General features: G+C 41.8%; 3 protein-coding genes across 16 annotated transcripts; 1 reads left to right on the forward strand and 2 right to left on the reverse strand.

The window, feature by feature from the left end:
- Positions 1–6,632: 6,632 nt before the first annotated feature.
- Positions 6,633–35,832, forward strand: TFB1M (transcription factor B1, mitochondrial). 7 transcript variants are annotated; one of them, XM_075146124.1, is made up of 8 exons: positions 6,633–6,714; positions 8,009–8,166; positions 9,683–9,834; positions 13,506–13,614; positions 15,394–15,545; positions 21,375–21,494; positions 32,014–32,141; positions 34,886–35,832. In XM_075146124.1, exons 2-8 carry the CDS (start codon positions 8,034–8,036, stop codon positions 35,145–35,147), a joined length of 1,056 nt encoding a protein of 351 aa, XP_075002225.1. In that variant the 5' UTR covers positions 6,633–6,714; positions 8,009–8,033; the 3' UTR covers positions 35,148–35,832. The 7 variants fall into 7 exon arrangements, with proteins under 7 accessions (XP_075002225.1, XP_075002227.1, XP_075002228.1 ...); XM_075146126.1 differs by having other exon boundaries at positions 6,683–6,734; XM_075146127.1 differs by lacking the exon at positions 6,633–6,714 and adding an exon at positions 7,027–7,051.
- Positions 25,259–30,366, reverse strand: CLDN20 (claudin 20). Its single transcript, XM_075146131.1, has 2 exons — positions 27,903–30,366; positions 25,259–26,022 (listed from the first exon to the last, which is right to left on the reverse strand). Exon 2 carries the CDS (start codon positions 25,928–25,930, stop codon positions 25,271–25,273), a length of 660 nt encoding a protein of 219 aa, XP_075002232.1. The 5' UTR covers positions 25,931–26,022; positions 27,903–30,366; the 3' UTR covers positions 25,259–25,270.
- A 545-nt stretch (positions 35,833–36,377) lies between the features above and the next one.
- Positions 36,378–219,870, reverse strand: TIAM2 (TIAM Rac1 associated GEF 2). Of its 8 annotated transcripts, XM_075146103.1 has the most exons (30): positions 213,437–213,549; positions 179,982–180,139; positions 133,166–133,252; positions 130,820–130,931; positions 128,554–129,756; positions 122,256–122,691; positions 116,444–116,616; positions 115,163–115,387; positions 104,896–105,081; positions 103,516–103,662; positions 99,846–99,908; positions 94,545–94,712; positions 91,799–91,904; positions 91,252–91,329; positions 90,248–90,340; positions 88,912–89,172; positions 83,632–83,691; positions 68,992–69,095; positions 49,838–50,017; positions 48,247–48,315; positions 47,744–47,869; positions 46,402–46,510; positions 45,645–45,824; positions 44,125–44,243; positions 42,844–42,952; positions 40,346–40,404; positions 39,415–39,520; positions 38,624–38,711; positions 37,908–38,062; positions 36,378–37,033 (listed from the first exon to the last, which is right to left on the reverse strand). In XM_075146103.1, the coding sequence occupies exons 5-30, from the start codon at positions 129,748–129,750 to the stop codon at positions 36,390–36,392; spliced, it is 5,241 nt and encodes a 1,746-aa protein (XP_075002204.1). In that variant the 5' UTR covers positions 129,751–129,756; positions 130,820–130,931; positions 133,166–133,252; positions 179,982–180,139; positions 213,437–213,549; the 3' UTR covers positions 36,378–36,389. The 8 variants fall into 8 exon arrangements, with proteins under 8 accessions (XP_075002204.1, XP_075002203.1, XP_075002207.1 ...); XM_075146102.1 differs by lacking the exons at positions 133,166–133,252; positions 213,437–213,549 and adding an exon at positions 219,715–219,870; XM_075146106.1 differs by lacking the exon at positions 133,166–133,252 and having other exon boundaries at positions 94,545–94,709.
- Positions 219,871–234,964: the final 15,094 nt, after the last annotated feature.

The raw sequence follows: 234,964 nt of genomic DNA on the forward strand, positions 1-234,964 counted from the left end.
CCTGAACCTCCAGCTTTTGCCGCTTGGATTTTGCTTGCTAAATCTTCCTTTCTTGTTTACTGTAAGCGTCTATCATTGACCTTCTGCTTTTCTGCACCTAGTTCTGCTAGGTGGAATATATGGCATTCGTATTCTGGCAGCCTGACTCGACATAAGGATATGGAGTGGAGTCAGTAAACTTTTTGTTCCTTGCTAAAGACTGTGCAGCTCACTCGTCGTGGAACAAGAGTGGCACCCAGTGGCCAGAGAGCTTGGTCCAAATACTCATGCCCTGAAGTTTCTGCCTTCTGCATTCTATAAATCCCCTTCCAGCATTTTGAAGACAGAAATCCTCCCGTGCTCAAGCTCACAGACTCCTCTCCCACCTCTGTACTTGAAAGACAGGAGCTAGAGAACTGAAGCTAAAAGCTTTCCTCTCTGTACTCTTTTTGAACATCACTTTTTCTGAGAGCATAAATAACCCACCACAGGTATTGCGCCCTTACAACAGGGTGCCGCTTATTTCCGAGGCATCAGGCAGCGACTGACTTGCCTGACACAAGCACAGAAGGAGTTCAAGGACCTCATCTACCTCTGACACATTGTCCAGTAAGTCCAGATGAGGTAAACATGTGTTTTTAAACCGGCCCGCAGGAAATGCGGCAGCAGGAAAGGAAACCCCAGGGACAGAGCCTGCTTTGTGACCTCCCCTCGTGGGGAACATACAGGGTCTGTGCTGCTCCCAGGCCGTGGCTGGGCTTCACAAGACCATAAATTGGACTGTTGCGCAGGAGGCACAGATGGTGACACAGCGTGGTGATGAACATTGTTACCTGTGCGATAGTGCAAATTTCATGTGCTTCTCAGAGGTTCATGTAATTTTGTATTAATTTTTCATGATATGCAATCGAGTATTAAAGTCTGGGTTTCCGTTGATATGGTATGCTGTACTTTCAATGAAATTCTTTGTGGGAGCTGTAGTGAGTAATGAGAAAGCTTTTGCTCTCAATTTTTTCCTTTAACTTAGGGATCCTTAATGCTTAAAACTGGAACATCAATTTTGAAAACACTCTGCCAGAGCGCCTAATTAAGACGCAAACAACTATTAACCCTCATGGGAATATTCTCCAAGATGGAGACTTGGGTGTTGAGTGACCAAGACCAAGCTCACTAAAACACCAATGTGATAATGGTGCAGCGGCTTCCAGTGCTGAGTCTGGGTTTCTGTTTTTGGGTCCTACTTGCAGTGTGAAAACCCCCATTTCTACAGAGGCCAGCAGATAACCTAAGTGAGAGTAGACTTGATTCTTGTAATTCCTAGCATTCCTAAAATTTTACCCCAAACTTGGCATTAACCGATATTTCTTCTAAATGCCCTAGCACCTAAATGGTATGATCAAGTGGAAATCAAAACTGTCAACTAAAAATAAACTTTCTAGTGTGGATGGCTACGGCTAGAGCTGGACAATGTGACCTGAGCAGATTAAATGGCTCACAAATAAAAAGGCACATCAGAAGAATCAAGCATTAAAAGAAATTCTAATGTTTCAAAATAAATATAATGATTTTTAGACATCTGCTGTGGCAATACTGAAAGCCATAGATCTTTGTACTTCCTGAGTTATGTTAGGAAAGAATTCAGCAGTCTGGACAGAAATTTCTGCCAGATTTTCTGTTTATGGGAAGTCTTTGTTCCTTGAACGTTTAGTTTTTGCTACACAACATTATTGAAGTGGTAACAAGGAAAATACTGTTCTTGATCATAATGTGGCCTGATGAGTCCACAGTGGTAGGCTGCCAAAGTAGGAAGGTTTTCCCCATAACTGGATTGTTTTTCTCTAGGGGAAGAAATGGATGTAGTAATATTCTGGTTTATTTCACATTGAATGTAACCATTGCACTGAGCAGAACATTTAGTTCAAAAAAGGTATTCTAAAATGCATTGCCTCCACCACCAAAGAGCAAGAAACCATCTTACAGATCCTCTACAGAGTTAATACTGAAGAGGTTTCATGACAGTTTTGCACTCTTTTGCAGCCTGTGGCTTCCAAAATCACTGTGACTATGCAAATGCACATCCCTCTGCTGTTATCTTACCTAAACTTTTTCCCATTTGCTAATTTATTTTCTTCAGCATTTTATCTGGTCACAGTTGTTTTCTTGAGGGAGGGCAGTCACTGTGTTGTTTGTACAGTGCCTGGTGCAATGGGCTCCTAAAATCTATTTAGGACCCTTATGAGGTAGTGCAATAGAAATAATAAACATTTTATTTTAACAAACAATAGAAAACAGTGTCTTTGAGAACAAGCTGAAGAATAGAGGCCTTGTGGTATGAAAATACTTCCAGCAGGGTGGAAAAGATTTTCTGTATTTAACCTCTTTTGGGTGTTACTTTTCCTTATCATTTTTCAGTGCAATCTGGCCATTTACAACTTGTCATCTTATTTACCTTAAGCTGATGTAAAATAATTGTCAGATAGATTTTTCTGTCTCAGAATTCAAATGGAGTGTGGCATTTCAAGAGCATGGTCCGAATCCCCGAACCCCGTTTTCTACAACATGATGCCATAACATAAAACCAGTAACAATAATCCCAAACAACACAACCATTTTAGGTCAGTTACATTGTACTTCCTTTTAGAGGGGGTTATTTTTAAGTTGTAACAACCTGAACATAGAACCAGTGAACAATTAGTATCTATGAACGAGCTCAGCAAGTCTGTAAATTTAAAAACTGAAATTGCCACTGAAATTCCACAATTACTGTGGAAACTTTCCACTGGTGCACATGCTTTTTCATAATTACGGCCGCAACTTTGGTTTCAACCCTGGCAATGCTGGCAGGTGAACCTGAACTGAAGCTGCAATCAAGAAAAGAACTCCAAGTGATCCCTTAAGGGTGTCTCTGCACAACTGATCTCAGGACCTGAATCTGAGCTGCTTCAGATGTCCAGTTTATCTTTCCCTGACATCTATCTGATCTGATAGTGCTGAACGTTTCATTGGTTTCAAAATTAGCAGGCTCTGTCTCTAAGGTCAAAATACAATTGAATGATGACATAAGTCAGATGGTGGATTCCTGACAAGTATTTCACCAGCACTCCAAAATTCTGTATTATTTTGTTTATTTTTTTGTCACTGCTCTCACCCTGGAGGAAGGAAAGAAAATAGATTAAAAATAACTTTAATAGATTCTTGGGCCGAGCTCCAGCATCAAAATGCAGTTGCCCAAAATCTAACTTTGGGGTCATTAAAGTTTTATTATTGCTGTTTGTGGTAGTGCTCTCCATATTCCAGCCGCTTCCTACATACTTAAGGAAGTGGTGCTCATAACCCTTTGTTGTTAGACAAATACCAGAAGGTCAGTCCTGTCATCAAGGACCTTACATTCAAAGCAGATAAGACAGCTTTAAGGCAGTGAATGTACAGAGACATGCACGGTATCTCCCAACGATCACAGAGCAGATCACTGGGACAGCTGGGAACAAAATCTTTATCTCCCCACTTATGGGTCACTGCCTCGTCCGTGGCACCACAATGACACCTCAAGGTTCTCCTCTGGACAGTGGACTCTTGAAAACAAACCTTCCACATGTAGTGTGCAGGCCATTAGAAGGCCATCTTCTTAACAATGGCAGAGCAAGATGTGACATGATAGCTGGAGTAATGCGGAAGATCTTCCAGTAGCTTATTCTTCTTCTTGCAGACTTTGAGGTATGTAATCAGAAACGCCTTCCAGTGACAACTCCAACACATCAAGGGAGAAAGTATTTTCCATTAGGAGGCTGGAGAGTCACAGGGTGGGTGTCAGGCATTCACAGGAATGGAAAAATTCCTTCCAGTTTCTTTTTCTCACATTTCTTCTGTGAACTTTGTTAGGACCGTAAGAAGGAAGTGCTCTTCCTGCAGGTCCTACATAACTTGCAAAGGAATGAAAGGGCTGGAATAAGAATGAACAGGTGAAAGCTGGGAAGGCTCACTTTTTCTCTTGCAGAATATGTAAGTCTTAGTTGGAGACATCTCCTAGAAATGACCAGATGATGTGACGAATTCAGGCTTAACTCATCCACTTTCCCTTCAGGAGTTTTACGGGCCACCTTGACTCTCCAACCCATATGCTACTACCCCTACGGCAACTTTAGGAGTCTGTAAAACATTTCAACTATAAACTAGAATTATCATTTTAGCAAGTGATTTTTCTATCAAAAATTTTCTATAAGTAGACCTATTAGCACAGATTGCTGTATTTCTTTCAAGTACTTAAGTATAAAGCTACTGTATCTTGTTATTATTACAGTAAGAGTTATGGCCACACAAAATACCTGGAAACTTCTGTATGTGCATCTAATCAAGAAAGAGCTCGTACTTTAACTATGACAGAACAATATTTGTATACAAATACTGAGTACACTTGAGGTTGCGAGATTAAAAAGCTCAGCCTCAGTGACAGTCAAGTATGAAATGCATTATTAAAACAATGCTCCAACATAAAATTTTTAACATACTTAGAAAAACTATTAAACTGGCATCTTTTTTGCTTTAGAGTTAAAATAGCCTGGATGCTTCAGCTAGTCATAAAGCTGATTCATCCCATGCTATTTCCGCACTTACTCCTCCTAAAACCCAGTCCATATTCCTTCAAATTTCTTCAGCTTTTAAGCAGAAATATCACCATTATATTATTTTCTCGTAAAGCCCTTTTGGAATTGGGCAAAGTCACAAATATCATTTGAAACGCCACGTTTTCACCAACAGGTGGAGCTTACATTTTAAGTTTCGTTTATAATGACTTTAAATTCAAATATATATATTAAGACAAATACTTTATACCTCATAAATTCAAAATTCCAGCGTTTTGGAGAAGATTAGGACCGTGACATTTCATTCCCTTATTCCACTGTATGTCAACAATAAACCCTAGGCCAGCTCATTTTCTTACTGACACTAATTGCAAAGTTCCTTATGTTTTTAATGACTGCATAATTAGATCCATTTTCATTTTTCTTCAAATGTGGCCCCTTCGCATTATATTCTCTTTCGTGTTGACTCCACTAATGTTCACACACGTATTATTTATCTCACATGCATAGGTTTCAACTGTGATAAATTTGATTGATCTCAGAACACGACTGAACCCACATCTGTAAAAAGATATTGATGCAGATATTGTGTATCAACCTTCTTCCACTTAATTCTTCACAGGACAACACCAAAACACATTAAAGCATTTGCCATTATTTAACTAGAACAGGCTATTGATGGCAGAAGCTATGTCTAATGCACAAAGCTATTTGGAATTACACCCCTTATTTATCTCAAGTGAGGAATTACTTTTTGCAAATCCTTTAATGTCTTCATTTTCTTACATCTACCTAACAATATCCTTGATTATCTGTGGCTTTTTAGTAACTGTTTAGCTTTCTGAAAGCATCTTCTTAGCATTTACTTGCACTGTCATAATAATCATCAAGCATGGAATTATGAAGGCAAAATGGAAAAAGAACCTTAAAATCCAACAATTGTTCAAAAGTGCTGTGGAGAACTTAATCCTTAATCCACTGTGACAAAAGATATTGCAGAAATACTCTGCTAAAATGGCTTCTGATGCTACCAGTGCATTTTAGTATGAGCAAAACTGGACAGTTTTAAGAATGTATCATAGATATACATGCACATATATATGTACACATGCACTTATATGTTGGTACAGCATATTGTAGCTAAAATTCTGTTGCAACATACAATTGCTCAATTTATATAATGTAATTACTCATAAGAATGCCATTATTAAATGTTTCTTCAATGCCAATTTCCTAGTCAGATCAAGATATGCGTGGTGTATAGCTCCAATTGGAAAAACTTACACAGAAACATAGAAGCATTCTTATTTTCAAAGGAAATGAAGAGAACTACAGGTTCTGATCATACTTTAAAATTAATCTCTAGATTAACACTGAAATGAGCAGAGCCAATCATCTGTGCAGCATCCAGACTAGCTGAAAAATGGCCTAGTAATGGGCCTAAATTAAAAAAAAAAACCCCATTGTAAATATAGAAGTCCAATTCAATTCCACACTGATCTGCATCTGTGAATCTGCATTCCCATGCGATATCCATGTCTTCTGAAAACATACCATCAACACCTATGTGCCTGTTCCCAGAGCCTGCAGATAACAGTTCTACTGATCTCAAAGGGTGTCAAACAAATCGAGTTACCACAGAAATGGATAAACTACACTTTAACCCACGATGACTGCCAACTGTTTTTTTATTGCCTAGAATCATCTTTGCCGTAGTAACGCACACCCAGAGTCGCTGCCACTTCAGGCCCACCACTGCGGCCCATCCCTGCCAGCAGAGCCTACAGCTCCAGCAGGGCCGTGCTCCGGGGCCTCCTGCGTGGACGCAGCAGGAACCCTCCCCAGCAGCAGGGAGCAGCAGGCAACCGAAAGCTTTCTGGAAGGTTTATACTGCGTGCGCGGAAAGGCCTCTGAGGCCGCCCCGAGCTGGCGCAGTTGAACCCACGGCACCGCAGAGAGGCACCGTCCGCGCCGACACCGCCCAGACCGCCGGCGGCCGCGCATGCGCACGCGGAGCGGCAGGTGAGCGCCTACCCGTCCCCGCGCGCATGTGTGGCCCTCCCTCCCCGGGACATGGAGCCAATCAAGGCCCTGAACAGGCGCATGCGCCTTTATGGGCATGCGCTGGGCAGAGGAACGGCACTTCCTTTTCCGGGTTAGCTCCCACTCCACAGCGTAAGGCACGGCGGCGGGGCGGGGGTGCTACTCTGCGGTTGCCTTTTCGCAAAAGCAGAGGGAGGAGACGCCTGTGCGGCCGCATGGCGCCGCCGCACCGCCCGTGCAGCCGGCCCCGCGCCCCCCATGGAGCTTGCGCGCTCCGGCTTCCCCAGCCACGCTGACGGCCTTTGCACCTGCGGAAGCGCCGGCGTCCGTGCGCGCATGCGTGCTGCGGCGCCGTGCCTCGGGCGGGGGGGGTGCGAACGGCCAATGGGTGGGGCGTGGGGCGGTGCCTCCCCGACCCCCCGCCCTGCTGTGGGCGGGGCTAGAGCGGGGTCGGGATCTGGGGCCGTTGTGGGTGGGCGACCGGCAGGGCGGTGGGGCCGGCCCCGGCCCCCTCCCCCTCCCCCTCCCCCTCCCCCTGCAAGGGGGTGGCTCACGCCGCGCTGGGTGCGAGTGCCGCTGGTGACGCCGCTCCCGGTGGCGGCGGGCCGTGCGCTGCCCCCGGCCCGTCAGCAGCTGCCAAATGGCGCTTGCGCTGAAGGCTGGCCTCCGCCTACCCCCCCGCTGGTCTCGCTGCTCGGCGGCTTCGCCCCCATCGGTGCCTGCCGTGCGGGCACTGAAACTGGGAGAGCAGCAGGCGGCCTCTTCCCGGGCGGTCCGCGGCGGGTCGGCTAGAAAGCAGTAGCGTGGCGTGGCAGGCCCCGCCACCAGGCGGTGGGCGCTCGGTGCTGAAACTTGTCGGCCCCGAGGTCTGCGATGGTGGGGCTGGGGCTGGCGGGTGCGAGCAGAGAGAGGCGAAACATTTTGTCCTGTTAAAAGAAATTTTTTTTTTTTTTAATTTGGAAATGCCATTGTTTACACTTGGGATTCCTGTCTTTATCTCTGTTTAGAAAAGCAGGTGATGAGTAATAAAAAAATCTTTTAACTCTTCTTCAGGGGCACTTTAATTAAATATATTTTGTCTTTCTGTGATGCCATGAATTCAAGCAGATTATTCTTAATGATTCTTTTCTAAAGTGATGAGAGATTGACATTGAACAATTGTGAGAGGGTTTTGTTTTACCTCATGTTTTGGCAAAGCTACAAAACGAGGCTTGCCCAAGTCCCACAAATACATGCTGAGCATAAGCACTGCATACAATAGTCAAAATACTGATGTTTAAAATTCAGCACTTGTATAATGATTTGTAAATCATGTCTTGGCTTGTAAAGTCTTAGTAGCGTTTTTAATATTAAGTGTATTAGAATTTATTGCATATACTGGAATCATCTTTTCAATATCTCTCTAGGAGGAAGGAACAAGCATTTTGTCTTATGGCTGTTCCAGGAAAGGTGGCAGCTTTCCATCTGCCTCCCCTGCCAACTATTGGAGAGATTATTAAACTCTTCCGCCTTAAAGCACAGAAACAACTTTCCCAGAACTTTCTACTGGATTTGCGATTGACAGGTTAAATATTTTATCCTAATATTTTTAGCTACTGTAAAACATGTATCCCGGTTTTCTTTAGAATCCAGATTTTAGCTAAGGAGATGATGTTTGCATGATGACATCTGCCAAACTAATGGGAGCTTTAGAGACTTCTTTTTAAAGTAGTTTTAGCTTAGACAAATTGATTTTACTTGTAGATTCCTAGAAAATGTGGGTTTTTATAAATTATAGAGTAATTTTTAGGTAGAAACCATATTCTTATATGAAATACGGGTTATTGATTGAAATGCAAAAATCCAAGCCTTAGTAGTACTTTTACCATCCAGGTACTATTATAGTTTATAAGTTTGATTCAAAAATGAGTATATCTTTCAGATTATTATGTATCATAGATAGTACTGTAATTCATTGTGCAGTTTAATTTACTATATACTGTGGTTAGGAAGGTCATTTGTCTCAGTTTATCAGAAACATTGTAGCTTTTTTGAACCAGTTACATTGTTCTGAACAATTCAGTTTTCTCCAGATTCACGTCAGCAATGGGTGACAAAGCTGGCACTATTCAGTTAGTGGTGAGTTTCTTTTCTGTCCTAGTGGTGGCTGGGTTTTGCAGTAATAAATGCAGTGCCAGCTTCGTGTAGCTGATGATTTGATTACATTTGAAGATTCAGCTTGATAAAGATTTAGGATGTGAACAAGAAACTCCTGGATAACTAGATTCTTACCCTTGAAAAAAAACATCTGCATGCATTTAGTAAAACCTTACAAGTAGACAAGTCTTCAGATATTTCTTATTTTTATTGCATATTTAAGAAGTTGTGGAGTGAGCAGCATAATTTCTCTCAGCATATCTCTCTCCGTGCTTCCTAAGGATCTCTGTGTTTCATTAGCTACATTTTTAATCTTTTTTTTCAATCCTTAATCTGTTTTCTTTCCTGGCTGTAATGCCTTCCAATGTTGTATCCTTCCACTTATGTACAGGTATTTTTCCTCATCTTTCAACTGCCCCACTTCTTATAACTACCACTTGCCTGTATTCCAACTCTTATTTTACTCCAGCTCCTCCCTCATAAAATTGCTCTATAATCTTGGTAGAGCTTCACTGTATCTTTTTTGCTTCTTAAATTTCCTTGAAAAAGAGGTACTGTTCACTGTAGTGAAATACCTTTATAAGGATAAGTAGCGAGACGTTAGGACGTTGAACACAAGTGCTTACTTGCAGTAGGAGAATAGTACTGCTAGTTTACAGATAAGAAAGAATATTCTTTTTTTATTTGATTCTGTAATGAGCAACAATTTATATTAAAGACATTAAACTGAAAATAGTCTTTTAAACAGTTGGGCTTATCTTGTATGAAACAAATCTGAATTCTGTGCAGTCTAGCAGGCGTGTGATCTTTTAACTGGGATGTGTCACTGTTTGTGTCTGTTCTGAGATAAGCACACTTGTGGTTTAACAATAAACAATCAGTTTATCTTAGTGACCTGGATCTTTTGGAGAATAAAGGCTTAGTATGTTCTTTGTGTCTTGCAGAGAAGATAGTGAGACAAGCTGGCGAGCTGAAAAATGCCCATGTTTGCGAAGTGGGCCCTGGGCCAGGAGGAATTACCAGATCCATTCTCACTGCTGGTGTTGAACAACTCCTTTTAATTGAAAAAGATGCTCGATTTATTCCAGGATTGCAGGTACCATCTGGAGAATAGCTTGTATAAATGTATCCCACAACATTGAGTAAGAACATTTTAAGAACATAGAAAGGTTCCAAGTGTCTTGTTGAGATCTCAGCATTGAAAATAGGTTTCCTTCATTGGCTTAAATCAGAGCTATCATTTGCTTGAAAATGAAAATACACAGTGTAGCAATTAATTGCTCCTGCTTTCTCATATGCCTTTTCATTTAAATACCCATTGTCTCTTCAGGATCTGATCCTGCAACTGAATTAAGGCTGACGCCTGCCTGTTTTTTCCAGGTTGAGATGTTTCAGGTGCTTTAAAGGTCTGTCATTGCAGATGAAATAGTAGTTTGAAGGCTGAACATAATGTCCTTTGGTCTTATTTTTCATTTTAATCCTAATAATTATGCTTTAAAGCTTATAAAATTGTGAATGTATATCTCCAGTTAACATAGTTCAATGTGGATTAGCATCCAGATACAGAAGAATAAAGCAAGCATTTATTTTACATTTTCACAAAAAACACTCTTAAATTTTTGTTCCTTTCTTTTGAAGAAGATATAAGTTCACAAGTCATAGTGGCATTTTTCAAATACCATCTACTTGTGTTGCTATTAAGTTTCCATGTTTATGGAATTTGGCTGCATAAATCCAGCAAGAAATACAGTCCAAAATCTCTTTAGATTTGATTGTTTTCTTGTGCCTCTACAACCTCAAATCATAGCAATTCAAAGGGCTTTCCTTATATCGCACTGTGTCTCCTGTAGTAAATCAGCAGTGAAAATAAATAGGTAGTTCACTTGAGAACTGCTACCATCTCTTTGTAGGACAATACTAAGGTAAGATATGAATGAAACTGCGCATATCCTTAAACCTGAATATGCATGTAACTATGTCTTTGTAGGGTTAGCCATTGATGATAATTTACACTATGCCATCTTTACCTTATGAAGTATGAAAACTTCATGGTTTCACTTTTCTTGGTGGCAAATGTGCATTTTTTTTTTTAGATTTTAAGAACTGTTTTGGGATTGGAGAGAATTTGAGATTAAATGATACTTACTTCAGTTAACAGAGTTTTTAAAGTACTTAGGCAATTTTTCTGGTCTTCCAAAACGCAGCCACTACAACAGATTTCTCTGAATAAAAGTATTCTTCTCAGGGTTTATAATGAGCTTTTGGTATGTAATTATCTTTACTATTCAAGTGAATTAACGCTAGTCATTATTTTTAATTAGCAACCTCCTCACAGTAGAAATAAATATGTCTGAATGAGGTTATTGAATATAAAGATGCTATAACTCAGTAACAGTGGATGTGAATGAACAAGAAATATGTTGCATCCATTAGTGTTAAATTTGGTATTGTTTTTTTCCCTGCAAATAAGATGATACGTAACAGAATGAATCTTTCTTTTGTGATAATGTGGGTTGTAATACCTTTTTTTTTTCTGGTTTCCTGTTAAAACCTCTATCAAAACCAAATGCTTATAAAAGGGTTGCGATTTGAATAATAGAAAATGTCAGAGATTAACAATTGGGGACTATTACTTAAGCGTCTTTTCAGATACTTGTACAATCACTGATGTAAAGCATACAGCATTTTTCATTAACTGTTTTTCAGGCTGTGGTCTGTATGACAAAACTGAAGTTGGGATCCTCTTTACTGCAAAACTGAAATACAGTGAAGAACATATGTGTACAGAGTAACAGTTTACACAAGCTGAGAGTCTGTCAGTTCTGTCTCGCTCTTAAAGAATCACAACCTCCCTATGCCATATGCCCTAATAGTAGTTAGGCTGGAAAGATTTATGAGGAGAGAAAGGGCATGCTCAGCCAGAGAATCAATTGAATATTGAATTCTTCTAGGAACACCATTTCAGTTTTTAAACTATGCCCTTTATGTTTTCTCTGTGCCTTTTTGGTTGTGTGTGAAGAACAAGAGAATCCGTGTGATGGAGAATCACTTGGCTCGTGTGCTTGGTGCACAAGAGCTCTTGGAACTGTGTTAGCTGCACACATTGGCCTTAAAATGGAGAAAGTTTCTGAGTCTTTATTTCAAATTAGAAATATCCAACTGTGATTTTCTGCTCACAAATTAAATGCAGTTCTCAATTATGTTAAGCGTGATACTCAAAAAAAAACCCAAACTCCTTTTGACATTGAAACTATTATTAAAAAACATTATAACATATGTTAATAATCCATTATTGTGTAGGCAGCTGTCTGATTCCTCTTGTGCTATTTTCTAATTTTATTGATCTTACAGTATCTTTCATCCTGTTACAGCATTTATAATAGCTTCAAAGAAAGATTTGACAAATCATGGCAGATCGGTGAATTTGTATGCCATATAATTGCTGGTGTAATGCTGAAAAATCCGTTAAGTGATTTGGAGTTGAGGTTAGATTTATTTTTTCTATTTGGAAATAATTGCACTTAAAACATGTAGGAAGACTTAGTTTTTAGTTAAGCTTTTTTTTTAGTACTCTACAAAAAATGTAGCTGTTTTGATGGTAAAAAAAACTTTTACTCAGAAAAATTTCATGGAAACATTTTGTGAACAGTATGAGAAAGCAGCACTTCCCTTTGGCTCAGAGACCTGTAAAAGCTCTTTGTGCCCCTGAGCATGTAAACACGATTCAGACTGAAGATGGAACTAACAGTGGTGAGCAGTTTATTTCAGCAGTTAAGCCACTAGCACTTAACTGTTCATGGATTTGGATTTCTGTGCAAAAGCAAAATTGTTCTTTAAGCCATTTTTCATTATTCTGACTTAGGAACAATAAATATCCCGAAATGTCATCTTTGTAAAAGTTTGTTTTGAATTGTGCTGTTTGTGCATAGTTTCATACTGTAAGAGAACAGATTAGTACAACACTAAAAAACGTAACTAATTTTGATTGTGTAAACTGACACCAGAAATGAAAGAATTGGTCATCAAACCACAGCCGGTTCCGAGTTTGCATTTTGGCCTTTATTAAATACTAGATAAGCTGCAGAAGTGGGATAGAGAAGTTGATGACAGAGTGGATTTTGTAATGTCTAAAAAGATAGAAATTTTTGAGATTTTCCCTACTGCTACTGGTACTCATTCCCTCATTTTTGGAACTCCTTGATTTCTAATGGTGTGAGTTCAGACTGCTACAGGGACTATTAAGAGAATCTTTTCCCCCTTTTTTATGTAAAATTAAAAATGACTGAGTATTTCTGCAGCCTTGTATCACAGATGGCTAAAATTGGATAATAGACCCTACAGCTGTGGGGGAGACAGAATAAACAACATGAGCCTTGTTTCCATAGGTAATGGATCTAAAAACTTTTCAAAACCTGCTGCTTGCATTATTACTTGTATCAGGTGGAGTCCTGTAAGTGGCTCTGGGTTTTGTTAATTATCCTTGTTGAACAGACTCTTAGCAGTCTTTTCAGGTTTAAATTCCCTATTAAGAATTCTACAGCTGTGAATAGTAAGCATTTACAGAATCACACATTAAACTTTTTTCGTTAGTGTTTGTTTTTTGAGAGTAAATACTTACTAATAGCGTGCTCAGTTTTAAATGCTATTGTGGTTTTTTTGTATATTGAAGGTAAATACATAGCAATAGTTTCATTCCTGCTGTGGCTGAAACTGGAAATCAGTTCGGTTAATTCTCACTGTGAATTCTGCTTGCTTGCTTACAAACAGATGTTATCCGAAGCAGCTCCAGGAAAAGTGCGCATTGTTCATGGAGATATCCTGACATATAAGATGGACAAGGCTTTTCCAAAGCACTTAAAAAAGAACTGGGAGGACGGTTAGTATTTGGATTTGGTTTATTTCATTTTTAAGGCTTCTGAGTTAGTCTTAAGTGTGGTGATATAGTTGGAGTTCATTCAGTGCAGGTGTTACTCTTTTCTGGTACAATTTGAAGGCAAGAAGAGAGAAGTGAGCTAACTTTCTTCCTTTCTAGAAGGAAACAGAATCATCTTCCTCTTCTAAGACAAAGCAGTGGAATTTGTGTGACATTCACCTCAGTCAACGTTGAGGAGCTTTGCAGTTACTAACCTTACAGTGTCTTGACTGTACAGTAATGACACTTGGAAAGTATAAAAGCAAATCAAATGGTATACTTTCTTCCCAGCTTCTTCCTCTTTTTGAAGAAGCCACAAGCCACCACTGCTGTTGTTCCACTGAAGAAATTTCTGTAACTTGCTTTTGAAACTTTCAGGAAATTTGTCCTCAAATATTTCGTTTTCTCATTGCTTTGGTTTCAGCTGGATATCTTTGGCAAAAGTAGAATCTAATCAGAGATTCGGGTTTTTTTGCCAAATCTGAGGTTCTCGTAGGACTCTTGCTTCACCTCCTTTTTAAAACATGTAATGTTATTAGATAAATCGGAGATTACCTCCCAGGCCCCTTTCAAAATTTATTAATTTAAGGTAGAATCACTATCTGCAGTGCCTGAAGAACAGTAAACTGCTTTCTGACTTAAGACATAAAAGACCATGCCACATTATGTTCACCTTGAAAAATTCCATGCCGTATTTGCCTCATTGCAGAAGTTAAGTGCTTCACAAAACAAAACTATGAGCAAATGCACGTATGAAGGTGTAGTGCAATTCTTAAAAATTTACCTTTCTTGAACATACGTATAAGTCATTGTGTCTTTGGAGCTAACTAATTGGAGGTAAGATACACTTTTTCTGTATTCTTGCTGTATGAAAATCTGAAAGGCTGGTGGGTTTCAGAAAGATACTTAACCATCTCTGATATATGTGTAATATCACAAATATGCTAGAAATAGGACAGCCTAAAAAGTGCATAATAAGTAAAGTGTGCCAGAAAACAGGCTTGACGTTGATATTATCATCTCTTATTCATGTTATTAAATGCTGTAGTATCTAAGAAACAACACACTTTTGTTTTGTCTGCTTCTATTGCATTCCTGGTTAGACATAAGCATCCCTGCTAATGAAATGCCTGCTTTGTGTTGTATGACACATACATACTGATACGATACATAATTGAACAATACATATAACTTCTTATGGCTATGTCTTGTACTTGCTGTAATACCTTTTGATTTCAGAGGACTCTATACAGAAGGACAGATCTGTCCAGTTTGAGCTAGGTGATTATTTTGGGGATTATGAAGACTCAGTAAAATGCCCCTGGGAGGAACGTATTGGACAGAAGGATGAATGTGGCTATTACTTTGTACCTAATAGTCATAGTTTAAAATCATGGAAACACTGTTGTAGTTTTGCTGTTGTTACAGTTTTGCTATTCTGGAGTAGCTCAGCTGAAATCTACTGATCAGCTGAAAATCAGCTGAAAGCTACTGATTTATTCAAATATAAATGAGAACCAAACCTGACCACTTTTTTCCAACTAATTACTGAGAATAGTAACACAGTTTTGTCAGTGTAAGACAAGTATAAATGGAAAGGCATAATTTTGGTGTGGCATGATAAAAATTGTTCTCATATTTTAAGTCTAGGGTGACATTATCTTTCTTACTTATTGTTCTTTCATGGAAAAATCTTATCCAAAACTTCTTGACAGTTGTTTTTCTTCCATCAAATGTTAACAGAGCCACCAGATATACATATCATTGGGAATCTGCCGTTCAGTGTTTCAACTCCTCTAATCATCAAATGGCTTGAAAACGTTTCCAAGAAGGACGGACCTTTTATTTATGGCAGGACACAGATGACATTGACTTTTCAGAAGGAAGTTGCAGAGGTAAGATGTTACTGTTTTCCCAAAATTTTACAGATGCTAAATTTAAAAAAAAAATGTTTACACGCAACCTTTTGTTTAAAAGTACAAAACCAATCTTAGCTGGCTTTAAAAAGAGAGGAGAGAGTTGGTTCAATTTTTAGTTTGTGTGGCTGTAGAATTTTAATGTTGAGTTAATCATCTGCTCTGATCCTTTCATAGCACATAAATTTTTTTTTTTTTTTCAAATTTCTTATGGAGGGATATATTCCCTTGAGGTGCTTAATCTCTTCTTTCCTGAAGGCTGATTTCTTCGACAATAAATTCTACAGCACTCTTCTGTTTTTAAGTATCTATCTTCTCTCTCAGTCATTCATGCACCATTTCATCAGTCTGTTTTTTCTTACCTTTCAATCATCCCAAGAAATACACTCATAGTTATTTCCTTTGCCCTCTTAATTAAAAATCATTTTTAAAAAAGACACCTTCCTTGAAATAAGGAAAAATGGAAGGTTAAGATTATTTGCAGTTGTGATTAAACACTTAAAACACAGGGAGTGTTCTGTGAAGACCATGGAAACTGACTCTGGCTTTTTTGAACAAGACTTGATACCAGAATTATTAATGGATTGCTGCCAGTCTTGTGTGTGTAAAAAGGCATCATCTGAGTTCTGTCACAGCAAGTCCAAGAGCAAACTGAGATTTTTCTTTATCTCAATAGTTAGATTCTCGAAGAAGGCCAAACTGACTTGCTGTGTAGTAGTGTTAATTCTAGATCAGTTGATACTAGGTTGACTTACTCCACAATGCTTTCAGACTCAACGGTTTATTTCTGTTGCCATTGCATGAAACACATCATAACATAGAGGCTGGAAGACTTTTTGCATGTATTTATGAAAGCAGTATGGCTTCTTACCAGCATCTCACTTGCTAAAAAAAAAGAAAGGAATTGCACATCAGTCTGAAAACTGAATTTCCATCTAATTACTCCAGTGTTCATAAATATCTGGTTTTCTGTGTGCAACCTAAAGGTGTGTGTTGTCTTAATTTTAATCTTTCAAAGTAAAAATTCTAATAGGAAAATTTTGCTGTGGTTTTTTTGGTACATAGATTAGTAATTATATATGCAAGTGTCATGTCTGCTGTCATTTTTGGGGGTCATAGAAAACCATATTGTGCTGTCATTACTCTAGCCCTGAAATCAAGATTCAAGACAGGTACTGAAGTATTTCCAGTAGATGGCTCTAGAGAACACCATGGACAAACATTAGTATGAAATAAACTAGATTTCTTAATTCAGTTCTGAGCTTATGTGATTTCAGGCATGAAAAAATCCAGATCTGTTTTCCAGAAGGACTTCATGTAATTTGAAATTAGACCTTGTTGCAAAATCTGGCTAATGAACTATGATGTAAAATGCAAAGTGATGATGTGTAAGATGCGAAGTTTTGTGACAGCAGTGAAAAAATTGGCCTAGCACTGAGTGAGAGCATAAATGCACTCTGTACTTTATATAGCTGTAACCAGCTGCATATGCCATTGGTGACATACAGATTATAGTGCTTCTGCAGCCAGCATAGCTCAATGAGATGCAAAATACCATGCACTCTTAAGTTTCTTGTACTTAGAACACTGGGAAGTTAGAAACACTAGGAAATTGAATATGTTGTTCAAGGTCATGGAATGAATCAGTGTTAATTGTTGTTGAGTCTACTTTCTTGGATCTCTTGATTCTTGTTCTTACATCTATTTAAAGACAGATCTTCCACTCGACAAAAGTTTTCATAGTTTCTGATTTGTGCTTCCGTAATTGATTTGACATCATGAAAAACTCGTTTGAGAGAGACTATTTTGTTTTATGTTTAGGAGAACGGATGATAATCAAAATCCGTGTCTTTTTTCTGACTCTCTGAAGTTGTTTAAGTTAACCACTATAATTTGGCATATACAGGCATATTCAGTACCAGCAAACAGAGAACAGTCTAATGCAGATAATACATAAAATATCAGTAGCAATTTATTTATCTGTGGATTTATATTCTTGAAAGGAAAATGTTTATACTCAAAAGTTTGATGTCCTCACTGGATGTTTCTAAGAGCCTAAATATCAAAGAAAGTCTCAGTGTATATGCCATAAGGTCAGCAGAAGGGTAAGATGCTGTCATGGAATGGAGCCATGTGCTTTATAATCAATTAGGATAACTTGATGTTAACAGGAAGAAAACAAAGCAACGTGCTGTGTTATTTGTGGTCAAACTCATTTTTGCTAGTATAACAGGTAGAAAATACCTTGTCTTTCTTGCTGGTGGTAGTTTCCTTCTTTTCTGTTTCCTTGTACAACACACAGCTGCATTGGCATGAGTTATGTCTATGTACTACAGACCATTTTGTTCTGATATGATTTGATTAAATTGATTAAAACTGTTGATGAGAACCAGCAGTTACGTTATGTACTGAACGCTGAGGCCTCTTAAGGAGGATAAGGCCAGATATCCACAGCAGTAAAAATGACACTTCTAAGCGTCGAGCAGATCACTTTGTCTCTCTGTAGTTTAAATTCGTAAATTGTTACTTTGTGGATAGAAATTGTCGTGGTTTAACGCCAGCTGGCCACTGAGCACCACGCAGCTGCTCGCTCACCCCCCCAGCCGGGTAGGATGGGGAAGAGAATCAGAAGGGTAAAAGTGAGAAAAACTCCTGGGTTGAGATAAAGACAGTTTAATAGGGAAAGCAAAAGCCGCGCACGCAAGCAAAGCAAAACAAGGAATTCATTCACTCCTTGCCATCGGCAGGCAGGTGTTCAGCCATCGCCAGGAAAGCAGGGCTCCATCACGCGTAACGGTTACTTGGGAAGACAAACGCCATCACTCTGAACGCCCCCCCCTCCTTCTTCTTCACCCAGCCTTATATGCTGAGCATGACGTCATATGGTATGGAATAGCCCATTGGCCAGCTGGGCGAGCCGTCCTGGCCACGCTCCCTCCCAGCCCCCTGCACATCTGGCAGGGCATGGGAAGATGAAAAGTCCTTGACTAGCGTAAACATTACCTAGCAACAACCAAAACATCAGTGTGTCATCAACATTATTCTCATACTACATCCAAAACACAGCACTATACCAGTTAATAGGAAGAAAATCAACTCCATCCCAGCCGAAACCAGGACACAAATTTTTGCCTTGCCCCAAGTTCCTTAGTGCTTCACCTCAAATCTACCACCTGGGCCGGGTACTTCCTTGCCCCCTTCCATTAAAATGAGTCATATTTCAGTTTAAATAGAAGATCTTTGCCAGTCTCTAATTTTGAGTAAAACTGGGCAGAGAGAGTAGTTCGCCTCAACTGCTCTGCCAACATGATCTGCAGGCTGGGAGGCGGGGTGCTGAACTGTTAGATATCTAGAAGACAGGCATGTTAGAAGAGCAGAATACTTAATCATTTTGTGTCTAACACTGCTGTCTATTTAGAACACTAGGCAAAAGGTGCTAATAAGGTGGAAAATAATTCAGAATTTTGAGCAGTAAACAGAAGAAAAATTACCGCTATGTTTTCATAACTAATATAGGTTAAATATAAATACTTATGTTCTAAAAAAAAGTTGTTTTGCAGACAGTGGCTTGTGTACTAGAATGTGTTTACTATTCCTTTATATGGTCAGCTTTGCCAGTCTAATTCTTCATGTAGGTTAATTCCTGTGACAGATTTTGCAGATTCATTCTTAATGGGGTTTTAATACGCGTTTATGAAAAGCACATTGTATGATATAGCTTACTGAAGAACAAAAATAGTTGTTCCTGAGATAGTCATTGAGAGTGGTTGACAGTGAGCGGCATTAGAAGGGATGTCAAGTGCCACCTTGACTGTATTCTAGGTTAGGCTTCAGAATCTTTGTTTTGCTTCATGCCTTGCTAAAATGTTAATAGCAGATGCAAAAATGTTACCTAGTTAGCTGAACTCCAGCATGGTTTACTTACTGCACTTTCAGATGCTACCCATATTTTAAAAGGAAAAAAGGAACAAAGAAAATTTTGAGACCTGAGCCAAGAAACCTATAAAAATAGATCAGGTTACAGAAGTATGGGGACAAACTTTTTAGCAGGGCCTGTTGCAATAGGACAAGGAGTAATGGTTTTAAACTAGAAGAGAGTAGATTTAGATTAGATATAAGGAAGAAATTTTTTACAAACACTGGAACAGGGAAACACTGGCACAGGTTGCCCAGAGAGGTGGTAGATGCCCCATCCCTGGAAACATTCAAGGTTGGACAGGGCTCTGAGCAACCTGATCTAGTTGAAGATGTCCCTGCTTATTGCAGGGGGGTTGGTCTAGATGACCTTTAAAGGTCCCTTCCAACCCAAACTATTCTATGATTCTATTCTGTGAGTATATTCTCAGCATTTTTGTGTTCTTTGCGCAGTGCCATACACAGGTATGTTTCTGCTGATGTGGTTGAAGTGGTTTAAGATGTTACTGCCCAGAGGTGGATGTTGCTATCCCTTCTGTAGCTGAGAAGCAGGAGCTAACTGCCTGAGTCTTGTTAGATTGTTTTTGTAAGAAGTAAAGACTGTCTTGTTTGAATTGGCGTTGGAAGGTCTACAAGCGTTGTCATCAGGTCTGTTTCATTTCCACTGCAGAGGTTAAGGAAATGCACCTCTGCATTTCTGATTTCATTGTTAGACTTTGCAGCCTGTTTTCTTTCAGAGAATAGTAATGATGGTGGATAGGTTTTTTTAATAGGTTTCCTTGAAACAATAATGAAGGTAGTTTTAAATGCTGATGTAGGCAAAAAGAATCACTGAGCTTTCTTTCTGAAAAGTCGTTGAAAAGTACTTTATTTGCTCTATGCTGATACTTAAACTGCTTTTCAGGAGAGTTGTTTAAAAAGAAAAATTAAAACTTCAGCAATAGGTTTAATTTTATTTTTTAGGGATAGTTTTAATAAGCATGGCAGCATTTCATGCATAGGTTTTTCATCTGAAGCTACAAGATATACAGATGTTACCAGATATGCAAATTGGTTTTCATTTTTTATTAAGGCAGGATAGTAAGAACAGGAATCTCCAAAATTCTATTTCTGCATAGTTAGTGTAATGTCTTTCACCATTTGAGACTTGTTTTACTGGGTGCTTTTTTACGTTTAAATCTTGTTTGTGCTAGCAAAACACACAGAATATGTTTCTTGCCGGATCGTGAAAGTGTAGAAGACCTCTGTCCAGACTACTTTTTTGAGAATCTTTGTAAGAAATTTCTTGGGAAAATCAGAGAATTACTGAATTGAGCTTTAAGTATTAAATGCTGTTACTGTTAGGTATTCTAAATTTATGTAAAATAGATCCAGCTTCCTTGCATATATTGTAAGTGTAGACCAATTAATTAATAATGAAGAAATTTTGGGTTCTCTCTGATTTTGAGTTTATGGAGCTTTGTTTCATCTTGAAGGAGAAAAAATAGTAATATTTGATAGAGAAACAGTGGAAGGAAAGGATGTGAAATGCTGTCAGCTGGTGTTATGTTTGTTTTGAATCCTGCAGTCAGAATAGTTTTAGTTTTCTCTTTTGTCCATACAAAATTCTTTTGACATTCATTAAGTTCTGCAGAAGTTCAAGAAGCTCCTTTTCATGTGCATTTGATTTCAGGACTGAGGTTGTAAATTAGCATGGTATCTTAGTGACATGCTGCCACATTGGAGAAAAAAATTCTAAATGAGCTGGGCATAAACTTTGATATGAGTTCTTAACAATTAATTGTTTTTTTAAATTTGTCTTTGCCTTTGATTATACTGAAAATCAAGCTTTAATGTAACCGACCCCTTGGTCAGTTCAGTTTCACTGATTTACATGTTTTGATTCTTCAACAGAGGCTTACAGCTAATCCAGGGGGTAAGCAACGTAGCAGATTGTCCATCATGTCTCAGCATCTCTGCACTGTTGAAAACTGTTTCATAATTCCAGGTCAAGCCTTTGTTCCAAAGCCAGAGGTAAGTTTTGATGTATTTCTTTGGTTTTTTTGTTAATTTGTCAGTCAAGCAACATACCTGATTTTGAGTAAGGAAGGCAGTTGGGTGCTCAAGTTCAACATCTCCATACTATGAAGTGATGTGATATTCCTGTAAATGAAGCACACTTGCTTCAAGAAGATGCTTTTCTTTTTGGTTCCTCAGAACTTGGCTTTGAACTTCAAGCCTACCTGCAAGATCAGCGTACTTCTTTGGGTGTTTCTGGAGAGGAGACTAGGATTTAATGACAGGATCATCTGCTAGGATTGTAACATCTTGGGAAAGCCTGCTGTTATACAGTTTGCATTTATAAATAGTTTGGGAATTCGAAAAAGACCCTGATAAATAAAAGCTTTTCATTTGTCATCTTTGTCAAAGATCTCTAATTTTATCATGTCTATAATCTTTACGTTTCACCTACTCATCTTTAGCATGTTTAACTCCCTCCTATTCGCTATAGCACTTTGTCACCTACATCCCACTGCCTGTTTAAAAAAGTAACAATCTTTTCTCCCTCCTATCTGCTCTTAAGTGGGTAGAGAACAGTCTCTTCGCTGTCCTCTTATCTACTGCCACTGATTTTCATTAATAGCCATTATGATTACATATGATTACAGGAATCAAGAATTAAGAAATTAAACTGAATTTTGGACCAGAATGTATCTTTTTCTTTTTCTTTTTTTTTTTTTTTGTTGTAAAAATGTATGCCTGACACTAAGTGGGGTCTGTTTGCCCTGAATGCACACAGAAATCTACTGTTCTGTTTCAGAAATGAACTTGCAGCTTCTGAAAGTTCCTCTTAAACTGACTGGTTCAGCTCATCAATACATCTCCCTTCCCTCTTATCACAGTCTCTCTCTTGGTCTTTTTACTCTTCAGGCTTATCTCTTGAGAAGCTTTGGAAGGTCATCTCTCTCTTTTATCACAATGAACTTTAAGGCCTCTATCTGGGCATATTCTGATGATGATTTAAAATTCTGTTAGTATTTTTTGAGCAAGTAACTCTTCAAACATGTTAAATTATTAGTCATGACAGTAGTCTGTTGTGAAGAAAAATGACCATGCTTAAGACATCTTATTTTTTGCTTTGCGTTTTTGGGTTGGTCCCCCCACCCCCCCCACCCCGTCTCCTAGCTGAATGAAAAATAATTTCAGGATGTCATCTCACTGTTAAATATGTGATATAGTGTTCAGTAAGGTCAAAATTCTGTGGTGGTTTCTCAATCGTGGATACAATTTGAGGGCATAGGAGGGCTAGTGTAGTTAAAAGTCTTGTGCAGACTGTGTGGGAGTGGGAAGCTATAACTGATATTCCCATTTTCCTGTACTGAAAAGGCCATAGTTGACTGAGGGAGAGGTAACTCCTAAAGTTGTGACAAATGTCTTGGTATAAGCAAATTTTATTTAATATATTTCTTTGAGTTAAAACAAGTATTGCTTATATTGCAAAAGCAGAAAGTACAAATTTTTCAGACAGACCTGGCACCTGTTTTCACTATATTTTGTTTCCTTCAAACTCCTGTTGTAGATTTATCTTCTGTTTTGTCCTTGCTCTTTTAGCTGTAGACCAACTTGTAGGTTTAGATATTACCGTTTCTGATAGAATCTTTGTTTTCCTGGAAAGCTCTTGCAGCATATTGTGAATGAAGTGGCTCAGTGCTTGATTTTTGTTTCATAGGCATACAAAGAAGTTCGGGTAGTTCTGTATAAAGCTGTAGGAAGAAAAATTTGCTGCTTATGTAACCAATGAATACTTCATTTTGCTCATAGTATGCAATTATTACCTTTCTCTTATGCCCTCCTTTGGTTCTTATTTTACAAATGTTAGTTTTAATCCACAAACCTAGCAATGATCACAGCTTAGTGTCGTGTTAAACCCCTTACTCTAAGGGTGGAAATGCATGGTTTTGGGAATGAGTTGTTTCCCTCATTTGCTCAATGAATGAGTATTATTTCAACAATACCTATGAATGTTGAGATGTGAAAGACTCTTGGTTTATGGAATGGAATGGTGCTGCACAGCATTATGTCTAAGCAAAAAAAAAATTTGGCTTTCTGGTCATAGTTAAGTCTCTGCAGTACTGAATAACTGCTGATGCTAGCATTAGGAACAGTACAAAACAAACTCCTTGATGAATACATAGGAAACTCAAAATGGCTACCTAACAGTAGTAATACAAACAAGACGTAATTCCATTCTATGTGTATTAGAATAAAGACTCTTTACAGATTAGATTCATAAAACATTTCATTTTCTCAAATGCTATAGCAGAAGATCTTACTTTTTCCTACAAACTATATACACAATGTTAAGGCCCCTCCATACTGTTTTAGTGAATTTCGGGCTGATAATAGGGAAATGAAAGTTGTATATAAATAGCAATTGGTTTTGTTGAAAGACTTGTCCAGCATTATCATATTCCTAAATTTAAAGGCCTGTATCATATGCCCTTTTCATTCCCTTACCTATGCTAGCAAGTTAACATCAATTTGATTCTCGTTTAGGGAAGCATTTAGATAGAACATACTCTGCCAATGACCAATACAAGACAAAATCTGTGTATTGAAAGAAAAGGTTAAAAGATCTAAGTTTATTAATCAAAATAAGGGAGTTAAGAAAATAAATTTAAATGAAGAAGAAGCTCTCTCTTTATCACCATTGTATATTACATTTTACAGTAATAGAATACATGGGAGTGGGCCTGAAACAGACCCTACTGGAGTAATTAAACAGACTTACAAAGTTATTTTAGAAGGCCAGAAATGTAGAAGACCATAAATGGTAGCTATATTATTTGAGCTGTTAAAATCTGCTTTGAGCAAGTGTAAGCCAGAACGCTTCCAGATTTTTCTGGAACATAGATATTTAGTTTGTGTCCTGTGTGTTACAGTTTGCAGGTGTTTTCATAGTCATGGCTACATTTCTGTTGTTATATTGCTTCTCAAATCTAACATTCATTGTGTAGTCATAGATTAGTAGCAATTGGTGAATGCCCAGTGACATTTCATTAACAATAATAATGAAACCCACAGCAGGTGGCAGTTTGGGGTGGGAGAGCATTTTTGGCAAGATCTGAATGGAACTGCTGATTTTTCAGCCTGATATGCAGAATATACAATGCAGCTAAGGTTTGAGGTTATGGGGTTTTGTTGTGGTTTTTTGTTTTGGTTTGGTTTTTGTATGTGTGTTTGGTTTTTGTTTGGTTTTGTTCTTTAAAATCTAGTTACCAAGGCAATTTAGAACTGAAAATGAAAGGCAGATGTGTCTGTTTTTTAGTTAAAAACCATTGAATTTGGCTTCTTGGACAGAGAGTGGTTGGGGTTTTTTTTCCTTGCTTCATAATTAAAAAAAAGATAAAAATGTCAAATACACGATAAAACATTATATGTTATTGATAGCCTGATTTGCTAAATAGAAAGCAGTTAGCTTTTAAGCATCTTTGCTGTAACAAGCCGTCAGTACATTAATTGTACTGTCAGTTACGTTTTAAAATAATTCCTTTTTCTTTATTAAATGTTACTTGGAAAGTCAAAAAGAATGGTCTAAAAAATCAACCAAAAAAAAGTACTTTTGTAGCAGACTTAAGCATTGTTTCCTACGTCATTCTTTTTGCGGATGCCGCTATAAATGAAATACCTTGCTTAAACATAATTGCAACCCAGATGTAAGAAAAGTTAAGTGCTATGTTATACATTCTTTGAAATAATCAAACTATACTTAGCACAGAAAAAGCCTCAATGGATAGAAATAACTGTATTTACACGTAGTCCTTCAGGTTGTAACCTGCATTGCTGTCCTGCTCTGTGGATGGGAAATGGTGGTGCTTTGGAGGGTAAATCCATGCTCCTTGCTGCTTTTTAAAACAGGAAGTGCAGAATATCACACCTGCGATAAGCAGAAACCCTGCTGAAATGAATCCTGTATAAACTGCTCCTCCTGGTTCATGTTTAGTGCTCTCTGGAATGGTCTGGTCCAGAAAATTTGAAATAATTTCTCTCGTGTACCAGGATGTTGGTACTAATCCAAAGATTCCTGCAAGAATGAAGCAGACACCTCCAGCAAAACAAGCGTGACTTTTGCTGTCAGTGTCCCCTCCCAACTTTGTGCATTTCATTCCAACTGTAGTGATGCAGATCCCAAAGGCTGATAGGATACAAGACAGTACCATGGTGGTCCGTGCAGCCTGGATGTAGACGGGGAGAGAGAGAACGGAGTATTTCAGGGTGCAGCTAAACATCCCAGTGCTGTACCATGTGCAGTCCATCCAAAGTCCTTGCATCTGTGTTATAGCTGTTATGATATTTGAACCAACATCTGCATTTACCTTCCAGTTTGGTAGCAGCGTGGCTGCGATATCTCCAAAAACACCGAACAAAGCCAGAATAAAAGCAAAGAACTGCAGACTTGCTGATGCCATGATGATTATCTGCTGTCACCTTTTGTCTGCCTGTTTCTCTCTTGTAAATGAGCGTAATGGGTTGGTAGCTTCGTAGCCAAGGCTGTAGCCCTCTGTGTAATAGGGAGGAAGGGGAGGGAGGAGAGGTGCGAGGGGGAAAGAAAAAGAAATCAGCAAACAAAAAAAGCTTGCATTTAAAATTAGAGCTATCTGAATGTGACCCTGCAGCAGATGAGAGCAGCTGAGCAACTGTACAAAAGGTACTTGAACGTAAATGACGGCAAATGGACAGTGTTTTAGAATTGCTTGTAAGAAGGAGCTGCTGCTCTTTCATACATGATTGCAAGCCATCAAGCAAAACTTATTTTACTGGAGTTGTTTTTGGTAATAGTGTACAGATTGCAGGCTTACTAGACAAATATACATTGTAAATGGAACATTACAGAAACTTGCAGATCAGAAGTCATTGCGGAAAAACGCTGTGGTAGAAAATATATTGTACTCTTCAAGTACCTTCTTTAAGTGTGTTGGTGGCTATAGTCAGGTCCTGTTGACTCTAACAATGAACATTGATCATATTATCTTTTCTTTAAAGTGTGGTTAAAGGTAACCCTTTATTTCAGTTATGTAAATATTTTCTGTTCCTTTGTTTAATAACTGTTATGAAATTTCATGTTTTTGAAGGAGAATAAGATTGAATTTAATTTTTACAGTATTTTCACAATTAAGTCACATGCCACTTTTCTAAACCAGTATTTTAATTTCAGTCAGTGATTCTCAGTCCTTGACTTAGAGCAGGAGTATTGAGCAAGTCATAAGAGTGAATATGATGTGCTTTTGTCTGTAAAATAAAATACTGTTTTTAACACTGATATGGAACAACTCAGTTGTATAAGTGCATTTTTTTAATCAGACACCTGTCTGAAATTTTTTGCAAATTTGCCATGCAGTGGCAGTTTTAAAAATTCATTAAAAAACCTCCCTGCTATTCTTGCATAGAGTCAAATTTCATTAGACAGTTGAGAACATTTTAGGCAGTATAACTGTGCACCTGGGAAGACAGAACTGTTGCTGTTACATCAGCTGGACTGTTGGGATAGCAGATGAAGAAAAATGGTTTGAAACCTCTGTGACGAGGATTAGAAATGGTGTCCTGCCTTTTGAGTGGGGCTGTATAATTGGCAGGTTTTGTCTTTTATCAGAGTGATAGAGAAAGGGTGGTCCTCAGTCTGGATTTTGCTTTCTAAGACATTCTATCTAAATATGAACAATAATATTAAAATCAGTCTTTAGCACTAGAACTTTTTTGAAAAGCCATAATAATAGGGGATAAAGTTGAAATAAGTGGAACACAAAATTTATATCTGTGGTATTGTACTCTTATTTCAATTCATTATACATGAGACAACAAGGTTTTGGTCAATATGTATTCTGTCAGTCTTTATTGGCATTACATAACAAGTAATCCTCGAATTTATATATTGTCCTGAGTTTAGGTAGTTGTTCAAGGATGTGCTAACTCTGTCCAGCATATATATATTAAAAATGCTTATAGTTAAGGTGAGAATGTTAACAGCTACTCATTTTAAAAATCTTACTCCAAAGACCTGCCTATTTCCAAATTCCTTCAGTTTGTTCAGACTGTGAAGAGTTGCTTTGGCAAATACATATCGCTTGGGTATCGGGCCCACAGGAAAGATGGCTTAACCTCCTTTTACAGAAGGAACTGACATGTCTGGATAGCTCAAAACTCATTCAAAAGCATATTCTGGAACAGCTAATTAGGATCTTGAGCTAGCCTTTTTCATTGCTTCCTTTTTAAAATTTCAGCATATACAAACACGCAAACATAAACGCAAAGCACTGCAAATGGTAGTCATACATTACATTTAATGGGATGAACCAAATTAAAGGCACGATAAATTCAAGTATAAGCACTGCAAGTGTAATAAAAAATACAGTAATGTTTCATTCCAGTTTGTGTAGCACTTACTGCTGGATGTGAGGTCTGAGATGTTTTCTTCACTGTAGATGTCCTGGAAAAATGCAGTTTTTCTTGAATGGAACTATCGCTTCTCATATAAAACTGCATTGGCATGTATTAACAAAATTTCATGGAATGTTGTTTTTTTTCTCTTCTCTACAGCAAGTGCATTACTGCTGTTTGTTCGCTCTCTTAGTTCCATCTACCCGAGAATAAAGGAGTACTTTGTTTAATGAGTTTCATTTGACAAACACTCAGTAAGGGAAAGCAAAGAGATTATGGAGAAAAACACATGGAGGCCCTTAGTCCTAAATACATAATGATAGCCAGGTTCCGTGATGAAAACTCTGAATAGTGATTAAAAGGAGTAAAATCTTGAGAATCCAGAAACTCTGTAGCCTTATGGATTGGGGGGGGGCGGGGGCGCAAGGGGGGAGGATAGGATTCATTTATGTTAAACTGAGAGCCAGAGCCAGAGGGTTTTGTTGTTTGTGGGTTGTTGGGTTTTTTTCATCACAGATAATCTTATTAAGAGTTTAAATTTCCTAAGAAAGAACTATGCAATTTATTTTAATTTGTAATTGGAACAGCAGGACATTTCTATTCAACTACAGGTTTTGCTTATCTCTTCTTGATAGCCTTAGCCTTCTGTAGGTCATCCTATAACTTGTTGCCTCTGTATGAGTCTGTATAAAAGAAGGAAGGAATAAAGCTATTAATAAGGCTTATATGGTAACTGCAGCACATCGCTGAAGTGGCCTCGACAAGTTGGTGTGTGAAATCAAGAAGTTAGGAGAAAAGGCTTGCTGATTGCAGCAGCGATATACCCATAGGTTTTGGTCTCCTGTGCTCCTGTTTGTGAGCCTAGTGTGAATGGAGTTAAGTTACAGGAACTAGATTATTGCTATTAGTGCAGTGGCACAGTTATTTTCTGCTGGAAGTGAACCAAAATGAAACCCTCACATCAGAACAAGATCACTACAAGATACACATATCTGGGGTTAGACCTAACATTTGGCTGTAGTAGACAGGTAAAATGCTGGTGCTGAATACTTGGTTGGTGAAAGTGCTGGCTTAGAACTGTCTTAGCAGGATCTCAAGTAGTCTGTTTTAATGAAGTTGTAGTATGTTCTGCTTAGGTTTCAGTTCCCTGTGAGTAAATTACAGCTTGAAAAAGGGTATGTGGGTTTTCTTTTAATACAGTCCTGTTGCAAGATGCATGTATTGCCCATCATGAGACCTTTATTGTTAACAATTAGTAAAAATTGTCTCATTTAAGCTTATTCTGATTTAGAGTGTTGGTTTCATCAGCAAGGCAGCAGACTTCTCCGAATTAAATTGTACTCTGTCCTGTGTTCCTCCTACCCTACTAGAACATAAACCTTCATTGTACTGATACACTGAAACAGCGAGGAGTGAATAATTGCTGTACTATTGACAGTTCAGGATATATCAGTTGAATAATTTTCATATTCATTATTTTGTAAGAATTGAGTATTATTTTGTAAATATTTCTAACATACATGGTGGTGGTGGGAAAGTGTTACTAATAAAATTATCTGCAAATTAACTTGTGTATTTTAAGTGCTGTTGTGTATTCTGTATTGGCCTTCATAATTCTACTCTATTTTATGCATATTAAAAAGGTTAGGGAAAAATAGCATGTATAATTTTAAAGGAGTGGCCAATTACAAGTGAAAAGCTTTCCCCTGTATCTGTTGCTATAGTAACCAGGCAGCTTTCCTGGGGTCCAAAGAAAACAGCTTCTATAATGGAACAAATACTGAGAAGTGCTGTGTTTTGTTTCAGAAGCAGAAATTATTGCCCACTGGCCTTGAGATTGCAAATTGAGCTGTTCTTCTCTTCAACTGTATACTGCATCTGGATTGTGTTCTTTTTTCTTTTCCTTCAGAAATTTTTGTTAAAGATGCAGCTCCTACGCCCAGAGAGCCCTCATATCTCACTGACAAGCAATTCTGCAAAACTGAGGCGACTGTGAGATCCCAAATGGTCTCTGGTGGTTTTCTTATCCCTAATTTTGTGGGGGAAATTCCTTGTTTTATTTCTTGACAAAAATGTAGATGAACATATAAGTGTGTAAATAAGCCCTTAGTATTTCTGTGCAAGGAGCTGGCTGGTCGTGTGAAGTATGTATTTGCCCCGTTCAAAAAGATAAACTTTTGGACACTCGATGTGAACACAAGGTTTCGCCACATTCCTGTGGTCTTCCTGACAGGTAGCAGCAACCTGTGCAAGGGTAGAAGCTATCAACACAGGAGAAATTCAGAAACTGCTTTGGAAAATACATTTATGTTCATTTCACTGCAGATTCCATATGTCAGGTTTTCTTTGTCACCTCATTTTTAAGTAAGTTCTTGTGTCTTTACATTTTAGTAATTCAAGCATTTTTTCTGTCTTATTCTTGACTCTAGCTTTCAGGAAAGGTGGAAAAGTAGAGAAAAAACACCATCTGTAACATATACTTGAGATCAACAGTGCTAATACTGGAAACTTGCTGCGTTTTTTTTCATCAGCACTGTTAATCAGTATTTTCTTTCCTTTCTCTAGCCAATATTTTCGTTGAGCTTTGTAAGTTCTGCCTACATGAAAAACTTACGTTGTTTGAATTTCATAATTTCTGTTGAAGGCATATATAGTCTCTCCGCTGTTGAAGCAGTTGTAGTGGATAAATGTACTTGACAGCTGAGCTGTTCCCACTGAAAGTACGACGTAGATGGATGGCACCTTTGTGCCAGAAGAATATGTCCATATCAGAGATTACTACGATTTAATTGATTTTAAAAAGCCCCACACAAACTTAGAGCAGGTTTGGTTAGAGCAGTAGAAGAAACCCTCTTTTTTTGGAGTTTTTTTGGGTTTTCTCAAAGTGTGAGAGTATGCTTAGAAGAGAAGCTGTTCTTTGGTTTGAGTGTATCAATCATCAGAACTAGTATGTCTTCAATGTAATGTCATATAGAATCTGTTCTATGAATGCCAATATTGACTTCAGACCTTTAAAAAGATGGGTGATTTTCCATCGTATTAGCAGAATTTTTTAATAAGAGACTGAATATTTTTAAAAGTCTGGCACTTAGAAATTTTGTAGTCATTCAGTAGCAGTACTTGTACAAATTGTACAGATTTTCAATGTGTTCCTCCACAGAAATTTTTCATTTTTACTGTTGTTAATATCTAGTTTGGAAGATGAACTGCTTTGTTCAATTTGTGCAGAACTGGATTTTTAGCCCAGCCTGTATTTTGTGATACAGAAGTCTGAATTCAGGGCATTTCTGTATAATACAGTATCTCTATAATTGCATGACCTATTTTCTGTGTTTTATATGTATATATGTGTACATTGAAGGAATGTTGTTTCTTCATTCTGTTTTCAGACACAGGGAAGGTGACCATTCTGTGAACCAAGCTGATTTTAGAACTATAAAGGAAGAAAACAAGCTTGAAAAAGATCTGTGTAGAAGCATTCAAATATAATTTTGGATGAACTGTGATACACAGTGTAAATACGGAGTTGTATGGTCACTTAAGCTGAATGCAAACTTATTTCTACCTACCATTCCTTTAAACAGACTAGAATTTTAAAATCTTAATATGTTGAAAAGTAATTCCTTGGCTTACATTTTAGAAAAGCCCTGGAGCAATAGAAGGCATAGAGGGAACGGGTTTGATTTCTAATTATAATACCAATTTTCTCCAGCTGCCCTTCAGCCTGTATCTGGAATATTGTCTAATTTGTGCATCATGTCAGAATTGTCTTGTGGAAGGGTCTGAAGAAAGAAGTGCTAATTACTTTACGGATTACATGGAAGTTGCTCTAGATGGAGGAAGTGCCATGGGGAAAAAAGTACGAAGCGCTAATGGCATGTGAACTAATTGGAAATATGTAGATAACTAAGACAGGCTAAAATTCTGTAGGGCCTTGAAAGTTAAGACAAATCTTTATATTCAAATACTATGACATTAGTCACTGCACAGCTATGTTACCTGTCACAATAATGTCTTCCTATGTTCTGCCTGTTTCCTGACGTCTAACTGGTTAACTTAGAAACAATGTGTCTCGGAGGAATGTATCTACTCAAATTTCTCTTTCTTTTCCTTATAGGTGGATGTGGCTGTGGTGCATTTCACTCCATTGGTGCAACCAAAGATACAGCAGCCGTTCGAGCTAGTAGAAAAAGTGGTTCGAAGTGTTTTTCAGTTTAGAAGAAAATACTGCTTCCGTGGAATTGAGTAAGGATCTTTTAATGAAAAATTCTCAGATACTGTTTTTGTAAATGCGTCAGCTACTAAATCAGTTGAGAAACTCTTGTAGCTACGCCTTTGATTTTATTCCTCCCTTTTTAAATATGTCATCATAGTTCATCCAATCTTTCCATTTCAGAACGGTTTCTGGAGACAAAACTATGAGATGACTCTCTTTCTGCTGTAATTATATAATAATTACTGTGCATTTTTGTTAGAGCAGTTGAAGCTGTTAAAATTACTAGGATAAACTGGTGATCTTTCCAATAGCTTGTCTGTCTCAGAAACAAAACAAAAAAAACACCAACCACAAAAACTACAGCATTTGTTGGTTGAGTTAAAAATGAAAGTATCAAAATTCAGAACCAAAGATGGCAGCGTGAGGAGGCAGAATATCATCTGTGGGAAATTTTACTTATTTGGGGATAATGTCAAAAGGTCAAATTCTTGTTTCTGTGCTTGCCCTTTTATGGAGTTCTTACTGACTTTACAAATCCCCATGTCTTACTGAGGGAATTTATTAGGTTCTCTAAGTGATGCGAGAAACCTGCAGTCTGTTTGCCAGGGGTCCTGTTAAAACTCCAGCATAGCCACGGGTCGGACTCGGTGTGGGCAGAACCCGGCGTTCGGCATTGTGGAACACGTGACGAGCTGCTGTTAGGACTGGAGGCATGTTGCCGCACCTTGGGCTAGCTGAATTTTGCTGGGCATGGTTTTGGCCCTGATGCAGTCTGGAATTAGGGTGGATGCCGCCTTACTGAACTACAAGCATTATACGTCACTATTTTAAAAGTGAACATAGAATTTTGCCTCTAGTTCTGTTTTTTCTGCTTGAGGCAGTGAATGCCATTGACGTCTGGGATGCAGACACTGGATCTAAAATGAGTACCCATTTGCCTGTGTTAAGGTTGAGTATGCATTTGGAGGTGCTTAGAAAATGAGGTATCCGAACTCTAGATCGATTTGTATTTGATTTACAGGATGGTGGGTGGTTTTTTTGTGAAAGAACGGTTTCAGTTGACAATATAAGCAGAAGGCATGTGCAATCAGCATATCTACAGTATGTAGAATATTTTTGCCAAAGTTTAAAAAAAAACCCCACAACTATTGTGTAATCTCAAATTGCTAGTAACTGCTCTACATTCTTTTGAGGCAAGGAGGGGGAATCTGAACTTTTGGACGTCACATATCCCCTAGCAGCTTATCATGCTTTAGCCCTAGTGTGCAGCTAAGAAACACAATCCTCTCATTCTTTAGCTGACCTGAAAAAAATAGCAAATTTTGGTGTGTAATAAGGCTATTACATTCCTTATAAAGTATCTATCTATCTGTCTATCGCATATACTATATAAAAACAAGTTAATAGAATCAGTTTACATTTGTGTGTAGATTCTGGGATCTGAGAGAGACATGGCATATAAGATTAAGCTATTAAGTCCATGAAGAAAAATATTGTAGTTTGAGTTGCTGTTCGTGGACATTTATAAGATGGTTCATAGTCTATATCTAAACAGCGATTAATGATTTTTGGCTCCAGGTATGTCTTAACTACCAAAACAAAGGAGAGAATAACTTAAGGCGGGATATCAAAATAAGGATTGATCCATTTTAACCTTGCTGACTTAGATGCTGAACTAATGGGGACATTTTTGACCAAGGCCTTGAGTAGCACGTACTTTAAGCCAGGTTGTTCCCAGAAGTTCCATCCTCTTGGCACTTTAAACCCTTTCTTAACTTTGTATTCTGTCTTCCCACCAAAAGCCAACTGTCACTTACTTACATGAAGCCTTTTGACTAGCTCATCCAGCCAACCTGCAAAACACAGCTGGGGCTGTGGGGGCGTTACTGTATTAGATGCACAGCATTTTTAGGTCTCACCTGTGCATGACAGAGGCAGATCATTTGAAAACTGAGACATGCACATCAACCGTGTGCAAGTTTTCTGCTTTCCTGACCCACTGTAGACTGAGAACTACTGCTCGTAAGAGCTAGCGCTTTCAATAGTTTGCACTTCGTAGTATGCATTTTTGTGAGACATTAAAAGTCACTTGAACTAATACTATTCATTAAAAATTGGGGAACTTGTGAGAAAGAGGTGCTAACCCATCTGGCCACAGCGTAAATGAACTGATATGACTAGCTATGAACAGTGACAGAGCTGAAAACAAAATCTAGGACTCCTGGCACATTCTCCAAGTTCTAGATATTAAAAAGTGAATGATAATTAAATACTCCTTTCCTCCTTCTTGGCTTTTTTCTGACATTAGAATTATGGTATTAATGACAAGTGATAACCGTATCTTTCCCATTGGAATGAAACACTTTTAGCCTGAAAGAAAGTCATATTGTTTGGATCTGATCTGTTTTGCACCGTTTAATCTGTTGTTGCTCTCTAAATATGAGGCTAATTCTAAGAAGGCTCTGTGACTGTATCCATACCCAAAGCTCTTTTTAATGTTAGCAAACATGAGCATACATGCATGTGTTTAATGTACAATGTATGTATATGCTTTCCTATGTTGTCATAATTTGCATTTGCAGAAAAAGGGCCCTTCTGTTTCCATTTGCTTAGATAATGAGCTATGTTAAGAGTGCCAGAGCTAAAATAATGACATACTTAACAGTAAACCTATATTAAGTAAATTCCCAAGAGGATCCTATTACTCTTAAGGGAAACTGAATTGTCTGTCTGAATTGTTTGAAGTTGTTTGTCTTCTCCCCACACCTTTTAGGACTTTGTTTCCTGAAAGTGGACGTTTGAAAAGAACAGAACAGCTGATGATGACAGCAAATGTTGATCCAACTCTGCGTCCTTTTCAGCTCTCCATGTCACACTTTAGAAACCTGTGCAATACATACAGGAAAATGTGCGATGAAGACCCAAGCCTTTTTGCGTACAATTACAGAGAAGAACTAAAGCAAAAGAAGAAGATGAGGAATTTACTTAGAAGTACCAGTCAGCCTGAACAGACTGAAGAGGAAAATCAGCTGTAAGACTGTAATTGCAGCAGACTGATTTTTTAGTTAGTTTTAACTCTTTGATCTAGAGGTGTTGATTCAGTGAAAGGGGCCTTATATATTCCTACATCTGTGCAGGTATGGAAGAACTACTTTTGAGAAAGTGGGGGAGAGAGAGGGCTTTCCCATTTTATTTATTCATTCCATTCAGCTGCAGACAAAAGCGAAAGGACGGTCCAGTTACAAGGTGCCTACAGGTTCTTTTTACTTCAGGGGAATGGCCAGAACACATACCAAGAGCAAGGTATGTTGTGAGACAGGTAATTAAGTTGGGATACTTCTGAAATAATTGAGTTTTATATGAATGAAAGTGCATTATTGAAACGTAAGAAAAACTACTTTCCATACTTCAGCATGTAAGATGGTGTTTGGGTTTTTGTGCTCTTTTTATCCTGGAACATCCTACTGTGCAGAGCAATTTAAAAAACAAAAGCCAAAACTTGTATAAATATACTCAAGTGACTGGCTTAAAGGAGGATAAAGATTGCCTCAAGGTCTGCTAATATTCTTCTCGTTTATGCAAAAGCAAAGAATTTGGGATTTAAAGCTCCAACTAGAAAAAGCAGCATGATAAAAAGTAGAAAACATGGCTAAGTACAATACTTATTTGTCTTTTACTGTACAGGCTGGTAGAGAAAATAAAAAATACAGTCAAATAAAAGATTACAGGCCAAGCTTTGTTTTTGTATTTACACATATGTATAAAGTATAAACAGCATCTTGAAACTTACAAAAATGAAATTTCTGCACTATTGTGCACTAAAACACATTAAAATAACTTAATTCTGCTTTAAATAAAGCAAAAATGAAAACCAAAGAAATAAAATGCCCAAGGTATTGAAAAATCCATTTCGCAATGCTACTTTCCATTGTAATCCCCTCTGCCACTCACTAGCACCTTTTCCACATTACTTAAAATACTAATGAGGCCATCCTTCCCTTCCGTTCCCATCCCCAAGAACACTATATCTTAATAACTGCTTGAAAGGGATGAACTAATTTACAGACCTTGGTCAACTTAATCTATTTTTCATCCACAATAAATTAAAATAACTTAAGAATCCTTTACAGCTGTTTTTGTGGAAAAAATGTATTAGTGCACAAAATCAGATAGTAGTTTTCCTGCAGCTTCCATGAATTTACTAGTTTTAAAGCAAAATAAGTTTGTTGAATTTTATGTGGACTTCAAATGAATTTTTAAATATAGTGCTTAGAAAGCTAGGATTTCCCATGCCTCTCCACAGCTTCATAAAAACAGTCCTCATTAACTACAGATGTTAAACTCTGGACGCTAAATTCTCTCTCTAAAATAGAGTTCAGATCCAGGTTTGCAGCATCAGAGTGACTGTCAAGGGACTGGTGACGTTCTTGCATTGCCATTAAGGTTCCTCTGTTACGCCTGGTGCTGTTTACTTTTCTCTTCACTGGGCAGAAATGGCCACGCACCAGCTTTGGATGCTCTCCTGTCTCGAAGCCATCGCCTTCCTCATTTTCAGCAGCCTGATCCCGTTCAGAGTCAGTACTCGGTTCCTCTGAAATCTTCAGCCGTTGGAACTGTATTTCGATGTCTTTCGTAGGGCTGCCCTTCTTTAGGCTCTGATAGTCATCGTCGTCATCATCATCACTGAGAATATCAGATTCTTTGACAAGAACGTTAGAAAAGTCGGATGCACAGCTCTGTACGTGTTTATCGGGAGATGAATTTTTGGGCTCCTGTGTGCTGTCGGCGGTGTGGCAGCTGCTGCTCTGAGTGCTGCTGCTCAGGCTGCACTCATCAGAGTCCTGGAAGGTGCCTTTCCCCGGGTCACCGTTCCACTCACTACTGGATGAATTCTTCAGTACCTTCAAGGACCTTGTGGAAGCTGTGCAGAGGAAAAAGGCAGGTTTATTTTTTCAGCAAAACATCAGCTGGTTGCTACACTGTCTGTCTCAATAGCTCACTTATAATTACAGTGTACGTAGTCTCTTTTGATAATCATCCCAGGTCAGATGTGTGAGCGTTCCGATACCAACAGCACGATCCCATGTCAGAGTTTTCATTCCACCTACCCCAGGGCCATGTGCTTGCCTTCACGTGTAACATATACAAAATCCTCCAAAAATTATAGTAATGATTTGCACACATCCGCAGGAAAGCAAGACTGATTCAGGCACCTCAAGCACTGGAGGGCCAGGTTGTAGGCGGGAGTTGAACTGTCCCGGTTCCTGTGACGGTAGGGGATTTTATAGACAACTGATCAGATGGAGAACTTGAAATACTAGTAGCTACTCATTTAACTAAAATGTCTGAAGCCTGTACTTAATTAGAGTATCTGCTGGGATGCAGATTTAGTGCACTGAAAGAAGCAAGACCCCTGCCTTTTGCCAGTTGTTTTAGCTTTAAATGTTATTAGGCCTGAGTTACTAAAGGGAACCCAGAGGAAAGAACACTAATACTGCATGCCAAAGGGAGTCTGTTTCTTCCCAGCCAGCGAAATTAATTTGGGCCTTATTAAGTCTTCCCTTAAGAGAGCTAATGACACATCACAGTGGGGCGGGGGTGGCAAGCTTGCTTATCTCCTCTAGCCCTTGTCATTCACTGAGTTGTGGAGAAACTCTACCACCTCCCCAGCCCAAAAAAGAAACGGGATTTGTGGGTCTGGCACATGGCACACTACAATCATGATAATAATTGTGAACCTTCTGCCAGCGCTAGAGTCCAGACTCCATTTTTTACTTTGACAACATATTTCTTACCCAGTTTGGCTGTTGCAGGTACACGGTTCTTGAGTGGGACAAGCCGATCTTTACATGTTTTCTCCAGCGGTAGCTCACATTTTATGTGGCGTCTGAAATTCTCCCGCAAAATAGAACGGATCACCTTCACGATGTTAGTCTTGTTCTCACAGTCACTGCAAGTTTAAGAAAACAGATAACCTGATTTGCCCCCCTGACGTAAGACACTATTGGGATAAAATCTGCCCCCTTCCTTTCTGCCAACGTGCTTTAGCGCAGTGGGTTTTTTTCAGTAGCTTGCTTTAGTAGTGGTTTTGCAGCTAACATCTTTATGTGATGTTAGCCATTTCACACACTGTTTTGAGATCTTGGTTACTTCTTAGAAAAACGTCCTGAAAGTAACTTGTGTACCAAGGGATCACTCCTTAAGTGGTCTTTATCAGAAAGTAATTGCTAATCAGCTCAGAGTCCGATAAAATCAGTTACTTCACCCATATTGTACTGGAACTTATGATCATACGTCTCTGCAGATTTCTGACATTGGATCACTGCACCAAATTCACTCCAATTTCAAATTCTTACACTTTATGCAGTTAAACACTGGCGTAGTGCCTGGATTCAAAGAGTGTGAGCTGCATTAGAAGTGCTGACGCAAAGGTCATGCAGGGGAAAATCTGTTTTTTTTTTTTAATGCCATTAATGCGATTTGTCAAATACAACCTCCATGTAAAGCTTACCTGCTGCACAACTGAAAAATTGTTTCTGGCCTGCCTTCTAGTTCTGACTTTGTGTGAATCAGTTCCCAGATACAGCTGTTCTCTGTTCCTGTGCATGGAAGGAAACGTTATTTTTGTATATTCTTCACAAAACCTTCAGCTTTAGAAAGACCAGTGCAGAGCTCCTCTTCTCCTGAAGGCAGTGTTAACATAGGCATGGGTGGATCCACAGAGGTGGAACCCAAAGGAAAGTCCCCTGAGCTCCCCTGCTGCAGCAGCCTGGCTAGTGCTGCCTTTGAAAACTCAACCTTCTCTCAGGTGCACAAAGGCTTTATTTGCCCTAAACACGTAGTGACACTTTACACAAGACATAGAACCGCATAGGATCATAAAGATCAACTCAAAGGGGAAACAAAAACACAGCCCTCTACTGCCACAAATGACGCAGTCAACTTTCCCACGTTTGGAAAAAAGCAAGGGTCAGCACACACAGAGCATAAGGGTGTCACCAGGGTGTCAACCATGGTAAATCACCTTCCCGTTCATGGCATCTTTTCATTGGGGATTTCCATTCTGCCATTCTTCCACATCATGTTGCATCTTCTTGCACTCACGGAAGAAGCCAACATACCAAATGAAAAAATTCTGTTAATGTATCAAGCCTGTACCCCCTGAGTGTAGACACAACAGTAGATACTATTTTCTCTACACCTGCCTGTTTCCAGAGGCTCCAGAAAGGCTTATGGAAGAAGCAGTATTACAGAATCCCAGAAAAGCATTCAAACCTGAAGTATTCAGTGCAAGGGAATTACCTGCTGTGTTCCCCAGTCGAACTTGAAGAGCAGATAAAGGAATCAGCCAACGAAATTTAAATGGATCCAAGTCACCATAATTATGTGCAGCACGAACATTAGTAGGCTGCAAAAAGAAAAACAAGGATATTTTTAAGAAGTAAAAAAAGTGGGGTTTTTTTGTGTTACTCTTAAAAGACCTGCCTCTGAAGAGAAACTAAATTCATTAGACTTTGTCCTTCAGTACCTTAATATGTGCTTGTAAATGTAGTTGAAATGGTGATAGACACAACCTTTGGAATTTGTAATTGCTTCAACTTTTAAAAGCACTTGTTTTTAATGGATAAAAATAATACTTTGCATATAAGTACTACTAGGGAACAAGTTTCCCATGAGGAGCCCGCTGACTGTTGATTAGGAGAATACATTAATCATGTAGCTGCTGCTGCTACTTTCAGAGCCCCTCTATCTGTTATGATAAGCATGGTGCAGTACTTCACCACTGGTACTCAGGATATACAACTTGCTACTTGACTTCAGCATTCCATTTTGTAAATGGGGACAGAGGAGGTTATGTTTATAATGCCCCCTTTCCTTCCAGGGTGATCAAGGGTCTATAAACAGAGGTCTTTAACCTACATACGACGTTAAGGTAGGCCATCGTAAATGCCATCTGGAAGAATTAATGATTCCTACGTGGCAATGTTTCATATTCCACCTGATGGAACTAATATGGGGCTTACACAGAGGAGATGCTGCTGCTTACTAAATAACAAAAAATACTTATTGCTGCATAGATACTGAGCACTTGTTTTAGCTGCGCTAGCTAGAATTCCAGCCTAGCGAGGGAAGGTGGCGTTTCACTCCCCCTTCAGCACTGGTGTGGTCCATCTCACACTGCAGTAGGATCCTGTGCATAAACACCCACCACCCCCACTGATACCAGACTTACCATTTTCTTTTTCAGCTTGTAGTTCTCCTTATACACCAGTATTACAGCCCTCTTAAAAACTAAAAAAGAAAGAAAAAAAGGAAAACTGTTAATTGCAGGTGTAATGTTCAATGGAAATATTATCTTGGAGAAGCTGATGACTGTAGTCACAGGAATGTGAAGGATGAGATAAGCAAACTGACTGAAGCAAATACTGCCCTGTATTAAGATGACAGCTGGGTTTTTCATCCTACATTTGTTCATGCAATGGCAGTATTTTTTCCTCAGATTTTGTTCTGAACGTTTAGGATGAAGCCATTCTGCACCTTTATTCTGAAACTACCAGCAGCCTGTCTCCTGGTAGTGAAGCAGCCTTCACATAAACAAATACAGCAGATGTAGGTTAGATGTAAAGGTTCAGATTTTCTTTTTGTAATTGGTGGATGTTTTCAAGTGGAGTGAAGGGCCTATAGCAAGAGAGGGCTGTGAAAAAGGACACTAAGTCTGTTCTTCCTGCAGTTCAGCATTTGTTTAGTTGGAATCTCAAACATCTCAGTTCCTACTTTTCCATTTGCAGGAATTCTCTGGCTTCCACAACATCCGACCAGATAACTAACTAACTAACGTTATCTAATTAACGTTTCAGCCTCCAGGGAGGCAGGGACATGTTCTCTCTCATCTGTAAGGAGGAACAGAAACATGTGGGCTTTGAAGCTGCAGCTGAACTGAAGGATTGCTCTGCAGAGCAGTCCTGGATCCCAGATCAAACTCAAGGGCAGTATAGCTCTATCCCTGCTCATGCATCCACGTTTCCTTCCAGTGGAAGAGGAGAGAGGGGCAATGGTATGCGGTTGAGTCTCATCCCTACATGAAGCCAGGATGCAGCCATAGCAAGCACAGCATTTACCCCAGAGCTTGGCTTTCCCTCAGTTCCACATATTAGGTGCATTTTCTAAGCTGCCACATAGGGTTTGAAGTGAGAAGAAAACTCAGGTTCCCAAGTGGCAGACGAGTAGTCTGCCATTCATTCATACATGGGAATGTATGTCCTGCTGGGAAGTGTCTGGCATACATGGATCACTGCGGAGCTCATCCAAGGAACCTGGGAGGTAGCTCCTGCTTGTTCTTCTGTTAGAAGCATCCCCTCCCCTAACCTGTCATGCTTCCCCGAGAAGGAGTGCGCGACAGCCCTGAGAAAAGAAACTTGTCTCTCGTCAACCTGAGTTGTTCTGTAGGTGTTTATCCAATGACATTTTAAAGAAATATTTTTTAAAGAAATGGACAAGTGACTAAGATGTTTCACCGGAAGGTTTAATTGCTTAGGTAATTACTAAATGATTAATCATATATAGACTATTAAATAAAACTCTTGGTTGTATACTCTTATGTCCACATGCATTTCTCAGTTAAAATAATCTGGATGGGGATTTCAATGCAGTAGCTGTAAAGCAGAGCTTAGCCTAAATTCCCAGGAGTAGGATAAATCACCATTTTCCTACCAGCCTCCTTTGAAAGCTTGGTTTAGCAGATTGTTCTAAAGAGAATATTGTCTCTTGAAAATCACTGATTTCCATAGTTTACATATAGGCAGGAGAGCAGCTGAGGTTGGCTCACAGAGCAAACAGCAACAGCAAACAAATGAATGGAAACTTTTCACTTCTCATATTACGAAATAGAACTATGTATTTTTTCAGATGTAAGTCTACCTAGATATCACATGGCTACAGTGAAAGGAGATGGTGGCTTTCATCTTGTAAGAAGATTTAGAATCATAGAATCATTAAGGTTGGAAAAGACCTCTAAGATCATCGAGTCCAACTGTCAACCCAACACCACCATGCCCACTACACCATGTCCCTAAGCGCCTCATCTACACGTCTTTTAAATACTTCCAGGGATGGTGACTCAACCACTTCCCTGGGCAGCCTGTTCCAAGGCTTGACCACTCTTTCAGTACAGAAATTTCTCCTAATGTCCAGTCTAAACCTCCCTTGGCGCAACTTGAGGCTGTTTCCTCTCGTCCTATCGCCAGTTACTTGGGAGAAGAGACCAACACCCACCTCACTACAACCACCTTTCAGGTAGTTGTAGAGAGCGATAAGGTCTCTCCTCAGCCTCCTCTTCTCCAGGCTAAACAACCCCAGTTCCCTCAGCCGCTCCTCATAAGACTTGTGCTCCAGACCCTTCACCAACTTCATTGCCCTTCTCTGGACACGCTCCAGCACCTCAATGTCCTTCTTGTAGTGAGGGGCCCAAAACTGAACACAGGATTCGAGGTGCGGCCTCACCAGTGCCGAGTACAGGGGCACGATCACCTCCCTACTCCTGCTGGCCACACTATTTCTGATACAGGCCAGGATGCCGTTGGCCTTCTTGGCCACCTGGGCACACTGCCGGCTCATGTTTAGCCGGCTGTCAACCAGCGTCCCCAGGTCCTTTTCCTCTGGGCAGCTTTCCCAGATTTAATGTGGTAATCTTCAGATTTGAAAGAGCAGAGAGTCATTAAGGAAGACACTTACCAAACACTGTAAGTTCAAGGTCTTTTCTTGCTTTGCCCAGTGATGGGAAAGGATTCAGCCAGGAAACTGTAGAGTGCATCAGAAGTTCTCCCATTGAAAGCTCTGTCACCTGTATTAAATTATAACAGTAGATAATATAAACAAACAATATAAATATATATACATCAGTGCTGCGATCCATATATGTGAGTAAAACATCAATGAGTACACATCAATAACTTTAAGGATCTATGTTTTCTGTATTTACTTTATGTACAAAGAGAAGGGCAGAGAGATCTGCACTATGGCAGGAAAAGTGTGAGTAATCGCCCTTTTTAAAATAGGTAACAACTATAAAAAGTAATAGCCCGTAAGTTATGGAAGCTGGATAGAAGTTCTTACTATTAATAACTTAGAAGAATATTAAGTTGATCTGATGATCTGCCACTTACATGTAGCCAGTTGCGAACTGGCTGATTTATTAGCTGTAAGTATCTTTAATTTCTATAGAGTAATTAGTATCAGTGACACTGCCAATGGCAGAATTAATGGAGGTCTTGTACTCTGAGGCTGCTTTCTTCTGTGGGACACAACGTTAACACTGTGAAGAATCTCCCAGGCTGTCAAGTTTTGTTTCCCCGAGGTAGCCAACGGGGGCAATTTGGCTTTTACTAGGAGGAAATAAAACAACTGAGCCGGCATCTCTCATATCTGATCTTCACCTTTACGGATTTGATCTGCTTAGTAATCATTTCATGTAAATACCTAAATTGAGACCTTGCTGCCCCAGTTCTGGGAGATGTGTGCACACAGTCTGTTTAACTAATGGTTTTTGCTCTGACAAATACCCGTGGATGCCTCAGCACTGGAAGTGTAGAGAATGAGAATAACAGACCTTAATGTGAAATCCCTCAAATTGCCATTTTCATTTATATGGGTGAAAAAATATCTTAAGAACTTAAGAACTCTATAGCATAAAATCTGAATGCCTTAGGGCATGGATAATCTCTGCAACATTTGAGAAGAGGAGGATTTTTCCTACTGAGAATTATGTCTACTCCTGCTTTCAATTCCTGTCAGTCCAGAAGGCGGCTCTGGCAGCTGTCTGAAAATTTTACCGTAACCTGCTGACAAAAAGAAACTTCACAGGCAGATATGAAATGGAAGTCAAAATATTAAAGGAGAATGGAGGAAGCCCAGCACAAATAAGTTCCCAAAATTACCTCAGGAAGAGATAAAACACCCAATGGCAAGCAGGATAATGCTTCAGGAGTGAATAAAACATGTTGTTCCTTCTCTTACCTCCTTCTCTGTTCCACTTTGATCTGCAACCAGTTGGTCAAATACAGTGCCATAATCTTCATATATCTTCTGCATCTCGTTGATGTGACTTGCTACTTTTTCCATTGCCTTCAGTGCTTCTATAAGGTTTAAAAATTTCACAGACAGCTATGTAATTCAATTGTGTTTTCTAAACATGACATTTTTTATTGAATTCCCCTTGAGACAGGCAAAATGACGCAGTGTTCCCAACGTCTGGTGAACAGAATTCTAGCTTTATACCAGTGCTTTCTCATAGCAAAGTAGAAGGTCTGCTTCCTGATCACAGAAAGTGAAAAATGCTTGTCTGGTGTCTAAAGTGCCTGAAAAGGCCGCAATAAGCATTCCAGTGATAAGCCCCCAGATGTATGAATATTCCTATCAACACAATAGTAAACACGGTTAGGTTTTGCATCTCGTATGTATAGGGCCACTAGGATCTCTAGAGTAATCTACACCCATAGCAGGGTAAGTCATCTGATGAGCTTTAATAGAAAAACAAATTGCATTTGGCTCACCACAGAACAGACAAAGAAATACAGTGCTAGGTTGTACAAGTTCCTCATGGATTTTATCCATGACATTAAATGCTGGTGGCCAGGTTTTGTTTGTATTTTGTTTTCTAAGCAAGAATGACACTAGATTTCATTAGACTTTTGTGTCTAATAGAGAGGAGTTGGAGAAGGGCGCTTAGTTTTCCAGTCCTGCCAGCTCTTAACTGTGCAGCCTTTTAGAAGTTTGGCATCAATCCTGACCTGCAAGTAAGTCACCCCCAGCTTGGTTGCAAGGGCAAGGGAACAGTATTAGAAGCTCCCTTTGAAGTCAGTAACAGCCTCATGACTTTTTGCTGACAATGTATTTTGCCTGAATCTATTTTGTTAAAATGACAATCGTTCCATGAAATAAATCTCTAGACTTTCATCCACCAGGTGCTGACAGACCTGAACTGGAATTGGCCAGGGTGAAGTCCCAAGCGTCTGAGCCTAGAAAAGCAATCAACTCTAATGGATGTTAGACAGGCAAGGCTATGTGGGAAGACTGCAAAGCTTTGACACGGATCTCTTCTACGCCAGCAAGAGTCACAGCCAAACCTCAAACAACTATAATTTCCTGCTGTGGCGCTCTTAAACTTTGACACATTTCAAAAACTGAGTAATAGCCACAAGATGGAGCTTTGGTCAGTGTTTCCCAAGTGGGGAAAAAAAAGCAACACTACGACCTGACATGCTCCTGTGTAATAATTGAGGAGAAAGACGCCGGTCCTATTTGCCATGGCAAATCCTGAGTATATCTACTTCTCAAAGGGACTTGGACATACCAAGTAGGACTTTTTGCTAAAAGCACGAAAAAGCTACTTACTATTTTTAAGGAGAGGGAGGGAATTCTCTCTATGTTCTGACAAGTTCTGTGCTATCTACCAGAATGGCTACCTGCATTTTCAGAAAGGGCTAGAAATAAAACTTAACTCATATTCATCCCTGTAGAAGAAAGGAAGAAGTTACCTGTCAAATGATAGTGCTCCTCACTCTCGTTGTCTGTCAGAGACACCAGTTCTTTTAAAAGCAGAGGATATTTCAGCACTCTCTGAACAGGCTTTATGAGATACGACTCCAGTGTAGAAGAGTGTTGCTTTGTGGGATTTCGAGCATCCAGAAAGGCCTTAAAGGCACTATCTGTTTTGGCTAGATGTAAATAAAAGAGTTGGTCAATTGAACGTGGAAGTCATAGAAGTCACAATAATTTGAAAGCACAGAATTGCAACTTGTAACCAGCACCAAAAGCCTCACCCTTTTCAACAGATGGTTTACAAAGTAGTTTACACTATCCATTTCATAATCATTTCCTGCATTAAATAACATACATAAGGGCTAAGAGAGCAAGTATATCACAGTGACATTATTCCTCAATGTAATTTTTCCACTGCACTGCAGTGGATGGCAGAGGAAGTAATCGCTAACTTATTCTACCATTTGTTGCTGCTTTTTGGAGTATGAGCTGGATCTGCAGACGGCACAAACTCGTGGAAGATGTTTCTGTAGCTATTCAGGCTACTGCCTGGATGTTACAAAAGAAATGTTATCCCTTCAGTTCTGTACCATACTTCAGCAGAACCGCAGATCTTAGCTATTCCTATTGAAAGATACCCGATTAGCCCTGCTTTGTACCAATATTCTCTGCAAGTCGACAAGATTTGTTACAGTCGTTCATTGGAGTTTAAATTCATGCAAATGAATTACAATAATGAAGACAATAAATTACCTCTCTCAAGAACCTTCTGAACTTTGATGTGGTTTGCGCAGAAGCCACTGTACAGTTTAAAGTGGTCAGCATAATACAGAAAGGAGCCTCCGAGGGAAAACAGCAATTTCTGAAATCAACACAATCAAAATATTAATTCATTACTAGAATCCTAAATAAATGTTCAGGCACATAACACAGGGGCTCAACGGTGAGATTATCTGCTATCTTTCTATACATATCCTATATTTTTTTTATATGTGTATATATATAGGTAAAAAAAATGAATATACTACTAGTAGTAGCTCTGTGATACTTCTGTATTCCTCTGGGTGTAGAGTTCAGTCTATTTAGGCCAAGCCTGCAATTTTCTCTGTTCTCCCTGAGCAGGTAACACCACTGCAGCCATTCTGTCTTACTGTATCTTTCAGGCAGCACAGGAACAAAACTCAGCGGACGTGTAACAGGGTATGTTGTGCTGGGAAAACACATGAGCAATAGGAAGCAAGGCATAAAAGTGACAAAGCCAGAAGGGACAGTGTAAAACAAACAGAGGATTGCTTTCCAACTGTTTTCCTTCTCTCAGGCAGGTGGTAATTACAGGGCACCTCTGATGTTCTTGGACGAAGGGGAGTTTGGGAAGATGTGGGAGGGACTGAATCACGAGAGAGATGTTTTTAGAAAAACGCCTCCCAAAGCAAAGATAAGAAAGAGGAGTACTGAGGGAGGAGGAGGGGGAGGAGGAGAGCAGCCCTCTCCCCTCTTTTTAATCAATGTTTGCTCCACAAAAGGCAGCAAGTGTCCAGGAGACCTGCCAGCAGTCTCTCCCGGTCCTGTGACAGTGACTCCATCTTTGGGGAACCGACCTCCTCCAGTTGGGGCAGGTACCGAGTGATGCCACCGTGAGTGAGACAGCACAGCAAGGGCACAGTCTACAGCCGTTTACACTTCGTACGCCCTCTTCTTGGACCTCACAACATGACAAACTCATGTGGCATTTAACAGGAAAAGATGCCAGTCAGTAGAGGGTGAACTGGGCACACTGGGGAGGAGCACAGGGCAGGGCAGAATTCAGCCCAGTAACAATAACCTTTCTACAAAGGAGTTCTGCCTCATAAGCATTGCTAGTTCATAGCATACTCAAAGTCTACTCTGCATCTTCCATGTTACATCTTCTGCCGTGGGAAAGAGGAAGACAAAACCATGAAAAATAGCACTTATTTTTCACTGCTGAATAGGTGTCTGTAATCGAAAGTAAAGCTTCAAACATAAAAGCAATCATATGAAACTTAGAGTTCCTAAAACTGGATTTTCACAAACATTTCCAGGCACATTGCAAGGTATTAAACAACCAACTATTTACCCGGAACTGGGATGGCGTTTCCAGTGTATTAAAATCTGAGGAAGAAGATATTCCATCTTCCAGGGTCTCCAAAAACACCTTCTGGAAATCCAGCATTTCTGGCAGACTGCCGAACAAGGACTCCATCTGTGAAAACATCAGGCTATGAAGTACAGCAGTCCGTGCACCTAACAGTGGTCTTGCGAAAACAGTCCGCTAAGGAAATGGGACACACAAAGAGGTTGTAAAGGCCAATAATGTCTTCGTTAATACTTTTCAAATGGGTTTGATAAAAAAATCCTTCCCAAAAAGCAAAGATTTCTTAGCAGTTAAGTCAGAAGAACAATTACCCTTTAAAAAAAGAAGTGACGCACGCACCAGACAGAAAGGCACTGGTTGGTGTAATTCCTATTGTTATCTTCGTTGTTTGCTTTTTCTGTCATACTCTCAGCAATGAAAAACCCAAGTGCCAAGGTCTTAACCCATAAAAGAATGAAAAGCACATCTTTCAATTATTCCCTCACCTCATCCTGGGTAAGGAAGGTTTCATTCTGAAGGGGCTCCAAGTACAGCTCGAAGAGGCAGCTCAAGTCCTGCAGGAAAGAGAATTCATTCACTTTTTATGTAACAGTTTGAAATTGCTCTTTATGCGACAACTGTGGGATAATTTTCGGAAATGAACTGGAGATACAATTCCTTTTCTGTAACAAAATCACCTGCGTGTTGTTAGCACTAAAGTGATTGCTAAATTAGACGCAAATTGATTTCAGTGTAATGTTTTTGTTTCATCCTTAAGGCTTTACAGCTTGATTATAACAAATTATATTTTAGCATAGCATGAGGAGAAAATGTTACAGATGATGGCTTTCTAAAGAGTCCATGTATATGAACAGCATCAAATGTTTTAATCATGTATGTTAGATAAACCATATAAATAGCCACTCATTTAAGCATCAGTAGCAATATTCAGAAGGACACGTAACATTTTAAAATGTATTAGTTATTAAAGTGCTCAGTTATGTTGTCAGGGGGAATGTGATCAAGGGCTTTTTCAGTCACTTCTTCAAATAATTGGTGCCACTTTTGAAGACTTACTATCCCACACCAGAGCGTGATGACAGGGCTGGGGCCCACTGCAGGGCTCTCCGACCCTGAGAAGAGAAACAGCAGAAATTCTTATGGAGAAGGAATAACGAGCATCCCCCTCAGAACGCCGTAATGAGCATGTGCAACCTGCCAGGATTTTGCCTGGTGCAAAATTTCACGCATGTCCGTGACCTCCATGGTCGTGCCTTTGGTAAAGGGATTCTTCTCTAAGAAACATCAGCTGGACATACATAGGGGCCCATGTTCTGTAAAGCTTCCTCAAGCTATACAGCGTATGGCTGTATTAGTGTATTGGTGGGTGTACTAACAACAACGGACTGAAAGCATTTTCTCTTCTTTTCCGTACACATTATTGCAGCAAGTACCGATATCTGTAAGTATGTGTTTTGAGATCCAGTAAAGTAGATGATTCCTCCTTGCTGAATACCGGTGAAATCAATGTTTTCATGTTTCTTTTGGCATCCAGTCACATGAATTTGGGGTTTATAAAAAGAAAAAGATATACATCTAACAAATTATGGACTTATCAGTCAGAGGAGAAATAACATATGTGTGATGCTACAACCAACTGGAGTTGTGCCTTTTAGCTTTGCTGATTCAAAAATAATTACGCACTATTTTCCACAATTAAACTTTTTTTCTAATTTGTAGGAGACTCTATTCTGTTCTTCTACCAGATTTATTTTCATCTTGAAAACTAGGGAAACATCCCCTGGAAAAGCCCTATGTTAACATATTGCAGGTATGTACTCCCCACAAATCACCACTCTCCAATATAAATACAAATTGACTAGAACTAAAGCTACTAGATCAAATCCTATGGCTTCTATTACAGGGGCAAGCCCATTGAAAACAACAGGAACAATTAGATAAGCGGACTTTATAGGTTATGGCACTTGTAGAGGGCTGGTTATATAAAGGTAAGCATGAAATATGTTAAGACCAGCCACAAATCATGGTCAGCCTCAAAAACAAGGCTGTAGCTAGCCAGATTTTTTTTTTTTTTACCTTGACATAAGATTTCTCAGTGTCCATAAGTTCTTGGATGACTTTCCTCAGTCTATCTGCGTCAGAAAGGTGGCGAGCCAGTGGCCGTGGAGGTGGATCCTGGTTGTCCTTCTGTCCTTCCATACCGCTTGCTTGGACGTCTTGGAAGTTTCGGCACAACGCACTGATCTGTTCTGCGCTCTGTTAAATGAGAAGAAAGAGACAAGCGCTGATGTTTTAGAATACAAGCTGTACTACAATTATTTTTAAATTCCTCAAATTTTGCTCTTGTTCCAAATTCGGGGGCCAGAGCATGCCATTGATTTTTGTCAAATACGTGTCCTGATAGCTTTGAACAGCTTGAATTTATAGCAGATCCAGATCACAGCAGTAAAAGGAAATGAAAATTTTCTAGTGATTTTCCAGTGCAAATTATTTTCAGTCTTCAGTTACAAGCTCGTGGGGTGAAAAAGATGAGAGCACTCAGCTATATCATATACTTTGATTCTTATGACACTAGCATCACACTGTTTTCCATCTCTCTTATTTTACAACACTCACTGCATCAAAATAGAAAGAATTAGTAGATAAAGATCTTTTAAGCATCCATCTTTTATTTGTCATCTGCTACCTATACTGTGTTGTGTGTTTTTTTCAAACAATGAGACACGGAGCTGAGGGTTCAGATTCCAGTGTCCTGGGCTGTCAAAAGATGTTTAGATGCTTTCTCTCTAAGGAGACAACTATGTATCAAGATTTTTTGCTTTCAAAAACAGAGAATAGAAACCTAAATCTTTGAGAGTCTTTAGAAGAATGATAAAGATGGAAAAAACCCAGAAAAATTTCAAGCAAGGTAGGAATGGGAGATGGAACAACAAGAGTTAATCTTATAAGGCAAAGATGGAAGAGAAAGAGATTCTTCTGACACTATGAAATGGTGGTGCAGTTTGCTCTTGCATGACTACCACTAATATCCAAGAGCAACTTTTGCAGGCAATAATCTTTAATGCTTTTGAAAATTATTCCACTGTTCTCTTTCTTATATGACGTTTTCCCAAAAGCTAGAATATCGCTGCCATTACCCAATTCTACCTTAACAGCTGTCGGTATCCACCTCTTTGTACTACGTGAAACAATTCTTCTTCAGTGCTTCTGTCTTTCAGACACTCTCTAAGATACTGGACAGTTGCATATGCTGTGCCGTATCTTCTATTTAGTGAATGCGTTCAAATGAGGACTACATGAATGCTACCTTATCAAGTGGAAGTCTGGTTTCAGTGATCTTGTTTCAGTGAAGAAATCAGAACATGAGTGCATTTCAGAACTGTCTTAACCGGTACTAATTTATTCCACACGCTGTTTCAGATGGTCCTCTTTGGATCTCCTGATTCACCACGGATTATCTGTGTAGCTAGGTTCACCAACATACTAGGTCATGAAATGAGCAAAAGCAAAAGTTATTCTGAAACTGAACTGAGCTATACAAAGCCTTCTGTAAGGTGGAGGCTAAATGCACTAGCAATATTAAATCTCAACTATTCATGTGACAAAACATAGGTACATCCCTCACACATATATGATAGAAATAAGTGTTAAAATATTTGCCATGTAGTCCGTATTACTCTGTAGCTTCCCAGCCCCCAGTTTTGAACAATGGCACCACTCTAAAAAAAATTAAGTTACTTTCCTCACTAATATGTGCAATCATCTTCACAATCCTGTATAATGACAGCTTGCAGGACTATGAAATTTAGATACATTTTGTATTTACAACATTTATTAGGACCCGACAAAATGCAATGTAAATTGAATGGTGTTTGTTGGAATTACAGCTACACACTGATGGAATACATTTAAAAATCCCAGTCACTCTGTGCCACTAAAATTAATTAGTGTTTTGGAAATAAATCACAACTTAATTTAGGAAATGGGAGGGGGGTGTATTTTAAAGCAACTTCTAAATAGCTGAATGCCAAAGTACTTGAGTTTTGTTTTCTTTGTTTCTGATGTCAGAAAGTTTTGTATTTGTATCAGAATGACTCAGATTTTATGCTCTCTACAGCTCAAGGTGCGCGTGGGCAGCTTGATTTAGATCAACCCGATGCCTGATCAAGGACACTAGATCAAGGGTATGAGACAGCCTACTGAAAGCGAGTCATAAACATCATCATCAGGCACAGTTTTACAAGGAGGAGTTAGAAGTCCTCTATTCCTCCTCAATCACCTTCACATGTAGGGCAGGCAGACATTGGAGAACATGCTATGTTCTCCATCCCCTTCAGGTTTGGGGCCAGAGTTGCATCTGCCACCGAAAACCACTGGATAAGAAAGCATATGGAAATAGATGATACTCCTAAATAGAAATACTATTTGAGCACCTAAGCCACATAATTTTGGTGTCAGAAATTGTTCCACATAACTGGCCTAAGCCCAAGGCACAGGATTACCTCTCAGCCATACTGCGAACAGGTAGTGATTTTTATAAACTTTAGTATGGTCCTGAACATGTAAGCACCTTGTGTTTGCAAGTCTGGCATTAACAATATTGCCCTTGTCCTGCAGTGCTGCTCATAGGCTCTTGTCCTTTCCTGTAGTCTTGCTGCTCTCTGTCCTTCGCTTTATGGGAGGCTTCGAGACTCTGCAATATCCAGACCTCATTCTCACTCTTTGCACCCACTATGGTATTTACACTGGGGTCAAAGCAAGCATGAAATGCTACTTGATGGCAGGACAGAAGCATTTCACATTCACTCCTACACATTGGACGGACCGTAGAAGATGCAGGAACCCATTTTGCCAGTGAAACCAGAAAGTGTACCTTAGGTTCTCGACCAAGAGCCCAGTATTCATGAGAAACTTCATAATAACAAATAAGTAGAGAGGAATAAAAACTATTCTTGCTTCACATTTCTTCCCCAAACTCCCTTACCACCCAGGTCAGGATCTCCACCTTTTTTCCACACTGCTCTGGATGCTACTTTCTGCCTCCCACACTAAACAATGTCTTTTATTATTTGTGCTGTTTAAAACAGATCTTTTCTAGAAAGGCTCTAGTGACAACCCCTAAGAACATCTCTTTTATATCTTTTATGTGTGGGCAGGAGAGGCCCAGCCTCTGCCCTGTTACTGACTGCAGCTGGGATTTCAAAGCCATCTGGGCATTCTGGATGTCAAAGCAGAGTTTGGCAGTCCAGTGCCCTTAAGCCAAGAAGTCTCAAAAGGAGCCCCAAGTTGATACTACATAAATCTACTGTAATCTTGAATTAAGGTGGGAATTAATCCTGAATTTGCTCTGACAATGACACTGCAACGGCTAACACAGGCAGATTTGACTCTCAGATACAGCTGGTAAACTCCTCAAGCACACAGTTTCTTTGATTTGCACAAGGCCAAGACTGCCTGTACTTAGTAAATAGTAAAAAAATTATTTATGCCAACCTTTATAGTGTGCAGCTCATCAGAATAAAAACATTTAAATTGGTGAAAAGCCCAGACAACTGACTGTAGACAAGGCTACAAGGTGGCTGGGTGCAGAGAAAAGCTGAGGAGAGCATACAGTGGAAGCAACAAACTTTCTCCAAAATCCATCACTTGAGCTTATGTGTGCCAGTTGCAGCAACATTTATAGGAGATTGCAAGCAGCTTCAGCTTACCTTTGGCACTGAACAGCAGTCAGATGAGGCTAAAAATCCAAAAATTTAGACTAACAGTGCTAGAGTTGGGAAAGACTATCGGATCTTATGCAGGGTTTATAGAAAAAACAGATACTTGCATTTCAGGGAGAATGAAGTTAAGCAGCGCTGTACTGTTTTACCAGCCATTTTCACAGATTTTCCAACAAAGCTGTATAATCCCTTCTACAGACCTAGCAGTCAGGGAAGCCACCTCCTGCCCCATACTCTCTTGGCTTCTAAGAAAACAGAAGGATGTGTAGAAGCAGCCTTGAGAAACTTTTTTTTCATCCCTGCATGTTTGCGACTCATAGTTAGGTCCTGCATCCTTTTGCACAGAGTATTCCCTGTGAATGAGGATTGCTCACAGTAACCTTAGAAAGGACAGTTCCAGCCCATATAATCGTCAGCTTGACCCACAGGTGTCAACCACCACAGTGGTGCTCAGCTTGTCAGATGGAGATGAAGCACGTCCCATTTTCATAATACTCATGATAAGAAATATTAGATATTATTCCTTTAAAGTGGACAAAGGATACTCTTACAAGGACCCTCTTACAGATTTTCTTTGCTCCTTGCAGACAAGCATACCATCATCTGAGGCTGTACTATCCCCACCAGAGTTAAAAATCTCCATAAAATTAATTGGTGAGAGAGCAGAAGACATTAATCAGCAGGGGTTAAGCATTAGCACAACAATTTCATGGCTACCCTGTGACCTTCTACTGAATGATACTGATAGAGCATAAATGCTGCACAAGGTCAATTAGTGTTATGGTGTCTCTGCTCATTGCTGTTTATTTTACCCTCATTTATACACCTCAGGTACTCTGTCAGTTGGTTGGGGTCTGGTTGAAAAAGTGAGGGAAAGGAGTATTTTGAGTAGGCTTAGAAAACTCTTCAGCCTGAGAAAGACTCCTTGGCGGGGGATAAAACTGTGCACGTCCTTTCAAATTCCTGTACCCTTGTGCGGGACACTGACCACATGGAGATCACCAATCCTTTGAATTCCTTATCCAAAGAGGAAGCATGCCCAGCAGACATCCTGCAGAAACAGATTAGTCTTCTACCCTGTAAAAATGAACAGCTAACAGCTCGGCTCTGCCTGATGTGTGTATTTCCAGGAAATAAGACTGAATGCACCAGTCAGCAGAATAAATACAATTATATGGGATTTTGAGAAATGAACAACTGGCCAGAGAACTTTTTACATCCCTCACTCTGTGAAAAAAGGAAAGCTTTTGGAGATGTCATTCACTTTTCCTTTGTGTTAGAAGAGATTTCTCTCCAGATTGAAGGCAGCTGTTGTTTTTTTGTGGGTCCATCACTCTACAGACTTCTCTGTGATCCTCAGACTGGGAAGTACTTTGTAAGCAAGCAATGTAAAAGGCTAGAAAGTCACAGTTCTTTGCTTCGTTAAAGACCACTGAAAAAATTTTCTGTATGTTACACACCAGTACAGTACGTGCACTCATTAAGACTGAAAAATGTCAACAGAGTTTTACTGAAAACTGCCTTGTGAGATTTTCACCATAGGTATCTGGGCAAGACTGCTGCTCAGCTTCGGGCAACAGAAGCTAAAACAAAATAGTAGACTCAGTCATTGCTTTTCTTCTGGTCCTTCTCCTTTTTTTCCCCAACTTCAAGGCCACTCAGAACATGAAACCGTTCCTGACTGACACTGCTGAAATTTTGGGGGTTTGTTTTGTTTAGCTGTGTCTCTTGCATGTCTTCTCCTTTAAATGTTTAAAATATTGCTAAAGGAAAGGTATTTTTTAAAAAGTGCCCACTCAGATCCTTTGTAGCAATAAGCCAAGCATAGTCAGAGTTATGCTTTAAGGAGGAAGAAGCAAGCCCTCTATGCTGCATTTTGAAAAGTTGCCCTACCGTCCACTACCAGATGAGACAACAGGGGAGGAGTTAAGAATGAACTTCTGTCTTTGAGTCAGAATTTCCCAATTTCAGGGAGATTTACATTAGCAAAATCAGCCTGTTCTGGTAACGCAAGTAGGTCTCACCAATCTCATTCAGAAATCACAAGTACAGTAAGAAGAGGGGTTAATGACCTAGTAACTCTTTCCTGACAGCAGAGGTCAAGGCCTGAAATAAGGCTGAACACAAGGCTGTGTAAAACAGCTAAGATGCAACCCACCTGACATGGTGCCTGAGCTATTGTATGAATTGCATGGTGGAAAATCTTCCCTCTCAGCTGCACACAGGGAGAGACGCCCACCTTTCTCCCTGGGTATAGAGGAAGAACCGCTGGCGACTTAGGTACTTGACTAAAACGCTAGTTATAAACCAAGTCACACAGCAGGGATCTGGGCCCAAGAGTCTCCGTCGACCAGGTCCCGAGGACCAGCTGCTCCCACTGAATTCATAGATGCTGTGCTCAACATCTCTAAAATCAAAGTCATCTGACCCAACGCATACCGAAGTCAAAGGCAAAACAGAAATCATTTCCACCACAGAAGGTTAAATTCTTACTAAGACCATACTAAATGTAAAGATGAGAGCATCAGGCAAACAAAGAGAGAAGAACCCTTATGGCCCAGGTGACAAAAAGGAGACTCTTGCCAGGTAATATTAAAGCACACAATGCAAATTTTCCCAAACCCTGGTCTTGAGAAAATATCGTCATTCTCTCCTTCCCCGTGTCCTTCTCCTGATGTTGTCAATCTTTAATGCAGAAGGTTCAAGTATTTTCTACCACCTGTGTAATGTATTTACAGCTGCCTTATATTCCCCCAGTAGTACCTTGGTTGTATATCTTTTTTTCTCCCTTTTCCACAATCCTAAATTATTAGTCAAAAACCAGAGACATAGTTAAAACATTCATGCTGCAGTTATTTCCAAATTTCCCTGAAGAATCTTGTTTTAACACCCCACTGCTTGTCAAAATCTGGATCATGACTTTGTCCTTTCTCTGACAGATGCAAGAAATAACTATTTGCTCGAGCCCAGCAGCAAACAGTGCATGCAACCAACCCACCCTTCCTTCCCCCCCAAACTTCAAAAACCCGAAACCTTTTCCCATGCAGCATACTGTACAACTTACCCACTGACTACATGTTACCAGAACCCATTATTTGATTATTAACACTGGGGCAGTCGCTATTTATCAAGCACGGACACCCTGGCATGCTCGCACAGCCCTCTCATCTACCTCAGCCTAATTAAGCAGCATCCCCCCAGCCTAACCCACACCACTGCAGAACTCACCACAGAAAACATCCTGTGCAGGGAGCCGTACGCTGCTGCTGCCTGCTGCTGGGTTTTGCGAGCCAACGCTAAACTCTTAGCTCTGGTTTTACTCCTCCTGAAGGCGGGCATTGTGGCTTGTGAATACAAACTTTGCCAAAGGAAAAAGCCCCTGGGAAGGAAGCCTCGGACGTTGCGATCCCCCACGGACACACCTTCTCTCTGAGCTCAGCTGCACAAGTTTCTCTTTTGTGCCGATTAACGAAAATCGGGGACGCTGTCAATGTCCCAGTGTAACGGGGCTAAGCAGCATATGAGAGCACGAACAGACCTGCCATGCCTCCCTTTATTACTACAAATGTAAGGAAAACATGCCAGATGAGAAGATTTTTTTGTAACTAGCTTGATGTAGTGAATGCAGGACAAAGTGCAGTTATGGCAAGAGAAGATGGGTTTTATCTCCCAGAAATGTACCTGCCTCTGTGCCCGTGAAATTTACTGCATAAACAAAACATCAGGTGCTTTGAGAAAAGTAACCAAATACCTAAAAATATCTAGAGGCTGCTGACTGCCCTGAAGGTCAGCGTGAATTATCAAAGGTACTGATGCCCTGTCAAGGGTATATGCTGCTAAATGGTGTGGCATACAAATGCTCCTACAATGATAGAATGAAAACCAGCGGCTCTCTGGATGATTTCTTTACATAATTATGCTTGTCCTTTGTTTGAACTTTTTAGTTGTAATTACATCAATAAAAAGAAATTTAAACGGTGCTCAGTAATAAATTCAGGCTTGAAAGTAAAAGTCCCCACGTTGCTATATTCACACAAAACCAATCAGGTCTACAGCTAGGTTATTCTAAAAACAATGTAACTTTAAATAAAACATTATAGGACATGACACCACTGAGCTGAAGAGTTACAAGACTGACAAGCAATTCGTTAATAAAAGGAGAACTACACCAGCGGCATAATAAAACACAGTAACTCCCATGTTCCCTCTATCAAAGCACTGTTAGAGTGCAATGATGTTGAGCTGTAAGGCTTCATTCAACACTGCCCTTGCCACCACATATCTCTCCAGCAAACCCTTTTCTTGAACCCAAATGATACACCAAGCCTTGGTATCCACATCCTTGGTTATGAGTGTGCTGCTTCAGAGATTTCAAGGATATTCACCTTCATACAAGCAAGGGGAATAACGCAGCCCTCTCCTTTAATTACTGCAATTAAACTTACATGAATCTCTTTCCAAATCATTAGCGCAACTTGACAGCTCAGCATTTGCCAAACTGTGAAGCTCAGTTGCCGAGCGGCCGCCTATCAGAGGAACAACGATGCTGGATCCCTGAAACAACATGCTGCTGATAAGGCTCGCAGAATGTGTCGCAGTAGTAGGAACTTCTTGATAGCTGATGGACTGTGCCCCTTCTTTTGGAGACAGATATCGAATTCACTGGGTGAGAAGACTATGTAACAGAAAACTGAGGGAATGGTCTCGGAGGAGCAAGAGAGGTTTTGCTTGCTCTCTAACGTTTCATTTTTCAATGGACGCACAGCCTGGTTTCAAACTCCAATTATATGGACTAATGTGTAGCATGTACAAGGCTATTCTTCTTATCCACCACTAGTGGTTGCTTCTGCAGTAGTCCACAGACCCTAGGGATCCACAGACCAAGTTTGACGAGAAAAAAAACATAAAATCACTAGTCTGTGGAAATCAAATGTTTACAATACTGCATATGGCATTGAAAAAATAACACAGGTCAGGTCACCAGATCCACATTTATTAAGTGTGTAACTATACTTCCTGGAAAGGTACTCTTTCTCCATTTTCGATCAGCATGAGTTGTGGCAATTTCAAGCTCTGTTTTTGTAATAGGTATGTGTTAAAACACAGCTTATCCACTGGGACCGGGAAAAAAAAGGCTGCTAAATTTCAGGTCCAAGCAATATCATCCATCTTGATGAAAAACACTGACAGGCCTTTTTAATTCCATATTAGGAAGTTATTCTCCCCCAGATTTGCTAATTAAGCCTGAGTTATTAGCTAGCCATATGCCAGCTAAAAGATGTTACCAATTAACACATTTTTTTTTTAATGTGTGTTAATTAGAAAAAAAACAACAATGTTTTAGTAATACTTCCAACTCCTATTGAGGGACTTGGATAAATCAAAAAAGTAAAAAGCACAAACTAAAATAAACCAAATGAATGAAACCATTTTCTTTAGCCTTTCTTCTGCTCTAGAAGCACACAACAAACACCCAAGCCCTCTTCAAGAATCGGTCTCCTACGTAAAATTTACATGTAAAATAATCAATCACCTTGAAATACTTTTAAGATGACTGGAAAAATGACATAGCCTTGTTGTTTGTTCCTGTGTGCTTTGAGTAACACACATTCCCTTTACAGACATCTGGTTTTCATCTTTCCATTTTAGTGGCACCAGGCTTGATAGTTACCATAACAGTAACATCCTTCATAATACAGGCTTCCCTCTATTGTCCCGATATGTCTAGGTGTGCTTATCTGCATCGAGTTTGTTTCCCATCCTGCTTTTGCCCTTAATGCATGAAGGTAAAAGGCTAATTTTGCTCTGTCTATACGGACTTTGAATGAAAGGAAACGGCGGCTTGCCTCCAGGGCAATTCTGAGCACTTGTGGGCTACTTTAAAACATCAGTCTGGACCACCAGTGAAGCATACTTTCTATACACAACATATATTTTTTTTATATATAAGAGTGTGTGTGTATATATATATGTATGCACATGTATGTGTGTATATAATACACACACACACATGTATATTAAAAAAATATAATATGTACATACATACTCTGAACTAAAGAGGAGCTCTGTGATATTAGTGGTCTCTAAGCATTACAAGCTCATGCTTAATTCAGCTGGTCTCCAGATCTCTACAGTGATCTACAAGGGACTCCATTTTTCACTTTTTATAAATATGGGTGGATGATTTTTCTGAATATTTTTCTATCACGCTTAGTATACTAATAACATGTTTTTTAAATGCCTTCAGAATGCTTTTTCAAAGCATAATTGTTCACAGTGAAGACATCTGCTTTAATTCCAGTGCTAAAAAAATCAGTTAACATTCCAAATGTTTAAAATGAATTTTTGTTTAATTTTTAATTTCAAGCATCTCAAATGCTGTTTGTAACATTCTCACCCAGAGTGTTTTGTGCTGAATGCAAAAACTTTTCTCAAGTGCTGATTAGAAACTATGGCATCCACCAAGATACCATCTTCGCAGTTGCATTCATCTTTCACAGTATATTTTTGCACTGTGCCTTCTTTAGAGGCAGAGAGGGTGACTCTCATCTCTTCTTGTTAGTAGCAGGCATATTGCATTTTGAATGTTAAAAGATGCAATAATCCCTCTGTAAAGACAGATAATGCAGATCCCCTGAACTCCACATCAACCTCTCCCCTGGTTTCAGCGGGGTTTTTGTTTAGGCACTCCAGAAGGATTCTGCTGTCTCAGAAGGAAATAATCACCATGTGAATGAAGGTCTATGTCTGCCCACAGTATGTTAACAAGTAGAGACAGAGCCACACAGTGCTATGGACAACAGGTAAAAAATGAAAATCTGTTGGCACTTCCCTGTGTATTTGACTCAACTGACCCCTTACTTTTTTTAATTCTCCTCCCTCTTCCTTCCTTCCAGGTATCTTTTTGTTATCTTTGATTTTGCAGAATCTGCTGCAGGTAGCAGATTTTTTCAGTTTTGGCATTTCAGGTCTACCTAAAATGGCCTTACATGTTCCTGACAGTACAAAATAGGAATCAAAGCCTCATTGAAGTATAGGATGGTACCCAGGATGCAGTATTGGTCTGAAATCCTATATTGCAACTTTGTGGGACCTTGAAGTGACTTTGTGCCCCGTGGGTAACTGGTGGGCACATCACATACCTCAGCATGTGCTAAAATTGTGTTTAAATGTTTCTGCATCGCAAGGAAAAAACATGTATGTTATTGTCAGCACCGTAACTGAACAGTATCTCAGTCTTAAAAAAAACCACCAAATAATCTACAGCTGGCAGAGAGGTTATCCAGCTCCCTGAGTCTGTCAGAAGTGCGATTAGATATCTCTGCCTTTGATTTCAAAGTGAAATGCTGCAGTCATATCCTGCACTGCAGGTGACTGGGTGGCCTTTGGAAGCCCAGGGTGGTGGACTCCAAGGCAGCTTCCTGCCCTTCGTCGGTGAAGTCACAAGAGTCTCCAGAGACGCTGCTAACCATATCCTGTTGCAATGAACCAGGACTGTTGTCATACGCTTCTCTCTTCACCTCCAGGTAAGCCTCGTGGATTTTTCCCAGAAGACTACAAAGAAAAGCTGTATTATAAGTCATCTCCCACCGGCTTCTTTCATTTGCGAGCAGCCACACAACACAATTTCTTCTCCTGATCTCCTGCACGTTTAACACCAACGACTGTCACAGTACTTTTGAGAGGATGTTTCCTTCACTCAAAGACAACAAATACCACCTCCCCTCCAAACCCCAGCGACCCAATGTAATAGCACAAAAAAGAGCAACACAAGTTCACACTTCTGCATGCAAGAGCTGCACAGTCTCCCTTTGCACTTCTTTCTTGTGCCGTTCTTGTGACTCCCCACCAGTAACTATGCACACAGGTCTCCATCCAGAGCTCATGTCTGGTAGCAGGTTCACTCGAGATATAGCATCTTTCACACTTCAAGCTTTATGGTTTCTAGGCTCCTCACTATTTTAGCCAAGACAGACAACTGTTGTATTTGAATTTTGGGCCATCCATAGGGTAGCTCTGCTGCATTTAAAGAACCTGCAGGATCAATGCAACAAAGTGAAATCCAGGACTGGGGTCAGCAGCAAGCACTCACTTGTAGGTTTACAGCAAGCCTTCTGCAACCTAGTCTATCCTCGTGCCTTCTCTGGGGGATGGAATAAAATATTGAAACCTAAATTAATTAGCAAAACTCTTACAGACTTCTAACAGGCTACAATCTCACTTATATCACTGATACACTTCTCAAAAGGCACATGATGACAGCAGGGGTCCGGCCGCAGCTCCACACTGCTGGAGCCAGCAACTCTGGTTGGGCTCACCGCAGGCTGGGCTGTCTGCAAGGGAAGCACAATAATTAGCAGAGCTCCCCACCGGCTTCCGTCCTGCTTTTGTTGCAGAACTGTCCCCTCCAGGCACAACTGAATCAAGGAAAACCACTGCTGAGGACCATGCTACTTTCCCATGTAGGCTGTTAGACTCCCTAAATGCATCTCACATCTGGAAGGAAATGACACTTGGATTGCAGAGGAGCATACATCGTTTTGAGAGTATTACGTTGTTAATCCCTTTCCTACGAAGAACAGAAAAAAAGGATGTTAATTGCAGACTACTCCCCAAGCTTTTGGATCTCATCCACTGCTAAAGAGAAGGTCTCACGATTAAAATAAAGGAAAGATCCTTAATGTCCTATGGATGCTGAGTAAACCTTCAGGCAGGCAGCTCTCCTGCAATTAATGACATGCTGTGCAAGTGGGAACTGCCTGGGCAATGCAAAATAGAGCTAATGAGAAGCTATCACCACAAACACCATTTAACTGGAATTGCCTCCATGCAAGAAATGGGTTTGGGGCCATATGGGCATACCAGTAGTTTTTTCTTCCTCTTATTTTACTTTTCCCAGAGGAACCTCTGTTGAGCTTCTGGTCATTTCTGCTTGGCTTTCTTTCAATGTAGCTCAATAATTGGTGTTTACTTGATTAGTAACAACATTCGCCTTCCAAGATTTTTGATTTTCACAGTCTTTGCTTAACAAAATTACTCCACATACACTTATTTTTTTTAGATATCCCACAGTTTTATTTCAATGTTAATGTTGCTTTGGGGATGTTTTGGGGGTAGGATTCACTAACTGACTAGCAAGAAAGGATGCCACTTATACCAAATGGAGAGAAATATTGCTCTGAAGTCTACCAGACACATGTGAACATATATACATACACTGCCACACCATCCTAAATGTAATCAAAACATGATTTGTACTTGTCAGTTTTTATGTTTTATGCACCATATCATTGCAAATCTTTCTTCTAATTCAGTATATTTTAGTAAATCTTTAACTTTCTCATTGAAAAGTCATACTAGGAAACTGTTTAATTTTGGTCATAAAGACTAAACATTTCTTGACATTTACCCACTAAGACAGTCATCCACTGATTATATAGACACATTCAGACAGATGAACCCTATCTCATCTCTGAGAGTGAATGAGTGTCATCATCAGATCAGAATAAATAAATGAACCACCACAACTGAATATATAGGATCACATTTACTGGCAGCGCCAACAGAAGGCTGTTGGGTGTGTTTTGAATAATGGTGCCCTGAACTATCCCACAGCACATATGCTACAGATCACATGCTTGTACAATGTTTTCTACATCATTCCTAGCATCCACTTGCTTTCTTCCGGAAGATAAAACACCATTCAAATCATCCATAAACATTAAACAATTGTATTAATTTTCTGCTGGGATCGGACTATATGAGTAATGATTACTAACTGCTTTCACCTTTACTGTTCCATGGCAACTGTCGCACTTGCCCCCTTCATATTCCCAAAATCAAACTGCACTTTTTTCTTTAACAATTGAGCATTCAGACAGACTAGCAACGGGATACACATTCTTTCATTCAGGTTTGAACCTAGACCTGAATGTATATTGTACCTCAGGATTTTTAAATTACTCTATCTGCATGAGAAGTTGATGGCTTTAGTGCTACTTCTAATGAAGTGGTTTCAAAATCAGTTTTAGACAGTTTGAAGACAAATTATTAATTTCTTCAACTTATGAAAACTATCCCTCCAGTACATGGCTATGCTGTATATACAAGAGGCCAAAACCACACATGCAGCAAACTCTTTACAATACTCGCTGATTTTTTTTACAGAAATAGCTGTGTGAAATCAGCTAATAGGTAACACAAGGATTTCCTTTTTGAAATCATGACACATTATCTTGCATCTGTTGAAAGCACTGTTTTGGGAAGCTTGTTGTGGCAGTTGGATGACGCAGAAGATGTGTTTTTCTTTCTGACCCAGTCTCAGTCTCTGCATTCACACTGCTTGGGCACCATCTGACATGCAAACCAGCTGCTCAATTGCACATACACTTTAGATGGGTTGGAAGAAAAACCTCGACAGTTATCCAAGTTAGGCACGTTTGCACGTTGGCTCCTTGAGCACGAGAAGCGGGACTGTACGCAGGAAGACCAAAAACCAGATTTCTCACCATGGTCTCAGACATGCAGAGTTCATGGAAACATCTACTTCTTCTCACTGCACTTGCAAAAGCTGCCCTCAGGCAAATGGAGGACTGTCCACAATTGGCATCACAATAAAAAGAACACGCAAGTTTCAAAAGCACTGGGAGGATGATTTGACATTACATAGGAAACTCGAGCATCCAAAAGCAGACTTCTGAGATGCACAAGTACGTATTTTTTCTACTTTCTTTTTTCCCCCTATATCTATAAATACGGACATATCAAGTAGGGCCATTATGCTGACATGCACCTCATCCCTATAAAAAGCTCAAAGCATTTGATGAAATCTCCATCCTGAAGGAGATGCAGGTTTGTGTTTGCCAAAGGTGCCATGCGCTCTGCTGACCAGACTTGTTGCAAGTTCTTCATTTCCTCAACAGATGGAGGGGAAGTGAACACGGTTGTCAAACTGGAGCGGAGAAGGAGTGAGTTGAGCTAATCTAAAGCAGCTCATGCTAGGGAAAGGTGTTCAGGGATTTTTAACCAAAATTTCTGTTCATTGCATTAAGAATGGTATTCTCAAGGAAAAAAAGTTATTTTTTTCCCTCTGCAGTGTGTAGTTTGTGGTTTTTTTTTTATTAAGAGGTGATTTTTTTTTTTTTTATTAAGAGGTGATGGGGATAGACTTGTCCTCATATACACATACTGATGTACGATCAGTAACCCATTCTGGGAGTAGATTGACTATGTTAAGAATCAACAGCAAAGCAAAGGCAATTTCTGTAAGTGTCTACACCCAACTTATTCCCAGAATCAATTTTACTTCATTGTTTGAAAGAAATACAGCACCACTTCAAAAGCATTACAAAATCAAACCGGTAGGCCACTCTTTAGAAAGCAAATCCTTGTTAACATTCAGGTTCTCATCACAGTAACTTCCGTTTCTGCATCTGCAATGTTAATTTTTGAAGATGCCAGAATAAAACCATTCTGCATTCATTGACTATTTTTACTGTGATTACAAAGCATCACACTAGCTATTTTTACTGGGTTTCTTAAGTTTCTTAAAGAACTCTAAAATACAGCTGAGAATATAATGAAGTTATGTGAAATATTTGCACAGAGTTTACTCTAAGGTTTTTTCTTATGATCTGTAAAATATTTAAAGTGAAAATACATCTTCCCCCTCTCACACATGCACTTATATGAAGTTCTTTCTTTCCGTCTGTTAAAATTTAGTATGATTTCAGAAATACTTATCTCTGATGATACTCAAAAGATTCAGGGCAACCGAAAGTCACATCACAGCATTCTTACAAAAGACCTTGGAATAGTAGCTACTTATACAGTAAAATTTCACCTTTTAGCTATGTTCGTCTTTCGTAAAAGGATATTTTTAATATATTGAAAATACAAAGTAAAGATAAGCAAGTTAGTAACAGACTACTAACCTTCACCTTAAAAGAAACCATGGGCTAGAGAAAACATTTCTAACCAATACGGTTTGCAATTAGAAATCACAAGTAGCTAAAGGAGAAGTTGCATTTTTTATTTATTCAGCTTCGTGCTACTTTGATGTACGGAGAGCTTGATTCTTGGCAACTGTGAACATACCAGGATTTAACAGAGCACCAGGAGCACAGACAATTCGTTCTCAAAATGATTAAACACAACTAAACCTAATTGCACTGACAGGCATACTCAATCCCCAGATTTTCTGAGATCCTCTATTCTTCTGTCAACAGTACGCCTACATACTCCAGAACCAACAATTGCAAGGATGACATGCCACTGCCACATAAACAGTATTTTAACACAGTTTGAAAATGTACTGCAGCAGAATGTGTTAGAAGTTTAACATCTATCCTTGTTAAATAAAATAGAAAATAAAGTAAAGTTATTAAAGGTACAAATGAGGCATCCCAGAGAATACAGAGCTGACAAAACCCATGAGCATCTGGAATGAATGGTTCTTGATGTCCATGTCTTGTGTTTTTAATAATATTTTATAACTTAAGGAACGGCTTCCATTTCTGGAATGAAACAATCCTCTATTGCCCTTCTAATTAATTTGTTAGCTCTCAGATGAAAGACAAAAACATACAACTATTCTAAATTCATTCATTTCTCAGACTACAAAAAATGAATGAACGAATGATTGAATGAACGCATGTTTGAATGTAGTACACATGCAACAAAAGACTTATTCCTTTGAGATTGCAAGGCACTTCTGAAATGCCTCACTGTACTTTCAGTTAAGATGATGCTTAACCTTAGCTTGGTATGAGATGAAGAATATAATAGTGAAAAACAAACAAACAAAAATGCTCCAAATGAGAAACACAAAATCTAGAAATCAGTCATGCAACCATTAAATCCAAAGCTTTAAGAGTGTTTTATATTTACTTACATGTTACAGGACAAAAATCAACCAAACTTCAAAGGAGTCTGCTCCCTCAGAGCCAAGTAATTACATCTACAGTTGCTGTCAAATGGGAAGTGAGCATCTCTAGCTGTTTCTCCCCTGAAATAATCCCAAACCGCCTGTTGTTCCAGGCTGTGCTCAGAACCTCTTAGCGCCACCAACGTCTTCTCCACAGAGCTGTGCTTACACATCTCCTCTCCCCCATACTTCTGCGACATCACCTAATGCTGAGGTGTCTGCGCTACTGCTCTCCCACAGGCATGGGTCACGTTAGCGCATGCAGGAAACAGAAGGCAAAGGGGAAAAAAAAAAAAAGCAAACCCAAATCCAGATGCTATGCTTTTTGAGGCTGCACAATTTCCTCAAACTAGCTTTTATTGCCATAGCTATTGTTCATCTGGCAAGCAGTCCCAAATCACAGCTATAAAAACAGAAATAATTTTAATTCCTTTTATACCCAATCATAAAAGCACACACAATATACACTACCTAAATTTACTGTGAAGTTTGTTTTTTTTTTAATTCTACATCTATTGCAGAAATCAAAAGGGTCAGACAAAAAGCTCTGACAGTAATAGGCACCCTCCAACAGAAAGACAGCAATCAATTACAAACCATTTGCAGAAATTGTAGAGCTGTCACAGACGCGTTTACAGCTGCAGTTCAAGTCAGTGCCTCTGATTGCTAAGCCATTTTCCCCCCTCGTACCTACAAAACTAGGACAGCTTCAGATACTTTTTAAAATGACACTAGCAGACCTGCATGCCAACCAAGAAGTGAACTGCAGTATGGCATGGGCAGTTGCTTCAGCAAATTGTGCACAAGCCATTAATAGCTGCTAGACTGACAGATTGGAGGCTGGAGAGAGGGCAGGGAGCAGACCTGTCTGTTTTCCCCTCTTTTTTGAGCTTTAATTGCAGCATGTACTTTAGAGCATTGGAGCAAATTTAGTGCGTTCAGAGCAACAACAAGCGTACTTGAATTGTTCTCTCTGTATTTAAATCCTCCTGAACTCTCCCTAATTTTCTGTCATCTGGTGCATTTGACACAGATGATCAGGATTGGCTTTGTTTTTATGTTAAAGCAAAGCTGATGCCCCAGAATCTCCTCCCCTCCAGCAGGACGGGAGCTCAGTCGTGTATGTCTGCACAGTGCATGGGGGGCAGCGCGTACCTCAGGCGAGCAGGGCACCCCGAGGCGCCTGGGGGAACGTGGCCAAGCACCAGCCTGCTGGTGCAGGCAGCCACCGAGGCATCCTAAGCCTTGGGGTCACGTCCACTGTGCTCCCGCGAAGATCCCTGCCCCTAAAACACTGCAGAAGCCCTAAAACAGGACAGTAGAGAAAATCCACATTACCCCTTCCGAAGGAACAATGCATCCCAGGGGGAGAAAAATACAGTTTATTCTTGTCTGTTTGCAAAGACTGCTTGGGAGCATAAGCAACATATTACACAGGAGATAGATTATCTTTGTGAGAATCCCCTGTGCAGCAGGAGATGGGCTAAAGGCCCGCAATCACTGGGCTTCTCCTTACTCTCTAGGGAAACTGCACCTATATTAGACTGAATTAATTCCAAAAGTGAGAGAGGATCAGCTCCTCTCGGTAGGTATGGCTACAGGCACAATATATCTTCCCTGTTCTGGTCTTCCGAGTTTTCACGTTCTGCCTTATCTCTACCAATTTTTCATACAACCTAGTACAAGACAGTAATATAGTCCAGAACCATAAAAACTCTAACTTCATTTCTGTTATGCAAGAGTGTAACGCAAGTGTTATCACAAATTTGCTTGGAGAAACAACCAACATCAACAGAAGTAACAAAAACATTTCTGTCGACAGAATGGCAATACCTAGTAAAATCACGACCACCAACATGAAAACCCTACCCATGCTAGCAGTTGTGGGGTTCAAAACAATATGCACTGGAGTTGGACACAGGTTGCAATTTGTTTGACTCAGAGCAAAATGGACAAAAAATTGCTCTTTGAAGACCCAACGCATTCGAAGGTGGACGCTAATTCTGCGGGTCCCTGCCTCAGCCTCCAAAGTCCTGACTGAGAGCAGGTTGGAGCATCCATTACCCCAGCTGAAGTCAAACAGTAACTGCAGACACATAAGGGTTCTGCAAATTAGAGAGTGGGAATCACTGGCTCTCAAACACTGCACCTCTCCAAGTCTGCAGTCCAGTCTAAAGCTATTGACGTTAAGCGAGCGTTGCTATGGTCACTGAAATCTTAACAACAAGACCAGAAGTATCAGCAAAAAGAAAACATGAACCAAACTGAATCAGTTAGAAAGCTGTAGCAGCTTTACTGCTCTCTACAGAACTGAGTTTAAGCAACACAGAAAGATGAATTTGACAAGTCTCCGCCTGTTTGCCATTTGCCCCGTCACACTGCTTTTGGAGATACAGCAGCTGTGCCGTAGATGCTGACCTGTCAGGGTGACCTCAAGATAATAAAACACTAAATACAGCTAACATGCATAAAAACTTTTCCAAATCAGTGCCATACGTTAAATTCTTTCCCACAGAATGCAGAGCGTTAACACTACAACACTGTCTTTTTGTTCATAAGGATTGTTATGTCAAGCATGTTCTTACCCTGAAAGGTGGATCAGTCTTCTCCCTGTGTGGCACTTGGTCCAGAGTGCCATCAGTACTGCTCCTTTTCAAGCTGGGTGTGACATCAGGCACATTACTAAAATCTGCATTCGAAAGAAAGCAAATAAATAAATTGGAGGGTTATAGGACAGGATCAGGAAAAGTATTTGCTTTTACCTGCAAATACTTTCAGCGTCTAGTAGAATTACTACAGAGGGAGAGAAGGAATACAAAATTTGTGATCCTCCCCACCCCCTCGAAAATAACACAAGAGGTCAACCAAGGAGCAACTATGCCTGGAAACTCTGCTTTCAAAACAGCAGCTGGACATCTAAGACCATCTGAAATAACGCACATATTTGATCTACCAAAATAAACCTAACACTCTTGCTAACAGCATGCTTTTGAAGGCAGCATTATCTATAATCAGCACACTCTGTGCTGAGACAACCAGTGAGGATAATTAAATGCACTCAGTAGTTCTCCTTGGATAAGCAAACTATTGTTCGGCACGACTTAGTCCTGAATCCCTTAAAGATTTAAGAAGAAAAGAGAATTTTGCCTTGGAACAAACACCACAGTTCGTAATACGGAAAAAATCCCTTCTTGTCACCAAGTTTACCAATTTTACTAAGTTTGCAGTCCATATACATAGTAGCTGGCACAATGCAAAAACCAGAGGAGGCATTGCCCTGCTCTACTTATTGACAGACTGTAGCTTTTAATAATATTTATGTGTAAACTCAAGATCTATTCAAAAATGTTGAACATTAATATAAAAATGATGGGTTTTCTCTTTACATTTCCTCAGCTGGTTGCTTAAAATCTGCAGAGACATTTACATGGAAATTCCAATTAAAACTCTTAGAAGTGAAGAAGTGATTTTTGATCTGCAGTATTACCAGTTGGAGTAGCTGAAAATCATAAAGCAGCCACCAAAAAAAAAAAAAGAGGATTTTTAGCAACCTCAGATGATAAAATAGTAATAAAATGAAGGGTTTTTTTAATTTGCTGCTTTGTTTCCTAGCCTTTAAGCCTCTAGGGTATAATTCACACCACATTACCACATTTTCAAACTCTTTCTCAACACCTACAAATGCTGGAGATTTATTTTTAAGTGAAAGCTGAGATTCTCATTTAATCACTGACTCCAGCAACTGAGGTGGCAATTAAAACAAATACCACTCAACTTGCAGTAAAATCATGAGAGCTAGCAATAACAAAATTGTGAAGGACAACAGTATCTCTCCGCCTGGGTGTTGCTGTCGTCCTGTCCCTGCAGAGCAGGACCAGCTCCTCTCAGCCAGAATTGACAAACATGGACTGAAGTAGGGATGGAAATGGGAATTTTAGGCCCAAAAGAACACCTTATAGCCCATGAGGAGCCTTCCTGGGAAGACAAAACATGGCAGAAAGACATAGGAAAGCCAGAGAGAAAGATGCAAATAACTCAGCATGCAAATAACTCAGCACAATGTCATCTTAATACTTTATTTTTCCACATGTTATTAAGGTGCCTATGCCAAGCTTAGCATCGAGGCTGACACTTTCCACCCAGATGCCAAAGACTTGACTACTCTGTCATTCCCCTATCCTTGCAGAACCAAGGTCCCATCGCTTTTCTCCCCTCAAGCTTTTTTACCTTTTGCTCCTGGAGTCAGGTGTGACTCCTGGTATCTCAGAGCCTACACAACATGCAATACTCCAAGAGTTACCACCTTTGCAGAAAAAACATATTTTACACAACTCCACCAAACAGCCACCCATCTTCTTTAAGAACTTGGGAGACAGTCCTGAAGGGCAAAGGGGTCCAGGAAGGCTGGACATTCTTCAAGAAGGAAGTCTTAAAGGTGGAGAAGCAGGCTGTCCCCCTGCCGTAAGAAGAACTGGCAGGGATGACGACCGGCCTGGCTGAACAGGGAGCTTTTGCTGGGACTCAGGAAAAAAAAGAAGAGTTTACCACTTTTGGAAGAAGGGGCAGGCAACTTGAGAAGAGTACAGGGATCTCGTTAGGTTGTGCAGAAAGAAAATTAGAAAGGCAAAAGCCAGCTAGAACTCAATCTGGCCACTGTCATAAGAGATAACAAAAAATGTTTTTACAAATATATTAACAATAAAAAGAGAGCCAAGGAGAATCTCCATCCTCTATTGGATGTGGGGGGGGGAACATTGCCACCAAGGATGAGGAAAGGCTGAGATACTTAACGCCTTCTTTGCCTCAGTCTTTAATAGTCAGACCAGTTATCCTCAGGGTATTCAGCCCCCTGAGCTAGGAGACAGGGACGGAGAGCAGGATAAACCCCCCATAATCCAAGAGGAAGAAGTTAATGACCTGCTACGCCACCTGGACACTCACAAGTCTATGGGGCCGGATGGGATCCACCCGAGGGTACTGAGGGAGCTGGCGGAGGAGCTTGCCAAGCCGCTCTCCATCATTTACCAGCAGTCCTGGTTAACAGGGGAGGTCCCTGACGACTGGAGGCTGCCAAAGTGACGCCCATCTACAAGAAGGGCCAGGGAACTACAGGCCAGTCAGCCTGACCTCGGTGCCGGGGAAGATCATGAAGTGGTTCATCTTGAGAGCGCCTACAAGCCATGTGCAGGACAACCAGGGGATCAGGCCCAGCCAGCACGGGTTCATGGAAGGCAGGTCCTGCTTGACCAACCTGATCTCCTTCTATGAGCAGGTGACCCATTTAGTGGATGAGGGAAAGGCTGTGGATGTGGTCTGCCTCGACTTCAGTAAAGCCTTTGACACTGTCTCCCACAGCATCCTCCTAGAGAAGCTGGTGGGTCATGTCTTAGACAGGTACACTCTTCGCTGGGTAAAAAACTGGCTGGACAACCAAGCCCAAAGAGTTGTGGTGAATGGAGTTAAATCCAGCTGGCAGCTGGTCACAAGTGGTGTTCCCCAGGGCTCAGTTTTGGGGCCAGTTCTGTTATCAATGACCCGGATGAGGGGATCGAGTGCTCCCTCAGTAAGTTTGCAGACGACACCAAGCTGGGCAGGAGTGTTGATCTACTCGAGGGTAGGAAGGCTCTGCAGAGGGACCCGGACAGGCTGGATCTATGGGCTGAGGCCAACTGTATGAGGTTCAACAAGGCCAAGTGCCAGGTCCTGCACTTGGGTCACAACAACCCCAGGCAACGCTACAGGCTTGGGGAAGAGTGGCTGGAAAGCTGCCCGGAGGAAAAGGACCTGGGGGTGCTGGTTGACAGCCGGCTGAACATGAGCCGGCAGTGTGCCCAGGTGGCCAAGAAGGCCAACAGCATCCTGGCTTGTACCAGAAATAGTGTGGCCAGCAGGAGTAGGGAGGTGATCGTGCCCCTGTACTTGGCGCTGGTGAGGCCGCACCTCCAATACTGTGTTCAGTTTTGGGCCCCTCACTACAAGAAGGACATGGAGGTGCTGGAGCGTGTCCAGAGAAGGGCAACGAAGCTGGTGAAGGGTCTGGAGCACAAGTCTTGTGAGGAGTGGCTGAGGGAATTGGTACTGTTTAGCCTGGAGAAGAGGAGGCTGAGGGGAGATCTCATCGCGCTCTACAACTACCTGGAAGGAGGTTGTAGCGTGTTGGTCTCTTCTGCCAAGTAACTGGCGATAGGACGAGAGGAAATGGCCTCAAGTTGCGCCAAGAGAGGTTTAGATTGGACATTAGGAGAAATTTCTGTACTGAAAGAGTGTTCAAGCCTTGGAACAGGCTGCCCAGGGAAGTGGTTGAGTCACCATCCCTGGAAGTACTTAAAAGACGTGTAGGTGAGGCGCTTAGGGACATGGTGTAGTGGGCATGGTGGTGTTGGGTTGGCGGTTGGATTCGATGATCTTAGAGGTCTTTTCCAACCTTAATGATTCTATGATTTTAACTTAACAAGGAGTCTGCCCTGTCTATTTATTTTATTATGCTTTTACCCCTCTTCCTCCACCAAGCCTGAATAATTTTCTCCTGCCCTCTGGACATTTAAAGCAATTTTGAGAAAAAAACCTATGCCCTTTCTCTGATTTTACAAAATGACCACTAAACGTATTTGTCCTTTACAAAACAGGAAGTAAAACTAACCTACGCAAGCAATGAAGAGAAAGCATAAATGTAGGAAGAGGAAAATAAGGTAAAACAATCAGCAGACAACATGAACAGAAGAAATCAAGATAACAATACCCAAAGCAGGCAAACAGAATATTATATCACTTTGTCCAGGTGATCTATCTTTTCCTCCTTTCACCCTCATCTTTGTTTTTCCTTTCTAGTCTATAGAGCTGTCAGAGGTAGGTCTATATAGTCTTGACCGTTTTTAAAGCATTTGCTATTGGCAGAACGTGTTGTTGATGGTAGTTAGGGTAAGCCACAGTAAATGTTTTTAAAATAGTAAAAACCAAAAAAAGTTACGTGGAAAGGATCCAAGGTGAAAAAGGACATCCTACTGCATGTTGTATGCCAAACTAACAGGGGGAGGGAAGGAAGGAAGGACGTATGGCTTGTTGATCAGTTTAGCATCCATATCCTGTCTCCCTTTCCTTCTTTTACTGTGGAAGCAGACTTCCTTTGGATCTCCTCCTACAAACCATCAAACTATTCCCAAAGAGCACAGAAGCATCACCATCAGCTGCATAGCTTAAAAAAACCACATCAAGGGGCAAAGAAAATGAGTATTACCTTCGAGAATAGGTAATTTCAAATGCAAAGCCTAAGGACATAAACACAGCAGCAAGTTTAATACTGAAATTCTCTCTACTAGTAATAAATGGAAGGGGAGTAACAAGCCAAACCATACAAAATGTATTTTCTTTAAACATTCAAATTTGGATTTAGCTCTACAACGGGATTCATATTAACAAAGTTGTTCAAAAGTAGTAATGTAAAATTATTATCTTACAGGCTGGGTTACCACTATCCTTTCAGGCAAAACTAGCAATAAAACTATAGAGACTGCACAGAATTAAGAGAAATGTTACAGCTGTGTGAGTACGAAATCATTCAAGTATTCGAGTTCTGGATTTTTGCTGGGAATATGCACAGAAAAGTATGCAAGGAGATACATATTCCTAAATCAGCACTTTTTTTTGTATTAATATTACTATTTTTAAAAAAACTATCTCTAAGTTACTTACTTTACTACATTACATTACTGACTAGTTAAAGAAAACATGGACTACTTTGCTGGAAACCTTGCTTGAGAGGCTTTCCAGCATGGTAATGGTGAGTATACCATGACTAAGTCTGCCTATACAGCTCCATTACAGTGGTACATTTGATCTATTCTATTGACGTACTTGTGATAAACCTGTCTGGAAGAAAAAAGGGACTGATAATATTGGGTTAAACAAAAGTTGGTTTAAATCTTTTAACATAATTTTTTCTCTACTGCAGCATACCTCTCTGTCCTGTTTACACACTCACACTCATGCATGATGAGTTGAAATGTGCATCACTTCCATGTGGGAAGGATAGGAACCTCTTAAGCAGATAGGTTCTTCTGATCTAGCAAACAGGAGTGTCTCCAGACACCAAAATACAAAGTCAGTGTGGTGGGTTGACCCTGGCTGGATGCCAGGTGCCCTCCAAAGCCGCTCTATCACTCCCCTCCTCAGCTGGACAGGGGAGAAAAAATATAACGAAAGGCTCGTGGGTCGAGATAAGGACAGGGAGAGATCATTCACCAATTACCATCACGGGCAAAACAGACTCAACTTGGGGAAATTAGTTTAATTTATTACCAATCAAATCAGAGTAGGGTAATGAGAAATAAAACCAAATCTTAAAAACACCTTCCCCCCACCCCTCCCTTCTTCCTGGGCTCAACTTTCTCTACCTCCTCCCCGCCAGTGGTGCAGGGGGACAGGGAATGGGGATTGTTCATCACACGTTGTCTCTGCTGCTCCTTCCTGCTCAGGGGGAGGACTTCTCGCACTCTTCCCCTGCTCCGGTGTGGGGTCCTCCATGGGCTGCAGGTGGATATCTGCTCCACGGTGGACCTCCATGGGCTGCAGGGGCACAGCCTGCCTCACCATGGTTTTCACCACGGGCTGCAGGGGAATCTCTGCTCCGGTGCCTGGAGCACCTCCTGCGCCTCCTTCTTCACTGACCTTGGTGTCTGCAGAGTTGTTCCTCTCACATATTCTCACTCCTCTCTCTGGCTGCTGTTGCCCAGGTGTTTTTTTTCCCCTTCTTAAACATGTTATCCCAGAGGCGTTACCACCGTCGCTGATGGGCCCGGCCTTGGCCAGTGGCAGGTCCATCTTGGAGCCGTCTGGCATTGGCTCTGTTGGACATAGGGGAGGCTTCTAGCAGCTTCTCACAGAAACCACCCCTGCAGCCCCACCGCTACCAAAACCTTGCCACGCAAACCCAATACAGTCAGCTTCTTGCAAACAAGAGAGTAGCAACCTCAGCTAAATGCTAAAATTCTCAGAAAAGCACAGGGGGAAAATGCCATTATGTGAAAAGCTTAACTACATCATATGAAGTGCATACCAAACTTTTTGCTTGGTTTCTAGCAATGAACAACCAAGTAGTAAGAACTCGCTCAGCACCTTCAGCTACCAACAGCATCACCAAATAAGAATGCCATTACTCCTGCAGTGTTGTGTCTTGATGGCAGGCAAATATGTGACTCACAATTATTCAAGAGAAATTATAATGTAACCGCTAAAAACTGAAAGAAAGCATACTTCCTAAGTCATGCTCCTCACTACTCATCATTCAATTAAAAGTAGGCACAGAGCACACAGATGGGACAGTCAGTGAGAAAAACAAACACATACACCATATCCAAGAGCTCTGTACACCTACAGGAATGCCTCTTCCCACGTAGCTGCGGTGATACACATACAAGTGGTCAATATGGAAGTTATTCACATGTTTGTGAGCAGTGAGGTACAATGGAAACACATCCTCCAGCAGATGTGTGAGACAATAATAATCTGTGCTACAATCCCTGCCAAGAAACCAAGGAAGTCAACTGGAAAACATCAACATCGACCATCCGGCAATTCATTTACCATAAAGAAGCCATCAACAAATGCAAATGTCACTTATCTCTTTTTTCTGTTTAATTAACAAAGAAGCCTTAATTACTTTCTAGTCAGCGCTGCTCTTACCACTTTAGCTGCTCACTGCAAAGGCAAAATTACTATGAGGAGAAAGTAGGAACTGGGGATCCTGTTTCTTTTATAATTCTTTTTTTCATAATACTTCAGAACTTGTTCCGTTTTAGATTTTTCTCACCAATTTAAAAAAATGCCAAATAATCATCACAAGCACGTCAAGTGTTATCAAATGTCAAGCACTACGTAGGTGGTGTAACCACCCCCTTTTTCAAACTACAGCAAGAGGGTTTTTTTCCACTTGCCACTCTACTGACAACAATAAATTGAACAAAAAATTCTGTCTAGCTCTACACAAGAAGACAACACAGCAAAATAAAATGTACTCAGTCTCCCACTTCAAGACAAACTAAGACCACTCCAGGGCATCATTTTCAGACCTAGCAGGAGCAGCAGTTCTGTGCATCACTTGATAACTATCCTCAGCAAGTAAAGAAGCATTCTGATAGGCATAGGTGGTCCTGACCTCGGTAAAAATGTAGTGACTACACCAGTATGGAAAATCGGGTTTCCATTCTGCAGCATTTGAGATTGCAAAAGTGGTTTCTTTTTTCTAAGAATGAAACCATACCCTTTTACATTATGCTATTCAGTTTTTGCCGAAACGCTGAGAAAGAGACACCACAGAGCAAAAAGAAGTCACTCGACACCAGGATATTCATCCATGATGTAGGAGAGAGAGATGAAGTCTCCTGCTCTGTCAGATTCAGGCGAGGAAACTGAACCTAGGTCTGTCTCAGCTAAGGTAAGATGCTTGATTAACAGCTGGTAGCTGTGAGTCTTTCCTGGTATCCCCAGGGTATCCACCTGATCCCCCTGGTATCCACCTGATCCACTTACCGTATCACCAAACATTCACTACAGCAAATAGATTCCACTCTAAAGCTCATGATAAAGCTAGTCCCAAAGGACGCAACTGACCCAGGCTGAAATCTGTCTGTCCTCAACAGGGAAGAGTGAGGCAGGATAGCAATTAATGACTAGAAAATGACCATGTCTGAGGTGGGTGCAGAGTTGTACTGCATGCAACTCAGCAGAGGATTAAACTTTCTTTAGCTCTCCATATTTAAAAGCTGGCATATGGAATTGAAACTCAAGAGCAACGATTTTAATAAATGGTTCAACTGATGATGGGTAAAAGAGGTTGATGCTATGCAGATGGTGAATAACAAGCAATAGTTATGTTTAAAGAAAGAATGAAAATGCTGGGGAAATCTAATGTAGGAAATGACAGATCTGTGAGCTACGTAGTAACCTAAGGCTTTCACAATCAAGTCAAGGAAAGAAAAATTAAAAATGTGGAGATAAATGGAAAATTACATACATACAGTATGGGAAAATAGACTGTGTCAAACTAACCTGACATTTGCCTTTGATAAAAGATGTTTTTAAAGGCAAAGAACATAGGATAAATCCAACCTTCTGGAAACTTAGTTTAAAAAGTAAAAAAGAAGAAACCTTTATAACATCCCAAGGGAAATTATTAGCTGAAATGAAAAGGATAGGAATTAAAACAAGGCAGAACTGGCTGGCAGGTAAGATAATAATAAATTGGTCTGAATGAACTTCTAGGCCTGGGAGAGGCTAACGGCAGATTTTGTCCAAGGTGGGTTTGGGGACCAATTTTACCTGATATTTTCATTATTTGTCTCAGCAAAGAAAGTGCAATAGGAAGTACTCTGATTAAATATTCTAATCATTCAAAGTTAATACACAGCATTAATTAAGAGCATGACTGGAGATGCATAAAGGAGATGCAAGATGACCTTGAAGATGGAGCTACGGTTCCGGAATGAAATCACGTAGAACAAAGTTTCAGGGACCAGTAAGAACAATTCCTTCTATAAGCTGTGGCTTATCAGTTGGAAACATCAAAGGAAGAAAAGTGTGGAAGTGTGGAGAAGGGGTTAACAACATGTAGTTGTGAGCTAGAGCTACTTAAGCCAAGCTCAAGGCCAGCAGATACTGATCAGTCATAACATTGGCCAGGAATATGTCTATGCTGGCAATTAGAAGACTGGCTTTCAACCATCACATGAACGAACTTCTGGAACAGACTTACCTGGGAGCAAAGAATGCAAACAGTCTATCCTATTTTAAAATGGAATATGATAAATGTATCAATAGGGTTGTGGAAAGCCTTGACCAGCAGAGGACTGGATTCAATAAGTCTGGAAATTCCTTCCCATCCTAGGTTCCTCTGTCACCAATGTAGCACAAATATTATACAGATGCCTAAATACAGCTGCACAGGCAAATAGATGGCCAGAAGCCTCTGTCTGGTCAGTAGAGCACAAGAAATACTTTAAGTTTCTTAAGTGCTGGTATGTAAAGATCCTACCTAAGACTGTTTATGACTAAGAGAACGCTTATATCGCAAGTGCATATCGGTGAAGAAGCCCCGAGAGTTGTCCTACACCCCAGTCACTTGCTGATTCCAGCTCAGATGTTCATTATTAACTCCACTGGTTCCTCTCCTACAAACTGATCTTTCTCTTGTTTGTAGTTCTCTGGCACTTGAGAGGGAAATGGGGCTCTCATTTTCCGTCCTCTCTGCTGCAGTTTTTAATCTGCAGTAGTTAAGACGCTTCAGAAATGGCAACACACACACACAGAGCTTGGTCTCGTCTGTAAAAGACAGATACCCTGATCTCAGATCAGAGCAACTGACAGCATTTTTAAACAGTGGTATTGTCCAATGATTTCAGTCCAGTTGCAAAACAGCAATAAAAAGGGCATCAACTTATTTCAGAGAACACTATGAATTTTAGCTTGAAAAAAATTAGCATCCATAATTATAAGGAATTATAAGAGGTCCAGACTATCCACTAGGAAAGAATGTATTCAGTATTTTCACTAATTCCCAAATGGTCTAGAAACTGCCAATAAAACACAACACAGCCAATCTTCAGCATGTAGGATATTCTCCCTCTCCCCATTACAGAGAGTTTCCATAACATGGCTGCATAGTTTAGATGGAAATAAGATATTACATTTGGGTAATAAAGTTAAGCCAGGTGTATGAAAAAGCTGCATTTTTCATTGTTGTGTGAATTTTCCAGACTGATCAGTTAATTATGATAAGCTTGCAGTTCCCATATTCTTCTAGCCAATGTTACTATCAAGAGAAAAGTAAGCTTCCAAGAGAAGATAACAAATATTTCCAAAATCCCTGGTGCAAATAATACTAAAGTCTGAGCCAACTCTCAGAAAGGTACAAAGCCTTGGTGGTCTTAATGCCTTCAGACTTACTGAAAAACAGGGAGTGGTAGGTGAAGCATTCCAGCATTGCCTGGAGAAGAGAAATATCAGTGTGGTGAACTCTAAAAATGCTCCCTTGGAGACTAGTACTCATAACTTCAGTTAAACAGTTCAGCCTGGCAGGTAGGACTCGTGCTTATTTCTTTTGGTTCGATACAACTAAATATATTTCAGATTTTCAACAGTATATTTATTCTTTTCTAATGAAGTTAAAAAATAGGTATGTAAGCATTTCCTTCTGTATCCTTCTCCTTTCTGAAAGACTTCAAGAAATATATTTCAAAAAGTAACAGTTGATCCAAAGGAATTTATTGAATGGCTTTCAAGAGACATTCTCACAATCTCTGTTAAAGAAGGAATCCAAGTTTCACCAGAGGGATATGAAGGGTTCTGGGTTCACTAGTTCAGTTATGAATAACTCGTATGTCTTGCTTATGTGAGGATCAGACCTTTCAGTTCTTTGGCTCGTGTTATCCCCTGGGATCAGCATGGAAGGGACACCCAGCAGCCGGCATCCAGGACAGAGCCCATGCAATCTCTGCAGCCCTTTAAATTTCTGTCCAAGTTGCAAAGAGCACATTAACTGTGTTCAGGAAGGAGAAAAGCAAGAGAGTTCTGGGAGGGGAAGACAAACTCCCATGGAAGATTCATTAACTGTCCCACAATGACCATTTGCACTGGAGAAATTGCTCATAAAAGTGAGGAGGGTCTAGAAGATGAGGTGTGGGGGATAGAGCTAGGTAGGTTTAGTAAAGCTGTGATACAAGAGGACACTGGCATTGCTCCAGGGTTTCCATCATGAAGGCCCACGTCTGGAAACATCAGGAGGTGTTTGGAGGCATACAATTCTTTAAGGCCTTCATACAAAAGCAGTTTTTTTTCCTCTGAAGCCTCTTTGGCCAGAGAAGGATAATTATAAATTTGGTGGTCAGCTGAAAAAAATTCAGAGCCCATAACACAAGAACAGTCCGGCTCAACTGATATGTGGAAAGCTAACTTCCACCTAGAAAAAGTGCACTGAAAGGTCCTACTTTACCTCAAGCTGTTGATCTATTTCCTCTGCATGTCACAGCAGCAAATAAATAAACAAATAAATAAATAATTTTTTTGCATTCCTATGTCCCACCATACAAGCCTCGACATATGAAAAATGGCTGCTACAGACCGAGCTTATTCATGAGGAGTTTTTACAGCCACATTTGATTTCTAGACCAAAAGCTGTCTCCAGGTAGCTTCTGCACTAAGGAAACAGATCTAAGAGAAGACAGGTAGGTTGCAGCCACAGATGAGAAATATCCATTGAAACACATCATATCCTCCACCACTTCAAGCTGAAAGCCAAAGCAATTTGATTCACCTTTCATCTTCATTGGGGTTCTCTATGAATCTGGGCAAACGACTGAGGTACTATGGACCCTAAGTGCAGATTCTTATTAATCTCCAATTAAGTTTTCCAGAATTATGGGAGTGTTCATGTTAGCTCAATTCAGTAATTTTAACTGGAATTTATCTAAGTTTCTAACTATTGCACAGTGCCAGTTCAGTTGTTTCCCCACACCTGGTACTCACAGGCAAGTATTACTATTTAAGCATTCACACTCCAATGCTGAAGTAAATTCAAAACAATTTGCGGGCAGTAACTGTGATTATTAACTGTACAATGGTTTACAGCTTTCATGCTGCTTTAACCAATGGTTAAAAAGATAGTGAAATACTAAATCTATTACCAATTCAAAAACCACTTCCTCTTTTTGCCTAGGAAATTTTCAGGTTCTTCTGAAAGCCTCTGAACTAACTTCAGATACCAACTAGCTCAAATTCTCATTGCTAAATTAACATGACTTGAGTCTACTGATACAAGTAACTTCAGTTTCCAGAAAACTAAAACTAAACATGTTAGAGAAACACAACTAAAATGCACTGGATTTTAATAATTCAGAAATTTTTTAATCTCTGCAAGATATTTTGGCTTTTATCACTTCTTGTTGTCCTAGGCATTTTGTAACCTATTTTGGAACTGGCTGGAAGGTATGTTCTCAGCTTAGCTTCAGGGCTGTAACAACTGACTCTTTGGCGTAGCTAGAAGCTTCATTCAGGAATTCATTCAAGATGTTAAATCCGGAAAGAAAATTAGCATACAGCTGTCATAACATCAGTCTTCCTAGATAGGGTTCTTAAACACAGAATTAATAGATGTCTGTCACTGACGAGACTAATTGTTACCAAACGAGACATGAAATTATAGGCCAGACAAGAAGGTTCTCTTCATGGCCCCTCTCATCCTATGTTTTGGCTTCAGGGAGCGAACTATGAAACATCAGAAGGCGCTCTACATGCTTCCTGACGGACAATGCAAGCAGGCTGCTTCTTTTTGCAGATCTGATACTGCCTAGACGAAGAGAAACTCATACTTCTGGCCAGGGTCTGAAATGCTCAAGCAGCACGAGTCTCTCTCCTTTGCTCTCATCCTTCAGTGAGGAAAGTGACACTTCTTCTTTAGACACTCCACATTTTCATGTTTAGAAAGAGCCAGTATGTTCATGTAAATATTCTTGTATTGTACAGCTTGCTTAAGACTTGTTGGGCCACATGCTGAACAGTGGCTTAGCTCCAGTCAGCCACCTACTTCCACAAGTGTGGCTTTCTGTAGGCTGCTTTATGTTCGTCTTTTCTTTTTTTTCTAAATATCTGCAGAAAGATCCATTTTGAAGTTGGAGCAGAGTTCTTTAGATCCCTTGGGAGTTCCTTTGTCAGTTAAATGTTCATCAAGAAGCAAAGTAATTTGACTCATTTGCTAATTCAGTAATCAATAGGAGATACAAATTAGCAACATAATAGGAAATAGCTGCCTGCACTTCTGTAGCGATGCCTGATTAGCCCTTGCACGTCAATGGTATGTTTTTATAGGGTTACTTAACTTTCTAAACTTTCTCTGTCCAAGTATCTGCCAGTCAGACAACTGTTCAGGCTTTTCAGTTTTAAGCTTAACACTTCACACTGGCTTCTCAAATTGTTGCCTAAATACATTCGTTTCCTAAGTGCACAACAAATGCTTAGAGACTTCTTAGATACAGTCTCACTAGAGGCCAGTGTTAGCTGTAGCTAGTGCATCACCCTTCTATTCCAGTTCAACAACAGGAGATGCGTGGCTGCGGTACGGAGGAGGAAGACACAGCAGAGCCTATGTTGGGTGGCTACCACCCTCTACAAGTGTCAGCAAAGGCTGCAGCCCACTGCTGCTATTAGATCTTCCAGGCTGGGGCTGCTGGACATGCAGGGGTGCTGTCAGTGGCTCCTCTCCTGGTTTCTGCTGCTACTGCTGGATTGCTCACATGGGACGGCTTTGGTCATTCTCAGAAGTCATTTGCACCAAGGAGAGTTGGAAAGCAAATGGAGCTGGCCCTGCCCAGGTACCAAGTGTACCACCTTAGTGGTACATTTTCTTCTCCATCTCAGATTTATAGGCACAAAAGTAATGAAAACAGAAAGGAAAAAGGGGGGAAAAAAGAAGTTACTTAATAGTTTAGCAAGAATTTGTGGCTAGCTTAGACAGTTTTTATAATTACTCAACCTACCTTACCTCTGTGAAACACAGAACGTCTGCTGTTTGAAGTGTTTTAAATTATGCCTAAAGCGCTGGTCTATATGTGGATGTCTCTAACTGTATCATCATTAATAAATCTCCTTGCTGTGCATATTGCCACTCTACAGAATTCAGTAGGACGGGCAATGTCATGTTTCATGCCTACATATTGAGCCAGAAGGTGCAGCTCCGCAGGGTTTAATGGAGTTTACACCAGGAAAAAACAATTTGGCCCACTGACTTCACAGGGATTAAATCATAGCAGCATTTAGCAAAGCAGAACAGAACGCTCTTTCAGTAGAAAAGCACAATGAAGAGCATTTAAGGCTGTCCCATTTTAGAGCATAAACAATCTTTTAATTTGCAGCATACACATCTAGCAGGAAGCCAACAGGACAGTTTGTCAAATGCCAGCAAGAGCTCATTAAACCACCACTCTTGGGAAACACTCTGTATTGCAAAACATGCAGCAGGCAACAAGTGCTCCTATGGATCCAGCTTCTGAAGAGGCAAATGCTTTCTTTGAATTAACTCTACATTGCTACAGTCCCAGGTATTATCACAGGCCAGACCTAGCCTTTTCCCAGTGATTCACAAGAGTGCAGGACAAAGACACTTGTGTTAACGGCACACAAACGGCTGGAGCAGGAGCCAACCTACCACTGTTGTCCACAACCACTGTGAACACACACCTCACCTCTGAGCTTGCTTTGATGAACAGCCACTGCATGTCCTATCACATCTATGTGGCTTCCTGCTGAAGTAAATTGGGTAATGAGTAAAAACAAGAAAACCCAGCAGAGTCATCGATCTTCAGGCAGAGAAGCAGTCATGCTACTTTAAAAAGAGGCACTGCTTTTCTAGTGTGTTGCCTCACACCACGCAAAACCACCAGATATCTGGTAGTAGATCCACCAGGCAAGAAGGAACAATGCGTGCAGACCTGCACATCTAACAGGACTGTGGGTGAAGCAATATTCACCTCTTCTGAGCTCAGAAGAGTTTCCTGTGAAAGAGTAAAAATAAATTTCTTTGATTCCTCACATACGCAGTGCAATGAAGGCCATACCCTACAGCACGATGAAGAGAATTTAAATGTCGAAACAGCAGCTAGGCAAACAAACAGGACCTGATTTGGGAAGAACTAAAAGTAGAAGTTATTTTAGAAATGTTTTTCAGTTAAGTTTTAGTTTTACTTTTGTTTATGAAACGCTTTGAACATTACATTAAAAGATAGTTACAAAATGTTTTAAAAACTGTGGGCAAATAGCAACAAGCAGAGTGGTCCAAGCCAGTGCTCCAGGCACTGCCTCCAGCTGCTGGAGGCTACAGACCACCTTAGTTTCATGTCCTCCTGACTTAATCTCTTTTCTTAAGAGGGACACACAGGTCTTTCTGGTATTCAGGCTGGGCTGGGGCTGGAAGAGGATGCAGGGAGCGCTAACTGGAGAAGCGTGCGCAGGCGACATGCATACAGCCAGCTGGCTGCAGAGCCAACCTCTGTCTGCCCTTTCCTCCCTCAGCTCGGTGGTATCTGATGAAGCCGAATGGAGCAAAGTTCTCTGGAGAAGCTGTGAGCTGCAATTACGCTTTACAGAGGCGTCTAAGCCATCTAGTGAAGCGTATTTGAAACAGAAAGTACCTTGCAATTGAATCCAAACCAATTATTATTACGACCACATTTTTAAAAATTTAGTCATATCAAAATTAAACTTGTGGCCGACTGATGTGCTTCGCTTCTGTGAGTACTTACTAAGATTAAAATCAGAAGTTGGCTCATGTCTTGGGAAACAGAAGAGCCACTTCCCATGTGAGGGTTCAAACCACTGATCCTCCTCCTGAAGCAGTTACATTTTGCAAAAATATTTCAATGTTTAGCAGATTAGGAGCTGAAATGTCATTGCTCCTCTCCAGCACATATCCCAGCTACTTGTCAAACAGCACGAAGCCTAACTCCCTCTGACTCCAGCCATGCTGTATACAACATGAAATAGCTTCATCAGGAGCGACCCAAACTGGCATGTCCCAGACTACGCTGCTGCCCAGGGATCAGCGCAAGAGGTGGGAAAGCAGAGGGCAAAACCCATGCTCCAAAATGGCTAGAGAGGTGCTCTGCGGGAAGGTCAGCTGAAAGAGAGCTTGCTGCCTCTGACAGTAACTCTCCTTGCAACCAGCTCTGCCCCGGCACCTGCCTGCTCCCTGCTCCTCCTCCTCCTCCTGCTTACCTGGCTCCCGCCCTTGCCAGACCTCTGCACCCGCCGGTTCAACTCACCGAGTTTGCAGGGCGGGGGAAAAAGAAAGTTTTCTCCTCAATTAGCCTTCACCAAGGGCTCCAGCAAGCACCGCTGCCAGCACAGGGGTGGGATGAGTGCTATGGGGCGGGAAGGGAGGGCTGAGGCGGAGCAGGGGAGGAGGAGGAGGAGGAGCAAGCCTCCCCTTGTCAGCAGCACCCAAGCCTTCTTCACTGCTCCTGGGACCACACCTCTAGAAAGATGGGCCAGACAGAAAGGAACTTACCCCGCACAGAAGGTAAGTGCCCTACCCCAAAGATGAGGAGTACAATGGGAAGCGAAGGAACAGTATGTCCATCTTTTTCTTTTTGTTTTGTTTTCTTTTTTTAATGGTTTCTTTTCCATTTAGCTCTCTAACCCTCCCAGATGAAAGTGTTTCTTCATGGAAGCTTGTTAAAGCATATCCAAACTGCCATCCCCCACTTTTTTCTTTTTTTTTTTTTTTTTTTAAATCACAGAGATCTATTTACAAATCAGGGTTGATTTCAACAGTGTCAGCTAACCAGAAATGACAGCTTTTTTGGCAAAAACCCACTTACTGGGGAAAATAAAAAACTACCCAACTCTGACAGCAACTCACATACTGCAATGGGTTTTCACACCTACTAATGCTTCTACCTCCTGCCTCAGCACTCTATACATATACCATTAACCCACATGGGGATGCCCTAAATATACAGTTTTCAATTCTCGTGCCTTCTCTGTTGTTTATTCCTCAAATATCCATGCCATCTTAAAATGAGGCATTTTTTGCCTCCACAGTTTTAAGAATTACAGTCCAATTCCCTCATTTTTTAATTCTACACAAATATTTGTTGAATTTCCTTAGCACTGGACCTTGGAGCAAATTTAGTTGCTGTGTTATTTGGTTTTCCACATTTATGAGTGCATTTTTTAAAAGTATTTAATCTCATTTCTTTTCCAGGATAAGCTTATTACTAGCCAAGCGGCTAAGCAGCAAGCACATAGCATTGCCATGTGGGAGATCAAATGATATGACCACAGCAGGTCCAAAATTCAGCTACAAGGGTATAGAAACCTCTTGGAGAAAATGAATCACTCTTACAAAAAATTCGCTGGGAATGATTTTTAGGAGTGGCAGAGTTAGTGGCTTTGGAGAAAGTCAATCACTTCCCTTCTGTACAGTAAAGTCTGCCAAAGTTTGCCACGAGGTATAACTGGGTATCCTCAACATAGCAGAATATGTTGGAAAAGGCATTCATCAGAGTTATGCTAAGCAGTTACAAAACTGTAAACAAATGTGGACAAACTATTACCACCCAAGTTACACAAAGCCAGTGATTTAAAGTAAGTTCTGTTTTGCTTTCGCCTGGTAGTTGTCACCAAGCACCAGGCAGGGTATTACCGCGTGACTCAGTGCTGAAAATTTCTATTTTCCAAGCACTTTGTTAATTTTAGCTCATTAATTCTCATAGTACTCTAGAAAGATAAATAGAGTTAGTTGATTTTTAAAAACAGGGAGGCAACAGCAGAAACATTAAGGTTTTTAACTCCAGGTATGTACCTTGAGCCAAATTGTGCTTGATTTTTGAAAGAGGTCCCTCTCCGCTGGCACTAACTGACTTTCAAAGGTGCTGCCTTGGAAGAACAGGCTCAACATGGACAAACAAATGTCAGAAATTATTTTTGAAAACTGTGGTCTTAAGAGTGACTCACTCAACTCTACCAAAGGAGACAGAACAGTATTAAACACTGGATGTGAATTTAAGAGTCTCTGGCCTCCAAATCCCTGCTCGGATCATTAAATACCCCCTCTTCTTATCTAAAATCTTATTCAATTCCTGAGTGAGTAACAGGACACAGAACAGTTAAGCCCTTTATGATTATTTATTAATTCAAAGTAATGCCATTTTCTACTGTTTCCATTTGAACCCGATCAGGTGATCAGACACAAAGCGCTGAATTTAATAAACATGAAAGTCCTTCTCACGAAGCTTAATTTAGAACTATTTGTTCCCTTTCAGAATAAAATAAATCTTCCTTAGCTGCTTTTAAGCAGAAAAGCAAATATACTGTGTCCCTTTATCCACTAGTGCTTAGAGTATAATACATACTCCAGTAATTTCCTATTATAATGGAATATTTGCACAGGTTGCAAATTTATCCCGGAGGAATGAGGAATCTAGTGAATGGACACATACATTTATTACACTGAATACTCCAGGTAATGCTGGCCTATGATATCAAGCCAACAAGCTGAATGATAGCCCTGGTATAATTATGTAATTAATTAGCTCTATCATAATTTTTGTTTTATGACACTAACTTTTATGTGCCACTAGTCAATTTAATGGCATTTTAAATTGAAATAAGGCCCCTGAGAGAGATGCTACTTACTGTATCACAAATCTTTTATTCAGATTTCTTTTAATTTCAAAAGATGACCTAATAAAATTGCTTTATAATTAAATCCATTCTAACAACTTCTCCTATGTGATTCTTTTTCTTCTCCCATTTTTAATTATGTAAAAAATTACAATCAGAAAACACTTGCCACCGTAATTATATACAAAAATCAGTGATCCCTTTTTGTACCTCTTGCTGCTCTCCTCCCATAACAGTGCACCCTGGCTAGCTTTCCTGCAGAATTTTACTAGCATCCCCCAGAGGTGCAGCGAGGAAACTGCACCTTTTACAACTCAAGAAACTAGATAAATTTGCTTCGATCTTGTTTGAAAAATAGTCAAGGCGTGGGAAGGAAGGGGAGCAAATCCCCACGTACTTTCTATTTCAGACAGGCATTTACAAGTATTCTGGTATCGCAAGATGTATTTCTCACGTGAAGTAAGATCAGCTAAAGGAAGGGAAGGGTGACCTCAGCTCTCCTCCGCCCAGTGTGGCAGTGCCCCTCTACGTGCCACCTCCTATTTCCAGCTGAAAAGGCAGCCCAGCAGTGAGCATTGGCACCCTCCTTGGGGCTGGGGGGCCGTGGTGTCATCCAGGAGCAGTCCTTACCACGTAGGCTTTTGGCACCTTCCCTGCCTGGTGCTCCTCATATGCAAACCCCTCAGGATCTCACCCTGACACACGACTGTTAGGATGTGTCCTCCATTCGATGCTTAATACAGTGGTATTACATTGAGTAAGAAATGTGAGCAGGTAGTAGCAAAACAATCCCTATGAAAGCTGTTTTCATAGGCTTTCTTCTACGCAGTGAGCAGCTGTATCCAACGGGAACACGATAATATCATTGGGTGGGAGCAGGGCTAACTGACTCCTTTCTGAGGTGATGATGATTATTGCATTTAAGGTACCCTTAACGTATGTGGTACTTTACCATAGGTAAAGCATGGTAAAACGCAGAACAATACTTCTGCCTCTGAAAGCCATCACATCATTTCAACCACCGATGCCTGGGATATGGATGTATTGGAGGTACCCGAGATGACACAGAACAGTTAAGAGAGCGCTTGATAATACTGGATGGTGTGGCCAAACAGATTAAAAGAATATCATTTCCCTGCAGAAATGACCACATTCTGTTCCATTTCTACTTTCCAGAAAATAATAAAATACAGACAGATATGGAGCATAAACGGAACTTAAACAATTTGTACTTGAATTTCTCACTGAGGCAAGCACAGAATTTTAAACATAACTGAGTTTTAAAAAACAGCGATATTGGAAGTGAGGTGAAAGTAATGGAATTATTATCAACCTCTTACCATTTGCTGTGTTCTTTTTGAAGTTATTTAGAAACTCTTCCAGGAGCTGTGACTGGTTTGGAGGGGGCAACAAACTCTTTGGTTCCCTGGAAATGTCGCCATCTGACCAGGACGCACATAAGGGTTGCTGGGTCCCGTAATGGTTCATTCTCAGAGTGAGCATTACGCTTCTCTCCGAAAACAGTAACTCCATCTGCCTGAGGTCAAGATCAGACACAGCCTCTCCATTTATGCTAAGGATTTCATTGCCTACTCGGAGTCCTGGGAGCATGTGAAAGGAAAGAAAAAGGAAAAAAAAAGGAAAAAAAAAAAAGAGGGAATATAAAACGTAAAGGCTCACAAACCAAACCTTATACCGATTCACCTTTTATTTTTGTGGTTTTAATTCTAATAGCCTAATCCTACCACAGGTCCATTAGAATCAATGGGAGCTTTATTTGTGCTAGGATTATACAGATCGACCTCATGCTTACTTTGATAGGTGTTACACATAGTACAGCAATTGAGTTGTTTCTTTCTAAAGATGCTACAGAATTTGGTGGGTGGGAGGGCAGCACAACTTTCAAGAAGATTAGAACAGAGGCACCTCTCACAACTCGGATACCACCAGTGTACAGCACCATAACACATATTTCATCATCTGGGAAGAACAAGGCACTAGTCACACAGATCAAATCATTCATGCAAAACTGGAACAACAGCGTATGGAGTCTTTATCAGCTTTTGTATAAATCTAAGCAGTGGCAACCGCTGCCTTTCAAGGTCAGCAACAACCAAGTGGTCATCACCCTCAGGTAGCAAATGAAACTCTCTGTCTCCATTTTTCTGGGTTTGTCTCTCCGTTTTTCAGATAGCAGAACTCCTGTGATCCTGCTGTGCCGATGAAGAGAAGCACGGCTTCTGAGCAGCACAGTAGAGAAGGCGCTCAGAGAAACGTATGCAGAAAACTATTTTGGGGAGAGACGCTACTTTCACTGCCAACAGAAGTGGAAGCAATGGGTCTTGGAGACTGACCAAGCCCATGAGGTTCCCTAGCGTGAGATGAACTCTTTCTCCAGTCTGTTCCTCTGTGCAAAAGCACTTGTCGGATGGCTGAACGCAGACTTTGTCTCCAAGAGTTAACAAGAATTCCCCCCACTATATTGAAAGGATAATTCAGTTACCCTGTGTACATTATCTTTCCTAATCTCACATACTTTCCATGGTCTTCAGGAAAGAAAACTATGAATAGTAAAAGCCAAAAACCATTTCAGACAGCAGTACTAAAACTCCTTCATGTTTTGGGACTTTAAAAAGATAATGAAGTACAGTATTAAACATAAATACGATACAATACCTTCCTTGTATGCCAGTCCATCAGGGAGAACATCACTTACAAATATACGGGTGAGATGCTGATTTTCATCAACTTGTGCTGTGACAGCAAAGCCTGAAGTAAAAGAGGTTTAAATCAAATAAACTTTCTCGGAAACATTTCCCTTTTATTTTGTGTATTTAGTACACTCTACACAACCAGAGGGAGGATTCTTCTCATGAGAACACACCCACAGAGCATAGAGAAATTATCACATTGTTTCTCAGTCATTGTAAGGCCTGTTAACGTTAATAGGACTTTTCAGCTTCCAGAAATGTCATGCTGTGCTGTAAAAAAACCAAATTACATTTCAAAAATATATTTTCTACCTCAGCCCCATATGACATTTCAATAACACAGCTCATCATTATGGTAAGAGTTCTGCAGAGTTAAGAGGTGTCTTAAACAGATCCAAAACCTGGAAATCCAAACTATAAAGCAGCAAATCCATATAGACCAGTGAGTGAGACAGTCCAGAAAGGAATAATTTATACCAACAGACTTGCAGCTAAAGAACAGCACAGAGCTGCTTTACACAGGTATCTTTGCAAGGTATATAATTATTCCTAGTCATAACCGCCTCCCACGGATAAAAAGCCTGTCAGAATTGTATCAAAGGACGCTCTGTTGATACTGTGCCGACAGAGGATCCCACTACCAAAAAAGAAAAGGGCAGACCTTGACCATGGCCTGACTGAGACCGATTGTATTAATCCTGGCAAAGGACATTTGTCTTCTGACAATTGCACACTTGAATTATTTGGCCAGAGCAGCAGAATTAGAAAGTGGACCCTTCCCAAACATAAGAAATGTGCTTGCCAGTGTAAAACAACCAGTTTGGGTCTTTGCTATAATGCCTCGAGTCCTTTGCAGACTAAGACTTGGAGCTACCAAGGATGGCTCTACGTGCTCTCAGAGACAGAAAAATCCTGAAGAGAGAAAGTAAGCAATGAGAAAAATAAAAAGAAAAATTCCTCAGAGCTTACCAAAATCACTTATGTTTTCAGTCTTTGTAAGGTGAATGTGATAAACATTTAATGGACAAATTTCTATTTCATCATACACCTGTTGGAAAAAAACAATAACAGAAGCCATCAAATTATGAAACTGCAAGCATCAAAACCCAAAGGTACAGCATGAGAAATATGCACAATATTCTTTGCATCAATAAAGAGCCAAAACTTGCTGTCTTTACACAGAGAACTGTGTTACTGTGCAAGCGTCACCGGTATCAGCGGGACTAAATGCGGAGTAAGCTAAAGATAGAAAACCCAACCTGGCGTAGGGACTGACATTTTGCTTTTGTACCAAAAGCCCCACTTAAATCTTCAAACGGTTCTTGAAGAAAGTGTTTGCAGTGACGAGCCACCCAAATATCTGCATAGGCTTGGACTGTGTAAACGAGGATGGCAGAATGCAATCCAGAAACAGCTTTAAAACCTTATTTTAGATCTAAAACACACATATTCGTAGGTGATAATTCAACTGTAGCTACAGACATCACGGAGCTTTATCTAAAAGGAGTCACACTTTCCTGGTCTACTATGTATTCGTATGGTTCAGGAGCACAATACTCAGTATTTTCGTCAACCAGTCTTCTGAGTTGTAGGCCATAGTGTCTTGGCTCCAGCTGTTTCATCTAAGGAATAAAAAGAATGGGGTTTGGAATTTGTTATTTATTTCCAGAATCCCAGAAGACAAAGAAGTGACACACACACACACAAAGCTCTTTAGAAATCATGCAAAAGCAATCCTCAACAAGCCATTTTCTAACTATTTTTGTGGTATAAATAAAACTAGCTGCATTGCTTAGAAGATAAGGTTCAAGTGCAATTTCCATTTTCCCTTATGATCCTCCCAAATCCTTTCATAAACACTATGTTTTGGCTATTAGATTAACTGAGTCCTGCTATATGTTTCCAAAGATATCACAACTGTTTCCCGTCCTTTTGAACTTACGCTCACAACTATCTTTTCCTGTGACTACTTTTAATGACTCAGTTCTGCTCAGCAACTTTTTCTTCTGATGCAGAAAATGTATATGCATGTATGAGCTGTTAGGAGAGGGGATGGGAAGCAGGTTCCCTCAGGGTTTGCCTTTATTGGATTTTATTTTTATTGCTGGGTTTCATCGATGATCAGAGAGTTTCACCTTTTTTTTTTTCACCACATGAGGTCAAAGCAAAAATCCTGTCTCAACAGGAAGTCGAAGGGAAATAGGAATATTCCCATAGGATATTAGCCTGAAAGCATCGAGCCCCTGATGGGAGTCTTTCTGAAAATCAGGATGCTGGTGAGACCACTGCACAAAACATTTCATTTTAGCATATTAGTAGAGCAACATTTCTAAAAGAGGAGGAATGACTACATCCCTGAGGGTTATTTAACCTCTTTAACGCATCTCTGCAGCTTACAAAATCTAAATCTACCGAGTAACTAAAAATTACCTTAACATTTTACTAGGTGTAACAGTTTATGAGTTGCATGTGTTCTGTATCGTGAACAATTGTATTCAAATGCACATTTTTTTTTTATAAGTGCTATCCAAAAGCCTCAGGTAGAAAACAGAAATGAGAACAGTATAAACCCCATAAAGCATGAATGAAGGGAAAAAAACAACCCCTTTGAACTTTATCCTTATATACATAACATTCAAACATGTTCTGTTAAGAAGAAAGATTCCTTACACTCACCAGAGCAGAATGAAAATGTAAGAAGGAAAAGAACCAGGATAGATGAGCAGAAAGTATTCAGCATTAGAGAATGCTTATGAAAAGCTTTACACACAGAATAGAAGAAAAAATAAAACAGAAAAACGTTTTAAGAAAAAAATCAAATAATTTAAAACTAACTTTTCATGCGATACAGACAATGAAAATTAAAAGTCAGCTTTACAGTTACAAATATTTCGGAATGATGGAGTAAGAGATGTAAGGAATTTAATTTTCAACTTAATTTTACGTTTATAAATTTTATTTCCTCTTTCAGGGTTCTTGCATGTCACTGTAACGACTTCCAAATGTTTCAGCTCTACCGTGCCATCTGGTGGTCAAAAAATGTCTCAGACAATCCCTTTAGCCTGACTAGATGCAGTGAATTTTTAAAAAGTAAAGCCAGGCATTAAACTGTAGGATTCATTCTCCACCAGCAAAAGCAACGAGAAGATAATTTCTTCTCAGTGATGTCATGGAAACGCATTGTGACTTGGTTACATCAGTGCGCTTATTTTGATTTTAAAACTATAGTTCACCCTGGATTTTTAAAAACTTGTATAATTTAATATTTTTTTTTTTTGTTTACAACATTACCAGGTGCAAAGAGCCATTAAATTGGGTCCATTAGAAGCCTCAAAATTCATTAACTTCAACGCAGTTGAATGAGCTCACCTGAAAGTTCACACTAACCTATACCAAAAGCTACAGCTGGATTTTGTATAGAGCAGGACTTCTTTTTTTCCTGTTTTTCCCCTTTACTTGTGAAATAAATAAATTATATTTACCAGTTGTCAGAAAACAGAACTTGGAAGTAAAAAGTTAGTTTTTCCAAAAAACTTGTTTGCATAATTTAAGTGACTTGAATCATGAAGTTAGAGCTAAATTCAAGCACTGACGCATGTGCAAACAAAGGTGCTAGGTAAGTCGTGATGTTCTAGAGGTGTTGTCTATAGACTAGACTTTTGTCTATAGTTAAAATTGGTATTTCTACTTTACCTTCAACTTGTGACTCAGTTTTCTGTCCCAAGATCTATAGCAATCCCTCTCAAATTGCTGGCACTGACTTTCAGAAGGGAATGCGCTCTTTGAAATTCACAAGTAGAGCTGGTATTTAATTAAAAGCTTAAAAGGGTCCTTTAAGAAGCAAACATATAGGATAGCCTTTGTCACAGCAGTCTTAAATGTCTTAATCTCCCAGCATTAACTCAACCAGTCCCTATTACTCCTCTGTGATTAATTTGCACAGGACAACTGGGTTCGCTGCAATGACAACGTAGAGTGGTCAAGTGCTGAGATTTCTCAGGGGCTGACTACCTGGCAAACCATCACCCCTCTTTTAAGTATTCATTCTGCACTGTCTCGAGCAATGCTTATTGAAAACCTTTCCACAGCCCTGCTACCTGGGCTATAATACATAAGTAACACAACTAAAGGAAACAGAGCAATGTGCCTTAACACAGTGACAGGGAGATGTTGGTATTACGCACTCGCTATTCAGACATCCTCTGATATATTACATTCCTTCTCAAGTCCACAGCTATTAACAAGAAATGAGAACTGAGTACCTTGCATGCCAAAGACAAAACATCTTCCACCTTGTGCTCTGGCTTGAGGGTCAGTGCCACTCCTTGGCCGTCACAGAAGTGAACATACGTTTGTGTTTCCCAAGCACTCTCCTTCTGGATGCTCTCTGGCACTGAGCAATAGACATTCAAAAAGTCATCGACTTGCTGCTGGAAACAAGGGAGAAACGTACAACATATGTGGATGTTGCAAAAAACCCACAAAAGTACAATTACACTGACAGTTTGCAGTGGATATATATTTAGACGCGGTACTGTGTATTTCCCCATGGCAAGACAGGGACAAAGTTCTGTTACCTGCTCTCATTCACTATCAAAGACTTGATTTTCTTGAGAACGGATTGCACTTCCCCTGCATTCCCATTACGGGCTTTTATGCCTTTATCTGATATTAATTGTTGATTTAACTCAAAGTGAAAATATGCAGCTGCCTGATATTGTACCGCAGTGCGAATAAATTCTTAAGAAGAACCGACTACCTCAATTTAACCTAATTAACAAATGCAAAAAATCCAGAATTACTGTAATTTTGACAGAAAATGATAATATAGTAAACTTCCAGCAGAGAGCACTGTGGAGCAAGGCTTGCCATAACATAATAAAGGACTAAAGCAGGAATAAAGTGTTCCTATTCTATTTACAGTTTAAGAACATACTGTTTCATAGGTAGCACAGGGTATTTGCCTGTTTACCATTTTACTCCACATTCACCCTCGTTCCAAAGCCACTCTGCTTGATCAGATAACAACATCCACCCTGAATAAATTCTCTGTCGTTTTTTCACTCTTCTTTTTCACACTTTCTCCCGTACTGCACTTCAGGCTACACGTTTCAAAGGAAGTCACACAAGGAGAAGAAAAACACTGAGAGCTGTTCAGAATTTGGAGTTTCACCTATATAATTGGGTCTCCCTATTCAGCACTTCACTTAAATACCCACATCAAAGCGTTTAAGTTTACGCAGATAGGGTCCGTCAACGGAAAGGCACAATAAAGTGGCAGAACTGCTATCCAAGACATATCTTAAGATACCCTGAGCTGTTCTCAGGAGTCCCTACTTCCCTAATGCTTTTTCTTTGTATTTTTGGTTGGTTGGTTGGTTGGTTGGGTTGGGTTGGGGGGTTTTGTTGCCTACATAAAAGCCCCTTGATTATGCAATTCTTCCTCCTGGCTCTGCAAGGACAGAAGCCCAGGGGTGCGCTGCAATTAAAAGCTGCAGTAAAATCACTGCACAGGGACTGCTTCCCTTGCTGCAGGCAGCAAAGTTATTGACAACGATCTACCAGTAGCAACAGAGAGACCAATATTATTTTGCCTTTCCAAATAACAACCCTGGCTGTGAAAATGATGTAGTAAGCAATCCTATTCAGGTAATTACCAAACAATGCAGAAATTCAGGTTGCAGCTGACCCAGAGTATAGCACAGTACTAATTTGATGCCAGAGTAACACCGGTTTTGGCGGAATAATATTAATGAACTAATGGCGTTCACGAATCTTCTATCTCTTGCTCAACTGTCCCTTTTAACTAGTTGAAAATGAAATTTCAATTAACATGGGTCCATGGAAATCCAGCAACTCTTATACATAATAGGAATCCTGTCATGCTACTGCAATTAATGGAGCGATGAAATCTACACCAGGTGAAGTTTCACCTCGGTGGCTGTGGTTCCAGACTGCTCATAACACTGGTGGTGTTGAAGAAGATAATTCCCATAGAAGCGTGGTTCTCTCAGAAAGCACTAAATCAAGTGCCTGGGAATAAACGCTGACCTCCTTCCACAGTGTAAATAACAGAAAGGAGAAAGGGCAAGGCAGGCAGGCTGCGAGAATTGAGCAGGAATGAGTCAGACTGAATTCTCCAGCTGCTTCCTCCAGGGAAAGCCAAAGCTACATTGCCTCAGGTAGGGAGATGCTCCCAGCAGCTCAGAGATTTGTAACTACCATAATGGTTTATTGCACTGCAACAGAAGTTCTTCAAATCTGTCCAAGAGAAAAAAGTCTCACTATTGCCGCAGATAAAAACAAAACCAACCCAAAACAGAGGATGAAGGTGATGAGGAATAGGTTTAAGGCCACCTTCTTCCAGAAGCTTTTAAGACAGGACAGAAAGTTCTGCAGCCAGTGTAAGATGCTTTCCTTTCCTTGCCACGTACGCTGGTGCTCAAGGCTCAAGCATACGCCTTGAGATAAACTCGCCTCTGTTATTAAACACGACTACGTTCCTTAACTGCAGTCAAGGTACTGTTGCTTCATCCACATTTTCCATCTCAGAAAATCTGACATGAAAAGAGATATTTTTTTTTTCCTGTTAAGCCTGCAGTGACTAATTCTACAATAGTTCATTCATTCATTGCCACATAAAGTTATTACAACCCATCCAATTTTCCAGAAATAGGCGCCAGGATTTGCAGACTGTCACACGTTGTGCCACAGGGCTGCTGCAGGACCAACAGGTTACTTCATAATTTCCCCCCGCTATTTGCCTCTGTTTTTATCATTCTTTTCAGGGAAAATACAGCCTCCCTGGCAGACTTCACTATTCGTCATTTGCTGCACTCCTCAGGTAGCATTTTATAAAAGTTTTCATGCTGGTTTTGTTTTTCATCTGAAATCAGCCAATGAAACTGGGCTGATGCCAAAGTAACGGTTTTCAGAGTTATGATGAATCATTTCTGAGTTGTCGTATGATTCATCAAAATGTCAGGATCTTAAAAATGCCCACGCTATATTTAATTCCCATTAAAAAAAAGGTTTTAGAAATAAGGTTGAGATAATAATAACAATAATGTTTTTCTAGAAATAAGGTTGAGCTCTGTTTCAGCATCTAAATTGGGGTGGTTTTTTTCAGTCTTGAAACACAGCCTGCTAAACTCTGTAAAAGCTTGGCCCAAAATCTGCAGCGACATTGCCCCCACACCACTCCCCTCTACCCAGGGAGCGGGGCTGCAAGCCCCTGCCCAAATTTGGAGCAGGCTGCTTTTATCCAGCAGCTACGGAGAACACATAAACCTTGTTGTGAGAGCTGGATCAAGAAGCCAGACCTTGTCCCTTCCCTGACATGGTACCAAAGGGTGAGGACTTCATTCTGCCTGCTCCCTGGCACCTTCAGAACCTTTCTCTGTCTCCTAGAAGGGTTCCGGAAGAGCAAAGGCACTTACTACGCCAGAGGACAGGAGACCCACAGCAGACCCCATTGCACAAGGCAGCACCTTCGACCTCCCAACCCCAAGGGGGTCGGCGCTAAACCGAGGGACTGGCGTCACAGCCCTTCGGGAGAAACCTTCAGGCGTGCACCCAAGAGATTTTGCCTCTTCTCAGGTTTAGGAGGGACCAAACCTTTTCATGTTTTAACAGGATCGGACAGGAACGAATTGTGTTTGCTGTCTCTGAGGTGGGAAATGGATGGCATCTCACACCACACCCAATGGTACATTCTGGAGGAATGTGCAAGTGTTCTCTACAGGAGATCATTTCACCCAGAAATCCCTCATAATTATAATTTATTTTGAAAAGAGAGGCGTGATTTAGTTCAAATACTTTCACACCCCAGGACATAACAAGTAAGTGGTCAAGTAACCAAGGGAATTCAGGTGTTTCAATATACTTCTTCAAAGAACAGACAAAATATGAAGATACCTTCAGGAGGCAAAACAGCATTATAGGATTAGCTGCCGTCAGTGGGGGATGCCTCTCTCAGTGGTATAACTTCTGCATAATTATATATTTCTTTCTTACCTAGCCATTAAATGAACGCACTTGATGAGAAAATAAACCACATAGCACATAACGATACAAAAAACCAACATGAAAACCTATGAGAAATTATGAACTTTGTCCAAAACTTCCTCACGAGATTCATTACAGCTTTTCATTATAGTTAATCATTTTCAAGAGCAATATTTCATTTTAAATGCAGATTTTGACTTTTTGTCTAATACCTGGTACACAAACTCAGCTGAACAGTACTGTAGTATGATTTTTAAAGTCCTCTTTCAAGTTTTAAACTGCATCGGGGGAATATCTAGTTCAGGGAACAAAGGAAGAAAAGGGACAGGGGGTAGATGGGAAGACAAATACTCCTTTGAGTCTGGCACATGTTGGCATTAAAGAAATCTAGCTGTACCGTACAGAAAACAAAGTCCAGAAACCCTGTGCCTAAGACTTAATTTGAATTTTTTATTTGGAGCCTGCTCAAGCCTACCGAGGGAAAAGGCTGAAAAGCCCCAGAGTACACAGACAAAACTCAGTGGTCCTACATGTATGTGATTATGGATTTTGGAGCATCCTGCTTTGCTTCCAGACCGGGGGACAGTGACGTTATCGCAGGGAGGCTGTGGGAGCTGAGAGGCACCATGACTCACGCCAGGCAGGGGCGAGCAGCAGCTCTCCTCCTCCTGGGCATCAGAGAAAATCAGCTGCAGCTATTTACTGAGTAACTCAGTTCAGGGGATGCCGCTTCCTCTTCCTTTACTTGGGCAATCTCCAGCTATATATTAACTCACACTTCTCTGCTGGTAAGGTCCACAGACTTTAATTAGACTTTATTTCCCTTTATACTCAAAATATACAGGTTTTGTTGAAGTAGGCAAAGGGGAAAAATACACCTTGGGTTTTGCCATACTGTGAAGCATGCTTTCAAATAAGCTCGGTTCCAAATCTCTCTCAGACAGTGTACATACACTGTAAGGATTAGTGTTGTGAAGAAGCTTCTAGGAATTTTTTTTTAATCATTATTATTTTTTTAAAAAAGGCTACCGTGCATGTACAGAAACTTACGTTAAAGTGGTTTCATTAGCAGAATTATAATAGAATCATAGAATAGTTTGGGTTGGAAGGGACCTTTAAAGACCATCTAGTCCAACCCCCCTGCCATGGGCAGGGACATCTTCAACTAGACCAGGTTGCTCAGAGCCCCATCCAACCTGACCTTGAATGTTTCCAGGGATGGGGCATCTACCACCCCTCTGGGCAACCTGAGTCTAAAGCTACCCTCTTCTAGTTTAAAACCATTCCCTCTTGTCCTGTCGCAACAGGCCCTGCTAAAAAGTCTGCCACCATCTTTCTTGTAAGCCCCCTTTAAGTACTGAAAGGCTGCAATAAGGTCTCCCCGAAGCCTTCTCTTCTCCAGGCTGAATAACCGCAGATATAGTCCTGCCATCTAACACTAACTGCATTTTATGAACCTCTGTGGCGTTTCTGAACCAGCCTCATCATACACTTAGTGAAATGTATCCAGGAATTTAAAAACAAGATGGTGCAGAATGAGGACAGGCATGTCTTACCTCAGCAGAGTTGGCTGAATTCTGGACACCAGCAAATCCATGTCCTCCAGCTGAATCAAAAATCTATTAAAAATATTACAGATAAATAAATAGGTTAAACAAATAAAACCCGTTATTTCTTACCTGTGTTAGGTAAATTCTTTGAAAAGATAAAACCAAAAACTAAATGAATAAATATATATCAACTTGGTAACCCCAGAGATCTTTTGGGACATTTTATCGCTTTATTCTGATTAGAAGTATTAAAGAAATACAAATCTCCCTCTATAAAGAAAATTTAAGCAAGTTTTCTCTTTCAGCCTACATGCACACTCACATTCAAATATGTATAAAAGCATTCACGTCCTTGTTTTTCCTATCTACTGTTTAGCAATAAGATTAAGGTCAGTTACCTTCAAATCATGCACTACGCTTGAAGTTATAGTTTCACCCTTCGGGAATCTGTTAGGTACAGCTACAAGTCTCATAATGATTTAAAGGAACTATTTTAAATCATTGTTGCTGTTTCCTAAAACTTCTTACCCTATAGTTTTTCATCTCTTCTAACCTAGCAGTTAGCTTGACACTATCAATGGAAACTTTTAGCTTAGCTTTAAAGGCATACTTGACCCAAAACCTGCACTATTAAGTAATGAAAATAGCTGACTACTGTGTCTGCTCTGGAAGTTATGAAAGCAGAAACTGAGACTTACGTTTCCCATCTGTTTTGAAAGCTTACTACTAGTATCTCACAAAGGTGTCAGGCTTGTTAAAGAAATTTTTAAAAATCCAACAAATGGCTCTGGATACAGTCAGATATTTTGGTGATAAAGGTTATATAAACACACGGATAGATCTATACAGTTTATACACAATGTTGAGATTTGCAGGTAATAATATTACCCTCCCGAAGCGCAAATATAAACAGCATTTTTTTAACTCCTTCTGCAGTCAACAAATCAGGACAATATCAAACTTATATCTGAGCTTTTTTTGTTTAGGTTTTTCTTTTCTATTTTCATTTTTTTTTGTACTAGCAAAAGCCTTTCGGATAATCCAAGACAACAACAAACTCTCTCTTAAAATTTCGTAAGAAATTCAGTTTCTGCCAATGCAAATAAAGGGCACCGCTTCTGAACTTCCTCTTCCTTGTCTCACCCACAGATGTAATGAAAGTATTTTATTGTTTATGATTTCTCAAAACAGTTTATCATTTAGGCACAAGAAAGCAGATAAGCATTTAAGAAACTGAGGATAATGTGAACCTAGACATCCCCCATCTGCTACAGTGCAGTTTTATTAACTGATTTGTAAAAGACTGAGACACTTCATTAATGTTTACGAAAGCTTCCCAACATAGAAACTCTGAACTTTTTTTTTATTAATATCATAAAATTAAACTTAAGATAAAATTAAAAACTTCTCTGACACAATGACGTTCAGGAATATACCATCTAATTTTGAAGCTAGGGTACAGCAGATTAAAACATACCAGCTCCAGTCAAATGAACTTTAATTAAATGCAAGAAAGCAAGACATTTTTAACCTATTGTTTGTCACAGACATCGCAGCACAAGGAGCAGAGAAGCGAGCTCCACTTCTCTGCTTAACCCAGTTTCCCAGCGGGCTGAAGGAGACGACAAGAAAGGCAGCCTCAGGCCTGCTCTGATTTTGATACACAATTATGTGTATACCCACAAGTCTGAGCAAGGACGTGGCTCCCTTTTCAGCCACCTTCTGGGTCCATGGGTCAGTTTTCAAGCCATGCCCTTAAAAATTCCTCACTTTTATGGGTATGAGTCATAGCCTGGTGTTACTCATATGCAACACTCAGCATTTACATTTCCCTAATTTTATTGTAGGATCTTTAATTAAAAAAAAAAAAAAATCAAGAACCTCAACTTGTGGATGAAAATGAACATTTTTTTGGGCCAGCTGGTTGTGAAGTTTGAAATAAGGAGGGTGAGGACACGCCAGGGGCACCTCCACGACTGCGCCAGGGCTCCCTCCTCCGCGCTCAGAAAAGTGCTGAGAGGACTGCAGGAACCTCCTCTCCTTGCCACAGAAATAAGATTCCTCATCCCCGAGCTCTGCAGAATCCCCTTCACGGGCTATAAAGCATACGTGAGGACGTATTACCCACTTAAGACAGTGTGAGGCATCAGCTCCACTGGGAACGGAGCTAAGGGGCATAACATCCCTTCCCTCAGGGCTCTTATTAATAAAGAAATAGAGGTGCAGGACTCACGGACGGGCCTCACCTGCTCAGGAACACAGGGGAAATTATGTAAAAAGGACGACCTGGAGAAAATTTCTCCTTCAGTTTCCTCTTTCGTAAGACAGACTTGAGTTTTATTCTTATTCAACTTCACCATGTAAACTCATCTCGATCGATATGCTAAAATGCGTAACAGTCACCCAAAGAAGCTTAATGTCAGTGTAACACATAGATAAATATTTACCCATTAAAAATACAAACCACTAGACCAGAAAATCCTGACGTGTATTTTGCAACATTAAATCTGTTGCATCAGCTCTGGGACTATTGCAGTATGCGTATAGATAGGCTTGTTTAAATATTCCACAAGCAGATTACCAGACATGCAATAACAGCCGATTTTCAAGTGCTGATCATAGATTTTTGACTAATAAAATCAAAATACAGGGGCCACGGAACAGCAGGAGCGAAGTCACCTAATGAACAATGCACAAAATACTGCTTTGCAGAAGAAACAGCAGACATGACAAAGGCTAGTGAAAATAGTAATGTTCTGAGAGTGGGTGCACCTTTACGCCTTCTGCCTCACTGTCAAGGAAGTGTCTCTGCTGTTTTTTACCTTTTTGTCAGGGAGAAGGCAGCAACTTTTGTTTCACATTTAATTGTGTTTTTATTGAGAAAATACAGACTCCCGAAGTGTGGGGTTTACACTAAACGCGTGCATGGGCCATTAGTTTCACAAAGAGGAAATGACCCTGTGAGATGCTGTAGCTCTATGAGCAGTAACGCAGCCCTTCAGCAGGGACAGGCACGAGCACAGCCCCTCTCCCCGGGGCCAGCCTGCCCCAGCACATCAAACCTGCGCCAAGCCTTCACTGGTACGGCTTTACTAGTCAGCTGTCTGCAGCTGCAGCTGGCCTCCTGCGTGACAGCAGTCTTCTCCTGTTTGCTAAAATGTACTTCCAAGCAGGGCGTGTTGCTTTGAGAGGCCATGCCAAAGACGGCTGTCTTTGCAGCAGTCTCTCCTCTTTTTCCCTTGAAGACTCACCTGTGTTACTCTACATCAAATTGCAATAGTACTTCAGAGCCCCAGTCATAAGCCAGCACAACACTGTGTTAAGGACCGTGCGTACAGGCTATCTCCAAAGAAACCCTACTTCCAAACAGTTTGCAATGTGCCAGAAGTCAAGTTTTGTTACAAATTCAAACCTGATGGTCTCATGCTGCTGATAATAAACTAACCCACTGGGTCAAAACCTCTCATTCACCAATCTTATTTATCACAAAGAAACCCAAAATTAGATATATACTCTTCACAAGTGATGCTCCCATTCTAAGTCTGCGTGTCTACTGAAACTGCGAATGCAAATTTGATGGACAGACGTCTCCTACCCCATGCACCAACAGCACCTCGCAGGATAAGCCCCAGCAGAAACAAGCCCTTCTATGCTCTCCCCAGCAAATAAGATCTACCTGAGTTATGGAAGGTCGCTTTTCTTTTCCTTTTCTTGCCAATGTGTCCAGTCCTTTTAGTGAAGAAAATAAACCCTTCTTATTTCGGACTCTTTGTGACAGAGATAGGGTACGTTTCCTGAGAGCAGCTTCATCCCTGGAGCAGATCTATTTAAACACAGAGACAGGCCTTCCTATATCACTTTCTTACGAGCAAAATACTGGCAGTTATTTCAACTTGAGGCATCAAATGAGAGTTACTTCAGTTCATCTCAACGTAATATACCAAGGTGCAAGGACAGTGTTTTAAACTTCCAGCGGTGATGTTTGTTTTGGTATTCCAGTGGTGTGATAGTCCAACTTTTTTGTCATGGGGCAAAATTAGAAGGTCACAGGAAGGGAGGAACTGAGAAAATATTGCTCTGTACAACAAAAGAAGTTAATGAAAAGACTCCAAAGAAGAATGATAACCGATCATTCAGACATGAAACTGCTAGAGGAAGACAGACTCTCAAAATTGCCAAACATAGTAGATAAACGTGCTATGAGTTATTAACAAGCAACGACATAAACCACACAGATAAAAACAGTGGCAGAGAGAAACACATTCCCTGACGGGACTTTCAGGACTACTATTCAGACTGACTTCTCATGCAGCAGGTGTGGTCCACCTCTCTCTGCCAAGACCAGCCTCACAGCCCTGCCAAGGTTAAAGAGCAGAGGCGAACCTGCTACTGCCATACTTCACTTAAAGCCGACAGGGTGACAACAGCTTGCAGCAGCTGAGGATGTCCCTCATTCTTCTTTGCAAACACAGGCCAGAGTTCTTAAAAAGTGACTTGTAATTTTGGATTCTCTCTAGTTTTAGCCTATTCTGAAAATACTTCCTATTCAGGAGGGTATCAAACTGTTTCTGAAAAAGAGAGCCATCTGAGACCTCCGAAAAAGATCAGTTCAGCCCAGAGGGACCTGAATCACTTTTGGAAATTCCAGTGTTAGGCTCTTTTTGTTCCGAGTGACTTAGCTCCTATAGACTTTAAACTCTGAACTCAGTGGAGGTGAAATCGCAGTGAAAAAATATCAACACAATGACTCATCTACATCTGAAGAATATTTCGATTTGTTTCTTTTTTAGATATAGGTCAGAAGTACCCAATTCTGGCATCCTTAGGGGCCAAAAAAAAGTCATGGCCATATCCTCACGGTTTCAAACTCTGTGTCTGTGGAAGAAATTTTTTTTTGCAGTCAAAGAACAGGCAGAAAGGGTGAGAAGGGAACAGGGCTGTCTGAGCCAATGCATGTGGGTGCAGCCATGTATTATCCCAGCACAATTCCACATCTAAGTACAATATTAATGATGGCTTTGTGTAACGCACCCATGAAAAGTGCATTCGGACTTACCAGTGCATGGAAGGATGAGACGGAGAAAATGCCGAGCCGCCCCAGTGCCAATTTTGAAGGACGACTGGCAGCAGCCAAAAGGCTCTTTGGGTTTGGGAGCTCCCCACCTTGCAAACTGGCTAGGTAACATCGCATTCGGAAAAGGTCCATGTTAAATTTTTCCAGGTTCTGTTCCCATTGCTGGATCTGTTTAGATATAAAAAGGGACAATTAAAAGGGGAAAAATGTCTTTGTGGGCTGCACTGAAAATTCAAACTCTTCCACAAACCCATAGTAAATTACTTTCATCTGGTAGTATATGGATTACATTAGTTATTCCCTGCCAAAACACATTCAGTCATATTGTGTTACATCAACCCAAAAGATGGCTTGAAATAAAACAAAGCTGGTGGTCTTAAATGCATACTGACAAGATGAACATACCATGAACTTCGGGTAGTTGATAGCCACAAAAGCAGTTACATAAAAACACAACCCTGTGGTTCACGAAGGCTTCCCCTCTCCCCTTCTCTCTCTCTTTTTCGGAGATTAATTTTATTTCCTTCATTTTTATGAGCTTAGATTGTATAGCTTGCTGGCTGAAAGCAAAGCTGCATAGCTACACTAATGCACTATGCAAAGTCAAGTAGCTACACTGATAGGTCCTGCTCATTCTTTACTATCATCCTATGACCTCTCTATCTGTAAACAGGAGACAATATTGGCAACGCAAGCATATGCGGTTCTTTGTCTGACTGATAGGTTAAGACAAGCTTACGCTCAAGCAAACTGCAAAAATGAGCTATATATGCCCAATACAAATCACTGGACCAAAAGCAAGAATGTATACATATTCTTCATGCAATTTTTAAACAAACCTAACACAGGTACATGCAGATGTAACAGACAGCTTAATCCAGTTTCAATGTAAAATTAGGAAAGTGAAGAGATTCAAATCTTTACTAGACAAATAAAGTTCCGACTCAGGACTCAGGTGACAGATTTTAAGTATCTGTGTAGATACACACTCATCTACACAAACACATATTCTTATGCAATGCACAAAAGTCAAATTTTGCCTTTCATTTCCCCAACTTACAGATTGGTAGTTGCAGCTAAAATCTGCCCTAAAGTGTACAACATACATTAATACCGATAAATAGTATAAATAAAAAGGCAGCTGTGTTTAATAGAGTAGGCACATTCACACATGGGAAAGCAGAAAAGGCATGTCCATTAGGTTAATGTACACTAAGTTTATGTACTGAAGATTGTTAAAATCCCCTGACAATGCTGATCTACCAATGTGAGCTCCAATCACTGCATGCTGGTTGTTCAACAGGTGGTTTAAGGCTGCGGAGAAAGTTCATCACGTTTTCTCTAACGTGCATTGACTTCATACCTTTCGCCGGCATGCCCTGCCTGTCCCTGTGCGTACAGGATATTATCACCGTACACTGAGATTAGCCAAGGCTGGGACAAGCACCTTTGTGACTCAGAAAACAGGCTGATAAATATAATAAAAATCTCAGGTGAAGTATGACCTGCAGACTCATCTAGAAGAAAAATCAGTCCAGTTTCCTTATGATGCTGCCAAATATCACAAGAACTAAATAAGAATCTTGCCTCTTACTTTCAACAATGAAGAAGTGAGCAATAAAAGGGTGAAAAAGGCCCTGTTAACAGAACGGTGCTGAGGCTTGTACTACAACTGAGACATTACCTATTCCGGCTTCCTTACACGTGCGCTCACAAACCGTGGCATCAGTTATGGCTATATTTTTGGAAGTAAGAGTTAATCTTATTTGGCAGAGACAGTGAATAAAGGGAAGAAATACACCATCTTGTACATCTGCAAATGCAAAATTATAATTTACAGTACACTTGAAAAAAAACTTTCAAGGAATGACTATTAAAAGCAAAAGATAGAATTTACAAAAGCTTATCATGAGAGCAATTCAGAAAAGTCCAGAGAAAAAGGACAGAGATATACACATTACGAAGATGCCTCATCTAATCTCTCACCACAGACATTCAAAACATGCACCCTTTGTGCCCCGGAAAAAATAATCATTTTTTTCTTGGGTTCATTTGATCACTGCCCTTTACTTCGCATTCTTTGTGCTCTCAGACACTCCTCAGAGAGCATTTTTTTGCTTGCCAGTACTTTACGCATGGGACGACTCCAATAGGAGGTTTTGTGACAAGCTCTTTCTCTCTGTTGACACCCAACCAGAATGAAAACATGGATGTCAGCTTTTCACAAAGCCAAAAGCTACAAGCTCAGGTGAAGTCTTTCCCTTTGGGATGACACCTCCATGGGTACAGAGCCAAGCCAACTTTGAATAGCTCGGGAACAGAGCAAAGCTTGTTCTGGGTGCTGCTGGAGTGGAGCATCCTGTCCCCATTGAGCACGAGCTGAACACAGGCATCCTTGTGTTTCTGAGGCCTTCTTCAAAACCCTCATTAAACATTTCTACTAAGTTGTATTTTAAAATAAAGATAATCTAAGGAGGGGGAGTGGGGTACAACATGAGGACATTCTGAAGAAATAATTAAATTAGGGTGTTTATCAGTCACGCAGGATGCTAGCTAATCAGCTCCAAAAGCATCAGTAATCACAACATTACATTTAATGGCATTAGCAAAAGCTGTAGGCAGGGAATTTCTGGAATTGTCTTGTAGTCTTATCAAAACCAGGGATGTCTGGAACCAATTGGAGACCACGAACCAATACCAGCTGCTATTTGTCTAAGCCTTTTAAACCATGATAATTCTTCCTGAAGATTTATATTCTTGAAGACTAAATGGGGGAAGCACACAAATGAAAAAGCAACAACTTCAAAGCGCAGTATGACCTGGTCCATGAAGTTAATTTACAGCCTGAAGACTAGCTGCTGCAATCCTTTTTCTGCTATTGTGTGAGGCAAATCTCTGCCCCACGTGGGAAGACTGCCCGAAAGACAGCTCAAGGACTTAACTTCATCATGCACAGACAAACTGGCCCTTTTGAAATCTGCTCGAAAGCAAAGGGGAAAAAGCGGGTGCACTAGACAGCCGTGAGAGCGGGAATGGGTGACAAAGGCCAACAGCAGCACGAAGCGAGTCTGCAAAGAGTTAAGAGTGAGGCACGCCAAAACAAGCAAGCACACGTGAAACGCTCCTCGCGTGACCTGCTCAGTTGTTGCGCTTGCCTGCACCGCTGGCTACAGCACCCGGGGCATCCAAAAACATCCCCCCTCAGTCACTGTTTCAAAACCTCCATGTGAATTTCTAGGAAAAGCATTAAAGGCTTTTCCTAGAGGAAAGGGAGGATGTCATTCTCAGTACAGGCAAATGTTAGGCAAGGATTTCTGGGTTTAGTGGTCACATAAGAACACCCAGGAGAAAGGCAAGGAGGGGCCACCCAAATAAATGTATTCAGCCTAATAGGATCCCTGTAAGGTAGAGAGAAAAAGGAGGCTGTGGCAGAGATAGAAAGGAGTAAAATGTGGGAAGCCTTAAGAATTAGGGCCATGAATTATTTAGCCTGGGCCACCAGGAGAATCCATGCAAGGAAGCCTGGTGCAGGGACAAGACAGTAATTACATGGGGAATGCTAAGTGAGGGGACGAGCTTTTGCATCAGAGACTTAGTTCAGGAATGAGTTTTTAAGAGTTAACATACAAAGGAACATCAGCATGGTACTTTCGGCAGTACTTTAGCAGTAATGATCATTTTCAGAACATAAATAGCCAATTCCTCTCCAGGTTCGTGAAAAATCTATTCAGGCAGTAAGAAACAACTGTAAATTAATTACATTTTAAATCACACAAACGTATGAGCTAAAGGAAGATGCTCAAAAGCAGGTCTCTCTTAATTCAATAACCCTGCTAGGTTTTCTGTAGGTAAACTCTAAAGTGGGAGCTTGGGAAAGGCAAGGGGTAAGTACATTCAGACCAGGCAATACAGACCAGTGGTTTCCAGCAGGTGACATGGGGATCTATAGTTCCTACATGCTATACAGTCCTCCCTGCAGGTGACATTTCTAGTGGCACCTCCACCTCCACAAGAACACGCCTAAGGTTTGCAGACTGTAAAAGGGAGGGCCCCGACAGTCCCAGCGAAAGCAGTGCCAGTAGTGTTGCTCAGGGATGGCCCCTGGCTCCTCGTCCTTTCTTATAGTACAATGCAAACAGTGTCTTTTGGGGGTCTGGGGAAGGACTGTCTCATTTTCAAATACCTGTTCTGTACAAAGTAAGAGCAGCTCAGTGTAATTAACCCCAAACCAGTATGTGAATGGCGGAAAGCAGTGCCAGAAATGACACCGTATCAACTCGAAGTAGCAATACTTCAAGGACCTAGAGGAAGGATGGAAGAAACTTCCTGCACAGCTCAACTGATAACAAAATACCAGTTTTCCACTTGGCACTTATTTAAGGCAGCACGAAAGAAAAGATGCACAGGGAGGAGGGCCTTCTCTCGGTGCTTAAGCCTCTAAAAATAATTTGATTCAGTAACAGTTCTTATACCATATAGAAACATGAGCTCCTCGCTGACACAATTCACTATCTGTAGCAGTAAAAAATTCAGAATTTTCCCCTACGCAACATCTTCTTCCCAGATGGAAAGTGTCTCTGCAAGCTGATGTAGGGAACTCTATGGATTTAAAAGAAACTTCTGCTGCTGTTTTATATGAACAGCTTTTCAACCACATTACAAACAACACCAAACTCTTTGCATTCCAGTCCCTGGTTCTCAGACACAATTCATATTGTACCCATCTGGATAAATGAGTCACTCGGTTTCTGGGGACAAGGAAAAGATTTTTATTGTCATTACTTCCTAAAGAGAACTCGAAGAAGCAAAAACATCACTCTCCCAGAAATTCCATTACTTTAAAGGACACTACAGAGATACTGTCATAATTTTTAGCTCAAAGACATAAAAAAGGGAACATAATAGAGTACAACAACAATGATGAGCAATTAGCAATACCCTTTATTCCTCATTCTGCCTAGTGACTTAAAAAACAGTTAAGAAAACTTCCTGAAATAACAAGGCAACAGCAGCTTTTTTTACAATAAATGCCATATTTCTGCTTGTTTTGGAAGGACAGAATTTTCATCACTTCTAACCAAAACAGATAGAGGAAAATCTTACTCCCAATACCACTAATAGCACAAAAGTGCACCCACGTGTACCTAATTTACATTCTTGTCAATAATCTGATTGAAATTGGCAGTACCACATGTATGCCTATAGCTAGGGATGTAATTAAGAAAGCCACTGAATCTTACTATCCAGCTGCCCCTCCCAAAAACCAGAAGACCAGCCCTTCCTGCACAGGCTCCCCCATCAGCTTCATCGTATGAGATAATGCTATGCAACTCCACATTCAGAACAGTTCACTCATCGTTCATTATTTTATTCTAAGTCTTTGTGAAGCAAAGATGGAAATTCACCCACCTGCAAAACAGTAATTACAGCAGTGAGGAGAATGAAGATGACCTTCCTTAACTGTCCTGGCTGCCTACTCACTTCACTCCTTAGTGACCGGTCACTACCAAAAGAGAAGGATTTTGCTACTGATGTAGACTCTTCACACTGAAGAGTGACAGCCGAAAAGAAACAGTACTGAATCTCTCAGCAAGCAGAGCTCTGCTCTAGCCAGTTCAAAGACCACCCAATCTGAAGATCTGTTATAACAAGTTTAGATATTGTTTTCTAGTTTAGGAGGATATGGAAGAAAGAAAAGTAACTGTATATTGTAATTCACATTGAGTTACATTGAAAAGAAAGTGTCAGATACATTTTAAACAAAAAAAGTAATGAAGTTACGCTCTGTGTAAAAAGCCAAAGACCACTGCAGGGAAGGGAAGAAAGGTAGTAACGGATTTAATGACTACCCAGAGTAAACAGGACACCACCTTACTGATCGCCTTATTTTGATTTTTATGGCAACAGAGAAACTACTTTTAGTTGGAGGACACACACGAAAACTTCCACAGAAATCATTTCCAAGCATGTGCCTGTTCTTCTCATTAATGCCTCATCACTTCAGTGCCTGCAACTAAATACCTATGTTCATAACCCGTCTGATAAGTAAGTTAAGGATCATGTGCACAGAAAATATGAATCACATCAGAAACCTCTGAATAGCTTGGAAAACATGATTATACCAATATATTAAAATTTGAAAAGCCCAGAATGCTTTCAAGAAACTATTATTCATATTATTGTTCTAAAATGAGACAACACAATAGATTTATGTACCAAGCACATAAAGACATACATCCAGAGCTGCGGTGCTCTCACTGTGAGGTAGATATTCTATCCCATTAAAACCAGTTCCACAGGCACAGACAGCCTTGCTTTTGACTTAATGTGCGATATTTTGTTAAAAGAGCTCTAAATAAATGCTAATAATCCCTTTCACTAACTTCAGTAGCAGCTAGACAGGTCTCCGTATTCACAGCAAACACTGTGATTTCTCTGGCAGGTTAAACAGCTAGGAAAACTAACATTTTTTTAGAAGATTGTGATTCCACGGGCTTTGAAATTCGTCTCAGCGCCAGGGGATTTTCAAACTTGCTACCTTTCATCCTACTTCTCTTTGGTTTAGGGGAGAAGTTACACCCTGGGGGAATACCACCACCCACGACATATTTATTGCATAGAGTAATATAAACACACGTGGCTGTAGGTAGTATGTGCAGGGCTGGGATTTCCAGCCCTGCTGCCTACTGGGACTGGTTGCTGTACATACACTGCTCTTGCAGATGCTTCACTGATCTCTTCTGAAGTGCCCAACAATATCAATAGCTATGTGAAGGGCTGCCATTTTCTCTTAAACAATTACTAAGTCTATTACTATTATTGGACCAGTAAACCCAGATAGAGAGAATCCCTGATGTAGGCCGCAATGCTGAAGACATTTCTCAACCAGTTCAATAGCATCAAGTCTCTAAAACAATCATTTCTCTAGAAAACCAACATTTTCCTTGTCAGTTTTTTTGTTTGCACTTCTTCTGTTTACTACCAGATTTATCAATTGCTAGCCTGCAAATCCACCAAATTTAAAAGATAGTATCAGATGAGCTTCTCCAGTCCATTTGCTGGACACCAAAAAAAACCCCATGTATGTACATTAAAACACCTACAGCAATTTTAGAAGTCCAGGTTTCCTTACTGCAACTGCCTTTCAGATGATGGTAACTGTGAAACAAGAAAAGACTTTGCTTGCTTGTAAAGCCCTGTGAATTACTAAGTCTTCAGCAGAGAAGTATTGGTTTTAAATCAATACAGATGTGAAAGAAAATAGAAAGTTGAGGTTGGGTGGTTGCTTTTCTGAGGAAGAGGAAGGAAAAGGAGAAAGAGTTTAGAAATCACAGTTTCCAAGAAATTAAGAGTGTGCCTCATCCTTCTACACAAAAAAACCCACCGTGGTCCCTCTGAAGTCAATCACACTATTTCTGCTGACTTCCCAAAATATATCACCAGTGAAGTTTTCCAGCACAGGATGTAGAGCATGCTTGTAAACTGCAGTATTGGCAATACAATATACTTCAGCATGGAGGAATCATAACTGCTGCATGATTGAAAACACTACCAAATTTACACAAAACCAAACCGAGAATTTATATTCCTCTTGTTACTCAAAGTGGGCAAAAGACAACTAAACAACCACAGTTACTAAACAACTGAGCTACATACATGCAAACTTCTCCCTCAGGAACAATGTTTTTTCAAAATTGTTAGCTTACTAAGTACATTAAGAATTCTTGGTTACTAATTACATCAAGATTTTTTTTTTCCTTTGCAAAAGCCCATCTCTGAGACATTAAACCAAAAGATTAGGAAACCCAGTTTATCTATTGACTTTTCTCTGAACTGACTTTGCCAACAAACCTTCAACAAACCTTCAGGAGAGATTTTATAGAGATCAAAGGGATCAAGACTGGAGAAAAGGCTCATTATAAATTTATTGTTTGCTAACTAGTGGATGTTTGCACATGATCCATCTCACTCTTTGTCTCACTGGTTTGCCCTCATTCAACGTTTTGAGACATTCACAGATAGAAGATTAACAGGAATAAATCTTCTGCAGCCCTAGTGATGGATTTCAGTTCTAGGAGAACACAGCTAACTTCTTCCAGGGACTGAGCTGGAAAACAACAGCAGTTTTTCAAGGACCGAACATCTAATTAGCAGATATTAAGACAGCATCATTAATACTCTTCAGCTGACTCTAGATAAACTATTAGCCTCAGTATCTAATGGGGGGAGGGGTAAATTAAGTTAATATACATCAGGATTTTTGCTCAGTGCATCACATGTTACAAGCACTAGACATCTCTAGAAATCTGTATATTCTTATAGGTCTCAAAACCTACTGCAATAAAAGGATGCTTAATGTTTTTCCTCCTCCATTCACCTCCCTAGGCTCTGGACCATGAAATAAAGTGACCTGGAAATAAATTATGAGCATCTGAGCACTCAAAGGTCTTATGAACATCTGCACCACAAATCCCTACACAAACCTGCATACTTATTGAACTCTGCTCATATAGCTTCAGACTGAAGTGTGCTACAGGAACTTCACAGTGAAGTCAGTACCAGTCAGTCTGCCCTTCGTCAAGTTCAAACCAGTATAGTAAGAATTTTAAATATTATAAGCATCAAATTCATGAAACTAAAAGTGTTCCACTAACCAAAGAAACATAATTATGCTGTATTGGATCAAAGGAAATAAACTTTGGTTGATACTCAAGAGGTCATAATGTGCAGCCTAAAATAATGACAGAGCAATAGCTACTCCGACTGGAAAGGCAGGTAGGGATGGGCTCTCAAATACCAGTCAACAAATTCAAATTATCAGATGTCTTCTGCTAATGGCCTAATAAAATAAAAGATACAGCAACCTCAGTCCACAGACCTATTAGGCTAAACTACTAGACAAGTTTAGTACACGAGAGGCCCTGGGTAGTGAACACTAAGCATGTCTAATTAAAGCACCTTTTGCCAGTTGCTGCCAGCAAAACTGGGGACATGGGCAAGATGGCAACACCTCAAGATTACTTCCATAAGGTATCACTGCAGTGATTCCTGGTTCATGTGCTGGAAGTGAGAGCAGAGTAAGGCTTGACGTCTATGCACCACCGTACAGACAATAAGGTGACCATTTTCACTGAGGAACAGTTCTAGCTGCTCATCAATCTGCCCTGACTTTTGTCTTAGGCATGGCTTGGCTAAAATCCCAAGGTACATACGCACCATGAACACTAAATTTTGGGGGGGTTGTTCTGGATTTTGTTTTAAAAACAAATCTTGGTGGTGAATCTTCCTCAGCACTAAGCTACTGCTTTAGCCAAGATTCAGGCATTCCTACCACCGCAATTTGAAAACGTGATCACAATAACACATCAGATGTTCAGATTTGCAGGGGGAGGCAACCGATGACTCAGCTCATTTCTTGCTGCAAGGAAACAAAATTAGCCTAGACACAAGTTTGAATGCAAACATTTTGTCTGCTCCAGCCATGGGCAAAGATCTTGCCTGTAGTATGTTGGCTCTCCCAAGCTAAGCAGCGATGGCCTTGGGCTTATACTGAGATAACCAGTGTTACAAGAAGTGCTGTTAGTGACCAAGTGTCCCCCTTTTCTTTGAATTTATACCGGTATAATGCTCCAGTGCCTGCAAGTGGTACTCATGGCAGTGCTTTTCCACCTAGCATGGAAAACTCTGGCCTTTACTTCTTGTTCTCATTTAGACTCCTATGGCGCTTTTTAAGAAGTCTAGTGGATCCTGGCCTTCTAGTCATGGCTAAATTTCAACATGGTTTTGTCTGCCTCAGTCCTTTCTCCAATTTTATTTGGATAAAGCACTCTTCACGTCCTGTCTTAAGGTGCAGAACAGTATTGTTAAATACCTATTCTTAAATCTCTACTGCTATTCACTAATAAATGAAATTATTCACAGAATGTACTGTATATTCTGTGGTATGCTATGTAACAGCGAGATACTATTAACAGCTAAGTATATCATAAACTAGTGAAAATTAATTACATTTTTCCAGAGGAGAAAAGAAATAGCTTTGTGCTCATAAAACAGATTGGTCCAATCCTCAGCTTTGAGGAGCCTACCTCCCGCACTGCTCTGGATTGCTGTAGAAACCTGGCAATAATTACGACTACTGTGCCAGCTATCCCCAAGACAATTACTCTCAGGCCTAGAAAGCACTGACAGTTAGAGCCCAAAACAAGAAATAATGATAAATATGCTCCTGTAAAAATACTGTTTCTGGTACCTGATTCTCTATGGCCTTCCTGTTTTTTGGATCGCTAACAATTGAGAGCTGCAACTCTGCCATTTTTTTCATCTTGCTATCCATGTCAATCTTCTGGAAAAGACTCTTGGTTTGATTTTTCAGCAGCCTAACGGTGTCCTCTTTCCCAAGCTTCTTCGCAAAGAGGGAAGCACAGGCTGAATGTATGGCAGTAACCCAGTTTTCCAGATCCGTCTGGCTTGTCGCCTGTGAAACAAATCAACGGTGCAACATTATGAGCAGACAAGAGGAAAAAAAGTTTTAAAAATCAGCAGTTCTAGGACACGAAGTGCTCAACGGGTTCACTGAGATCTTAGGCACTTCATCTTAAAACCAGTGAAATAAGATTTTATCTTCAAAACTGTGCAAATAAAGGAACTGTGAGCTTTTCCTGCACTCTGTCATGACTTGCCTCCAACCTTCAGCTTCCGCTTCTTAGATCTGCAAGGTCTGAAGGCTCCATGAGCACAACAGACCCCCACGAGCTGTGGGAAAGATGTGACCTGCACCCTTCATCCCTCCAATTAATTAAGGTAAAAACCAACAGGTTTCAAAGATAAACCTCCTCTTCAACAGGTAACACAGCAACAGAGATGATTTTACATGTAAGGCCTGAGGAGAGGTGTTTGCTTTGCTTGTTAAGATATGCCAAGTTAGTGGAGGGAGGACAGCAAGGTAAAGAGAATACATCTGCACAAAGTGTCTCTGGAGATATTTACAAGTGTGCCTATGAATCAACATGTTTTTATGCAGGCAGTTCCACATAATACTGTTCTTTATTAACATTTCCAGTGGTGCAGTTAAGCAGCCAAGATCTTTAGATTATTTTTAGCCTTCTTTTTTGGACGTCTTGCTCAAGCAAACTCTGTTTGAGGCCACCAGATTCAGGGCTGAGCCCATCATTCTGTAAGGGTGAAATGCTAATAGACGTGAAAAAAAAATTATAATAAAGCTGATTTTCTAGAAGCTTGTAACCACTAGGTACCAAAAGTGTCTTGCAGATTTGTGATCTGTTTTTTTTATTTCTGAACCATGATTAACAGAGCCAACTGATGTAATATCATATACCTGAAGTCATACCATACACTTAAATCAATATTATAATAGTATAGAATAATAGTGTAACTATACTATTATTTTTAAGTCAAAGGCACAAGCACAATGTGCGTGTGTGTGTATGTGTAGATACAATCATATATATGCATGTGCATACTCACATCCTAAAACGGAAACAACCACAAAGTTATGCATGCATATTATTACCTGAAATAGGTAGACATCACCAAAAGAATTGCTGAGACAGAACACGTTTTCTTTCTTGGGATGTTCTGGAACAGACTGTACTATACTGTCTTCTGCAAAGAGGGCATATCGAGGTAAACTGCTCTGCTCCATCGAATTCCTTCCATAGGTCTCATAAAACAGCAGAGTACAACCTTTGCAGTTCAGAGGGACAAAAAACATAAGGAGAAAGTAAGTTCTGGATCTCACATTTGAGTTCTCTTATATTAATGCTTTTGTCATTAAGATGACAGGGAACATCAATGACAGGGAATATCAGTTCTGCCCTTTCGAAATAGAGAAAAAAGGAAGAACTTCTAAACTGGAAAACAGGCAAAGTTAATGATGAATTTGCCAATGAAAAGTTGGAACAGACATCTAATAGGGACACAACAAACACCCATAGACTGAAGAAAAAAATAAAAAAACCCAGGGTACCTCAATATGGAAGTGTTCAAGGTCAGGTTGGATGGGGTTTGAGCAACCTGATCTAGCGAAAGATGTCCCTGCCCCCAGCAGGGGGGGGTGGACTACATGATCTTTAAAAGGCCCCTTCCGACACAAACCATTCTGCGATTCTATGAATAAACTCAGCCTATTAAAATGTTAAATGTAAAAATGTAAAATGTTAAATGTAGAAAAGATTAATTCCTGCTTAATTAAATCGTCTTTTGTGTTTCTTTATTAAATTGAATCAATTCTCTCGTAACGGCCACCTAAGAAATCTTTGTATTTGTTGAAAAGATTTGCAGAAACTTTTGTCTTCAAACAACATGCTTAGTGAATAAACTTCTCAAATTTAAACTGGATTTCCTCGAATCTACCTGCAAATTGTGGACTTAGACAAAGAACACAATCTGAATAATTTAAAACGGTTTGAAGGGGTTTGAGTCTGAGCATGTTCAGTCTCATAGATAGTATAACATGTAAGGTACAAGACTTGCATCCAGAAAACAAACTCCACCCTTGATGATGACAATCCTGAGTATAGCAAGAGGAATTACTTCTGGAGGACAGCAGAAGAGACTTGATCCCAGTCCCCGGCAGTACGACTACATTGCCAGGTTGCCTTTGGCAGTGAAGCTGGCTTAAGAAGGGGATGGCCCCTCCATCCCTGCCCCATGTTACAATCTACTGTCCTCTGAGATGCACCGATTTGCCTGTCCAAGGGGTCACAGACTGAACTGCATTACTAAAATAATCTAGTTAAAAACTATCCTGTCTTTCTCAAGAATTTCTTAGGCTAGTTGTGCATCAAAAGAAAATAAGTAAATAAACTCACTTTCACCCCTGGGAAATGGCAGTTTAATAATAGTGAGTTTGGTGTGGGTTTTTTTTTTTAATTTGGAAGATAAATTAATACTATACTATGGCCAGATGTTTAACCTGGAAGAACTAAGACCAGATACTATAAATACATTTTGAAAACTGAGAATAACCTAAGCAGAAAAATCTGAGGCTGGTGGTGGATTCTGCAGCAAGGTGAGCCTTCTCCAAAAGATATGCTCAAATTCATTCAGGAATTAAGTTAGAGAAGACCTATGGCCGCATTACATAGCGAGTCGGACTAAATGATCACAGTGGTCCCTTAGGGCCTAGTAATCCATGAATATATTACTGCTGTAACCCCTATTCATATTCAGTAGAGGGCTTGAAACTCGGCCAGTATAAGGATTAAGTTTGCTAGAGCTACAGCACTGTTATCTCTCTAGTCCGTTTTTTGCTGTTGTTCTTCCTTCAAATCAAAGAGGTACCACAACACAGGGCAGCACCAAAACTGAGATTTTGGGTTGACTTGCTGATTTTCAGGCTGTTGGTGTTTCTCTGTGTGACACGCTGTGTGTACGTACGCACGTGCAAATACGCCTAGGAAGTACATATCACGGGGATGTTGCAAAACCTGCAAAATAGCAATGTTTCCTTTGCGGATTCTTTTAAAATAGTTAGGTAAAAACAGAGTGTAACGTTATTTTAGTACTTCTCTAACATTTACACTTAACGCTGTATTAAAAATCCCAGAAACATCATCCAAAGTCACGTAAATTCAAGGGGAGCTTCCTCAAAGGTCAAATCTGAACTCAGAATCAAAATCAAGGGGTTTTGGATTTTTCTGTCTGGTAAAGGGGAAGGATGGGCCTATTAGAGTTTATGGGGCACATTTGCTGTGAAAAGTGGTGGAATACACTGGTCCTCTGTCGTGGTTTAACCTGGCAGGCAGCCAAATACCACGCAGCCGCTCACTCACTCCCCCCGCCCCCCAATGGGACGGGGAGAGAATCGGAAGGGTAAGAGTGAGAAAAACTCGTGGGTTGAGATAAAGACAGTTTAATAGAACAGAAAAGGGAGAATAATGATAATAAATAATGATAGAATATACAAAATGAGTGATGCACAATGCAATTGCTCACCACCCGCGCTGACCGATAACCAAGTAGCGATCGGAACTTCCTGGATCACGCCTACCATTCATATACTGAGCATGACGTCACATGGTATGGAATACCCCATTGGCCAGCTGGGCTGGCTGTCCTGATTATGTTCCCTCCCATCTTGTGTACCTAGCTCAGTCAGTAGGCACGGGAGCTGCCCTTGGACTAGGAGGGCACTTAGCAACAACTGAAAACATCAGTGTGTTATCAACATTCTCCTCATACTAAATCCAAAACACAGCACTAGGAAGAAATTTAACCCTATCCCAGCCGAAACCAGGACATCCTCATACAGTCCACATTTAAAGTGTATGAAAAATGAGATCCATCGGATGGATTTCATCACATTCTCCAGTGTCATTCAATGTACAACACTTACAAGAAAAAGAGAAATATATACCAGAGGTTACTGACCAAATCATCTGATGACTGAAAAGTTTTCAAAGGAAGGAATTCAATAAATAGAAATGTCTCTATACTACTTTTCCTATTACTATCCAGACTCTCTGGCAGAATATTTAGGGTAAGAGCAAATCCTACAGAGTTGGTCCTGTCCTTTCCCCTTAGCAGCCCTCACTTCATCTTCTTTATGACACAGAAACACTTGGAGATCTCTGCAGTTGGAAAAGAAAGATATGCTTTGTTACACTCTGCATATCAGGCATGGCCCTTCTGTCATCATTTCAATGTAACAGGGCAAACTAAACCAACAAAACCAAGTCCCCTCTTGTATTCAGCAGCAGCAGCAGGACTGTACAACCACTTCCACTTCTGCATTTTAGGAAAGTGCAAATTAAGTTCTATTTTAAACTCCCATATTTCCTCTATGTGTTATCAAAAAGGTAACTAAAGATATGTCGTTTTTTATCCTGACCGTTTATATGTACATAAATAAAAAATTTTGAAGGGCATGCGTGTATGTTTAGGTGTATGGCACCCCAGGTATATCTTCGGGTCAAGCCAAGTGATCCCTAGAAGCAGCTAGTTTCATAAACTCTGACAGACCCACTGAGACTGATTATCGTCCAAGTATTTTAATCAAAACTTGAACTGAAGGGGGAGGGCAATGGGAAAGCAATTTCCCTCGTTAAAATAAACTAATTAGACAGGACAGATGGAAAAGAGAGTTCCTCTTGTTAAAGGGTTAGTATTCAAGCTCAGGTCTTGGTGGCCCTGAAAGTAGAGCAAGAGGCCTCAGGACATGTATATTTGAAGTCTGGCAGGTAACCAGATGGTTATAAGCCTTCTGCATATTTATAATTAAACACATCTCAACAGAGTGCAAAGAAACATGCTGTTCTCCATTTGCATATGTGGCTATTTTAAGTCATATTTTAAAATATCTTGGCTATTTAAACTTCAAGAACAAATTAAATACAGATTTATTCAAAACCCTGTATAAGAAGAACTAAAGCAAGCGCCTTGATCTTGATATAGCATATTATGAAAACAGAACTACGCCTTGATATCCAGACAGGCAAGTTTATTTTGGCATCAAAAGTCTCCACAGCACAATAAAGGTACGAGATCAAGGAAATGAGGAATGTATATTTAAAACAGCTAACAAAGCGGAAGAGATTCTGCACCATGAATGCAGCCATATCACCCATCCGAAGTAAAAAGCGTTGTATCTAATACTTCTTATAATGTCAAAAGTTAATAAGGCTTTTTACAAAGAATTTTATTATTCCTTTTTTATAGCTGGGGAAATTCAGGTATCAAGAAGGGATATGACTTGTTCAAGGTCACCAGTAAGCCAATTACATAGCAAAGAACGGAACACGAAGCACCTAAATTCCTTCCCAGAGCTTCATTATCCCAGAAATGCACTCACTACTAGTATCTAACGTACTCCAGTTTAGAGTTTTGAGAGGATTGATTAGAAACTACTTGAATTTTAGAAGAGGCAGAACACACTGATATTCATAACGCAAACACATACAATAAGAGGGTGGCATTCAGATATTGTTTCTCCCTTTGTATACACTGCTTGTAAGCATGAATCATGCTATCTGATGATCAGTGTAAGTGATTTAAACTGTTAAGACTGCCTACATTTTGATCCCTTGATAACAGGTCTCTGAATTATTAGGCAGAATTGCTACATTCTTGTGAGTTTGCTTCTTTTAAATCAGCACTATTAAGGACAATGTTCCCAGCACTTGCTGTTTGCTGTTCATTTTTCTTCAGGTCTACACCCATGCAGAATTTTGTAAAGGGCAACCTGTGGGAAAGTTGTTATTTTCTCTCCTCCAGTCCCAGATATGCTAGGAAATTATTAAGTTTGATCATTTCCTTACTCATTAACTTAGCATTATATTTACTGAAAGGCAAATCCTTTGGATGCAATTCAATAATAAAAAAAAAAAAAGCCTATGAACTCGCCCGTTAAATTCCTCTTCCTCCCCACAATAGATGTTATTTTCTTTCTCACACTTCCTGACACCCATACACTTTTTGCAGCACACCTACCTGCTCGATTACTCTGAGCCATCAACGTGCACCGCGAGCGCAGTGCTGAGCGCAGCAATCACACCGCACCCCACTAGCAGCAGCCCCTTTTAAGTGAATTGCCTTCCCATGGGGCTGTTTCACAGCAGGAGCAGCCGGGGGAGATGGGAAGGTGGGCATGCCGAAAGCCAGAAGGGGCTGGTGTTGTGGGGAGCGGGCAAGGTGAAAGACCATCCAGGGGAAGGAGGGAGACTGGCGAGCCCTGGGAGTGGTCCATGGCAGGCAGCTAAGCCTCGGGCACTGCAGGGTTTCCCCTGCTGCTGCTTTGGCCTCCTCTGCCCTGAATCGCACACTTTTTTGTGTAAATGCTCTAGCACGGGGAGTTCACCTCTTTATTATGTTGCCACCTGAAGCACTGGAAACAAAATGAACATTTTTACATTAACTTATCCCAACTTTAAGTAAACCTCATAGCAGATCCCAAGGACAGGGAATCAGGCACTGGGGACTTCTCCTGATCCTTAAATTTTGAATTCCCCTGATATAGAGGTGTAACTTCTGTATTTTTCTCAGTTTTGGTTCAATTTGGTCTTTGACCTCCAAACATCCAAAAGCATCTTCTAAACCCCCAATTCTGTGTGAGTACAGAAACTGGGAAGTCAGACAAAACAATTCCCGCTACACTACGAAACGCAAGGCTGCGTATGCAATACCAAACACATAAGCACCACCTCGATTTAGTGGGCTGCTTGGGCGCATGCTCCACTTTAAGCATGTGGGTAGACTATGTAAAGTTAGGCACGAATTTCTGATCCCCTGAACCTGCTAACAGAAACCAGCATGCATGGAAAGTTGCTGAGACACAATGGAAACAACTGCTGCTGCTAAGCCGAAGGAGCAACATGGTAGTTTACCTTTGAGCGTGACCCAGTACTGCTTCCACTTTCGCCGTGTGACCAGCTCCAGCTTCTTCTCCTTCTGCAGGGTCACCAGGGGTTTGAAGAACAGCCACCCTGCCTTGCGCACCACTCCTTGCTCTTTCTCATACAACAAATCCAGCTGCTCCAAGGAGCTGAGGGACTCGCCGCTGGAGTCCTCTGTTTCCGACGAGGTCTCGGTGTTCTCCAGGTTCGTCCTGCTCATCTCCAGCTCCCGCATAAAGTTTTCGTAAATGTTCTGCCTCAGGGCATCGCTGCTGACAGCATTGGTGGACTCGCTTCTCTGGGACAGGACGTGGCTGGAGCCAGGTGACCACAGCAAAGCGGAGAGCTGCGACGGTGCCAGCGTGTCTGTGGTGAAGTTGTCCATTCTGCTGTCAAAGTATTCGCTCCCATCTTTATACTTTGGCTCCTGCACAAAAAAGGAAATTGCCAGCGATCAGTCACCAGAGCTACGATGAACAGACGCATCTCATTTGGCATTTAAATGTGTCTCATGTTTAGCCATGGCCAGTTCCTTCATCAAGGGCCACCTCTTTTCACCATTACATGACAGGCTTTGCCTCGGCAGCCACTGACACCACCGGTGCCACCACTCATGGTTTTCTCAGCAGAACCCCATTAAACCCTAACCACTAAGTCTGTGAGCTTTGGTAACTCAGACACCTGTGAGTAATCTCCAAATTCACTAGTAACTACTGGGGCTTCTACTGGCTGAAACCTGATGGACTCCAGGAGAAAACCACATCCTCCGGCTGAAACCTAGGCACCACCGCTTACACGCCTGTTTAAGTACAAGTGGGAACAGCGTCACAACAAGTTTCCTTATTATTACAGGGGTTTCAGTACTTTGGTGACACTCCATTTGTGTAAGGCAGCTACATTTAGCATCAGCACAGCTAGGCTGATTTTACCTCCGCTTTCTATTTGTGATATAAACTGTGCTTAACCAACACAAAAAAGGTCAAAAGTTGAGAATATTTTAAGCTTGTTAGTATTGACCAATTGACAAAAATCTAACCTAGCAGATGATGTGATTTAAAAAAAGGAAGACGTGCTTGCTGACTGGCACAAAGCCAGTCTCCAGACTGCAGAGGTGTGTATTTTCTGACTTGCTGGAAACCCCCAGGGAGCTTGACTATCTCATCGAGCACTGACGGGCCTTTCTCCTAATTGCATTGTGCAACTTCATCCTTGGTATTGAGATGAGGCTGGCCAATTTTATTTGAAATACTCAGGCCTGATGGTATGACTTCAACTTTGCCTTGTGATAGGGATGCTAACGTAGGCCCATTTCTTGCCACTGCTTGTCGACGTGGGACCTTGTTGGCAGCTTGGGCCTTTTCTTTCTTAGGCCTTTCCCAGTGCTGACTGCTCCCAACTCTCCCAGGCTCCGGTGATGGACAGGGATTTTCATACTACCCAAGACAGAGCTCCTCGGACTAACTTCACTGTCAAGAACCACACCATCCATCGTAAGAAGCCATTTATTGTCTTCCCAACTCAAGCATTGCTGATGCTATTTAAAAGCAACCAAGATTTAAGAACATACAACACAAAAAGCCTGCTGCCTTTTGCAGTAACAGTGTGAGGGAAGAGAAAAGAAGAGATGGCTATAAACAATTCAAGAAATGAAGCTATCACCCTCAGTAATAATAAAGCTATTATACTTTCAAGTTTAGACTGCCTCTCTAAAAGCATTTATTTGCTCACAGACTTCTGTACGTGAATAAAGTAAATAGACCTTGGTCTTCTCTGAGCTTCTCTCACCAGCAGCTTCGAAAGCAACTACTTTTTTGTTCCTTTGCTTCCTATTTGATGGTCTTCAAAACTGCAGCGGAAAAGCTGTGCTGTATTTTGATAGCATCAGGACCTCCAGCACGCAGCCAAGAGCAACAGTGGGATCGCACGCCCCCCCAAGCGTCGCCAGACAAGCCACTTCCCAAGCAGCAGGACACTGCCGGTCGTGGCCTCGCAAAAGCCAACTTGAACTGAAACCCACGTTCTCTTACGGTACATTGAAGTTCAGGTCTGGCTTTTCAGGTTACTCTGTCTGGTGACAAGGATCCAATTCTCCTGGTAATAGAGCACCTTCCTCAAATCTTATTGCAGCATTCTCTGGGAGTAACTCCCTAACATCAACAGTTTTGCTTTTTATACGGTAAAGGGAGGGAAATCGGAGGGAAAGGGGGGCAGGTTAATAATCATGCGTGTAATGTGTTCATGCCCACAAGGGACTGTACAACATGGATCGTACAACTGCGCCGGCCATCTGCAGTTTGGTGGGAAACTGGAAGCTTTCTCCACCCTCTTTTTAATTACTGTCACTGTACATGTGTGCCAAAATCCCATACTTTTATTGTTTGACTATTCTCCAGGAACTGCCAGTGTCCTCTAGAAAACATTAACATACAGTTTATTAAGAATATGTATTTCTTTCAGTCCCAAAGCACTAGTAAGAAAAACAACACGAGACACATACATATGAAGGTGTCTGCTGTGAAAGGCCACTACTGGAACAACAAGCATTAATGAAAAGGATGGGATACAACCTGTCCATGAACAGCCACTAACCACATCCTATGTTTTCTCCACACACACAGAAAGGGTAGAAATGAGGAAGTACCAAAGTAGAGTAAATGGACACAGGATCCAAAATGAATACATACACTTTACCATGACAACATTGCTTGTATTTTTTTTTTTTTAAAGAACAGAATTGGCAGAGTCACGCAGTCTCTGCTGGTGCTCAGGGCGGCTGTCACTGTAGCAGTATGTGGTCACCACTGAAAAGGTCTGACCCAAATTGCTGCTGGTGGTCGTTTCCCTGCCAGGCGACTTTTTGCTCGTTTTCTCTCTGTTGCATCTAGTGATGATAGAAAACTACCACTGTCTCTGCTCACCTGCATTCAAGCAGATCTCTCAATGTCTGAGATATACCCTGGAATAGTTATAGATAATGCAAAAGATAAAGAGGCTAACTAAGATACCAATTAGACAAAGGGACACATGGAATAACTAGCTGCAAAGAACAGCGCAGAAAACAATGCAGCCTGCTAAATTCATTAGGACCCAAGCTGAAAGTAAAATCTAATACCAGTTTTCAAGCCAAATAAAAAGGTTGTCTCAATGCAGTTTTCTTTTAAATTCTCTTTACACCACACTTCAGGGCTCTGGCTTATAAAGTCAGGAAATTTCAGAAATTATTCCCATAAAGAGGCTGTTTACTTCATGGAAGAACCTATCTGCAGCAGCTGTTTCTGGTGGCTGGATTTTCATTTTACACAGTGTTTTCTCATTTTCTCAATGTTATACAGTTGCACGCTGACTTTACACCACCACCTTCAGCAGTGGCTGACTGTGCAACAAGTCTGCCTAAATTCTGTCCACAGGTCTCACGTGCATCACATATACCTTGCTGCTCACACATACTGTATTGTGATACAGCATCTCCCCAATGCCGATTCCGCAAGGATTAAACTAAATGAGGACATGCCATGCAGTAGAGTACCATCGATGCATTAGGACACCCTCGTGCAACAAAAGCTGGGTCATGGCACAGAATGACTGCAAGTCTTGATGTGAGACCATTATTAGAAAGGCAAACTCAATTCTAGGATATATCAGATCAAGTATCAGATCAAGTCAGACATAAGGAAAAATCCAAGTCACTGGACAGGGCACAGCTGAGGGCTCCTCTGGAATATCCTATATCCAAATCTGTTTATGAATGATTTAAAACAGGTGCAGAGGAAGGGTGACAGAATGAAAAGGAAAGAGACTTCTATCTGATGACAGGAGACCAAAGAGAGTCTGCATAGCCCCACAAATGTGGGCCGAGAAAAGATACCGCTTCTGCCTTTAAATAAATCGTAACAGATTAAATAATAGGGAAGGATAACTAATGTAAAGGACAGTACTGGCATCAGAACAAACTGGCCGGGACTACATTTACATTGCAAATCAGCAAGCATCAGAGTAAGAGGGTTTGGAAACAGCCTTCAAGCTGGGGAAAAGCCCACCTGATTTTAAGCTGCAATTTGTTCACGAAGAGGATTAAACTCCACTGCCTTTCTAGTGGCAAGGGACTGCCTCAATAGCCCAAGACCGTGCCTCCTGGTCCTGCGCTCCCGTAAAGCAGGAGGCTTGGCTGACTTGTTTCCACTGGGGCAGCCGGAGGGACCTATCCACCCAGCCCAGCGCTGGCACTTAGGCCTACTTATAGGGAAATATTCCAGTTTTCACCTACGTCCAGCCCAAGTGACTCACAATTAGTTATTAGTAATGTACTGAGGAAGGGACACGTTGTTCTGAGCAAAGTACGGAAGCTACAATCGCCGTGATGAACAGTCCTACAAACAGGGACTAACCATCTGACAGATCATAACTGCGCGGGGCACTTCCGCATTTTTAAGCCAAAGGACCCGGTGAGAGTATAGTTGTTACCAAACTACAACACGGCAACCCCCAGAAGAGATGGCAGGTTACTCAAAGTGTGCAAGGCAGAAAGGAGCTGACCAAGCCTCAGGACGAAGGCAAAATCATAAAGAATTCGCCACCTCTCTTATCCTTCCTGTTGCTGGAAACTTGTCTGATAAAAATCAATGACTAACTATTTCCTATGTCTTTTTCTAAGAAATCACCATTTTTGGAGCTAGGGCCCATTTCCTTCCACCAGAATCAGATTCAAGCTTGATGCAATCTCACCAGCCAAATTTCCTTGCTGTGTCTGAAGTCAGTTCACTGCACAGTGAATTCAAAACAGCTATGAATCGTGCACCACAAATACCATTCTGAAAATGTCATAACTAAGTAATACATGGCAAAGGTCTGGGATGCAGAGATCGTATGTAAAGCCTGGCTGTAAAATCCAGAACAGCTACGGATGTTGAAACTGGTGAAGAATCCTGGCACAAGGCGCAGAGGCTCTTCACTGATTCCAGTTTTTCTGCCTTCTCTTTCACAACTGAGTAAGAAGGTGAAAAGACAGCATCTGATAAAATACATGAGCACCAACTCACAAAAGAAGTGATCCAAATAAACGGCTTTCATTTTCATTTTCCCAGTTCTGTAGCCCTTACCTAGGATTTATGCTGGCAAACCTTACGCTGACCTCATTTCTGAGCCCAAGGGTCCGTCAGAGTTTTACACTGCAATGACAGATGCCTGTTAAACATGATATCTGTCCGAATTTCCAACACGGGAGACAGCATTTGCTCTACATGCCACAGAAAGCGTGTGTTATGGGGTTCCCTTCACTCCCCACTCACTTCTGAAGTGGCCAGCACCCCAATGTTGCTGAAAGGGAGCAGATCTTCATTTAGAGAAGCACAGTGACTGTATGAGAAACACTAGGGAAGATTAAAAAAATAAAAAAATCTAAACCAAAACCAGTCTCTGCCCTCCATCTCAGCTTGCGAACTCACACGCAGAAGTCCAGGCACAGTCTGGCACTTAAAGAGCTGATTCTGGGGCCTATAGCTAGAGACGAGAATTTCATTCCTGACCACAGGCATCCTAAATTCCTATTAACGGGATTAGCCTTAAATTCTTCTAAAGAAACATCCTTTCCCTCCCTCTTGCCCTCCTCCCATCTCCTTCTTCACACCACCATCTCCCAGCGAGCCAGATGGCAAGTCAAGCTTTTCCATCTGGTGAACTAAGCTGACAGGCAGGAAGGAGGAGGGCGCTCCACGTAATGTCTTCACAGCAGGTGGAGGCAGGACCGGCAGCTCTGGTCGATACTCTGCAGTTGCTCTCCTTGCTAGAGATGGACTGACAGTGAAACCAAAGTGAGCGATGAAGCCAATAATACAAACAGGGAATACCTGCAAAGATGTTTATAACATCATCCTTCTACTGCTCCTTCCACACTCTTCAGACAATGTACGCTGATTCATAGCATATATATGATTTCTAGGTTGTATTTTCACAGTTGAAATAAAGACAAGGCTTAAAAACTCCAAGTCACTTTGTAAGTAATGCAATGATTTCAAAAGCTAATTCACTGAGAGACTAGGCTGGAAAGATTGGAGTTAGCTAAGAAGGTGACAAAATGGGAAGGGAAAATTTGCACACACAAACGTATATCTTTTTTTGCTGTAGACATTTCAGACAGCTTCAGGGATGCAATACTTCTCAGAATTCCACAAATTACCAAATGAGATTAGCAAGTAATTATCCTGTGAGAAAGACAAACATGATGCAATCACTACATTTGTAAGAGGAATCTACAAACCAACTTTCAGGCACTTAGGCTGGGGTTTGTACATACCTGCAGCTTCCTTTTCTTCCTCGAGAGACTTCCCGTCCAGTCACTGATGCGCCGCATTCGGTTTTTTAATGTATCCTTCTTGGATGCATCCTCACTTAGGGGCTTGGACTTTCTGCATGGGAGCGTATAGGAGGAGTAATGTGCAGGACTTCCCTGCTCTACCCTGGAGGGAACATCAATGTCTGAGGCAAATGAGACACGGTTGCTTAGGCTACCGTGAGTGTCAATGTACTCATCAGACAGCCTGATCCTAGGTGGAGGGGTGCTTTCCAAATTTGCATCCTTATAGAGATCTCGGAGTGAGGAAAGAGATGAACTTTGGTTGAAGGACTTCTTGTTGTCACTTGTTGGGAAACTGGCATGAATGCTTGTATCTGGAGTGCTCCTGGTCAAATACGGACCATCCAACTCATTGATATCTCCAGCATTTCCCCAGAGAGAGTCATACCATGAAGACTCAGAGCTGAGGGAGCTTCCTTTACTAGAACGAAGCCTTGAATCAGTAGGTGACAGACGATGGCTCGAAGAACAATCTGCGCTAGAATTCCTCCTGACGTCGAGTAGATTATTCGGCTTAGATTCCAAGGCAGGCGAATACCTCAGCAACTGGACTGGTCCACTGGACTCCTCAGTCAGTACCTTGCTGTTGCTGCTGTTGTGGAACTCGACCCTCAAGCAACCGTCCAGCTTCCCCAGTGTTTTAATGAGAACTTTCGGACTCCTCCTTTCCTCTGATGGAGAGGTTGATGCAAGACTCTCGTTCTTTCCGTAGCAATTTAAAATGTGTCCATTGCATTCTCGAGAGGCAGCATGATTACTTCCAGCTTGAAGGCCAATATAGTGGAAACCATTCTCGGGCAAAAACACCGTGTTATTTCCTTGGCAGTAGTCCCCTGAGGCGTTTGTCCGGTGTTTGGCATGGGCATTGCTTTTAGAGACCTTCACCACAGTGTCACCGAGTCTAGATGAATAAGGCTGACTACTCTTGAAGTGCGAAAGGCAGCTTCTGGCAAGGGACCTCGATTTGTAGTTTGAACTGCTACTGGTATGTCCCCATCCATGCATAGAGCAAGACTTTTCATCTTTAGCATGAATGCTGCGAATTTTCAGAGAGCAAGGCTTCTGCTTGGCACCAGCTGTAGCAGCAGCATGGTTTTTTGATCCCTGAAGACTGTATTGGCTTTCTGAATTCCCCATTTTCCACTAAATTAAGAAGAGTTTCATTAGAAACAATGGCTAGAAGACAGAGTGAAAAGTAACAGACCATTTTTATCCTCTGCACAGGAAAGTGCCTTTTTAAAAAATGATATGAAACAATTGTTTCAAAAAAAGCCATTAAATAGCCATTTACAACATTAAATTCGTAACTGAACTTATTTTAGGAGCAGGCTAGGAAAGCTTATTCTCTGTATGGTTCATTACCCCTCTGTTATAAAGCTGGAATCTAGCTCCATTGAAATCATGTCAACACCTTTCTCCACCCACACCCTTGGCAACATCCTTTTCTTATAACTTACAAAATCTCTGGCTCTCAAGAACAATGGCATAATGAAAGGGAGACAGCAAGATAATCATAAGTTAGATATAAAGTGAACTGTACTTTCAGAGAAATCCCTTCTGCCAGGAGACAAGCCCACTGCAGTTTCAGCTTGACTGGTTTCTGTGCAACCAAGTGTTGCCTCAATAAACTGTTCAGCAAACCCCAACTTTGTGTTTAAATGGAGTCAATCCAGAGAAGGAAAAAAAAAACACCCCACACCAAAAAACAAACGAAAAATAACTTGGTTAGTGAATAGCCTCATCTTCCATTACAGCACAAAACTGCATTATGTTCATTCAGCATGGCGCAGTTCGATAGTTCGCTTAGTAAAATGCTCTTCAGCTTTTTACTGAATTCACAGGGAACAGCACACACTGGAGCAGTCAAATCGCCCCAGTGAGATGATTGAAGATTTTGAACCTACATAAAGTGTACCCCAAAGTAAAAAAGATCAATCTGTTCTTTTTGTTACTTGGAGTGAATCTCACTGCTTGTAATTTACAGAAACATCAAACCGCTTTTTCCATCAGCACCGTGCTTCTTTGCATGTCGGATCTCAGGCTATCACTCTTAGGAGAATACACTGCAGTCTCACTAAAATTTTTTCAAAATAAGCCATTGTGAAAACAGAATCTTACCTTCTAGAGTCTGTATATATTTTAACATCTCTACTTCTAGCCCTTAGCACTTTTAGATGAAAAGCACAGAATAAAACAAAGAGCATACCTGTAGGATCACTCTTAAACACGGGCACGGTTAGCAGTTAGCATGCTCTGCATTGTCTTCGTGGCCAGCCGCTACACTTGCCAAAAACAGGATGGAGTTGCATGCAGCCTTCCTAGAAAACACCAAAAAGACAAAAAAGGGGTCTCAGTCAAATAGAACTTACACTTTAGTCCAGCTCTAAGCAAAATGACTACCAAAAAAAAATCAGACAGAAGTAACAAATGGAGAAGAGAGGTCTGGTTAAGGGGATTCCTGGACTTTAGACATACATTTTTATAAACATACTTTAACAACTGACATTGAATTAATACTGTCACTGTTTGGGTAAGTGGTTTATTTTCTAATTCTGTCCTTCTCCCCTCTCCTTGACAAGTTAGGGCAAACTTCGAGCCTCCTCCAGTTTGCTTTTTGGAAGACCAGTTACAGATGACAGGATTGTGCAGCGATCCATTACAATTTGCACCAAACGGATCAGAGCAATGTCCCGCAGCATCTGTTTATCCTTCCCCATGCCTGGATTCCAACTACGACCCTTGCAATGAAAGGCCACCACGCAATTCACTCCACCAACCACCCAGCGACCTCCCTCTTTAGGTTTGTTCTGATTTTAAGTTAATCTGCCCCTAAACCAAGAAAAAGGCAGCACCAAGCACTGCACCCACCCAAAGGTAACAAGACCCAAGTTCTTCCTGACCATCTGAACGTATTGGGTCTTCACTTGGCACACAAAGGCTGCAACTCAAAACGAAAGGACAGAAGCTGAATCGCACAAAATACACCAGCAGTTTAGGGATTGAAACACTCAGTAGAAGAAGCTGTACAAGATGTTAAGCTCAGATTTAGAACAAATGTTTTAACTAGAAACCATTCTTAAGTCACTCTCCCAAAAAATATTCTTTTCTGCATAAATTCAGTGGCTACTGTTCATAATTTTCAATTTAATAACTACCTGATTTGAACACACAGTTTTGCTCTTTTTGACTCATTTTACTGTATAACCTTGAAGATATTTAAAGGAATTCACTGGTAACCTAGGTATTTTGCTAACCTTACCAAAAACAAAGGTAAAGGTTGCAAACTGGAACTAAAAACGGTCTCAACAGCAAGCCTAGAAAAAGCTTAGCAAATAAATGACTTAGAAGAAATATATCCTTTTGGATCATGCTAGAGATGCTACAGACCTATAAACACAAATTCATGTCCGTTATCACAAAGATATTTGATAAAACAGACAAGCCACAGAAATTTCATCTTACCCTCCAAAAAAAAAAAAGTCTGTTTAACTTGCTTATTCTCTCTAACAATTTGGAAGGTTGCTATTTAGGACACCCTTGCCTTGCAGGTTTGATTTGCCAGTGCTGCTAAGTGCACCCATTTATGTAAACAGTTTTTAAAACGTCATATGCAACATGGATTGAATAAAAGACTTTTGATTCAAGGTAAACAGAAGACAACACACAAACTTCCTAAGCTCCAAGCTGCTGAACAAATTGCAAACCCCCAGCAAAACTGCCTTCCACGATCCAGGAGGTGCAGACCACAAACAAGCAATGAGTTTACATTCAGAATTCTTCATCTGGGAGCAGAAACTACGTTCAACAAGGGGGCTTTGAAGGGCTTATATCTATTCATAAGGGAACACTGAACCCAATTTGTCTAAAGAAACAGTCAAAAAGACCATCTGGTCTCCATAGTGATTGTGCAATGGTTAGGTAATCCTTCTAACAGAGTGGGTAGCGAGCAAGCTGCTGTCATGAACCTCAGAAGATAGATATTCAATTCGTCAAGGCTCGAGCTGCTGCTACCAGGGTCCATTGTACGGGTCTGATCCAATACACAGGTCACATAATGGGTGAACGAATAAATTTATCTCAGGGTACAATGTCTACAAAACAGTGTCTGAGTCTGTGCAGGAATCAGTCAGCAGTACAACAAAACAGTCAATAAATCCCATAGAAATAGCCGTGAGGGATTTTTCTCAGCATCCCGGCCGTCCAGAAAGCTACGGTAGGCTAAACATTCGCGCACGCTGCGATAACCAATCGGGGCATCTGTGAGGCGGCACAAAGACCATCGCCCTGAAAATCAGCTGCGATGCCTTTCTCTTGCCTCACACTTGCGTGGAGTGATTTTCTTTCTGCTAATTACAATGCGGGGGGAGCAGAGTGAGTCGGCTTGTGCCCAAAGGCAGCGTGACGCCGGGGCAGGGGGGCAGTCGTGGACAAGCTCTGGCTGCGCTCGCTCCGAACACTCACGCATTTTACACTATTTGAACTACGGAAGCACTGGAAATTACAGTGGAGGGGACAGAGTTCTGCTTCCCCTATATTTCTCACAGCTACCTACCACCGCAGAAGACAACGTGCTTTTCTCTCTTCCTATGCAGAGGGATGAATACTTCTTGTAAGCAAAACCAGTTTCCATGCATGTTTTCTGCAATTATAATCAGTATATTTAGAAAGCAACTCACTGCGCCTTAAGATGATTATTAAGAGTTTATTTGCTTTCAATTATACCCACATTCCCTAAAAAAAGAAGTTTTTAATCTTCACCCCGGTTCCCCTTGACACATTCAAAAAACACAGCTATGCAAACATACTAATCCAGGAACCCCACCATCCCCACCACACCCAATAATTAACGCAAATCATAACCCCAGAGCTAAAAACGTATTTCCCCACCTTGGGGCTTCTCCACATAAAGTTTCCCTAGACTTTTTTGGCTCCAAAAAACTAACACACGAGCTCAGAAGCCGTTCCAGAGAAGCGCCTGCCACATATGTTCCCTCATTAATACCACCGCAGCTAGACTGCTTTATAAATGCTAGAGAGGAAAATGCTTTTCTTAAGATTAAGGTGAGCGCACGTACAAGTAGTGCTCTGCAATTGCATGGGTGCTTTCCTCCCCAGTCTTAATCTCTCAAAATAAAGGCTTACAAAGCTTAACTTGCTAACCATATTGCAAGCAAAACCAAAGCATAAGAATAATATCCCAGTACTAGGTTTGGTGATGAGATACAACAAGGAATTATTATATTATGAATTAGTGGGAGATCTGAGCTACAACAAGGCAAGAGATTGTGGTAGCATCTTCTTAGGCAGGTTCAGCAGATTTCCCTGACTGGGACTGACAATCTCGTCACCCTGGATGTTGTAAGAGCTCAATTAATGTCAGCCCCAGCAATGTTAATCTTTAGTCTGGATCAAGAAGTTACCAAGAAGACATGCACCAAAGCTATCCCTCTGATGTATTTTTATGCCTTTATTCCTCTGGATGGCTGGTGACAACAAACCTTCACTGGCAGATGTATAACAAGTGATCTACAAAACATTTAATCCCTGCTGAAGCTTTCCCGAAAATCTACTGATGAGGTGCAGGGAAGTTGATTTTCACTCACTAAACAAGGCATCAGTGCAAAAATGGCAAAAACAAGATCAAAAAAAAGAACAGTATGGATCGGTCCAGATGAGGATAACATCATCCCATCAAATTAGCACCACTGAGTGAGGACTTATTGCGAAATGCGGGAACTCATGACAGTCTTCAGCATTACCAGGAACAATAACTCTTTATGCACAGCAGAAGAGCTTAAATTTAAAACCTCCTGAAGGAGGAGGTTTAACAAGAAACAGGCTTTTAAAAGAAGAGCTAGATTAAGAGCTAGAAAACAGGTCAGAGCTAGAGCTAGCTGCCTCACTCCTAAAAAATAAGAGCCTACATCTTTTCAGTTCTTTACAACGACACACCAGAACACAGTTTAAACTTTTTAAGAAGGCCTTTCCTTGAGGACAGGACAGAAAATGATTCAAGAAATAAATATGCTAACCAAGTATTTTATTCCTACTTGTAGCTTAAGCAGCAACCACGTGTCACAACCTCTTCAGATTTTCTTCATCAACAGGAGGATTGTTACCTGCACCAGTGCAGTACCTTTCAAGAGCACATAGGACCAATTCTCGAGTACCTGCCACCGGGCACAGTCCCTCACAGCCACCCACACGGTGGCAGAGCTTCAACTCACTTTGCGGTGATATAAATACTTATACAAAGGGCCTTTATATGCAAAGGGCAGAGTATATCCCATCAACTGCTCTCTAGTAATGAAGCAAGAGGAGGGAGTCATGTATGCTTTCTGCTGTGTTTGAAAACCATATTTCCACAAGGGCAGGTAAGGACTCCCAGCTGCAGAGCCAGACTGCCATGGCCACCTCCGGACTGCGCACGGTGGAATGTGGAGGCATGGAGAGGAGAAAAGGCAGCGCCAGGGTCTTCACACAGGCGGCTGCTCTGAGTGCATGGTTCATAAGTGCATCACAGGAGGCTGTCATCAGGATTAGTGGAGCTGCAATAATGGAGAATCTGCAAGTATTTCGAAGCAATAAAAAGGAAACAGAAAGCCCCCTCATTTACATGAAATGACCAATTTGTTTTCCTTTAATAGCAGATCTAGTTAGAAATGTTGCAGGCTTTGATGTACAGCAACTACGTTAGTGGTTTTTTACATCAGGAAAAGCTTTTTTGTTTTGTTTGTTTGTTTTAATTGACTGAGCAATTCCTATTTTTTCTTTCAAACTACTTTTACAGTCTCTTTCACCTAATGGTTAAAACACCATTCATTTTAAATGGCTTATAAAGTCTTAGAACTTGTATATAACTCTTTCAGATACTAACGTATTCATAAGTTTTGCAAAGAATCAATGTGCTTTGAGAATTCTTACAGGGATACAGAATTATAGGTTTGAAGTTTTAATTAACTTTTAATCTACTTTGGTTTTTAATATGCAAGTAATACAGAATGCTAGAATGTGCACCTGCCCTCCCCTTCCTCCACGGCTGTGTATGGACGGATACTTGAAATTACTGAGGGAGGCAGGTTAGCACAACACTGTAGCTGGATTAAATGTTGAGTTTCTTACTGGAAACAATTTACTGTATTTTTTAGAACTACGCACTTTGGTCACATGCTTCCACAAATCAGAAGCAGATTTCTTATTCCTGCAATCTCAATCACATTCCTATTACAAAAATATACCATAATAATTATACCGTGGTATTCCTGGCAGGATATTTTGCATTATATACCACTGTATTCAAAGAATGAATAACCAAAACACCACAAGTATGCCTTTCTTTAAAAAAAAAAAAAGGACTCTTTTGCCTTAAAAATCCAATTTGAAGCCAGAACTCCTCACTCACTCATTAGTCTCTTTAGAGTTATAGCCTCCTGTATTAGGAAATGTTTGGTAGCTCACAGATCAAATTAAAACCAATCGTTTTTCTCATTAAACATAAGTAGTCATCATGACCCCAGACACTTCTTTTCATGCTTTGAATCATACCTACATTGCATATAGACTTCTAATTTCACAGTTTAAGAAAGAAAGGGACAATCTCCTTTTCTGGTTCCTTCTCTTAAAATAACATTAATCCCAACAGGTCTACACTGCATCACAGATATATCGCATCAGAATTACACATCCTGTACCTGGGACATGATTCCTTCTTTTACTCAACCCATTCTTCTGGGTCCAAGACATTGACAGCTTAATTAAATTATGCTTTACAGCTTTCAAGCTAGCGCAACATGGAAGGTTGAGTCAAGCCTGAAGATCCTTATCCTATTACACCAGTGCTGATACAATCTAAATCTCTAGGGACTTATTTTTCTTCGGCAGGAAAAACAAATTTCACCATTTGTAAATGTTATTGAATTTATACACAATGGCCAAAGTGCATATCCATTTAAATAAAAGCCATTAAGCTTGTTAAAAAAAAAACAGGAATGCCAGCTAACATCTTGGCTTAATGCAGTAGCTGCAGTAGTTAAAGAGTTGATATGTCAAAGGGTCTATTTCCTGCCCTTGAAGGGGAAATGAACTCAGTGATCTGAAAGGTCTTTTCTTCTCCACCTACTCTGGTTGTAAGCATACTGTCAGGTCCTGATGCAGATTAACGCGGTGCTTTCAAGGGATTTCAAGGCCTGGGGCCTCGGACGGGGAGGAGGGTGCACCTGAAAGGAGCCAAGACGCTCCAAGCAGGGGAGCCTCGGCTCCAGCCTCGCTGCCCGCCCTGGGCTGTAGAGTAACAACACTTCAGAGACCGAACTCAGGCCTGCAGACTTCTTGCCCCAGCTTGGACAAACTCCTGAAGAGGTCTCTGCGTCAGCCCACCTTACTCATGATAAAAACAGGAGGTGAGACTGGGGCTTTCTGGTCAAAGTGGGATTCCCAAATCCCCACCAGGAACATCTGCCCTTCTCCTCCCTTGTCTGCTTCAGCAGCAACCAGCTCATGCTATCAAATACAAGCATAGTCAGCAGGCAGCTACAGGGACATTCTCTCACATGTACCCACTCAAAACTGTAAGTGCCAAAACATCAGCTTTGGAGAGGGTAGGAGAAAGGTTATTTTTGGACTAGGACACAGTTTACAACACTGTGCCCCGAGCAGCCCTGTAGACCCTACCAGAAGGAGAAGCAAATGGCAGCAAAGACGAGCAATCCCAAGCAGGAACATGAACCCGTTCTGCCCCCAAAGACCCTTTTTGGTGTAACACCTTCCACGTCTATTGGACCAACTCTTAACCCTTGGCACCAGAGAAAAACTTCCAGCAGCAACTGTCAGGACAGCATGCTTCAGGCTGAGGGACAGGGGCTGGGACAGCTGTGGGACTCCCTGCCTGCCACCTATTACACAGCCTGCTCCACAGGTGGGAGGGGGAAACCACGCTGCATTTGGCATAGTCTTTTCTACTTCTCAGTTTACACATTCATAAACACCTGAGGGTGTCGATTCCAAAGTAAATGCTTTCCCACCTTCGACCCTGGGACTTCCTGAAGAGGACAGAGGATCTGGGAGTTAGACACCAGAAGTAAATTTGAGACACAGTCCCTTGGAAAATTAAAAGCAGATCTTGATTTTTGCATCCCAAGAGCCCTACAGCAGTAACACAGCTTAGGGCTTACTCTCCTGTACCCCTGTAATACCAGCATGTTACTCACACATTAAAAGAATAAAAAAGTACACTGAGGATTAGGTTTCCCCACTAAAACACTTCTGTTGCAGCTTTACAGCTCCAGAGTGCCCTGTTCAGAGAGTCCTCTCTTCCACGGTACGTGGATACCCCTTTCCTGTTGAAGGTGATCAGATTAAAAAAAAATTCGATTCCTTGCCTCTAACTAGTAATTTGCTATACATTGTATAATGTTATCAAATCATCCACCCTAAAGGGAAAGAAATGCATGATTTCCAGAATGAAGTCACCAGTGTACAAAATTAACTCTGTGACCACATCAGTAACAAGCATAAACAAAGTAGCAAACTTTGGTTGCATTGCACAAGCAATTAATCACCCCCCTCTTAAAAAAAAGGGTGGGGGGGAAAGGCACTTCTCCATTTCTTGGGCATTTCCCTCTTTTTTATTTTTTCTGTGACACGGAACATAGCATTTTCACAATTTGTGTACAGTTATGTATTAAAAATCTACATAGTATTAAAAATCTATGTAGAAAGATCAAAACTTGTGCAGGATCTACTTCTGGTTTTCTATGCCACGCCAGTTCAGTAGTAGTAGTAGTGTTGAACTTCACAAACATATAATCCTTGCTTGGGTACACTGTCTATTTATTGCAAGTTACTTTAAGTATTAGTGAGAATAGACAGAATAATAAAAAAGAAAAGATTCAGGGGGATTATCAATCATACTGTATTAGGAGAGTCACTTTAATGTTGCAGAAACTGTAGCACTCTCAAACATACTTTCTCATACTTTTGCCTTAAAAAAAAAATCCAGCCCCGTCATAGCAGAGCTGTAAAATGATCCTAGTGGTGGTTTATTTAGCAATTCAGGCAATTAAGTTTGACAGATGACCACCAAGAACTGTTTTCTGGGGGAAAACCATTCATCTTGGGCACAGCTGGCGATAGCAGAGGCAGCGCAGGGGCTGCAAGTCCTGGCACGGCAGCAGCCCGCTCTGCCCTCTGCTTTCAAAGGCTTCCCAAGTCTTTCCCTACTCTTCCTTCAGTTCTCCAGCCGGCGAGCGGAGGACCATGGTCCCCCGGCAGCTCCCTCCCCAGCTCAAGGCCCCCTCTCCGCTCCCACTTACCTTCCCCACGGAGCCAGCTCCAGCCTCCCGGCCCCACAGCCGCCCCAGCTCCGCTGCGGGGACACGGACACGCAGACACAGGGACTCTCCCTGCCCTGGGCACGCCAGGAAACTCTGCCTAACGCTTCAAAACGCTCAGCCGTTAGGAACTAAAAACAGACCCTGCGCCAGGCTGGATGTATTTTTGTCTGCAAGCTACACACCCTCCTCCCGTTCAATTTTTTCCATTGGTGGAACAGCATGATGCAGACTTAACCAGAGGGTGGTTTTCCACGGGCCGCCTGAAACGATTACGCGGGCCGGCCTGCCACGATGCCGGGCAGCCGCCGGGGAACACGCCGTGACTGGGCTCTTGTCTGACCCCGCATTCCTCAGCCGCCGGGCTGCTTCCACGAGAAAGCTGCTAGGAAGGCTGCCGAATGGAGAGGGGTTTGCTTGCCTGAAGGTAGCTCCAGGGTCTCCTTTTTTTTTTTTTTTTTGGTCTTTTTTTTTTTAACTTGCTGGGAGGGAGTAGGTATTCCTAACATCCTTGTGTGAGACACCCTGGCAAAAACGTAACTCCCCAAACCACAGCAGGAATGTTGCAGTCATGAAAACCCACTCTTAAGAGCGGCTCTCAGCCGCCTTTAACGATTCTGCACAACGGCGTCACGTACACAACCACAAACTCTGACACTCTCTTCCTTGCTGCTTTCTTTTGTCATACTTTTTATACTATCCTACGGAGAGAATTAGTTGTTTTTTAATAACTGATAAAATAGGTCTCTTAAGATGCAAATGACATCTCCAGGTTTCAATATACAGAGCTAGGCTGTTAAATCTGTAGTTAGGTGCATGAACAATTGCTTTATTATCACAAAAGCTCAACACTTCGTTGATTGCAGCAACAGTTGGTGAACAAACTCAGCCAAAAAACAAGGCATTTATTCAAATATTCTAATAAAATTGCAGGGTCATATTCAAGTGCCAAGTGTGAAAATACAGCCAAGCTACACTGCAAATGACGTATTCAACTGAAAAGAAACACATGAACACTATAATAGAAATAATTAGTAACCCACAAAATCAGTATTTATGTCCACAAAAACGAAATAATGATTTGCATAGTAACATAGGAATTGCCACCTAAAAGCAGACCTCTGTTTCACTGTGTCCACTATCCTGCCTCATTACAGAGGAAACTCTAAAACCCAGCAGCTTTGGAATAATTTGGAACAAAATCATATTTAATCTCCAAAGCCCAGCTGTAGTTAACTCCTCCACTGGAAAACAGTGACTTGGATCTCTTCTCAAACTTCACAGGTTAACAGTATTAGCACTGAATATGCTCTCCTCATCACAGCAAAGGTCAAAACCTTCTTTTAATTCTACTGACCTAATTTAAGTTTTCTGAAAGTGAGTTCCATAGGTCAGTTTTTGTAAAATGTAATAGAACAGTACATGACTTATGTCTGTACTCCTAATTCTATGCCCGAATATATGTCTGGGGGCTTCATATCTGCTTGTTTTGGTGACAACTTTGCTCTCTATGAAAAGCAGACTATTTTCTTTTTCTTGTTCCCGGTACAGTTATATTCTCTTCACTTAGCGTTGCTGTGGTCCAACTATTTCACTACCGGTCCAGATTCAAGTCCTGAGACTAATGTGGACAACGACAAGCAACGACAGCTTGTGAGTCAAAGCACCAGGTCTCTCTCAGGAGCAATAGTTGGCCTCTGGTCTCATCCCCCTTCTCACAGAGAGTACTGCATTTCCCCCACGAGTCCACTTCTTAGTTGATTAAATAAACCATGTTTGAATGATTCCTTAGATAAGGTTAGCCTCCAACCAGCCCAGAAGCCTTTCACCAGCAGCTATTTTGCTGAATTTGTCTTTCTTAAAGGTGAATGTTCAGAAGTATAAATACTATTCCCAAAGATGCCTCTCCAGCACCCTGTTCAATAACAGTAATTCTTTCCTAACTCAATGAAAAATACCTGGACTGACATAACCTAGGACCCAGCTGAATCACATTAGCGCCTCACAATCTTCCAGCAACGGATAATAAAGCTGTCCATTTCCTTCCCCTTTCATTTTCAGAGGGTGACTCCCAAATGTCAACAGGCATTCTTGCTATTAGCGCAAAGCACTCAACCCTGTACCTTCTCCTTCTTCAAGTTCACTGCATTTTATCATTCCAGTTCTAGGGGTCATTCAGCTACTTACTACATTATTTCTAATCTGCCTGTGTACCTACTATGTCTCCCACTTTTTATCAGTCAATTTCACCAACGCATTCCCACTCTTTCTGACAAGCCAACCAACACTCATTATGTTTGGTCTCAAGGCTCTGGTTGATACACCTCAGGATCTTTTATTTTCACTTCCACCTCTAACGTACTTAACTGATTACTTTTAGCAGACTGACATTACATGTTGAAGGCATACTTTTCTGACTTCTACTCGAGCTTTAACATCCTCCATCTCAGGGCTGCTGCGAGTGCCTCCCCCTGACCATGGGGCCTCCTCCTTGAGGAGCTCCTTGGGGAGCAGGCAGGACAAGCTGACAGGGCTTTGGTACAGCCTAGCTCGAGGGTTACAGCATGAGGGTCCTTCTTTATTACACCCCCAAAACTGAGCCTCACATCCACCTCCTCCCCCTTCTCTCACCCGCTGCCTTGCTGTTATCAACTTGGGACAACCTGATAATGAAATATTCTCTGGAGAACAAGGAGTAGGCAAGCTCCATGCCGAACACAACAGATTAATCTCTTATTACTATCTGAAGTACTTACGTATGTAAGAAATGTATCATCACAACATTGCTGCGAAGGAGAAGGGTGCCAGTATCCTCATTTTCTAGAGAATTGCTAGGTCACATAGAAAATTAAAGGGTATTTAAATACAGTAAGAGGAAGCTCCGTAGCTTGTGTTAATGAACATCTCTGCTAGCTTAATGGGTCTTAACATCTCTGTTTTGCAGTAAAAACAAACTGTAGTTTGCACAGAGAAGTCTGTAATTGAATTAAAAGTTGTGCCTTGGATAGCAGGTTGGCTCTATAAACACTCTAGATTAAAAAGATGTTATGAGGGTTAAACAATGTGTTCTATAGAATGTTTTAAAGCCAAGAACTTCTTTTTCTAGATGGAGATAAATGAATTATCAAAATTAAACAGATAGGTATTTTAACCTATGTTTTACAATACTTTCACACTACAGAAACATTTAGATTTTATTTTGAAAGTGCTAAAACATCCCATTGTCACCACTGTTTTGTTTTCCAAGCAATGGAAATCCACTAAGAAAAACACAGAAAATGCACATACCCATGCTAAGAAGAAGACACCTTCCCTAAAGTCAGCCCACTTTTATAAACATATGCCATCCCTATAAAATATCTTTTCCTAGACACAGTCCAGTCCGTTTCTGAACGGCCAGTTCTCGGCTTTGCCTCTTGCCCTCTCCTGCCTGGCTCACCCGACAGCGATACAGCTGAGCTGTGTGAAAATCCCCGGTTCATAAGGTCCCTTGGCCAATACTCAGCAGACGGGCACTGGACAGGCACGTGTGGAGAGATTTCAGTACCTTGCCAATCACGGCTTAACCACAGACTGGCAGAGCTGTACAGAGACTTCCCATGAAATCGAAAACATGTTCCCATGTTCTCCAAAACAGAATATGTGTAAGAATTAAAGAAGTCTGAAGTTTCTCAAATCAGAAACCTCTAACGGAGCTCTCAAGGAAGCTGGGAAGTTGTGCTACGCTAAATGTAACCAAGCTGCTAAAAAATAATTACATGTTATTGTCAACAAGATGATAACCAGGGATGAGTTTCGAAGCAGTGTTGATTTCATGACTAAAACACCTGAATCACGCAACATCTGCTAGAGAAATATTCTCATTAAACTGTACTCAAGGTCCATCCTTGGTGTCTTTGGCCTTGGAGGGGAACTGCACAAGAAACGCAGAAGTCTCCCATTCAGTCAGCGGTGGAGGGAAACCTTAAACCACAGGAAATTCCTCTAGAAGACGTAAATTCAATTTCTGAGAACTTCTCGCCTTTCTGCAAACCAGTGCTCACCCACTCGGCTTCCTGGTCTCATCTCCAAATGTTTGTCAGATGGAAAAGGACAAAAATAATTGAGTTCATTCGTTACTTAATTCTGATTCAGAGGAGTCTGGGAAACAGGAGCCTATGTGTTAGCACGTTCCTTCTTGCCTGAGCTCACAGACCCCAGCAGGCCATTTCATTTACTGAATGACAGCATCAACACAAGTCTAACAGCTCTGGCTATAGGTCAGAATAGATATTAAGCAATGAAAAATGCTGCAGACGAGCACAATTTTATACCCCCAGCTACCACAGAGACTTACGATGCCCTAAGTGGCTACTACCTTCCTGTTAGATGCTCCTGTTCTCCCTGGGAAATGCTGTAACACAGGAGATCAAAGGGATGCTCCCCATCCCCACCTCCCTGGGAGCCAGCGTGCCCTTGCCCAGCTCAGCAGCGAAGCGGGGCGGCTGTCCAGGCACTCTCCACACACCTCGTGCTCCCCTCAAATGGGTTTTCCCAGCATCCAAAACAGGGAGAACCCACTGACGTTTCAGGCATGCAATAAACCACACCTGATGTTTAAAGCAAGACAAAATTTTTCCTTTATTTTTATGTTGCGTGGTTCTTTAGCACCACTGTAGACATGGGCTTACTATTTGTGGTTGTGATCTATTTTCAAGTGAGTTACAGAGAATAGTTGGGGAATCGAAGTGCCTCTGGTTACTGTCTTATTAATTTCAGCATAACTAAATGAAGAAAGATAAAGCATGATCACATGATGGCAGGGCATGTGGCAGAAGCATTACTGAAAAACGGGAAATCAATTAGGAGAGAAAAAGGGATGAACTACGCAGCAAACCCACCTCCTCCATTTAGATGACTGAGCATACTGGATGCGAGCAGCCCGGCCTGCAATGATCAGTACTCCCGCACTGGGTCTGGCTGGGATGGAGTTAATTTTCTTCACAGCAGCTCCTATGGTGCTGTGTTTTGGATTTGAGACCGAAACAGTGCTGATAGCACACGCTACCGCTGAACAGTGCCGGCACAGCATCAAGGCCTTCTCCATTTCTCACTCTGCCCCGCCAGCGAGCAGGCCGGGGTGGGCAAGAGGCTGGGAGAGCTGACCCCAAGGGACCACAGGGATATCCCTCGCCCTATAACGTCGTGCTCAGCAATAAAAACGGGGGGTTGTTTTGCCAGGGCTGCCGTTGCAACATCCGAGAGCAACGAGGCCCTCACAAGAGTTAACATCTGAGACCAAGGGGGCCCTCAGGAGCGGTGGTAGCTACCGCTGCAGAGCGGCTGGCCCTGCACGGCCTCAGAGGCTCACGCTTCTTAATCTTCTTTTTTCTTGAGAACTAATGGTAAAAGCTTCATTTTTTAAAAACAAAGTGAGAAATACTGATACACCAGATCAAGATGGGAACCCCTTCTGAGCAGTATTTGCTACTTTCTATATCACTAGAGCAGAACCGATGCATCTTTTCTGACAAGCAGCCTACTTCAGCGGTACACTTTTTCAATACATAATGGGCAGTAACACATTTTAGTTAACTACGTAATTGTATCTTCCGTGCTGTAATTAAAAGTTCTTCTACTGCAACAGACAGGAGTAAAAATGCTCTCAATTTAGGACTGTGACTTTGCAGGAACAAAAACCTAAAACTTGGACAAATCTCACAAAAATAGGAGTGGAAAGGTTTTTTGAATGCATTACGTTAAAAAATGAGAACTGAAGCCTTCACACATGCTGTTAAAAAAAAGCATGTCTATTAAACACGTAAAAATATCTGAAGGTGGAGTCATTTGTCACAAGAATATACTAGGAGATCTTACAACATAAATATTTATAAAGCACAGATGTTATTTCACATTGCATTACTACCATAGCTTGTTCCATTAACTGATCCAACAGACCAGCTAATTGCTTGTGCAAGATTGACTATTTGCTATCACCCATTCAAGTCAGAAGCACAAACAGTTGCCGGGGGGGCAGGGGAGCTTTAAGGGGGTGTTTTCTAACCAAACGTATTAAATATTTTTTTCATTATAATATTGACCATTGTTTCATCAATTAAGTTAGAAACGTCTGCAGACATAAACGTTACAGAAGTATGGCAAAGTTTCTAAGAAAATTATGTCAAATCAGTGTTTGCTTCAATAGCATGCACCAAAAGCATATAAAATAGATCTTGTTGCATAATCAATTTTAACTAGTCTTGCATATGCATATGATTTTATAGGAAGTTTCAAGACATGAATGCTTCCCCTGAAGTTTCAGATCCTAGATACTATATGAGTATACAGCAAATTCTGCTTGACAATACCTTTAATCCTTCGGTTTGCAGAGAAGCACTTCAAAATGCAAAATAAGGAATTAACACAACAGAAGGAATATTAAAGACATCAAATTTGGGGGGGGGAGGAGGGGCGGTTTGTTTGCTTTTTTTTTTTAAGCCTTGATTGTCGTTTCTCATTATAGCTGGCTGCAAACCTACTAAAAGTGGTAAATGGCAATATTAGGAGCTTATTACAGTATCATTAAATTAACCAAAAGAAATACTGGGGTATAAAAGCTAGAAGAAGTCTGGCTAACATGTGTTGATTATACCCGCACGCACCGCCTGAATGGAGTGCCGCACAAATCCTGTAAGTGGCTGCAAAGCTATTTGCCTGAAGCAGAGCGAACAATGAGAACAAGTTCAACATCTGCCAGGGCGTCCAACTGCTCACAACCATTTTTCTGGTCAGAGGGGGCATTGTTTAAGTTGACAGGTTCCTAATGGTCTGAATTATTTAGCAATCCTCAAAAGACTCTTTCTACTCATTAGAGGGGAAAATGCGAACCACCGCAGCCAGGGTTCCCTCGCTCCCCGGGAGCCGATCATGCTAATTGAGGAGAACATCACAATGTGTCCCTTTTTAATCACATGAGTTAAGTAGGCAAGAGACTTCTATTATCCCCACCGTACAATGAAAGACGGAGGGCGCCGGCTTCCGCAGGGATACACATCAGCGTATAGCGTCTCAACGTTTTTTAAAAACCTCACTTTAAACAAAGAGGACGTATGTTGCTGATAAGCACTGCACCTACCAAATGAAGTAAACTGCATTAAAGAGAAATTTGAAACATACTGTTTCAAGCCTGAACGCTAAGTGAGCAACAGCAAGCATCTCAACATACGGAAGTTATGGGGAGGGGGAAGCAAAATAGCTGCTTCTTGATTCTCCTTCTCATCTGCCATATGATAGATGACAGGTATAAACAAACTAACGTAGCAGCACAAGAGGTTACAGACAAATGACACTCCTACTTGAAGAGCCAAATCATTCAAAGATATTCCCACATCTAATATCTATAGAAATGAAGGGGCACGCTACTAGTAAGGAAGTAGAATAACAGCAGCTTTACTTATGATGGGTTATTTCTCAGACACTTCTCTTAACAGTAATCAAACACGCTCTGCAGCAGTAATTATCTCATGTTATCCTAGCCTTTCTGAACATGGGAAAAAGCACAACAGTCTTACAATCAACAGGACTGTCTTATTTTCTTCACAGCCTCAGGAGACCTCTAAAATTTGGAATCCCTTCAAAATTGTAACACCTGAACAGAGTTCCTCACGTAAACTTTGTAAGGAATGTTAGTGTAGTAATTACGAATGCCTGCAATAGACCTCTATTACCAAAACACAGACCATGTGTGAGAAGAAAGAGGTTTACAAACGCAGTCAAAGGCTATAAAAGAAGACATGTAAATATTTAGTAGATTACCATATGGAACACCACAGATATAGGGAATTGCCAGTTTGATGGAAGGACAAATGGAAGGAGAAGACTTCAAAAATAATATTATAACTTCTGTTCCTAAGCAACCACAATGTGGATAAGAAATAGCAAAAATAAATTACCTTAATGCATATAATAGGGAGTTTGGGAAATTCCTTTCCCATTCTTTAAAAAGATGCTACAGAGATAAGCCTTTCAATTAACATGAACAAAAAGTAAGCCACCAGTTTACACAGAAAATCTACATTTTGTCATCTGCATATAAACATTTCCAGAAGCAGAAGATTAAGTCAGCAAGCTAAATGGAAAGACATAAAATATTTTGCCGGCATGTCGTTGTGAATAAATAACTAAAAGCCCAAAAAAGCAAAGAGACAACATGATACCGGCCTATTCAGACATAAAATTCATTTCCAATAACCACATTTCAGCATGCAGCTTAGATCATACATAGCATTTTCCTGTTTGAAAGCATGCAAAATTGATTATTACAGGCTCAATTGTCCCATACACAGGCAAACAACATGTAAGGAATAATTAAATCTGCAAGATTCCCCCCACTGAGACTCCTACACATGCTTACACTCAGGCAAGGGAGAGGTGGGGTCCCTCCCAAGAAACAAAAGCCCAGGATTATGTGAGAAGCCTACGACCATCTGCACAAAGTCATGTGGCCAGGGATTTCCTCCTCCCCTTGCTGTGTACAGGGCATCCTTTCCCACTTCCAGTCTGAGCCTCAGGGAGGGCAGCAGAGCCAGGCTTTAGTTCCCAGCTCAGGGACAAAAGGGAATCAGGGACCAGGGGTTTCTGAGGTCCTCTTTGCCCATACTTGCTGCCTGCAAAGCTAAGCCACTTAAGGATGTAATCCTTAATACCCCAATGTGCAGAAGTTCGTAACGTCTGGGTCATTGTGAAATTTTGCATGCCTGGTCCCAGCCCAGCCCCCCTTGCACCCCCTCCCGCGTGCTGCACTCCCCCCGGAGCAGAGCCGACCAGGCGTGGTCACCCTGCTTCCACCCATCATGAAGACAAGCCTTTCCCCATGCATATCCCAGAGTTTAATGCGAATTAAGAAGCGGAGCATCGGCATTTTCTGTTTCCTATTTTCTCTCAGCTAATTTGAGTTCCTTTCTCCTTGCCTGAGGTAGAGAGCTCAGATCAGGGAAGAAAAAAAAATGCTCTTGACCTCAACAGGATATCTTGTTAGGGTACGGCAGCCTTAAGGACTCTTTCCTGGCATCTGAGAAGGGGGTTACAATTAACGTTCCTGTTGGTTCACTTTTTCCGTGGGGCCCAGAGGGGAATTCTATATCATTTTTCCATATATAATGAAACATTAACTCCATTTGCAGTAAAGACAACCCACAAAGCAATGTTTGGATGCTCTTTGACTTCAGTATCCCTAAGCAATTTGTAGAAGCAGATCTGTTTTTCCGAAGTGCTCTTTCTAAACAACACTTAAGCCTGCGTGAACAGCCTACTCTGAAGCAGTGATTTCTGAGTCCTGCCTGCTCTCTCCCACCTTATCAAGCTGCCTTTCAGCTTCCTGAAATATTATTGCTGACATAATGGCATTACTAAGATAGAGCCCAATCCAAGCCAACCACAGATAATGGAAAGGCTCCCACTGACTTCTGTGGGCTTTGGATCAGGCCGAAAGCAGTGAAAGTATCCAGAGGATGAAGTCACACAGTTCTGCTTTTCATTTCGGTATGGTCCTTAAAATATGCCTAACTTTAGGTATTGTATTGTATTCTTGACTTTATGCTGGGCTGGCAAGAAACGCTGAGCCAACATATTAAAACAGATCCCTTGTCTCGGCTTAAATTCAGAATATTACATCTTTATTTTTCTGCAAATTTGAGATAAGAAAGTAAAAAAAAAAAAAAAAAAAATCAAGAAAAGATTACCTTTCCATAAAGCAAACTATCATCTTGTTTAACTGTGCTAAATACAGAAAAGGAACACTCTGCTCAGCTAACACACTTGCTACATACTGAGTTTATCAACACTGACATTAGTTTTGCAATGTATGAGACAGTCTGCAACTTCTTCTTGCAAGCTGTATTTGTGAAATGCAAGATGACCTCAGGGCCATCCCCAGGAAATCCTTAACTCCTCTCTATTAATCAGAAATATTAGGCAGTCGTTACCTTCCAGGTCCAATCAAACCTTGTTAAATATCCCTCAGTGACATATAGATTGGTCAACTTTCCAATGCAAGATTCATGTCTGGACCTAGATTTTGAACAATATTCAAAAACTACGAATGCCTGGATCTCACAGCTTCACTTAATTGTGCCTGGAATAAATCAAATCCATAGTCTAGTTTGCATTTCAGATCTATGTTTTCCAAATGGTTCCAATCTAATATTTTAATTTGGACAAATCGCTACTTTCAGTAATTAGAGGTGCTTGAAACTTTTCAAAAATCATGTGTTTAATAAAATGCTTTTCTTGAAATGAGGAATTTCGGAATAAAAAGAAGTCCATGTAAAAATCCACAACATATTCTGGTGACTTACCATTTTTCAACAACAAACTACTGAGGTTGATAACTATGAAATTGATAAGTGAACACATACGCACACAGAAACACATGCAGAGAACCTCATTTTCAGCGCTCAACGTCCCTGACAGGCAGCAAGTCCTCTCTAGTGGGGATAGCTGTTAGGACCACCGGCATCTGAAGAACTGAGTAAAACTATATCGACAGTGCACTGCTTTTAATAAACCAGATTAACCTCAGTTACATGGTTTGTAGATGTTACAGCAACCAAGCTAACACCTGAACCAAAGTGAAAACTCAGTAGTGACCCTTGCAGAGATTGCAAACATTTTTGAGTTTGTTCCTTGTTACTTTGCCAAGGTACACATAAATAAACAATTTAAACTATGAGCAATTCCATTACTAGTAAATGAGAATGGTCAATAACAAAGGGTCATGCCAGGTTTCACAGAATGACAGAACGATTGAGGTTGGAAAGGACCTCTGGAGGTCATCTGCTCCAACTCCCCTGCTCATACAGAGCCACCTAGAGCCAGTTGCCCAGGACTGTGTCCAGATGGGTTTTGAATATCTCCAAGGATGAAGACTCTATAAACTTTTTTCGGCAACCTGTGCCAGTGCCTGGTCACCCTCACAGTAAAAAAGTGTTTCCTGATGTTCAGAGGGAACCTCCTGTGTTCCAGTTTGTGCCCACTGCCTCTGGTCCTGTCACTGGGCACCACTGAAAAGGACTGGCTCAGTCCTCTTTGCACCCTCCCTTCAGGTGTTTATACACATTGATGAGATCCCCCTGAGCCTTCTCTTCTCCAGGCTGAACAGTCCCAGCTCTCTCAGCTTTTCCTCACAGGAGAGGTGCTCCAGTCCCTTCATCATCCTTGTGGCCCTTCATCAGACTCCATCCAGTACATCTCTCTCTTGTACTGGGGAGCCCAGAACTGGACACAGTACTCAAGGTATGGCCTCACCAGTGTTTAGGGACAGAAGAGCAGGGAGGAATGCTTCTTCGGAATGTTTTGGGGTTGGGTTGATTTTTTTGCTACTATTGCTTAAGAAAACTATTATTACAGCAGAGGTAGGGTTCAGAAGTACTGACAGAAAAACATGCAAGAGAAGGAAGAGGACCAGTAATTTGTCAAAGCTCCACACCTACGGCTGCCAGAGTTTCTGGGATGTTTAGTCAAGAGCAGGAACAGAAACACATCTTCACACTTTCTGGCAGCAGGAGCTGAGAAGCCCTTAAGCCAAATGCCTATCACCATTTGCAAGCCACAGGCTAATAGGAAAATGGAGATGCTGGCCAGCCCCTTGGCAGCAGTCTGACTAGAGCTTTCTGGCCAACAGCTGTGCTGCCAAGCTCCCCACATGGCCAAAGCCCCTCTGCCTTGGCATGGAGAAAAGCCCAGCGCCACTACGAATCGAAGCTAGTAAATGTAGCTCGCTGGCTCACCAATAATTGGTGCCCTGTTTCATGCCTGCTTTCTACAGGTTTCTGTCGTGGACACCTGGTCATTATGGATGGTGAAAGAATGCAGTTGCTCTGTTTGCATGTAGCACATTATTTGGCAATAACAGGCAAAATGTCTTTCTCTCCTTGACTCATTTTTAAATACAAGAAGTTATGAATAAACACAAATGGATGCACGTGTATTTCCTAAAGACAGGATTACAACTCGAACTTCGTATCTCTGAAGAACATTGAGCTCCCTTCAAAGTAGTCTCTACAGAAGACTGTCTCTTATTCTGCAAGCGCAGGCTGGGCATCAAATTTGACCCATCACAGTACGTAGCACTTTCCTCCTGCTTTGTACTAGCATAAATGAATGCACAAGACAGAAGGTTCTTGAGATGTTCCCTGTTTAAAACACTTTTTATTAAAGAACAGAGTGGAAACAGCAGATCTGGTCTTGCCTCCTCTCATTTATTCTTATTGGTTGAGAAAATAAGAAACAGCTATAATCAAGCTTGTCTTGAGTATGATTGGGTGGGAGACCACTCTCTTCAAAATACTGGAAGCTGGGTTAAATAAATACCAGAGTTCAGAGCACAGACTCTGAGGATGGCATTTCTAGCAAGTGTACAACATGGACTTAGAAAATCATATCGTGTGTGAATCTGAGAAACAGAATTTCTGGTGACCCCAAAAGTACCTTTTACTAACCAGGAAATACAATTTCTTTGGAGAAAAGCGTTGTGCGGCTCTTCTGCTATGCACAAATATATATTTAGAATTACTGAGTTCTTCTTTCTTTCTGTATTATTGCATTTCTCATACTACACCTAGCTTTATGTGGGTACTCCTAGGAAGTCGATAAACAGCAACCTTCTTCCTGTGCGTGCCTTGTGCTGCTCAGCCATTGTACTGCCTTTCCTTCTCTCCTCCCTGGGGACTAGAAGCACCAGTTCCTTTTGCTTTCCCTTATAATACAAGCCTTGCTTGGTATTATTTTTTATGTTTCCTATTGTTATTTTGTACTCTACGAGGTGATGTAGCCATTTAGGATCCAAATGAGGTGACAGATGAAACAGTAACTTTATCCCCCAGGCTGCAAGCTCCAGCTTGATAGCAGAACTGGGGGCTAAGGTAGAAAGATGAACCCCTTCTCAGTAAAACTCATGAATTCACATTTGGCTGACTCTAAACCATGAGGCCGTATGTGAGATTTTTATTTTAAATGGATATTGCTTTTTCTTTAAAAAGAAAAGAAGAAAATCACACTTTTGTGCTATTTTAAAGCAATTTGGTTGGTAACACCCACTTACATGACAGACGAAGACCACCATAACAATGCCCGACCATCAGGAATAACTCCAGTGAAATCAGTGCAATTACTCTGAAGCAAAGGAAGAAATGCTGGAGCAAAGGACAACCAGGCTGTTTCACCATTCATCTGTTTCTCTGGTTCCTCTGTATCATCAGCTAAAGACTGAACCCGTGAGCACTCTGGAAAGTAAGGGAACCAAGAACTGCATTTCAAGAGTACGTGGAAGATTTGCGTGACTTGTGTAAGTCAGTTAGGGAACAGTGGGGCGGGGGAAGGGGGTGGGAAATCTTTTTCCTTCTAAAAAAATGGTCACGCCAGATTTTTCTGAAGACAATGAAGGCTATGTGAAATGATAGACTCTAAGGTCTCTTTTTTTTTTTTTGCTAGAGCATTCAGTTTTCAAGCTGTCTCTGTCCCTTTAGAAAGCACAGTGTAAAGCTGACAAACGGGAAAACAAAACCAAAACATTTCACTTACAGAATATTAATCCAGCAGGAACTTCATGAACTGAACAAATTGAAACTGTGGCAACACCCCCCTCACCCCAAAAAACCCCACAACAGATGACAAAAGTATCCAAATTTTCTCATTTTCCCACTGAAAATGCCTGAAACCAGATGGGGTTCCCCAAAGACATATGGTCTGGGCTCCTACTTATATTAATGTAAAATTCAGACCTGATCATTTTAATCCACCATAGCTAATCCTATTTGCCTAACCAAGAGTTAAAATAACTAGCACAGCTCTCCTTCCGCTGATAGTTCAATGCGTGGCATCTACTCTGCTTTTCCGTGCTCTAAAAATTCAAGATAAGTAGTTCTTAAGAGCCGCAAGTCATTACTCTATAGGGTATATAACATATATATTCTTCCTTCTTCAGCTTTTGGGAGGGAAGGTCTCCATTTTGCTTTCTCATCTGAAGCTGTGCCTTAAGAGAGCGCATCCCTGGGTTTTGGGGTTGGTTTCCACCACCACCCCCGCCACCCCCACCCCCACCCCCGCCCCCGCAAAAGCCACATCTGTGGAAGTTTTAGTTACACCACCAGCAGACAGAAGAGGAAACCCACACCTACAGTAACACAGGTCATTAATCAGTCCATAAAACTGTTATCAAGAGGTGGACTAAGTTCACAGACTGCTCAGTGTTCATAAAGTTTTCACCAAACATCTGTAGAGTATGGGGGGGGGGGTCTAGAGCACTTAAGACAATTGATTTTGCCAGTATTAGGTTAAAAAAAAGAAAAAGAAAAAAAAGAAAACAAACCACTGGTGTTCACACCATGTATCTTAGTGTGCCTCCTTTTAACTTACTTTAAAAAACATCTTCCACCTGGCAAATTTTAATCTTTTTCCTCAACTCTGTCCTCAACTACTCATCACTGTCCTACTTGCTCCTCTTCTTCCGCAATAAATTCCTCTTTGGCCAAGATCACATGGCTTCCAGGTATCATTTAGTTGTCTCCATACTTATCATCATCTGCTCTTTTCATAAGGAGCTGGAGGCCACGACATCTCCAGTGCCTACAGACAGGGGTACAGGAACGTTAGAGGTCTGCTGATTTCTAGCTTCTCTCCCCACCGACAGCAGCCCGCCTGGCTGGCGTGGAAGGGGCTGGGAAGGAGGGCAGCAGAGCCGCACTTCCATGGGTCTTTTGAACTAACTTTTGTTTTCTCCATTCTCCTCTTGTAGCCACCACATTTAAGATGTTCAGATCAACAAACTAAAATAAATACATTGTTTATCCATTTTAAATATAACTCGTATTTCCAAAAAATGGAACTTGACACAACTAACAGATTAACAAGCCATGAAAATGTCATGTGTAAACATACACATAAAAGTGCCAACTTAAGAACTTGCTAAAATTAGGTACAATCATAAAAATTTTTAAATAAATACGATTCACTATAACATGACTTACTGATATGCAAAAAGATAAGTATGATGACAGCTTCTCAGCTACAAAACAAAATTTTTAATGGTAAATAACCAAGGAGAACCAACCCAACTCTAGGAAGGCAACTAGCGCCCAGTGCAAAATAGATTCAGCAACTTGGGATTATCTGCTTAATAACCGAAATAGCCACTCAAACCATCAAGTCCTCTCTGATTTTACCAATTGGTTCTATCCTGAAAGTCACATTTTTCTTCTTCTATGGAACTTTATATGGACAATCTCAGCAATAAATAACAAAAAGAGAAGAAAACGTGATAAAACTGTTATTTCTGAATTAGAATTAAAAAGCAAAAGTCAGAAGAAAATGCTGGTCATCACTGTGTCTCTAACAGCTGAGCAAACACACTCACTACTACCATACACAGGTGACCCCTAGCATGGCAGCACAAGCCACTCCAAACCCTCTCATGCTGATGAAGCCCAGTTTCCACTCACGTACAGGATTTGAACATGGCAAAAGCCTGCAGTCAGAGACGCCAGACGCTGGTCTGGTTTTCTCCTCCCCCAAATCAGTTCACATTTAAAACTCTGGTTTACCACCAGGGAGGTAAGTGGCTTCGTTCGCTCTGCCCTCCCTTCCCACTTCCCTCCCCAGGCCACACATGAAGGTAATGCGATTGCATAATAAGAATCATATGAAACGCCATTTACTGCTTCATGCTCGTACAATAGTTGCACTCAGTCGGGGGCCTCTTTGGAGAGGCACTGCATGAGGAGGCAACCCCAAAACCCTCCTTTTCCAAGGCTGTTCCCCAGATGGCAGTTAGATGCAATAGCATCTTAACTTTGAGGCATCTTATATCCACCTGAAAAGATGACTAACGCTTGTTGTTGTCATTTTTCCAGAACAGAATAAACCCAATTTTGAAAGGAGGAAGAAAGGTCACACACAACCCCCCAAGGGCAGGGTACAGTCTCTTTACGTCCATTCACACAGCCAGGGAAGTGATGAATTCGTGGCGCTGCTACTTGCAATTTAACTGCACGAGTCACTTTCTACATGAAAACAAACATTTTCAGCGTGCAGCTAACTACTCAACTACAGATGAGATACCTCAGCAGCAGAGAAAAGAACATTAAAGGGCTCCATCTTGATACCCGAGGCGCCAATTTCACTTACAGTGAAGCATGTACACCAGCATTTACATGATAGCGATCCCGCCGGAGTCTAAGGAAATTAAAATATTGTTATTCCAAATAAAAATTAACCAAAAATTGCTGAACAGAATAGCTGCCCTTCATCCATGTACAGCTTTTGGAGCAAAGCGTTTGAGCAGCAAGGACTGCAAACAGAGACTGTAAGCAAGGCCAGTCAGTGGCTGGGCTCTGTGTTTGCCAGGAAGACGAGCACATCTAGCCCGAAACATCAAACCAGCAGATGCAGGAGGCTGCAGAAATCCAAGGTCATTGAGGGAAACACTTTTGTCCTGGCCCTGAGATAAATCAAGACGGCGCTGTCTCAGTAAAGTGATAGCTGAAAAGAGGACTGGGACGTTAAGGAAAAGCGGAAGATCGATCCTACCGCCTCCCACTGCTGGATTCCAGCTGCTTGCTGAAGGGGGGACTTTATATATTCACCGTAAAGGAACAATGCTTCCTCAAAGAAATGCTTAATTCTTTAGGTCACTCTGCTTCCTAATGTAAACAACCCGGACAGCAAAACAGCACCAAAAGGCATGCCAGTATTTTACACAGGAAATGTTACGGAGATCAACTGCTGACTTTCATTTTAAAAAAAAAAAAGCTTAAGGACTGATATGTGTTTGTTGGTCTGGCCTCTGGGTCCTTGAATCCACTCAATTACGTCCAAAGAAAAGTCTTTTAAGGACACTTTAAAATATACTGGCGCATACTTCACGACAGAAAGCTATTCTTTTGCTCTTCATCCCTATGACAGACCATCCCAGGAAGCTGCAACTCTTGAGATCTCTTGATCAGCTTGTCCTGTAATCACAGTCAAGCAGCAAGGTCAAAAAGGAAACAGTAGCTATAAAACAATTTTTAATGCTACTTTTAATTTTAAATTTTTTGTTGTTGTTGTTATCAAGAGTTACATTGTACAGAAGACCAGAGAAAGCGTGCACGGTTTCTCTAAAAGGAAAGCATTTATCCACTTAGATTTCAAAGTCTGTCCTTTCTTTTTTGCTTTAATGCTTTTTCTCCTTCCAGAAAGCAAGGAGAAGAGACCAAAATAGAAAAAAAAAAAAAAAAGAAAAGAAATAGAATTGATATATCGTGATCCCAGCCAGCTTCCTGTCCTGGTTTGCATCAACAGTGTCATGAAATGAAGAATGACATAATATGCAATAGTTCCCCCGGCTTTGAAAAACATATGTTAGGGTGGCGCATACACTCCAGAATCCTGCAGCCACAGTACACAACTGGAGCACTCAGAGTTTCCATTTGTGAAAAACCTCAGAAAAGCATTTTAAGCACAAGTTTAACATTTAACACATCTTTATCCTACTGAGGTCCTGTATCCTGAACTAGTGCTTAAGGCTTAACTGATGCTTACTCCCTTTAAAAAGCACTTCTTCTTTCATCAATTTTCTTTCACATTCCTAAAGATGAAATCCCAGCTAGACCAAAATTAGCATGAGGGCGCTTACTGCAGAGCCAGGATTTCACTCCCAGCTATGAATTTTCTTCAGATTAGCTTGGGACAAACCGTGTCCCCAGAGTTGCGAGAGTATTAAATAAATGGTACAAAATTGTGCCCTTGCTACGCACCTCTGCCTGCAGTCCCTGTGAGAGAGTTGGGCTGTGCGGGGAGGGCAAAGGCAGTGAGAAGTCCGAGGGACATTAGCTAAAGCCTGGAACTGCACAAATGAATGACAAGTATGTTTTTTCCCACTTCCCTTGTAAGCTCCCTCCCCTTTCTTTTTCCCATAATCAAAAATCATGAGGGAAGTTACGGAAAGATTCTTGAAGAGAAGAGCGCAGACTCCCAATATGAGCTGGTCCCTCTCCCTCCTCCTCCCCAGGCACTGTCCCAAGAACTTATTAGGGGACCCAAGTTTTCAGAAATCAGTATAAATCAATAAATTTCACTTCTGACAAACTTCTTTTTTTTTTAATTCTCTTTAACTATTCCAACCAGCTGGTGCAGCAGCAGCCAGCACATGTGGGTTCTTCTCTTGTTTTCATCAGTGGTAATCTTGATGTGTTTTTCCTTACTGATGTCTGAGGAGGCACAGGAGACAGCAAAGGTGGTCAGATTATCACTCAGCAGTCCTAAACTGCAGAATGCCTTATTTTGATACGGATAAAATTATTTTACACATTATTTCCTGCATTATGCAGCCATTAACTGGAACTTGGAGGAGCTGCAAACTGGGCAGGAACCAGGGAGAAGGGAGATGATAAGGGTGCTCCAGATGATGACTTTCGCATGGCTGCAAAAATATCGTGAAACTCAGCGCACGTGCACTGTATGGGGAGGGGGTGACTGAGAGGAGGCAATAGCTTTAAGTCCCTCTCCATCCTGCCCAATAAATCCGTGTCTGACAGATCCCCACAGGCCTGTATATCATTTTGCCTTTTTGTAATTAGGAGACCAGCTGCAATTTCTTGGCCAGAGCCCAGCCAAGCTTCCCATGCTCCTATAAGCTTCTCCAACAAATAGCACTATGAAGCAAAGAAACTGAACACGAAATTCAGCATGTGACAAACTCTTCCATGTGTGACCTCTGTACCAGGCAACCTGTGAATCTACATCAGACTGACTTTCTGCATAAGGTCATGACAAGAAAAAAAAAAAAGGATCTGGACAGTCTATGAAATTCATTTCCCACCCAGCCTTTCCCCTTTTCCCATCTCTCATCATCATCTAACATTTCTGCTCAATTTGAATGAACAAGAAACACAAATCCCAAGATAAGTATGTGCCATCTATAGCAGGGTAGTTCCTTGTTTCATTCCAATGAAGATGCAGCCAGTTAAATATTTCCTGGAGGGAAGCATATTGCCCCAGAAAACATTTTCACAGAGCATGAGAACTTAATCCCAGAAGCAGGCAGAGGCCAGTGTCAGAACTCACTTCCGTTCTGTATATCGAAGATAATGAAATATAGCTTACTGCAATGCTTCCCCTTCCTCTTTCCTCCAAGAAAAAAGTACTCTTTCAGGAATTTGCTGGTATCTTGAGACTTGCCACTGGAAGTAGCAATTGCTTGCAAGAAGCTGGAAATGAAGAGTAAATCTAAACTGTGCATGCCAATCTGCCACCAGTTAGCTTCGGAACAGAGAAACTTTAACTGCTGTCCTGTGTATCCTCCATCTGCTGCTCCTCCTCTCTCTCCCTGGCACACTCCATTTGAAAAAAAAAAAAAAAATAAAAAAAAAAAAAATCAGAGATCGAAACGATTCCCCAGCAGACAATGAATTTCTGTGCTACACAGGCACCTGAGATGCAGATTTGATTAAAGCCTGTGAGCTCAGGTTACCCTCGAAGCTTGGCACCCTTTGAATTTTCTTCTTTCAGAGAAAATGTAAGGAACAAGTGCCTAGGGGCTGCTACAGCACTGCCTGGAAACCTCCCAGCCTGCCCGCTGCCACTTCCAGTGCTGCTCTGCTGTAGTAGCACAGGAACCAAGACTTACCCATCCAAGTCCATGCTCTTTGGAAAGCGACAGCAGGGATGCTCCTAAATCCATTTCAAAGCTTATTTCACAGTAAGTCTGTATAGTTTCCATGAGAAGCAGCATATTTCATCATCAACCTAACTCTGAAAATACCAGATGGTGCTGAAGTAGTTTCTTATCAGCACAGCAAGCTGGCAGTGCAAACACAAACGGCTGAAACCATCACTCCCTCCTGCTCTCATCCCGAGTCCCACATCCCATTTCCTCACTCTCTCTTCAATCATGTCCCCAACGTATTCACCAGGGAGCAGCACTCAATATTAGGGCCTCTTCAAACCTAACGAGATGGGTAACAATGGGTCATATTTTAAGTGAATCTTGAGCGGACCATTCAAAGGAGATGAAAGGACAGTGGAATTAAAAAAAAAAAGGTGTAATAAACCACCTTTGATTCACCTTAGCCTTTCAAGATAGTGATCAGACAGCATGTTAGTTTTGTACAGGATACAATGAGGGGATCATGCACCACACTCCTAGAGACTGGCTTGATGCTCTGCTGTTACGGTGATAGCCTCAGTAGCCAGAAATAGTTAAAGAAAGAAATAAAAGAAAGGACTGCTGGGAATGACAAGTCTCTCAAAACAGCAGGGAGACATTAGGCTACTACCAAATCAAGTGCACTTAAAAACAGTCCATGCCATGATGCTTTGTTCTCTCTTGTAACAAGATATGGCAGATCACAGGTTTGCTGTAGACAGAAAATATTGGTAAAGGGTCTTTCTAGGCTTCTTGTCAGACGCTTTAACCTCTCCCCAAATCATGGCAGGATGGTGAAATCGTGTTGCTGTGTTCCCCTGGTAGGTGCACACTCTGCGCTGGGGCACAGGAGCAAGCCGAGGCACAGGCAGGCTGGACCCCTGCAGCTCCTGGACCCCTCGAGCATCCGGACGGGTAACAGCCACGTGGCAAAGCCCATGCCCGCTGGAGCTGCCTCGGATGTGCCGAGAGGGAGGGCCACCACTGTGAACCAGCAGCGGGGCTGGCTGCCTGGCAGGGCACGCTCGCCGGGGAGCAGGGGGTGAAGAGGCAGACGGCCGGTGACACGGGGCTATCCGGAGCACCAAGTAACGTCCTGTCACCACCACCCCACACGCATCAGGGGTCCATGAGAACGACTGTGCAAAGACTCCAGCTCCCAGTCTCTCTTACAAACTCTTAATTCATTGCAGTTTTAGCCCTCTAAAGCTGCGCGCAGGCACGGCAGATAACACGGCAGAAAACATTAAGAAGAGCAGGCCCCTGGGGTGAGATTAGGCTCCACCTATGCCTTAGAGGATACCGGGGCCCATCCAAAATTGCCCTAAAGAAGTTAGCCGAGGACTTAGGTAATCAATTTGGTTCACTGCTCAGAGTGTCCTTTGCCCCCAGTTATTCATCACTGCCCTGCCTAATTCACCATAAAGGAATTCCTGAGGAACTGCCCTGCCGTCAGGAAGGCTCTGTTTACTCAAAGGAAAGACCAAAAAGCACCAATAATTGAATGATTTCACTTGGCACAGACTGCTTAATTTAAGCAAGATTTCTTTAGCAGAGCAACAGCTTTGGGGGGAAGGGGAAGGGGGGGGGGGGAAGAGAGAGAGAACAATTAAGATCAAGAAGAACAATTTTTTTTTTTAAAAAGGCTCCGAAGCTAGGAGAGACCATGTGCAGTAAGTGCCATGTTTTGCTGCGGGCCTGTCGGTGTTCCTGCAGAAAGCACAGGCTGCAGCAAGAGGAACCACTGTGAGTTCAATACTGCCAGTCCCCTTCAGCTTTACACTTTATACCACATTTCTGGAGTGATGGGGGTGACCAGTGGAGAAACTGGTTCCTGTCCATATCTTTTGATTAAACTTATGCTACTTTCCCTTATTTTCAAATTTTAAGATGGGGCCCTTCCTGTCACAAAATGTCTGAAATGTATTGGCTGGTACTGGCAGAATACAAATTATTATTAAAACAACACATGCATTGGCACTCATATCGTCTTTTTAATATATTATAGCAGTATAATGATATTTTCCCTTCCTCAACATTTGCTACCCCATTTTAGCCCCACTGCAAGCAACCACTCTACACATCAAAAATACCATCTGCTATAAGGCAAACAAACTGTTTATGCTTGCAAATGGTATCAGGACTCAATATTTGCAGAACTGTGGTGTAAGATGTTAAATAGAGCTTTCATCACTCTATTTGGGTAATTTCTGCTTAACCTTTTTATTCTTCCCTCAGAAATTCAGAAAAGGAGAGTGATAGGCCAAAGCTGTAGCAAAGCCTCAGAAAGGTGCACATTTAAAGTATTTCAACTCTAACCCACAGATTACAGTACAAACCTAGCATTATCTTTCCCAGAACATAACGCAGGACAATATGAGACTAAAACTAAGTAAAAGGACATTTGATAGAAAGCCAGGGAAAAATTGGAAGCGTAGCCCACAAGTTTTGCAGCATAATGGTCTCTCTCTGATAATATCTTCTTCTTTCTTGCAAAGTCACATTAAAACATAGGTTTCATAGACACAAATAGATATTCCTCTACCACAGTCACTTGGCTTTATTATATCACCCAGTTTAGCAGTTGTCACTAGTCACATCTCTAAAAAAGCATCACTGTAGGAGTCCTTTTCAAGAAATCCTTCCGCAACATGTTGTTTCTGGCCTGTACCATGTACTTAATGTCAGAGATACAAAATAATCTTTTCCAAATTATTTGTATGAAAGCTTCACACTCTATCAATTAAAGCAGGAAATGGGATGTTAAAGAAAAAGCCCACACTCGGATTTTCCATAAAACCTGTGCTATTAATACACCCAGATTCACTCCATGCTGTGTTTATGATTAGAAGTCTTTGCGGAAACATCAGCTGGTTAATAATCATCTACATCTGTCACAATATCCCATTTATGCCTCAGCCTACATCCTTCCATTGTTTTATTAGCTACCTTCAATAAATGATTGTCAGAATTATTTCCTCTTCATTTGCAGGAATAGTCTGAGGATGAAAGAGAAGAAAATAAAAACCAAAAAGGTGACGCCGACTTGTACTACAATAGGGATGGCAAATAAAGATTTTTAAAGGTCTTGCGCGTTGTTCCGCCAGTAAAACAGAGTGTTTATTAACTAGATTTTACAGCCCAGCCCGCCCCCTGAGTTTTTAAGGGTCTGACCTGACCAGCCCCGGGTGGTTTGCCCTTTCTCAGGGTTCATCCCGGGAGCGAAGCCCCGCGACCACCGCGGCGGAGGGCATGGCTGCTTCACCTGGGGACCCGCCAGCGCTGCCGGCCGCTGCCCCGGTGGCTGGCAGGGGCCCGAGACAGCAGGTCTCGGCAGGCTCCCTAATCAAACCTCCGTCCTGGGGATATTTACATACAATTCACAATGACAAAGGTACCTAGCCTGCAACAGGGACCGAGCCCAGAAACCTCTGCAGATGTTTGTCAGGTAAACGCACAGCTTGGTTCAGTATTTTCATGAGCGGTGTCACCAAAATCCCTGTTCTGCTAAATTCTTTAAGTAGACAAAAAGAAACTAGAGATCTCAATTTTTCCACAGATTGAAATAAATTGGTAGGACAAAAATGCAGTCTGTGAGTTTGACAAGAAAAAAAAGGAGGGGAAAGGACAACGTACATTTTGCAGGCAACAGAGACCTAGGAACACATTTAGAGCCAGGACAGTTTCCAGATTGATTTGCCCCACTGCAATCCTTGTTTTGTCATTTTAAATGATGCATGCTACCATTTTCCTACCAGAGGTAACACATTCTCCTGTGATTACCCAGGAGCCTGGGGGCTGTCCTGGTGGGCTGAGGAAAGCCCAGGAAGCCTGAAGGGGAGCACGCAGGCACAAGGCTACAAGGCCTTCGCTTTGTAGCCCTCTCACAGTCTTTGCAAGGACAAAAACCCCTCATGTCTACCCTGCAGGGTCCCCTGCCCCCCACCCGGGGGGGGTTTGGTTCCCCTCCCACTGATGCCCTCAGGAGGGAAGCAACTGGGGCACTCTGCTCTAAGGCGATTTGGGCTGACGGGTAATGTTACCCATCACAAAATGCCAGAACAACTAACGCTATTGAAAGTTAATGAATAGCAATGGTAACGGAGGTAACGTTACCAGTCTCAGATGTCCTCTTTTAAAAAGCCAGATTGCAGAGTTAACCAGAGGCAAAACACGCTTCCAGCCACCAGGTGAGCAGCAGAGGAAAGATGGTTCTTAAATACATACAACGAGTGTCTAAGGGCGATGCGCAATCTGCTGGAAACTTGCTGCTGAAATTACTCAATTGATCTACTAAAAAGTCATAAAGAACGAGCAAGCGTTTCAGGCTGCTTGTCAGGCTAGCTTTTGATGATGCCTGCTGCATATTAAGGCATTTGATGCACCCAAAAAAGTACTAAAAGGAAAGAAAACAATAACAATGTGCAGAGTATTATCTGAGCCTTCATTTGTGAGCAAGATAAACACTGGTTCCACTCAAACCGCCTCATGTTTTGTTTTGCCATTGAAAAAGGCAGGCTCTACTTAATTAATTTTCCCGAGTGCTTTAACTAATCAAGTCTTAAACACAAACATTTGACCAAGAGAAAAGAAAGCATGAAAACAAAACAGCATTGTTTTGCATGGTGTCAAGCAGGAGCAATGTTTGTGAAGTGCAAATAATACACACAAGAAAACAGCATGTTCTGTGCTGGGGGGGGGGGCAATTGCCGTTTTCCCCGGCGGGTGTGGGACGCAGCCTGCCCATCTAGCCTCGTGCTGAGCCGTGAAGGTGTTGCCATTTTCTAATCGAAGGGTATTACGAACAGATAGTTCAACATGACTCAGAGTTTTGCCCCGTAAGTGGGGGTAGAAGAACACGCTGCCTGGAACTGACTTTTGGGTGGGTACGTAGACAGGGCAGCAGTACCTTGCTCCTTGCCTGCAAACAAAAGCACTCGCTAAAACAAAAACCTTTGCTGACATACTTGAGAAAGAGAGGAAGGACCGAGGAGTAGCCAGAGGAGACAGAGCAAGAGAAGAGAGAAGAATATGACAGTCTGACCCCAGGGCCCAGCAGGGAACGCAGAAGCAGACGGTGGGCTGCACCTCGAGACCTCGGCGGCACCGAGCCCTGCAACTCGCAAAGCGCTCGCCTGCTGCCCGTGCCCGCAAGGACCACACGGTCGCCCTCCTCCTGGTATGTGTTCGCTTCTGACGACGTGTGAGTCCATGATGGCATCATCACAAACTACACCAGTGAGAATAAAACTGTACTTTTTCCCCTCCCCCCCCCCGTAATTAAGTGCATACAAATGTTCAATTCCCATTTTCATCAAAACTTAGATGTCTCCAAAACCAGTATGTTTCATGTCGTTCCCCATCCCTCCCCCTCTCTGCTCCTCCGCAGTTTAACCCCGGCAGGCTCACAGCAGGAGGAGCGCGGTTCCCAACGTACGGGAGCCAGCCCAGGCCAACCCCGGGCGCAGGCAGCTGCATAAGCGAGCCACGTGCGGGCAGCGGGCAGCAACCTCAGAGCCAAGGCCGGCCACCAGCTGAACACCAGGTACAGCCACATCCACTTTTATACGAACACCCGAACCCAAGAGCCGGCTTTCGGGAAGGAAAGCAGAAGCTGTCGCTGCGGTGCAGACCTCCCCAGGCTGCGCCTAAAAGCAACACGGCCACAGTAGCAGATGTCCAATTCCTGACTGCGACAAAACGCAAGGGAGAAGTCTGTAAGATCGCTCTGTGGCCAGAACTGCTCCTCTGCACCCTGGGGTGACCCAGCAGCCCACCCTGGCCTCCCTCCAAGCTGCACAAAAATGCCCTGGGAGCTGCCCTGGAAACAAGCTAGGCTGTGAAAAACAAGAGCTGGAGACTCACTGCCCATACCGACCAAATACTGTGCCACTGAGCACCATAACCACATCATTTAATCCTTCTCTAGGATCTTATGAGGTAAGGAGACAGAGAGGCAGGGACATCCTACAACAGTTAAAGCTATTGCTTTGATCAGTGTTTCACAGAAGAAAACTATAAACCAACAGCATCTATTCAGACTCATGATGTCCTTGTCAAAGTTTCAAAATAATTCAGAAGAAACACCCGGTTCCTGCATGCCCGTTCAAGTACCCAGCCGCAACAGGCAGCGGAGACTGCCTTCCAACACCACCACTGCTGGACACACGAATGAGAAGATATCAGGCCTTACAGGGTCCTACAACAACTACCACCTAAACTCTGGTTTTAGATTAATTTCACTTTAATGAACCATGATTTGAGAAACCACAGCTACAAAAATGGAAAACACACACGAAACACTGAAGGCTTGCTCAAAAGACTGCCTATGCAGGAAGCAGCTCCCAGCTTCAAATACCAGATTCAATACCACTGGTTTGCACCTTTGATTACATTTAGTTTCTCCAACGGCACATTGAAAAGAATATTACTTAATCTGTCTGGGAGGGGTTGTTAAGACTGTTTGATTAACAAGCAGGTCTAACAAGGCCAGACACATAACTGGACAAGACCATTTCCTTGTAAATACAGCGGGTAACCCCATCTCTATGAGCAGCGTTATCTCAATAGACATAACATATTCTGCAAATCAAAGATAATTCATATTATAATTCACACTGTGTTCACATTCATATTATAATTCATCATAAATATCTCTAACTACCATTGTTCATGCAGTCTATCAAGAGGCATCTCAACAGAAGCGTGATTCACAACTTCACAGGAAATCTGGTGGAAGGTTTTCGCTATCACTGTGAATGCTGATAATTGTATTACTACTGAGAATAACTTGCAGGAAGGCAGAGCATAGTAATACTAGATGAGTTTTCCGCATCTGAAAAAGGGAGAGTTCTCCTCTTCTGAATCCACTGCAAATGTATGAGCCTCCTGGATCAGTTTCTAATCATTGGGTTCTCACAGGCTTACATTTGCTGCTAACAAGTCAACAAGCTGCTGTGGTCTGTAAAAACAACTCATTGAAAAACAACACTTTGGAAATTTTCAAATTTTTCTTACATAAAGGAAAAAAAAAAGTATCTGTGTTAATCAAAGGTTTTGATTAAACTCTACTGGTTAAAACTTGTAAGAAATACAAAGCTACAGATCACAAAGCAAAAATGTCTTAAGAAAATTAAAGCCTTTTTTTGTTTGTTTTTTTTTTTTTTAAAAAAAGCAGTATGTCTTAGCACAAACGTTTGTGTGCCGTCCCTGTGTCAGACAAATGCTCTGCAGCCTTCACACACCAGAACAATGGCTCCCGAAGTGACGGAAATGGCACCATCCAAGAATCCCAGCAACATTAATACTGCAGCGTTTCCTGAAACCGCTACAAGCCATAAACAACCGTGGAGAAGTCAGCCTGAAATGCCATTCTGACTCCATCTGTGCAGCAACCAAACAGTGCACAAGAGCCGGTATTCGCTCCCACTCGGAGACGGCACGCGGCTCTGCCACGCAGCCCAAACCTTGCCACCCGCTGAACGGCTCTGCTGCACCGGGCATCTCCAGCAGCGAGGAAAGAGGGGGGCAGGATTCATCTCCTCTGATATCAGCTAACTTGGTAAATTAACCAGTAATCCAAGTTCCTGCTACAGTTAGTGGAATGACCCAGGCATTTCAGAGACTAATACACTCCCTTTCAAATAAGTGCCCAGAGATAGCTGGGTGCCCGTACTAGCTGTTCTCTTCTGAGTAATCTTGCAGCCAGAACATATGCATGCCTCCTCTCTTGCTATGAAAACACAAGATACAAGCTACTCTATGAGGTTGTTTCAGTTTTTTTTTTCCCCCAATAACATACTCATCAACACTTTCAACTGCTACTTTTCCTGGAAATAAGCCTTTCCTCTTTTGTGACAAGTTGCATATCTTGCAGTAATTGAAAAAACGAGACCCACCAGATAAGGGTATCCTGTCTGCCTTGAAATAACTCTCTGACTTCCTTTTCCAAGAAGATAAGAAACATTTGCACATACGGGCATCACTACATGAAAGCTACCTCCCTTCAAGGAAAAGCCTAATAGAAAATTCAAATAATTTCTACAGCTAGAAGAATCCTCATGGATGTAGCCTGGTGTAGCAATTCAGGTATGTTACAACCTGAGCAACGAGGGGGTGCCGTCGAGCTGTCCAAATTATGTGCAAACTTTATCTGTCATTCAGAGCCTAATCTCATAGTTGCCTTATTGCTCACCGAGTAATTATAAAAAACAAACTATACCGTGTATTGATTTTTCTTTCCTGTGCTTCCTGGATTCTTTTTCTAGCTATTCTTCTCTATCACCTCCTCTTCCCATTTCTCTTACTTTCACATCAGCACCGCAAATTTCATCCGCTGAACAACTATTCTCCATCCTCACTCCCCCTCCTGCAGAAGTCCCCCTTCTTCGACACATGGCTGCTCCCTCCTGCCCCTGCCAGCCACCCCACCCGCTCCTCCTCTCCCTGCTTCCCGCTCCGACCGCAGCCTGAGAACAAGTCTCCAAAACTCAACCAGTTACCCACGCGAGGCGATGCGGCAGGTCTGGTCGTGCCCGCTTGGTTCACCTCGAGCAGCTTTCCGCTGCGGGCGCTGGTTTGAAGGTGGCTACCCAGGAATGTGGGCAGCAAGGGGGGCCGAGCTCTCGGTGGAGGGGAGCTCCTCTGCTGCACGGCCCCGTCCATCGCAACCGCCTGGCTCTCCCCACGCCCTTATCTCACCGCATCACTTGGCTTTTGCGACCTGGCCTTTAGGATATGGGTAACACTTTCTGCTACAGCTGTGTGCTACAAATCTCTCGTATGAGAAGAAGTGAGGATGTCTGAGCCAATGCCTGCGAGACGGCCAGATGGCCGTGCTGTCATCCTGCGGGTTTATGTGGGCTTCTCCCACTCACATCCTTGGACTTCAAGTTCCTCTGCCCACCCTGACTAGCAGGAGCATCAACTTCTGTTATACTTCTTTATTCCGTCTGTGCCGTGGCGTCAAAACTAGCTTTGAATAATCTTTGAACAGCTATCTTTTCTTCCATTATAACAGCTTATTAAAGAAAACAAAACGAAGCAGTGAATATGAACTATTTATTACACAGAGAGAGCACTCATGCTCTGAAATCAGGCAATAAATCAAGATCAGTTTTCCCCTGCAACATGAAGTTATTTGTAGCAGCTAGCTGCCTCCCTCCCTCTGGAAAGCTTCCCAGGCTAAATGCACCGGGACACCCGAGCTGCTGGTTTTTTGTTGCTCTGAAAAGAGAGAGGACAGGCGCAAATGTGTCCTAACCACCAGCTGAGAGAAGCAGAGGGACTCCAGAGGTGATGCAAAGCGCCGCGTATAGGGGAGCGGAGCGAGGTGCTGCCTGTCCAGCCCTGCCCGCGCCCCTCGCACCGGACCCTTCCCCGACCGCTTCAGAGACTTGAACCTGGGAGAAGGCCACCGACAGGCCCTTTTCTAAGGGCATTAAGAAGGGCTTACCAACTCTTCATGTATTTTGGCACCCTGCCTTCCAGGGAGGGTTATCTCCCCACCAGCACGGCCCCTCCAGCAGGGGCCAGCGTCATGGGGGGGGACCCCGGGAGGGACCCCCTTTCCTGCAGCTGCTCTAACGGCTCCTGGCCGCTATCTGGTGACCCCGGCAGCGGGGCTGTGGCTGCCAACAGGAACCCCGCCCCAGACCACTGCTGCTCCCTGACGCGCCCGACACTGCGCCGCCCATCTCCATGTGCTGCACTCTCTCACCGAAAACGTCTGAATGCATTTTCATGTAGGAACTCTACAGCAGCACAAGGTTCGAGAGCCCAGCTCTCTTTCTTAAAGGTGCAAGGAGGGAGATTTGATTTGTAGAAGTCAGGTACAGAAACGCAAGCCCCATCATCCAATTAAATAGATAAATGCATCATAACATTTTGCACTTATATCCATCTACCATCTTCCTTTCTTTAGCTACCAATACCCCAACTCCGTATTTGCACATTACATTGCTGAATTCAGGCGATAAACTCCTCTGAAGGTGTGACACGTTCTTGATCTTTACCAGCAAAACAACTCTTCCATCCTGTGTCCACATTTTTTCATTTGTCTGAAAAGCACGCCCTACAAATAAGTCACAGAATAAAACATCAAGACGACAACAGGTAGAAAAAAAAGTGACGAGCTTTGAGAGTAGCTCAAACAATTTCCTTAAATAAATGGAAATTAATTTACATTTCTTCTTCTCATGCAAATCATCATTTTTGTGTTGTTGGTTTTTTTTTTTCTTTTAGTACATCTTTTTTTTCAGGTGTGCATAAAGGAAGTAGGAATGACACTACAACTAAAAAGATATAGGCACAAAACAACGAGTCAGAAATTTTTTAAACAAAAATAAAATATTCTTTGATTTATTCAAATGATCAAAGATAATAATTCTATCTTTCATCAATATCGTTGGAACTTTTAGAGAACTACTTTGTTCAGTTATTTAAAAGAAAGACATAGGCAATTTGAAGAAATGAGAAAGAAAGGACAAATCTTTTTAGAAAAGAGAACAAAAAATGGAAAGCAGAATATTCTAAAAGAATATAAAAGGCTGTTATAAAGAAATTTGGGATCAGCTGTTGGCCTGCCTCATCAAGAATAGATGAGAAATAAATCAGCTTGATTTTCAGTGAGGAAACCTTTGTATAGATGTCAGGGAAAGCTTTCTAAGTATAAGGACATCTAAGACCAAGCTAGTTTAGGAAGGTTATATATACAGACAAATTAGCAAGAAAAAGGCAACATGGGAGGGAAATGACGTATTATCCCTTACAACGGTGCTAAAAGCCTCCAGTAACTGACTGTGCCAAAATGAAACAAAAAATGGTTGTTGCAAGTGTCAGCAGGTTGGATCCATTTTTACAGGAAATAGGCAAAAGCAATCATTTCCAAATAAATAACACACAGCTTACAACTAATGGCTTTGAAACTTTTTAATACTGTCTTTTCTTTAAAATAGCCCTTTCAGATCTAGTCTACATTTTGGGAAAAAATACAGTATAAATTTTCCATACACTCTTTGCAGAAGTGTTTGGAAAAAAACATCCACTAGCTGACAGTACAGTTCTGCACTTTTTTTTTTCCTAATGAAAACTGATCTTCATGACAAAGTCAGTTTTCTGTATGACATACAGAATATTTTGTTACTTTTTAGCCAAAAACTAAGCTGCCACTTCGCAGTGTAACACTTGTTCTTTTCTTTCCACAGTCTAGACAGAAGCAGCGACTCTGTAACTAAGGTTTCCAAATCCTTTCAGTTATAAAACTTCAGTTTTAAAATTTCACAACATTTTAACTGGTTCTGACATGGTTCTGACCAGGGCTGTCAATAACCATAACTGTTTGTTGCAGGAGGCAACGCTCAGCACTACAATCAGATTGCCATCTCTGTCCCACTAGGGAAGGCTTCCTCAAAGTTGCCACGGGCAGGGGGAGAAAGAAAAAACCAGCAGTGGGTGAATGCTGACGCAGATCTCATTGATGGTAAAATCCCCACAGTGTTCAGCGATGCCAAGACTTTGTCTAGGGAAATTATTACAATTTTCTGCTATCGTAACTAGTTCAAAAATCAGGCTGTTTACTGCTGAATGCCACCTGCTACTGCCTGGCAAAGCATGTTCAAACAATTACTCAGGGCATATTATCATAACGAACGGGGCTTTTCATTTACAAATCCAGAAGTGCTGTGCTGAAGTGGTATCGTTATCCCCAGTGGAGGGCAGGGGGAAGAGGGGGAAAGACAGGGAGATGAGAGATGGGCGCGTGGACAAGAGGACTTCTCCAGGCCGAATGGTGGCCAAGGGATGGATGGGGCCCAGCCACCCCAAGCTCTATTGCTACATCTTTTTCTATAGGCTGCACACCTGATTCAGCAGGAAAGGTTTTCACATTGTACGTTGTCTGTCACAACACATGCAGAAAAGCAGCAGCTGGTAAAGCAAAATATATTGCTTATTTCATCGCATTCTGCAAGAACCTGGAAGGGGATGCGGTGGTCAGGCTCACATGTCCACTTAGGAGAACCAGTCTCCAGCAGTGACCAGCAACAGCAGAAGCAAAGCAAGGTTTGGGGGGAATTACAGAAATACAGCAATCATGAAGCAGTCTATCACGGACTGCAGCCTATTTTCTTTTTTTAAAAACAAAAATATGTGAACTTATGTTTCTTTAGAAAGAAAAAAATTTTGGTCACACAATCTGTGTTATTCAGGAAATCAAACTAGATGATAACAGTGATCACTTCTGGCCCTGCAATATATTAATTTTAAAAAATTGTCAAACATCAACTTCATTCTTGTGTTTTTCCCCATGAAGTCCAAAGAACTTAGGAAACCTACCCTTCATCTCCTGGATTTTACTATAAATCTTCCTTTACTGATTCTACAAAAGCCTTGGAAATCAAATCTCTTTTCATTTCCAACTTCTGTGAATAATCAAAACTTTGTTCAACACTATGGCTTTTATTCCAACACACATAAATAGATTCTTAACTTGCACAAAACCTGAAACCACTTTAATCAATTGGCTATATATAGTCTGGATAAATACTGATTTTGAGATTCTGGGTATATAGCCAATCCTGTGCTATTTGCTAATACTTTGATCTTAATTCACATCATTTTAAGAAGAAATGAAAAATATTCTGGGGACAACAAAGCAAACAGTAAAGAAATTACAGCCTGTAAAAGCTAAAGGATATGTACATTAGCTAAAACCTCAATTTGTTCCAAAAGCGTTTGGAAGAAGACAGAAATACATTTAGACTTATCATAAAATGAGACACAAAATATCCATAAATTTGTTATTTTGTTACTCCCACAGGAATTCACAGAAATCTACTACTATATTAAGTATATTTAATAGCATTAGTAGACAGCACTACAGTCTCATTGCATGTGTGCGTGTGTAACGTACTGCTCCATTTTCTATGGCAGCATTATAGCGCAGGTGATTTATGTCTGTGTTACAGAAAGGGCTATTCTATAGAAATATCACAGGAAATGACACACAGGAAATAAACCAACACAGACATCTTACAATCATTTCCTAAGCTCTAGCGCAGCAATCTGCTGAGCTCCTGAAACAACCCAGATGCTGCTGACGCAAGGAATGAACAAGCACCAAAAACGCTTCCCTCTCCCAGCACAGCTTCTGGGTCCTGAGAGGAGAAAAGGATGAACAAGGCAACAAGCTATGGAACAGTGAGTTATTTGCCACCTGAAAATATGCTTTATTGGGTATTAACTGTTCAGTACTGTCATGGTTCATCTACGGTGGCTATGGACAGATGGGGGGACCTGCAGCGGCTGTGAAAACAAGAAAGCTGAAGATTAATGCGTGGTGAATGGTCAAGTAATGGCTGGGGAAAAGAAGGCCACATGGAAAAAAGTCACAGTAAGCCTCATGCCAGAGCTTCCTCGTCTGTCTCCCTCATGAAAGGGGGCTTATAAGAAAGATGGGAATAGACTTTTTAGCAGGGCCTGTAGTGATAGGACTAGGGGTAATGGTTTTAAACTAATGGACGGTAGATTCAGACCAGGTATAAGGAAGAAACTTTTTAGAAGGAGGGTGGTGAAACACTGGCACAGGTTGCCCAGAGAGGTGGTAGATGCCCCATCCCTGGAAACATTCAAGGTCAGGTTGGACGGGGCTCTGAGCAACCTGGTCTACTTGAAAACGTCCCTGCTCACTGCAGGAGGGTCGGACTAGATGACCTTTAAAGGCCCCTTCCAAGCCAAACCATTCTATCATTCTCTGATTCTATGAACTACCCCCAGTTCCATTCAGATACCATCCCGTTAGCACGTGTTATTCTGCTCTAACATGCAAAAGCATCCGTTCCCTTCCCACAAGCGCCTGCTGTGTCAAGTAGCGGACGGAGTAAAAATTCAGTCCCTGCCCTCAAGAGCACTTAATTCAGGTTACAGCAAGATATCAACAGATGCAAAGAAATAATCGTGTTTCAGTCAGGTTTGCCAACGTGCAACAGAAGACCACGTCCTGGAAGCCAGATGAACTCAGCAACATTTTAACATGGATTTTATTAAGGAATGCTAGGACATAGCTCATGAGGGTTTAACAGAATGCATAGTATAGAGAACTGCTTTTCATTTAAGTAAATTTTACCAGTTAAAAATAGCCAGAAAATTAGTATCTCAGCCTACTATCTCATTATTGCTCAATATTCTACTATTCCCACTCACCCTTCATACAGCCTTTTAATGGAAATTATAATATATGAAAGCTACATATGCAGGTATGTATACAATATATTAAAAAAATGCATCTGACATCAGTGTCCTAGGCTAAGAATCAATATGAGACATCTTTATACTATTCGTTTCTAGGAAAAAAAGGGCAGGAGTATTCCATATGAATTTGAATACACAGAGGTCTACAAAAGCAGATTACACTGACACACACTTTAAATGTAATTATTTCTTGCAATTTTTTCCTTACACGCTAGAGGAACTAGCAGGGCTGTTTCAAGACAGCAATCAGGAGAACAACCATGTCATTCCATGACACTTCTGTTTGGTTTTTTTTTGAGACAGAAGTCCTTTGCTCAAAAGATTCCATATGCAGTTTTACCATTAAGTACACTGAGGTCACATAACTGGTGTAATACCTAAAGCATGTCAGCTAAGCAGCAAAGAAATATAAGACTAGGTTTACTATTGTATAACTTAGAAGTCAAAAGATATTGTTAATTTGTGTCTTAAGTGAAAGCTAGTCTGCCAGTAAAAACGCCTTTTCCTGTAGACAAAAAAAAAGGAAGCTTTGAGAAAATCAGTACAAAATTTGCTGTAACTAAGGAAACTTCCCACTGTAAAAAATAAGCATAATTTTCTTCAGGTAACTGAAAAAGATACCTAACACTTTCACTATTACCTACAAGCCAAGGAATACACACGTCCTGTATAAATACTCAAACCATTTTAAAACACCATGGGTGAAATCTTGGTCGCATTAAAGCTGATGGCAAACTTCCCACTAACTTCAATAGCGACAGAATTTCATCCGTTGCGCCAACTCATAAAGCAGAAAAGAGTAAAGAAAAAGCTTTGAAATATAAAACTAAAACAATAAATAAGATTGCTTTAATCACCACTTCTAATGCCTTCAATCTTCCATGCAATTTCTGCCCTCTGATATGCCAACAAGCTGAAGGTTCAATGCTTAGGTCCCTTAGTTGATTTATCGGTCCCTGCGATACAGATTTGGATCATGCCCTGCCCCTTCCACTGTTTCCTGCCCAGCAAAACACAACACAGCAGCTCTTACACCAGTCGCATTTTAATAGTGCGGGAAAAGAGCCGCAACATTAAAACTCAGTTTTGCAGTGACTCAGTTCAGAGCACTGCACTTCCTAGAACTGGGGTTTTTGGTTTGTTTTGGTTCTTTTAAGGTTAGCGGGAAGTTCCTCAGCAATCAGCGTGCAAGATCTCTCATCAGCGATGCAGGAAAGTGGGTGGCACCATTTGGTTTCCATTCAAATTCCGCTCTGGTCCCAAATGAAAAGGAGTTTTGCAATTATATTTTAACCTCCTCAGACATACTGCAGAGACTTCAAAGGAAAAACACTTCTGCAAATCAAATGGCTTGGTAGGTCCAAAGGGAGAAATATACCTGAAGACCAAACGTCTTTCATGAGATACTGGACTCTAACAACAGCTGTTACTCATATACAGGCTACCCCTTTATAGGCAACCTAAACAGCAACTGTATCAGTATATGAAAAGCAGAGCTTTCACACAAGACCTTAACGAATGAGCTGAGGCTACTTTTACTGGCCCAGCCACCTGAAAACTAAATTCTGCAGCATTGTAGAAACTTCTACCAGATTAGTGTTACCACAGGGAAGTGCACTGAACTCCAGACTATTGAATTATTATATATTATGTTTTCTTTTTTTAAAAAAAAAGTATTTTTAATTATGTTTATAAAAATCCTAAATTTAGCATACTGTTTTGTTCAGATCCATCAATAATTATTTTTTAAATGCCAACAACAGGCCAGACAGAAAAGTAAGAAAAAATTCAAGTCATGGAAATGTATGCAACATTAGGACTGGACTAAGCGCTAAGTTTGCTTGTAACAGCAAATATGGGGAGGCAACATTTTCTTAAATGTTGTCGTTTAGACAGAAAAAAAAAAAAACCACAAATTTCTTTTTAATATTGTCCACAATGCTTTTATAAGACATCAAAGGTTGTGCAAGGCATGAGCATGTGAGCAAAAAATACTCATTTTGTTTTGAAGTGAGGATACTCAATAACCACTATCCATCATCTTCTTTTCTGGATCTTCTATTTCCAAGATCATTTTGCTATCCTATTTAACATTATCCTGTACTACACAGTCAATGATTTTGAAATATGTCATTCTTCAATATGAAAGTGGACCATGGTTCTTAAGAGATTAGCTCCATATGCAAATTCAGCTGAAGACTGTAGGAACACTTGATCTACATAATTTTAAGAATTAAAAAAAAAAAAGACCTCTGACATATCTGGATAAAGACAGTATTTCAGTAGGGAAGGCAGATTACGCTGTAAGGTTTCACAGGACATTGGAACGAGGGAGCAGAAACGAGAGCTCACCCCCAGCGGCAGAGTACATCTCTGCGCAGACAAGAAGCAGCAGCTGTCAGAACCTCGAGCAGGGATGTCCGTAGCCGGTTGATCACAGCAGTAATGCTCAGGTGGGAGAGCAATGATCTTGACTGACAGCGAGCTCAGTTAAAATGCCTCTCAGAGAAATACAAACACAAATGCCCCTCCTGCTCACGCACAGAGCACCACCATTTGTGCTCAAGGGCTGGCCATACAGACCAGAAAAAAACTGGTGTGACGCTTACCGGGTATCAGCCGTGCTACCTACACTCACCAAGCCCCTGCCACCTCACGTTCCAGCGGAGGAGGATGAGCTCTCCGCCACGAAGGACGAGCTACATCTCACTGGCCGCAGAGCAGGAGTCGGCACCCCGCGCTCCCCTGGGAAGCGGCGTTCCCCTTCCCATGGCTCGCCCCAACAGCTCCACGGGGGAAAGGTGCCACTTTGCTCCTTTCATCTCAGTGTCTTGCCAGCAGTGCCAGCTTATAGAAGTGTCAAACTGGATATAGGTAACAGGGAGAGCTGCCCTGTGGCTGGAGGGTAGCGTCACCAAGCTTTGTCAGGCACGCCTAACTTTTCGGTGTCATCTTTGGTAAGGCTGATGACCCCTGCCAGCAGCGCAGTCGAGCTGTCGGGCGGCAGAGGATGAGGCTGTGACAGAGAACACCGAGGCAATGGGGAAATTAATGTATGGCTAGAAAATAAGGATAGGCAGTAACTACAGCTAGCCAGCTTTGGAGATACAAACATTATCTCAACTTGAAGTCTTTATGGCCTTATATATTCCTTCTAGGGTTACACTGCAAAAAATGCATACACCAGATTGATTATTTAGGAAATCAGTAACTGAGTTTACTGAGTTTATCTGCTGTTGCCTGTCAATAAGAAACCGTTTCCTGAATGCAGAGCTTACCCAGCAGGCCACAAGGCTTCTCTCAGTTTTATTCCACTTCCTCAGCCTGTTTTGAACCTTTCCTCCTCTAGCCTACACCTGAACATCAGTCACAGGGGCTTGCCCAAACAGCCACAAACCTTCTTTCTGCCATGTCCCTTCCTTGTTTCGCATGAAGTTTGAATGTACACTGTTGGCACCGACATTGTATGTTATTCAAAGTGTTTTTAAGATTGCTCTATTCCACGGTTTATGTGAAGGCACTGCTGCGTGTCCTTCTCCCCACGTTTGATTAGTCTCCCAGTCATTCTATCACATATTTGGGTTCCCCTCCCCGACTTTTGTTTGGCGTTTTCTCATCCAATCAACCACATTAGTAAGACTTTCACTTGGAAAGGAAATAAAGAACCAAGCCTTGTTTTTAATTACTTTAACCTAGGAGCAATTTGTTGCAAAAGTCTACAGATGGAGTTATGATCATATCTTAATCGAACATCTGAGTCCACAGTCTTACTGCATGCCAGCAATGCTGGGTCATAATTAAACAGCTATTAAAGTAAGCACACAGTGACCTACTTATCTCAATTATACATCAGCTTTGCTTCAAAAGAGGCTCTTCTGAAAAATCAGGTGTCCGTCTTCCTCAGGCTACACCACCATTGAAGATCCAGCGCGAACACATACCGAGAGGCACTTCACTCTTACCACCTTTAGTACGTCCATATCTCATGCTAACCAGCTCTCTTCCTAACTCAGGTTTTCTACACCTCGTGCACGCACAACAACTCCAGTGCAACTTGAGAGTCGGTGTGTAGTCTGGGCATGCGTGCTTGTGTCTTCTGAGCGGTGCCCAACGGCAGAGCGGCACTTTGAAGCCTACGTGCAACGCACAGCGAGCGGGTTTTTCGGCCGCATGAACCAAGAGCCCTCGGATCCAGGGAACCAGAGCTCACCGCCCTGCAAAGGAAACTATCCATGTGCCTCCTTCCAGCGGGAACTCCAGCCAGCCAGGAAGGGCTTGCTCCTGCAGAGCCCGAGGAAGCGCGCCTTGCCAGGTACCTTCTTAGTGCCCAGTGCTGCCCCTTCCAAGCACGCTCTAAGCTGGTAAATCAGCACAGGACCTGCAAGGTATCAATGCCTTCCTCGTGAGATTAAGTTTTAAACCACCTCTATCTCCAGAACATACTTGGCTGGAATACTTAATGAAGTCCAAACAGAGTCTGCACAACTCTGCTTTTACAGGCCGGCTGCTGTAACAAAATTCAGCTGCAACACAAATGCAAGAACAATCAAACTTGTTACTGCGATTCACCGAGTAACTTCAGGTTGTAAAACTGAACAGATGGCACTTGGGAGCTTTATTCAATATCTTGGACTTTTTAATTAGATTCCTGCCCAAGTCAGTCTGCTGGTCTACAGCGGGAAACCCCAGGTTTCAAAGTAACCTTAGGAGTCCCATTGCTCTGTCTGATAGAAACCACTACGTCAGGGAACTGCTGCGGGCGCAGCTCCTGCAGCTTCCACCCCAGGAACCGGTCAGCAAGTAATTAACAGAGCAGAATTAAAGGGATAGTCCAAAAATGCAGCTACGCCTTAGCAAAAATGCAAATTAATGCTTTAATGCACCACACTGCTTTTTAATTTTAGGATGCTCTTGGCATGTTTATCATTAGGAAACTGTATGCCGTGATTTTTTCTTCCATGTCTTCACATGGTTCTCAAATTCACCTTCTGCCACTGACAAACTCAATCCGGGTTTTCACTGGTTTTTGGAAAGCTGCAGGTGTTCACAATCAAAAAGAAACAAAACATTCTGACTGTTAAAAAGCTGAAGAACTTGCAAGGCAATAAATAGTGCATCTACCCCACAGCACTGAAACATGGCAAAAACAACCAGCAGGCTCTGATGGTTGTGGGACCCAGTCCCCCAACAGACATTAGTTTCATTAAATTTTAGAATCAGGTCCAACACTTCCTTTTACCAATACAGGTCAAACAAAAACAACAAAAAAACCAAGCCCCCAACAGGTTGACTAAATGACAAATTAAGACTTTTTATGAGTGCTGCAGTGTATAAAATCTCAGTGACACTTTTACCCTGAGGCAACAGAGCATGGCACAACACACCGGAACAGTAAACCTAGTTGTATCAATCACAATGGCACAGCATCACAGCTGTTCTGTTATCAAAATCAGTTAGAAGTTGACTATTTTGGGGTTGTTTGTTTGTATTACTTTACTTTCTGAGAAGGGAAAACTCCAAAATTCAGTAGAGCTTCTAGACTGTTGTAATCATGTTCAACATAACACTGACCACTCCTGCAAATCCATTTTCATTTTATAATATATCCAGAATGTATAAGCTAGTATTAAAAATAACCTGCCTGTTTTAGAAAAGAATGGGTCAAATACTCTACTAACCAAAGAACAGCAAATGCAGAGCTCGTGCATATTTACTTCTGTGGCACTGGTGCCTGAACTTCCTTTCAAGTGGCAGAACTCTAAATCATTACAAAATGTAGCAATGCTCCATTATATACTGCTTTTAAAAGAGATGAGTGGGTTACAAAATAAACCGAATATATAAAATTTTTTTAACTGTTTGAATATCATATAACAATCAGCTCTAAGATTCACCTGCCTGTTGTGTGTCAGTCGGAGAAAAACCTGCAACTTGGAGAGCTTCCTTGTTTATTCAGCACAGTTTTGCCCCAAAGCATTTTGTCAAGCAGGAAAAACAATCCTGTCCTAGCACGGGATGAGACCAAATCCCTCTGAAACTGCAGCCCTCGCCAGTGGATGTATTTAAGATCGCGTCACACAGACTCCCGGGGAATGAGGATGAACTGGATGCTTCAGGTCCAACCCTGCTCCCTAGGACTTTGTGATGCACAGAACTGCCCATAGGCCTGAACTTCCTAAAAGATGGCTTCGTCAGAGTTGCGTGGTGGATTCCTGCTACAAAGCCCAAACACGTCTGGATTTTGTGTTAACTAGTAGCATACATGGTGTAGTAGATAACACAGTATTGACAACAACGTGGGGTTTCTTCAATTAGTAACGGCAAACAATGTTGAAGCAATTAAAAATAATGAAAAATTGAATAAACACTCTCTCATCACCCTTTTATAAAACATCATGATTAAGTTCTTTAAAATCTCTAAAACAACCCCTTTATTTCACATGACAAAGCTAAAGGGGGTGGAGGAGACCTGTCCTACCATAAGCTCCGTTGTAGCAGGTCTTTCAAACCCTCAACCAAAGCGTCTCTCCCTCATATACCATGCGTAAGATTTGTGATTACAGCAGAAAGACATCTGATGATCGCCAGAACTAAACTTTAACTGCTCTGTCCTTTGGGGACAGTGAGACATCAGGAGTAGGGCATCTCTTTGCTGGTAATTTTCCGTCTAATTCTGGAACGATGCAGTCTAAACCAGAAACTGCTCATCCATTCCCTCTTCTTTGATAGACAGACATCTACCACATCATAACACTCTTAATAGCTGGGCAGGAAAAAGCCTAAACCCCTCCCTCTCCCTCCTTAAGTTAAGTATAGAAAACTGCATCTGTGCTATTTACAGATCTGGATGCTTATCTGGACTGAAGTTTTGTAAATACAACCTATTTTGAAGGCAGAGGCATTAAAAGTCGGATGAACACCTCGAGAGAAACAATTCAGATAGCCTACGTTCCCCCCAGTGCTGGTGTTCACTATTGGTTGACTCTAAAACCTCAAAGGCACCCAGCCAATATGAAACCCAGGGACTAAAGCAAATTTTAAGCTGGTTGTATCTGGACCTTGGCCTATAACTGTTTCATAATCCAATTTATACATTCAGAAATTAAAAAAAAAAGACAAAATAAAAACAAACAAACCTTGCATAATTTATTTGCTCTCCACATGCCTTGTTTCCCTCGGCATCCTGCGGTGAAAGCACCGAGGGTGGGTGGGGTGTATTCTCAACACTGCCCTTGCCACTTCAGGAGCTGAAGACTTTTTTGCTGGAAGTCTCTGTTTTCGTAGCACTGGCAATCTGAAAAACAAAAACTGTTTTGTTAACACGTGTATCCCCAGATACACTAGAAATAAGTTTTGTTCTGAACCACTGCCAACTAAATCATTAACCTCTCCCATGCAAAGCCAACAACTCACATGCAAAAAAACCAGCTAGCGACATCTCCGCTCAATTCACACCTCACTTCGGCGTTCTGCGCGGACCGCTCATGCGCAGCAGCTAAAAACTTCTCTCTATATACAAACGGAAGTTAGAAACCGGTAATGCAACACACTACAAACACGTGCTTCAAGAGGAGTTTTCGTTAAGCCGTCCAGGTTTCCCTCTGGGAAACGCACAACCAGGAAAGGCGGCTTGAAACAGGCCAGCACCATCACGGTCCCTTTTCTACAGCGGTGGCACCAACCGCGCGAATGGTGCCTGCACCACAACAGGACTGCAATCCGCGCAAAAGCACCTTCAGGTCTGTTCTCATATGTTCTTATTTAAAGCTTCTCGCATCCCAGCCAGGACTTCTGCAAAACAGCCATGCGTCAGCTACAAAGCTCTCCCATGGAAATATTCTTGCACCAGCCGAGCCAGGCTCTGAAAAGCTGGCCACTGCTTTTGAGCAGACCGATACGGAGGAACCAGCTACCCACACCACCTGAAAACGGTAAGACAGAAGACATAGCCGCTCTTCTTGTTCAATGCGAATACGCTGAAGATGGTGTCTAACTGAGCTCCCAAAAGCTGGCAAGGAGAACTTTGTGCTCTACAAAGTCTGTCATTTTCATGCTGCAAAGTGTCAGACTGTATTACAATATTTTCTGTGATGTTTAAATTGGCACGGCTGATTTTCAACAGCTTCTTCACGGCACACAGCACCTCGTCATAAAAATATCCTTATTTCTACAACAGTTAAGCTGACATATCACAGAATTAAAACTAACACAAGAATTTTATTGTACTCAGCTTCAAAAGGCAGATCTTACTGAAAAGCCAGATGATGGAGTCAGTATACAACAAAACAGATTCTCAACTAAAATGTTACATGTAAACATGTAAAATAGAAACTAGGAGTTACTCCTCCATCTAAAGCTGTGAAGTATACAACTAGGACAACATAGTACTAGAAGTTTTCTTTTTCTAAGATTACTCTGTGGAATTAGAGCAAAGTCCCAAACTGACTTCACTGAAAACAAAGGCTGTCCTATTAAAATAAAATGCAGACAAAATAGCAAATAATACAAGCTGCAAAACCACCATACAAAAGGGACAAATTAACAATGGGCCAGCAAAGTAAAGAGCAGTATCAGGCTGCAAGTTACACCCAAGAGGAAACGTGAGTAATAAGGTGCAAGTCATTATTTTTCTTAGTTGTTACCATAAAACCACTTGTAAAGTTCCACAAAACAGAGACTTGCTTTGCTGGTGGGGAAGGGTATGTATCTATCTACACAGAATATTTAGAGCACAGACCACCAAAACCCCCCTCATCGTCGCTGTAAGAGACACGGAGGCAAGCGCTGCAGGGCAGGGCTGGGAGTGCCACGATGATGGCGTTCAGGTAACACCGCCGTGATCCATGTGTCACGGGTCCCTTCTGTCGCAAAGTTCATAGCGCTGCTACCGTGCCTGACGTGTACTTTTTGTCATACTTACTTTCCCTACACAATGGCACAGCATGCATCCGCTCCTCAAAGAGACACAGCGCTTCCTTCACCATGGTACCCAGTTCCGAATGCCAGCAACTAAGACTCAAAAGACTTGGACAGTAGCTTGCAAAATCCCTGAACTGAGAAGTGCCCTTTTTCTTCCCGTGTTCCAGCTCACTGCAGAGAGCTGCTCAGGCATTTTCCCCTTCCTTCTGGAACACATTTCCAGCTCTTCACAGACAGGGCTTCTTTACTGATGCTTTGATAGACACGGAATGAGACCTAGTATGACGCTAAATACAGTATACACCTGTAATTTCAACAATGTAGAGTTAAACTCTGCCTTCATGGGTAAACCCGACTCCCCTGGATTTTTGCTGGCCCATAACTATAGGGGAAATGCAGCTGGCTGTTAGCTAATGACAGCCGTGGTGACCTCACGGTACTAACACTCAGTCATCCCAGGTTTGTAAATGTACAGCTAAAACATTTCAATCTGGGCAAGAATAGGCAGAAATGAGAGCACAACGTAACGTTTATAGGAGGCAGATGGTGTACTACGTTTGATATAAAAGAACCAATTTATGGCAAAGTAATACGAGAGCTCCCTACCAGTCAGGTCTTACTTGGAGACTTGTTAAGGACGATATCCTGCTCTGTTTGAAGAAAAACTTCCTGGCCAGGGAAGAGGGCCAGATTTTCTGAAGTGCTTCCAGCACTCCCAGCAAGGTACCTCTCAGGGGGGTCACAATGCTCCCCCGCAAACAGTCCATCAAATGTTGAAGGAAGTTTGCCATGGTGAATACAAACTTCCCAGCAATGCTCTGCCAGCTCTGTGATACCCGTTTCCCTATATCTGCACAGTCCTGAATAATAAGGCTTAACATAAGGAAAATCCATAGGCCTCCAAATAAAGGGTAGGATGTTGCTGCATACATACAGAGCTTTGCCCATTCAAGTATCTTTTTATAGCAGGCTAGGAGGAAACAGGCATCTTACACCGCTGATCTTACAACACTCCTTTTTTCCCTTTCCTAAAACAAGTCTTTTAATACCAAGGATTCTCATCAAACTTCTACTGAGGGCAAAGCACTTCTGAAGGAATCAATCTGAAAAAAATCTTTCATGCGTCAAAAAAAAGAGAAAGTAGTAATTAAAAGACAAAGAACTGCTATACTAAAGTAACAATCACATAAACCTCACACATCCCAGACGGAGATTCTAGCCTCCTGTGTACTAACCATGACAAAACCCCGTGCCCTAAACATGGCAAATACAACACCATAGGCTCTACCATTTAGTTAAGGACAGACAGGTAGGCATAGCTGTGAATGTCTTAACAGAATAGATTAGACAGTAATTGCTATGGTACCAGAACTTCAGTTTGTCATTAATCTCGTACTCACACTTGCATTTTCCTGCTGAACACAGGGGCACACAAAAATAAACACCAGCAAAAAGCTAGCCGGTATGGCAGTGAAGTAAAGACATTAGTACAAAGATACCAAGGGCCCTTCCAGCTCTATTGTAAAGTAAGAGTGAATTACATTATACATTCAATAGCAACATTCAAGTCACAGACGTAGTTCTTCAATTGCTATCTGGGAAGGGCTGTACAAACACAGGGTAGGTGCTACCTGCATGAGCAGGGAGCAAACACCAACTGTTGCGGATTTTTTTGCTGGGTTGCCAGACATCTTCAGTACAAACTATAGCCCCTGGTTAAATCCAGCATACAATGACCAGGTGCTGAGCAATTCAGCAACACAACTCTACAAACAACTCCATTCGTCTCAGCTGTAGTACATCTCCTACGTTGAAAGGGAGGTATGAGATGCTACCAAACCTCAACAGGTCTGGCAAGAAGGAAGCAGAGAGGTGACACTTGTTCATGTGGTTCCCCCGGAGAGTTAGCTGCTTGTAGCCAAATTACCGACAGCACAGTGCCCTCCTATAAAGTGCACTGCGAACAGCTCTCCGGGATAGTTATGCACAGTATATGCATCCAGACCTTGACCTCCCCATCATCAGACAGGAGAGAGATTTTAACTTCTGTGCCATCTATGTTCAACCAACAACCAGTGAACAGCCTTTGGGAGCTGTTGTAGCTTTCTGCAACAGTCCATCAGTTTTTTGCACGTGGTTTTCTTGGATTTCTGCTCCTCCCCTTTCCCCTGGAGAAACTTGGGAATAGTGCAGATCAGATGTAATACCATGGAAAGCTGCTCCTGCTTACAGAAAAAGAAAAAAAATCCCACAACTTTTTCAGTCCCATCGAACAACTCTCAATGTGCCAATGTACTGGACACGCACATTCAGCGTACGTTCAGTATAAGCAGCAGCCCAACTCCTGGGAGTCCAGGCTGCCCAGTGACGCACTGAGCATCAGCTCTGCTGACAGGCAGCGTCCCCGCAGGTCCGCAAGAAGGGACCACCGGGACCCGCCCGGCCTGCCCGCAAAGGCAGAAGCCGTCTGCGCAAGGAAAGCTGGACTTCACTTCCCTGGGCCTGGGTGTTTGTTTCGGGAAACTTCACATTCCCAAGCAGAGTTTCGGGATCAACCCTAACTGCTCTGTCAGATGCAGAACTGAGCCAAGCAGGTATGTATGCCCGGGATGATCCAAGGCGTTTCTTTCCCCGCCTTTCTTGCTATTTTCAGAATATATTTCTGGAAGCACTTGAAAGTATTTTTTTATTTTTGTTGATGATTTACATTTCAGGGGCAGCACACTAACAAAAGTGCTGACCTTTTTCCTAACCTTTGATTGATCCTATAAGAAAAAGGAACATCTTGTTAACGTTACGTACCTTTAATTCACTGGTTCCACACAAAACTAATGAACATCATCTAAAGCCTCTAACTTTCTACTCAGCAGTTTAATTAGAAAGATGATCACCGATTAATCCACTTGAGTTACTCTGGGGAAGGTGTGACTGAACAGAGATCACTCCACCCCAGAGAAATGTGCATTAATTAGTTCTGCATTAAACTGCTTTCCTCTCTATTCAACTTCAAAAAAAGAGAGCAAAAACCCACAACACAACAAGAAAAAAACCAAACTTTCAGTGTTAAACTTCTGAGGTATTTTTTATTTTACTTTATTCTTTAGGAAGTCTCACATTTTCTTGCCTTGGATTTCATAGCCACCTATTTAATTTTTTTGAATTATTCTCTTTTTACAAAATAAACAAACCCAGGCTGGAGGTTCAATACACATTGAACTGCAGTCATGAATTAGCTGGCTCGGGCAAGCGACAAAGGACGACACTGATACCTGACGGGAATGTACACAGTGTTACGTCCATACCACAACTGAAACCAAGTATACTCCCGTCCAGCAAGTGGTTTCAGTGTCCCACCTAGGAAGACAATCAAAGAGAAAACCTTATTTAAAGGTTTCCTCACTCTTTTTTAAGCTGTCATCAAAATTTCTCCAGCCGCAGGCTGGCCTACAGCCTGATCATGAGTCTTCTACCCCTGAAAAACAGGTAAGCCTTCTTTGACCGTATCTGCGCACCACGACTCACGCTGCCCTTAGTCTGGTAAAGCTCATGCTTCACCTGCCCTTAGGGTCACAATTCTGTCTGCTGATGCTCTGAACAGCAAGAAGGACTGGCTAACTTTTCTCCTTCCATGAAAATCCCGTCCTGGTCTCTACACATGAATAGAAAGCATCCCCACGGCATGACCTTCTCCTTGCCCGCTGCCCTGCGACCAAGGGGCAGGCCATCTCCTTCCCTCAGGTCTAGGGACAGAATGGCCGATCCCCAGGTGATTTCAAGCAAATAAGCCTCCTGCTCTGTCTCCCTTTGTCCAGGAAGGTCTCCTGCAAGGTGGCAGGTAGAGTTGGTGACACAGCTCTGTGTAGAGGAGCGGCCCAATCCTCCTCCTGGTCACCAGAAAGTGACATTAGGAAGGCAGGCATGGGGCAGACCAGACAGCCAGGCTGGGAGGAGCAGAGCTTTCTCTTCCACATCCTAAATTACATGCTTCATATCATCTCTTCTCCTGTGTATGCTTCTTCCTGTACTTGGCATTATTTATTCACTTTAAAGCACAAGCCACCACGCAGGACACACCACAGCCCTGCAGAACTCCTGGTACGTGGTTAGAGAGGATTTTTCCATTGGCTTCTGTTAATACATAATCAATACATGGCATCAGCAGAAGTCAAGCGAGAAAGCTGATCCTACATCAGCATGCCATTTTAAGAGCATCTAGAATCAATCCACTGTGAATCCCTTCTCTGTTGCCATTATGCCTGCTGGTGGAAAGGTTTGTTCTAAAATTGTTTATTTCAAGGTTATTTCATCATCAACAACAAGTTATCGAGAAAAGAAAATAAGTCAATGTTATTGCAAAGGACTGGGACCCATAACTAAATCTTACTGAGCCTTCTGATGGTCTTGCCAACACCCATAGATCAGTTCAATGATGCAGACTTAAAAAGAGCATGACCTATGGGGAAGGGACACAGAAATACCAGAATTGAGCCTGATCTACGTGAGGTCCATCACAAAACCACAGCTTTCTAGTGGTGAAGGGATTAAATCTGCAGAGAGCGCAAGCGAGGCCCCATCACCAGCTTGGGACTCTCAATTTCAAAATATTTTTGCAGTGAAGCAACTTAAGAAAATAAACATTCCTAGCCAGGCAGAGATCAGTCATAAACCTTTTCTGAAATGGAGATGAACTCTCTTATTGTGTATTTAAAGCAACACTATAAACCAGGCCATATCTATATAAAGCAAAGCTCTGGGCTTAAAGCAACAGCGGCGTTATCCTGTGTCAGAGCTCAGGCTGAATACTCCAGGAAAGACCCACAAATGGCACTACTGTTCAGGCCCCCCCCCCCAAAAAAAGCTCTTTCTTTCTTAAGCAAAATTTCAAAAGAAATGAAAACCATTTGCAGAAAAAAAAGTTAGAGATTATTTCTGTGAAATTCTCCATGAAGCTAAGACAACAAGCCAAAAAAAGTTGCACGTAGAAAGGTGAGCCTCAGATTTCCATAAAGCTAGCGACATTGTCAACAGGTCATTGCTCACATTTGGTCGCAGATACCAAACCTAACACTCAGATATTTACATTTTACAGATGATATGCTGTAAGAAATGCTTCAGAATATACTGCATTATCTTATATTTTTCCAAGTACTTCATTTTCCCTTTTCTAGCACATTCATCTTATAAAATTTTTTAGTATCTTATGTCATGCACAAGAAAATAGCCTCGTATTTTAAGTCTGTGTTTTCATCAGGACATTCATAATGCAACAGAAACAGTGGGAAAAACTGACTTCAAAATATTAACCTGAAATATAGGCCAAAATTCTGTCTTTTTGCTTAAATACGTTTGTGAAAAAATCAGCACATCAGGATAAATATTTAAGGGAAACACCAGAGTTGTTCCTTCCTACCTCAGCACCCAAACTCCCTGGGAAGTCACCCACCATTAACTCCAGCTGCCAGGCAGACAAACCTATAATTCGCCGCACTGATTAAGTCTTATCTAAGATCTTATAACACAGGGTCTTGAACTGCTTAATTGTTTTAGTTCTCTCTACACCCTTATGTTTTTTTCCAAATTAAGAGCATAAAGTTGACGCTGATGATACCATTTCCACTCACCTAAGTTTTAATTAGTGGCATTTTTGTTGGTGGGAGCATGCTTTGAGACAGGAACAATCCGTACAGAACATCCTAATAGCCTGAACAGGCTGAAAATGCTAAATGGCGTATCATGACTGCTGCAGGTTGCTAGGACATCCATGGCAACATTCACCTTTGGGTGTGAAACGTGAATGCAAATCTGAAGGGCAACAAAACGTCATTCTTCATCATGGTTAGCATGACAGATTAGCAGAAAGATTGTAAAAACAACCTAGTCATTTATACTGAGCAAACAATTACCTATTTATTGCAATCCTGAGCTATTTCTTAGCCCACTAACTTGGCCAACACTAGAGGTTGGCAAGTGCTTCCCTCTCCCCTTCCCTCTCACCTGCCCAAATATAAACTCTCCTTTCTGAAAAAGCTCCTGGTGCCTTTCAGGAATCACGACTGAGAAAGCAAAGATCTAAAGCATTTCTCACTAGGAGGAGTATTTTGTGCCTTCTGAGCAAGCTGAATATTTTAAAAGGGCTTAAGATAGGGAGAAGCAAGAGTTATCAATGCCATTATAAATGGGAAAGAACAAGAGGAACGTGGGAGGCGGGAACCCAAACTACATGAAGCCTGTAAACTCTGACTGGAACAATGCTGACATATCAATAGCAACTTCATTCCCACCCTGCAGATTGACTCAGACCTGGCCTTAGACTTGCCACCGGCCTCAAGTCCTCAACCTGTGTTACCCTGATTTCTTCAACAGCTTAAAGATAACATGCATTAGATTCTTGGTTTTTTATTTCAACCTTCATAAAACACCCCAGTAGTATTTTCATGCTTAGCTATTTTTAAATAAAATAGATAGATCCATCCCCTCTATGGAAGTCATGACTCCAAGGGTTGCAAATTTAAAATAACAAAGAACTATCAGTAAAATCCTAAAACCTGGCAGTACTAGAGCCTCCCTGCAATCTGGTAGAAAGAAAGGTAGAAGACAGAACGTTATTTTTCAAACCTTGTTCCCAAACTTCGGGCATCACACCTCTCACCCTAGACACTCCTGAGAGTGGTATATGGACCAGAGTATAAATTCTACTCCCAGCTTCATCAGAAATTGACTGTATAAATGATGACTAGTAAAACAGTAGTGATTTCAACTGCTTTTCAATTATTGTCTCAAGTATGCCTTGGCATAAAGCTTTACTGAATTGGGAAGACTATTAAATGCCGAGATACCTTGTCCTCCAACAAAGCAGAGGCAGCGGGAACCGTGGAGCTACCAGCCGGGTGCTCGGTACCACCCATCACATTCATCACCTCAGGCACAGACAGAGGCTGGTGGGGTTGAAGCATGTTTTATAAAGTGGGAGTTATTCGAAGATTTTATCAGCAAGCCTCTAACCTGTTCTTGCGAGCACGTGTAGATAACAATTTTCACCAACTCTGGTAGGTTGGTAAATCTGGGTTAATTTCCACGGGGCTGCAAAAAGCACCCCGACTCCCCCCCAACTCCCTGAAGGTATAACAACTCTTTGAAGGAATGGCTGGCTAAATAAGGTTGACAAACCTCTCTGATTTTCTGTAATGCATTCTTTTAAAAACAGTTGGAGTTGATCTGTTGAAAACCTTTCCAAGAGGTTTCAGCCTGAAGCAGAAAAAACACTGTGGAAATTTTTTGTATGAATGACTGAAGGCTGGCAAGAACTAAACGCAGGTGAAAATACGATGTTAGAATATGGGAGGCATGCTTAAAAGGTGCTCCTAGCACCTCTACCTGCCATAGTTTATATATAATATTGTATAATGCAGTTGGAAATGTAAAGGCATATTAAAACAGCTTTAAAATACTAATGGTCCACCCTTTCTGTTGTTGTTTCTTTGGTATTTTAAGGATTACTGCAGTTTTAGCAATATAAAGTATGAAACATCCAGATTTCTGTGCTGAAAATCCCTCTCTTGGGATCCGAGGCCAGGAAGGGGCCACCTGGTTCAGTCAGTCCTGCCACAAGCAGCCAGGCACTGCAGGCATCTGGTCTGAAGGGTCTGTGGATCATATAATCTGTCCGTCCACATCACGACTCACAAAACACGTCACAAGATCCGGCATGAAACCTGCAGCCTGCGGGAAGGGACCAAAGCCAGAGACACAAAGCGTACGAGAGAGCAAAAGAGACTGGAGACCTCACAAGTGTCCTACCACAACACGGGATTTTCTATACTAAAGGACGCAGCTCTACCACCAATCCCCATCATCCATGGAGAAAAAAATCAAGCTGCTAACTCCTAAAAAGGAATTTTGAAACAAATTATGTACAGCTTATATCACAAATCACAGCAGGTCCTTCGCCTACCAACCACATCCCTCTGGGTTCCCAAATCAGTGCACCCTACACCACCCCTGGGGCTAACGGGGTGGGTGGGTGGGGGAGTCACAGCCAGAAGACAACATTGAGCAAAACCCCCTCTGGATATGACCCTCTCCACTGTGCATATGGAGAGGCTGGAAGACCAAGCTCCTAATTTAGGCACCTCAGTAGATTGCTTGCCTGAGATAAAACAAATCTGAGCCACAGAATATCTTTCCTACCTCTTTTTGAGCAACAACAAAAAAAGAAAAAAAGAGGAAGAAAATTTTTTTCCAATGGAAATGTAGTTTAAGAGGCCGATACCCTGGTAAAAACTTAAAGTTATAATGAATTCCAGGATTCATTCAAGTACTCCCTTCTTAAAAAACATAATAATGAAAGGCTTACATATGAAATTTAGTAGTAATAACTTTGGGGTCAAATCCATAGTGATTTCTTTGGCAAAGCTTTCACTGACGACACTTAAAAGTGGGTGTTCCGCCTGAGAAAGGACTTTGGGATTGGCCCACACGCTGTATATTTAAGTCACCCCAGTCCCAGTATTATACAGCGCCAACCAGTCACAAAACCCAGCATTATTTAAACCATTTGCATGCCAGAATCTCCAATTGCAGGGTGCAAAAGCCAGCAGGAAGCATTGATCATTCCCTTAGTAGCAAACAAAAATGCAATCTTTTTTACTTGGCTTTCTTATGATACCATTTACCTTCTATAATAGCAATTGCTTTTTTTAAAACGTGGATTTGCACAGTATTCAATTTGCCAGTTTCCCCATATAGATGTAAATTTACTGAAATAGCTGTTCACAAAATCCAAAGCCCAAGGGTGGAGTCCTAAAAATAAACATATGTAGTTTAAGATCTTTTATATCCATACATGATAAGAAATCTGGTTCTTTTCTGGTGAGCCATAAAAGGGGAAGAATGGGAAAACCACAAACAAGCAAACAGAAAATAAAAATCCGTATCTTTTCCCCTACCCCCTCAAAATTGCATGGATACTTCAATGCAACCACTTGGCTAAATGTTTCAAATGTTGGTTTTTCGAAGTATTTAGCCATATAAACTACCCTTTTGTTTCTGTTGGCTCCAAATGTTCCTAGGCTCATGAATTCTTCCTTACGTCTTATTATTCAAAAAAATACAGCCAACATTGCCTTTATGGAGCAAGAAAAACCTGAGTATCATTTTCCAGTTAACTCTTCTGGATCTGCATGAAAGCGAAATCAGCAACAGCAATTTCAGGCCAGGTTTTCTAATCATTGCACCTAATCACTACCATTTTAAAGTATTTTATTTCCCAAGTAGTACCATAGAAAAATCTCTACAATCACAATGCAAACTCAAGTCACAAGAGCGGTGGAGCACACACTCTAAAAATGTATAATGGTCTACATACCCAAAAAACAGGAAGCAGTAGTAGGAGAGACTTACTGCCCTACTGAATTCCACAATCCCAGAAATATTTCAGACAGAAAGCATTTATTTTTTTAATTTGAAAGACTTAACTAAGTCAGACCTAATACTGATCTCCCACCCTCCAAATTCAAGTATTTCAGTGAATGTAGCCGTCATTGGCTCTTCTATGCTGTACTTTTACACTATCACAAAAGGAAATTTTATAACTGTCACCTTCTTAATCTTTCAAGTATTTTTTCAGTCTTTCGTCTGGCTTCTCTAACTGAGGTATCAGTGTCTAAACAAGCAGTTCGTCTCTACTTCCATATTTTTCACTTACTTAACCTTACACTCAGATGATGAATTTGTGACATAGCTATTTCCACAGCAGGTCGATGACTTCACAGCTAACAGCTCTCAGTCACTGTCTAAACAAGTCCATGAAAAGGCTGCTTCAAACTCCAGCCACCCTAGCAGGAATAAAGACAACACAAAGCAGTGAGGTCTCCCCCCTTAAACACCGCGGGCACACAATACGCAGGTCTTCCCCTTCGTTCCCCAAGACCTGCCTTCCTGTTGCGTTCTCCAGGACCAGAAGTGCCAGCCAGGAGGAACTCCAGATGACTCCAAACAGAAGAGTATTTTCCCTTGCAAGCATCTAAGTTTCTCCACCCGAGCCGAGGAATGAACTCCGCAACACGGCAGTGAAAATTTGCACACCGCTATTTTTCTGAAGAAGCGCTGCCCATCCCAGCAATTCCTGGATGAAAAAACAGTACTCAAACTACAAAACCATAAGCTTACAAGTTGACTCTTTCGTCAGAGAAACATGATTTCTTCCAACTTTAAGGAATGTGACAATAACAGCAAATCTGACCCTGCTTGATAAGTGGCAGGCAATTCTCCATATAAGGTGAAAAATGTGCTAGTGCAGCTCATGCAACACTGCTAATTCCTTGCCTGTTCTCAATATTCAAGAACATAAATGAACACATAAATCAATTTTGTAAGTAAACCTTTTGCACACTTACAGCTATAAACCATCTACACCATGCTCAGCACACAAGGAATTTTGAACTTAACCATTTAATCCCTTTTAAACACAGAGCGCATTTACGCTTGGTATGTATATCACAGTAGCGCATAAATTAATGTAAAACTGAGAGATCCCGGCCCCGTTCAATTCCTAAATTCCCTTTATACTTTACCATTCCCGGTCATCCCGTGCATTCCAGCCCCTGACTAACAAACTTGCTGCTGGCAGCGCATCCGGCAGGCCAGGAGAGGAGCCAGGAGGAGGGCGAGGAGGGGGCTGAGGGCTGGGTGAAGCCCGGCAGCCCGACACAGCCACGCGCCACTCCTTCTGCACGTCCCCCCGGCTGACCCGGGGTGGAAGCACCAGGGTATCGGCACAGGACTGCTGCTACTACTGTTCAGCATTTTTACCTTGGCTCTGATCGTCCAATAATCTCTATGTAACAGCAACAGAAAAATAAGTAGCGTTTACCTAGTTGTGCATTACAAAAAGATTGCAGGCATCGCTCACTAAGAGACTGATGGAAAGACTTCTATTGATTTTAATGATTGAATTTAACCAGGCTGTAACAGCAGAGAAAAACTATTTTATGTGATCCCTCCTCCACAAAGCAACTTATAGCATCTGCAAAAAATGTATCAGACCTGGTAATGAAATCCACTTTGTTCTGAAGTTAGACCCAAGCTCCAGTCCCCCCCATTTCACTGTTTTTTAGACCATTTTAATGGTCTGACAAATTGGCCAAAGGAACCAGCTGACACACCAATGGACTTCTTTTTTTCTTTTCTTCTGCGCCCCCCCCTCCCCCTTTTTTTGTAAGGAATGAAGTATCAATGGCCAGTAGGGCGTAAAAGAGAAGAGATTCAGAAAAAGTCCCCAGGGGTCTTTTGGAAACCACTCATAGCTGATGGGATTATCAGGGGACAGAAGACTTCCTAAAATCTTATTGGCAATGGGGAGAAAAAACCAAAAGGATTAACATAATTAAATTTTTTTTTAAAAAACCCAAAACCCTGAAGTCCATGAACTACTCCACAGAAGTTGTACTCTAGAAGTCAGCGACTTGTATGAGAGGCACAGAGGGGAAGTTTACACACACACTGCACATATCCATATAAAATATGGGTGGGGACAGTAGGAAAAAAAGTTCATGATTTTCTTGAACCTTTATGAGAAGACATGGAAAATTTTGATTGGATTAGTTTAGCCACAGAAATTTCTTCACATCAAAGAAGGATCAGATGATGGCTTCAGATTGCCAACCTTCCTAGTTTATCTACATTCAGCCAGCCTGTAATACTCGCAAGGCAAGAAAATGTAACATGATGTGCTGCGAAGACATCCCAGACTGCTTCATTGCTAGCATAAATGTAGGCTTCTATCGCATCAAATACTTAATAGCCAAAAAGTCAACATGGCCAGGAAAGGAGAAACAGAACACATTAAATGTCTCAAACGATAGGGATGAAAAGCGCGATCGGCACGTGAGTTATTCTAGTCCTTCACAGCTTTGCTTATTGCAGATCCCATGAAGTGCAGGTTATTGGTCTGCAGACAGAGCGCAACGTGCTGCAATGTCACAGCTATCAAGAAACGCAACAATCAGGGACGACTGGCTACAGTGACTTCTTCTGAGGGGTTTCTCTCCTTCTATTAAACAACGACAAACACCTTGTCAAAACTCTTCCACTTCTCCTTTAAAACATTTTTTGTCTTATCTGAAGGACCGACTTCATGCACCAGGCAGGTCTTCAGCCTCTCCCCGTGACAGCGCCCTGACACACACAGAGCTCTAGAACTGAGGGGGCTGAAAATGAAGAAATTAATCAATGTGCATTCACCAGCTAATTATCCTGCATTTGGCTAATCACGGTAGTATTAAATCATTTATGTTTGCTGACAACGCCATGACTAGCTTCTGTTTAACTTTCTGCGTCTCGTCTTGCACTTCTGTGAAATGACAGCACTGTCTGGTCTGCGGAGCTTGAATGAACTGCCACAATGTGTGACCCATCCAGTACTGCTCCTGCTGCTGGGCTCCTCCACTGCTTACTTTCCAGAAACATCTCGAAATTTGTGCATCCTATTATTGACCCAGTATTCCTAGGATGATTTCTACATTTAATCAATTCTAATTATTAAGATAATCTAGTATACCTTGATTGGCGAGTTACTTTTGAAGGGATTACTTTGTTACTTGACAAGTTTAGACTAATTTCTGAGATGTAACTTGCAGAATTCCACTTGAGGAAGCGCTAATGAATCCACCAAAACCCCTGAAACAAAACAAAAAAGCGCAGCCTCGTTGACGTGATCATGCCGCATACACTTCACAACCTGTACTTATTGCCATTTATGAAGCATTAAGAGCATGTTTCATAATTTAGAAATTTGCCCCCTCTAGGTTTTCCATTTCCGAAAAAGGTAAAGGTATACTATAATATAAACCTGTTAAAAACCTGAAAAAATAATGAGAAGGTTTGTACCAGACCCCATTCCAACCATTTGCAAAATGGACTTTAATACAAAGAGAGCCACTATCTTGGTGGCCTCAAAGAATCATAAAACTGCATGCAGTTTTAACAAGTATCAAGAAATACATCCACAACCAAGAAAAGAAAGGATGCATCAGGAAAGCTTGATGGAATAGATTAACAGCTTCAGGAGATTAATATGTTTAATATATTTCTGGGAAACAGAAAGCAAAGAAGGGGTCTACTCTAATTACAATACTTAATTGCCTGCAAAAGTAAAAACAAACCGATCAACAACCACAAGAACAACAAAACACTTGAGGTGAAACGCGTTTCTTTTTGCAAAATAAGTATAAAACCAAATGGGACTGTTAAACTGGATAACAAGCTGTCTTCTGTCACATGAGCTTTAAACCAGAGAGGCTAGTGAACACGCACCTAATCCCAGGCACGAGCCTGCTGCCATCCAAATCACTGGGAATAGTCGCATGCTTAACATTGGATATATACTGGGCTCACTGCAACAACCGATAGTTTCATTCGGCTAAAGCCACTATTATAATTAAAAATCAGAAAGAGCAGTGTTACCATGTGGACAGGCAGAGAGCATCAGCTAAAAGGTTTTACCACAGCAAGAACTCCAGGGAATTGGCACCCTGCCTTCAGAGCAGTGACCTAGAGTCGAAGGCATCGCTTCCTATTCCAAATCAGCTAGGACACAAAATCCTCACTCACTAAAAAACTTCTCCAGAAGTTTCTGGCTGTCGGAGATTCTGTTTTGTTGACTTTTTTTGCATAGCACCTATTGCCTTACTATGTAAAGTAGCACAGCCCGCAAATTACTAAAAGGCAGCAAAGCATCGCAGTGATATGCATCTGGATTTTAGGACTCAAATTACACTGTTTGCTGTGTTCTATAAAAGAAAAAAAATCAGGAGAATTAACTCTAAACATTATTTAATTCTTACAGAATGACTCTTTAAGCATGTTTACAGTCATTCACATCTAAGGCTTGTTCTCATTTCCTGGAACCTTATCTCATCTAAATTCCATACGGAAGTTTTTAGTGGTATATGAAGATGCGTACAAATTAGCCATGCTCCAATTCATTCAGATGAAATAAAACAGTAAATTTAATAGGGATGAAACTAGAGCTGTCAAATTATATCTGAACTAACAAAAAAAAAGAATTCTGACCTTTTTGTACAAATTTACTCTTAAAGGACCTATTATATAGCCTTAATTCAGAGGATAACTCTGATGTGGCTTCCAGTTGACTCGTTTTTCATGCAGGGAATGCAAAAGGGAATGTTTATTACCCATGTGATAGCAAAGAACTCACATGGCTAAACCACGAACTTGGAGCTTTTCAGGGTTTAGCGCTTAAAGCTTTGGAGACTATGGCTCCTATTCCAAAACCAGTCCAGAAAGCATGGCAGGAACCAGGATAAGATACAGTAGAGAGAACTTTTGCTGTACCTTTACAGACATGGCTCCCCCATAAACTTCCCATGAGCTTTTAAGGACACCATTTAATCATTCCTATCTTTTCTCTGCAAGATTTTATATATTATATATACCTATAAGTATTATAAATGTGTGTATATCAGTATACAATAACTACAATGATACATATAATAAAATGCTAATAATGAATGGAAAAATCTTTACTCAAAGCAACGATGAACAAATTATCAATAATACTTCGTACCGTAACAACTAAGTGCAATACGGTAAACGATGTATTATGAATTCAGCTTTTACTAACAAGCAACCTCAACTAGAGCAGTTCTACAAAGAAATACATAGAGATGAATGGAGAAAGCCATCAGCAAAACATAAAAGTTCCCCATAAAAAGGTCTTTGGCTGAGGAAGATAACTGCACAATAAGAATCTCCTATCTCAAGAGGATATAGAGAATAAAAGTGAACAAAAAGTTAACGTCAAGCTCCCATCCTGAGATCCAAAACCAGTTAGCTCCACATAGCTGCTTGAAGTATTTACCAAACATGTTTTATTTGGGAGACTGTCTTCCCTGTAACACAGAAGTCCCAGTGAAACATGAAATACTGCAAGAAATAAAAACAATGTCAGCATGTGGATTAGAGGAAATAAAGAACTGTTCCAAACCAAAGTGAATTGTTTTAAAAGAAACAAAACATTTAAATGGGCTTATTGGTCAAGCACAGCTCAGAAACTGAAAAATCTTTTATTATGTTCTTGTGATGGGGGAAAAAGAAGTAGTAAAAGGTAAGTATTTTAAATAACCCAGACACTTTTTGTGATGATTCAGCCCTATTTGTTACTCCTCACAGCTGGCAGGCTGAATGTCTTAATTTCCACACCAGTTTTATACAAGTTAGAAGTAGCCACTGATTAAGAATTGTCTCAGTCTGAATTCAGTGAATGGCAATTAATATCTCCTCTCCTGTACAACTGGGATTCAACGTTCATGAAGCACGAGAGGACAAAAGTAATTGACTAAAGACAAATTTCAAAGCAGTGATAAAAGCCACTCTTTACACTTGTTCTCAGCCCTCAATACACACTGCCATTTACAGCAGAAGGTTTAGTGAATGACCTATCGATATTGGCCTTAGGTGACACCTTCTCCACACAGATAACTGTGCACGTGGAGATCTTGCAGGACGTGTTCTCTCAATGAAAACGTTGGCTCAGAGATTTGACAGTGACAATTCATTACAGATATTTTCACCCCAAGCATTACACCAGCAAAAACCCAAATGTTTTACAGTGCTAAACCCCCTGTGTATCGTTCCAGGAAACATTTCATCCTAACAACATCGCTGACGGCCAAATACTGCAGGCAATCCTCATCCTGCCAGTGAAGGGCTGCCTCCCAGTAATGCATATCCTGATGTCCCGTGTAGCCCAAGTTTAAACACCTCTAGGGACAGGGCTCCCATCCTTTCCCCAAAGAAATGCTCTACTACTTATGAGATCTAACTGTGAAGATGCTCTTCCTTTTACTCAGATTAAACTTGCTAGTAAACTTAGTACTTGCAATTTTTACCATTCGTAATTCCTCACAGTATCTTAAGTAATAGCCCCTTCTGCACAAGGGTTATAGCTTTCAGGTGTGCCAACTGGTATGTTAGCCCTCTCCTCGTGACCACTAAGCTAAGCTATCCCATGTTCACATCTTCGTTTACTCCACTTGAATCAGCCTTCAGTATGTGATCATTTGTTACTCTCTTACAAACTCTCTCCAAAATACAAGCAATGTCCTAAAGATCATAAATTTTTAGACTGCTGTGAACTGCCTCATAGTTTATACTCCTTCCTACTGCTGCGGTGCCCAGACCTGAAGGCAATAACACTAGTTTGCCGTGCAAGAATATTCCATGACTTTACAACCCCTACTGCCACCCCCTGTGCCTGGTCCCACCTTCCCCTTCCTCCAGTTATTCTCAACTTCAGCAGTACCCCTCAAATTCAGCTCCGTCTCCTCAACACTTAGATCACCCTGAAGGATTTGCAGACCATCTTGAACTGTTTACAAGTACCAATCTTCTTCCTCATCCCTCTCCAAGGCAATCTCGCGCTACTTTTGAAGAACGCACTGGAGACCGTCAGACGCGTCCCTCCTTTGCCGACGCGGAGGGCAACCAGCGCCGAGCGCTGGGGTCACGCACAAAGGCTCTCTCCAAGCCTCATCCAAAACGCTTACTGACGCCGCAAAATTAATAAAATCTTTTCCATTACCAGCGGTAACAGGCGAAATCCAAGGCAGCAAAAAGGATCTGTGGCTTTATAATATGCTACTCAAAATATCTGCTGATGGTCACAAGACAGAAAGAATAAGCCAAAACAACTGTATGATGTAGTCAGTTGGCAACTGGGGAAAATCACACACAAAATGAAATGCGTTCAGCACTGTAAAAGCAGGGCTGTGGGAAATTGTTGGTTCTCCATATAAGGATCCAATATTTTTTCAATTTGCCAGCATAGCATAAAGCACATAAAATCTTAAAATAAAATTCTAAATGTTAACCACGAAGAACACTTTTTACAATATTTCTTAAGAATGTTAATTCTGTACACCCATGAGTCCCGATTTTACAATTCGCAGCCAGCCTAAATAAAAAATAAGAATTTTTAAATTGTCCATATAAAAAGTCAACCACCTTTTTAATTGAGAGTTAGAAAAGTGTAATTGAAAATTACTAACCTCAACGCACTCATTAGTGACAAATCCTAACCCCAGTTAAACACAGCCCTAATAGGATTAAAGTGGCATGCAAGATGATGTATGCAGCCCTGGTATGTAAGAAAAGCCAAAGAAAAATCTGGATCCATCCGTAGAGTAGGGATCAGACAGAAAGCCCTGGGAGCAGCTGCAGCTCGGTGCCCCAGGTGCACACGCACCCTTCCTGGTACCCTTGCTGGAGCTACAGATGCTACTCACCAGCACCCTCAGGACCGCAGGCGCTGGGAGCGTGCCCCACCGCCGCCTGGAGATACCACTACTGGGTCCAGAAGCTGCAAGGTCACTCAAGCTCCTGCAGGAAGGAAGCGGGCAACAGCACGGCGCGCGCCTCACGACAAGGCGTTTTGCAGAGCACAGCCGCCCTTTTCACGTTTTTAACAGTCTTTTGGCACTCCCCCCACCACACAAAGCTCTTCAACAAGCGGGCAGTTTGGTCCACCACTACAAAAATTGCACGTACAGGTAAGAAGATCCCAGGCTGAGTTTCATGGTCTCGAGGTCCTTCCGTGAGCACCAGAATCATTGGGCATGAGGTTTTCTATTGATCACATGCCACTGGCTGCACATCTAAGGAGGCTCAGGAGGGTAAATAATTTTTTCCCAAGTCAATTGTAAATTGGCTTCCTAAATTGTCTCCAGATCCTTTCCAGACAGCAGAATGGAAATAATTAGAGGTGGTTGGAAAATGGAATTTTTGTCCTGCGGGTAAAGTCTGATAGTCCTGTACTTATTTTTATCCTGACACAGGCCAAAGTGTAAAAGCCTTAAAATATTTAGTAAAGCAAAATACTGCAAGGTATTCTGATACATACTGAAACAGCATCCTGAACACACTCTGACCTATTTTGCTTATAGAGAAGAAGTTGAACAGAAAGCACCCTGAGCTCGATCACCCCCGTGCCGGCTGGGGGGTGAGGGGTATGAGACCCGACAGGCGCTGCCACAGACGCGCGCACCCAGGCCAGGCGAGCACTCCATACTTGAGGGTGACCTGCAGCGCCAGGGAAGGGCGACCAACCCTGCTGCCTAAGGGCTAGAGAGGGGTCTGGGCCGGCAGCCACCCCAGCAGCACCAAAGGGCACGAGGGGTTACACAAAGGGAACTTTCTAGATTTGGCAGCACACCCCCCACGCGACGCAGTGCTGGACGGCTCCCTGGCCCCATCACACAAAGTCACTTCCAAAGCCTGGGAAGAAACCAGGCCACCACTGCAACTCCCGATGGGCAAAGCTGCTCTCCTCCAGTAAGGGGAGCAGCCCAAGTCACGCGCCTGGACAGGGAGGACCGGGGGAAGGTGGTGTTGCCCAGGCAAGGCTGACGGGGCCAGGCAGCGGGGTGCAGGAGCCATCACCTCCACCCCTACAGCACCTCCCCACCCCAACGCAACCTGCGCAAGGATGACCCATTCCTCACATGGACACGACACCAGCCCATGTAAATGACTTCGTTTCCTCCCCGAGATCCTTTCTGCCCCCCAAGACCCTGTGGTAGTCACTAGCACTGTTGACACAAGCTCTCCGCACACCTCCTCCTCCTCCTCTCACTCTGGGTGGGAGACAGGAGGACAGCAGGAACCGCATTTAATCACCACTCCTTTCTTAATCTTCTGAGGAAAAATTTACGTGACATGTTCTGGAGGTTTGGGGGAGGAGGTTCCCCCCCATTTTAAAACAAACCTTTGTTTCAGTCAGCAGTGGTTCATCCTAACATTTCCTGCTGCTTACTGTGCAGGCAACACTCACCTGCCGCTCACATGCACACCGACTTCTCCATGGAGAGTGGTCCCGGGGGGGAGCCAAGATGCCATGGGGAAGTCTGCAGAGAAGTGATCTGTAAAAGTTGTACACAAACCGTGAACAAGAGTAGAAGGGGGATTCACTCTCAACACCTCGTAGAGAAAGGAAGAATACATTTTCCCTCCTGTTCTCCACATACAGCATGATGCTTTCTGCTGCTAACCAGAGATACACTGTTGAACCGAGGACCTAGGTAACTCTAAGTCAAGTAAAACTCTTTCTTCCTGACACCATGGAGACGGATGCTTAGAATCACAGAATCATTAAGGTTGGAAAAGACCTCTAAGATCACCGAGTCCAACCCTCAACCCAACACCACTATGCCCACTAAACCATGTCCCTAAGCGCCTCATCTACACGTCTTTTAAATACCTCCAGGGATGGTGACTCCACCACTTCCCTGGGCAGCCTGTTCCAAGGCCTGACCACTCTTTCAGTACAGAAATTTTTCCTAATGTCCAATCTAAACCTCCCTTGGCACAACTTGAGGCCATCTCCTCTCGTCCTATTGCCAGTTACTTGGGAGAAGAGACCAACACCCACCTCACTACAACCACCTTTCAGGTAGTTGTAGAGAGCGATAAGGTCTCTCCTCAGCCTCCTCTTCTCCAGGCTAAACAACCCCAGTTCCCTCAGCCGCTCCTCATAAGACTTGTTCTCCAGACCCTTCACCAACTTCATTGCCCTTCTCTGGACATGCTCCAGCAACTCAATTGCTTCATACAAGTCATCCAAGTAGGATGCCTCATGGGAAAACCTTCAGTGCCATCACTTTGTTAGGGGTCTTCTCTGCAGCTGTTTAGCTGACAGAGCCATGGAAGTCCTGAGCAGATATGAATTCTGCATCATCTGATTCTTGGCTTCAACAAAATGCCCTTGACTAGTACTCCTGATGAGGATGACACCTCTGCCTGTAACTTGCTCTAAGCCACCATTCCCTCAATGCAACTTTCCATTGTAGAGCTAAGGAGGTCTCCCTGGCACCTTTTCCTCTTCGGGTCTTCTGGCAACCGTTCCCAGGCACAGCTGAAGCAGACAGGGCCTGAAGCACAAAATGGCTAGACATGGACACCAGAAAAAATGCTTATACCATTGTATCTTTCCCCAAAAGCTCCCTCCAAGCCAGAGCAAGGCAGCAGGGGAGGCAAAGGAGCCCTCGATTGCAGATGGGGAAGGGAGTGATTGCACTGGGTTCAGAACTTCACCTCTCCTAACCTTCCCATGTGGAAACGCTTCTTCCTAGCAGCTGTATACTGAAGACTGCTGAGTCTATGAGTAGAGGGCTCAGAAAAGAAGGTTTGATGAAGAAGGTGAAATACTGTCCAGAAAAGATCTCTTTTTGGTGGTTCGGACTTAGATGGCCACCAAATCAGAAATTAACTGCTTCTTCCTCTTTTAGTGTTTCTACACAGCAAGGCAAGCTTTGCAAGGTTTAAAAAAAAAAAAAAAAAAAAAAAATCAATTAACAAACTCAAAGGCAGTCAAAGAGCGGCAAGATACAAAACGATGCCAGTTTCCTTTCATCAAAGATGCAGATTCACAGGTTATGATGCCGACAGGTTCAAACTTGTTCTGAACAGACACAAGCAATCCCTGCCCACACTCAGAGATAACCAAAAGCCTTTTGAACACTTAGCATGGCTCTGGGCCAAACTAATAAACTCTGCTGAGCCGCAGGGACATCACCTTTAGCTCTGTGCCATCACCTTGGGCTCGGCACATGCTGGCAACGTTCAGTGCTTTGTGCTGGCTCAAAACATGGGCAGAGTTCATTCCCGGCCGCCTTCCCTGCAACACACAGAGAGAGCTGCCGTCACGCTCACAGCTTTGTCTTCAAGCCTTGACTTCAATCTTGGGGCCGTTCATACCCATTATCTGCATTACCAATCTAACAAAAAGCATTTCAGGCCAGTTTTTGACTCAGGTGTCGCTGTTTTGACAAGGCAACAGTGTCTTTCACCTGAAGTCAACGAAAGGTGTTGAAATGAGAGTCTAACTAAACTAATGCACTCAACTTTAGCTTTGAATTACACAGTTTTATGACGGCTTTTCTACTGAAAATTAGGAATTTATACATTTGCGTGAGACTTCTTAAACAAAACAGCGTTTTTATTCAAGTGTTTCTTTGGAAAGACTTCCTCAACCCTTCGAACAGCGCGCCTGTTTAGTGGGTTGGGTGGGGGAGCAGAAGAGGGACGATGAGACTTACACCGTGTTTACAGTGGGTAGACCTGCCAGGCTTCGATCCAGCTTTAAGACTTACAGCCTTTGAAAGCCCTTGTGTCTGGTCTTTGACTCAAAAATGACATCTCTACAGACAGACAGAGGGGTATGGGACTGTAAAACCAAAGCATATTTTCTTAACACTGCTCCAGAAATATACTCTGCTAAACGTGTAACAGATGCATGTTCCTCATTAAAAAAGTGTTGCTATACATTATGTCTTGGCTGTAGACAGATTCTGGCAAAGTCTGATACACTGTGGACATATAATTCATGTGTATAGTATGTGAACTCTGTACCCTGCTTCTCAACCTGTTGTGGATCTCGGGCCACGGAAATGGGAGTGAAGGGAGAAAGCAGATAGACGTGGAGGACCAGTGTGAGGCTGATGCTGTAACTGAGAAAACAACAAAGCTTTTGGACATACTTTTCTCAACACCATTCCCAGGCACCCAGCTTTTATTCCCACGTGTGTCGTGCACTGGAAAAGCAACACCAATTCCAGCTACCTTTCTTTGAGAGGAAAAAGAGATCATTACTTCGTGGTGACCATTTTGTTCCTTGAGTCATCTCTCACCTTTTGTTGAAATTTAACTTTTGGGTTCTTGGAAAGGTAGGTCCTAATGATGAATTACAATATTTTTTGGCCAATTGGGGCTTAAAACCAGTCCGTGCTAAGCATAACTTCGTAATCCACAGGGAGACCCTCAGTTTTATTCCTTGCCTGGTATTCAGACTTCCATTTAATTACTGGTTACTTAGATTTATAGGCAGATTTGCTAAAAACAGTGACTCTCTGTGTGCAGACAATAACCTTTTGATGGGTATGGTAGTAAAACTGAAATTTCTATGTAAACAGGACCAAACTTTAAAAGTAGCTGGTGTAGCTCTCTAATGAAATTGGCAGCACTGTGTGGGTACTTTGTCTTGGAGAATGCTAAATGGTGCATAGCCAGCATTTGCTCCATAAACTGTCAAACAAGAGAACCGCAACTGTTCGGTGATTTGTTTTTCTAATGTAGTTCTCCGCTATGGGAAATGTCTTTTCCATGACCAAATGCAGAAGCTGTAAAGACCCAAAAGAAATACAGGGGAGAAAGATGATGGCTAGAAGGTATCTCCCAACAGAGAAAAAAGGTAAAGGAAAACGTTTCTCAAAGACCCAGGTTTGGTAGCGTTACGAAAGAGCACAATGCTTAGGAAAGAATTACTTTAAGGATGCTATCATGAATTGTCAAGCATCAATTATGCTACTAGAACACCCACTTTCTTTTCCTTCATTAGGCAGTACTGACGATAATATTGTTGCGTACTTCAACAGAAAGAGCAAACAACAATACATGCATCTGGTAATGCTCCTGAGGGCCTTCTACTTTACAAAATGAAGCAGACTTTATCACCTTAGAAAGGCAGAAAATACTAACACCCACCTTCGTCACTGAAGAAACAAACACTCTGCAAGTAAGTGATATCTGAGCTACACCTCAGTAAATAAAGCGGTACAGGAGCACTGGTCCCAAGTTTCCTATTTTGTTCTATATTCCTTTTGTCATTTCATTGCGGTTTTAGGCTCATGGCAGTACCACAAACAACAACAAAAACGTAGTTTTGCTCATAATAATAGAGGGTAGGTAAAAATCAATCTTCACTACTGATGAAAGGATGTCCCTGATACAGATTTTAAAAGAACTGATATGGACTGACTTTATTTCAAATAGATGCTCTGGTGAAGTCTCCCTCTCAATAATGGAAAAAGCAGCACAGCTTTCCTTTTTCCTACTTCTGTTTAGACCAGACAGAAGGAAAGAAAAAAATAAAACACAGATTTCATCATCTGAATTCAAACCTCATCTGACTTGGTCCTTAGGAAGACACATTGCATGTAAGTATTTGTGACAGCTATTAAGGGGTTGATGCTGGAGAAGTAATCAGACACACAGTATTTTTACTGGGGTTCAAGTGTCCACAATATCCAGTGAAATAATCAAGGTAACCCTGAGCAGACTGCAAGACTCCTCTGTAACTGTAGATACTTCCCAATGGTGCAATTGTAGCTGTTAATTAGGTCTTGCTGCTGTCTGTTGCACACATTCAAGTGGCTGATGTAACAGTTAGTTGCCCACTACCCTACAATTTCCCTGCCTGCTGCCAGCCTAGGAACTGGTTGCTCCTAACAAGAGCAAAGGTAGGATGGGACTACTGCATGGAATTTGAGAGCTATTGGCAATAATACGCCAACTGTAACAAATCTGCTCAACAAGAAGGAAGTGTCAACACACATCAGTAGCCTACATCGCGACTGCCAAGAATCAAAGTTCGTATCATTTTACGTTCCTGAAATGTCAACTCAATTGCAAATTTAAAAATAATAGTTTTATCACTTTGCCAGTCATAAGACGAATCTTAATAATCTTAGTAATGTTGTGTTGACCTTGACCTGGCTTGAGACAAGTAAGTCACAGATGCAGAGAAAACCAGAAACCTACAGAGTAATTACAAAAAATAAAAATCACAGCCATGATATGACATGCTAAAACCATGTTCAATCCCTATTGCCAACTGCAATCCATATTATCTTTGGGAGATATTTCTAGATTAAGCTGCCTGCTAGCAGATTCTTCTTTTATCGAATGTCCAATGCATTACATAAATAGAAAAACCTTACAGAGGGGAGAGTATTGAGAGTGTTGTGCAGATATTTCCCTTTATTGCTGTTAACTACTGGATTGTGATACAACTTAAAAATTGTCCCCTAATTCAGAACTCCATGAGCCCAATGCACTTAGTTAAGGCAAAGGTTTTTTTATTTTCAGCAACAAAAATGATACTCTCACCAAATAAAAAATACCAAGGGAGGGGAAAGATTCATAGCAAGACCATGAACATGAGGTCATGAAAACCCAGACAAAGAGGGAGTTTTTTTTAAAAAAAAAAAAGTCAGCATGAGTAATAACACTAAAAAACAAATCCTTATAGTTATTTATAATAACTTAGCTTTTCAGGTGCTATTTGTGCTTTGTGATAATGAAAGAGCATAATAGCACTTAGCACCATTCAACATTTTTCCACATACGAAGGATTTTATAGGTACAGTATGCCAAACGGGGACCACAGTTATGCAGATAAATAGCTACACTGAAATCACTATTGTCAGGTGACACTGATTTATTTTGTCAGTAAAAATGAATCTCAAAGGAGCAGCACCATACCCGTTCCACCATCGGTTTCTGGCTTTAGCACCAGTACTATCACAACTGGAACTTCAAAGCTTGCATGCAAAAATGTGATGCAGTTAAATGAGCAAATGTATTTCTCCTACAGAAATAACTAACTGCTGTCATTTTTGAGAATCAAAGTGTTAGAAAAACTCACTGGACTTCCAGCGACAATATGCCCTCTTGCATGAATACAGCAGGCGAGGAATTTCCTTCCCTTTTTCGGTACTTTCCTCAAAAGCTGATGCTGAGTTGAAGATAACATGGAGAATAAAAAGCAGGGGCAGACATCTCCCATATACCCCATTCTTCCACCAGCCAGCTGAATAGGATAGACAACCAGCGGGAACTATAGAGTCAGCCGATACGTTTGCTTGGTAACAGGAAACAAAAGCTGATGGAAGGGGAACCTCTTCGAACTGGATCCGATTACGCCTCCTGGTGAGCAGCGGGATGGAGGTGAACATCAGCCTGCACGCTTCTTGAATGGAAGAAGCGTGAGGATCAAACTAATAAGACCCCTTGTACCACAATGAGAACGATTTTAGAAAGCTCACATTCAGACCAAGTCAAACCCAACACAGGCATGTACTCATTGACAGTTTCAACTTAATTAGTTTAGACTGAAATGCCTGAAACTAAGCAATGTTACTTATCTGAAAACTTGAACATCTTTAAGCAAATATTGTCCCCCTTGAGATCTGATAAAGGGGAATATATACAAAATATTTTAGTTCAAATAAAACATTCCTGTTAGTTTAAAACCACAGAAAAAAAGTAAATTATTTCAACAGTTTCTTTTTTCAAACAAGATGCCTTGCAGACAGTTGGTAAAGCTTGAAAGCTTATAATTACTTAACAAGCTTTGCATTCCAAACAATGGTATCTTAATGGTTCAAGTTTCTCTTCTTTCTGCTGTCATATATACAATGATCACACAAGTTAATTATAGGGAGTTAACACTGCCAAATATCACACACTAAAATTGCGATATAGTTCTATTAGAAATCACAACAATTATGCACTAATTATTGGTACCACTACCACGTTAAAGCGCGATCTCTGTATCTATGGGCAGGTCACATCTATGGGCAGTTAAGATAAGATTTGCACCAACTGGCCTTAAATGAACGCTCTGCGGCGGGAGCACAGCTAGACTGGTTTCTTGAACTAGAATGAGAGGTGAATGTCCTATTTTTACAGGGCTGCGTTTAGTGTTTCCTTTTAAAAGCTATTTTATTAATATTGTGGTGCTTCATAAAGGAAACTAATTCCACATATGGTTAATGCACATAAACATGCCTCCTGCCTCTGAAGAGATGTAGTTTTTAAGTGACTAATATCAAAATAAATCAGCAATTTAAACTTTACAGCATCAGCTGAAGAAGACATTTTGGCATGTAAGTATCCAAACTCTTCACAGTGTCCCTGCAGAACATGTCTATAACTCTCTTTTTTATGCTCAGGGAAGATGTACACAGCCTTTCAAATGACAATGATGCAATATAAATGGTTTAATTAGAATAATATGCTCTAGTCCTTGGCCACTCTCTCGCTATAAAGTAGGAATTTCCTCTGGGCAGGCACTGCAAACCAGCCAAGCTGCGACGGCTTTTCCCAGCTCCAAAAAACGTAGTCTTACTTCCCATTCCTGCGAGACACCAGAAGGGTCTGCTAACTTCTTCGACCTGTTTCCTGTCTTCTCTCAGTCTAAATCCATCTTAACAGTACAAGGAAAACAGAAGCAGTTGTTACCATGATACAGAGTTTAAAACACTAATACGAGCTACTGAAAAGCTTGCACATTTGTACTGCCTTCTGATTTACTTTTCGAATCAAAACTAGAAGTTCGTTTCTTCGCCCAGGACGGTTTTTCTTTTTTAATTAAGAGACTTTAAAATGTGAATCTCTCTTTTTCCGGGGAAGGCATGAGAGAAAAAGACAAGATAGACCCTATTGCCACCCTAAATTTATCTTGAACCCTATACTTTGTAAAGATTGGTTTCTCTAAAACCCGATACCAATAAAAAAATTCATTTTTTTAAATTACAGTAGAAAACTATTTTATACAACCTTTCCTCTACAGTGCTTAAATATTGAGAGTGACAAAGTTAAATGCAACTTATTTCACTTCCAAAAAGCAGTAAGGAAGAAAAATAAGCAGCAAGAACGGTTTTCCTGCTTTTAATTTTTATTAATGATTCAGAGAAATTAATTTCCTTTACACATATGAGAAAAAGTTGCTGACTTGAGTAAGCAACAAACTTCTGCAACTGACTTCAGCGGAGTCCCAATTAATATCCTCAAAGAAAACATCTGTCTTCTCCTTCCTAACTGGAGATAAGAAGTTCACTTCTAAATTGCATCGTAGAGACATTTGACTAAAACTATCTTCCTCCAGGCAAAAAGTAAACATCTATAAACATTTTATACTAACACTGCAAAGCAAAAAAACAGACTAAGCACTATTAAAATGCATTCTTTTTTTTTCCTTCATCGCGTTTATAAGGAACAGGCAGTGATGCACACCACAAGGCCGGGATCTAATCAGACACGGTAAGGCCCTGTCTAGACAGGCAAAAGTTATCACAATCGGTTAGCGTGGTTGAAGAACTCCATTAAGATGCAGGGAGCAAGTACGAAACCACATTAGCAAACCACGCAGCACAGCCAGGCGACAGGACAGCCAAGAGGCCTTCTGCTACCTTCAAAATCAAGGCTCCGCTAAGGTCATCGGCACGCTGGCGTGCCGCAGCGGGGCTCCTTCGTCACCGCCGGGTTTGACAGACTACAGACGCGTGAGCAGCGGGCGACTGCGTAACCCCACGGCTCTCTGCCCCCGCCACAGTCACAGCATCACACGGGGAGAAGGAGCTCACAGGTGAGCAAAGAGGAGCCAGGCTGCTACTCCACGACGCTGTGCCCAGGCACAAGCTGACCCAGTCCCGACAGCAAGGTACCGAGCGCCCACAACAGAGAAGACACTGTTTACTCAGCAGACGAGCACCTGGTGGGAGTTTCATTCTCACCCTTCAGCCCTTGGAATGATACCACTTTTGCTTGCAGAGAAACACACTTCCCCGATGTTTGGGATATAAGCACATATATCCTAGAAATAAGAAACCCTATACTAAAGAAGAAAGAAAAAACAAACTAGACAAACTATGAAAGGAATGAAAAATTAAAGATGAGTGATAAGAATTACATCTAAAGCAAAGCAAACTTGCTTCCTTTGCTGTGATCTTCCCCATGACCTCAAAACTTTTAAGGCTTCTCAATACCACCTATTTGCTTTGCAAACTGCATATCACAGCATAGTTGATTCAGCGGCAAATGTGATAAAACAAAAACACACGCAATCTATTTATTACTCTTACTTTATTAGTCTCTTTCAAATAATTGATTTTAAAATAAACAAAGAAATAGACAATTCTAAAGAGAGAAAGGAGGCAATGAGATCACCTAGGAAATCGTTATCTCAACGTCTATAGACAGGAGTCCTTCTAAATCCAGACACTCCAACATTTAATCATGGCCCACAAGAAATAGAAACAAAGCCCAGAGAAGTGCTCATATTTTAATTGCCACCAACAGTAAAACCTATTTTCAGCTATGCAATCCCAAGCAACGAACTACAAGCTTTACAACTGCTATTAAAGGTCTCACAAACCATTTGGTGAAGAGGAGTAAGCATATACTTCTGCAGTTACACAATACGATACATATGCTTTTGGGAGGGGAGAGGAAGGGGGAGGAAGCTATAAACTATCCACAATCCACCAGGGAAAATCTTCCGTCTTTGAATCAAGAACAGGCTTCATAATAAATTCCTTAGCTATTGTATTATATAATCTCATTGGTAGCATTTGTCCAAACTTTTCCAGTGCATTACTTTGTGTCGCTGCAATTCAGTTTATAGAGGGGGGAAAAAAATCCCACAGAGAATTTGACGGTATATGCAGAAACTGTTGTAACTTTTCTATTCCATTATATTATTATTCCATTTTCAGAAGCAATGCACTTCACTTTGGCACGGTCAGAATCTCACCTTTGGCTCTAAATGATATGGCAACCCTGCCGATCTATAAGGGTGTTTCACAGCAGCATGAAGGATCCTTACTGATGTGCCTATGCGCTATCAAATGCAAGGTCTGAGTTGAATTTGTCACTGCAAACGCGAGCAGACAGCGCAGGGAGCTCACTAGTGCACAGGCAGCCGGCAGGGCACCCACATCACCCTCTGCAGGCACCTCACCGGAGGCGATTCAGCAAGACCTTCAGCAGTGCTTGGTGGTAACGCCACCAGCCGAGCACGGAAGAGCTCAGATCTGGCTAACAAATGCAGGTTTTGGAAGCACATCTGCAAACAAAAGGACAAAACAGTCCTTCAACCAACTCACGGTCAGCCCCATGAAGAGCTGCACCATGGCGTAAGGGGAAGAGTGCCATAAATCAATACCATCAAGCTCTGCATGCAACCATATGGCCTACCTCCCTTTTGTAGGCAACAAGTAATAAAAACTAATTATCATCAGCACTTGCAGCAACAGTTATTACTTCCAGATAGTCAGAATACTTACAGTAGGGATCTAACATGAGACAGTGAGTGTTCCCCAGGACCTGAGCCCTACATGAATACCTTTCGCCAGCTTTCCAAGGGTCTGCAATAAGGGGAATGGAAGGAGCAACCGCACTATCAACATCATCTGAAACTGCACTGCCACTAAAAGGGGTCTCACAGCACCCTCCATCTCTGGCCATGGATTTCCACCTCCTGTCTTGAGGCCACGCTATTACAAGTGTTGAAACAGGAGCAGTTCAGTCAGTATACCGATGGGTCTTTTCACTTGTGAGAACTAATTTTCAGCCTGATCAGTGACCTGATCTGACTCACACCCACTAGAGCCAGCACAAGTGATGTGTTGGGACGATGTAAACCAGGAGGGGAAAGGCCGGATTCCCCACCTTCTGCTGGAGCGAGGATTTTGCTGCCTTACGCTGGGAACCAGTTTCTACTTTTCAACCAGCTCCGGGATTGAGAAACACACACAGCTTATTTCACCCGGCGGATCAGCACCCATTGCTGTCACAAGCCCATGTGATAATTACTTATTACTACAAGTGTCATGACAGCCTGTAAAGCTTCTGGCTCTCCCTGTGCGTTAAATGCTAGACAGACACACTGCAAAGAACAGCAAAAACCTGTAAGAGCTTACAAACTCACACAGTTTTTATAAACCCTTGCACATTGTGCTGTGCTATCTACAGTGTTTACTGTTGTCCAAAGCAACAATTATGCAAACACTTGGGCACTTGCTTAATTTTTCTGTTACAAACCACTCCATTACGCTTAATGGATTAATTTGCAAAGGCTCATTTTTATCCAGGGAGGGAAGGCTCCCGAGGCTACATGCAGAATCACTGGACAGGCTCCCAGGGGAGGCAGGGAAGGGGAGAGGCAGCTGGGAGCACCTACAGTCACACTGCAGCTCCACAAGCAGTTTTGGCAGCAATGTGAAGTTTTGCCAGCTTAAAAAAGCAGCCCTACCTTCCCCACACCCTCTTTCCTCTTCTTACCCCAGAGTGAACCAAATCATGGCACTGATCCAGGTTAAAATTAAATCTGTTTTTTGCTTGGTGCCTAGATCCAGTTCACCGCAGGGCAGCATAAGCATTCCTGCTGGTATGAATGGGGAAAAGAGGCAGAGGTAGGCAGGGGCTGCCAGGGTGACACCAGGTTATGCCAGTTTAAACCACCCAAAGCACAACCATACCTCGACACTAGCTTCAGCCCTGTTACTCTCATCTGACTGTCACCGACAGTGGAGCGATAAGGGTGGTCCTCCCCGCATCTCTCTGCCCTCTCCCCATGGCACTGGGGCTCAGCAGCTCTCCCAGACCCTCCTCTGGGAAGCCAAGCAGCAAAAAACTGCTGCAAAAAAATGTTCTGGCTGGGTTAGGTTTTTGCTACATTGGCGCCCAGAGCTGGCTTTCCACAGAGTCAGATGAACTGGTGCAAGGGAGAGGGTCATAGCAGCTCATCCCAGCACAAAAGCATCCAGAGCAAGATGTCTGTATTTTCCCCAACTCCAGAGAGCAAGCCTCTCCGGGACCAGCCGATGCCTCCCATGGGGACCGATTACAGAAGTAAACCCAAATACATAGAGAAATATTTGTAGGATTTTAAGTTTCACTCATGCCAAAAACATAAAAGGACATTACTGTAAGCTAAGTTAGATAAAAAAGGGTCATACAAAGTACTGGTTTCCTTTCACATTCTTTGCACATACAAAGATCCCAACGGTTCCAGTGGGATTTTCTTGTATAGCTTTACTGAAAGCTGATTAAAGAAAATGACCATTAATCCCGCTGTTAACTTAAAACGTTAAATTAATTTCAGTGGGAATTCTGGATGTGTAGGGAACCCAGCATGGTACCCTTGGATTCATACGCACAGCTCTCTTGGGAAATGACAAGAGCCCTGCGGACATATAAAAAGGCAAAATTTACTCCACATTATTAAAACTCAGTACAAAAATTATCTTCAGCAAGCCGTCTTCACCAGACTTAAAACTATTTCCACAAGCCTGACCTTTTAAAATTGTCATTTTAACGCCATTATTTCCCTTTTTACCTCTTCCTTTGAAAGCTCACCTTCCAGTCATCTTTAAACCAAGATCTGCAACAGCAAACCTTTTCGTTTTGCTAAAATTTTGATCTGTGTTTTCTCAGACTGCTGAGCCCTCCGTTGCAACGACTACCTCTGACGGAGTAAGGCTTCCTAGCAAACACTCATTAAAGAGCCGGGCACAGACACACGCATGTGGCAGCCGCCGGACCCGCTGCAGGGGCTCTGGAGGAGCCCAGGTGCCCCGCGTGTCGCCGAGGGGCGCCAGCCGCAGCAGCGGGGGCGGGGGAGCGCCCGGAGCCGGGGAGCCCGGCGGCCGGCAGCCCCGCTCGCTGCCGGGCTCCGGCGGGCCGCCCCAGCTGCTCCTCCCTCGGCGGCTCGGGGCAGGCTCCCCCGCCGAGCCCCGCGCGGGGCGCGGACCCCTGCGCGGCCGCGGCTCTTTGTTCGGCGGCGCCAGAAGCCGGAGCGGCCGCGCCCCGCGCAGCCGGGCAGGACGCGGCTCAGCCCCGGGGGCGCCAGCGGCGGGGCCCGCCGGACGGGGCGCCGGGAGCCCGCGGAGCCGGGCGGCGGCCAGACCCCCGCCCGCGGCCGCGGAGCCGCCCGCAGAGACGAACAGCAGAGGACAGGTTTCACCACGCACGGACAGACGGACGGACGGACGGAAGCTCCTGCCGGGGGCTGGCAACCGGCCGCCCCCCGCCTTACCTGTCCGCGGGTGCGGAGCGCCGCAGCCCCGAGGACTTTGTCCCGCGCCCTCCGCGGCACGCCCGGCTCCCGGCGGAGAAGTTTCTGCCTCTACTTCGCTCCTCGCACCGGCGGCGGCGCTTCCCCCGCCCGCCCCCTCCGTCCCTCCCTCCCGTCGGGGGCGGTGGCGGCGGCCCGGAGTGCGGCCTGACCCCGCCCCGCGGCTCCTCCGGGCTGCGGCCGGGCCGGGCCGGGCCGAGCCGGGCGGGCACCGCGGAGCGTCCGCACGTCGGTTCCGAGCGGCGGAGGCTGCAGGTACGGCCTGGGCAAGCAACGAAGCTGCCGGACTGGCAGGTGTGCCCGCCCTGGCAGTGCCCTGGGAGGGGCGGGGGGTGCTCACCTGTGCCCGCCGGGTCCCTGCAAGGGCAGGCAAAGGGTGCAGGATCCGGGCGTTGCCGCCCCATCCTCCTCCGTTTGCCTAAGCGAGGCCTCCTGTGTTTCAGTCTTCGTTTATTTACAAACTTACTGCAGGTTATCTACCCTGTTAATAAAGCAGCAGAAGAAATTAAACCCAAGAGTAACCTCACACCTTTTGGGTTTTTCCCCACACAGGTTTTTAATGGAAGAGAAACCACCAGGGAGAGCTCTTCCAAGAGGGGCTCCAGAGCAGAATGAATTGCAAAGGGAGCGGCTCCAGCAGCACAGATGCAATTCTTGCGGCTGTTCAGGAAAGCTGGGGCAGGCCGCTGCCCCTGCGCAGCCGAGTCGTAAAAGCACAGAGGAGCAGGCACGCCATCTGCAATTATCTGCTGTGTTCAGTTCTTCTGATGTATTTATTACTATTATTGCATTGTGCAAGCACAGTTCACTTACATGTTATATTACATAATTAACTTTTGTTACGTTGGTAGCCCTGTCATTCTCTCCCCAGGGGAGATGCGAGCCTGGGAAGAAGGGCTTTATTTTGGGATAGTCAGTTGCTTTATTTTTTTTCCCTGACAATTTTTGTTTGTTTTGATTTGGTTTTGTTTACCCATCTTTGGTTTACAATATACCTACTAAAAGTCACATTTATCTGCTGTACTGTGCATCTGTGAGTTCTAATCCTACAACGAGACCTGACTGCTATTGCCCCTGCTCCAGATTGCTCACCCAGCATACATAACAGGAGAAATACAAAAGTGTAAAGGAACAATGCATTTCTCATCAAAAGAGTAGATCAAAAAATGTTCTTTGCATTGGAAAACAGCATAGTGAACATTGTGGTGGCCCTTTGTTCCTCAGCCGGTTCATGCCACAGCCAGCCCTTAAAGTTTTGTGTCTTCCTCAGGCAGGCTATACCCTATCTGCAGAGAGGTCCATTGAGTCAGAGTAGCAAAACTTTAGTGGAAGTGAATCTCTATGGGAGGCTGGAGTGAGAAGCAGAAGACATATGCTCATGGTAGGCTCAGCTTCTTAGGCAATATTCTGTGTTAGTTAAGAGTTTTCTGCTGGCTTTGTGCCTGCAATTTCATTTCTGTCGTATAGTGAGAGATGGAGTCATCAGAATCATAGTCTGTCAGGAGAGAAGAGACTCTTCTGGCCAACAAGTGCTTTCTGTCAGAAAAAACTACCTGTGCATAGTAGGATGCCTAAGTGCATTGTCAGTGCGGGTTACTGACAGCACTCCTGCCCTACAAACTAGCTTAGCCAATTGTGATTATGACATTTTAATGAAGAAATCTGTACAGTGACTATGAACTCTTCAAATATAAAGCACTAAATAGTTTTAAGACTAAAATGAGTGGCATCTCCCACTGGTATGGTTTCTCCTGCTGATCTTGCAGAGGGCGTTTAAGCAAGATGTACTCTCTAGAGAACTAGGAATATACCTGGTCATCATTACTGATGGAAGGAAGCAGAGGAACATTGCAAAGCTATTAGAGCATAAGCATTTTTCATTACGTGAAAAGAAATGAAAGAGGTATCAGGCAAGTATCAGTCAAAAATCAGGTTCTTTGTTGTGTTTAAGGTAATCATCCAGAAAAAAAGGAGTAGACTTTCCAACACAGGATGGAGAGTCTGCTGAAGGTTATGCAAAGGAGCCATCTGCACCATGCTCTGGTTTAACCAACATCTCTGTGGACAGGTGTATCTGTTACATAATTAGGACATTTAATTTGGGATTGGGGTGTTCATCCTGTTCCAGATCACCTTCTCCTTCCTGGGGACAGTTTTTCTCCTTTATATGCCTGTCATTAGAGTATCGCCTTGCTTACGTGCAACACCCCTCAATAAAGATTCTAGGGACAGGCTTCCAGCTGGTGTCCATGGTGTCGGCTCTATGCACCGAGCAGGAGATGGAACAGAACAGACCCATGGAGAACTGTTGGAAACAATCAGTGGCAGTACTGCTAATATGACATAAGAAAAAGTCATACAAAAAGTCATATGGAAGCCCTTAAAAACTATTTTTAATTCAACAGCTAGCTCTTGAACTTTCAGGATCATGCCAGAGTTGTGTTTCCAATTTATTTTTCACAGTCCGAAGAGCTAACTACTTACTTTTAAAAAGAAATGAAAGCTTGAAATTGTCTTGTATTCAAATGACCTCTGGAACCAGGGATTTAAAACCAAACTATCATAAAAACAAATTATATCATAAAAAAATAGTAATATCTGTGGCATTGGTAGCACTACAAAAGTGGTGATGGAGGCATTAATGCCCCACTGAGCCCTACAGCTTTATTCCGCTGTAATAGATTATGTTTATAGTAAACTCATATTAGTAGTAAATCCAGTTTGTAGTGTACTCCAGGGAGGAAAATCTTTACTTTTGCAAAGTGCTGAACCAGTTGCCTATCAAAAAAGACACAAGAGTCATACCAGACACTTCCATCTGCTGTCATGAATGTTTAACGCTAGTATCACCATCAAATGCTACATACTGTAAATTTACTCTTAAGACCACCATTAAAATTCTTGAAGGCATCACGGAATAGTATGTCCCTTGCAGACTCACATATTATGATGTTTTGCAGTCTCAGGCCCAGTCCTTACCTCACGACTCACTCAAGCAAAACGTCTATTGAAGTAAATGGAAGATAGACATGGGCCAAAATCAAAATATGGATAGAAACACTCTGGTCTTTTAAGGCAGTTTGGTTCCTTAAGTGGACCCAAAGTTTGCTGTTCACAGCTTAATTCTCATGTGAGATTACCAAAGGACTTCCAATGGGCCTTTGCCCAGCGGTGTCCTGGCTAAGTAGGCTTTAGCAAACACCATCTGTGGCTGTTCCTCGTGCACACCAGGTGCCCAAGGCACACAATAAAGTGCTATTCTTGTAAGAATATTCAGTTCCCCCTTTGCCCCCTGTATTCCTTGGTTTTCCCTCTCAAGGAACTGTTGTGTTAGATGTTTCTTCAATCTTAGCTGCTTTAATCCTCCTCCCCTTTGGTTTGCTGTGGAGCCGCGTGTCTGACTGAGTCAGTGCTTGCATGGATTTTCTCTCGGTGGTTGGTGTTCCTGCTTGTCCTCCAAGCGTCTCTCTCTCCCTTTTAAGTAGCGAAATCCTTTATCTGTCCCCTCCTGACCTCCCTGCATGTCTGGCTTCTGGGCATCTGCTTTACTTTTGTTTCTGCTCCCCGGCAGCCGTCCTTGTCCCACCTGGCCACGGTGGCAGGTCATCGTTTGGTCTACCTCTGCCTGTTCCCGTGGGAGCTTCTGGGACCCCCACATCCCCAGCTCAAGGGGTACAGACTCTGGAGCTGGCATTCCCTAAATTTCAACTCCTAAACTCATGGTATTCTGCCAGTCAGGAACCTGGGACTCCTTAAATATTTGGCATCCCTTCTATCTCACCTACTCTTCTCGTCAATACAGTATGGAAGCATGCAGACAATTTCCAGCTCTGTTATTGGAAAATTGTATACATTATGCAAATCATCAGATGGCCAATGCCATATATCCTCTGCAAATACACTTTCTTTCGACATACTTAATGAAACACAGTCTCCAAGACTATTTGTCTGTAATTAAGACAGAACACCTTTTCACTGAGGGTAAATTAGTAAAGGTAAATTAAAGAATGTGAAGATGTTTCTCTTCTACTCTTTGCATGCACACACATGCACACATACACACAAACACACTTAGGGAAAAATGCCTATCTCCGATACATAACCTAATCAACATTTTGGCTTCAGGTACCCCCTCTACTGGCCTTTATGCATCTGTATTAACAAAGGTACTTTAAAAAGGAATTACTGATGATGCTGGCTCATAAACAAAATTAGCCACGCTAATAAAACTACTACAAAGGATAAGTACCTTTACCAACCCTGCAGAATGGTAATTTCAGAATTATTTGCTCCAAACATATATTCAGACTCAAGATATTTTTTAAATGTTAAGAGATGTCCAAAGCTGACAGAGCACTGTAAAAATTCCCAAGAAAAGTAGCATCTTCAAAACATAGATGTCTGTGGATGGGATGTTGTATTAATTCCTTTGTAATTTCCAATTTGTTGATGTAAAAACTTCCTCCTTTTTGTATTTTTCCGCATCAAAAACAAATTATGAAAAACCTATTTATTTATCACTCTCTGTATACTATATAGATACAAATATACACATAGGTCAATATTTTGAGGTTATGCATTGAAACTTCTAAGGAAAAATGCTATTTCAAAAATAAATTATGAAAAATTCCAGAAAGATAAAATTAAATATGTGATAGAAGCAGAAGTATATACAGAGGAAAACAAACGAAGACATAAAACTTAGATAACAGTTCCATTAGAGGCATGCTCAACATCTGGAAGACCTATACTGAAACCTGCGCTGGCCTCCTTGACATCAGTGGGACTGGGCTTTACCAGCCAGAAGCTTTCAGCAGGAAGGTGAAGCCATCCAAAGCACGTCCAAACCCCAGAGGACCCACCAGTTCCAGTGCAGGTGTGGAAAGGGACTGGAGCTGACCTAGCTGCGGGGCTGAGAGGCCTGGCGAGTAACATCTGCAGATCTTCTAAACTATAAGAAATTGAGCTGTGACAGTTTGAGAGAAAAAAAGTAAAGACTCTCCCACTCACCAAGCAGCTTTTATTAATTACTAAAAGAGAAGTTATGTATTGTTCAAGCAGCTGAAGTATAGTTTAAGTCAAGATGTTACATGTAAAGGACTAAAGGTATCTGTCTTAAAAAAGATAGAAAAATAGGGAGCTGCTCTGCAGCTTTATCACTTTAAAAACAGCAGAAAAAGCTAGAGTGGAAAGAGGAAGCTGATGGGCTCGAAGAGAAAATGAGCAGCAAAGATCCAAGCTCCCTAAACACCTCTTGTTCATGACCCTGTGCAAGACTGACCTCAGACAAGGCTCATGGCATTATTCTCAGTGAGTATTTTCCATGTGACTGGGTATCCGGGACTATATCACTGCAAGACAATATCCGGGACTATGCCACTGTGCATTGGCAGTGCAAATAAAAGCAATGACATTGTGCTCTTTAAAGTAATCAATACACAGGCTAATTTCTGCTGCACTTAATCTAAAAACTCTTGTGGTTCCTGCAAGCACGGCCCCTCCTGCCCTGCACTCACCGGGCTGCGTGCGTGGCTTAGCTTACCACCAGTCTTGTATTATTTCAGAGCTCCTGGCTGTTAATGCATGCAAACAATACAAGAATAAAAATGTTTTCTCTGTCCTTTAGCCATTGCACCGGCCAGGACAGTCAGGGAGCAATGCACAGCGAAGCGTGCATGGAGCCTCTGAGGGACCCCCCTGCACGACGCCCCCGAGCCGGCGTGCCTTCCCTCGGGCGGGAGAGGCTCGCCAAGCCTGTCAGGTCCTCCTCTCCTGAAACCCTCCTCGCCTGCAGAGAAAACACCCGGTCAAAGTCTTCAGCAAACCGGCGCTCCAAGGCCAATCTGGGATCCTAGCATTTTTCTGGCACATCAAATCACCCCCAGAAGCCCTTGTCTGAAGCCTGTAAAGCCAATGCAGTTTTACAGTGAATTAAATCAGATTCATCTTAAGCCCAAAGGGGTGCATTTTCATTTTCAGAAATGACCCTTATGTGAGTGCATCCTCTGGTGAAGGCTGTTTGCCCTGTTAGGCACCAAGGGAGGGGGAAGGTAAAGAAATGGCAGCCTCTGGAAAACATAAAGTCATGCCTAATTTCACAGTTTCCAAAAACTCTACTGAAAAGCTCCCTGTGTTCGAGGCAAAGCCAGGCCCCTCGGCTGCTTCGAGATGCTAATTTCACTTAGAGATACCAATTTCACTTAGAGATACCAAAACTTTGGGTTTTAGCACATACTTACATTCTCAAAACATTGATGGGGAGATGACTGGTGGGACGCCGTATCAAAGTCTTTCTCAAGCTTTTATCACATTTCCACATTATCATTTTTCAAGTCAGAAGTGGCAGAACCGCCAGGACTGCTGACACAACCCCTCTCTCCTAACCAAAACGAGACCAACGCTTCTGCTGGCACTGATATGGTACAAAAGATACCGCAGTCACAACATATCTTATCTTCCACGGCAGGGTGTTTACAGTCTCTCCACTTGCCTTATTGTATTAGCACATGCCAACCTGCAAGACAGCTCCTAAAAGGGACTGTGCTCTCCATCGCTTCATTTAGGTGTCAGCATTTAGTTTCTGTGCTCATTCAGTCTTTTCTTCTTCTCCTTCTATCGATTCCTGTTGTTACAGTGGGCAGTGTATAAATCCAGTTCTCTTGTGAATTCATTTGCCCCTCACTGCTAGGAAAAACAAAAGGGTAAACTCCCCTTTCTCCCTTGGTAGCAGGAGACATGACTCCAAATAGAATGAGGGGGCAGTTTTATTATATAGTAAGATGATTTTTTTTATACATTAACTTCATATAAAAAAGCGTGCTGTTTAAAGGAACTTTTGCATTTGTACTTTCTTCTTCGCAATTTCAGAGCTGTATTTCTTATCTGTAAAGAAAGCATGTAAGTAAGGTCATATGACTAATGTTGCAGATTAGTTTTCCTTTAAGTCCTCAATAGGTGCCAAAGCATGTTTAACGTATTAGTTTAAAATGCATAATCAATGCTTTCTTAAAAATACCTTTCTTCATACAGACATGGCTTTGTAAACTGACTAGAACAAGGTCTCGCTTCTTCATACAATCAATACTAAGTGGCCCAGATTTTTGGCATGAACTTTGAGGCACTGTAAAAATGTATAATATCACCACTCATTTCCATGGTTTTCATCCCCCTCTTCCTGTCTATCCCAGCATTCACAATCATGGAAGAGCCAGGCAGTTGTGACTTGGTTTTTACATCGATTCACTGCTGGTTCAAAAAAAAGGGTGTGTTCTAATTAGGTTGCAGGTTTTAATAGACCGAAGAATGTGCCTACGTGTTGTCCTGAACCAAGATGTCAAACAGAGTCCAGCCCTGAACTGCCAACATAAGCTCTGGTGCAGACACAGAGTTTCTTTGGAGGCCTCTTATCCAAGCACTAACTGTCTCTGAACCTTATTAGCGCATGAAATGCAAAGAAGCAGGAAAAGTATCGTGCAAACTCTGACCACTTGTACAGGCAAAGTAGAAGGCTGTGTGCATCTCGAAAGCTAATGGTTACTTAGAAAAGTCCAAAATAAAACCACCCTGGCCAGATACAGACATGGGTTGAGAGATACAAGACTGCATATATCAAAAGACTCCTAGATATGTCGTGCATTCTAGCTTAACCTAGTATACATGACTGAACTGCTTCCTGGAACAGGAAAATTATACTATTGCTCTTTCTTATGTACTGTAGCATTTGGACTCATGGATCTGCCCAGCAGTGACTTATTTCTCCTGTTTGCCAGCAGTTGCTCCAGAAGAGTGCTTGCGTAGAGAAAAGGGTCAGCATTACGTGGCTGAGAGGCAGGCTGGTATCCTTTTACATAATAAGCCTGTACACTGAATCCCAGACCACAAGTTTCTGCAGCAGGCAGATTTTTCATAATTAAATTCTGATGAGGAGCAGAGCCTTTAAAAGGGTTGTGCTCCTCTGTGCTGTTGCTTTGCAGACAATCATGGAGCACGACAACAAGGGTCTAGTTGTGTGTGACCCACGAAACTGACTTTTACTGATTTACACCAGGCGATCCAGAATTAAGGCAAGGACCCAATTTCCCTGGTCCTCCATTTTAGGTTCACGCTGTAGATGTCATTTTCAGGCCTTTTGAGGGCTGGCAAAAGACAGACTGGCTGGTTTAGTTGTTTCCCTTCCTTCTTAGGGGTTTTATAGGGGTTTTCATCACCACGAAATCCGAGTACCTATTTCCTTTTTGATTTTCAGAGGAAGAGGGGGGCACGTGGATAATTCTGGTGGAAAGTTTGGTGGAGTCCTTGCCAGCACAAGGAATTGCTAGAGGAAGGAGCTGGCGGGAGGCGAGAGCTGACAGTGGGTTCAAAGAGGACTGTTTGGTAGGAAACTAGGGGAAGCTGGAAGCTGCAGCCAATGCTGTAATTAGAGCACATCCTGAGCAGCAGCCGTGGATCACACTGAGGACCACAAATGAAGGTCCTGCGAACATGGCAGAGATGACACTTCATGGTGCTGACCACTTGCGTTAGGTGACGCTGTGATCCTTTTTTGCACATCAGTCTCCACACGAAGGGGGTAGTTTTACATGGAGTGACTCACAACCCACACTAGCCAGCTAATTGCACCTTCGGCGTCTGAGTCAGGAGGAGTCGTCAGTAAGAGAACAGTCCCCAAGAGCTGAGGAGGGAAGGTACTGCTAGGTTGTCAGACCTTTGGCAGGCAACTGCCTTTTATCTTTCCCTTATGTTCACCGTGCTTAATTTACCAGGTTTTTGTCTCCTTTGCGGTTCTAATCATTCATTACCTCATTCCTCTGCTTTGAATAACCAGATTACAGGCACTCATTATCAATTCATATTTATTTCTTCTTGGCTAGGTATTGTATTCTAGATTAAAATTATCTTCTGGTATTTTGCTTCTCACATATTCATAGACAGCAAACATATCCCTCCTCAAAGACAAGGATTTGAAAGAATTTCCTTTGGGAGAAGTTAGTTTTTCTCCTCTTTCTGAAAAGATCAGCATTGCCGTGAAGGTACAGCTTGCTTGTCCACCTGAGGCACTAGAAATGAGCATTGCTACTATGTCTTTGACATTCCAGCAGAGCTACCCCAAGGATGAGCGAGCACCTCAGGCCACTTTGAGGGCTTGCCGGTGAGAAGGCAGGTCTCTGCTGCTGTGCTCCACCCAGGGCTTGGTGAGCACCAAGCACACCCAGAGGGATGTTAGATAAGTACAACGTCTGGCCAGAGAGAGGGAGGGCTGAAGCCAAGCATAGATGGCTTTTGGAAACAGAAGGGAAAGCAAGGACAAGTCTATGTGGGGTGTGTTTTACTTATGAGTCTGGACTGTGCGAATAAGAGGAGAACTTGGCCTCCTCTTTGCTCCTTTTTGGGAGCAGAGAGGAAGAACGGGCTGCAGTAAGATGATGCCAAGTAAAAAAATGTCTGGATTTAGCAGGACTGGATCCTGCTGGTGGTTCTCAAGGGCCAGGGCTGACCAGCACACATGCCTTGTCTTTCTCTTAACCACAAGTCTGGTTGAGCATGTTAATTTGAGATTGAGGGGTGTGAAGTCAGTATTAATTAGAGCACAGCATCATATCCCTTGGACTGCATGGAAGTTGATGTGACAACAGACCTACGTCTTACCTCTTGGCACGAACCCTCTTTGGTACTATTATATTATGAAGTACACAGTAACAATGAACCCATAGCAACAACGGCATAAAACCCAGATCTGTTAATCACAAAGCACAAGCGAGAAGTTGGTTTTTTTTTTAACATTGCTAGTTTGCTTTTGGTCTGGTTCCTAAGGAAACAAGACTTATGTGAACTGCTGTCTATCTGCCTGTCCATCCGTTTTCCTTGTCATCAGTCCTGCTACCTGCAATACCTTTTGAACTTTAATCAGTTTCAAACAAATGTAGTGAAAGAGATCTCAAAGCTGCGCACATTTAGTGTAAATCTGTTAAGGAGATAGAGAAGTGGCCACATTAACGCTGCTAGTGATGGAAAGGCAGTCATCACCATTTGGCTTGTTTGCTCTGAAGGGATTAAGGAGAAACAGTTGGCCAATTAGCACTAATGTAAATGGCTGCCTAAACAGCAATTTCTGCATGGCTTCTGAAAAAGCCACAAAACACACTGCTTTCTGCCCAGCTGCTGGGATAAGTAAAGGTAGAAGACCTGTGAAGGAGCTGGAGGTAGTGGAGAATTGGCCTGAGGGAGCTGTTAGTGATACATGGATGTAGAGCTGATGGGGACACAAAAAGGAGCTGCTCATACTGTTTTGGGAAGTGGGAATGAATGTAGAAAAAAATGACACAAGTTTTTAGGGAGTACAGCAGAGATCCAGAAAATAACCCACTACGACAGACGATATCTCTCGCCCAGCTGCTTCAGATTCATTCCCTTGCAGAATTCCAGCAAAATCCTCCTTGCTATGGAGGATAGTTTCATCACTGCATCTAGTAATTGCATTTGTTGAAAAAACCTGTCAAGATTTGACTGCATATTTCAGTTTCCATCTTGTATGCGCTTTGGAAGCTCTTGAAAAGCACCAGCCTTAAATATTACATGTTGGCTTGAGTTCAAAACCTAGGAGCAGTTTAGGCCCCTTGGGGTTTTTGCCTTTTTTTCCCCCACTCTCTCAGACTCACATAGTGAAAATAAACTATATCTGTCACATGAATGTATGTTACTCACTTCATTATAAAGGTTAGGCTTTCCTGCTGTTCCGTTCTCAAGAGGATTGTTAATAATTACATATACATATAAATATATAAACTTTAAGATAGATAAATACTAAGATATAAATATTAATATATGTTGGGTGTTGGGTTTTTTTTTCAAGAACTCCCCTCCATACGGCTCTGAATGGTTTCAGGAGGAGCTAACTGGTTTGAGCGCATTTTCCACACATGAGCGAAGTTTGGTTTGACAGGGGGCAGCTTGAAGCACCTCCTGAAACACCAAGTGTGTCAGCACCGGCCTCCTCAAGGGTACAGTCTCTGAACTGAGAACAGCAAAGGCTGGTGAGTTTTGTTTCCAGAAGACCCCAGCCACAGCCTCTGAGTATTTCTGGAGGTAAAACACAAGTGGTAGGAGATGCCAAGGAGTAGGAAACAAATATACGACACCCCTACCTATTTCTGCCTACTGAGAGCCTTTGCTTTTTCTCACTGGTGGGAGGACCACGTGCTTTCGAGACAGTTATAAAAAACACGGAGTCTAATTGTGCTTTCTGGGCATTCATTTTACAGGTGTGCATTACATCTAGGGGGAACAGTCCCTGGAGATAGGCAGCCTTTTAATTCTGTATTAAGATAATCTAATGCTTTATGCACAGGACACAAGCAGCCTGGAGCATATTTCATTATCCGATCCTTTTACAAACATTGAATAACCAGTTGTCACGACACTCTTGCAGCTACTAGGTGAATACAACCAACCTTTCTTTAGAAATGCACTTACTGAGACTAAGTGATTAGGATTTTTCCAAGCCTCAAGAAGATGGTATTGCAAAGTGTTATCTAAGCTTCAGACTACCTACAAATAAAGACCTCCAAGATTCGTGTGCAATTTGTGATCACGCAGTCGATTTCTGAGAAAGGGTTTTGCCACATCAATAACAGGGAGGGTCCTTCCCAAATGTATAATTTATCCCCATAACTGGTATAAAAAAATTCAACATGTGATTGGACAGAGATGGAACTAACTCAGAAACGGTGTGAGGAGAAACTGATATCTAGCATTACTGACCTTGGGCGGGTTGGAATCAGTTCCTTTCTTTGTTCAAGCAATATACTGTATAGCCCACTAGAAGGATGTAGAAAAACAGACACTAATGAAAATCTAATACAAAAATTTTCTTTGCTCGGCTAGGATTTTTTCTGTTGCACTGGTATGCGCATGCTAGTTCAGTAACAGCGTTATTCTTGGTCATTTCTTATTACTCATAGACCCTACAAGGGTACCAACAACAAAAAAAACCAATCTGTGGTTTTCCAACAAATTATTGCATGGTGGTAGAGAAATGTGCATGTGTGATCGTATGTATTAGACACCTTGCTCATTCTCTCACCTTGTAAAACTGCATAAGGAGTGTCCAAAGTATTCTTTTTTTTCACCCATAATTCTGACTTGAAATGGCTGCTGGAAGTTTGAAGTCTCCCTTGTCTACTGAGGTTCTCCTGTGCTGACCTGCAATATTGCTGCCCTTCCCTTGGCTCAGTGCGTGCTAAATATATACTCTTTCTTCAGTACAAGGAATTCGCATGCGCAAATGCCTTTAGCACAAAAGGGTGGGGTGTAAGTGTGTGAAACACGTACATGTGAGGATGCAACTCTGCCTTTCAGAGCTTTGCTGAAGGTACTGATTTAATGCACTCTTTATGGTTATTCTGCAACAGCTTAATGGGCCGTACAAAACAGTCCTGCCTGCTAGGAAGCCTTCGTCACAATTGTTTTGCTATGCAATATCCAATATCCAATATCCAATATCCAAAATTAACTGGAAAAGAAACAGTATGGTACACAGATAAGGTCCTTTTGACTGGCCAACTTCCTCTGCAATCAAAATATTTCCCTAGTTGTGTTTCCTTACAGTCTGTCCCTTCTTCCCCTTTTCCGTATGTTTTGTTGTCTCTCCTGAAATGTCATGACAACAAACAGCCCATGAAAAGTCATTGCTTTCTCTGAAAGCACTCAGAAAACTTCTCTTGCCATGATAATTAGGTTGAGTTGGATGACTAATCATAGGAAGTTCTGCCTAGAGCAGTAGCACTGTGAAAGGGCTATATAGAAATGCAAGTATAAGTGAAATGTGACTCACAGTCACACTTCGAATTTTCCCGCAAATGTGCCAACACAATGCCCTTTTTATACATTAGTGATGGTGAACTTAGCTGCTTAAGTACAAGAATAATCTAACTTATAGCTAAAGCCACATACATACATCTTTTTAGGTTATGTGGTGCCATAGTTTGGCTCACTGTCTTTTCCTAAGATCCGCTTCCCTGGCTCTGAGTAGACACCAAGATCTGCAATGTACAGCAAAGATGTCCTAAAATCTACATTAGACATGAAGTCTCAGGCCATGGAAAGAAGAACCGGGATTCAGGGGCTGTGTTCTGCGTCGTGGCACAAGCTCTCTCTGGCTTTATCTATACAGCTATGGCAGGGAACACTCAACTGCAATTCATTGCTGGGACTTGAGCTTGACTTTGTTAAATCGTTTGAGCCATGCCCAGCACAGTTTTGCCTCCAAACTATCTCTGAGCACAGTTGGGGTAGGCCAAGTACCACTCCCCGTAGGCAGTTTGGGTGCAGCCATCCTGTTTTGGAGGGCAGGAGAGTTTGAAAATAGGCGTATGGTTGGCTTCAGTCAAAAGAGTGGTCCTGGGCATTAATTTACTAGTATAGATACAGCTTATGCCTCCCTGAGTCAGTGAGCACACAGCAGATGAAGAGTAAAAAGGTGGTGAGATTCATGTTCCTTATCTACCTTACAGTAGGATTTGGGAACATAGTCTATTTCAGTGCTCTGAAATTTTCTATCTATCTGGAGCTAAATACTACTTGACCTCAAATCTATTTCATATACATGTATTATAGCATGTAATACCCATTCCTAAGGAAAAGCCTTAAAGGGACTGACACATGCTGCTGCTTAACTAAGGTTTCTGAGAATGCTTGTTTTCCCGATAAAAATCAAGCCGTTTCCAAGCAGCCACGCTCAGTTACTCTCTTATCTTACATTTGAGTGAGTTCCTTTTTTTTTTCTACCATGCAAGAACTGTGCACAGCAAAGCCAAATGATAATTCATAAAATTGAAGGGAATCACACTACGTTACACATACCACCAACCTCCAGCTCCCAGCAAGGGAAAAAGCAGGAGTTTTGGAAGCACTGAAGAGTAACTGAAGTGAATTCCGCAGAGCGCTGTTATCTAGGGAGGTGGGAAGGGGAGAGGAAGGATGTTCTTGGATCACATGTTACGCTGCACCCAGGAAACTGCAGATAATAGTAGCGCTCCTGATGTTCGTAAGGGCTCTGCAGCCCTAAGATAGGGCCAGGACAAAGCAGAGAGAGCAAGGGAAAAAATATTGAACAGAGTAAACAGATAATACAGGCGTGGGAAGAAATTCCTACTAAAAAATACCTAAAAGCACTCTGGTTTCTTTTCAGCTGAGATCATTTTAGTCATTGATATTTTGTCTTTGCTTAACATGGCATCTGCCATGCCTCCCTTCTGCATGTGTTGCTCAGTTACTCCTGTTGTCAAACTGTCACAGAAGACTTTATGGGCGATCTGGGGTTCATTGCAGGTGTTGAAAGGCTTAGCGCTCACATGCATTTGTGCTTAAAAATAATTCGGTTAAAAGCTGGAATATAAACATAGACTTTTTTCCCAGAGAGAGGCAAGGGGAACATACATAATTTATCTGATTTATTTGGATTCATGTATGGCTTCGCTCCCTTCCCCCCTCATTTCAATTTGATTTTATATCCAAATCAATCTGCATGGGGAGACAGCACACTGGAAGGAGATGAGCAAAGAAACTACATAAGCCAGGCAGGTGGGAAATGGTCTGACCATTTCCTCCTCCTTCTTCAAGTTCACTGGCTGCATGGGGCCACCCTGGCGTAACTTAGGAAACCAGGACGAACTTCTGGGCCAGCTTCGCAAATGCAGACATTCCTCATCCTCAGGTGCTTCTGAGGACCCTAATAAAAAACCAATTGGTAGTAGTTTGCAAAAGTCTGTGCTCTTACAAAACACCACATGGCATCTGCTTTGCATTCTCTTGCTTCCTCTCCCCCTCACTCTGAGCAGCTGTTTCTTTACAAGGAAACCACAGAATGGATACTGCAGAAATACCTTCTTCCAAACATTTTGTGAAATGCTTTTATTCAGACTAAGAGGTAAATGGATGCAGAGCTAAGGGGGTGACATCGCTCTAAATCGCCATCAGCCCGGTACAGCTGTGGGAACCAGTCATCGGTTCCTCTTGTAACCTGCACCATCCAAGGCGACGCCTGGAAGATCCAAACCAGAACCTGCTATAACACAACTACTGCACAAATACCATTCTGTTCCTTGTTGCAGAAATGACCTAGCTTCAAAGTGCAGTATTTGGCTCTACTTTTCATCGAGGCTGTACTTAGGAGCACTGCTCTTCACGCAGCAGGGCCTTGGAGCTTTATCTTCCATTCTCTGGAAGATGAAGGCCCTGCATCTTCATGCTGGCGTGCTGATTTTAGTCTGGTGGAGATCATCAGTGCTCAGTGGAATTGCACCAGTGTAAAACTGGCATAATGGAGCAGAGAATCAGGCCTGCAGGCTGCAATTTGTTCTGACATAATAGGTTAAAACTATTTGTCTTACACATATTATCAAGCGATAGTGCTGATGAAATGTGTCAGAGTAAAGCCCTGGAAAGTGAAGTCCTTTTTCTGTCCATTAATCAGGCACAAAATGGATGGAAAAGCAAAAGCTTCACCAGCAAGGCTGCGTGCTGCTCTCCCAATATGCCTGCACCGAGACCCCGGTGTGCCCTCTCCCAAGTGACAGGGTAGTTTTGTTTCCTTGTCCGTTCATTTCATGGCATCTCTGTGGAGATCGCCAGCGGGGATACCAGTCAATGTCAATGTCAGTTGTGATGCTATTTTATCGTGCCCTGGAAACGTACCCGAGGAGTGGATCGGCACCCCTCACCCCACAAAACAATTGGATAACCTACTTCCACTCCTTACTGACCTACTTACGCGCACACGGGTGACCTAGATATGAAAGGCCCCGTATCTCGCTTAGGTCTCTGGGTCCTACCACCATGAATGAGCTGAGGATGTTATGTGTACGCACATTTTACCAGCGTAAATTTGGTGCTATGGAACCATCCACTGGGAGAAAAAAATCACATTCAGAAGAGTAGCAATCGAAGGAAAATATTAACTTTGCCTCTTATATTTTAAATGGGGATCATTTGCAGCAATGGAAAGGACTAGGATGTAAAGAGTGGTGATGGATTAGCAAATGGTACAGAAGAATCAAGAGAATGTAAGAGAGAGAAATTGTTACGATTCTGTTCTAGCACAGGCAGAGGGTATGTGAAATGGAAAACCAGAGCTTTTAATTGTCAAGGTTTAAAACGCAGAGTCAAAAGGTGCTGCCAATGGAGAAAGATGGTATTTGCGTCATCATGCCAGTATGCTGATCCATCAGTGCTGGAGCATGTGGGATACCTGTGTGACAGCTTTCACAAAGTTGATAATTCTATCATTTAGTAGCCCTTCATTGGTCCATAGTCTTTATCAAATACTATCCTGTAAAGCCTGAAGACCATTTGTTACTATTGACAACTCAAGTTTTCTACACATGTCAATTATGAGGAGGAGTCTATATGGTGCAGAAACAGATAAGGCGTACAACTATTTTAGCCCATAGTTATCTGAAACAATCATCTGTTTCTGTTGCATATCGGATTGATAAAAATTCTACAATTACTGACATTCCTATTGTTTGGTGGGCTGCGTCCTGAGGAAGTGCAAATTAATGCTCCCCCGTCGATCTGGATCACGGGGACAGTCTGGCTCTTAATATAGGATATGTAAGAAAATGGACACATTCACAGATACTGGCCTTGTAGTATTTGATGTGAGAATAATGATCAATTCTATACTTATTTTATCAGGAGCAGATTCACATTGGGGTTCACAATATCAGAAGCGCGTATGCAAGCCCGGGGTCTCCACACCTCCCACAGTCTCATGGCAGGAGAACAAACAGAGGCTGTAAGCTTTACAGAGACACATTTTACACACTGTAAGAAACAGATATCCACCCTCACCTATCTGCTTTCCAGGCCTTGTGGTCAAGGCAGTTTTTGTAGCTCATGACACGTAAGAAACTGGTACTGCCAAAGCATCACATCTGGCTAGCCCTGGTGGCCCAGATACCCAGATCTGGGCTCGCTGGGGGAAACCTTTCACACTTGGCTAGCAAGGCTCAAGAGGCTAGCTTTGGTTTTGTGGTGAGACAACGTCACTTCTCACCGGACTTCTCATGTTGCACTTGCTAAATGCAATTTTGTTACTGCGCGTTCCCCTTGGTTTTGGAACACACTTCAAATCCATGTTCTCAGTAACATCATTTAAAACAAGCGCTGGAAGCAAGCAAACGTCAAGCTGGCCAGAATGACCTCAGGTCCTTCTGGCATTGTCTGTTCTCATGGACTTCACTGGTGTGGTGTTCATACGCTGTTCCTCTGCCTTGGCTGTTTATATCTGCTGAACAGGAGCTAACGAGACCCCCTCGGGCTGGCTGCCCTGGGATGTACACACTAACCCGTGCTCCTCGCTGTCCTTTTGGGTTGAAGGTGGAAGAAGGCAAAAATGAAGACTGCCTTTTCTCTCCCCATAAGCCTCTAGACCCCGACACAAAGCCAAATCCTTTCTTCTTCCCCAAACGATAACATTTGCTGTTGACAAAATTCTGCCCTGACTGACTTGCTTTTCCTGACAAGTACAGTTGTATTCTTTTGAAAAAACTTCAGAAGCAACCAGATTGTTACAGCTTTTTAGCATGCCACATCACCGTAAGGTGAATGGGAGAGGAAGAGATTGGGGAGAGGTGTTTGTCTACCTGCTGCACTATAAACCATGACCCTGAATAAGCTGTGCAGTACTTTTTCCAATTTTACACTACTCTACCCTATTTTCTTTATCTATTTTTTATCTACAGTGATCCATTCACAGAATTTGAATGTGTAGCCAGGAGAAAAAGAGTTTTTCAAAAGCCATTTTTCCAAAGGCACTCATGTATGTCTGTAATTTGATGTATGACTTTGTGAAAGCTGTCACACAGGTATCCCACATGCTCCAGCACTGATGGATCAGCATACTGGCATGATGACACAAATACAATCTTTCACCGTTGGCAGCACCTTTTGACTCTGCGTTTTAAACCTTGACAATTAAAAGCACTTGTTTTCAATTAGCCTCTCACATATCCTCTGCCGGTGCTAGAACAGACTTAGAGGTATAATGAATGAGTCATACACCAAAAGTCCAAAATTTTGCAAGGTTCACAAAGTGAGTAGTGGGGTGGCTCTGCATCATATAGTGACACACTGTAGGATTACATGCAAGGGAAGTACTCCTGCTTCTATATCAGTCCACAGTAAGGACATAAGATTTTCTGAAATACTTCTGCCTGAGAAGTAGCGAATTGTTGTGACAACTGGTCAGCCTATGGTGAAAGGAAAACCCAACGAAGTTTCTTCTGCAAGACGGAAAGCTCGTCACTATGATCTCCTGTCTGGACTTTAACTCTGGTCACCACGTGTCACTCTGCTATAGTTACTCAGAGGTCTGGTGTGAAATGAGGTTGTGTCCTTGGACAAAAAGTTGACCACCTTTTAACCAAGGTGATGCACAGCCCAGAGAAATCCCACAAATGCACCATTGCAACAGCATTCCCTCTGACCTGCTACCTGGCAGTCCCAGTCACTGCAAAGATATTAATGTTCATGGAAAAAGGAGTGTCCCCTGAGCACCTGGGGTCCCCGATCACTGGGGTGATCGGCCAGTGCGACAGGGAGACATGCTGTGGGCATCGTCACCTCCTGCCCCTGGTCCATGGGGAGAGAGGCAAGTGGTGTGTTTTTAAATCAGAAACGGAACAAAGTACTGTCACAGCAGCCGGTTGCAGATATCAGTCACCAGACTGCTTTCAGGAAAAAAAGAAGTCCCTGTTGCCAGAAAGTCTGTAGGCTGATAGCTCAAATTCGCACACGAGGCTTCTCGATATCAAATGCTATTGTGTCTTTCCAGCAGAACTGGCGCAGCAGTAAGAGGTTCCCTGGCTTTGCCACCTCACTGAACCAACCACAGTTTCTCCCCTCTTTTCTCGACACACGCTTCTGCCTTTTTTTGTCCATTTATTTCAAACAGTACAGTAGGTGGGGGCAGCTTAAGGAAAATCAAAACCACCAGTCAAGATGTCAAGTAAAGCCAGAGCGTGGATACATGAGTAAATTTGCTTTTCCAAAAGACATTTGCAACAAAATAAACAAGAAACAAAAATCTGCTGGAACTTTTTACCAGGGGTAAACAGATATTAGCACGGAGTAAACCTATTCCTACTCAATGTCTGCAGTATGCCAGGGCCTGCATCCAGACCACAGCTCCACAGCTGGCTCCCCAAGGACTAAGCGCTTAAGAGCTCCTCGAAAATGCAACACTGCCTGCACTGTTTCTAAATCAACACGTCTTCCCCTTCAATTAGGTTCAGCAGGTTGACATCGCTGTTACAGAGCTTGATCCCAGCAGGACCTGCAGCCCCCGTCAGCCTTCCCATGCCTGCCGCAGGAGGCGGCGGCGTTGCAAGGCGCAGCACCGGGCGGCTGCCAGCAAAAGCCAAGGTAATGTCGAAATCCCAACGAGTGCTGAATAGCACGAACGTCACCTCTCGTGGGGAAACAGAATAATCCCAAATCGGTGTTTGATAATTGCACTGCCTTGTAGGCGAAAAATACTACAATACACCTGGCATTTATAACACTGCCTAGCAGCCGGTTTATGACAGATGCAGTTGCAACACCAATTTACAGATCTGTACTGTTCCTGGGAAAGGAAGGGCAATGTTCTAGTGCTATTCCGAGGACAAACAATTACAATAGCATGACGAATAAAATGTGAAAGGAACAGGTTTTTTGCAATGTTACCAAGGTGAGTTTAGTGCTAAGACAGCGCTGTGGGCTGACGCAGGGTCTGTGTTCACAGCACGTGTGTTTTCTGAAGAGGATGGCCTCCGTGTCTCCTTTGCTACATGCATTTGGCCTTCGTTCTTGTTTAAAGGCAGAAAGATCCACAGGCAAAAGTTTTTACGTGGTTCAAGTAACAGTGGCTGGCAAATCCTTCCGCTAATGGGTTAATCCTGACCACCTAAAGGGGTTGTTGTTGGCTGAGAAGGGACTTTTGCACCACATACTTGACAGAGAGCCCTTATTCCTTTCTTTCGGATCTAAAGCCAGAGGTGGGATCATTGAAAATGCTTTCTGGTCCTACTGTCCTGGGGCAGAGCAGTTGAAAGTTTCTTTTTCTTCTTCTGTTACGCCATTTCTCTGTTAGGTGCAGAATTAGGTACTGGAGTCACTGTCTGGCAGCACTACTGGAACTGCTTTAAATTCAGCACAGGACTGGGGTGACACTATATTTGACCTGAGAGGGAGTCAGAAGGTATTTTTGGTTCTCCTGGCTCCTTCATGCTGTGACGACTCTGCTCAGTACTAACAGCAGAAGGATGAGACAAAGATAATGTTACCGATGTCAACTGGGATGGGCTTGGACCCAGAGCTCAAAATTCATTTCTGGTCCATTCTGCCCACATACCTCATTACAGTTGTTGTGGTTTAACCCGGCAGGCAGCTAAACACCACCCACCTGTTTGCTCACTCCCCCGCAGTGGGATGGGGGAGAGAATGGGAAAAAAGGTAAAACCCGTGGGTTGAGATAAAGGCAATTTCATAGGACAGAAAAGGAAGGGAAGATAATAATGATAAAAGAATATGCAAAACAAGTGATGCACAATGCAATTGCTCACCACCCACTGACCGATGCCCAGCCAGTTCCTGAGCAGCGGCTGCACACCCCCCCGCCCCGGCCAACTGCCCCCCAGTTTTTGTTCACTATGACGTCATATGGTATGGAATATCCCTTTGGTCAGTTGGTGTCAGCTGTCCCAGCTGTGTCCCCTCCCAGCTTCTTGTGCACCCCCAGCCTCCTCGCTGGCAGGGCAGTATGAGAAGCTGAAAAGTCCTTGACTTAGTGTAAGCACTGCTCAGCAACAACCAAAACATCAGTGTGTTATCAACATTATTTTCATCCTAAATCACACAGCACTACACCAGCTACTAGAAAGAAAATTAAGTCTATCTCAGCTGAAACCAGGACACAGTGCAGTGCCAAAGCAATGTGATGGGTTCAAACATCACGATAGTGTCTGTGCAAAACACAGCCAAAAGCAGGAAAGGAAAGGAAATGAGTCAAGAGGATATATATCGGAGAGCTGAAAAATGTGTGTAAAAAAGCCTTAAATGGTAGTGATAAACACTGATTCAAAGAATGAGAAAATTCAATAGCAATGTGTTTCAGACTGCTACCAGTTGTAAATGAAAATATTCACAAAGTTTCACTAAGTTTAACATGAGCAATTTTTATGAATTCTCACCACAGAAATCCACAATTAGAGTGGATTGAAATTATTTAATACTAATTTTCATGGTTGCATTAATTAAAAATGCAACTAATTATTTTGTTTAAATGATTAAAAACCTCAGTTACAGTTTTATCTGAAATTAAAAAAAAAGTTCACCCCTTTTCCTAAAGAATTTTTTGTTACTTTTCATCCATTAGAAAGGAAAATCAGTAGGAATATAGATAATATGCTAATTGGGGGAAAAAAAAAACCCTTCATCAAGAAATATATT

This window comes from Calonectris borealis, chromosome 3 (assembly GCF_964195595.1).
Source record: "Calonectris borealis chromosome 3, bCalBor7.hap1.2, whole genome shotgun sequence".
NCBI lineage: Eukaryota > Metazoa > Chordata > Aves > Procellariiformes > Procellariidae > Calonectris > Calonectris borealis.

Excerpts from the sequence above, each read along its gene's own strand:
- TIAM2 (XM_075146102.1), bottom strand. The coding sequence starts at position 129,750 with ATGGGGAATTCAGAAAGCCAATACAGTCTTCAGGGATCAAAAAACCAT. Across the intron at positions 90,341-91,251 it reads TGAAAACATAAGTGATTTTG|GCTTTGCTGTCACAGCACAA; the intron begins GTAAGCTCTGAG and ends CTTTTACTTCAG. Across the intron at positions 42,953-44,124 it reads AAAGTGGAACAGAGAAGGAG|GTGACAGAGCTTTCAATGGG; the intron begins GTAAGAGAAGGA and ends AATTTAATACAG.
- TFB1M (XM_075146124.1), top strand. The coding sequence starts at position 8,034 with ATGGCTGTTCCAGGAAAGGTGGCAGCTTTCCATCTGCCTCCCCTGCCA. Across the intron at positions 8,167-9,682 it reads ACTGGATTTGCGATTGACAG|AGAAGATAGTGAGACAAGCT; the intron begins GTTAAATATTTT and ends TGTGTCTTGCAG. Across the intron at positions 21,495-32,013 it reads CCTTTGTTCCAAAGCCAGAG|GTGGATGTGGCTGTGGTGCA; the intron begins GTAAGTTTTGAT and ends TTTTCCTTATAG.
- CLDN20 (XM_075146131.1), bottom strand. The coding sequence starts at position 25,930 with ATGGCATCAGCAAGTCTGCAGTTCTTTGCTTTTATTCTGGCTTTGTTC.